The sequence below is a fragment of the Leiobunum rupestre genome, chromosome 1 (genome assembly GCF_980474605.1).
Source record: "Leiobunum rupestre chromosome 1, qqLeiRupe1.1.hap1, whole genome shotgun sequence".
Lineage (NCBI taxonomy): Eukaryota > Metazoa > Arthropoda > Arachnida > Opiliones > Sclerosomatidae > Leiobunum > Leiobunum rupestre.
In genome coordinates this window covers 67,380,781-67,669,138 of record NC_143384.1, presented here as the reverse complement: position 1 = coordinate 67,669,138, position 288,358 = coordinate 67,380,781, and the positions used below count along the sequence as shown (strand labels likewise).

Below are 288,358 nucleotides of genomic sequence, written 5' to 3'. Positions count from 1 at the left end.
ACAGACAGACAGACAGACACGGTGGTTGTATAACCAATCCTTGGGTACAAAGTCCAATCAGAGAGGTAAAAATGAATGTTTGACTATATTTAATCTGAACATTTAGCAATAGGAACAATTCCGACCATGAATTCAACGAGATGGTTGTACGGAGCTTGGATGATTTCAATGTTCGCATTTTCAATTCAACTTTCTTCCTATTTTAAATCGGAATTCAGTTTTACATCTTACGAAAAGATTGATAAAATTGAGGACTTTGAAAACTACCCCGACGTCAAACCGATGGTCTTACAAGACGCTTTGGAAGAGAGGTTTCTCCTCCAAATGGTGAATATATCTATAAATTTAATTTAAACATTAAGGGCATCATTGAAAAGTTTAATTAGAATCGTAAGGCATAACAATCACTGATATTTAAGGATCAAAAGGACTTATTAATTATTGCTTGCCTAAGGTTACCCCCAGCATCCCTTAAATCAACTATCAGCTCTATCATAATAATAATAAAAATAATAATAATAATAATAACAATAATAATAATAATAAACAGCTAGGCTAATACCCAAGGCACCACCTTAGGCCTAAGTCATCAAGCGACTTTTAAAGCCTTTAGTTCAGGTGGCCGGTTACAATGCGTAGGAGGGTGGTCATTCCAGGACAGATTTTCCCACTTGTTCACCAAATTTCTTGAAAACTTGTATTTAAGGTTATTTTGGCCGTAGTTTCAGTTTCGATTTCTACACTAGTATAAGATATGGAAAAAACTTTAATTTCGTCTTTGTTCGAGAAAATCGTTCTTTCAAAAGATCTGATGTCTCTTTGACTTCGCCATCAGTCAAAGAGACATCAGATCTCTTGAAAGAGCAATTTTCTCGAACAAATACAATTAAAGGCACGCAGAGGTATCATAAGTTCATTGCCGTCGACGAAAATACCCTCAAAGTGTCATTTCTGTCTGAAATGGATGAAATTAAAGTTTTTTCCATATCTACTACTAGTGTAGAAATCGAAACTGAAACTTAAAAAGAGACTTTTGTGGAAGGAGAGTTCTTGACTGCGGTTTACGACAAAAGTGCTTTATCGGAACTATTCTATGGAATTTGAAGATGTCCTCATAACGTTTATATATCCTGCTAATACATCAACTAATTTGTATTCGCCCAAAAAAGTGGACCGATGCTGGGTTCCACTTGAAAATGTAATAGGCAAAATACAATGCCCATCGTTAATCGACCAAATCGGTAGTAAATACTGTTTGAAAAAGGAACATAGTTCGAAAATAGAACAAGCTTATTTTATGTCTCAAAATAAAAACATTGCATTACTCTAAAATATATATTTTTTAAATTTCAATATATTTTTAAGAGGGGTATACAAAATAATTTTTTCTCGAAAACAAAAATATTACCCTCGCAGATTTTTGACGGCAACTAAATCACGTATCAGAAAAAAATAAAATTTTGAAAATTAAAAATGAGCTATTTTCAGGTCAAAGGTCAACTATTTAAAATTTTATTTATTGTATTTTCTCTTATATATAGCATGCACTTAAGTAGTTATTTAAATTGCGCTCTTCGATTGCTTTAAAATGAGCCCTCTTTCGAATTTTTCGGCTTAGTAGAAGCTGATATAAAAAATAGTTATTGGTAGGGGTCAAGGTCATTTTCAAAAATTTGACAGCACCGTGTCTCAGCAACCGCTGAACCGCTCTTTTTAAAAATTTCAGAATCGACGTCTACGGCCAAAATTACCCTCTATACAAGTTTTCGCGAATTTTGGCGATGGTCGGGTGAACAAGTGGGAAAATCTGTCCTGGAATGACCCTCATGCCACGCAAGCCAACAGCTCCCTACAATAACTATTACCGTTAACCTCAATAAGTTTTTATTGACGCCTGCATTAAGAAAAGGCCCTTGTTATTATACATGGAAATCGGAAATCTGCCGATATCAGTAGAACTAATATACGCGGGGGTACTTTTATATCCCGCCGTTTGGTTCAAAATGTAGCTTAAGCATCTTGTTTTAATTTCGACGATCGTGACGTTCGTTGTAAAAAGAGCTACTTCACACTTGCTTTAAATATAAAGCAATTGGCCTTCGCAAAAATGCAGATCTCTAATGGTAGAAAAATTACGGCGTGATGCTCAATGGACCGAAGAAATTCTGGAACCATTTTAACCTACCGGACTGACTGTAAAATTTAAATTACATTAGAACAAATGATAAAATACGATAATATGCGTTTGAAAAGGGAAAAGCAAATAGGGTTTGCGCGATATTATGTGAAAAATTCAGCTCCAACTGCACCGTGACGATGTAGCTGCTACGGTCGGACTCCCTTAAAATGTATCTTGTCAAGTTTCCTTATTCCTAAAATCTTATATTTGGTATTCTTTAAACATCATACAAATTGTGGACAATTGCCACGATTTTTTTCTAGTTTTGGGTTCGAATCGTTTGATATATAACTTCTAACAATATATACCGGTTAAGACAGCGCTAGAAAAGGTGTAAGCGACACTAGTAGCAAAGTGTAGGCTTAGCAAGCTTCACTCCTAAACGTTTCACTTAAAGCAAGTGTCGGCTCTAGGGGAAGTAGTTCTTTTTTCAACAGATGTCGCTAGCGTCGAAATCAAAACAAGATGCTGAAGCTACATTTTGACTCAAAAGGCGGGACATAAAAGTATGCTTCGCGTTGATTGGCTCGTTCGTAAATTTGTCAATAACTTCAATTATAGTAATGGTTTACAATATATTTGATATGGGATATATAATTTACGTTAAAGCTCACTAAGCAGAGTAAAAGTGGTCTAAATATAATACTCTATAATGGCTCTCTGACGACGTTATTGTTTCGCTATTTTGAATTTTAGCTTCCGTTCCCATTAATAGATGGCTCCGCGCTCTCCACGAAAGTCATTTTTTTCGAAGATTCGGATAGATTCATGGCCATCCTAATAACAGGGGCCTTTTCATAAAACAGGTGGCAATGATAGAGCCGACAGTTGCTTTAAACGTTTCCAAAGAGTGGCTTAACCAGTCTCGGAGGGCTATTATCTACAATTGCAGATCCTCCATTTATGCACACCAAAGTTACCTACAAGCCAAGATCACAAAAACCTCGTACAATATAGATTTGAAATAACTGTCTCACGCGTAGTAATTAGCATTGACCCACTCTAAAGTTACCATGGTGATATAAGAGGCGTGGTTTTTTTCCCCGAAAAGCAGATTTGGTAAACATCTTTGTAGTTAACGTTAAATCATTCATGGTAGTAGTTTAACTTAACACATAATAATAATAATTGTTATTATTATTAGTATTATTATTATTATTATTATTATAAAAGGCTGAACTAATTTTTCTTTATAAACTAATAAACAATATAATACCCAGTGAAAAGTGTATTTCAAAACTAAATATATCTGTTCCTCAGTACAATACTAGAACTACAAAAATGTTTAAAACTGAAAAGAGTACTCTGAACCCTATTAATAGAATACAAATAACTGCAAACACCCACTCCAATGAAATAGATTTGTATATCTGTAAAATATCTGAAATCAAAGCATTGCAAATGTATGTGAAAATTTCTAAATTTAACAACCAATTGTACCTAACCTAGTTAAATCTTTGGTATTTTATCAGACTCAGGTGTTATTTAAATTCAGGTTATAATATATCTGATTTCACTACTGTGATATTTAAATATGTATATCTAAGTAACACGCTGTGTACCAACTAGTTGACACTGTAAAAAGGGTTGTTTTGGAACACATTAAAATTTCATTTCATTTCATTATTAAATTAAAATTATATCATTTGTTTTAATTTCTATTTAGGTCTTAAGATTATCAGTGTTGTTTTCATTTTAGAGCAAAACCCAAGATCAATACAAAAACGTTCTTCAAAAGATTCATTCAACTAAAGGCTTTCTTACTGCCCTGGACTTAATGGAACCTCAAACGTATTCTGCCTTAAATGAGAACAATACAGCACTGATCATTCAAAAGGATACTCTGATGTTATTTATATACGAGACATTTAATGGTGAGACGACCAATGCGGATAAATTTTATATTGGAGATCCACCTTTCGCTTTTGGAATGATGTTCATGCCAATAAGTCGAATGTTTTACGAAGGACGGAAAGATCTTAATAAATATCAGACTATGTAAGTAATCTGCGATTTTCAGTTGAAATCATAATATTTATTTGTCTAATTAGCTAACAATTCTATGATAAGAACTGAATTCTTATAAATAAATCGGTTTTCTTAGCAACACTTATTTGAGGTTCCAGGCTGTAAAAGCCTGTAAGAGTCCCAAAAAAAACATTGTTTCAAGAACAATATATATATTTTTAAATTTTGATCTGTTGTCAATAGTTTACATTTATTTTAATTCCACGGCTATAACGTAAATAGTTTAGGTAGTTTATTAAACAATTGGAAAAAAGTTAAAACAAATTCTGTTATTGGTTGAATTATTTACCAATTCCTTTAGCAAACGAAATACTGCTTGCTTTGTTGCTCTTTCTACGGGGGTGTATTTAAAGTTTTAGCGAAAAGTAGGATTATTTCAAGTAAAAACCAATTAAGTCGAAACTACAGTGATGTGCGCCAGATTTACAATCGATTAACAGTTACAATATTAGCTATATTAGTCATTGGAACAAATGAAAAATACTGGAATATATTCAAATAGTGGGAAGTAAAGGAATATTGCATGTTTAAAACTAAATTAACTAGTTTAAAACTATTTTTTTTCTCTTACTTTAATAACAATATACTTTAGTTTAAACATTTAACAATAATTTCCGTCGATGGATAATTCACGGTAAAAGTTATTTAAAAAACGTTTAAAAATATATAAAATTCAATTCATACGATTCTAATTTAATTGACTATAATACAACGAAAATAAGTCACAAAAAGGAACAAGTTCCAGGCCCGTACACAGCCGCCAAAACTCGAGGGCGCTCCAATTCTTTTTGGGGGTGCCCACTGCCAATGCCTTGAGTCCTTTTTATCTTCCCCACCTATGAAATTAGTAAATTGGGGATGCTCACGTACTCATTTGGGGGCGCTGGGCATCCCCTGGCACCCCCCATGTACGGGCCTGACAAGTTCTAATGAAATATCTTAAATCTCAAACTATCTCTACGATACATAATATTTAAGAATGTTTTTAATACAAAATACACTGTCCACTATTAGTCAAATTGTTCAGTAAACTCCTTACAATCTTGGTCAGGAAAATGCACTATTTCCACTATTTACCACTTGGAATTTTCCACACTGAACAGCCAGACATATTTATACAGCCAATATATAGGCATTAATATCGGATGATATATCGGCCGATATTAACAATGTTATCTATCATAACAATAGAGTATATGATAAAATCATTGTAAAAGACGGTTCAGTACTGTACACTGTCATACCATTTTATTCTATTTTTTTCCCCATTTTCCTACGATGAGTTAAAAGAGCTTCAAAGTGTGGCCTACTAGCCCCTAGAAGAAGGCTGCAACAAGCGCAAAACCAAGCAGCAGGGAAATGCGAACATTACGGTTTGGGTTCGTGTGATAGGTGAAAAAGGACTTTGTAAACAAATCGAGGTAACCAGCGTAAAAAAGTTAACTTAAACAGTATTTTAAGTCCCTACTTTTAGTTTTGCACTTGTTGCAGCCTACTTCCAGGGGCTAGTAGGCCACATTTTGAAGCTCTTTGGCGGCCTTTTAACTCATCGTAGGAAAATGGGAAAAACAGGCTAACTTCTCAACTCCCCCCTGAAACTCCTTCAAATTTTTTCATAACCTTTTGAAACCCCCTGTATATTGTTGCATCCCTACATATTTGACTGAAAACAGTATTTTTTACAGGCTTGCGATTACATTCGAGACGAAATGCTTAGATTACATTTATTTCCCTCAAGGATATCTTCTGAAACGCAAAACGTGGCAGAAACTAAAGAAAGACCATTCGTCTCTTTCGTTGACCGACCTTTTGGGCGTCTTCATCTTACTCGCTTTACTACAGTCAGTCGCTACATTTGTTTTCATTGCTGAAATAATTTTGTATCTACTATATCGGTTATTCCGTAAAAAAACCCAAAGCAATGGAATTCAATTGGAAGAAGGAAAAAAGGAGGAGTAATTAGCCGACAGGAGCGGAAGCTCTTCCAAAATAGGAAAGAAAATGAGTTTCCGTGGTATGAAGAGTGTAGTATACGCTGGCAGCTAATGAACAGTGTTACCTAATGTGTAAATCTTCTATTTGGTTTGCGAAATATTAACAGGTTTATATTATGTTTTAATTACAGAAAGTTGCCTGTTATTGTAACAGGGGATAGAAATGTATTTTCTCAAGGACAAATCGTAAAATTAACAAGCTTATATCCTGTTTTTGTTTCAGAAAGTTTCCTGTTTTTGTTTCAGAAAGTTTCCGGTTTTTGTAACAGGGGATAGAAATGTATTTTCTCAAGAGCAAATCGAAAAGTAACAAGCGTTTATCCTGTTTTGGTAACAGGAAGTTTCCTGTTTTTGTAACAAGGGGTAGAAATATATTTTCCCAAGGGCCAATCGTAAAAGTAAAAAGCGTATATCCTGTTTGGGTTACAGGAAGTTTCCTGTTTTTGTAACAGGGGGTAGAAATATATTTTCCCAAGGGCAAATCGAAAAAGTAACAAGCGTTTATCCTGTTTTGGTTACAGGAAGTTTCCTGTTTTTGTAACAGGGGGTAGAAATATATTTTCCCAAGGGCCAATCGTAAAAGTAACAAGCTTATATCCTGTTTTGGTTACAGGAAGTTTCCTGTTTTTGTAACAGGGGGTAGAAATATATTTTCAAAAGGGCAAATCGTAAAAGTTACAAGCTTATATCCTGTTTTGGTTACGGGAAAGTTTCCTGTTTTTGTAACAGGGGGTAGAAATATATTTTCCCAAGGGCCAATCGTAAAAGTAACAAGCTTATATCCTGTTTTGGTTACAGGAAGTTTCCTGTTTTTGTAACAGGGGGTAGAAATATATTTTCCCAAGGGCCAATCGTAAAAGTAACAAGCTTATATCCTGTTTTGGTTACAGGAAGTTTCCTGTTTTTGTAACAGGGGGTAGAAATATATTTTCCCAAGGGCCAATCGTAAAAGTAACAAGCTTATATCCTGTTTTGGTTACAGGAAGTTTCTTGTTTTTGTAACAGAGGGTAGAAATATATTTTCCCAAGGGCCAATCGTAAAAGTAACAAGCTTATATCGGGTTTTGGTTACAGGAAATTTCCTGTTTTTGTAACAGGGGGTAGAAATATATTTTCCCAAGGGCCAATCGTAAAAGTAACAAGCTTATATCCTGTTTTGGTTACAGGAAGTTTCCTGTTTTTGTAACAGGGGGTAGAAATATATTTTCAAAAGGGCAAATCGTAAAAGTTACAAGCTTATATCCTGTTTTGGTTACGGGAAAGTTTCCTGTTTTTGTAACAGGGGGTAGAAATATATTTTCCCAAGGGCCAATCGTAAAAGTAACAAGCTTATATCCTGTTTTGGTTACAGGAAGTTTCCTGTTTTTGTAACAGGGGGTAGAAATATATTTTCCCAAGGGCCAATCGTAAAAGTAACAAGCTTATATCCTGTTTTGGTTACAGGAAGTTTCCTGTTTTTGTAACAGGGGGTAGAAATATATTTTCCCAAGGGCCAATCGTAAAAGTAACAAGCTTATATCCTGTTTTGGTTACAGGAAGTTTCTTGTTTTTGTAACAGAGGGTAGAAATATATTTTCCCAAGGGCCAATCGTAAAAGTAACAAGCTTATATCGGGTTTTGGTTACAGGAAATTTCCTGTTTTTGTAACAGGGGGTAGAAATATATTTTCCCAAGGGCAAATCGAAAAAGTAACAAGCGTTTATCCTGTTTTGGTTACAGGAAGTTTCCTGTTTTTGTAACAGGGGGTAGAAATATATTTTCTTAAGGGCCAATCGTAAAAGTAACAAGCTTATATCCTGTTTTGGTTACAGGAAGTTTCCTGTTTTTGTAACAGGGGGTAGAAATATATTTTCCCAAGGGCCAATCGTAAAAGTAAAAAGCGTATATCCTGTTTGGGTTACAGGAAGTTTCCTGTTTTTGTAACAGGGGGTAGAAATATATTTTCCCAAGGGCAAATCGAAAAAGTAACAAGCGTTTATCCTGTTTTGGTTAAAGGAAGTTTCCTGTTTTTGTAACAGAAGGTAGAAATATATTTTCCCAAGGGCCAATCGTAAAAGTAACAAGCTTATATCCTGTTTTGGTTACAGGAAGTTTCCTGTTTTTGTAACAGGGGGTAGAAATATATTTTCCCAAGGGCCAATCGTAAAAGTAACAAGCTTATATCCTGTTTTGGTTACAGGAAGTTTCTTGTTTTTGTAACAGGGGGTAGAAATATATTTTCCCAAGGGCCAATCGTAAAAGTAACAAGCTTATATCGGGTTTTGGTTACTGGAAGTTTCCTGTTTTTGTAACAGGGGGTAGAAATATATTTTCCCAAGGGCAAATCGAAAAAGTAACAAGCTTATATCCTGTTTTGGTTACAGGAAGTTTCCTGTTTTTGTAACAAGGGGTAGAAATATATTTTCCCAAGGGCCAATCGTAAAAGTAACAAGCTTATATCCTGTTTTGGTTACAGGAAGTTTCCTGTTTTTGTAACAGGGGGTAGAAATATATTTTCCCAAGGGCCAATCGTAAAAGTAACAAGCTTATATCCTGTTTTGGTTACAGGAAGTTTCCTGTTTTTGTAACAGGGGGTAGAAATATATTTTCAAAAGGGCAAATCGTAAAAGTTACAAGCTTATATCCTGTTTTGGTTACAGGAAGTTTCCTGTTTTTGTGACAGGGGGTAGAAATATATTTTCCCAAGGGCCAATCGTAAAAGAAACAAGCGTATATCCTGTTTTGGTTACAGGAAGTTTCCTGTTTTTGTAACAGGGGGTAGAAATATATTTTTCCAAGGGCAAATCGTAAAAGTAACAAGCTTATATCCTGCTTTGGTTACAGGAAGTTTCCTGTTTTTGTAACAGGGGGTAGAAATATATTTTCAAAAGGGCAAATCGTAAAAGTATCAAGCTTATATCCTGTTTTGGTTACAGGAAGTTTCCTGTTTTTGTAACCGGGGTTAGAAATATATTTTCCCAAGGGCAAATTGAAAAAGTAACAAGCGTTTATCCTGTTTTGGTTACAGGAAGTTTCCTGTTTTTGTAACAGAAGGTAGAAATATATTTTCCCAAGGGCCAATCGTAAAAGTAACAAGCTTATATCCTGTTTTGGTTACAGGAAGTTTCCTGTTTTTGTAACAGGGGGTAGAAATATATTTTCCCAAGGGCCAATCGTAAAAGTAACAAGCTTATATCCTGTTTTGGTTACAGGAAGTTTCTTGTTTTTGTAACAAAGGGTAGAAATATATTTTCCCAAGGGCCAATCGTAAAAGTAACAAGCTTATATCCGGTTTTGGTTACAGGAAGTTTCCTGTTTTTGTAACAGGGGGTAGAAATATATTTTCCCAAGGGCAAATCGAAACAGTAACAAGCGTTTATCCTGCTTTGGTTACAGGAAGTTTCCTGTTTTTGTAACAGGGGGTATAAATATATTTTCCCAAGGGCCAATCGTAAAAGTAACAAGCTTATATCCTGTTGTGCTTACAGGAAGTTTCCTGTTTTTGTAACAGGGGGTAGAAATATATTTTCCCAAGGGCCAATAATAAAAGTAACAAGCTTTTATCCTGTTTTAGTTACAGGAAGTTTCCTGTTTTTGTAACAGGGGGTAGAAATATATTTTCCCAAGGGAAAATCGTAAAAGTATCAAGCTTATATCCTGTTTTGGTTACAGGAAGTTTCCGGTTTTTGTAACAGGGGGTAGAAATATATTTTCCCAAGGGCCAATCGTAAAAAAAACAAGCTTATATCCTGTTTTGGTTACAGGAAGTTTCCTGTTTTTGTAACAAGGGGTAGAAATATATTTTCCCAAGGGCCAATCGTAAAAGTAACAAGCTTATATCCTGTTTTGGTTACAGGAAGTTTTCTGTTTTTGTAACAGGGGGTAGAAATATATTTTCCCAAGGGCAAATCGAAAAAGGAACAACGGTTTATCCTGTTTTGGTTACAGGAAGTTTCCTGTTTTTGTAACAGGGGGTAGAAATATATTTTTCCAAGGGCAAATCGTAAAAGTAACAAGCTTATATCCTGCTTTGGTTACAGGAAGTTTCCTGTTTTTTTAACAGGGGGTAGAAATATATTTTCAAAAGGGCAAATCGTAAAAGTTACAAGCTTATATCCTGTTTTGGTTACAGGAAGTTTCCTGTTTTTGTAACAGGGGGTAGAAATATATTTTCCCAAGGGCCAATCGTAAAAGTAACAAGCTTATATCCTGTTTTGGTTACAGGAAGTTTCCTGTTTTTGTAACAGGGGGTAGAAATATATTTTCAAAAGGGCAAATCGTAAAAGTTACAAGCTTATATCCTGTTTTGGTTACAGGAAGTTTCCTGTTTTTGTAACAAGGGATAAAAATATATTTTCCCAAGGGCCAATCGTAAAAGTTACAAGCTTATATCCTGTTTTGGTTACAGGGGGTAGTAATATATTTTCCCAAGGGCAAATCGAAAAGTAACAACCGTTTATCCTGTTTCGGTTACAGGAAGTTTCCTGTTTTTGTAACAGGGTGTAGAAATATATTTTCCCAAGGGCAAATCGAAAAAGTAACAAGCGTTTATCCTGTTTTGGTTACAGGAAGTTTCCTGTTTTTTAACAGGGGGTAGAAATATATTTTCCCAAGGGCCAATCGTAAAAGTAACAAGCTTATATCCTGTTTCGGTTACAGGAAGTTTCCTGTTTTTGTAACAGGGGTATAAATATATTTTCCCAAGGGCAAATCGAAAAAGTAACAACCGTTTATCCTGTTTTGGTTACAGGAAGTTTCCTGTTTTTGTAACAGGGGGTAGAAAAATATTTTCCCAAGGGCCAATCGTAAAAGAAACAAGCTTATATCCTGTTTTGGTAACAGGAAGTTTCCTGTTTTTGTAACATGGGGTAGAAATATATTTTCCCAAGGGCCAATCGTAAAAGTAACAAGCTTATATCCTGTTTCGGTTACAGGAAGTTTCCTGTTTTGGTAACAGGGGGTAGAAATATATTTTCAAAAGGGCAAATCGTAAAAGTTACAAGCTTATATCCGGTTTTGGTTACAGGAAGTTTCCTGTTTTTGTAACAGGGGGTAGAAATATATTTTCCCAAGGGCAAATCGAAAAAGTAACAAGCGTTTATCCTGTTTTGGTTACAGGAAGTTTCCTGTTTTTGTAACAGGGGATATAAATATATTTTCCCAAGGGCCAATCGTAAAAGTAACAAGCTTATATCCTTTTGTGCTCACAGGAAGTTTCCTGTTTTTGTAACAGGGGGTAGAAATATATTTTCCCAAGGGCCAATAATAAAAGTAACAAGCTTTTATCCTGTTTTGGTTACAGGAAGTTTCCTGTTTTTGTAACAGGGGGTAGAAATATATTTTCCCAAGGGAAAATCGTAAAAGTAACAAGCTTATATCCTGTTTGGGTTACAGGAAGTTTCCTGTTTTTGTAACAGGGGGTAGAAAAATATTTTCCCAAGGGCCAATCGTAAAAGAAACAAGCTTATATCCTGTTTTGGTTACAGGAAGTTTCCTGTTTTTGTAACAGAAGGTAGAAATATATTTTCCCAAGGGCCAATCGTAAAAGTAACAAGCTTATATCCTGTTTTGGTTACAGGAAGTTTCTTGTTTTTGTAATAAAGGGTAGAAATATATTTTCCCAAGGGCCAATCGTAAAAGTAACAAGCTTATATCCGGTTTTGGTTACAGGAAGTTTCCTGTTTTTGTAACAGGGGGTAGAAATATATTTTCCCAAGGGCAAATCGAAAAAGTAACAAGCTTTTATCCTGTTTTGGTTACAGGAAGTTTCCTGTTTTTGTAACAGGGGGTATAAATATATTTTCCCAAGGGCCAATCGTAAAAGTAACAAGCTTATATCCTTTTGTGCTCAGTGGCGTCGCTAGGGTGTTTTAGGCGGCGCTTGAGCCACCTGTAAAATTTCTGAAGCGCCACCTAAAATTTCTGAAAAGCGCCTCCTAAAATTCAGAATTTTTACAATTTACTTGGCGAAATGTTTCTTCGAACTTAAAAATGGGATGGCCCTGACCAGCGCTTACGGCTTAAGCGCCACCAGTTTGGAAATCCTGGTGACGCCACTGTTTGTGCTTACAGGAAGTTTCCTGTTTTTGTAACAGGGGGTAGAAATATATTTTCCCAAGGGCCAATAATAAAAGTAACAAGCTTTTATCCTGTTTTGGTTACAGGAAGTTTCCTGTTTTTGTAACAGGGGGTAGAAATATATTTTCCCAAGGGAAAATCGTAAAAGTATCAAGCTTATATCCTGTTTTGGTTACAGGAAGTTTCCTGTTTTTGTAACAAGGGGTAGAAATATATTTTCCCAAGGGCCAATCGTAAAAGTAACAAGCTTATATCCTGTTTTGGTTACAGGACGTTTCCTGTTTTTGTAACAGGGGGTAGAAATATATTTTCAAAAGGGCAAATCGTAAAAGTTACAAGCTTATATCCTGTTTTGGTTACAGGAAGTTTCCTGTTTTTGTGACAGGGGGTAGAAATATATTTTCCCAAGGGCCAATCGTAAAAGAATCAAGCGTATATCCTGTTTTGGTTACAGGAAGTTTCCTGTTTTTGTAACAGGGGGTAGAAATATATTTTTCCAAGGGCAAATCGTAAAAGTAACAAGCTTATATCCTGCTTTGGTTACAGGAAGTTTCCTGTTTTTGTAACAGGGGGTAGAAATATATTTTCAAAAGGGCAAATCGTAAAAGTATCAAGCTTATATCCTGTTTTGGTTACAGGAAGTTTCCTGTTTTTGTAACAGGGGGTAGAAATATATTTTCCCAAGGGCAAATTGAAAAAGTAACAAGCGTTTATCCTGTTTTGGTTACAGGAAGTTTCCTGTTTTTGTAACAGAAGGTAGAAATATATTTTCCCAAGGGCCAATCGTAAAAGTAACAAGCTTATATCCTGTTTTGGTTACAGGAAGTTTCCTGTTTTTGTAACAGGGGGTAGAAATATATTTTCCCATGGGCCAATCGTAAAAGTAACAAGCTTATATCCTGTTTTGGTTACAGGAAGTTTCCTGTTTTTGTAACAGTGGGTAGAAATATATTTTCCCAAGGGCCAATCGTAAAAGTAACAAGCTTATATCCTGTTTTGGTTACAGGAAGTTTCTTGTTTTTGTAACAAAAGGGTAGAAATATATTTTCCCAAGGGCCAATCGTAAAAGTAACAAGCTTATATCCGGTTTTGGTTACAGGAAGTTTCCTGTTTTTGTAACAGGGGGTAGAAATATATTTTCCCAAGGGCAAATCGAAACAGTAACAAGCGTTTATCCTGTTTTGGTTACAGGAAGTTTCCTGTTTTTGTAACAGGGGGTATAAATATATTTTCCCAAGGGCCAATCGTAAAAGTAACAAGCTTATATCCTGTTGTGCTTACAGGAAGTTTCCTGTTTTTGTAACAGGGGGTAGAAATATATTTTCCCAAGGGCCAATAATAAAAGTAACAAGCTTTTATCCTGTTTTGGTTACAGGAAGTTTCCTGTTTTTGTAACAGGGGGTAGAAATATATTTTCCCAAGAGAAAATCGTAAAAGTATCAAGCTTATATCCTGTTTTGGTTACAGGAAGTTTCCTGTTTTTGTAACAGGGGGTAGAAATATATTTTCCCAAGGGCCAATCGTAAAAAAAACAAGCTTATATCCTGTTTTGGTTACAGGAAGTTTCCTGTTTTTGTAACAAGGGGTAGAAATATATTTTCCCAAGGGCCAATCGTAAAAGTAACAAGCTTATATCCTGTTTTGGTTACAGGAAGTTTTCTGTTTTTGTTACAGGGGGTAGAAATATATTTTCCCAAGGGCAAATCGAAAAAGGAACAACGGTTTATCCTGTTTTGGTTACAGGAAGTTTCCTGTTTTTGTAACGGGGGTTGAAATATATTTTTCCAAGGGCAAATCGTAAAAGTAACAAGCTTATATCCTGCTTTGGTTACAGGAAGTTTCCTGTTTTTGTAACAGGGGGTAGAAATATATTTTCAAAAGGGCAAATCGTAAAAGTTACAAGCTGATATCCTGTTTTGGTTACAGGAAGTTTCCTGTTTTTGTAACAGGGGGTAGAAATATATTTTCCCAAGGGCCAATCGTAAAAGTAACAAGCTTATATCCTGTTTTGGTTACAGGAAGTTTCCTGTTTTTGTAACAGGGGGTAGAAATATATTTTCAAAAGGGCAAATCGTAAAAGTTACAAGCTTATATCCTGTTTTGGTTACAGGAAGTTTCCTGTTTTTGTAACAAGGGATAGAAATATATTTTCCCAAGGGCCAATCGTAAAAGTTACAAGCTTATATCCTGTTTTGGTTACAGGGGGTAGTAATATATTTTCCCAAGGGCAAATCGAAAAGTAACAACCGTTTATCCTGTTTTGGTTACAGGAAGTTTCCTGTTTTTGTAACAGGGGGTAGAAAAATATTTTCCCAAGGGCCAATCGTAAAAGAAACAAGCTTATATCCTGTTTTGGTAACAGGAAGTTTCCTGTTTTTGTAACAAGGGGTAGAAATATATTTTCCCAAGGGCCAATCGTAAAAGTAACAAGCTTATATCCTGTTTTGGTTACAGGAAGTTTCCTGTTTTTGTAACAGTGGGTAGAAATATATTTTCCCAAGGGCCAATCGTAAAAGTAACAAGCTTATATCCTGTTTTGGTTACAGGAAGTTTCTTGTTTTTGTAACAAAAGGGTAGAAATATATTTTCCCAAGGGCCAATCGTAAAAGTAACAAGCTTATATCCGGTTTTGGTTACAGGAAGTTTCCTGTTTTTGTAACAGGGGGTAGAAATATATTTTCCCAAGGGCAAATCGAAACAGTAACAAGCGTTTATCCTGTTTTGGTTACAGGAAGTTTCCTGTTTTTGTAACAGGGGGTATAAATATATTTTCCCAAGGGCCAATCGTAAAAGTAACAAGCTTATATCCTGTTGTGCTTACAGGAAGTTTCCTGTTTTTGTAACAGGGGGTAGAAATATATTTTCCCAAGGGCCAATAATAAAAGTAACAAGCTTTTATCCTGTTTTGGTTACAGGAAGTTTCCTGTTTTTGTAACAGGGGGTAGAAATATATTTTCCCAAGAGAAAATCGTAAAAGTATCAAGCTTATATCCTGTTTTGGTTACAGGAAGTTTCCTGTTTTTGTAACAGGGGGTAGAAATATATTTTCCCAAGGGCCAATCGTAAAAAAAACAAGCTTATATCCTGTTTTGGTTACAGGAAGTTTCCTGTTTTTGTAACAAGGGGTAGAAATATATTTTCCCAAGGGCCAATCGTAAAAGTAACAAGCTTATATCCTGTTTTGGTTACAGGAAGTTTTCTGTTTTTGTTACAGGGGGTAGAAATATATTTTCCCAAGGGCAAATCGAAAAAGGAACAACGGTTTATCCTGTTTTGGTTACAGGAAGTTTCCTGTTTTTGTAACGGGGGTTGAAATATATTTTTCCAAGGGCAAATCGTAAAAGTAACAAGCTTATATCCTGCTTTGGTTACAGGAAGTTTCCTGTTTTTGTAACAGGGGGTAGAAATATATTTTCAAAAGGGCAAATCGTAAAAGTTACAAGCTGATATCCTGTTTTGGTTACAGGAAGTTTCCTGTTTTTGTAACAGGGGGTAGAAATATATTTTCCCAAGGGCCAATCGTAAAAGTAACAAGCTTATATCCTGTTTTGGTTACAGGAAGTTTCCTGTTTTTGTAACAGGGGGTAGAAATATATTTTCAAAAGGGCAAATCGTAAAAGTTACAAGCTTATATCCTGTTTTGGTTACAGGAAGTTTCCTGTTTTTGTAACAAGGGATAGAAATATATTTTCCCAAGGGCCAATCGTAAAAGTTACAAGCTTATATCCTGTTTTGGTTACAGGGGGTAGTAATATATTTTCCCAAGGGCAAATCGAAAAGTAACAACCGTTTATCCTGTTTTGGTTACAGGAAGTTTCCTGTTTTTGTAACAGGGGGTAGAAAAATATTTTCCCAAGGGCCAATCGTAAAAGAAACAAGCTTATATCCTGTTTTGGTAACAGGAAGTTTCCTGTTTTTGTAACAAGGGGTAGAAATATATTTTCCCAAGGGCCAATCGTAAAAGTAACAAGCTTATATCCTGTTTCGGTTACAGGAAGTTTCCTGTTTTTGTAACAGGGTGTAGAAATATATTTTCCCAAGGGCAAATCGAAAAAGTAACAAGCGTTTATCCTGTTTTGGTTACAGGAAGTTTCCTGTTTTTGTAACAGGGGGTAGAAATATATTTTCCCAAGGGCCAATCGTAAAAGTAACAAGCTTATATCCTGTTTCGGTTACAGGAAGTTTCCTGTTTTTGTAACAGGGGGTATAAATATATTTTCCCAAGGGCAAATCGAAAAAGTAACAACCGTTTATCCTGTTTTGGTTACAGGAAGTTTCCTGTTTTTGTAACAGGGGGTAGAAAAATATTTTCCCAAGGGCCAATCGTAAAAGAAACAAGCTTATATCCTGTTTTGGTAACAGGAAGTTTCCTGTTTTTGTAACATGGGGTAGAAATATATTTTCCCAAGGGCCAATCGTAAAAGTAACAAGCTTATATCCTGTTTCGGTTACAGGAAGTTTCCTGTTTTTGTAACAGGGTGTAGAAATATATTTTCCCAAGGGCAAATCGAAAAAGTAACAAGCGTTTATCCTGTTTTGGTTACAGGAAGTTTCCTGTTTTTGTAACAGGGGGTAGAAATATATTTTCCCAAGGGCCAATCGTAAAAGTAACAAGCTTATATCCTGTTTTGGTTACAGGAAGTTTCCTGTTTTTGTAACAGGGGGTAGAAATATATTTTCAAAAGGGCAAATCGTAAAAGTTACAAGCTTATATCCTGTTTTGGTTACAGGAAGTTTCCTGTTTTTGTAACAGGGGGTAGAAATATATTTTCCCAAGGGCAAATCGAAAAAGTAACAAGCGTTTATCCTGTTTTGGTTACAGTAAGTTTCCTGTTTTTGTAACAGAAGGTAGAAATATATTTTCCCAAGGGCCAATCGTAAAAGTAACAAGCTTATATCCTGTTTTGGTTACAGGAAGTTTCCTGTTTTTGTAACAGGGGGTAGAAATATATTGTCCCAAGGGAAAATCGTAAAAATATCAAGCTTATATCCTGTTTTGGTCACAGGAAGTTTCCTGTTTTTGTAACAGGGGGTAGAAATATATTTTCCCAAGGGCCAATCGTAAAAGTAACAAGCTTATATCCTGTTTTGGTTACAGGAATTTTCCTGTTTTTGTAACAAAGGGTAGAAATATTTTTTCCCAAGGGCCAATCGTAAAAGTAACAAGCTTATATCCGGTTTTGGTTACAGGAAGTTTCCTGTTTTGTAACAGGGGGTAGAAATATATTTTCCCAAGGGCAAATCGAAAAAGTAACAAGCGTTTATCCTGTTTTGGTTACAGGAAGTTTCCTGTTTTTGTAACAGGGGGTATAAATATATTTTCCCAAGGGCCAATCGTAAAAGTAACAAGCTTATATCCTGTTTTGCTTACAGGAAGTTTCCAGTTTTTGTAACAGGGGGTAGAAATATATTTTCCCAAGGGCCAATAATTAAAGTAACAAGCTTTTATCCTGTTTTGGTTACAGGAAGTTTCCTGTTTTTGTAACAGGGGGTAGAAATATATTTTCCCAAGGGCCAATCGTAAAAGTAACAAGCTTATATCCTGTTTTGGTTACAGGAAGTTTCCTGTTTTTGTAACAGGGGGTAGAAATATATTTTCCCAAGGGCCAATAATTAAAGTAACAAGCTTTTATCCTGTTTTGGTTACAGGAAGTTTCCTGTTTTTGTAACAGGGGGTAGAAATATATTTTCCCAAGGGCCAATAAGAAAAGTAACAAGCTTTTATCCTGTTTTGGTTACAGGAAGTTTCCTATTTTTGTAACAGGGGGTAAAAATATATTTTCCCAAGGGAAAATCGTAAAAGTATCAAGCTTATATTCTGTTTTGGTTACAGGAAGTTTCCTGTTTTTGTAACAGGGGGTAGAAATATATTTTCCCAAGGGCCAATCGTAAAATAACAAGCTTATATCCTGTTTTGGTTACAGGAAGTTTTCATGTTTTTGTAACAAGGGGTAGAAATATATTTTCCCAAGGGCCAATCGTAAAAGTAACAAGCTTATATCCTGTTTTGGTTACAGGAAGTTTCCTGTTTTTGTAACAGGGCGTAGAAATATATTTTCCCAAGGGCCAATCGTAAAAGTAACAAGCTAATATCCTGTTTTGGTTACAGGAAGTTTCCTGTTTTTGTAACAGGGGGTAGAAATATATTTTCAAAAGGGCAAATCGTAAAAGTTACAAGCTTATATCCTGTTTTGGTTACAGGAAGTTTCCTGTTTTTGTAACAGGGGGTAGAAATATATTTTCCCAAGTGAAAATCGTAAAAGTATCAAGCTTATATCCTGTTTTGGTTACAGGAAGTTTCCTGTTTTTGTAACAGGGGGTAGAAATATATTTTCCCAAGGGCCAATCGTAAAAGTAACAAGCTTATATCCTGTTTTGGTTACAGGAAGTTTCCTGTTTTTGTAACAAGGGGTAGAAATATATTTTCCCAAGGGCCAATCGTAAAAGTAACAAGCTTATATCCGGTTTTGGTTACAGGAAGTTTCCTGTTTTTGTAACAGGGGGTAGAAATATATTTTCAAAAGGGCAAATCGAAAAAGTAACAAGCGTTTATCCTGTTTTGGTTACAGGAAGTTTCCTGTTTTTGTAACAGGGGGTAGAAATATATTTTCCCACGGGCCAATCGTAAAAGTAACAAGCTTATATCCTGTTTTGGTTACAGGAAGTTTCCTGTTTTTGTAACAGGGGGTATAAATATATTTTCCCAAGGGCCAATCGTAAAAGTAACAAGCTTATATCCTGCTTTGGTTACAGGAAGATTCCTGTTTTTGTAACAGGGGTAAGAAATATATTTTCAAAAGGGCAAATCGTAAAAGTAACAAGCTTATATCCTGTTTTGGTTACAGGAAGTTTCCTGTTTTTGTAACAGGGGGTAGAAATATATTTTCCCAAGGGCAAATCGAAAAAGTAACAAGCGTTTATCTTGTTTTGGTTACAGGAAGTTTCCTGTTTTTGTAACAGGGGGTAGAAATATATTTTCCCAAGGGCCAATCGTAAAAGTAACAAGCTTATTTCCTGTTTTGGTAACAGGAAGTTTCCTGTTTTTGTAACAGGGGGTAGAAATATATTTTCCCAAGGGAAAATCGTAAAAGTATAAAGCTTATATCCTGTTTTGGTCACAGGAAGTTTCCTGTTTTTGTAACAGGGGGTAGAAATATATTTTCCCAAGGGCCAATCGTAAAAGTAACAAGCTTATATCCTGTTTTGGTTACAGGAAGTTTCCTGTTTTTGTAACAGGGGGTAGAAATATATTTTCCCAAGGGAAAATCGTAAAAGTATCAAGCTTATATCCTGTTTTGGTCACAGGAAGTTTCCTGTTTTTGTAACAGGGGGTAGAAATATATTTTCAAAAGGGCAAATCGTAAAAGTAACAAGCTTATATCCTGTTTTGGTTACAGGAAGTTTCCTGTTTTTGTAACAGGGGGTAGAAATATATTTTCCCAAGGGCAAATCGAAAAAGTAACAAGCGTTTATCTTGTTTTGGTTACAGGAAGTTTCCTGTTTTTGTAACAGGGGGTAGAAATATATTTTCCCAAGGGCCAATCGTAAAAGTAACAAGCTTATTTCCTGTTTTGGTTACAGGAAGTTTCCTGTTTTTGTAACAGGGGGTATAAATATATTTTCCCAAGGGCCAATCGTAAAAGTAACAAGCTTATATCCTGTTTTGCTTACAGGAAGTTTCCTGTTTTTGTAACAGGGGGTAGAAATATATTTTCCCAAGGGCCAATAATTAAAGTAACAAGCTTTTATCCTGTTTTGGTTACAGGAAGTTTCCTGTTTTTGTAACAGGGGGTAGAAATATATTTTCCCAAGGGAAAATCGTAAAAGTATCAAGCTTATATCCTGTTTTTGTTACAGGAAGTTTCCTGTTTTTGTAACAGGGGGTAGAAATATATTTTCCAAAGGGCCAATCGTAAAAGTAACAAGCTTATATCCTGTTTTGGTTACAGGAAGTTTCCTGTTTTTGTAACAATGGGTAGAAATATATTTTCCCAAGGGCCAATCGTAAAAGTAACAAGCTTATATCCTGTTTTGGTTACAGGAAGTTTCCTGTTTTTGTAACAGGGGGTAGAAATATATTTTCCCAAGGGCCAATCGTAAAAGTAACAAGCTTATATCCTGTTTTGGTTACAGGAAGTTTCCTGTTTTTGTAACAGGGTGTAGAAATATATTTTCAAAAGGGCAAATCGTAAAAGTTACAAGCTTATATTCTTTTTCGGTTACAGGAAGTTTCCTGTTTTTGTAACAGGGGGTATAAATATATTTTCCCAAGTTCAAATCGAAAAAGTAACAACCGTTTATCCTGTTTTGGTTACAGGAAGTTTCCTGTTTTGGTTACAGGAAGTTTCCTGTTTTGTAACAGGGTGTAGAAATATATTTTCCCAAGGGCAAATTGAAAAAGTAACAAGCGTTTATCCTGTTTTGGTTACAGGAAGTTTCCTGTTTTTGTAACAGGGGGTAGAAATATATTTTCCCAAGGGCCAATCGTTAAAGTAACAAGCTTATATCCTGTTTTGGTTACAGGAAAATTCCTTTTTTCGTAACAGGGGGTAGAAATATATTTTCAAAAGGGCAAATCGTAAAAGTTACAAGCTTATATCCTGTTTTGGTTACAGGAAGTTTCCTGTTTTTGTAACAGGGGGTAGAAATATATTTTCCCAAGGGCAAATCGAAAAAGTAACAAGCGTTTATCCTGTTTTGGTTATAGGAAGTTTCCTGTTTTTGTAACAGAAGGTAGAAATATATTTTCCCAAGGGCCAATCGTAAAAGTAACAAGCTTATATCCTGTTTTGGTTACAAGAAGTTTCCTGTTTTTGTAACAGGGGGTAGAAATATATTATCCCAAGGGAAAATCGTAAAAGTATCAAGCTTATATCCTGTTTTGGTCACAGGAAGTTTCCTGTTTTTGTAACAGGGGGTAGAAATATATTTTCCCAAGAGCCAATCGTAAAAGTAACAAGCTTATATCCTGTTTTGGTTACAGGAAGTTTTCTGTTTTTGTAACAGGGGGTAGAAATATATTTTCCCAAGGGAAAATCGTAAAAGTATCAAGCTTATATCCTGTTTTGGTTACGGGAAGTTTCCTGTTTTTGTAACAGGGGGTAGAAATATATTTTCCCAAGGGCCAATCGTAAAAGTAACAAGCTTATATCCTGTTTTGGTTACAGGAAGTTTCCTGTTTTTGTAACAAGGGGTAGAAATATATTTTCCCAAGGGCCAATCGTAAAAGTAACAAGCTTATATCCTGTTTTGGTTACAGGAAGTTTCCTGTTTTTGTTAAAAGTTGAAGAAATATATTTTCCCAAGGTCCAATCGTAAAAGTAACAAGCTAATATCCTGTTTTGGTTACAGGAAGTTTCCTGTTTTTGTAACAGGGGGTAGAAATATATTTTCAAAAGGGCAAATCGTAAACGTTACAAGCTTATATCCTGTTTTGGTTACAGGAAGTTTCCTGTTTTTGTAACAGGGGGTAGAAATATATTTTCCCAAGGGAAAATCGTAAAAGTATCAAGCATATATCCTGTTTTGGTTACAGGAAGTTTCCTGTTTTTGTAACAGGGGGTAGAAATATATTTTCCCAAGGGCCAATCGTAAAAGTAACAAGCTTATATCCTGTTTTGGTTACAGGAAGTTTCCTGTTTTTGTAACAAGGGGTAGAAATATATTTTCCCAAGGGCCAATCGTAAAAGTAACAAGGTTATATCCTGTTTTGGTTACAGGAAGTTTCCTGTTTTTGTAACAGGGGGTAGAAATATATTTTCAAAAGGGCAAATCGTAAAAGTTACAAGCTTATATCCTGTTTTGGTTACAGGAATTTTCCTGTTTTTGTAACAGGGGGTAGAAATATATTTTCTTAAGGGCAAATCGAAAAGTAACAAGCGTTTATCCTGTTTTGGTAACAGGAAGTTTCCTGTTTTTGTAACAAGGGGTAGAAATATATTTTCCCAAGGGCCAATCGTATAAGTAACAAGCTTTTATCCTGTTTTGGTTACAGGAAGTTTCCTGTTTTTGTAACAGCGGGTAGAAATATATTTTCAAAAGGGCAAATCGTAAAAGTTACAAGCTTATATCCTGTTTTGGTTAGAGGAAGTTTCCTGTTTTTGTAACAGGGGGTAGAAATATATTTTCCCAAGGGAAAATCGTAAAAGTATCAAGCATATATCCTGTTTTGGTTACAGGAAGTTTCCTGTTTTTGTAACAGGGGGTAGAAATATATTTTCCCAAGGGCCAATCGTAAAAGTAACAAGCTTATATCCTGTTTTGGTTACAGGAAGTTTCCTGTTTTTGTAACAAGGGGTAGAAATATATTTTCCCAAGGGCCAATCGTAAAAGTAACAAGCTTATATCCTGTTTTGGTTACAGGAAGTTTCCTGTTTTTGTAACAGGGGGTAGAAATATATTTTCAAAAGGGCAAATCGTAAAAGTTACAAGCTTATATCCTGTTTTGGTTACAGGAATTTTCCTGTTTTTGTAACAGGGGGTAGAAATATATTTTCCCAAGGGCAAATCGAAAAGTAACAAGCGTTTATTCTGTTTTGGTAACAGGAAGTTTCCTGTTTTTGTAACAAGGGGTAGAAATATATTTTCCCAAGGGCCAATCGTAAAAGTAACAAGCTTTTATCCTGTTTTGGTTACAGGAAGTTTCCTGTTTTTGTAACAGGGGTAGAAATATATTTTCAAAAGGGCAAATCGTAAAAGTTACAAGCTTATATCCTGTTTTGGTTACAGGAAGTTTCCTGTTTTTGTAACAGGGGGTAGAAATATATTTTCCCAAGGGAAAATCGTAAAAGTATCAAGCTTATATCCTGTTTTGGTTACAGGAAGTTTCCTGTTTTTGTAACAGGGGGTAGAAATATATTTTCCCAAGGGCCAATCGTAAAAGTAACAAGCTTATATCCTGTTTTGGTTACAGGAAGTTTCCTGTTTTTGTAACAAGGGGTAGAAATATATTTTCCCAAGGGCCAATCGTAAAAGTAACAAGCTTATATCCGGTTTTTGTTACAGGAAGTTTCCTGTTTTTGTAACAGGGGGTAGAAATATATTTTCCCAAGGGCAAATCGAAAAAGCAACAAGCGTTTATCCTGTTTTGGTTACAGGAAGTTTCCTGTTTTGGTAACAGGGGGTAGAAATATATTTTCCCAAGGGCCAATCGTAAAAGTAACAAGCTTATATCCTGTTTTGGTTACAGGAAGTTTCCTGTTTTTGTAACAGGGGGTAGAAATATATTTTCAAAAAGGCAAATCATAAAAGTTACAAACTTATATCCTGTTTTGGTTACAGGAAGTTTCCTGTTTTTGTAACAGGGGGTAGAAATATATTTTCCCAAGGGCAAATCGAAAAGTAACAAGCGTTTATCCTGTTTTGGTAACAGGAAGTTTCCTGTTTTTGTAACAGGGGGTAGAAATATATTTTCCCAAGGGCAAATCGAAAAAGTAACAAGCGTTTATCATGTTTTGGTTACAGGAAGTTTCCTGTTTTTGTAACAGGGGGTAGAAATATATTTTCCCAAGGGCCAATCGTAAAAGTAAAAAGCTTATATCCTGTTTTGGTTACAGGAAGTTTCCTGTTTTTGTATCAGGGGGTAGAAATATATTTTCCCAAGGGCAAATCGTAAAAGTTACAAGCTTATTCCCTTTTTTGGTTACAGGAAGTTTCCTGTTTTTGTAACAGGGGGTAGAAATATATTTTCGAAAGTGCAAATCGTAAAAGTTACAAACTTATATCCTGTTTTGGTTACAGGAAGTTTCCTGTTTTTGTAACAGGGGGTAGAAATATATTTTCCCAAGGGCAAATCGAAACAGTAACAAGCGTTTATCCTGTTTTGGTTACAGGAAGTTTCCTGTTTTGGTAACAGGGGGTAGAAATATATTTTCCCAAGGGCCAATCGTAAAAGTAACAAGCTTATATCCTGTTTTGGTTACAGGAAGTTTCCTGTTTTTGTAACAGGGGGTAGAAATATATTTTCAAAGGGGCAAATCGTAAAAGTTACAAACTTATATCCTGTTTTGGTTACAAGAAGTTTCCTGTTTTTGTAACAGGGGGTAGAAATATATTTTCCCAAGGGCAAATCGAAAAGTAACAAGCGTTTATCCTGTTTTGGTAACAGGAAGTTTCCTGTTTTTGTAACAAGGGGTAGAAATATATTTTCCCAAGGGCCAATCGTAAAAGTAAAGAGCTTATATCCTGTTTTGGTTACAGGAAGTTTCCTGTTTTTGTAACATAGGGTAGAAATATATTTTCCCAAGGGCAAATCGAAAAAGTAACAAGCGTTTATCCTGTTTTGGTTACAGGAATTTTCCTGTTTTTGTAACAGGGGGTAGAAAAATATTTTCCCAAGGGCAAATCGTAAAAGTTACAAGCTTATTCCCTGTTTTAGTTACAGGAAGTTTCCTGTTTTTGTAACAGGGGGTAGAAATATATTTTCCCAAGGGCACATCGTAAAAGTTACAAGCTTATATCCTGTTTTGGTTACAGGAAGTTTCCTGTTTTTGTAACAGGGGGTATAAATATATTTTCCCAAGAGCCAATCGTAAAAGTAACAAGCTTATATCCTGTTTTGCTTACAGGAAGTTTCCTGTTTTTGTAACAGGGGTGAGAAACATATTTTCCCAAGGGCAAATCGTAAAAGTTACAAGCTTATTCCCTGTTTTAGTTACAGGAAGTTTCCTGTTTTTGTAACAGGGGGTAGAAATATATTTTCCCAAGGGCACATCGTAAAAGTTACAAGCTTATATCCTGTTTTGGTTACAGGAAGTTTCCTGTTTTTGTAACAGGGGGTATAAATATATTTTCCCAAGAGCCAATCGTAAAAGTAACAAGCTTATATCCTGTTTTGGTTACAGGAAGTTTCCTGTTTTTGTAACAAGGGGTAGAAATATATTTTCCCAAGGGCCAATCGTAAAAGTAACAAGCTTATATCCGGTTTTTGTTACAGGAAGTTTCCTGTTTTTGTAACAGGGGGTAGAAATATATTTTCCCAAGGGCAAATCGAAAAAGCAACAAGCGTTTATCCTGTTTTGGTTACAGGAAGTTTCCTGTTTTGGTAACAGGGGGTAGAAATATATTTTCCCAAGGGCCAATCGTAAAAGTAACAAGCTTATATCCTGTTTTGGTTACAGGAAGTTTCCTGTTTTTGTAACAGGGGGTAGAAATATATTTTCAAAAAGGCAAATCATAAAAGTTACAAACTTATATCCTGTTTTGGTTACAGGAAGTTTCCTGTTTTTGTAACAGGGGGTAGAAATATATTTTCCCAAGGGCAAATCGAAAAGTAACAAGCGTTTATCCTGTTTTGGTAACAGGAAGTTTCCTGTTTTTGTAACAGGGGGTAGAAATATATTTTCCCAAGGGCAAATCGAAAAAGTAACAAGCGTTTATCATGTTTTGGTTACAGGAAGTTTCCTGTTTTTGTAACAGGGGGTAGAAATATATTTTCCCAAGGGCCAATCGTAAAAGTAAAAAGCTTATATCCTGTTTTGGTTACAGGAAGTTTCCTGTTTTTGTATCAGGGGGTAGAAATATATTTTCCCAAGGGCAAATCGTAAAAGTTACAAGCTTATTCCCTTTTTTGGTTACAGGAAGTTTCCTGTTTTTGTAACAGGGGGTAGAAATATATTTTCGAAAGTGCAAATCGTAAAAGTTACAAACTTATATCCTGTTTTGGTTACAGGAAGTTTCCTGTTTTTGTAACAGGGGGTAGAAATATATTTTCCCAAGGGCAAATCGAAACAGTAACAAGCGTTTATCCTGTTTTGGTTACAGGAAGTTTCCTGTTTTGGTAACAGGGGGTAGAAATATATTTTCCCAAGGGCCAATCGTAAAAGTAACAAGCTTATATCCTGTTTTGGTTACAGGAAGTTTCCTGTTTTTGTAACAGGGGGTAGAAATATATTTTCAAAGGGGCAAATCGTAAAAGTTACAAACTTATATCCTGTTTTGGTTACAAGAAGTTTCCTGTTTTTGTAACAGGGGGTAGAAATATATTTTCCCAAGGGCAAATCGAAAAGTAACAAGCGTTTATCCTGTTTTGGTAACAGGAAGTTTCCTGTTTTTGTAACAAGGGGTAGAAATATATTTTCCCAAGGGCCAATCGTAAAAGTAAAGAGCTTATATCCTGTTTTGGTTACAGGAAGTTTCCTGTTTTTGTAACATAGGGTAGAAATATATTTTCCCAAGGGCAAATCGAAAAAGTAACAAGCGTTTATCCTGTTTTGGTTACAGGAATTTTCCTGTTTTTGTAACAGGGGGTAGAAAAATATTTTCCCAAGGGCAAATCGTAAAAGTTACAAGCTTATTCCCTGTTTTAGTTACAGGAAGTTTCCTGTTTTTGTAACAGGGGGTAGAAATATATTTTCCCAAGGGCACATCGTAAAAGTTACAAGCTTATATCCTGTTTTGGTTACAGGAAGTTTCCTGTTTTTGTAACAGGGGGTATAAATATATTTTCCCAAGAGCCAATCGTAAAAGTAACAAGCTTATATCCTGTTTTGCTTACAGGAAGTTTCCTGTTTTTGTAACAGGGGTGAGAAACATATTTTCCCAAGGGCCAATAATAAAAGTAACAAGCTTTTATCCTGTTTTGGTTACAGGAAGTTTCCTGTTTTTGTAACAGGGGGTAGAAATATATTTTCCCAAGGGAAAATCGTAAAAGTATCAAGCTTATATCCTGTTTTGGTTACAGGAAGTTTCCTGTTTTTGTAACAGGGGGTAGAAATATATTTTCCCAAGGGCCAATCGTAAAAGTAACAAGCTTATATCCTGTTTTGGTTACAGGAAGTTTCCTGTCTTTGTAACAAGGGGTAGAAATATATTTTCCCAAGGGCCAATCGTAAAAGTTACAATCTTATATCCTGTTTTGGTTACAGGAAGTTTCCTGTTTTTGTAACAGGGGGTAGAAATATATTTTCCCAAGGGCAAATCGAAAAAGTAACAAGCGTTTATCCTGTTTTGGTTACAGTAAGTTTCCTGTTTTGGTAACAGGGGGTAGAAATATATTTTCCCAAGGGCCAATCGTAAAAGTAACAAGCTTATATCCTGTTTTGGTTACAGGAAGTTTCCTGTTTTTGTAACAGGGGGTAGAAATATATTTTCAAAAGGGCAAATCGTAAAAGTTACAAGCTTATATCCTGTTTTGGTTACAGGAAGTTTCCTGTTTTTGTAACAGGGGGTAGAAATATATTTTCCCAAGGGCAAATCGAAAAAGTAACAAGCGTTTATCCTGTTTTGGTTACAGGAAGTTTCCTGTTTTTGTAACAGGGGGTAGAAATATATTTTCCCAAGGGCCAATCGTAAAAGTAACAAGCTTATATCCTGTTTTGGTTACAGGAAGTTTCCTGTTTTTGTATCAGGGGGTAGAAATATATTTTCCCAAGGGCAAATCGTAAAAGTTACAAGCTTATACCCTGTTTTGGTTACAGGAAGTTTCCTGTTTTTGTAACAGGGGGTAGAAATATATTTTCCCAAGGGCACATCGTAAAAGTTACAAGCTTATATCCTGTTTTGGTTACAGGAAGTTTCCTGTTTTGGTAACAGGGGGTATAAATATATTTTCCCAAGGGCCAATCGTAAAAGTAACAAGCTTATATCCTGTTTTGGTTACAGGAAGTTTCCTGTTTTTGTAACAAGGGGTAGAAATATATTTTCCCAAGGGCCAATCGTAAAAGTAACAAGCTTATATCCGGTTTTGGTTACAGGAAGTTTCCTGTTTTTGTAACAGGGGGTAGAAATATATTTTCAAAAGGGCCAATCGTAAAAGTTACAAGCTTATATCCTGTTTTGGTTACAGGAAGTTTCCTGTTTTTGTAACAGGGGGTAGAAATATATTTTCCTAAGGGAAAATCGTAAAAGTATCAAGCTTATATCCTGTTTTGGTTACAGGAAGTTTCCTGTTTTGTAACAGGGTGTAGAAATATATTTTCCCAAGGGCAAATCGAAAAAGTAACAACCGTTTATCCTGTTTTGGTTACAGGAAGTTTCCTGTTTTGGTTACAGGAAGTTTCCTGTTTTTGTAACAGGGGGTATAAATATATTTTCCCAAGGGCAAATCGAAAAAGTAACAACCGTTTATCCTGTTTTGGTTACAGGAAGTTTCCTGTTTTGGTTACAGGAAGTTTCCTGTTTTTGTAACAGTGGGTAGAAAAATATTTTCCCAAGGGCCAATCGTAAAAGAAACAAGCTTATATCCTGTTTTGGTAACAGGAAGTTTCCTGTTTTTGTAACATGGGGTAGAAATATATTTTCCCAAGGGCCAATCGTAAAAGTAACAAGCTTATATCCTGTTTTGGTTACAGGAAGTTTCCTGTTTTGTAACAGGGTGTAGAAATATATTTTCCCAAGGGCAAATTGAAAAAGTAACAAGCGTTTATCCTGTTTTGGTTACAGGAAGTTTCCTGTTTTTGTAACAGGGGGTAGAAATATATTTTCCCAAGGGCCAATCGTTAAAGTAACAAGCTTATATCCTGTTTTGGTTACAGGAAAATTCCTGTTTTTGTAACAGGGGGTAGAAATATATTTTCAAAAGGGCAAATCGTAAAAGTTACAAGCTTATATCCTGTTTTGGTTACAGGAAGTTTCCTGTTTTTGTAACAGGGGGTAGAAATATATTTTCCCAAGGGCAAATCGAAAAAGTAACAAGCGTTTATCCTGTTTTGGTTACAGGAAGTTTCCTGTTTTTGTAACAGAAGGTAGAAATATATTTTCCCAAGGGCCAATCGTAAAAGTAACAAGCTTATATCCTGTTTTGGTTACAAGAAGTTTCCTGTTTTTGTAACAGGGGGTAGAAATATATTATCCCAAGGGAAAATCGTAAAAGTATCAAGCTTATATCCTGTTTTGGTCACAGGAAGTTTCCTGTTTTTGTAACAGGGGGTAGAAATATATTTTCCCAAGGGCCAATCGTAAAAGTAACAAGCTTATATCCTGTTTTGGTTACAGGAAGTTTTCTGTTTTTGTAACAGGGGGTAGAAATATATTTTCCCAAGGGAAAATCGTAAAAGTATCAAGCTTATATCCTGTTTTGGTTACGGGAAGTTTCCTGTTTTTGTAACAGGGGGTAGAAATATATTTTCCCAAGGGCCAATCGTAAAAGTAACAAGCTTATATCCTGTTTTGGTTACAGGAAGTTTCCTGTTTTTGTAACAAGGGGTAGAAATATATTTTCCCAAGGGCCAATCGTAAAAGTAACAAGCTTATATCCTGTTTTGGTTACAGGAAGTTTCCTGTTTTTGTAACAGGGGGAAGAAATATATTTTCCCAAGGTCCAATCGTAAAAGTAACAAGCTAATATCCTGTTTTGGTTACAGGAAGTTTCCTGTTTTTGTAACAGGGGGTAGAAATATATTTTCAAAAGGGCAAATCGTAAACGTTACAAGCTTATATCCTGTTTTGGTTACAGGAAGTTTCCTGTTTTTGTAACAGGGGGTAGAAATATATTTTCCCAAGGGAAAATCGTAAAAGTATCAAGCATATATCCTGTTTTGGTTACAGGAAGTTTCCTGTTTTTGTAACAGGGGGTAGAAATATATTTTCCCAAGGGCCAATCGTAAAAGTAACAAGCTTATATCCTGTTTTGGTTACAGGAAGTTTCCTGTTTTAGTAACAAGGGGTAGAAATATATTTTCCCAAGGGCCAATCGTAAAAGTAACAAGGTTATATCCTGTTTTGGTTACAGGAAGTTTCCTGTTTTTGTAACAGGGGGTAGAAATATATTTTCAAAAGGGCAAATCGTAAAAGTTACAAGCTTATATCCTGTTTTGGTTACAGGAATTTTCCTGTTTTTGTAACAGGGGGTAGAAATATATTTTCTTAAGGGCAAATCGAAAAGTAACAAGCGTTTATCCTGTTTTGGTAACAGGAAGTTTCCTGTTTTTGTAACAAGGGGTAGAAATATATTTTCCCAAGGGCCAATCGTAAAAGTAACAAGCTTTTATCCTGTTTTGGTTACAGGAAGTTTCCTGTTTTTGTAACAGCGGGTAGAAATATATTTTCAAAAGGGCAAATCGTAAAAGTTACAAGCTTATATCCTGTTTTGGTTACAGGAAGTTTCCTGTTTTTGTAACAGGGGGTAGAAATATATTTTCCCAAGGGAAAATCGTAAAAGTATCAAGCATATATCCTGTTTTGGTTACAGGAAGTTTCCTGTTTTTGTAACAGGGGGTAGAAATATATTTTCCCAAGGGCCAATCGTAAAAGTAACAAGCTTATATCCTGTTTTGGTTACAGGAAGTTTCCTGTTTTTGTAACAAGGGGTAGAAATATATTTTCCCAAGGGCCAATCGTAAAAGTAACAAGCTTATATCCTGTTTTGGTTACAGGAAGTTTCCTGTTTTTGTAACAGGGGGTAGAAATATATTTTCCCAAGGGAAAATCGTAAAAGTATCAAGCTTATATCCTGTTTTGGTTACAGGAAGTTTCCTGTTTTTGTAACAGGGGGTAGAAATATATTTTCCCAAGGGCCAATCGTAAAAGTAACAAGCTTATATCCTGTTTTGGTTACAGGAAGTTTCCTGTCTTTGTAACAAGGGGTAGAAATATATTTTCCCAAGGGCCAATCGTAAAAGTTACAATCTTATATCCTGTTTTGGTTACAGGAAGTTTCCTGTTTTTGTAACAGGGGGTAGAAATATATTTTCCCAAGGGCAAATCGAAAAAGTAACAAGCGTTTATCCTGTTTTGGTTACAGTAAGTTTCCTGTTTTGGTAACAGGGGGTAGAAATATATTTTCCCAAGGGCCAATCGTAAAAGTAACAAGCTTATATCCTGTTTTGGTTACAGGAAGTTTCCTGTTTTTGTAACAGGGGGTAGAAATATATTTTCAAAAGGGCAAATCGTAAAAGTTACAAGCTTATATCCTGTTTTGGTTACAGGAAGTTTCCTGTTTTTGTAACAGGGGGTAGAAATATATTTTCCCAAGGGCAAATCGAAAAAGTAACAAGCGTTTATCCTGTTTTGGTTACAGGAAGTTTCCTGTTTTTGTAACAGGGGGTAGAAATATATTTTCCCAAGGGCCAATCGTAAAAGTAACAAGCTTATATCCTGTTTTGGTTACAGGAAGTTTCCTGTTTTTGTATCAGGGGGTAGAAATATATTTTCCCAAGGGCAAATCGTAAAAGTTACAAGCTTATACCCTGTTTTGGTTACAGGAAGTTTCCTGTTTTTGTAACAGGGGGTAGAAATATATTTTCCCAAGGGCACATCGTAAAAGTTACAAGCTTATATCCTGTTTTGGTTACAGGAAGTTTCCTGTTTTGGTAACAGGGGGTATAAATATATTTTCCCAAGGGCCAATCGTAAAAGTAACAAGCTTATATCCTGTTTTGGTTACAGGAAGTTTCCTGTTTTTGTAACAAGGGGTAGAAATATATTTTCCCAAGGGCCAATCGTAAAAGTAACAAGCTTATATCCGGTTTTGGTTACAGGAAGTTTCCTGTTTTTGTAACAGGGGGTAGAAATATATTTTCAAAAGGGCCAATCGTAAAAGTTACAAGCTTATATCCTGTTTTGGTTACAGGAAGTTTCCTGTTTTTGTAACAGGGGGTAGAAATATATTTTCCTAAGGGAAAATCGTAAAAGTATCAAGCTTATATCCTGTTTTGGTTACAGGAAGTTTCCTGTTTTGTAACAGGGTGTAGAAATATATTTTCCCAAGGGCAAATCGAAAAAGTAACAACCGTTTATCCTGTTTTGGTTACAGGAAGTTTCCTGTTTTGGTTACAGGAAGTTTCCTGTTTTTGTAACAGGGGGTATAAATATATTTTCCCAAGGGCAAATCGAAAAAGTAACAACCGTTTATCCTGTTTTGGTTACAGGAAGTTTCCTGTTTTGGTTACAGGAAGTTTCCTGTTTTTGTAACAGGGGGTAGAAAAATATTTTCCCAAGGGCCAATCGTAAAAGAAACAAGCTTATATCCTGTTTTGGTAACAGGAAGTTTCCTGTTTTTGTAACATGGGGTAGAAATATATTTTCCCAAGGGCCAATCGTAAAAGTAACAAGCTTATATCCTGTTTTGGTTACAGGAAGTTTCCTGTTTTGTAACAGGGTGTAGAAATATATTTTCCCAAGGGCAAATTGAAAAAGTAACAAGCGTTTATCCTGTTTTGGTTACAGGAAGTTTCCTGTTTTTGTAACAGGGGGTAGAAATATATTTTCCCAAGGGCCAATCGTTAAAGTAACAAGCTTATATCCTGTTTTGGTTACAGGAAAATTCCTGTTTTTGTAACAGGGGGTAGAAATATATTTTCAAAAGGGCAAATCGTAAAAGTTACAAGCTTATATCCTGTTTTGGTTACAGGAAGTTTCCTGTTTTTGTAACAGGGGGTAGAAATATATTTTCCCAAGGGCAAATCGAAAAAGTAACAAGCGTTTATCCTGTTTTGGTTACAGGAAGTTTCCTGTTTTTGTAACAGAAGGTAGAAATATATTTTCCCAAGGGCCAATCGTAAAAGTAACAAGCTTATATCCTGTTTTGGTTACAAGAAGTTTCCTGTTTTTGTAACAGGGGGTAGAAATATATTATCCCAAGGGAAAATCGTAAAAGTATCAAGCTTATATCCTGTTTTGGTCACAGGAAGTTTCCTGTTTTTGTAACAGGGGGTAGAAATATATTTTCCCAAGGGCCAATCGTAAAAGTAACAAGCTTATATCCTGTTTTGGTTACAGGAAGTTTTCTGTTTTTGTAACAGGGGGTAGAAATATATTTTCCCAAGGGAAAATCGTAAAAGTATCAAGCTTATATCCTGTTTTGGTTACGGGAAGTTTCCTGTTTTTGTAACAGGGGGTAGAAATATATTTTCCCAAGGGCCAATCGTAAAAGTAACAAGCTTATATCCTGTTTTGGTTACAGGAAGTTTCCTGTTTTTGTAACAAGGGGTAGAAATATATTTTCCCAAGGGCCAATCGTAAAAGTAACAAGCTTATATCCTGTTTTGGTTACAGGAAGTTTCCTGTTTTTGTAACAGGGGGAAGAAATATATTTTCCCAAGGTCCAATCGTAAAAGTAACAAGCTAATATCCTGTTTTGGTTACAGGAAGTTTCCTGTTTTTGTAACAGGGGGTAGAAATATATTTTCAAAAGGGCAAATCGTAAACGTTACAAGCTTATATCCTGTTTTGGTTACAGGAAGTTTCCTGTTTTTGTAACAGGGGGTAGAAATATATTTTCCCAAGGGAAAATCGTAAAAGTATCAAGCATATATCCTGTTTTGGTTACAGGAAGTTTCCTGTTTTTGTAACAGGGGGTAGAAATATATTTTCCCAAGGGCCAATCGTAAAAGTAACAAGCTTATATCCTGTTTTGGTTACAGGAAGTTTCCTGTTTTAGTAACAAGGGGTAGAAATATATTTTCCCAAGGGCCAATCGTAAAAGTAACAAGGTTATATCCTGTTTTGGTTACAGGAAGTTTCCTGTTTTTGTAACAGGGGGTAGAAATATATTTTCAAAAGGGCAAATCGTAAAAGTTACAAGCTTATATCCTGTTTTGGTTACAGGAATTTTCCTGTTTTTGTAACAGGGGGTAGAAATATATTTTCTTAAGGGCAAATCGAAAAGTAACAAGCGTTTATCCTGTTTTGGTAACAGGAAGTTTCCTGTTTTTGTAACAAGGGGTAGAAATATATTTTCCCAAGGGCCAATCGTAAAAGTAACAAGCTTTTATCCTGTTTTGGTTACAGGAAGTTTCCTGTTTTTGTAACAGCGGGTAGAAATATATTTTCAAAAGGGCAAATCGTAAAAGTTACAAGCTTATATCCTGTTTTGGTTACAGGAAGTTTCCTGTTTTTGTAACAGGGGGTAGAAATATATTTTCCCAAGGGAAAATCGTAAAAGTATCAAGCATATATCCTGTTTTGGTTACAGGAAGTTTCCTGTTTTTGTAACAGGGGGTAGAAATATATTTTCCCAAGGGCCAATCGTAAAAGTAACAAGCTTATATCCTGTTTTGGTTACAGGAAGTTTCCTGTTTTTGTAACAAGGGGTAGAAATATATTTTCCCAAGGGCCAATCGTAAAAGTAACAAGCTTTTATCCTGTTTTGGTTACAGGAAGTTTCCTGTTTTTGTAACAGGGGGTAGAAATATATTTTCAAAAGGGCAAATCGTAAAAGTTACAAGCTTATATCCTGTTTTGGTTACAGGAATTTTCCTGTTTTTGTAACAGGGGGTAGAAATATATTTTCCCAAGGGCAAATGGAAAAGTAACAAGCGTTTATTCTGTTTTGGTAACAGGAAGTTTCCTGTTTTTGTAACAAGGGGTAGAAATATATTTTCCCAAGGGCCAATCGTAAAAGTAACAAGCTTTTATCCTGTTTTGGTTACAGGAAGTTTCCTGTTTTTGTAACAGGGGTAGAAATATATTTTCAAAAGGGCAAATCGTAAAAGTTACAAGCTTATATCCTGTTTTGGTTACAGGAAGTTTCCTGTTTTTGTAACAGGGGGTAGAAATATATTTTCCCAAGGGAAAATCGTAAAAGTATCAAGCTTATATCCTGTTTTGGTTACAGGAAGTTTCCTGTTTTTGTAACAGGGGGTAGAAATATATTTTCCCAAGGGCAAATGGAAAAGTAACAAGCGTTTATTCTGTTTTGGTAACAGGAAGTTTCCTGTTTTTGTAACAAGGGGTAGAAATATATTTTCCCAAGGGCCAATCGTAAAAGTAACAAGCTTTTATCCTGTTTTGGTTACAGGAAGTTTCCTGTTTTTGTAACAGGGGTAGAAATATATTTTCAAAAGGGCAAATCGTAAAAGTTACAAGCTTATATCCTGTTTTGGTTACAGGAAGTTTCCTGTTTTTGTAACAGGGGGTAGAAATATATTTTCCCAAGGGAAAATCGTAAAAGTATCAAGCTTATATCCTGTTTTGGTTACAGGAAGTTTCCTGTTTTTGTAACAGGGGGTAGAAATATATTTTCCCAAGGGCCAATCGTAAAAGTAACAAGCTTATATCCTGTTTTGGTTACAGGAAGTTTCCTGTTTTTGTAACAAGGGGTAGAAATATATTTTCCCAAGGGCCAATCGTAAAAGTAACAAGCTTATATCCGGTTTTTGTTACAGGAAGTTTCCTGTTTTTGTAACAGGGGGTAGAAATATATTTTCCCAAGGGCAAATCGAAAAAGCAACAAGCGTTTATCCTGTTTTGGTTACAGGAAGTTTCCTGTTTTGGTAACAGGGGGTAGAAATATATTTTCCCAAGGGCCAATCGTAAAAGTAACAAGCTTATATCCTGTTTTGGTTACAGGAAGTTTCCTGTTTTTGTAACAGGGGGTAGAAATATATTTTCAAAAAGGCAAATCATAAAAGTTACAAACTTATATCCTGTTTTGGTTACAGGAAGTTTCCTGTTTTTGTAACAGGGGGTAGAAATATATTTTCCCAAGGGCAAATCGAAAAGTAACAAGCGTTTATCCTGTTTTGGTAACAGGAAGTTTCCTGTTTTTGTAACAAGGGGTAGAAATATATTTTCCCAAGGGCCAATCGTAAAAGTAACAAGCTTATATCCTGTTTTGGTTACAGGAAGTTTAATGTTTTTGTAACAGGGGGTAGAAATATATTTTCCCAAGGGCAAATCGAAAAAGTAACAAGCGTTTATCCTGTTTTGGTTACAGGAAGTTTCCTGTTTTTGTAACAGGGGGTAGAAATATATTTTCCCAAGGGCCAATCGTAAAAGTAACAAGCTTATATCCTGTTTTGGTTACAGGAAGTTTCCTGTTTTTGTATCAGGGGGTAGAAATATATTTTCCCAAGGGCAAATCGTAAAAGTTACAAGCTTATTCCCTGTTTTGGTTACAGGAAGTTTCCTGTTTTTGTAACAGGGGGTAGAAATATATTTTCAAAAGGGCAAATCGTAAAAGTTACAAACTTATATCCTGTTTTGGTTACAGGAAGTTTCCTATTTTTGTAACAGGGGGTAGAAATATATTTTCCCAAGGGCAAATCGAAACAGTAACAAGCGTTTATCCTGTTTTGGTTACAGGAAGTTTCCTGTTTTGGTAACAGGGGGTAGAAATATATTTTCCCAAGGGCCAATCGTAAAAGTAACAAGCTTATATCCTGTTTTGGTTACAGGAAGTTTCCTGTTTTTGTAACAGGGGGTAGAAATATATTTTCAAAGGGGCAAATCGTAAAAGTTACAAACTTATATCCTGTTTTGGTTACAAGAAGTTTCCTGTTTTTGTAACAGGGGGTAGAAATATATTTTCCCAAGGGCAAATCGATAAGTATCAAGCTTATATCCTGTTTTGGTTACGGGAAGTTTCCTGTTTTTGTAACAGGGGGTAGAAATATATTTTCCCAAGGGCCAATCGTAAAAGTAACAAGCTTATATCCTGTTTTGGTTACAGGAAGTTTCCTGTTTTTGTAACAAGGGGTAGAAATATATTTTCCCAAGGGCCAATCGTAAAAGTAACAAGCTTATATCCTGTTTTGGTTACAGGAAGTTTCCTGTTTTTGTAACAGGGGGAAGAAATATATTTTCCCAAGGTCCAATCGTAAAAGTAACAAGCTAATATCCTGTTTTGGTTACAGGAAGTTTCCTGTTTTTGTAACAGGGGGTAGAAATATATTTTCAAAAGGGCAAATCGTAAACGTTACAAGCTTATATCCTGTTTTGGTTACAGGAAGTTTCCTGTTTTTGTAACAGGGGGTAGAAATATATTTTCCCAAGGGAAAATCGTAAAAGTATCAAGCATATATCCTGTTTTGGTTACAGGAAGTTTCCTGTTTTTGTAACAGGGGGTAGAAATATATTTTCCCAAGGGCCAATCGTAAAAGTAACAAGCTTATATCCTGTTTTGGTTACAGGAAGTTTCCTGTTTTAGTAACAAGGGGTAGAAATATATTTTCCCAAGGGCCAATCGTAAAAGTAACAAGGTTATATCCTGTTTTGGTTACAGGAAGTTTCCTGTTTTTGTAACAGGGGGTAGAAATATATTTTCAAAAGGGCAAATCGTAAAAGTTACAAGCTTATATCCTGTTTTGGTTACAGGAATTTTCCTGTTTTTGTAACAGGGGGTAGAAATATATTTTCTTAAGGGCAAATCGAAAAGTAACAAGCGTTTATCCTGTTTTGGTAACAGGAAGTTTCCTGTTTTTGTAACAAGGGGTAGAAATATATTTTCCCAAGGGCCAATCGTAAAAGTAACAAGCTTTTATCCTGTTTTGGTTACAGGAAGTTTCCTGTTTTTGTAACAGCGGGTAGAAATATATTTTCAAAAGGGCAAATCGTAAAAGTTACAAGCTTATATCCTGTTTTGGTTACAGGAAGTTTCCTGTTTTTGTAACAGGGGGTAGAAATATATTTTCCCAAGGGAAAATCGTAAAAGTATCAAGCATATATCCTGTTTTGGTTACAGGAAGTTTCCTGTTTTTGTAACAGGGGGTAGAAATATATTTTCCCAAGGGCCAATCGTAAAAGTAACAAGCTTATATCCTGTTTTGGTTACAGGAAGTTTCCTGTTTTTGTAACAAGGGGTAGAAATATATTTTCCCAAGGGCCAATCGTAAAAGTAACAAGCTTATATCCTGTTTTGGTTACAGGAAGTTTCCTGTTTTTGTAACAGGGGGTAGAAATATATTTTCAAAAGGGCAAATCGTAAAAGTTACAAGCTTATATCCTGTTTTGGTTACAGGAATTTTCCTGTTTTTGTAACAGGGGGTAGAAATATATTTTCCCAAGGGCAAATCGAAAAGTAACAAGCGTTTATTCTGTTTTGGTAACAGGAAGTTTCCTGTTTTTGTAACAAGGGGTAGAAATATATTTTCCCAAGGGCCAATCGTAAAAGTAACAAGCTTTTATCCTGTTTTGGTTACAGGAAGTTTCCTGTTTTTGTAACAGGGGTAGAAATATATTTTCAAAAGGGCAAATCGTAAAAGTTACAAGCTTATATCCTGTTTTGGTTACAGGAAGTTTCCTGTTTTTGTAACAGGGGGTAGAAATATATTTTCCCAAGGGAAAATCGTAAAAGTATCAAGCTTATATCCTGTTTTGGTTACAGGAAGTTTCCTGTTTTTGTAACAGGGGGTAGAAATATATTTTCCCAAGGGCCAATCGTAAAAGTAACAAGCTTATATCCTGTTTTGGTTACAGGAAGTTTCCTGTTTTTGTAACAAGGGGTAGAAATATATTTTCCCAAGGGCCAATCGTAAAAGTAACAAGCTTATATCCGGTTTTTGTTACAGGAAGTTTCCTGTTTTTGTAACAGGGGGTAGAAATATATTTTCCCAAGGGCAAATCGAAAAAGCAACAAGCGTTTATCCTGTTTTGGTTACAGGAAGTTTCCTGTTTTGGTAACAGGGGGTAGAAATATATTTTCCCAAGGGCCAATCGTAAAAGTAACAAGCTTATATCCTGTTTTGGTTACAGGAAGTTTCCTGTTTTTGTAACAGGGGGTAGAAATATATTTTCAAAAAGGCAAATCATAAAAGTTACAAACTTATATCCTGTTTTGGTTACAGGAAGTTTCCTGTTTTTGTAACAGGGGGTAGAAATATATTTTCCCAAGGGCAAATCGAAAAGTAACAAGCGTTTATCCTGTTTTGGTAACAGGAAGTTTCCTGTTTTTGTAACAAGGGGTAGAAATATATTTTCCCAAGGGCCAATCGTAAAAGTAACAAGCTTATATCCTGTTTTGGTTACAGGAAGTTTAATGTTTTTGTAACAGGGGGTAGAAATATATTTTCCCAAGGGCAAATCGAAAAAGTAACAAGCGTTTATCCTGTTTTGGTTACAGGAAGTTTCCTGTTTTTGTAACAGGGGGTAGAAATATATTTTCCCAAGGGCCAATCGTAAAAGTAACAAGCTTATATCCTGTTTTGGTTACAGGAAGTTTCCTGTTTTTGTATCAGGGGGTAGAAATATATTTTCCCAAGGGCAAATCGTAAAAGTTACAAGCTTATTCCCTGTTTTGGTTACAGGAAGTTTCCTGTTTTTGTAACAGGGGGTAGAAATATATTTTCAAAAGGGCAAATCGTAAAAGTTACAAACTTATATCCTGTTTTGGTTACAGGAAGTTTCCTATTTTTGTAACAGGGGGTAGAAATATATTTTCCCAAGGGCAAATCGAAACAGTAACAAGCGTTTATCCTGTTTTGGTTACAGGAAGTTTCCTGTTTTGGTAACAGGGGGTAGAAATATATTTTCCCAAGGGCCAATCGTAAAAGTAACAAGCTTATATCCTGTTTTGGTTACAGGAAGTTTCCTGTTTTTGTAACAGGGGGTAGAAATATATTTTCAAAGGGGCAAATCGTAAAAGTTACAAACTTATATCCTGTTTTGGTTACAAGAAGTTTCCTGTTTTTGTAACAGGGGGTAGAAATATATTTTCCCAAGGGCAAATCGATAAGTAACAAGCGTTTATCCTGTTTTGGTAACAGGAAGTTTCCTGTTTTTGTAACAAGGGGTAGAAATATATTTTCCCAAGGGCCAATCGTAAAAGTAAAGAGCTTATATCCTGTTTTGGTTACAGGAAGTTTCCTGTTTTTGTAACATAGGGTAGAAATATATTTTCCCAAGGGCAAATCGAAAAAGTAACAAGCGTTTATCCTGTTTTGGTTACAGGAATTTTCCTGTTTTTGTAACAGGGGGTAGAAAAATATTTTCCCAAGGGCAAATCGTAAAAGTTACAAGCTTATTCCCTGTTTTAGTTACAGGAAGTTTCCTGTTTTTGTAACAGGGGGTAGAAATATATTTTCCCAAGGGCACATCGTAAAAGTTACAAGCTTATATCCTGTTTTGGTTACAGGAAGTTTCCTGTTTTTGTAACAGGGGGTATAAATATATTTTCCCAAGAGCCAATCGTAAAAGTAACAAGCTTATATCCTGTTTTGCTTACAGGAAGTTTCCTGTTTTTGTAACAGGGGTGAGAAACATATTTTCCCAAGGGCCAATAATAAAAGTAACAAGCTTTTATCCTGTTTTGGTTACAGGAAGTTTCCTGTTTTTGTAACAGGGGGTAGAAATATATTTTCCCAAGGGAAAATCGTAAAAGTATCAAGCTTATATCCTGTTTTGGTTACAGGAAGTTTCCTGTTTTTGTAACAGGGGGTAGAAATATATTTTCCCAAGGGCCAATCGTAAAAGTAACAAGCTTATATCCTGTTTTGGTTACAGGAAGTTTCCAGTTTTTGTAACAGGGGGTAGAAATCTATTTTCCCAAGGGCAAATCGAAAAAGTAACAAGCGTTTATCCTGTTTTGGTTACAGTAAGTTTCCTGTTTTGGTAACAGGGGGTAGAAATATATTTTCCGAAGGGCCAATCGTAAAAGTAACAAGCTTATATCCTGTTTTGGTTACAGGAAGTTTCCTGTTTTTGTAACAGGGGGTAGAAATATATTTTCAAAAGGGCAAATCGTAAAAGTTACAAGCTTATATCCTGTTTTGGTTACAGGAAGTTTCCTGTTTTTGTAACAGGGGGTAGAAATATATTTTCCCAAGGGCAAATCGAAAAAGTAACAAGCGTTTATCCTGTTTTGGTTACAGGAAGTTTCCTGTTTTTGTAACATCGGGTAGAAATATATTTTCCCAAGGGCCAATCGTAAAAGTAACAAGCTTATATCCTGTTTTGGTTACAGGAAGTTTCCTGTTTTTGTATCAGGGGGTAGAAATATATTTTCCCAAGGGCAAATCGTAAAAGTTACAAGCTTATTCCCTGTTTTGGTTACAGGAAGTTTCCTGTTTTTGTAACAGGGGGTAGAAATATATTTTCAAAAGGGCAAATCGTAAAAGTTACAAACTTATATCCTGTTTTGGTTACAGGAAGTTTCCTGTTTTTGTAACAGGGGGTAGAAATATATTTTCCCAAGGGCAAATCGAAAAGTAACAAGCGTTTATCATGTTTTGGTAACAGGAAGTTTCCTGTTTTTGTAACAAGGGGTAGAAATATATTTTCCCAAGGGCCAATCGTAAAAGTAACAAGCTTATATCCAGTTTTGGTTACAGGAAGTTTCCTGTTTTTGTAACAGGGGGTAGAAATATATTTTCCCAAGGGCAAATCGAAACAGTAACAAGCGTTTATCCTGTTTTGGTTACAGGAAGTTTCCTGTTTTGGTAACAGGGGGTAGAAATATATTTTCCCAAGGGCCAATCGTAAAAGTAACAAGCTTATATCCTGTTTTGGTTACAGGAAGTTTCCTGTTTTTGTAACAGGGGGTAGAAATATATTTTCAAAAGGGCAAATCGTAAAAGTTACAAACTTATATCCTGTTTTGGTTACAAGAAGTTTCCTGTTTTTGTAACAGGGGGTAGAAATATATTTTCCCAAGGGCAAATCGAAAAGTAACAAGCGTTTATCCTGTTTTGGTAACAGGAAGTTTCCTGTTTTTGTAACAAGGGGTAGAAATATATTTTCCCAAGGGCCAATCGTAAAAGTAAAGAGCTTATATCCTGTTTTGGTTACAGGAAGTTTCCTGTTTTTGTAACATAGGGTAGAAATATATTTTCCCAAGGGCAAATCGAAAAAGTAACAAGCGTTTATCCTGTTTTGGTTACAGGAATTTTCCTGTTTTTGTAACAGGGGGTAGAAAAATATTTTCCCAAGGGCAAATCGTAAAAGTTACAAGCTTATTCCCTGTTTTAGTTACAGGAAGTTTCCTGTTTTTGTAACAGGGGGTAGAAATATATTTTCCCAAGGGCACATCGTAAAAGTTACAAGCTTATATCCTGTTTTGGTTACAGGAAGTTTCCTGTTTTTGTAACAGGGGGTATAAATATATTTTCCCAAGAGCCAATCGTAAAAGTAACAAGCTTATATCCTGTTTTGCTTACAGGAAGTTTCCTGTTTTTGTAACAGGGGTGAGAAACATATTTTCCCAAGGGCCAATAATAAAAGTAACAAGCTTTTATCCTGTTTTGGTTACAGGAAGTTTCCTGTTTTTGTAACAGGGGGTAGAAATATATTTTCCCAAGGGAAAATCGTAAAAGTATCAAGCTTATATCCTGTTTTGGTTACAGGAAGTTTCCTGTTTTTGTAACAGGGGGTAGAAATATATTTTCCCAAGGGCCAATCGTAAAAGTAACAAGCTTATATCCTGTTTTGGTTACAGGAAGTTTCCTGTTTTTGTAACAAGGGGTAGAAATATATTTTCCCAAGGGCCAATCGTAAAAGTTACAAGCTTATATCCTGTTTTGGTTACAGGAAGTTTCCTGTTTTTGTAACAGGGGGTAGAAATATATTTTCCCAAGGGCAAATCGAAAAAGTAACAAGCGTTTATCCTGTTTTGGTTACAGTAAGTTTCCTGTTTTGGTAACAGGGGGTAGAAATATATTTTCCCAAGGGCCAATCGTAAAAGTAACAAGCTTATATCCTGTTTTGGTTACAGGAAGTTTCCTGTTTTTGTAACAGGGGGTAGAAATATATTTTCAAAAGGGCAAATCGTAAAAGTTACAAGCTTATATCCTGTTTTGGTTACAGGAAGTTTCCTGTTTTTGTAACAGGGGGTAGAAATATATTTTCCCAAGGGCAAATCGAAAAAGTAACAAGCGTTTATCCTGTTTTGGTTACAGGAAGTTTCCTTTTTTTGTAACAGGGGGTATAAATATATTTTCCCAAGCGCCAATCGTAAAAGTAACAAGCTTATATCCTGTTTTGGTTACAGGACGTTTCCTGTTTTTGTAACAGGGGGTAGAAATATATTTTCCCAAGGGCTAATCGTAAAAGTTACAAGCTTATACCCTGTTTTGGTTACAGGAAGTTTCCTGTTTTTGTAACAGGGGGTAGAAATATATTTTCCCAAGGGCACATCGTAAAAGTTACAAGCTTATATCCTGTTTTGGTTACAGGAAGTTTCCTGTTTTTGTAACAGGGGGTATAAATATATTTTCCCAAGGGCCAATCGTAAAAGTAACAAGCTTATATCCTGTTTTGGTTACAGGAAGTTTCCTGTTTTTGTAACAAGGGGTAGAAATATATTTTCGCAAGGGCCAATCGTAAAATTAACAAGCTTATATCCGGTTTTGGTTACAGGAAGTTTCCTGTTTTTGTAACAGGGGGTAGAAATATATTTTCAAAAGGGCCAATCGTAAAAGTTACAAGCTTATATCCTGTTTTGGTTACAGGAAGTTTCCTGTTTTTGTAACAGGGGGTAGAAATATATTTTCCTAAGGGAAAATCGTAAAAGTATCAAGCTTATATCCTGTTTTGGTTACAGGAAGTTTCCTGTTTTTGTAACAGGGGGTAGAAATATATTTTCCCAAGGGCCAATCGTAAAAGTAACAAGCTTATATCCTGTTTTGGTTACAGGAAGTTTTCTGTTTTTGTAACAAGGGGTAGAAATATATTTTCCCAAGGGCCAATCGTAAAAGTAACAAGCTTATATCCGGTTTTGGTTACAGGAAGTTTCCTGTTTTTGTAACAGGGGGTAGAAATATATTTTCCCAAGGGCAAATCGAAAAAGTAACAAGCGTTTATCCTGTTTTGGTTACAGGAAGTTTCCTGTTTTTGTAACAGGGGGTAGAAATATATTTTCTCAAGGGCACATCGTAAAAGTTACAAGCTTATATCCTGTTTTGGTTACAGGAAGTTTCCTGTTTTTGTAACAGGGGGTAGAAATATATTTTCAAAAGGGCAAATCGTAAAAGTTACAAACTTATATCCTGTTTTGGATACAAGAAGTTTCCTGTTTTTGTAACAGGGGGTAGAAATATATTTTCCCAAGGGCAAATCGAAAAGTAACAAGCGTTTATCCTGTTTTGGTAACAGGAAGTTTCCTGTTTTTGTAACAAGGGGTAGAAATATATTTTCCCAAGGGCCAATCGTAAAAGTAAAGAGCTTATATCCTGTTTTGGTTACAGGAAGTTTCCTGTTTTTGTAACAGGGGGTAGAAATATATTTTCCCAAGGGCAAATCGAAAAAGTAACAAGCTTATATCCTGTTTTGGTTACAGGAAGTTTCCTGTTTTTGTAACAGGGGGTAGAAATATATTTTCCCAAGGGCTAATCGTAAAAGTTACAAGCTTATACCCTGTTTTGGTTACAGGAAGTTTCCTGTTTTTGTAACAGGGGGTATAAATATATTTTCCCAAGGGTCAATCGTAAAAGTAACAAGCTTATATCCTGTTTTGGTTACAGGAAGTTTCCTGTTTTGGTAACAGGGGGTAGAAATATATTTTCCCAAGGGCCAATCGTAAAAGTAACAAACTTATATCCTGTTTTGGTTACAGGAAGTTTCCTGTTTTTGTAACAGGGGGTAGAAATATATTTTCAAAAGGGCAAATCGTAAAAGTTACAAACTTATATCCTGTTTTGGTTACAAGAAGTTTCCTGTTTTTGTAACAGGGGGTAGAAATATATTTTCCCAAGGGCAAATCGAAAAGTAACAAGCGTTTATCCTGTTTTGGTAACAGGAAGTTTCCTGTTTTTGTAACAAGGGGTAGAAATATATTTTCCCAAGGGCCAATCGTAAAAGTAAAGAGCTTATATCCTGTTTTGGTTACAGGAAGTTTCCTGTTTTTGTAACAGGGGGTAGAAATATATTTTCCCAAGGGCAAATCGAAAAAGTAACAAGCGTTTATCCTGTTTTGGTTACAGGAAGTTTCCTGTTTTTGTAACAGGGGGTAGAAATATATTTTCCCAAGGGCCAATCGTAAAAGTAACAAGCTTATATCCTGTTTTGGTTACAGGAAGTTTCCTGTTTTTGTAACAGGGGGTAGAAATATATTTTCCCAAGGGCAAATCGAAAAAGTAACAAGCGTTTATCCTGTTTTGGTTACAGGAAGTTTCCTGTTTTTGTAACAGGGGGTAGAAATATATTTTCCCAAGGGCCAATCGTAAAAGTAACAAGCTTATATCCTGTTTTGGTTACAGGAAGTTTCCTGTTTTTGTAACATAGGGTAGAAATATATTTTCCCAAGGGCAAATCGTAAAAGTTACAAGCTTATTCCCTGTTTTGGTTACAGGAAGTTTCCTGTTTTTGTAACAGGGGGTAGAAATATATTTTCTCAAGGGCACATCGTAAAAGTTACAAGCTTATATCCTGTTTTGGTTACAGGAAGTTTCCTGTTTTTGTAACAGGGGGTATAAATATATTTTCCCAAGAGCCAATCGTAAAAGTAACAAGCTTATATCCTGTTTTGCTTACAGGAAAATTCCTGTTTTTGTAACAGGGGTGAGAAATATATTTTCCCAAGGGCCAATAATAAAAGTAACAAGCTTTTATCCTGTTTTGGTTACAGGAAGTTTCCTGTTTTTGTAACAGGGGGTAGAAATATATTTTCCCAAGGGAAAATCGTAAAAGTATCAAGCTTATATCCTGTTTTGGTTACAGGAAGTTTCCTGTTTTTGTAACAGGGGGTAGAAATATATTTTCCCAAGGGCAAATCGAAAAAGTAACAAGCGTTTATCCTGTTTTGGTTACAGGAAGTTTCCTGTTTTTGTAACAGGGGGTATAAATATATTTTCCCAAGGGCCAATCGTAAAAGTAACAAGCTTATATCCTGTTTTGGTTACAGGAAGTTTCCTGTTTTTGTAACAGGGGGTAGAAATATATTTTCCCAGGGGCTAATCGTAAAAGTTACAAGCTTATACCCTGTTTTGGTTACAGGAAGTTTCCTGTTTTTGTAACAGGGGGTAGAAATATATTTTCCCAAGGGCACATCGTAAAAGTTACAAGCTTATATCCTGTTTTGGTTACAGGAAGTTTCCTGTTTTTGTAACAGGGGGTATAAATATATTTTCCCAAGGGCCAATCGTAAAAGTAACAAGCTTATATCCTGTTTTGGTTACAGGAAGTTTCCTGTTTTTGTAACAAGGGGTAGAAATATATTTTCCCAAGGGCAAATCGTAAAAGTAACAAGCTTATATCCGGTTTTGGTTACAGGAAGTTTCCTGTTTTTGTAACAGGGGGTAGAAATATATTTTCAAAAGGGCAAATCGTAAAAGTTACAAGCTTATATCCTGTTTTGGTTACAGGAAGTTTCCTGTTTTTGTAACAGGGGGTAGAAATATATTTTCCCAAGGGAAAATCGTAAAAGTATCAAGCTTATATCCTGTTTTGGTTACAGGAAGTTTCCTGTTTTTGTAACAGGGGGTAGAAATATATTTTCCCAAGGGCCAATCGTAAAAGTAACAAGCTTATATCCTGTTTTGGTTACAGGAAGTTTTCTGTTTTTGTAACAAGGGGAAGAAATATATTTTCCCAAGGGCCAATCGTAAAAGTAACAAGCTTATATCCGGTTTTGGTTACAGGAAGTTTCCTGTTTTTGTAACCGGGGGTAGAAATATATTTTCCCAAGGTAAATCGAAAAAGTAACAAGCGTTTATCCTGTTTTGGTTACAGGAAGTTTCCTGTTTTGGTAACAGGGGGTAGAAATATATTTTCCCAAGGGCCAATCGTAAAAGTAACAAACTTATATCCTGTTTTGGTTACAGGAAGTTTCCTGTTTTTGTAACAGGGGGTAGAAATATATTTTCAAAAGGGCAAATCGTAAAAGTTACAAACTTATATCCTGTTTTGGTTACAAGAAGTTTCCTGTTTTTGTAACAGGGGGTAGAAATATATTTTCCCAAGGGCAAATCGAAAAGTAACAAGCGTTTATCCTGTTTTGGTAACAGGAAGTTTCCTGTTTTTGTAACAAGGGGTAGAAATATATTTTCCCAAGGGCCAATCGTAAAAGTAAAGAGCTTATATCCTGTTTTGGTTACAGAAAGTTTCCTGTTTTTGTAACAGGGGGTAGAAATATATTTTCCCAAGGGCAAATCGAAAAAGTAACAAGCGTTTATCCTGTTTTGGTTACAGGAAGTTTCCTGTTTTTGTAACAGGGGGTAGAAATATATTTTCCCAAGGGCCAATCGTAAAAGTAACAAGCTTATATCCTTTTTTGGTTACAGGAAGTTTCCTGTTTTTGTAACAGGGGGTAGAAATATATTTTCCCAAGGGCAAATCGAAAAAGTAACAAGCGTTTATCCTATTTTGGTTACAGGAAGTTTCCTGTTTTTGTAACAGGGGGTAGAAATATATTTTCCCAAGGGCCAATCGTAAAAGTAACAAGCTTATATCCTGTTTTGGTTACAGGAAGTTTCCTGTTTTTGTAACAGGGGGTAGAAATATATTTTCCCAAGGGCAAATCGTAAAAGTTACAAGCTTATTCCCTGTTTTGGTTACAGGAAGTTTCCTGTTTTTGTAACAGGGGGTAGAAATATATTTTCCCAAGGGCACATCGTAAAAGTTACAAGCTTATATCCTGTTTTGGTTACAGGAAGTTTCCTGTTTTTGTAACAGGGGGTATAAATATATTTTCCCAAGAGCCAATCGTAAAAGTAACAAGCTTATATCCTGTTTTGCTTACAGGAAGTTTCCTGTTTTTGTAACAGGGGTGAGAAATATATTTTCCCAAGGGCCAATAATAAAAGTAACAAGCTTTTATCCTGTTTTGGTTACAGGAAGTTTCCTGTTTTTGTAACAGGGGGTAGAAATATATTTTCCCAAGGGAAAATCGTAAAAGTATCAAGCTTATATCCTGTTTTGGTTACTGGAAGTTTCCTGTTTTTGTAACAGGGGGTAGAAATATATTTTCCCAAGGGCCAATCGTAAAAGTAACAAGCTTATATCCTGTTTTGGTTACAGGAAGTTTCCTGTTTTTGTAACAAGGGGTAGAAATATATTTTCCCAAGGGCCAATCGTAAAAGTTACAAGCTTATATCCTGTTTTGGTTACAGGAAGTTTCCTGTTTTTGTAACAGGGGGTAGAAATATATTTTCCCAAGGGCAAATCGAAAAAGTAACAAGCGTTTATCCTGTTTTGGTTACAGTAAGTTTCCTGTTTTGGTAACAGGGGGTAGAAATATATTTTCCCAAGGGCCAATCGTAAAAGTAACAAGCTTATATCCTGTTTTGGTTACAGGAAGTTTCCTGTTTTTGTAACAGGGGGTCGAAATATATTTTCAAAAGGGCAAATCGTAAAAGTTACAAGCTTATATCCTGTTTTGGTTACAGGAAGTTTCCTGTTTTTGTAACAGGGGGTAGAAATATATTTTCAAAAGGGCCAATCGTAAAAGTTACAAGTTTATATCCTGTTTTGGTTACAGGAAGTTTCCTGTTTTTGTAACAGGGGGTAGAAATATATTTTCCCAAGGGAAAATCGTAAAAGTATCAAGCTTATATCCTGTTTTGGTTACAGGAAGTTTCCTGTTTTTGTAACAGGGGGTAGAAATATATTTTCCCAAGGGCCAATCGTAAAAGTAACAAGCTTATATCCTGTTTTGGTTACAGGAAGTTTTCTGTTTTTGTAACAAGGGGTAGAAATATATTTTCCCAAGGGCCAATCGTAAAAGTAACAAGCTTATATCCGGTTTTGGTTACAGGAAGTTTCCTGTTTTTGTAACAGGGGGTAGAAATATATTTTCCCAAGGGCAAATCGAAAAAGTAACAAGCGTTTATCCTGTTTTGGTTACAGGAAGTTTCCTGTTTTGGTAACAGGGGGTAGAAATATATTTTCCCAAGGGCCAATCGTAAAAGTAACAAACTTATATCCTGTTTTGGTTACAGGAAGTTTCCTGTTTTTGTAACAGGGGGTAGAAATATATTTTCAAAAGGGCAAATCGTAAAAGTTACAAACTTATATCCTGTTTTGGTTACAAGAAGTTTCCTGTTTTTGTAACAGGGGGTAGAAATATATTTTCCCAAGGGCAAATCGAAAAGTAACAAGCGTTTATCCTGTTTTGGTAACAGGAAGTTTCCTGTTTTTGTAACAAGGGGTAGAAATATATTTTCCCAAGGGCCAATCGTAAAAGTAAAGAGCTTATATCCTGTTTTGGTTACAGGAAGTTTCCTGTTTTTGTAACAGGGGGTAGAAATATATTTTCCCAAGGGCAAATCGAAAAAGTAACAAGCGTTTATCCTGTTTTGGTTACAGGAAGTTTCCTGTTTTTGTAACAGGGGGTAGAAATATATTTTCCCAAGGGCCAATCGTAAAAGTAACAAGCTTATATCCTGTTTTGGTTACAGGAAGTTTCCTGTTTTTGTAACAGGGGTAGAAATATATTTTCCCAAGGGCAAATCGAAAAAGTAACAAGCGTTTATCCTGTTTTGGTTACAGGAAGTTTCCTGTTTTTGTAACAGGGGGTAGAAATATATTTTCCCAAGGGCCAATCGTAAAAGTAACAAGCTTATATCCTGTTTTGGTTACAGGAAGTTTCCTGTTTTTGTAACAGGGGGTAGAAATATATTTTCCCAAGGGCAAATCGTAAAAGTTACAAGCTTATTCCCTGTTTTGGTTACAGGAAGTTTCCTGTTTTTGTAACAGGGGGTAGAAATATATTTTCTCAAGGGCACATCGTAAAAGTTACAAGCTTATATCCTGTTTTGGTTACAGGAAGTTTCCTGTTTTTGTAACAGGGGGTATAAATATATTTTCCCAAGAGCCAATCGTAAAAGTAACAAGCTTATATCCTGTTTTGCTTACAGGAAAATTCCTGTTTTTGTAACAGGGGTGAGAAATATATTTTCCCAAGGGCCAATAATAAAAGTAACAAGCTTTTATCCTGTTTTGGTTACAGGAAGTTTCCTGTTTTTGTAACAGGGGGTAGAAATATATTTTCCCAAGGGAAAATCGTAAAAGTATCAAGCTTATATCCTGTTTTGGTTACAGGAAGTTTCCTGTTTTTGTAACAGGGGGTAGAAATATATTTTCCCAAGGGCCAATCGTAAAAGTAACAAGCTTATATCCTGTTTTGGTTACAGGAAGTTTCCTGTTTTTGTAACAAGGGGTAGAAATATATTTTCCCAAAGGCCAATCGTAAAAGTTACAAGCTTATATCCTGTTTTGGTTACAGGAAGTTTTCTGTTTTTGTAACAAGGGGTAGAAATATATTTTCCCAAGGGCCAATCGTAAAAGTAACAAGCTTATATCCGGTTTTGGTTACAGGAAGTTTCCTGTTTTTGTAACAGGGGGTAGAAATATATTTTCCCAAGGGCAAATCGAAAAAGTAACAAGCGTTTATCCTGTTTTGGTTACAGGAAGTTTCCTGTTTTGGTAACAGGGGGTAGAAATATATTTTCCCAAGGGCCAATCGTAAAAGTAACAAACTTATATCCTGTTTTGGTTACAGGAAGTTTCCTGTTTTTGTAACAGGGGGTAGAAATATATTTTCAAAAGGGCAAATCGTAAAAGTTACAAACTTATATCCTGTTTTGGTTACAAGAAGTTTCCTGTTTTTGTAACAGGGGGTAGAAATATATTTTCCCAAGGGCAAATCGAAAAGTAACAAGCGTTTATCCGGTTTTGGTAACAGGAAGTTTCCTGTTTTTGTAACAAGGGGTAGAAATATATTTTCCCAAGGGCCAATCGTAAAAGTAAAGAGCTTATATCCTGTTTTGGTTACAGGAAGTTTCCTGTTTTTATAACAGGGGGTAGAAATATATTTTCCCAAGGGCAAATCGAAAAAGTAACAAGCGTTTATCCTGTTTTGGTTACAGGAAGTTTCCTGTTTTTGTAACAGGGGGTAGAAATATATTTTCCCAAGGGCCAATCGTAAAAGTAACAAGCTTATATCCTGTTTTGGTTACAGGAAGTTTCCTGTTTTTGTAACAGGGGTAGAAATATATTTTCCCAAGGGCAAATCGAAAAAGTAACAAGCGTTTATCCTGTTTTGGTTACAGGAAGTTTCCTGTTTTTGTAACAGGGGGTAGAAATATATTTTCCCAAGGGCCAATCGTAAAAGTAACAAGCTTATATCCTTGTTTGGTTACAGGAAGTTTCCTGTTTTTGTAACAGGGGGTAGAAATATATTTTCCCAAGGGCAAATCGTAAAAGTTACAAGCTTATTCCCTGTTTTGGTTACAGGAAGTTTCCTGTTTTTGTAACAGGGGGTAGAAATATATTTTCTCAAGGGCACATCGTAAAAGTTACAAGCTTATATCCTGTTTTGGTTACAGGAAGTTTCCTGTTTTTGTAACAGGGGGTATAAATATATTTTCCCAAGAGCCAATCGTAAAAGTAACAAGCTTATATCCTGTTTTGCTTACAGGAAAATTCCTGTTTTTGTAACAGGGGTGAGAAATATATTTTCCCAAGGGCCAATAATAAAAGTAACAAGCTTTTATCCTGTTTTGGTTACAGGAAGTTTCCTGTTTTTGTAACAGGGGGTAGAAATATATTTTCCCAAGGGAAAATCGTAAAAGTATCAAGCTTATATCCTGTTTTGGTTACAGGAAGTTTCCTGTTTTTGTAACAGGGGGTAGAAATATATTTTCCCAAGGGCCAATCGTAAAAGTAACAAGCTTATATCCTGTTTTGGTTACAGGAAGTTTCCTGATTTTGTAACAAGGGGTAGAAATATATTTTCCCAAAGGCCAATCGTAAAAGTTACAAGCTTATATCCTGTTTTGGTTACAGGAAGTTTCCTGTTTTTGTAACAGGGGGTAGAAATATATTTTCCCAAGGGCAAATCGAAAAAGTAACAAGCGTTTATCCTGTTTTGGTTACAGTAAGTTTTCTGTTTTGGTAACAGGGGGTAGAAATATATTTTCCCAAGGGCCAATCGTAAAAGTAACAAGCTTATATCCTGTTTTGGTTACAGGAAGTTTCCGGTTTTTGTAACAGGGGGTAGAAATATATTTTCAAAAGGGCAAATCGTAAAAGTTACAAGCTTATATCCTGTTTTGGTTACAGGAAGTTTCCTGTTTTTGTAACAGGGGGTAGAAATATATTTTCAAAAGGGCAAATCGTAAAAGTTACAAACTTATATCCTGTTTTGGTTACAAGAAGTTTCCTGTTTTTGTAACAGGGGGTAGAAATATATTTTCCCAAGGGCAAATCGAAAAGTAACAAGCGTTTATCCTGTTTTGGTAACAGGAAGTTTCCTGTTTTTGTAACAAGGGGTAGAAATATATTTTCCCAAGGGCCAATCGTAAAAGTAAAGAGCTTATATCCTGTTTTGGTTACAGGAAGTTTCCTGTTTTTGTAACAGGGGGTAGAAATATATTTTCCCAAGGGCAAATCGAAAAAGTAACAAGCTTATATCCTGTTTTGGTTACAGGAAGTTTCCTGTTTTTGTAACAGGGGGTAGAAATATATTTTCCCAAGGGCTAATCGTAAAAGTTACAAGCTTATACCCTGTTTTGGTTACAGGAAGTTTCCTGTTTTTGTAACAGGGGGTAGAAATATATTTTCCCAAGGGCACATCGTAAAAGTAACAAGCTTATATCCTGTTTTGGTTACAGGAAGTTTCCTGTTTTTGTAACAGGGGGTAGAAATATATTTTCAAAAGGGCAAATCGTAAAAGTTACAAGCTTATATCCTGTTTTGGTTACAGGAAGTTTCCTGTTTTTGTAACAGGGGGTAGAAATATATTTTCAAAAGGGCAAATCGTAAAAGTTACAAACTTATATCCTGTTTTGGTTACAAGAAGTTTCCTGTTTTTGTAACAGGGGGTAGAAATATATTTTCCCAAGGGCAAATCGAAAAGTAACAAGCGTTTATCCTGTTTTGGTAACAGGAAGTTTCCTGTTTTTGTAACAAGGGGTAGAAATATATTTTCCCAAGGGCCAATCGTAAAAGTAAAGAGCTTATATCCTGTTTTGGTTACAGGAAGTTTCCTGTTTTTGTAACAGGGGGTAGAAATATATTTTCCCAAGGGCAAATCGAAAAAGTAACAAGCTTATATCCTGTTTTGGTTACAGGAAGTTTCCTGTTTTTGTAACAGGGGGTAGAAATATATTTTCCCAAGGGCTAATCGTAAAAGTTACAAGCTTATACCCTGTTTTGGTTACAGGAAGTTTCCTGTTTTTGTAACAGGGGGTAGAAATATATTTTCCCAAGGGCACATCGTAAAAGTTACAAGCTTATATCCTGTTTTGGTTACAGGAAGTTTCCTGTTTTTGTAACAGGGGGTATAAATATATTTTCCCAAGGGCCAATCGTAAAAGTAACAAGCTTATATCCTGTTTTGGTTACAGGAAGTTTCCTGTTTTTGTAACAAGGGGTAGAAATATATTTTCCCAAGGGCCAATCGTAAAAGTAACAAGCTTATATCCGGTTTTGGTTACAGGAAGTTTCCTGTTTTTGTAAAAGGGGGTAGAAATATATTTTCAAAAGGGCAAATCGTAAAAGTTACAAGCTTATATCCTGTTTTGGTTACAGGAAGTTTCCTGTTTTTGTAACAGGGGGTAGAAATATATTTTCCCAAGGGAAAATCGTAAAAGTATCAAGCTTATATCCTGTTTTGGTTACAGGAAGTTTCCTGTTTTTGTAACAGGGGGTAGAAATATATTTTCCCAAGGGCCAATCGTAAAAGTAACAAGCTTATATCCTTTTTTGGTTACAGGAAGTTTTCTGTTTTTGTAACAAGGGGTAGAAATATATTTTCCCAAGGGCCAATCGTAAAAGTAACAAGCTTATATCCGGTTTTGGTTACAGGAAGTTTCCTGTTTTTGTAACAGGGGGTAGAAATATATTTTCCCAAGGGCAAATCGAAAAAGTAACAAGCGTTTATCCTGTTTTGGTTACAGGAAGTTTCCTGTTTTGGTAACAGGGGGTAGAAATATATTTTCCCAAGGGCCAATCGTAAAAGTAACAAACTTATATCCTGTTTTGGTTACAGGAAGTTTAGTGTTTTTGTAACAGGGGGTAGAAATATATTTTCAAAAGGGCAAATCGTAAAAGTTACAAACTTATATCCTGTTTTGGTTACAAGAAGTTTCCTGTTTTTGTAACAGGGGGTAGAAATATATTTTCCCAAGGGCAAATCGAAAAGTAACAAGCGTTTATCCTGTTTTGGTAACAGGAAGTTTCCTGTTTTTGTAACAAGGGGTAGAAATATATTTTCCCAAGGGCCAATCGTAAAAGTAAAGAGCTTATATCCTGTTTTGGTTACAGGAAGTTTCCTGTTTTTGTAACAGGGGGTAGAAATATATTTTCCCAAGGGCAAATCGAAAAAGTAATAAGCGTTTATCCTGTTTTGGTTACAGGAAGTTTCCTGTTTTTGTAACAGGGGGTAGAAATATATTTTCCCAAGGGCCAATCGTAAAAGTAACAAGCTTATATCCTGTTTTGGTTACAGGAAGTTTCCTGTTTTTGTAACAGGGGGTAGAAATATATTTTTTCAAGGGCAAATCGAAAAAGTAACAAGCGTTTATCCTGTTTTGGTTACAGGAAGTTTCCTGTTTTTGTAACAGGGGGTAGAAATATATTTTCCCAAGGGCCAATCGTAAAAGTAACAAGCTTATATCCTGTTTTGGTTACAGGAAGTTTCCTGTTTTTGTAACAGGGGGTAGAAATATATTTTCCCAAGGGCAAATCGTAAAAGTTACAAGCTTATTCCCTGTTTTGGTTACAGGAAGTTTCCTGTTTTTGTAACAGGGGGTAGAAATATATTTTCCCAAGGGCAAATCGAAAAAGTAACAAGCGTTTATCCTGTTTTGGTTACAGGAAGTTTCCTGTTTTTGTAACAGGGGGTATAAATATATTTTCCCAAGGGCCAATCGTAAAAGTAACAAGCTTATATCCTGTTTTGGTTACAGGAAGTTTCCTGTTTTTGTAACAGGGGGTAGAAATATATTTTCCCAAGGGAAAATCGTAAAAGTAACAAGCTTATATCCGGTTTTGGTTACAGGAAGTTTCCTGTTTTTGTAACAGGGGGTAGAAATATATTTTCAAAAGGGCAAATCGTAAAAGTTACAAGCTTATATCCTTTTTTGGTTACAGGAAGTTTCCTGTTTTTGTAACAGGGGGTAGAAATATATTTTCCCAAGGGAAAATCGTAAAAGTATCAAGCTTATATCCTGTTTTGGTTACAGGAAGTTTCCTGTTTTTGTAACAGGGGGTAGAAATATATTTTCCCAAGGGCCAATCGTAAAAGTAACAAGCTTATATCCTGTTTTGGTTACAGGAAGTTTTCTGTTTTTGTAACAAGGGGTAGAAATATATTTTCCCAAGGGCCAATCGTAAAAGTAACAAGCTTATATCCGGTTTTGGTTACAGGAAGTTTCCTGTTTTTGTAACAGGGGGTAGAAATATATTTTCCCAAGGGCAAATCGAAAAAGTAACAAGCGTTTATCCTGTTTTGGTTACAGGAAGTTTCCTGTTTTGGTAACAGGGGGTAGAAATATATTTTCCCAAGGGCCAATCGTAAAAGTAACAAACTTATATCCTGTTTTGGTTACAGGAAGTTTCCTGTTTTTGTAACAGGGGGTAGAAATATATTTTCAAAAGGGCAAATCGTAAAAGTTACAAACTTATATCCTGTTTTGGTTACAAGAAGTTTCCTGTTTTTGTAACAGGGGCTATAAATATATTTTCCCAAGAGCCAATCGTAAAAGTAACAAGCTTATATCCTGTTTTGCTTACAGGAAGTTTCCTGTTTTTGTAACAGGGGTGAGAAATATATTTTCCCAAGGGCCAATAATAAAAGTAACAAGCTTTTATCCTGTTTTGGTTACAGGAAGTTTCCTGTTTTTGTAACAGGGGGTAGAAATATATTTTCCCAAGGGAAAATCGTAAAAGTATCAAGCTTATATCCTGTTTTGGTTACAGGAAGTTTCCTGTTTTTGTAACAGGGGGTAGAAATATATTTTCCCAAGGGCCAATCGTAAAAGTAACAAGCTTATATCCTGTTTTGGTTACAGGAAGTTTCCTGTTTTTGTAACAAGGGGTAGAAATATATTTTCCCAAGGGCCAATCGTAAAAGTTACAAGCTTATATCCTGTTTTGGTTACAGGAAGTTTCCTGTTTTTGTAACAGGGGGTAGAAATATATTTTCCCAAGGGCAAATCGAAAAAGTAACAAGCGTTTATCCTGTTTTGGTTACAGTAAGTTTCCTGTTTTGGTAACAGGGGGTAGAAATATATTTTCCCAAGGGCCAATCGTAAAAGTAACAAGCTTATATCCTGTTTTGGTTACAGGAAGTTTCCTGTTTTTGTAACAGGGGGTAGAAATATATTTTCAAAAGGGCAAATCGTAAAAGTTACAAGCTTATATCCTGTTTTGGTTACAGGAAGTTTCCTGTTTTTGTAACAGGGGGTAGAAATATATTTTCCCAAGGGCAAATCGAAAAAGTAACAAGCGTTTATCCTGTTTTGGTTACAGGAAGTTTCCTGTTTTTGTAACAGGGGGTAGAAATATATTTTCCCAAGGGCCAATCGTAAAAGTAACAAGCTTATATCCTGTTTTGGTTACAGGAAGTTTCCTGTTTTTGTAACAGGGGGTAGAAATATATTTTCCCAAGGGCTAATCGTAAAAGTTACAAGCTTATACCCTGTTTTGGTTACAGGAAGTTTCCTGTTTTTGTAACAGGGGGTAGAAATATATTTTCCCAAGGGCACATCGTAAAAGTTACAAGCTTATATCCTGTTTTGGTTACAGGAAGTTTCCTGTTTTTGTAACAGGGGGTATAAATATATTTTCCCAAGGGTCAATCGTAAAAGTAACAAGCTTATATCATGTTTTGCTTACAGGAAGTTTCCTGTTTTTGTAACAGGGGGTAGAAATATATTTTCCCAAGGGCCAATAATAAAAGTAACAAGCTTTTATCCTGTTTTGGTTACAGGAAGTTTCCTGTTTTTTTAATAGGGGGTAGAAATATATTTTCCCAAGGGAAAATCGTTAAAGTATCAAGCTTATATCCTGTTTTGGTTACAGGCAGTTTCCTGTTTTTGTAACAGGGGGTAGAAATATATTTTCCCAAGGGCCAATCGTAAAAGTAACAAGCTTATATCCTGTTTTGGTTACAGGAAGTCTCCTGTTTTTGTAACAAGGGGTAGAAATATATTTTCCCAAGGGCCAATCGTAAAAGTTACAAGCTTATATCCTGTTTTGTTTACAGGAAGTTTCCTGTTTTTGTAACAGGGGGTAGAAATATATTTTCCCAAAGGCCAATCGTAAAAGTAACAAGCTTATATCCTGTTTTGGTTACAGGAAGTTTCCTGTTTTTGTAACAGGGGGTAGAAATATATTTTCTCAAGGGCCAATCGTAAAAGTAACAAGCTTATATCCTGTTTTGGTTACAGGAAGTTTCCTGTTTTTGTAACAGGGGTAGAAATATATTTTCCCAAGGGCCAATCGTAAAAGTAACAAGCTTATATCCTGTTTTGGTTACAGGAAGTTTCCTGTTTTTGTAACAGGGGGTAGAAATATATTTTCCCAAGGGCCAATCGTAAAAGTAACAAGCTTATATCCTGTTTTGGTTACAGGAATTTTTCTGTTTTTGTAACAGGGGGTAGAAATTTATTTTCTTAAGGGCCAATAGTAAAAGTAACAAGCTTATATCCTGTTTTGGTTACAGGAAGTTTCCTGTTTTCGTAACAGCGGGTAGAAATATATTTTCTCAAGGGCCAATCGTAAAAGTAACAAGCTTATATCCTGTTTTGGTTACAGGAAGTTTCCTGTTTTTGTAACAGGGGGTAGAAATATATTTTCTCAAGGGCCAATCGTAAAAGTAACAAGCTTATATCCTGTTTTGGTTACAGGAAGTTTCCTGTTTTTGTAACAGGGGGTAGGAATATATTTTCACAAGGGCCAATCGTAAAAGTAAGAAGCTTATATCCTGTTTTGGTTACAGGCAGTTTCCTGTTTTTGTAACAGGGGGTAGAAATATATTTTCCCAAGGGCCAATCGTAAAAGTAACAAGCTTATATCCTGTTTTGGTTACAGGAAGTTTCCTGTTTTTGTAACAAGGGGTAGAAATATATTTTCCCAAGGGCCAATCGTAAAAGTTACAAGCTTATATCCTGTTTTGGTTACAGGAAGTTTCCTGTTTTTGTAACAGGGGGTAGAAATTTATTTTCCCAAGGGCCAATAGGAAAAGTAACAAGCTTATATCCTGTTTTGGTTACAGGAATATTCCTGTTTTTGTAACAGCGGGTAGAAATATATTTTCCCAAGGGCAAATCGAAAAAGTAACAAGCTTATATCCAGTTTTGGTTACAGGAAGTTTCCTGTTTTTGTAACAGGGGGTAGAAATATATTTTCCCAAAGGCCAATCGTAAAAGTAACAAGCTTATATCCTGTTTTGGTTACAGGAAGTTTCCTGTTTTTGTAACAGGGGGTAGAAATATATTTTCTCAAGGGCCAATCGTAAAAGTAACAAGCTTATATCCTGTTTTGGTTACAGGAAGTTTCCTGTTTTTGTAACAGGGGTAGAAATATATTTTCCCAAGGGCCAATCGTAAAAGTAACAAGCTTATATCCTGTTTTGGTTACAGGAAGTTTCCTGTTTTTGTAACAGGGGGTAGAAATATATTTTCCCAAGGGCCAATCGTAAAAGTAACAAGCTTATATCCTGTTTTGGTTACAGGAATTTTCCTGTTTTTGTAACAGGGGGTAGAAATTTATTTTCCCAAGGGCCAATAGTAAAAGTAACAAGCTTATATCCTGTTTTGGTTACAGGAAGTTTCCTGTTTTCGTAACAGCGGGTAGAAATATATTTTCTCAAGGGCCAATCGTAAAAGTAACAAGCTTATATCCTGTTTTGGTTACAGGAAGTTTCCTGTTTTTGTAACAGGGGGTAGAAATATATTTTCTCAAGGGCCAATCGTAAAAGTAACAACCTTATATCCTGTTTTGGTTACAGGAAGTTTCCTGTTTTTGTAACAGGGGGTAGAAATATATTTTCTCAAGGGCCAATCGTAAAAGTAAGAAGCTTATATCCTGTTTTGGTTACAGGAAGTTTCCTGTTTTTGTAACAGGGGGTAGAAATATATTTTCCCAAGGGCCAATCGTAAAAGTAACAAGCTTATATCCTGTTTTGGTTACAGGAAGTTTCCTGTTTTTGTAACAAGGGGTAGAAATTTATTTTCCCAAGGGCCAATAGTAAAAGTAACAAGCTTATATCCTGTTTTGGTTACAGGAAGTTTACTGTTTTTGTATCAGCGGGTAGAAATATATTTTCCCAAGGGCAAATCGAAAAAGTAACAAGCTTATATCCAGTTTTGGTTACAGGAAGTTTCCTGTTTTTGTAACAGGGGGTAGAAATATATTTTACCAAGGGCAAATCGAAAAGTAACAAGCGTTTATCCTGTTTTGGTTACTGGAAGTTTCCTGTTTTTGTAACAGGGGGTAGAAATATATTTTCAAAAGGGCAAATCGTAAAAGTTACAAGCTTATATCCTGTTTTGGTTACAGGAAGTTTCCTGTTTTTGTAACAGGGGGTAGAAATATATTTTCCCAAGGGAAAATCGTAAAAGTAACAAGCGTTTATCCTGTTTTGGTTACAGGAAGTTTCCTGTTTTTGTAACAGGGGGTAGAAATATATTTTCCCAAGGGCCAATCGTAAAAGTAACAAGCTTATATCCTGTTTTGGTTACAGGAAGTTTCCTGTTTTTGTAACAAGGGGTAGAAATATATTTTCAAAAGGGCAAATCGTAAAAGTAACAAGCTTATATCCGGTTTTGGTTACAGGAAGTTTCCTGTTTTTGTAACAGGGGGTAGAAATATATTTTCCCAAGGGCAAATCGAAAAAGTAACAAGCGTTTATCCTGTTTTGGTTACAGGAAGTTTCCTGTTTTGGTAACAGGGGGTAGAAATATATTTTCCCAAGGGCCAATCGTAAAAGTAACAAGCTTATATCCTGTTTTGGTTACAGGAAGTTTCCTGTTTTTGTAACAGGGGGTAGAAATATATTTTCAAAAGGGCATATCGTAAAAGTTACAAACTTATATCCTGTTTTGGTTACAGGAAGTTTCCTGTTTTTGTAACAGGGGGTAGAAATATATTTTCCCAAGGGCAAATCGTAAAAGTTACAAGCTTATTCCCTGTTTTGGGTTAAGAAAGTTTCCTGTTTTTGTAACAGGGGGTAGAAATATATTTTCCCAAGGGCACAGCGTAAAAGTTACAAGCTTATATCCTGTTTTGGTTACAGGAAGTTTCCTGTTTTTGTAACAGGGGGTATAAATATATTTTCCCAAGGGAAAATCGTAAAAGTATCAAGCTTATATCCTGTTTTGGTTACAGGAAGTTTCCTGTTTTTGTAACAGGGGGTAAAATTATATTTTCCCAAATGCCAATCGTAAAAGTAAAAAGCTTATATCCTGTTTTGCTTACAGGAAGTTTCCTGTTTTTGTAACAGGGGTGAGAAATATATTTTCCCAAGGGCCAATAATAAAAGTAACAAGCTTTTATCCTGTTTTTGTAACAGGGGGTAGAAATATATTTTCCGAAGGGAAAATCGTAAAAGTATCAAGCTTATATCCTGTTTGGGTTACAGGAAGTTTCCTGTTTTTGTAACAGGGGGTAGAAATATATTTTCCCAAGGGCCAATCGTAAAAGTAACAAGCTTATATCCTGTTTTGGTTACAGGAAGTTTCCTGTTTTTGTAACAAGGGGTAGAAATATATTTTCCCAAGGGCCAATCGTAAAAGTTACAAGCTTATATCCTGTTTTGGTTACAGGAAGTTTCCTGTTTTTGTAACAGGTGGTAGAATTATATTTTCCCAAGGGCAAATCGAAAAAGTAACAAGCGTTTATCCTGTTTTGGTTACAGGAAGTTTCCTGTTTTGGTAACAGGGGGTAGAAATATATTTTCCCAAGGGCCAATCCTAAAAGTAACAAGCTTATATCCTGTTTTAGTTACAGGAAGTTTCCTGTTTTTGTAACAGGGGGTAGAAATATATTTTCCCAAGGGCCAATCGTAAAAGTAACAAGCTTATATCCGGTTTTGGTTACAGGAAGTTTCCTGTTTTTGTAACAGGGGGTAGAAATATATTTTCCCAATGGCTAATCGTAAAAGTAACAAGCTTATATCCTGTTTTGCTTACAGGAAGTTTCCTGTTTTTGTAACAGGGGGTAGAAATATATTTTCCCAAGGGCCAATAATAAAAGTAACAAGCTTTTATCCTGTTTTGGTTACAGGAAGTTTCCTGTTTTTGTAACAGGGGGTAGAAATATATTTTCCCAAGGGCAAATCGAAAAAGTAACAAGCGTTTATCCTGTTTTGGTTACAGGAAGTTTCCTGTTTTTGTAACAGGGGGTAGAAATATATTTTCCCAAGGGCCAATCGTAAAAGTAACAAGCTTATATCCTGTTTTGGTTACAGGAAGTTTCCTGTTTTTGTAACAGGGGGTAGAAATATATTTTCCCAAGGGCAAATCGTAAAAGTTACAAGCTTATTCCCTGTTTTGGGTTCAGGAAGTTTCCTGTTTTTGTAACAGGGGGTAGAAATATATTTTCCCAAGGGCACATCGTAAAAGTTACAAGCTTATATCCTGTTTTGGTTACAGGAAGTTTCCTGTTTTTGTAACAGGGGGTATAAATATATTTTCCCAAGGGCCAATCGTAAAAGTAACAAGCTTATATCCTGTTTTGCTTACAGGAAGTTTCCTGTTTTTGTAACAGGGGTGAGAAATATATTTTCCCAAGGGCCAATAATAAAAGTAACAAGCTTTTATCCTGTTTTGGTTACAGGAAGTTTCCTGTTTTTGTAACAGGGGGTAGAAATATATTTTCCGAAGGGAAAATCGTAAAAGTATCAAGCTTATATCCTGTTTTGGTTACAGGAAGTTTCCTGTTTTTGTAACAGGGGGTAGAAATATATTTTCCCAAGGGCCAATCGTAAAAGTAACAAGCTTATATCCTGTTTTGGTTACAGGAAGTTTCCTGTTTTTGTAACAAGGGGTAGAATTATATTTTCCCAAGGGCCAATCGTAAAAGTTACAAGCTTATATCCTGTTTTGGTTACAGGAAGTTTCCTGTTTTTGTAACAGGGGGTAGAAATATATTTTCCCGAGGGCAAATCGAAAAAGTAACAAGCGTTTATCCTGTTTTGGTTACAGGAAGTTTCCTGTTTTGGTAACAGGGGGTAGAAATATATTTTCCCAAGGGCCAATCGTAAAAGTAACAAGCTTATATCCTGTTTTGGTTACAGGAAGTTTCCTGTTTTTGTAACAGGGGGTAGAAATATATTTTCAAAAGGGCAAATCGTAAAAGTTACAAGCTTATATCCTGTTTTGGTTACAGGAAGTTTCCTGTTTTTGTAACAGGGGGTAGAAATATATTTTCCCAAGGGCACATCGTAAAAGTAACAAGCTTATATCATGTTTTGCTTACAGGAAGTTTCCTGTTTTTGTAACAGGGGGTAGAAATATATTTTCCCAAGGGCCAATAATAAATGTAACAAGCTTTTATCCTGTTTTGGTTACAGGAAGTTTCCTGTTTTTGTAACAGGGGGTAGAAATATATTTTCCCAAGGGAAAATCGTTAAAGTATCAAGCTTATATCCTGTTTTGGTTACAGGCAGTTTCCTGTTTTTGTAACAGGGGGTAGAAATATATTTTCCCAAGGGCCAATCGTAAAAGTAACAAGCTTATATCCTGTTTTGGTTACAGGAAGTCTCCTGTTTTTGTAACAAGGGGTAGAAATATATTTTCCCAAGGGCCAATCGTAAAAGTTACAAGCTTATATCCTGTTTTGTTTACAGGAAGTTTCCTGTTTTTGTAACAGGGGGTAGAAATATATTTTCCCAAAGGCCAATCGTAAAAGTAACAAGCTTATATCCTGTTTTGGTTACAGGAAGTTTCCTGTTTTTGTAACAGGGGGTAGAAATATATTTTCTCAAGGGCCAATCGTAAAAGTAACAAGCTTATATCCTGTTTTGGTTACAGGAAGTTTCCTGTTTTTGTAACAGGGGTAGAAATATATTTTCCCAAGGGCCAATCGTAAAAGTAACAAGCTTATATCCTGTTTTGGTTACAGGAAGTTTCCTGTTTTTGTAACAGGGGGTAGAAATATATTTTCCCAAGGGCCAATCGTAAAAGTAACAAGCTTATATCCTGTTTTGGTTACAGGAATTTTTCTGTTTTTGTAACAGGGGGTAGAAATTTATTTTCCCAAGGGCCAATAGTAAAAGTAACAAGCTTATATCCTGTTTTGGTTACAGGAAGTTTCCTGTTTTCGTAACAGCGGGTAGAAATATATTTTCTCAAGGGCCAATCGTAAAAGTAACAAGCTTATATCCTGTTTTGGTTACAGGAAGTTTCCTGTTTTTGTAACAGGGGGTAGAAATATATTTTCTCAAGGGCCAATCGTAAAAGTAACAAGCTTATATCCTGTTTTGGTTACAGGAAGTTTCCTGTTTTTGTAACAGGGGGTAGGAATATATTTTCACAAGGGCCAATCGTAAAAGTAAGAAGCTTATATCCTGTTTTGGTTACAGGCAGTTTCCTGTTTTTGTAACAGGGGGTAGAAATATATTTTCCCAAGGGCCAATCGTAAAAGTAACAAGCTTATATCCTGTTTTGGTTACAGGAAGTTTCCTGTTTTTGTAACAAGGGGTAGAAATATATTTTCCCAAGGGCCAATCGTAAAAGTTACAAGCTTATATCCTGTTTTGGTTACAGGAAGTTTCCATTTTTTGTAACAGGGGGTAGAAATTTATTTTCCCAAGGGCCAATAGGAAAAGTAACAAGCTTATATCCTGTTTTGGTTACAGGAATATTCCTGTTTTTGTAACAGCGGGTAGAAATATATTTTCCCAAGGGCAAATCGAAAAAGTAACAAGCTTATATCCAGTTTTGGTTACAGGAAGTTTCCTGTTTTTGTAACAGGGGGTAGAAATATATTTTCCCAAAGGCCAATCGTAAAAGTAACAAGCTTATATCCTGTTTTGGTTACAGGAAGTTTCCTGTTTTTGTAACAGGGGGTAGAAATATATTTTCTCAAGGGCCAATCGTAAAAGTAACAAGCTTATATCCTGTTTTGGTTACAGGAAGTTTCCTGTTTTTGTAACAGGGGTAGAAATATATTTTCCCAAGGGCCAATCGTAAAAGTAACAAGCTTATATCCTGTTTTGGTTACAGGAAGTTTCCTGTTTTTGTAACAGGGGGTAGAAATATATTTTCCAAGGGCCAATCGTAAAAGTAACAAGCTTATATCCTGTTTTGGTTACAGGAATTTTCCTGTTTTTGTAACAGGGGGTAGAAATTTATTTTCCCAAGGGCCAATAGTAAAAGTAACAAGCTTATATCCTGTTTTGGTTACAGGAAGTTTCCTGTTTTCGTAACAGCGGGTAGAAATATATTTTCTCAAGGGTCAATCGTAAAAGTAACAAGCTTATATCCTGTTTTAGTTACAGGAAGTTTCCTGTTTTTGTAACAGGGGGTAGAAATATATTTTCTCAAGGGCCAATCGTAAAAGTAACAACCTTATATCCTGTTTTGGTTACAGGAAGTTTCCTGTTTTTGTAACAGGGGGTAGAAATATATTTTCTCAAGGGCCAATCGTAAAAGTAAGAAGCTTATATCCTGTTTTGGTTACAGGAAGTTTCCTGTTTTTGTAACAGGGGGTAGAAATATATTTTCCCAAGGGCCAATCGTAAAAGTAACAAGCTTATATCCTGTTTTGGTTACAGGAAGTTTCCTGTTTTTGTAACAGGGGGTAGAAATATATTTTCTCAAGGGCCAATCGTAAAAGTAACAACCTTATATCCTGTTTTGGTTACAGGAAGTTTCCTGTTTTTGTAACAGGGGGTAGAAATATATTTTCCCAAGGGCAAATCGAAAAGTAACAAGCTTATATCCTGTTTTGGTTACAGGAAGTTTCCTGTTTTTGTAACAAGGGGTAGAAATATATTTTCCCAAGGGCCAATCGTAAAAGTAACAAGCTTATATCCTGTTTTGGTTACAGGAAGTTTCCTGTTTTTGTAACAAGGGGTAGAATTATATTTTCCCAAGGGCCAATCGTAAAAGTTACAAGCTTATATCCTGTTTTGGTTACAGGAAGTTTCCTGTTTTTGTAACAGGGGGTAGAAATATATTTTCCCGAGGGCAAATCGAAAAAGTAACAAGCGTTTATCCTGTTTTGGTTACAGGAAGTTTCCTGTTTTGGTAACAGGGGGTAGAAATATATTTTCCCAAGGGCCAATCGTAAAAGTAACAAGCTTATATCCTGTTTTGGTTACAGGAAGTTTCCTGTTTTTGTAACAGGGGGTAGAAATATATTTTCCCAAGGGCAAATCGAAAAAGTAACAAGCGTTTATCCTGTTTTGGTTACAGGAAGTTTCCTGTTTTTGTAACAGGGGGTAGAAATATATTTTCCCAAGGGCCAATCGTAAAAGTAACAAGCTTATATCCTGTTTTGGTTACAGGAAGTTTCCTGTTTTTGTAACAGGGGGTAGAAATATATTTTCCCAAGGGCAAATCGTAAAAGTTACAAGCTTATTCCCTGTTTTGGGTTCAGGAAGTTTCCTGTTTTTGTAACAGGGGGTAGAAATATATTTTCCCAAGGGCACATCGTAAAAGTTACAAGCTTATATCCTGTTTTGGTTACAGGAAGTTTCCTGTTTTTGTAACAGGGGGTAGAAATATATTTTCCCAAGGGCCAATAATAAAAGTAACAAGCTTTTATCCTGTTTTGGTTACAGGAAGTTTCCTGTTTTTGTAACAGGGGGTAGAAATATATTTTCCCAATGGCTAATCGTAAAAGTTACAAGCTTATACCCTGTTTTGGTTACAGGAAGTTTCCTGTTTTTGTAACAGGGGGTAGAAATATATTTTCCCAAGGGCACATCGTAAAAGTTACAAGCTTATATCCTGTTTTGGTTACAGGAAGTTTCCTGTTTTTGTAACAGGGGGTAGAAATATATTTTCCCAAGGGCCAATAATAAAAGTAACAAGCTTTTATCCTGTTTTGGTTACAGGAAGTTTCCTGTTTTTGTAACAGGGGGTAGAAATATATTTTCCCAAGGGAAAATCGTAAAAGTATCAAGCTTATATCCTGTTTTGGTTACAGGCAGTTTCCTGTTTTTGTAACAGGGGGTAGAAATATATTTTCCCAAGGGCCAATCGTAAAAGTAACAAACTAATATCCTGTTTTGGTTACAGGAAGTTTCCTGTTTTTGTAACAAGGGGTAGAAATATATTTTCCCAAGGGCCAATCGTAAAAGTTACAAGCTTATATCCTGTTTTGGTTACAGGAAGTTTCCTGTTTTTGTAACAGGGGGTAGAAATTTATTTTCCCAAGGGCCAATAGGAAAAGTAACAAGCTTATATCCTGTTTTGGTTACAGGAATATTCCTGTTTTTGTAACAGCGGGTAGAAATATATTTTCCCAAGGGCAAATCGAAAAAGTAACAAGCTTATATCCAGTTTTGGTTACAGGAAGTTTCCTGTTTTTGTAACAGGGGGTAGAAATATATTTTCTCAAGGGCCAATCGTAAAAGTAACAAGCTTATATCCTGTTTTGGTTACAGGAAGTTTCCTGTTTTTGTAACAGGGGTAGAAATATATTTTCCCAAGGGCCAATCGTAAAAGTAACAAGCTTATATCCTGTTTTGGTTACAGGAAGTTTCCTGTTTTTGTAACAGGGGGTAGAAATATATTTTCCCAAGGGCCAATCGTAAAAGTAACAAGCTTATATCCAGTTTTGGTTACAAGAATTTTCCTGTTTTTGTAACAGGGGGTAGAAATTTATTTTCCCAAGGGCCAATAGTAAAAGTAACAAGCTTATATCCTGTTTTGGTTACAGGAAGTTTCCTGTTTTCGTAACAGCGGGTAGAAATATATTTTCTCAAGGGCCAATCGTAAAAGTAACAAGCTTATATCCTGTTTTGGTTACAGGAAAGTTCCTGTTTTTGTAACAGGGGGTAGAAATATATTTTCTCAAGGGCCAATCGTAAAAGTAACAAGCTTATATCCTGTTTTGGTTACAGGAAGTTTCCTGTTTTTGTAACAGGGGGTAGAAATATATTTTCTCAAGGGCCAATCGTAAAAGTAAGAAGCTTATATCCTGTTTTGGTTACAGGAAGTTTCCTGTTTTTGTAACAGGGGGTAGAAATATATTTTCTCAAGGGCCAATCGTAAAAGTAACAAGCTTATATCCTGTTTTGGTTACAGGAAGTTTCCTGTTTTTGTAACAGGGGGTAGAAATATATTTTCCCAAGGGCCAATAGTAAAAGTAACAAGCTTATATCCTGTTTTGGTTACAGGAAGTTTCCTGTTTTTATAACAGCGGGTAGAAATATATTTTCCCAAGGGCCAATCGTAAAAGTAACAAGCTTATATCCTGTTTTGGTTACAGGAAGTTTCCTGTTTTGGTTACAGGAAGTTTCCTGTTTTTGTAACAGGGGGTAGAAATATATTTTCCCAAGGGCCAATAGTAAAAGTAACAAGCTTATATCCTGTTTTGGTTACAGGAAGTTTCCTGTTTTTGTAACAGGGGGTAGAAATACATTTTCCCAAAGGAAAACTCGTAAGAGTAACAAGAACTAAAATGTTCAATAAGCGAGCTTATAGCCAGTTTAGTCTACAGGTTTCCTGTTTTTTTACGGGGGATATTGGTTTTTTTTTAATGGGAAAACCAGTTAAACTAACAAGTAGTCATATGTAAAATTAACAAATTTATAACCTGTTTTGAGAACAAGTTGTTTCCTGTTATTGTAAATAACCCAAGATCACGTTTTTACACGAAGTTCATGGAAACACTAGTTGGCATGGACTTTTTATCTTAGTGTATACTACCCTGTCATAGGGTTACAGCAGATGCGCTTCCGACAATCCCGAAAGTTATGCGGGCGTTGGTTTAAAGAATATGATTTATAATTTTTAAAATATTTATTATTGGATATAAATCGTACATAACATTAATGTGAAAAGGTATTTTGTTTGAAATGTCGGGAAACTGAAATTAAGCAGAATTCTTTAGGAAAAAAAGAATAGTTATTTAGAGTTATTTCAGAAGATTTTTCTCCAATATCGTATAATATTTCTACTTTTGATTAATTCAAAATGTACTGATTTAGGTTCAATATATAAAATAAAAATAAAATCATTTTTATTCTGAAGACAACGACTTATTTCAAATCATCAATAGTAGAGTTAATGGTTACGTCGGAATTAACGTCTGATTTATAAAAACTAAATTCAGTCATATTGCAAACGGTATGCCTGTAAAAAATTCTTGGCAAATAAATGATGGAACTATTTCAACCAGTGTTTCATTGTTATAGACAATTATACTATTGGAACATTACATATCAACGCGTTTTATATCCAACTTAGCAGCGTCAACCAGAGATATCATATTAGGCTGGAAAGTAGCCAATTGGGCTTCGTTTTATAAAAATTTATTGGAAATAAAAGTTTTCGCTGTTGGCTGGAAATTGGGGTTTTTACAGTTTTATATTGACGGGTTTCAAATCTTTAAAATTCTGAACTCATAGAACTATAATTTAAAGTTATTTTTACCCTTTGGGGTTATTTTTCGAAAACATTTCGTCTGAGTTATATAAATATAATTCCGAATTGGCTTTTTTCCACGTAATTACCCGCTTTAATATTAAAGCAAGTGTCGGCTATAGGTGAAGTAGTTCTTTTTTCCACAGATGTCGCTAGCGTCGAAATCAAAACAAGATGCTGAAGCTACATTCTGACTCAAAAGGCGGGACATAAAAGAATGCTTCGCGTTGATGGGCTCGTTCGTAAATTTGTCAATAACTTCAATTATAGTAATTTTTTACAATATATTTGATATGGGATATATAATTTACGTTAAAGCTCACTAAGCAGAGTAAAAGTGGTCTAAATATAATACTCTATAATGGCTCTCTGACGACTTTTTGTTTCACTATTTTGAATTTTAGCTTCCGTTCCCATTAATAGATGGCTCCACGCTCTCCACGAATGTCATTTTTTTAAAGATTCGGATAGATTCATGGCCATCTCTAATAACAGGGGCCTTTTCATAATACAGGTGGCAATGATAGAGCCGAAAGTTGCTTTTAAACCACGTAGCGGCTAACACGAGAAGCTTAGCAGAACGTTGACCTCTATATAAACTGAAAAGGTTTCTTTAAGGCAAGTATCGGCGCTACGTGAAGTAGCTCTTTTTTTAAAAATATGTTGCTAGCGTCTAAATCCAAATAAAAAACTTCAACTACATTTTCCTCGCGTTAATTGGCTCGTTTGTAAATTTGACAATAACTTCAATTATAGTAATTTTTAGCCATATATTTCATATGGAATATTTAATTTAGGTTGAAGTTAGAGCTCGGCGTTTGGATAAGAAATAATCACTTTATTTATTTTTATCCACAAACGAAAATTATGCGGGAAAAAACGATTATTTTACATGTTAAATTGCTATATAGCCGTGGATAATATCCATGGATAAACAGTTAACCGTAATTTTTATGGTTAATCAAAACTTTAGCGGTTAATTTATCTGTTTCGCCGAGCTCTAGTTGAAGTCCACTAACATTGTAAGTAAAGTATAATTTGTCTTAATAAAATACTCTACAATAGTTCTTCCTAAGAATCTGGTAATAACAAAGGCCTTTTCATAATGTGGCAATGATAGAGCCGAAAGTTGCTTTAAAATGACAACCTTTAAAGTACGAAATATTGGGTTAAAAAGTACATTTTAAAGCTCAGACAGATACTCGATATTGCGATAGATGTCTTGGCTTTCACCATGATTGTTGGACGTTTCGTCCACCGACCTTGAGACTGCTGTCATAAGAGTCTAAAGTTATCTTTAAAACTTCTATCCAGGGTTTCGCTTAACCTCCTTATTCGCGGTTTAAATCTTTCGGACAAGTGAAGGCGAAGGCGTGGCAAGCTATTTGTCAGAGATTTTACGCTTGTTTCGGCAAACAAATATAAAGCAAGGCCGATTTGGTGTTGGATAGCGCGCTCGTAAACCCGAAACGGTCCTGTGGGCGCAACCTTATATGCGCCATATATATCACACTTAATAAGATAAAGAGCGCGTGTGCCGCTGACGTTAATGGCACTACGCGATAAGCAAAAGCTATTTCGCCCCCCTCTCCGCCCTTGATATTTTTTTCTTGATAATAAGCCTTTTCATTCTCATCCACACGAACATATTTTCGTCGTAAGGATAAAGTTTATTTTCCTAACTGAAAAATATAATAATTATACCTTTAATTTCATAATTAAATTTATTTGTCAAATTAGATTGTTGGCATTTAATTGGTATCTTAAATCATAACCATTATAATTTCTTCGACGATGATCTAAGGTAATAGATTGTTTTCACTTATGGAATGTCCACAATCTCCAACCAGAACAATGACCACGATGACGAAGTTATAAAACCCAATGTTTTGGAAATACCTATTAATCTTATTGATACGGTCGTTACCCAAGTTATTTATAAAGTCCCGTGCAAGGGATGTGTTTTGAATTAATTCATGGCACTTTAGATTGACATTTTGGCCACTGCGATCTAGAGGTCGGGGATGGTTAACTTTTATTCAATAGATAAAGCTCTCAAAGTTATTCGTAAAACGTTTTGATCGAGTAATTTATATTTCTGTATTAGCCGATTAATCTTTTGATAAATTTGTAAAATTAATCGGAAAAACGACGTTTTTTTCGATAAAAAGCTCAAATGTTACGAATAATACATGTTTTTTAATCATTTTCCAAAATATTAACCGGTAAATTTCTTTGTTTACATTTTAAACATGGATAATGATTAACCGTCCCCGACCTCTACTGCGATCTACGTAACAGAAAGGTTTGAACTTTCAAGAGTCAAATCCTAAAGTGAAATATGGCGTTGCAAAGTGCAAACTGTAGCATTGTGACAAATTTGGAATGCATTTTACTTTTCTTAGCTTCAATTAAGAATTCCCAGAATTCAAGAAAAGAAACGTGGGAACTAATTTCCTGAGTTTAAATGGTTTGAATATAAATTGTTGCTATGTTTCATTGGGAAAGGTTAAGCTTCACTGTTTTGAAAACCTAATATTAGCTCCAGATCTGAGAGCTATCTTTCGGGAATCCAAAGCCAAAAAACAACGATCCTTTCGTAGATATAGTTAAGGCGTCGGTTTATGGGTAATTATAAAATTCCACCTTTCATAGTTTGTCGTTGAAACATCGTGAAGATAAACAGTTTGGTTTAACTGATGTGTGTCTTAAGGTGGTATTTACATCCATGGGGCTTAACGTAAATGGATCTTAACCATTATTTTTTTCTAATATATGAGTAAATCCTGATAAATTTGGTATCAATTGTACATATCTCATTGGAGCCCAATTACCATGAAATTATTCTATATATTCCTGCTCATACGGTATTTTGACCATGATAATGACATGTTGTGTTTGTTAGTTAGTTTTAGATAACTGGTTTTTATACAAAATACTTGTTCCAAAAATTGTTATTTTTCGTATGGTATTAGCTCTCCCTTTCTTTACTATAATTTCCTCACAATATCTCACAAACAGGCTAGGTGCTTACTTTTCACTGCCCACAATTTGATGGGCTACTGAATGCGTTTCTATAAGTTAAAGCCATTTAGTTTACTTTGTTCCGAGGTAAGTCCACAATATACACTAAAACATATCCTGGTGTTTAGTCATTGTGTAAATTAATAAGAAAAATAGTAAAGATGATCTGTAAGGCACCAACCACAATTTCAGAAACGGCTTTAAGTAGCCAGGATGGCCGATGCATTATCATTCAAAAGAATTTTCCAAGAGGCAACGTGCAGAAAAGTGTATTTTTATAGCTTTGCACAAGGAATTCATACCTCTACTTGGAATGTTTATCGCGGCAGATATTCGTCTCGAAGTGGCTGACGGTTTATTGACGTCACTATGTTAACTGAACAAACAACAACGTCAGAGGGGAGCGCGCGCAGTGAGGATTTTTCTCTCGTAGGTGGGGCCAAAGCCGTCAGAGTGATCTTACCATACGCGATACGGCAGGATACGCATTCCAAGTAGAGGTTTGCACGTATTATCCGTTTTGCTTGAAATGAATTTATAAATATCTGTTTATGTGAAACTAAGTTTTCCCTGAATGTTTAATATCATTTTCCCCGACCAATTTATATTTTGGCATGAGTACCATTTTAGTTATTGTAAGGGCTGAAAAACCACCAAAATACATAAATAATAAAAATATTAATACCAGCTATTAAAAAAAAAACTAAATAATGCTTACTTTTTCCTGGTTTATAATATTCCCTACCCTTTCCCAGACTTTTAGACCCATTTTCAAATTCCCTAACATTTCCCAGACTTTTAGACCCATTTTAAAATTCCCTTACATTTCCCAGTCTTTTAGACCTATTTCAAATTCCCTAACATTTCCCAGATTTTAGACCCATTTTAAAATTCCCTTACATTTCCCAGTCTTTTAGACCCATTTTCAAATTCCCTTACATTTCCCAGTCTTTTAGACCCATTTTCAAATTCCCTTACATTTCCCAGACTTTTCGACCAATTTTAAAATTCTCTAACATTTAGATTCATTTAACGATTCTCTGACCTTTAGACCCATTTTCAAATTCCCTTACATTTCCCAGACTTATAGCCCCATTTTAAAATCCCTGAGCTAAATGCTAAAGTAACCATTTAATAAATAGTTGTAGATCTAAAACCTCGTAAAATAATTATCATATAGGTCGATGCACGTTTGAAAGGATGAATAACAAACAACACAATAAGAGAAAAAATATTTTCTTTTATAGCACATAACGAAATAAGTAATATCAAGACAATATTTTCTTTTCCTTATATCATATATTACAACTTCAATTTAGGAATCAAATTCGACGGCATTCGACTGATATTTTTCATATACGCCTGTTATACTAAACTTTACAGATTGCACATTAAATGTAGTCGTTACGACAGTCGACAGAATCTGATATGTATCGTTTGAATATTTATATATAATTTTTGGACTAATCCACTTACACGCAATTAAAACTTCGACTTTCAGTGTGTAAAGGAATGTGGGCTGGAAAGGGACTGTTAACTCGATATTCTGGGCAACAAAGTATCTGTTCAATATAATATTACTGATACGGCGTCAAGTTTATCAGTTGGTTTGAGCAAAATCATTAAAACAACAACTACTAAATAAATCAATGACTGCACCATATCGAGTGAAGAGATAGCGCTGTGTTCCAAAAAAACACGACACCCCGGTAATCGTGACTATTGTGATTTTTAATTTCTAAGCTAGTCTTCCTTAGTATTGACTTAGAATTTTTCCTGGAAATATCACAATTTTCTCTATCGAAAACGGAAAATGGAATTCCATTTCGCCATAAAGTTCGACGAACTTGTTACCTTAAACATCCGTTTCTTGACTGGATCGAAGTAGAACTGGCCATAGTTTGTCAAAGAAACGGTTTATCACACAATGCTTTCGCCGTTACTCCTCTCCGCCATCGGTCGGACGCGGACGCTGCCGACCGACGCGTCGCTGCCTCTTCGGTTCAAGTCCAAGAATTTATTATTAAACAAACCGGTGAATATGACTCGTAACGACTTGTTGTTGGCCTTGGGCGAATTAATTTCGTCGCACGAGCGCCACCTTTTGGAATCGAGAGGTAAAAGCGGGGTTTTTAAGTGGTTACCGTTTGAAAAAGCTTTTTCTGGTTTGGGTTGAGAAATGAGAGGTGTCGCCAGGTCGGGTGGAGGTTGAAATTGATTCACGGCCATCATGAATCCGTTCCGACTGCGCCGGTGACCATCGCATCGAAACCGTAAGCCGTTATCTTCGGAATCGTTCACCTCGTTCTCCGAAGAAGGATCCTCCAGGTCATCGAGACCCGCGATTCGGCCATTGGGCGTTTGCACAAGGGGCGGCGATAGGGGTCGTTCTTTAATCTCGTACAGAGCGCGGTTGCCGTGTTCATTTGGATTAGGAATATCGCCGCAACTGGCGCTGTTTTTGTCTTTGAAATCACCGTCCTTTAAATGCTGAACCCGATCGCGGAACGGAACCGGACTGTTCCGGTTGATTTGAGGACTGTCGTGGTGCACTCTGAGGAAGGATGGCGCTCCTTGACCCGCGTTGAGAGTCGAATTACTGTCCTCCATGTGATGAACGTTGCCCAGATCGTGACGAACGGCCATCGATCCCCTCCTGGGGAAATCGCTGATGCTCAATTTAGGGCTCCGCCGCGAACGGCCTTCGCTGTCTTTCAGTGGTTGAAAAAGAGGCTGCGGTTGCACAATGTCTTGTTGGCGCCGTTTCGGCGGCGGACCGGATGTTTTGCCCGTTAACCAATACGTGTTCATTTCACCTTTACCCTAAGGACCAAAGATTTAATTTTGTTAAATAAGATTTAGTGGTGATTTGAGGCTTATTTCCAACCTTTAATTTTATGAGTCCACGATCTTCCAACGCGTAGCCTCCTAACTTTTCCAACAGATCTCTGCATTGTGGACTAATGTGAATTTTCAAAGCTGAAATTTTATAATAAAATTAAGATCAGGATTGTACGGAAACTTAAAATTATAAATTCCATCAGCTTAAATAAAAACCACATAAAATTATTTAAGCCTTCTTTAAAAATAACAAAGTTTGCCAAGATATAAAGGATCTTAAAAGGTTATCTCTTACTTAGAGCAAAGGTAGTTAGGTACCACGGGGAACTTTTCATTATAACATAATTTACACATATATTAAAGGGCATTAAATTAAAGATAGGGTCTACCCAGACCCGGGACCCATACGGCTAAAGGGTCACTGGTTTTACCCTTTTCAAATAGCTATTTTGTAGTATAATAATATACATAACAATAAATCATAATAACGGCTCTCTTTAGGGATCTAAAATGTTGGTTTAACTGGGGCCAGGGCCCGTTTCAACGACGATGCTGAAAGTTGCTAACGGTGGCATTATAAAATACCAAAAGCATCATCGTATAATCGAAAAGTATTTCTGGCTTCCTGTGAGATAATCAAACCTAATGGCCATTTTAATGTAAATAAACCAATAGTTTACCTTCTCCATTTGATTCCATTCGAGACGCCGTGTTGACAGTATCTCCGAACAGACAATATCGAGGCATTGTCAATCCAACGACCCCAGCGACCACCGGACCTACATTTAAAAACAAAAAAAAAACATTATCTCAATAGAAATTTGTGAACAGCGCAAAATAACCGCATATTTACCAGTGTGCATTCCAATTCTGAGCTTGAGAGTTTGATTTGGTTTGTGCCTGATGCGGAATGTTTTGATAGAATCCAGCAATTCTAAAGCCATCGAGGCGATCTCGCTGGCATGCAAGTCGCCGTTTCGTTCCGGAAGCCCGCTGACCACCATGTACGCGTCCCCGATGGTTTCCACTTTGTACACTTGGTAGTTACTTATTATGGCGTCGAAGACGGTGTACAAGTCATTTAGAAACGTTACCACCTAGAAATTCAGAATTTCAAATTAGTCCCATTGATTTCACATTTATAAATATGCCTCTTTCTTTCTCTATTATATGCTTTAAAAAGTTTTTAGAAATTAAGATAAACGTAGAATCTTAGTAATAATTAAAGCAGTCCTTTTATAGTGATAATCTCAAATTCTAATAAAAATTTAAAGCAGTCCTATCAAGGTGTAAATCTTAAAATCGTAATTAAAATTTAAAGCAGTCCTTTCATAATGTAAATCTAAATATCGCAATTAAAATCTAAAGCAGTATTTCATAGTGTAAATCTTAAAATCTTTATTAAAATTTAAAGCAGGGCTTTTATAGTGTGTCTAAAATCTAAATTAAAATTTAAAGCCATCTTTTTATAGTGTAAATCTACAATGTGAATATTTTGAACCATTTACTTTCTGTTGGATTTACAGTCCTATTAAATAAAATATCATTAAGACATACTAAGCATTTAAAATAAAATCTTATTCGTCCGATCTGAAATCCTTTTTGTACGCCCTTACTCTAGCTTAGTTTCAATTTTAGCCACTTAACAATTTGCAATAAAGTTTTTGGTGTTATTTCGAAATATAGTTAAGAGTTTCGATAAACTACGCCCTTCATTTTGTTTTAAATGTAGATATCTTTAAAAAAATAACGAATGGATTGAAATCACGCGGGTGTTAGTCACTCAGCCCATTTCAACAGGTGTTAGCACACTCTTTAAAGCCTAAATTAGGGTATCTTCATATTAAAAAATATATCTCAAACAAGTCTTCTCAAAATATACTGAAGACAGGAAAGAAGTAAAAGAACGTCTTTTATAATAAAAATAGAGTCACGTTCATAAAATGTTATCATTATTAAAAACAATTTTTTTGAAGATAAATTAAATATTAAAAGCAGGCTTCTAAGTTTTCGAAGTTTACTTTTTTGAATTTGATATCAATTGGATTAGAATTTAATATTCATTTTCATTTTTATGGTTTCTCAAACACGTTATACCTCTTTTTCATCTGAAAGGTTTTTAATTATTGACGTGCAATGATAACGTAAACCAAAATTAAATTTATCTAAATTAAATTTAATTAGTATTTGTTATTAAACTGCTTCGAAGTTTCATTAACAACAGTAACTATAACAGATGATATAATCTTTGTATTTAAAACGCGATTTAAATCAGACAATTATTAGTTTATATTAAATAATAAAAATAATAATCAGTTAGGCTAATACCAAGGCACCACCTTAGGCCCAAGTCATCGAGCGACTTATAATACCTTTGAACAGGTGGCCGGGTTACAATGCGTAGGTGGGTGGTGGCAAACCCTTAATGCTCACTATTACCGTTAACCTCTACACGTTTTTATGGGATGAGGAAACTTGCAAACTCAACGCAGAAGGAGTGGTTCCCAGCTTTTACCAGAGCCACATGCTGGGATCGAACCCGTCTCCTCTAGCTACGAGGCGAAATGTAGCTTTTAAGTATTTTTAATGCTATAACGAAATTTGTTAGATCGTGTCAAAAACCTTCCACTGACCTCCATCGGTGTGCTGGTCGCTGACATTTCCGTAAAACCAACAATGTCACTGAAGTAGATGGTGACCGCGTCGAAGCCTTCTGGCTTAACGTATTCCCCTTTCATTAGTTCTTCGGCTACAGATCTAACAAAGGAAAAAACACATCCATTTAGTTGGAAAAAAGTCTATCTTGCCACCTAGGAGCAACAAACACAAGGAGAACGCAGCTAGCCTTTAAACACGCTAACGCAGGATTGTGTACAAATTTCATTGGACGAACCTTTACGCTGAACGTTTTACAGAAAGGGGGAAGACAATTTCCGAATTTCCCCCTTCCGACGGCAGCAAGCGCTAAGGCGTCTAACCAATGAAAAATGTACACAAGAAAATGTACGACTTTTGACGGGTTGCGTTCTCCTTCTAAGGGGTGCTGTGTTTGTTGCTCTTAGTTGCCAGATAAAAATAGTTACTTGGGGAGCATTCGGTGCAGTAATGCCTCCGTTTTCTTTTTCTCTTCTTCGAGTTGCGCTGTTCTGTCTTCGACCAATTCCTCCAAATTGTGAGAATACTTTTCCAGCATAGCTATCATGTTGTCCATGATGTTCGCCTTCCTGTAGAAAGAAAATATGTAATGTTTAGAAGATACGTTATGACGCAAATTGGAAAAGAAGCAACAACGTTTCCAGGTCCCAAAACTGAAATTATAGTATCAAAGCCCAAAAATAATCGAATTATCTAGCAAATTATAGTACACAAGTACGGCCAACTTCCAATACTCGCTATACCATGGTAGCACATGATCATAGTTGGCCGTACTCACATATTTATTGTGTCCCCCCTTCCCAGTTTCACTGTCTATTTCGTTAATAATAATAATTATAATAATAATAACTATCAGCTAGGCTAATACCCAAGGCACCACCTTAGGCCTAAGTCATCAAACGACTTTTGTAGCCATTAATTCAGGTGGCCGTGTTAAAATGCGTAGGAGGGTGGTGGCCAGCCCTTCATGCCACACGAGCCAACAGCTCCCTACACTAACTACAACACGCTTGATAAATCGGCTGTATTTTCCAGTCTAAGAAAGTACAAACCAAACAATCCATGGAGCATAATATTTCCATTCTTAGCCTACTAGGAGTAATATAACAGACTGGAAACTAAGTTCTTTAGTTAACAAAGAGTTACTTTGTAAAATTTCTTTAATTATCGCACAAATATCGGAAATATTGTAAAATTATCGCAAAAAGCGTACTAAATAGTACTCGATTGAAATTATAGTACGGAGTATATCGAAAGGTGATTTTATCGAAATGTACTATAATTATAGTACGGTTGGCAACGCTGCCGGTAAGTGTGTGTGAACTTCCTATGAGTCTTGTCGCTGGTACCCATAAAATTAATATTCATTATAAGTAACATAAGAACAATATTTATAATAATATAAAACTAATATTATTAGTTTAATTTTAAATCTTACATGGCCGCAAAGCGTCTGATTATTTAACCATAGATATGACAGTTCCAAAAATTCAACACGTAACCGATTTTTGGAGTTATGGCAAAATCAAAGTTAAGTTCAGGGCAAAGCTTCCAAAAGTGTCTAAAAATGCCGAATTTAACTACTACCAAAGACGATATTATGCTACTCAGTTTGGTTTAAGTCCATATCAGAGCTGGGTGAGTGTCACTGTCAAAAAAAAAAGGTTCGGTAAGAAAACTAACATTAAAAGAATATGAATTGCCATGCTTATTATTATGTTACTTATGATACAACGAAAATATGTACTGGTCACCTTTCAAGGTACGATTTTTCTTTTGAATTGTTTAACAGAAGCAACTCCATCTAGCGGATTGCAAAAGCATAATTTTGTTTCTCATAACTAATAACGGAAAGAAATGAATTCTTGGAGAATTTAATGGTGCCTTTTTCCCGGTAACCCGCTTCATCGAAACAGAAAGGGTTGATATTTTCTCTTTAGAATTATTAAGGATTCCACAGTTTTCAAAACATCAGACCAATTAAATAACTACGCGAGAGGAGCTAAGATAAAATTACAATTATAACCGATGCCCGTACGTTTTGATCAAATGATTAATCAACATTTCCAAATGTTTTCAGGTATAAATTTGAAGAAATTTTTAATTGGATCGTTCTTGGGCCACAAGTTCTGCGTAACAGATAAATTAACTGTCAAAAATTTATTTGTGGATATTATCCATGGATAAACAACGATGTAACATGCAAAAAATAATTTATATTTTCGGATAATTGTAGGTTATGGATAAAAATAAAATAAGTGGTTAATTTTTATCAAAACGCCGAACTCTAGCCACAAGTCGCAAAAATGACTTCAATTTCTTCGCCAATAAGTTCTAATCGAGCACTGTCGACTTTGACTACTTTGGAAACTTTCTCTAATATGGGAAAAAAACCTTTAATCAAGCATACTAAGCTGCAATAAGTAGATTGAGGAGAAACCGTAATTAAGTTTACTATCGATTTTTCGTATCTTTTCGGATCAGATTTTTCATAACGGCGCTCTATCTCACGTATATTCAGTGCGAAGAGGCGCATGGGAAATTGCGTTAAAACTTCCCGTGCTTTGAAGCGGAATCCCGTCAAATGTAAATTTCTTTGACGGGACTTAAACGGGCCCTATTTGGAAGGTTTTGCCTAAAAATAGCTCTTCCCATTTTGAATTAGATTAAAATCCAGGATTTAAGGATAATCCCAAATATTATGTTATAGTTTCGTCAAATTTAATTAAACGCTTTAAAGTATAAAGGAGCTTTAAATTTAACTTGGAAGTTTTCATTTTGTAAAAGTTAACATCGCGTTCTTAGGATGTTAACTAAGTGTGGCAACTAGGAGCAACAAACACAAGGAGAACGCAGCTAACCTTTAAACACGCAAACACCGTGTTGTGTACAAATTTCATTTGACAAACCTTTACGCTGAACGTTTTATGGGCGGGGGGAAGACAATTTCCGAATTTTTCCCTTCCGACGGCAGCAGGCGCTAAAGCGTCTAACCAATGAAAACTGTACGCGAGAAAATTCACGACTTTTCACGGGTTGCGTTCTCCTTGTGTGGGGATAATTGCAATTCGGCTCGCAAAACAAAGTAGCATAGCTTCTAACCCGACCTCTATAGTATCTAAGTATTCTGTTCAACTTTAAATCTATTGCTTTTTTAAGAGACATTAAGATATTTGATTTATCATTGAAATTATTTATATTCAACACTTCCTGCGACACGTTTAAGACTACCTATGATATATCGCGCCGATTTCATTGCACACACCTCTAAAATCACCTCAACATAAATCAATTCCAGGCTCCACACGGACATGGAAACTCAGAAAATGTCGGGTCATTAAATTGTCTACAGAAAAGTCAAAGAAATATCCAAAAACTTTACGAGGATTTGTTTGCCCTAAGTGGTAAAAATTTTCATTAATACGTTTTTCTTATTAAAGATTTAACTTTTATACTCTTACATAAAATAATATTTAACCAATTAAGATTAAATGTTAATAAATAAATGAGTAAATATTGGTTTAGTTAGCGATGACATGGAGATCTACGCACTTAAGGTAAGTGGTTTGCGACATAATAAAATAAAACCTTAGTTATTATTGAGGTTATCGTGCACATAGAAAAAGGGAAATCGGGTTGTTATAAACTATGAATTCCATATTGGGGTTATTTTAGATTGAATATTTTGTAAGATATTCCAAATTAAAGAAAGTTAGTTTAAGTACAGCCGCGGAAGAAAGTTGTTGAACACTGTTGGTGAATATATTTAAGCTCTTATCGGTGATACACAAAGGTGCGATCCCTCTTTGTAAAGGTCTGTTTACGGTTTATTCTATTCCGGGTCTAAAATAATCGCAGCTTAAAATTAATTAGCAAAACATTTTATGTTCAATAACCCCTCAAAATTGGCACCAAGAAATTGGTAGGAGGGATCTGGTTTTTGACGTCACGACCCCAGTTTAAGAAAACTATTTTGATGTTTTTATTTCAGTTCCAAAAACACCAAAGGCTGTAAAAATAAATATTGCAGAAGTAGACACTGATAAAATGAATTTTCCCCGAGTTCTTTGGTTTCACCTTTCCATAAAAACATGTAGAAGTTAACGGTAATAGTTAGTGTAGGGAGCTGTTGGTTCGCGTGGCATGAAGGGCTTTCCACCAACCTCGTATACAATTTAACCCGAATTAATAGGCAATAAAAGTCGCTAAATTACTTGGACCTAGGGTGGTGCCTTGGGTTTAAGCCTAGCTGATTACTATTTATTTATTTAATTATAAATTTCTGAGATTAATTAAAACGCGTTTTCTATTATTTTCAGAATATCAGTCCATTGGTGATTCTTTTCCATTGAAATAACTACCAACCTTGTTTGCCAAGTTCACTACTACGACATATTTAGGCCAATATTTGAATTATTGAATTTATTGGTTATATCTATTTTTACTCCCCCAAGTTTCAATAACACAGTTAAATAAAATGGGTCAAAGAGTCCCATATATTTCCCGGTTATCTAAATAAGCATCACCAGATAAGCCGTATAACATTTCTTTAGTGCCAACTTAAACCGTAAGTGGAATCTCAAAGTTGCAGAAAAGGTTTTTTAGGACTTAATTTAATTGTGAAGAAATCGAATTCCTTAGTGCCAATTTTAAGGGTTCATTAAAAATGCTTTATTTTCCGGAATAGTTTTAACTGACGACTATTTTCGGTCCGGAATAGAATAAAACGAAACCAGACCTTTACAAATAGGTATTGAACTTTAATGTAGCACCGATAGGAGCTAAAATAATATAAAAAAAAGTAAAATATTCAGCGACGATTTGTAATATCTGCTAATAATTAGAATGTTTTAAAGAAAGCGGTGGCTCGACGTGAAGTAGCTCTTTTTATCAATAGATGTCGCTAGCGTCGAAATAAAAAAATCGGTACTTATAGGTACCCCTCGCGTTCATTGGATCGTTTGTAAATGGGTTAATAACATAAATTACCGCAATTATGAACAAAATTTTTACACGGGATATATAATTTAGGTTAAACTCCACTAAATTGAGCATAGGTTTCTAACTATAATACTAAAATCAGCTAGGCTAATACCCAAGGCACCACCTTAAGCCTAAGTCATCAAGCGACTTTTGAAGCCATTAATTCAGGTGGCCGGGTTACAATGCGTAGGAGGGTGGTGGCAAGCTCTGCATGCCACGAGATCGAGCCAACAGCTCCCTACACTAACTATTACCGTTAACCTTGACAAGTTTTTATGGAAGGGGAAACCGAAGAACTCGAGGGAAAACCCCTTACACCAGTGGGGAGAGAACTCAACGCAGAAGGAGTTGTTCCGAGTTATTACCCAGTGCCACAAGCAGGGATCGAACCCGGCTCCTCTTGCTGCGAGGCGAAAGTGCTAACCACTCCGCCACCCCACTACCTAGGCTCAACAACAACAATGGCTCTCTGACGACATTATCTTTTGGGTATTTTAAATCTTAGCTTCCATTGCCATAAATAGATGGCACCACGCTCTCCAGTAAAGTCGCGTTTTTAGAAGAATCGGAAATATTCATGGCCATCTCTAATAACAGGGGCCTTTTCATAATACAGGTGGCAATGATAGAGCCGACAGTTGCTTTAAAACAAGCGAATCGTGACGTACATTCCGTCTCTCATTTTGTTGAGCCTTTCTCGAATATGTCGGAAATCCGGGCGAGATTCGGGTCTCTCGTGCCAGCAATCCTTCATCGTCTGAAGAAGGAAGTCTTGCCCTTCGAGGCCGAACAGATTCGGACGAAAAGCTTCGTCTCCTTCTTCGCATTTTTTCACTCTATCCACAATCTCTGAAAAACACAAGTGTTGACAAAATGGATTTTAAAAATTATTCCCTTTCTTTCAGAATTTGTTTTAGAACGATTAACGAGATTCTTATCATGGTTGGAAAAATGACCGTTTTTTTAAATAAAAACCAGGTTTTATTGGTTTCAATCAGGTTTTTTTGATATTTTTTCTTTAACAGGGTTGCCACAAAATTTTGAGATTCAAATTCCCTGACTATTCCCTGTTTTCCCTGACCATTTTAAGAGATTTTCCCTGACTTTTTAAGGCCAAATTTTTATTTTATATTTTACTTTTATCAGAAGTTAATAAATTTTAATGAACTTATATTTCAGTAAAAAGGTTATTGCAATGTTGAAAAAATTAGCCAAACTTTCAAGGAAATAAATGATAATCATAGAATTTGTCATAGATCTGGTCTAAAAAATAAAACTTAAAAAAAAGCCAAGATAAAATTGAATTCCCTGACTTTTCCCTGACTTTTTACAAATTCTAAAAATTCCCTGACATTTCCCTGACTTTTTAGGTCCATTCTTAAATTCCCTGACTTTTCCCTGATTTCCCTGTTTTCCCTGACGTGTGGCAACCCTGTTTAATTTACTTTTAATCTATTTTTCGCTTTTGTTTAACCGTGCAAACATATTACCATAAGTCTATAATATTGTAAAATAAGTGTGTCACTTTGGGGAATATTTTACTGAGAGCTAGTAACGGAGTGACGTCATCACAAGAAGAAAATCGCCCCCTAGCGAGGCGTTATCAAAGGCTTCGTGTGACGCGGGAGCAAACGAACGCCAAACGGTGATGAAGCCCGTAATGCAGTCTGTCTTGCGAATAGTTCTCAGTAAATCTTTTGCGTGTGAAGAAAAGGCAGAGTCACACTTATGTCATAATATTATACACTTATGATATTACCAATCAACTAAAAATTGATACGAGTTATAGAAAATATGCCTAAAATAAACCATCTACAATCTCTTTGAACATTTTATAGAAAAAATAGGAAATTTTCAAGCGAATTAAAATAAAATATAGGAAAAATCATAAACGAAAATTTTCCGATTTATTTAAAAAACGTTGGTAAAAAGAATATCATTTTAACTTATTTAATTATGTTTTTACGCAACCACGCATTTATTTGAATAAAAGTGGTATTTATTTCAATAATTGTTTGTTTTATTTAAATAATAGGCTTATTCACAATATTTATTCAACTATTGGTTATTTAAATAAATATTATTTAAACATCGCCGAGCTTATTTTATTCATGGATAAAAATTAGTCGAATGCCGAGCACTAAACAAAAATAAGGATACTTATCGAAAAACAGTAGATAAAATAAAGTTAAACTAGGATGAATAAGGGTAAACGACGACGGAATGTTTTCGGGTTATAAACTACATGAGAAAACATAATTAATTTATAGTGAGGTATTGAAAATAAAGGAAATGTGGTCACCTTGTAAATGTTTTAGAAATGTATATACATTTTGGAATAGTTTTTAGTGAATTAAAAAAACCAAATTATTAAAGAACCATGTTTTTTTGTGTATTCCTCAAATACCGGTGGTAAATTTGAATAATGCAAATAAAACAGTTACCTTTCGCCATGAGATCTGGAGTTCCCCAAGGTCCCAGCCGGGCCATAATTTCGTGTAATATGATGCCAAATGCGTAAACATCCGCTTTTTGCGTTCCGTTCGGATGAGGGCGAGGGTCACGCAGAAGTTCTGGAGATGTCCACAAGCGCGCTGTTAATCAGAAAAAAACACGACAAAAACCAAATAAGATTATTTTAAAATATAATAATAATAATAATAATAATTAAAAACAATTTAAAAGGAGGAAACACAATATTGTCGCCGTTTAAACAAAACCCCGTAACTTGAGATACGTGGTTTTGTAAAAATTGATATATTTAGATTCTACACCCTAATTTACGTATATAACATTAAAAACATTAATAGGTTGCAATTGAATTTCTTTTTTTGAATCGAGAAAACATTTAAACGTATCTTTGATATACACAACTTATTTCACGCAAAAGCGCGTATCGTGCTTATTTACAGCTCCTATTTCACTTCATGACGCGAAACCTCGTATTTCAAAAATTCCCCTTTAGCAAAATATTTTTAAATTAAAATCCGCATAAATTCAATATTGAAACGAAATTATTTGACTATAAAATTAACTCGCGTGTAAAAACCTAACACGTGATTTTACAAGTCCCTGCAAAATTAAAAATCAATTTTTCTCAAAAAGACCACCGAAAAGATACGTGGTTTTGTTTTAACGGCGACGTCATGGATATTTATTTACTAAAGATTTTTAAAAATTTAGTTTTCGACCCGTAGGTCTTTGTAAAACCTTAGTTTGCCAAAGACATACGGGTAGAAATCTCAATTTTTTTAAATCATTAATAAATAAATATCCATGTGTTTCCTCCGTTTAAATTTTTTTAATTATATATTTCCATGGATCAAAATAAAAATTTTAATGTTTATAATAATAATATTAATAATAAACTAAGCTAATAACCAAGGCACCACCTTATGACCAAGTCATCGAGTTACTTTTATTGGCAATGAATCAGGAAGTGGTGAACAGCTCACTACACTTACTATTACCATTAGTCTATAAAATTGTTCCATAAGTTTGTCACTTTGGGGAATATTTGAATAAGATCTAGTAACGAAATAACGTCATCACAAGAATAAAATATCCCCCTATCTAGGCGCTGTCGAAGGCTACGTGTGACGCTTTAGCAAACGGACGCAAAACGGCGACGAAGCCTGTAATGCAGTTTGTCTTGCGAATAGCTCTCAGTAAAATTTTTGCATGTGAAGAATAGGAAGTGTCACACTTATGTAAGAATACTATACACTTATGTTATTACTATTATCTTCCACAAGTTTTTATGAAAAGGGGAAACCCATTTTAACCAGTGACAAGATAACTTGCAAACTTAAAGCGGAAGGAACTATATAGAAAGTAAAATATAATACACGATTATTATAAATAAATATAAATATAATATAAATAAAGTTTGTAAATTATAAACTTAGCTTCGATGTTAAAACCATTCTATTTCTATAAACTTCAATGTTAATTTCAATGATAGAAAATTGTTTGTTATTGATTATAAATAAATTGACCGAATTTATGTTTTACTAAACCAATGTCGTAGATAAAATGGTTGACCGTTACAATCGTCGTTTTTTTTAAAGATGTTAATGTGACACTGAAAACAGGCGAGATTCTTAGAAATTCCCAATGTCAAACAACTTATAATAATCTAAAATATCTTCCTACTAGTATAAACTTTAAAAAAATGTCATCGAAGAATGTGTGTTTGTTTTTTAAATATGGCAGTTCACTTAACTTAACACAATTTTCTACCTTAATGAGCTTCTTTTAATGTTTGGAGACAACAGAACACTAGGCGATTGAATCTGTCTTCGGATTTTATTAATTGCACGCTTGTGTAATTTCAAAAATCCAAGGTCTCCTCTTATCCAGGAGCAACAAACACAACACCCCACACAAGGAGAACGCAACCCATCAAAATCGTGCATTTTATTGTGTACATTTTTCATTGGTTATACGCTTTAGCGCCTGCTGCCGTCAGAAGGAGAAAATTCAGAAATTGTCTTCCCCCTTTCCGTAAAACTTTCAGCGTAAAGGCTCGCTCAATGAAATTTGTACACAACACTGCGTTAGCGTGTTTAATGGCTAGTAGCGTTATCCTTGTGTTTGTTGCTCGTAGCTTTTATTAAGAAAATTATCCAAAGAACCAAATTAATACAAACCACCTATGGACGCGAAAAGGTAGAAAAATCCATAGTAAAAAGGTGCAAAAAAGCTAAGCCCTAACAATATAAAGTAATGATAAAACTTACGAAATACTCTGACCATTAGGTTTTAGAGAATAAAATTAAAACGCGAAACTCGGACCAAACGGATCTTCGAGCCAAAAAACCATTTAAAATTGAATTAAAATAGCCATAATTTCCAGCGGTAGAGTGGTTTCGCCCTATTTGGGGCTCATCATTACCTTTCTAGGAATATGGTTTGCGACTAAACCGAAAAAAGCTAAGCCTAAACATTAAAAATTTCAAAACGCGTTGCTCGGCAACGGAAAGCTAAATATGGCGACTGAAACTGTTTTCTTTTGAATGAAATTAGATTTAGTTGCCAAATGTTGGGTGTTGTCGACCGAACTATAGAAACTTTGTAGAGTTCCGTGATAAGTTAGTTCGTATAATTTTTCTTTCTTTCGCTAAGGGTCTATTTCTCTCATTTGCTCTCAAGGTCTTTGCGTTAATTAGTAAATCCAGGAAGTAGTCTTAAAGAGGAAGAAGCCTTCCATTCGATTTGAATTGTTTTCAAAACAAGCTCGTTGTGTTTCTTCGCGTAGCTGCGAGCACCACGCTTAACTATTGTCTAAGGTTATTCGGAGGTGTGAGCGGCTGGAGGTCTTTGTTTTCAGTCGTTGGCGTCTCGCGCAGAGGGAAGCCGTTCGCGTGTTTCGACAGAATTCTCTTCTGAAGTCACGAAAGATATAACGCCCGCGAAAAGAATTAATATAATAATAAGGTCAAAACAAAACTCCGTAGATTGCCTCGGTACGTTCACACCAATTCGCACGGCTAGTATTGTCAGCTACAGAAAAATAATGCTCAGAAGTGAAACCCATACGTGAAGTAACAAAGACTATGAATTTTGAACAGCAAATAAACTACTTCTAACGATGTACCAGGTGTTTCAAAAGTTATCCAAAAATTTTCAGGAGTTGTAGGGGGTGAGTTCCTACGATGAGTTAAAAGATCGCCAGAGAGCTTCAAAGTGTGGCCTACTAGCCCCTGGAAGTAGGCTGCAACAAGCGCAAAACCAAGCAGCAGAGAAATGCGAACATAAAGGTTTGGGTTCGTGTGATAGGTAAAAAAGGACTTAGTAAACAAATCGAGCTAACCAGCGTTAAAAAGTAAACTTAAAGAGTATTTAAAGTCGTGATGGACCGCGATCGCATCACTTTCAAACTGCAACAATGGAGTTAACTTCGGAAGAACTGGAGGATATTCATTTCGTGTATGGACTAGTGGAGGGCAATGCTTTGGCTTTTTAACGTCTCTAGGAGGAAAGGTACCCGTGCTTGTTCCAGCCTACTTCCAGGGGTTAATAGACCACACTTTGAAGCTGTTTATTCCAAATAGAATATAAAAAATTAAAATAAATGGTTCCAAATAGGTTGACTTACGATCGACCTAATGTTTGGTTTTTTAAATTAATAAAACAAAATAAAGGAAAATTTTAGAAAAAGACAAAAGTTATCCATGAGCGTTAGGCTTAATTATAAATCAATAAGGTTCAATAAGTTTCAGGAAGTCCCGTGGCAAAAACAAAAAACGTTATTTTTTAAATTTGAAATATTTCATTTTTTTTATTTTGATGAACATTTTTCTTATATCCAGGGATGATTAGGCTGGATAAAGTTTTTGCACTAGGCCTACGATTCACATATGCTTTAAACTCACTACTAACTATTGCACTAGGTCTACGATTTCACCTTTAAACAACCGAGCAATTTAAAAACTATCATTTAACTAACAGATCTTGAAAATACTCACCGCGATAATAATATTCTTCTTCCCTGTTTTCTGGTTCGGCATTGGCTCGGATTTCATCCAATCCGAAATCAGCTACTTGCAGAACCCATCGACTTGTTATCAGGCAGTTGGAAGATTTCAAATTTCCGTGAATTTTCAAATCGCTGTCGTGCAGAAATATCATGCCCTGAAAAAATTAAACATTTCGTTTCATTATTTTTAGTGTCTTTTTACAAAGATGACAATGGCGTAGTCCGGATTTTGATTCGAGTGCAGGGGGAGCACAATTGAATAAAAAAACTGTGTAAAAGAAACTACCAAAAAACTGTACAAAAAAACCTGTAAAAAACTGTACAAATAGCTGTAAAACAATTGTACAAAAAAACTGTACAAAAAAACTTAAACACAGCTGTACAGAAAAACTATACAAAAAAGCTGTACAAAAAAAACTACAAAAAAACCCGGATACGTTTCGGAGGAGGCTAGACCACTGAAATTAAGATTTAATTCCCGTAATTTAAAAGGAAAGATAATTTAATCATACTTATCTTTAAGTGCAATGAAACATTTTTGTATTTATGTATTGTTAATTAATTAAGCGAAATTAATATTCTAAAAAAAGGTAGTTTAAGAAAATTCTTAACGTCGCACGCGGGTTTCAACTTAGAAAGGATGACTAAGTTTGGATTTCATTTAATTAAATTTAAGAGGAGGAATTTACTAGCAGAAGGATTAGAAGAAACGCTAAATGTGTTCTGAACATAATAATTATCTTTAGGTATAAAAATACACATTCATCAATTTCCGAGAAAATATTACCAGATCGATACTTGAAAAATATATTTTTTTACCTTGATTAGATCAAAAACAAGCGACGCAATGAACATGTTGTCCAATTTGAAATTATCATTTTCCAAGATGAACTGAAAACCAAAATTTCAATTATTCGCCGGGATACAGTTATTTCGTTACCATTTAAAATAATGAGTTTAAAATAAAGTGGCTGTATACAGAATTACCGCAATATTTTCATATTCAAATAACTGTTTCCCCGTACCATAAAAGATATTTTCCTATCGTTATTAAGGTTGTATACCATTGGACCGAATCCCGTTTGACCAAATCCCATTGAACCGAAAAGTATTTTCGTTTATAGCCCAACATGGCGGGATTCAGTTGAATGGGAAATTTAAATCTGGTTCGTTTTCACTTCGGGTAGGTTAGTTCAGGTTGGGTTAGGTTAGGTTAGGTTGGGTTGGTTCAGGTTAAATTAAATTTAAAACAAAAATATTAAATTCGGCCTAATAGCTTTGTCTGCATTTTAAAATAAATGCGTGGTTTTTTAAATTAAATTTAAAACAAAAATATTAATTTCGGCCTAATAGCTTTGTCTGCATTTAAAAATAAATGCCTGGATTTTAAATTAAATTTAAAACAAAAATATTAAATTCAGCCTTATAGCTTAGTCTGCAGTTTAAAATAAATGCGTGGTTTTTTAAATTAAATTTAAAACAAAAATATCAATTTCGGCCAAATAGCTTTGTCTGCATTTAAAAATAAATGCCTGGTTTTTTAAATTAAATTTAAAACAAAAATATTAAATTCGGCCTAATAGCTTTGTCTGCATTTTAAAATAAATGCGTGGTTTTTTAAATTAAATTTAAAACAAAAATATTAATTTCGGCCTAATAGCTTTGTCTGCATTTAAAAATAAATGCCTGGTTTTTAAATTAAATTTAAAACAAAAATATTAAATTCGGCCTTATAGCTTAGTTTGCATTTTAAAATAAATGCGTGGTTTTTTAAATTAAATTTAAAACAAAAATATTAAATTCAGCCTAATAGCTTTGTCTGCAGTTTAAAATAAATGCGTAGTTTTTTAAATTAAATTTAAAACGAAAATATTAAATTCGGCCTAATAGCTTTGTCTGCATTTTAAAATAAATGCGTGGTTTTTTAAATTAAATTTAAAACAAAATTATTAAATTCGGCCTAATAGCTTTGTCTGCATTTTAAAATAAATGCGTGGTTTTTTAAATTAAATTTAAAACAAAAATATTAAATTCAGCCTGATAGCTTAGACTGCAGTTTAAAATAAATGCGTGGTTTTTTAAATTAAATTTAAAACAAAAATATCAATTTCGGCCAAATAGCTTTGTCTGCATTTAAAAATAAATGCCTGGTTTTTTAAATTAAATTTAAAACAAAATATTAAATTCGGCCTAATAGCTTTGTCTGCATTTTAAAATAAATGCGTGGTTTTTTAAATTAAATTTAAAACAAAAATATTAATTTCGGCCTAATAGCTTTGTCTGCATTTAAAAATAAATGCCTGGATTTTAAATTAAATTTAAAACAAAAATATTAAATTCAGCCTTATAGCTTAGTCTGCAGTTTAAAATAAATGCGTGGTTTTTTAAATTAAATTTAAAACAAAAATATCAATTTCGGCCAAATAGCTTTGTCTGCATTTAAAAATAAATGCCTGGTTTTTTAAATTAAATTTAAAACAAAAATATTAAATTCGGCCTAATAGCTTTGTCTGCATTTTAAAATAAATGCGTGGTTTTTTAAATTAAATTTAAAACAAAAATATTAATTTCGGCCTAATAGCTTTGTCTGCATTTAAAAATAAATGCCTGGTTTTTAAATTAAATTTAAAACAAAAATATTAAATTCGGCCTTATAGCTTAGTTTGCAGTTTAAAATAAATGCGTGGTTTTTAAAATTAAATTTAAAACGAAAATATTAAATTCGGCCTAATAGCTTTGTTTGCATTTTAAAATAAATGCGTGGTTTTTTAAATTAAATTTAAAACAAAAATATTAAATTCAGCCTTATAGCTTAGTCTGCAGTTTAAAATAAATGCGTGGTTTTTTAAATTAAATTTAAAACAAAAATATCAATTTTGCCAAATAGCTTTGTCTGCATTTAAAAATAAATGCCTGGTTTTTTAAATTAAATTTAAAACAAAAATATTAAATTCGGCCTAATAGCTTTGTCTGCATTTTAAAATAAATGCGTGGTTTTTTAAATTAAATTTAAAACAAAAATATTAATTTCGGCCTAATAGCTTTGTCTGCATTTAAAAATAAATGCCTGGTTTTTAAATTAAATTTAAAACAAAAATATTAAATTCGGCCTTATAGCTTAGTTTGCAGTTTAAAATAAATGCGTGGTTTTTTAAATTAAATTTAAAACGAAAATATTAAATTCAGCCTAATAGCTTTGTCTGCATTTTAAAATAAATGCGTGGTTTTTTAAATTAAATTTAAAACAAAAATATTAAATTCGGCCTTATAGCTTAGTTTGCAGTTTAAAATAAATGCGTGGTTTTTTAAATTAAATATAAAACGAAAATATTAAATTCTGCCTAATAGCTTTGTCTGCATTTTAAAATAAATGCGTGGTTTTTTAAATTAAATTTAAAACGAAAATATTAAATTCTGCCTAATAGCTTTGTCTGCATTTTAAAATAAATGCGTGGTTTTTTAAATTAAATTTAAAACAAAAATATTAAACTCGGCCTAATAGCTTTGTCTGCATTTTAAAATAAATGCGTGGTTTCATTTAAATTAAATTTAAAACAAAAATATTAAACTCGGCCTAATAGCTTTGTCTGCATTTTAAAATAAATGCGTGGTTTTTTAAATTAAATTTAAAACGAAAATATCAAATTATGCCTAATAGCTTTATCTGCATTTTAAAATAAATGCGTGGTTTTTTAAATTAAATTTAAAACGAAAATATTAAATACTGCCTTATAACTTTGTCTCAAGTTCACAAGAAATTTGTGGTTATTTGAGAATTGAATAATTGAAAATTACGCAAAGGGAACCCTTACAAAATTTATTCTAACTTTTCATACTAAGTATGAATTTCAATTTTATTCCCATTCGATAAAAAGTATTTGATCTAAACAGAATTGCATTTAAACTAAATGTGTTTTGATTTCGCTTACATCCAAATTTTAACATTTGATAATGCTATTTTCCTAAAGGAAACGGACTAACTTACGTAAAACATAATTAAAAACTAAAACTTTATAAACATAAGTTAGAACTTGTATTTTAAAGGCAACGTCAGATTTATTTAAATGACGAGTTCAAACTAATTTTGTAAAAGCAAAGCTTCATTTAAAAAAAAAATTCTTTGGCCCGGTAATATCTAGTGTTGTAAGTCGGGAAATTTTCCGGAAAATGACCGAGGCCTCTTTTCCGGAATATATTCCGTATTTTTCCGAAAACAATAAAAAAAGTTTTCATTCCATGATTATTGTTTACCAATTTAAATAAAGTGGTATTTTCGCCTAATTTTTTCGAATAATAAAGTAAAACTAAACCTCTAGACTAGTTTAAACTTATTAACAATGTTTACACTATGAAGGTTTTGTAGTATGTTCACTGTTATTAGACATTTTATATCGATAAAAAGTTAAAAACATTAAAAACCCTTAAAAAGTAATTTATGGTTACTTTTTTTTATTTTTCAGATTTGCGAAAAAGTTTCCGCATTTTATTTTTCCGGAAAATTAACAACACTAGTAATATCAAAGGTCAAGTTGTTTATACAGGGTTGCCACAGTTTTTTCACAATCAAATTCCCTGACTTTTCCAGGTTTTCCCTGACTTATTTTGTGCCAAGATTTTGTATATTTTAACCTATATTTTAGTAAAAGTTTCCTATTTGCAACCGAAATTAAATTCCCTGACATTTCCCTGATTTTTAGACTAATTTTTAAAATTCCCTGACATTTCCCTGATTTTTAGACTAATTTTTAAAATTCCCTGACTTTTCCCTGATTTTTATACCCATATTCAAATTCCCTGACTTTTCCAGGAATTCCAGGTTTTCCAGGTACCGTGGCAACCCTGTTATAGTTCCTTAGAAACTTCTAAGCTTTTTGATTACCTGCAGGCATCCTTTTCCGCAATACTCCGTAACTAAGTAAATCCCATTAGGTTCGACGCATGCTCCGATGAAAGGATTAATGTTGTCTTGATGAATTTCTCTCATCTAAAATAAATGGGGAGAACATTTTGCCGTCATCCACTAAAAAGCTTTTATCCGTCCAACGCGGTGTCTACTACGAGACAAGACAAGAAGCGAACGCTCACCAATTTCATTTCCTTCTTGGTTTCTCTGGGAATATCTGCCGTCTTCCGGGTCAACTGCAGGTGCTTCACCGCCACCCACGTGCCTTTGTACATGGCGGTGGTCGCGAACACCGGCTGATTATTCCCTTTCGATTCCAAGGTGCCCCGACTGGCTAAGCTCATCTGGAACAAAAATAATAATAAATGAATTTGCCGATTTGCCGCCGGATGTAGTGTTTAATTAGGCGCAAGAGCTGAATGACATCTCGGGAACCAAATATAACTTGGTCGACGCTTTTTTCTGCCTCCAATTAGTTATCGTTTCCCAGAAAAAGAATTAAGCCATTGAGCTTAAGGCGGAAACGAAGTTTTAATTTACTTCGGAAACTTTTGACAAGCTAATTACTTGGAATGACTTCAAAAGTTAAAAAAAAATCATATTTCTGTAAATTTTAATAAAGGGCCTAATTTCAAATGAGTAATTCCGCTTAACCATAAGGCCATCAGAGAGCCATGATTGAGAATTGTTATTAGACAAATTATACTTTACCTAGTGGACATTAACCTAAATTATATATCCCATATAACATATATTGTTAAAAGTTACTATTATTTAAATTATTGTCAAAATTTCAAACGAGCTAATCAACGCGGGGGGTACTTTTATGTCTCGCCTTTTGGGTCAAAATGTAGCTTCTGGTTTTGATTTCGACGCTAGCGACATCTGTGGAAAAAGAGCTCCTTTACGTCGAGCCGCCACGCCCTTTAAGTGTAGGGAGATTAATATTTATCTGTATATTACATCTACTTCTAGTATTAATACTTCTAAAGTTTTTACAAATACTGCTACTTCTCCAACTATAGTAGAAGTATTAGTAATAGCAGTAGTAATTTAAGTATTAAAAGTAGTATTATTAGTAAGAGTAGTAGCAGTAGTTGCCAAATAAACAGTATTATATAATATTTAATCTATAAAAACGTGAAAAAATACCTTTTGGCGTAAAAATGTACTTCGTGTTTATCTTTTTCTTTTTTCGAACAGTATCGTCCACTCTTAGCGATACTTGTTTTTTTCCAAAAAAAATTGAACGACTCCCTTAGTGTGATTGGTTTACGGGGGCTAAAAATCAGACTTTTTACCGATCCTCTAAAATCTACTATCCATTAGGTATGTTCCCATTTAACCCAATTTTACCTTCTCCCATAAACATGGTGTCCCATTTGTCCCAATTCCATTTCTCCGAACCGGAGTTCATTTAACCCAAAAATATGTATTCCCATTTTTCCCAACGATCAAGTTTCCCAAAAAAATTGATTCCCATTTCTCCCAACGATCTATAGTCCCAAAAATATGTATTCCCCTTTCTCCCAATCATTATTTGGAATCGGTAAACAAAGTAAGTTTACCGTTTTGTGAATATGTGAATTGACTTGGCGTTAGGTTAGGTTAGATTAGGTTAGGATCCAAAACCCCAGAAGAATTCCTCGAAGCGATAAAATGGGGATTCGATGTAAAATGAAATGGGCAAAATTTGATGTACTTGCATATTAAAATAAAACTTAGATTCATGTTTATACCAAGTGTAATTTTGGGACAAATGGGATTTGGGATAACTATTTTGGGACAAATGGGATTTGGGATAACTATTTTGGGACAAAGGGGATTTGGGATAACTATTTTGGGACAAATGAGATTTGGGATATCTATTTTGGGACAAATGGGATTTGGGATATCTATTTTGGGACAAATGGGATTGGGACAAATAGGATTGGGAGAAATGGGATTGGGAGAAATGGGATTGGGAGAAATGGGATTGGGAGAAATTGGAATTGGGAGAACTATTTTGGGCGAAATAGGGGTAAACCATCCATGGTTATAACAAACTGCAAGATCTACGTCACTCGTGAAATTGTTTTCAAACTGGAACTTCACGTCATACGTAGACTACAAAATTTGTTCTAAGGCGTAAAAACATATGGAAATTGACACAGTTTTCAATGCCCCTCTTAACCTGGGTAGACCAGGGAAATGGCTTTTTTTCAAAACGTAGATAATATTTTACGAAACAAATGACCAAGAATTTCCGCGAAAGAGCTAAAAAAAAGTTGGGTCGGTGCTTTAGGACTAACCTTGCTCAAGTAACCCAGGATGCCGTCCGGAATACCACGTTTCAGTTCCCTGATATTGATCTTCCACAATAGACCTGCTATTTCCTGCTCGTATTTCCAGTTCCTGTTGGAGATAGGGCGCGCGTGAGATTAATAAAATCCCCATCGACAAAAATCGTTAAGCTCCAAGGATTAAAGATCAGGGACGGTATAATGGGTTTTTTCCACACAGAAGCAGCTAAGTAGCGACGTAGGTGCGAAAACCTATAGAATACTACTTAAATTATATCAGAAAAAGACGGTAATCTTATTGAATAGATAACGGTACATTCTTGGCATTATAAGGCGAACCAGAAATTGGAAAAATCCAGATATTGAAGGATACAAATTTTAATTATCAAGCTACCATTGATGAAATATACAGGGTGTTTTTTTTTGCTCGAAAAATTTGATTTTTTTCCAAAACTATGTTTTCTAGAAAAATGAAATTTGTACTCTACATTATACGTGCCGGGGACACTTTCTACCAAAATTGCATCTAAAGCGAAAAATATTTTCAGGTTTTTTGAAAATTTAAATTTTAACCGCTAGGTGCTATAAGAAAATTGTCAATGAGAAAATTGTAGAGAGTCACCGAAACAAATTTCTGACTTTCATAAGGTTACACTACTCTCCCAATGGAATTCAAAAAAAGGTATTTTAGCTTGCCCAACTGGTCACTTATTCAAGTCGTATTTTGTCACTGAAAAAGACGTCTATTTTTTCGCGCCAACGCTATTTGTACGTTTTCGGTGACGCTCTACAATTTTCTGATTGTCAATTTTCTTATAGCACCTAGCGGTTAAAATTTAAATTTTCAAAAAACGTGAAAATATTTTTCTATTTAGATGCAATTTTGGTAGAAAGTGTCCCCGGCACGTATAATGTAGAGTACAAATTTCATTTTTCTAGAAAACATAGTTTTTGAAAAAAATAACTTTTTCGAGCAAAAAAAAAAACCCGGTATATAACAACGGATATATATTTTTAGAATGTAGTTATTTTATATAATGGGGAACTACTTGTGATATGCTGTACTAAAAAAACCTAATTGCTCAAATTGAACTACAGGTTTTGAATATTATAGAATTTTTATAATAGGATGATCAAATGCTCAAAATATTTGGGAAATTTTAGCTTCAAACACCCATCGCAGGTGTTTTACTTCTCAGTCGGAAAAGGTTACAAATTTGAACACTGTAGCATTGTTAATAGTGATATCTTACCTATAAGTTATAGCCGCAACCAATGAAATGATTACCAGCAGACTCGCAAGAACACTCGCTGCAATTTCGCGGTTTTTATCTAAAAAGACAAAAAGAAATGTTTAGTAACGCTACCTTGGCACGGCTATCAAAGCATTTTGAAGATTCGTTAAAGCTCTTTTGGGAAATCATTGGATCAATCTCTGTAATATACAAAGCATTTTCAAAGCAACTGTCTTCTCTATCATTGCCACCTGTATTACGATAAGGCCTTTGTTAATCGAGATGGAAACGAATCTATCCGATTCTTCGAAAAAAAGACTTTACAGGAGAGCGTGGTACCATCTATTAATAGCAAAGGAAGCTAAAATTCAAAATAGCGAAACAATAACTTCGTCAGGGAGCCGTTTATAATTAATATAATTGGACCAATTACAGATTACTTAGTGGACTATAATCAAAATTATATATGTCATATAAATTAAATTGTAAAAAATTAATATAATTAAAGTTATTGTCAAATTTACAAACGAGCCAATCAACGCGAGGGATACTTTGTGTCCCGCCTTTTGGGTCTAAATGTAGCTTAAAAATCTTGTTTTAATTGCGACGCTAGCGACATCTGTTGCACGAAGAGCTAGTTTACGTCGAACCGACACTTGTTTTATAGTAAAATATTATATTCACGAAAATAAAATAAATGTGGTTATTTAAATTTCTATTATAGCAAAAATGTATCACGTTCAAAACGTTTTGTATGAAAAATAAACGACTAAATTGGAAATGTAGCTAATAATTTGCTGCTCTTATGGGACAGGAAATAACTTTAAAAGTTTTATCTCGACACGCGCGCTAGAAATTTTAAAAATTCTTCTGGAAATTATTTTTAAATGACGATGACGTATGAGCCCACAGTTGGGTCCGATACGAAGTCCATATAATTATAATTATTCGAAATTAAATTTAACTTGATTTTTACCGTGGCGGAGTAGGGTTTCGATAAAATCCCTGTTAGCATATTCAGTGAATGAATGCGAAATTTTTAAATATAGTTGGAAATGAAATGAGGTTTTACCTGGTGGGGTTCTGCACAGGGCGCCATCGAATCCGCAAGGGGGCTCGTCACAAGGCGGACTTCCACCTTTCCAATCAATTAGTTTCTCCAGATGAAATATCTACAAGAACGTGCGCATTAATTATTAAAGGGGAACGGTCAAGCTTCAACCAATTAGATAGCCATATAGCCCGTTTAAAACTAAAATTTATGGCTCAAACCGCATAAAAATATTAAGTGGTTAATTTTTAATAAAATAAAGAAATTTCGGGAAATTGCAAAGCGCGCGTCCGCCGCGACACCTGGTGAGAAGTCGGGGAGACAGAAAAACAACGTAAAAGCGCGCGCTGCTGAAGACGCGAAAGATTTGTTTTGCACGCGCGGCGCGTTCCAGTTATACGAGACCTAAACCTAAATTGCGCGATTTTAAAAGTTAGGATAATTCACAAATCGCTCACTAAGGTGCTGCTGGCGCTGGCGATACACCTTAAGATGGCGGCGAAAATTCAAACCCAAATGCTTGGCGTTATTTTGCGTTTCAACTTTTTAGGCCAAAATTTATTTTTTCAAGACAAAATAAGGTACGTGCAAGCTAGGAGCAACAAACACAACACCCCACACAAGGAGAACGCAACCCGTCAAAAGTCGTGGATTTTTTTGCGTACGTTTTTCATTGATTAGACGCTTTAGCGCCTGCTGCCGTCGGAAGGGGAAAATTCGGAAATTGTCTTCCCCCCGCCCGTAAAACGTTCAGCGTAAAGGCTCGTGACGCTCGTCCAATGAAATTCGTACACAACCCTTCGTTAGCGTGTTTAAAGGCTAGCTGCGTTCTCCTTGTGTTTGTTGCTCCTAGGTGCAAGCATAACAATAACTCACAGGGATAGTTATCTTATATAGAAATATCATTGCCAGCCCAAAATACGTTTGCTACAAACTCTTCCCCCCTTACAGTCCTAAACTCCCCACTTTCCGCCCGAAAAAACGATTCAAATCCAGAAATAGTAACGCCATATCGTGTCTGAAATCGACACTATGGGTTTTTAATATGGTTTTTAAAAATGGTGATTGTCAATAAATAACTAAAATTGGTCCGCAGATTATTTTATTCGGAATAGGATTTGTCATTGTTTAAGCCGTAATTTTATTTTTTATCGTGCATAGGTAAATAGTAATTAGCTTTACATTAATAAAAATTCAATAGTTATTGTGCTCTATTATTCTTATTATCAAATTCATTAGATTTCGCGGCGCCAAAAATACTGCCCGTCTACTCGCCGAATTGAATAGTTTCCGCTTAGGCCTAGTTCTGATTTCGCTCGCCAGGACCGATGGCGTTTGAATCAAACTTATTTTCGAAGAGACCTATCCCTGTGAGTTATTGTTAATCCATGGCCCAAGTATATTGAACGTCTTGTTGATCTTTTGATATGCAAATAAGGCGATATTTGGAAAAGCTTGCCGCTCCCCTTTAAGATCGTGTACGGGCCAACAACGAATATAAAGCCACCACTAAATCCCCAATTATGACGATTCGAGTTTTTGTAATCCTACACAGAAAGAGATAGTCTAAGGTCGTAACGAAGTTAAAAATTGCGTCCCAGTAAAATATTTCTACCAAAACACGCAATCTAATGCTTAAGTGTACACTTTGACGTACCAAATAAAGCTGCTTCGAGGGAGAATAAAGTAAGTAAGATGGCGAATTGACGGATTTCATATTTTTGCCACTAGGAGTTCTTTTCTGATTAAATCTATTCATAACGCATTTTGCTTAGTGGATTCGAAGGATTTTGCGTTTATTATTTCAGATTTGGTTGATGGTGAAATTTGGATTTGGAAATTAAAATACTACCACATATTTTATTCTTATGAAATTGCACCAACAAAGCTAAGAACTGCTCAGAAATTTCTGAAGGCAGAGGAGTCTGTTCACATTACAAAGAAGGCGTAGAAATAACGAAGAACTGGGAACTAAAGCTTACGTTTTCGCCATAAGTTATAATTTACTCTTACAATTTATTATTATTATTTTAATAATTATAAACTGTTATTATTCAGGCAGCAAATTTAAATTAAAATATTATAATTTTTTAATCATCAATCATAACGGAAAAATATCAACTTTTGCATGGTCTAGATGACGCTATAGAAATATTTTAAGGGCGATTTCTTTCTTAAAAAATACCCACTTCCGGCACGTGACCTCCGAAAAATCTACCTCCATCGGTTGCTGTAGGGCACTATTTATACAGGGTTGCCACAGTTTTTTCACATTCAAATTCCCTGACTTTCCAGGTTTTCCCTGACAATCTCCGAACAATTTCCCTGACTTATTTTGCGCGAATATTTTGAATTTTTTACCCTAAATTTTAGTAAAGGTTTTCTATGCTTTTGTCCCATTGGGTCGATTCTCATTCAACCGAATTCCATTCGACCGCCGGTCCCATTCGACCGACATTTTGTTTGCTCACAAGTGAAAGCATGAAACCTAACCTAACCTAAACTAACCTTACCTATCCTATCCTAACCTAACCTAACCTAAACTAACCTTACCTATCCTATCCTAACCTAACCTAACCTAAACTTTTTCGAATAAATGGGATTCGACGCAATGGTATTGTAAAATTAGAATTCGATCAATTGGGAAAGTATATTTTTTGATTCGATCCATAGGGAATTCGACCCAATGGGATTCTATCCAACGGGAAAATACCTTTTCTATTGGCAACCTACATTAAGTTCCCTGAAATTTCCCTGATTTTTAGACAAAATATAAAAATTCCCAGACTTTTCCCTGATTTCTAGACCCATATTCAGGAATTCCAGTTGCCATGGCAACCCTGTTAAAGTTGGTAAATTTTCGGGTGATTCTGCAGGAAGTGGGTAAACGCTGATGACTACGTCTAAGGTAATATGTCTATATTATCTTTAATTGAGAGAAACACTCAAAATCGTAACAAATTATCCGAAAGTATAAATACCTACATTATTGCTATTATAGCTACGCAAATATATAAGAAAGCGTACCTTTACTTACAGGGTATCGAGAGCCGGCCACTGAGCGGAAACTTCCAACGGGCAGCATGGAATGCGTCAGTGGCACCTTTACGCTCTTGAGCGTGATGTTGGGCGGAAGCGGGGACAGCGCCAACACGGTATAGTTCCCCTCCGCGTCGCCATTCTCGTCAATGTTCATTTCGGCTCCACTGACACCTTGACCAACGAAAGAGTCGAAGATTATTACGATCAGAAATATCAAGAGAAAAGCTTCCCTCGCACTTTACTGCTTATGACATTTACGATAAATATGGGGCTTCACCGGCTCCCGATGGTTTGGTGAAATGCATTATACAGGGTGTTTTAAAAGGTTTATGCAAGAATGTATTTATTTATACTCAGGGAGAATGAATATGTCGAGATTATTTTTAGCGTTTCTCCAATTCCACCCGTTGGAGCCCCCGGTATGCTCCTCCGCTTTAATAAAATCAAATAATACTGCAATCTCATTGGTTCTTAAAAATTACGTTTTTCGACGCGATTAACGCTGCTGCGAGGACGCAAAAAATAAGACCGCCTCCTTTTTTCCTCCCCCCCCTTAGCGTGACGGGGTTAGGGACTCAACGTGTCCGTCGATAGTCTCGACATATTCATTCTCCCTGAGTATAAATAAATACATTCTTGGTTTATGCAAAACTTTTTAAGGAGTTGTAGGGGGTGAGTTGAGAAGTATGCCTGTTTTTTCCCATTTTCCTACGATGAGTTAAAAGAGCGCCAGTGAGCTTCAAAGTGTGGCCTACTAGCCCCTGTAAGTAGGCTCCAACGAGCGCAAAACCAAGCAGCAGGGACTTAAAACACGGTTTAAGTTAACGTTTTTACGCTGGTTAACTCGATTTGTGTAGAAGTCCTTTTTTACCTATCACACGAACCCAAGCAGCAGGGAAATGCGAACATTAAGGTTTGGGTTCGTGTGATAGGTAAAAACGACTTTGTAAACAAATCGAGTTAACCAGCGAAAAAAAAGTAAACTTAAACAGTATTTAAAGTCCTTGTTGCTTGGTTTTGCGCTTGTTGCAGCTTACTTCCAGGAGCTAGTAGGCCACACTTTGAAGCTCTCTGGCACTATTTTAACTCATCGTAGGAAAATGGGAAAAAACAGGCATAGTTATCAACTCACCCAATACAACTCCTTAAATTTTTTCATAACCTTTTAAAACAATCTGTTTAATGATTTTCTAAAACTACAACATCGGGAAAATATTTTTTTATAAACAAGTAAGCATCTCTATTTACCGGTAAAGTACATCATATAGGGATTTTCTAAAACTACAACACCGGGATAATATAATTTATAAATATCCCAACGCAACATTATTTGAAAATTTAAGTTGGTAAAAGGAGTAATAACTGAGTTATTATCTCAAGAACTGGTCTTGCCGGAACATCGCCTTCGAAAGATTTCCAATATTAACCGAAACACGTTTTAAATTAATTTAATTTCCAATATTTGTTTTTAAAATCTGGATTCACATTTCACGCGCATATAATTTTGTGACCTATGTTTTCAAAATAATTGTTTGGCGAGATTGAATAAAAGGGTTAAGATCTTATTTATCATTAAACTTTGTTTCGAACCAAAATGTTAATATATCATGACCGTTTATAAGAAGAAATTGTGAAAACTAATAACTACTCCTTCTACGTTGAATTTACAAGTTCTATGCTCAATGTTTAAAAGGAGTTTTCCCCAAGTTGTTCAGTTATACCTTTTCATAAACACTTGTTGAAGTTAACGGTAGTAGTAGGACTGGTGTAAGCTACGGAGCTGTTGGCTCGCGTGGCATGAAGGGCTTGCCACCACCCTCCTATACGCAGTATAGCCCGGCGAACTGAATTATTTGCATTAAAAGTCGCTAGCTGACTTGGGCCTAAGGTGGTACCTTGGGTATTATCATAGCTGATTATAATAAAAAATAATATTATATTAATTATTATTATTATGGTATTGCAAGAAAAGTACCATTTAATATAATAATTTATAAACATCAGTCAGCTAGAAGTTCGATAATTTTTTATCTAGCTAAGTAAATATAATATTTTCAAAATATATCATATTATCAATGGAATACATTGAAATATCCTTATAAAAAGAACATTACGGTTTGTAATACAAAAGTGAACCGATAAATAAGTAATAATTAAAATTTATAAAAGCTTCGGGTGATTGTCGGATAAGCGACCGTGAAACAGCGTTGCCAGACGTACGATAATTATACTAAATGTCAATAATTTCGACCTAATTTTTAGGGAATATGATAAATTTAATATCGTACGCTATAGAACGGTTTTTTCGATAATTCAGGCTGTGTTACGATAACGTTCGATAATTCAGGCTGTGTTACGATAAAGTTCAATAATTCAGGCTGTGTTACGATAACGTACGATAATTATGAAATTCGGCCAAAACCTGTTAAAGTTGCAACTTTTAAATATTAATTTTATGTTTAGTCAAAAAAATTTCTAAAGGTAATAACTTAATTTAAAAAATGTATTTCTCATAACCATAAAACTTCGACTAAGTAGTCTAAGTTTAGCACCAATATTTCCACATAATTAAAATGTACAAAAAGCTTCAACCGTTCTATAACGGTTTTCTGAAATTGAAAATTTTATATCCATAGAACGATTATTTTGATTTAAGTGGCTGGCAACGCTGGCGTGAAACAAATTCTATAAATCCCAACGATATTGTCTTAAAGCAAGTGTCGGCTCTAGGTGAAGTAGTTCTTTTTTCAACAGATGTCGCTAGCGTCGAAATCACAACAAGATGCTGAAGCTACATTTTGACTCAAAAGACGGGACATAAAAGTATGCTTCGCGTTGATTGGCTCGTTCGTAAATTTGTGAATAACTTCAATTATAGTAATTGTTTACAATATATTTTATATGGGATATATAATTTAGGTTAAAGCTCACTAAGCAGAGTAAAAGTGGTCTGTATATAATACTCTATAATGGCTCTCTGACAACGTTATTGTTTCCCTATTTTGAATTTTAGCTTCCGTTCCCATTAATAGATGGCTCCACGCTCTCCACGAAAGTAATTTTTTTTGAGATTCGGATAGATTCATGGCCATCTCTAATAACAGGGGCCTTTTCATAATACAGGTGGCAATGATAGAGCCGACAGTTGCTTTAACTGAAGACAGAAGTAAATGAACCGAAGTTATCAGATTGCTATACTCCCCATGTTGGAGGCGTTTTCCTTATGAAGTTACATTTTGACCTCGAATTTGAAATTTGGCGCGCTCCTAGGCCGAAAACAATTGTTTTTGTTGTTATGAAACCCTTTTTTATACATAGCAATAGCTACATGTAAATCCACAATTCCCAAGTACAATTTATCACGTCAAAAGACGGGGATGGAAATTAGCTTTTATTTGACTCGATTTTCTCATCATTTTCATAAGGAAAATGCCCTCCGAGTCTGAGCGCTATTTCAATAACTTCGGTTCATTTACTTCTGCTGAAGGTCAATGCGGATAAATAAGACCAAATCCAGAAAGAATAGCAGGAGATACCCACGTAAGAAAAACCAATGTGATCGGCCAAACTAAATTGGCACGGAATCAATATTTATTCGAAATTCAAATCCCAAATACGAGCAGTGGTAGGATTTGCAAGAACAATGCATTTCCCAACATTTGATATATATGGGAATGCACCCTAAGTTAAATATAACCAAAGCTTTTTCATCAATCAAATCGCTACCTGAGCGCAAAATGCAAGTAAATCCGAAAATCTTATAAGATAAAAACTAACGTAAGTAACATAATAACAATAAGTATGCCACTGACTATGGTTTTAAAGAAAGATGTCGGCTCTAGGTGAAGTAGCTTTTTTTAAACAGATGTCACTAAAGTCGCAATAAAAATAAGATAATTGAGCTACATTTGGACCCAAAAGGAGGTATATAAAAGTATGCTTCGCGTTGATTGGCTCGTTTGTAAATTTGACAATAACTTAAATTTTAGTAATTTTTAACAATATAATTTATATGGGATATATATTTTAGGTTAAAGTCCACTAAGTAGAGTATAAATTGCCTAGTTAAAATAATTATAAATGGTTAATTTAAGCTTCCTATTTATTAATAGATTGCACCACGCTCTCCAGTCAAGTAGTTTTTTCGAAGAATCGGATAGATTCATTGCCATCTCTAATAACATGGGCCTTTACTTATCTTAATACTGGCGGTAATGATAGAGCGGAGGGCTAACCACTATCCGTAATAGGTGTACAAGCCCGTAGCTTTGACTGCACTAAAGTGATTACGTAATCGATTACAGATTTAGCACTACCAAAGGCTGTACTCGCCGTAATCGGTGTACAGAATTTGAGGAAGTGGCTAGCCCCTGGTAATAGGGCCAACAGTCGCTTTAAGGCCCATTTTCTGACCGACCCTTTTTTTCGACACTGACACTCTCGCCCTGTTTTAACTTGAACTCGCAACCAAACTGATTAGTCCTTGATAGTAGTGTATTTTCCTTGAATATATCATGGACAAAAGGTGGGATCTGTGACAAGCACTAAACGTAATGAGTTAGCCTTTTGTAGAAAAACACCCAAAGCAGGGCCCCCACTCAAATCTTCAATTTTTTATAGGAAAAATAGGATTATTTTTCTAAAAATATAGGACTTTATAGGACTATTTTAAAAAAATTATAGGATTTTATAGGACTATATATGCTATTTAATTAACTAAATTAATGCATTTTAAAACAAAATCTATATTTAGAGAAATAAGTCTTTGATTTTCGCTTAAAAAATTTAAACTATTTAACTATTTTATCACAAAAATATACTAGTAGCTAACCATGTTAACAATAACAAAAGTATAGACTAGAATGACTTTGTATAGGAATTTATCCTATAGCTAAATCTAGCAATTTAACTGACAAGGAGAGTACCCGAGGTGTTTATTGCCGATTTAGTTCAAAGTCGGCCGTAATGTGGACCTATATGAAATATGAAATTTCCCAAAAGGAGACGTTGCACTACCCATTCGATTTGAAATGGCAACCGAAAATATTTTTGACCACTTACAACCAAAATAATATTTTTCCCTTATTTTACCCAACATTTGTTACAAATTTACCCTAAAAATGTTTCAATTTACCCAAACTTGATGAAATTTACCTAAATGTGGTCCAAATTACACATTTCGTGATTTTCGTGTGAAACCGAGAAAATCCCATGCTTTTTTAAATGGAGATTTTATTGTTGTAAGGATCAAAAACATATTCGGTTGCTAAAGCAAAACGAATGGGTAGTGCAACGTCTCCTTTTGGGAAATTTAATATCTCATATAGTTGTACATTACGCCCGACTTTGAACAAAATCGGCAATAAACACCTCGTTTACTCTCCTTGTGAGTGGCTGGATTTCAAATTGGCAAAATATCAAAATTATAGGATATTATAGGACTTTTGAAGGATTTTGCTAAAAATATAGGATGTTATAGGACAGTTTTGAAAATATAGGATTTTATAGGACAGTTTTGAAAATATAGGATTTTATAGGACAGTTTTGAAAATATAGGATTTTATAGGACAGTTTTGAAAATATAGGATTTTATAGGACAGTTTTGAAAATATAGGATTTTACAGGACAGTTTTGAAAATATATGATTTTATAGGAATTATAGGACCTCTGGGGGGCCCTGGGAATTATAGGACCTCTGGGGGCCCTGCCAAAGATTCATATTCTGAATTTCTTTCCATAGTCACATATTGAGTTTTGCTGAAAGGTAGCGAAATGCGACAGGCATATTTATAAACATGGCAACAAAGCGCTTCTTCGGCGGAGATGAAAAATGTGAATTATCTCACTTCGAAAACGTCGTTGATTGATGATCTCGTGTATGATCGCCGTCCCGTTCCTGGGATCAATACCTCTGGCTAGCGTCGTGTTCAGCGCTTTGGCGTACAGCATGACGGCATCGTACAGGTACGACGCGTAAATGGACACGTGCTGAAAAGATTCAAAGTCAAACCACTGTAGCGGGATTGAAATTTACTAAATAATTGAATAATTGATTTTTTCAGATTCAAATTTCCGCATTTTTTTTTAGATTTTTTTCTGACCATTTCGAAATATTTTCCTTGGACTTTATTCCGCGAAATTTTTTATACTTTGAACGTATAGTTAAGAAACGGTTTTCTTTTTGCAATCGAAACTAAATGCCTGATATTTTTTATCAGATATTTAAACCCTTTTCAAATTCGTTTACTTTTTAGTGGGTTTAAGACCCTTTTTCAAATTCCTTGACTTATTTTGTACCAAAATTTTGATTTTTAAACTTATATTTTAGTTAAGGTTTAAATTCCCTGACATATATTCTGATTTTTAGACCCATTTTCAAATTCCCTGACTACTCTGATTTTTAAACCCATTTTCAAATTCCCTGATTTTTCTCTGATTTTTAATGCCATTTTCAAATTCCCCGACTTTTCTCTGATTTTTAGACCCATTTTAAAATTCTCCGAGTTTCCTCTGATTTTTAAACCCATTTTCAAATTCCCCGAATTTTCTCTGATTTTTAGACCCATTTTCAAATTCCCCGAATTTTCTCTGATTTTTAAACCCATTTTCAAATTCCCCGAATTTTCTCTGATTTTTAGACCCATTTTCAAATTCCCCGAATTTTCTCCGATTTTTAGACCCATTTTCAAATTCCCCGAATTTTCTCTGATTTTTAGACCCATTTTCAAATTCCCCGAATTTTCTCTGATTTTTAAACCCATTTTCAAATTCCCCGAATTTTCTCTGATTTTTAGACCCATTTTCAAATTCCCCGAATTTTCTCTGATTTTTAGACCCATTTTTAAATTCCCCGAATTTTCTCTGATTTTTAGACCCATTTTCAAATTCCCCGAATTTTCTCTGATTTTTAGACCCATTTTCAAATTCCCCGAATTTTCTCTGATTTTTAGACCCATTTTCAAATTCCCCGAATTTTCTCTGATTTTTAGACCCATTTTCAAATTCTCCGACTTATTTTGTACCAAAATATTTATATCACATTTAGTCCGAGAACAGGCGAAAAGAAACCACCAGTTGTAAGTGATTTCTAATCCTAGTCCTTTATGACAGTTACCCAACCTACCGCTGGTTTATTTACTAATACGCATTTACCTTTTTGAACTTATATCGAGAATCGTAAAATGAGAAGGAATCATTGAGGCCGAAATAGTTCTTGTTGTAATAGGCGACTTCGTCAGCGAAGTTGTTGTAGGCTGGCGCCGTCGGTGGACTGGGCACGACGACCAAAAGTGTTTTGGCCATTTCCAAATTGCTCATCATGTCCTCCGGATTGTTGCCGTTCGAGCCCGAGAAACCGGTACGCTCTGCAAAATAAACCACAATTAACGCGTTAGTTAAAAGGATCAAACCCTGAACCTCGTCCTCTAATGGAAACCTTTACGAAAATGATTGATAAAATGTGATTGTTAAGTTATATCGAAAATTGGGCAAATCCTAATTTGATATTTATCGACAATTAGAACCCAAATTGTGTTAAAATTGATTTAATTACAATGCGTAAAAGTCAATTTGATTAATTATTTAAATGAAACCGAATTGGATAATAATTATAATATTTAATTTAACATACACCATTTCAATACATTATTAACTTATTCCATACGCTATTTAAAACACATGAGATAAAGATAACGAGGAAACAAGTAGACTCTGAACAAATATGTTTTACTCTACGGAAAGGATGTTGTAAGATTAAATTCATAATGGTTAATGTGAAGTATTTTTCTACCTTTTTAAATTTAATAGTGTTTCTTTATCTATATATGTGTATCGGAAATGTATATTAACGAATCGAACGTAGCGTAAAGAGTTTTTTTTATTAATATTTTCTGTATATATTTGCGTATCGGAGTTGTGTTATGCCGTATTAAAAGTAGAACAAGGAATTTTTATATTATAATTATACCTATTAACATATCGGAAATTTATTTTATCAAATTTAAAAAGGGATTTTAGTAGTATTTTTCTATCTATATTTTCATATTTGAAATGTATTTTAACGTATTAAAAGCAGAATAAAGATGCATAAGAATTCATCTTTCTGACAAGAGTCTTACCAATCATACATACATCATCTAATCTGGAATTTATGTTTAACAATTGGATGAATTCGTGTTTACAAAAGGTTCTTTTAAACGTAACTTAGTGCATTAATTAAGTATTTTTAAAAATTTGAATATCGGAATTGTATTTTGTTGTAATAAAAGTAGAGTTCAGTCTTAGCTTGTATATGAGTTAGTTTACAATTCCTCGCCGAGGTGAAATATTCCGTCTATAGCCAATTGAAGATAATTTCTGTACAAATTTATAATATTTAATATTTTTCATAATGCACTTCTTCTAGGGCAGCGGTTCCCATTTAATATTGGAATATTTATAGTAATAAAAGTACAATATTTACAAATTTTTATTTTGTTTAACGTCTTTCATTTTTAAAAATGTAATTGCTTGACTTAAATAAAGCGTGAAAATTATTAGTTTCAAAATGATATTTACAAATCTTATCCACACTAATTTTATTTTCATTTTTTTGGTGATTTTATAGTATTTTTCTGACTATATTTGTGTATAAGAATTGTATTTTACCGTATTTTACCGTATTTAAAATATAGGTAAGTGGTTTATATTGTATTTTTATACCTATTTTTACATATTGGAATTGTTACAAAGGTTCTTTTAAACGTAACTTAGTACATAAATTAAATATTTTTAAATATTTGAATATCGGAATTGTATTTTGTTGCATTAAAAGTAGAATTTAGATGTGTTTGTAGTATTTTTCTATGTATTTGAATATCTGAAATATATTATAGTATTTTTCCGACTATATTCGTCTATAAGAATTGTATTTTACCTTATTTAAAATATAGGTAAGTTATTTTTTGCCGTATTTATATACCTATATTTACATATTGGAATTGTTAAAAAAGGTACTTTTAAACGTAACTTAGTACATTAATTAAGTATTTTTAAATATTTGAATATCGGAATTGTATTTTGTTGCATTAAAAGTAGAATTTAGATGTGTTTGTACTATTTTTCTATGTATTTGAATATCTGAAATATATTATAGTATTTTTCCGACTATATTCGTCTATAAGAATTGTATTTTACCGTATTTAAAATATAGGTAAGTTGTTTTTATCGTATTTTTATACCTATATTTACATATTGGATTTGTTAAAAAAGGTACTTTTAAACGTAACTTATTACATTAATTAAGTATTTTTAAATATTTGAATATCGGAATTGTATTTTGTTGCATTAAAAGTAGAATTTAGATGTGTTTGTACTATTTTTCTATGTATTTGAATATCTGAAATCTATTATAGTATTTTTCCGACTATATTCGTCTATAAGAATTGTATTTTACCGTATTTAAAATATAGGTAAGTTGTTTTTATCGTATTTTTATACCTATATTTACATATTGGAATTGTTACAAAAGGTACTTTTAAACGTAACTTAGTACATTCATTAAGTATTTTTAAATATTTGAATATCGGAATTGTATTTTGTTGCATTAAACGTATTGAACGTAGAGTATATACATATATATTTGTACATCGGAATGTTATTTAACGTATTCGTATAGCCATTTGAAATGAGCTAGTCGAGAGCTTTTTTATTTTCATTAACCCCTCACACGTCTTGTAACCAAAAATGGACCAAAACGGACCGAAAGTACCCTAAAAGCGACCAAAGTCACCATTACTGGCCCTATGTACCCTATTTCGGACCATAAGTACCCTAAACTGGACCTATTAGCTTTATTGTAATGTTAAACTTCCATAGAGATTCACCTAAAAGAAAAAAAACTTGCGGTCCAATTTTGGGTACATGAACCACTTACGCGCTAATGATATTAAAATGAAGTTTAAAAATATTTCCATTGTACGTCACTTTAACAACTACTTCGAATATTCCATGACGTCAAAACACTCAAATCCGTGTTTTAAATTCAAATTAACCGCGCCCCTGGAAATCCGCGCCCGCGCGCTCTCTCCCGCCTAGGTTATCAATACAACTTACATAATTTCAACTTATTCCGTACGATAAAACGCGATTGAGATATACGTTTTAAGAAATACTCGTGAGATAGGTTCAAGTGTCAAGCGTACTACAATGAAATTAAAATGAAGTTTAAAAATATTTCCATTCTACGTCACTTTAACAACTACTTCGAATATTCCATGACGTCAAAACACTCCATGTTTCCATTTAAATTAACCGCGCCTCCCGGGTAATCCGCGTACGCGTGCTATCTCATAGGTTATCAATTTTTACATCGTTTCATCTTATTACGTACGATAAAACTTGATAAGATATACGTTCAAGTGTCTTTCGAGATAAGCTGAGATAAATAAACAAGTTGGGCCTGAACACAATATCTTGATATACGGGAAAACAAATCGTCGCGAGAAATACCCTAAATACATTGACTTTTCGACGATTTTACCCCCATTTCACCCCTTAAATCCCGGATCCCAACGATCCCGATCCCGGGACTGACGGGTCGACCTTACTTTCCTTCTACTAATCCATACTTACGCCAAAAGTATTTATACGATTCTGGTGCCGTAAATGTTTCGAGGTCTGCGTAAATGACGACGTACTCCCCCGAACTCAACAGATTTTTCGTTTTCATGTGAACGAGGAACTCGATCAAACTTTGCGTATTTCCAATGAAAACGTATACTATAAAATAAAAAATAAATTATTAGAAAACTCTTATACAGAACTCATTTCTACTCATAAATTTTTAAAGAGGTTCATATTTTTTAACTACACCATTTTTAAGGTAATTTACCTTATAAAACTATGAGCACGGCCACCGAGGGTTGGCCCGGGCCCCGGTAAAATATAAATACCGGGCCCTAAAGAGAGCCATTAGAACTGGAGGTAGCTATACTTTTTCGGATAGAAACATCAGAGAAGTAACACTAATTTTTTTTCAAACCCGAACCCCTAAGCTGCAAGGGCCCCGGTAATTGGTATCGGTTCCACCCTCTATTGTCAGCTCTGACTATTAGTACAGAATGGTTTGGGTCCAATTGCGCAGTTTTCATTTGCGCACTTCTCACCTGCGCAGTTTCTTTTTACGCACTTTTCCACTTAAGCTTTTCCCATTTGCGCAGTTTGTAAATTACGCAAATTACCCTTTGCGCAGTGTTTCCCACCTGCGCCGTTTCTGTTTACGCACTTTTCCATTTGCGCGTTTCCCATTTGCGCGGTTTTTCTCGTTTCCGCGGTTTTCCGGTTAGCACGGATTTCTTATTTTCGCGGTTTTCTGTTTGCGCAGTTTCTCATTTGCGCGGTTTATCATTTGTGCGATTTTCCGTTGGCGCAGGTTTTTATTTGCGCGGATTTCCCATTTGCGAGGATTTTCATGACTTTAATATTCATTACTAAGCCTTTTTTCCTTGACTAAAGGGTTATTTCTGTCAGCTAATTTCTAACATTACCTTGTGTACCATCCAGATGCACTGCTGGTGTATGCTTAATGTCCGGTCACACTGTAAATACTAAAAAATTTTATGTTTTGCTCAGTTGAAACATCATTTGTTGAATTAGTCGCTTGAAAATATATCGCTTTTCAAACAGCGACCCAACCCAACTCAACCCCACATAACCCAAACCAACCCCAACCTAACCAAGCACTTTTACCACTTAAATAACCTTTTTAACCCCAAAGAAACACGCAATGCCATTAAAAGGTGTATTTTTTGTGGCAGCCACTAAATTTAAATAGAAATATTTAGAAAAAAAATGACATTTTTTGTGGCAGTCACTAAATTTAAATAGTAATATTTAGAAAAAAATTACATTTTTTGTGAAGGCACTAAATTTAAATTGCAATATTTTGGAAAAGGTGTATTTTTGTGGCAGCCACTACATTTCAATAGAAATATTTTGAATAAATGACATTTTTGGTGGCAGGCACTAAGAAATATTGTGTGGCAGGCATTCGCTTAGATTGATAAATTTTAAAACGAAAAATTCTTAATAAGCTGAACCTACGCCAAAGTAAGCTAAAACTAGTAAAAAATAGTCTTGCCTACGCCTGTGTTCTTTAACAAACAAAGAAAACGTTTTCATAGCGAGAGCCAAAATAATTCCGTCAGCGTTCCAGATATTACATGTTTATCTTAGCCGAAATTCTGAGAAGCTAGGATTTGCATTTTGACTGAAGATATATTTACAACAGAATAATTCAACAAAGGATATTTCAATTAAGAAAAACTTAAAATTATTTGGTATTTACAGCGCGACCGGTAATTAAAAATACACCAGCAGCGCAGCCAGTTGGATGGTAAAGCTTGGAGGAGAGAAGGGGTTCCTGGAGGGGAAAATATAATACCAAGAGCATAGGCGATAGGTACCCGAGCGCGGGAAGGCAGGGGGCGGTAATTTTTGGTCGGACCTAGGACTTTAGTAGAATCTAGCGGTGGATAAATTTATTAAAAAATTCGAATTAGTCGTCTGCACATTTGGAAGACATTTTTAGATCAAACAAGGCTTAGGAATGCCCAACGGTCTTTTACGCGTTAGTTTAAATATTAATACTTTTACAATTAATTCATTATTATGGGAAAGTACTGTTGTTATATAGATTGTAGAAGTGATTCAAGATTTCACAAGAATATAACTTTTTAGCCAGTACCTAAACGCGGAAAGAGAAATGCTAAGTTAGAACTCACCCAAAAATGGATTTCTAGTATTTACCGAAACTCCATTACTGCATCAACTTAAAAAAAACATCATTATGTTTGCAGTTTGCAATTTGCATAAAAAAATAATAATAATATAGTTCCAAATTCCCCTCAATGGTAGCAGCATCTAACGATAGTCCGACCAAAAAAAAACGTCCCGAGCTATGGTTTTCATATTTTCCCCTCCAGGAACCCCTTCTCTCCTCCAAGGGTAAACAAAGTTATGTTAAAAATAGTCTGCCAGAAAAAAACCTCTTTGAAAGTAAAAAGGCTTAATATAGAATATTTAAAAACCTGCGCAAATGGAAAATATCTGCGCAAGTGGAAAACCGCGCAAATGGAAAATATCAGCGTTAGTGGAAAACTGCGAAATTGCATATGCGCTAATGGTAACTGCGCAAATGGGAACCTAGCAGTTGGCCCATTACCGTACAGAACGTACGCTGAGTGTTTAGGGTTGGTGGTATACGACCCACCAATAGCTTTCAATTGATTTAAATTTTATTTAAATCTAAGAATAGACAAGGGAAAATGAAATTCTATCTGCTAAGAGTTTTATTTAAGATCTATCTGGAAATGTTGGGTATTTTGCTTTCTGGGTCAGTCCTTCAACACTACGGTCTGCAGGTCCTCCTCACCTTTCCACAAAGACACATACATAAACCAATCAATAACAACGATATCCCAACGGGTTCTTCGAAAGGCGACCATGTATAGGAAATATGGAAGGAAGTGCTTGAAATTTTTTCAAGATATCGTTCGGGGTCGCGGAAGCAAATTCATTTCAGGGTTCTTACTATCTCCGCCAAAGGAGCTTGAAAGGAGTTTATCCTCCGCGTGTTGGGCGGGCTCAGTTCAACTTATAGAAAAGTCCTACAGTGGCGCTACGGTCAAAGAATGGATCGCTGTCCTCGGAAAAACCTCTCTTATCGCTAGTTTTTCTTTATTCTGTTCGGTCTTTTCAAATAACACTTTTCCAGACAGTGGTGACAGATCGAGGGAAATTTTCACCCCCAATAATGCAACTGGGAAAATCTATTCGAACTCGAGACGATTTCAAAGCAAAGGTAATTGTTAAAATATCACAAGCCTTGATGAAATTAGACAGATTAAGTCAGCCCTCGAAAACGCGTAAGGGAACTTGAAGGAGTATTTATGATCAATTGAAAACTCTAACAAGGAGAGTACTCGAAGTGTGTATTGCCCATTTTGTTCAAAGTCGGGCGTAATGTAGACCTATACGAGTTATGAAATTTCCGAAAAGGAGACATTGCACTACTCATTCAATTTGCCATGGCAACCGAAAATGTTTTTGACCACTTAAAACAAAAATAAGATTTTTTCGTTATTTTACCCAAAACCTGTGTCAATTTTACCTAAAAAATGTTACAATTTACCCAAACTTGATGAAATTTACGTAAATGTGGTGCAAATTACCAATTTCATGAATAATTTTTTTTTAAATCGCATGCTTTTTTAAATGGAGATTTTTTAATTTAAAGTGATGAAAAACATTTACGGTTGCCATGGCAAATCAAATCGGTAGTGCAACGTCTCCTTTTAGGAAATTTTTATATATCATATATGTCTACGTTACGCCCGACTTTGAACAAAACCGGCAATAAAGACCTCAATTTATGATCAATATTCCAACAAGTACCAGTACTTGGGTCACTTATAGCTTGCAATTGAGAAAAGTAAATAAAATATTTATATCAACCTATCGCAAAGGTTTTCCCGTATAGGAGGTATTCACAAGACGATTAGACAAGATGGCGGCCATGGTTCTACTTTAGGAAGTTAGGGGGAAAGGGGCAAGACACTAGCCTTCCGCGATGCTGATGATGACGTCACGAGAATACCTCCTATTCGATTGAATTTTTTTCCGGTATTTTTAGCCTACATTAAAAACTGAAAAAGGTAATGTATTAGGAGTATATAGTTCAGTAATGGTAATGTAGATGGCGTTGTTTTTCTATACTTAAAGCAAGTGTCGGCTTGACGTGAAGTGGCTCTTTTTTCAATAGATGTCGCTAGCGTATGAGAGCCATATGCAAGTAAATCCGAAAATCTTATAAGATAACTAATTTTTAATTTAATTTCTTGAACACAACTACCGTAAGTAACATAATAACAATAAGTATTCCACTTCCTATGGTTTAAACGCAAGTGTCGGCTAAACATGAAGTAGCTTTTTTTTCAACAGATGTCGTTAGCGTAGCCATCAAAACAAGATGCTTAAGCTACATTTTGAACCTAAAAGGTGGGACATAAAAGTACCCCGCGCTTTGATTGGCTCGTTTGTAAATTTGACAGTAACTTAGATTACAGTAATTTTTTACTATATGGTATATATAATTTAGGTTAAAGTCCATTAAGTAGAGTATAAGTTGTCTAGTTATAATAAATATAAATTGTTCTCGGACGACGTTACTGTTTCGCTCTTTTGAATTTTAGCTTCCTTGGCTATTAATAGATGGCACCACGCTCTCCAGTACAGTCAATTTTTTCAAAGAAATTGATAGATTCATTGCCATCTCTAATGACCAGGACCTTATCATGATACAGGTGGCAATGATAGAGCCGACAGTTGTTTTAAGACATTCAAAAAATAATATTTTTAAAACACGGTATATCACTTGCACCAGGATAGCTAAATTGAATGTCTTATGAAACGTTATTGCTTCTAGGGATTTGGACAATTAAGGGAAATTTTATGGAAATTTTCTCGATTTCGCAACGACGTTTCAAGACCGCCAGGATACAATGGTGAAACATTCTCACGATAAACTAAAATGGCTCTTAATTAATTTTGGAAAATAAAATCTAGAGAAATTCGGGGTGACACTAGAATACAACCTCAAAAAAGGTTTGGAACCACAATAAAAAATTACCTAGAATCTATCACCTTTAAATTTAGCATTAAAATATAAGTTGCGCTGGCCCAATTTACAGTAAATATAATCAACGCTGTCTTTCCCAGAGCTTATTCTTTAATATTAATAATATAACGTAATATAAGGGGGATAAAAGTTCTTCAGTAATTTGATATTTACGAGTAACAACGCCAGGTTCACACTTATCCCTAAAACCGCTTCGTGTTGGTTCGGGAAGCAACTCGTCCAGTCGGTTCGCTTTAAATCGCTTTCAAAACGGCAAGGCGGGGAAGTAAAATTGCTCGGATTTGGAAAAATAATGGGAATACAATTCTAAATAACGTCAAATAATATTACTGTATGTATAGTAAACATTATAAACTAATTGTTTTGGGATATATTTTAGGTTTTTTTTAAAATTCTGGTCATTTCAAACCGATCTAAACTAGGTTTTAAGCTCTCGTATGATCTGGGTCATCAGCGGTGAAAACTGCCATTCAAACCGATCAAAATTGAGTTTTAGGTTCTAGTATGACCATGGTCATTGGTGGTAAAAACTGGCATTCAAACCGATCTAAACTGGGTTTTAAGTTCTAGTGTGACCTGGGTCGTCGGCGGTGAAAACTGCCATTCAAAACGATCAAAATTGAGTTTTAAGTTCTAGTGTGACCTGGGTCGTCGGCGGTGAAAACTGCCATTCAAACAGATCTAAACTGAGTTTTAAGCTCTAGTGCAGTGTGAACGTAGCTTCATTGTGGTCACTTGGAATAATGAAAATCTTCACAACGTTTTTTAGAAACTATTTTGTTTCCATAAAAGTGTTATTCTCAAATAACCGGTGCAAAATTTGAAGGCATTAAAAATAACGCGTATTTCTTTAGAATATATACGGCGCAAATACACAAACATATTAAAGTGTCGGCTCTAGGTGAAGTAGTTCTTTTTTCAACAGATGTCGCTAGCGTCGAAATCACAACAAGATGCTAAAGCTACATTTTGACTCAAAAGGCGGGACATAAAAGTATGCTTCGCGTTGATTGGCTCGTTCGTAAATTTGTCAATAACTTCAATTATAGTAAATGTTTACAACATATTTTATATGGAATATATAATTTAGGTTAAAGCTCACTAAGCAGGGTAAAAGTGGTCTAAATATAATGCTCTATAATGGCTCTCTGACGACGTTATTGTTTCGCTATTTTAAATTTTAGCTTCCGTTCCCATTAATAGATGGCTCCACGCTCTCCACGAAAGTCATTTTTTTTTTAGATTCGGATAGATTCATGGCCATCTATAATAACAGGGGCCTTTTCATAATGCAGGTGGCAATGATAGAGCCGACAGTTGCTTTAAGGATTAATATTAAAAAACCGTTAGAGAAAAAGTGGACCACTAGATCACCTCTGGTGCTTTTGTAGGTCTCGTGGACGATGGAGTACATCCCGAGGCAACAGGGCTTTCTCTCTTCGCAACACACGTAATGCGGCTCGTAGCTGCTGCGGCTGTTGATGGTGAAGGTGTCGTTCTTCTTCAGTTCTTTGATGAGACTCCGAGTGACGGTTTCGAACTGCGGCGTCATCTCCGAGATGATTGAGATTTTATGCCATTGATAGTATTCCAGAAGCGCTATCACTGAACCTACAATCTATTTTACAAATAAAACCGTGAATTATTTTTAAATAAAATTAAAATCGTGAATTATTTTTAAATAAAATTAAAACCGTGAATTATTTTTAAATAAAATTAAAACCGTGAATTATTTTTAAATAAAATTAAAACCGTGAATTAATTTTAAATAAAATTAAAAACGTGAATTAATTTTAAATAAAATTAAAACCGTGAATTAATTTTAAATAAAATTAAAACCGTAAATTAATTTTAAATAAAATTAAAATCATGAATTAATTTTAAATAAAATTAAAACCGTGAATTTTTTTAAATAAAATTAAAACCGTGAATTAATTTTAAATACAAATAAAACGGTGAATTAATTTTAAATACAAATAAAACGGTGAATTAATTTTAATAAAAATTAAAACCGTGAATAAAATTAAAACCGTGAATTATTTTTAAATAAAATTAAAATCGTGAATTAAATTTAAATACAATTGAAACCGTTAATTAATTTTTAATAAAAATAAAACGGTGAATTAATTTTAAATAAAATTAAAACAGTGAATTAATTTTAAATAAAATTAAAACCATGAATTAATTTGCATTAAAATTAAAACCGTGAATTAATTTTAAATAAAATTAAAACCGTGAATTAATTTTAAATAAAATTAAAACCGTGAATTATTTTTAAATAAAATTAAAACCGTGAATTATTTTTAAATAAAATTAAAACCGTGAATTAATTTTAAATAAAAATAAAACGGTGAATTAATTTTAAATAAAATTAAAAACTTGAATTAATTTTTAATAAAAATAAAACCGTGAATTAATTTTAAATAAAATTAAAACCGTGAATTAATTTTAATTAAAATTAAAACCGTGAATTATTTTTAAATCAAATTAAAACCGTGAATTATTTTTAAATCAAATTAAAACCGTGAAATAATTATAAAAATAAAACGGTGAATTAATTTTAATTAAAATTAAAACCGTGAATAAAATTAAAACCGTGAATTATTTTTAAACAAAATTAAAATCGTGAATTAATTTGAAATAAAAATAAAATCGTGAATTAATTTTAAATAAAATTAAAAACGTGAATTATTTTTAATTAAAACCATGAATTAATTTAAAATAAAATTAAAACGGTGAATTAATTTAAAATAAAATTAAAACGGTGAATTAATTTGAAATAAAAATAAAATCGTGAATTAATTTTAAATAAAATTAAAAACGTGAATTATTTTTAATTAAAACCATGAATTAATTTAAAATAAAATTAAAACCGTGATTTATTTTTAAATAAAAATAAAACCGTGAATTATTTTTAATTAAAATTAAAACCATGAATTATTTTTAAATAAAATTAAAACCTTGAATTATTTTCAAATAAAATTAAAACTATGAATCATTTTCAAATAAAATTAAAACTATGAATTATATTCAAATAAAATTAAAATCATGAATTATTTTGAAGAAAATTATAACCGTGAATTATTTTTAATAAAATTAAAAGCGTTAATTATTTAAAAAATAAAACCGTTAATTATTAAAAAAAATAAAACTGCTAATTATTTTTAAATACAATTAAAATTGTAAATTATTTGTAAAGAAAATTAAAACCGTTAATTATTTAAAAAAATTAAAACTATTAATTACTTTTTAAATAAAATTAAAACCTTTAATTACTTTTTAAATAAAATTAAAACTGATATATTTAAAAAAATAAAACCATGAACTATTTTCAAATAAAATAAAAACCGTGAATTATTTTCCAATAAAATTAAAATAATGAATTATTTCCAAGAAAATTCATACCGTGATATATTTTAAAAGAAATTGAAGTATTGTAAAAACTCTCTCGATAGGCTCAGCACATTACTTATGAAAAAACATGTCGACTTAAGAGTATCATCTGCTTATTGAAATAAAATCATTCCAATATGAAGCCAGCCAACATCCAAACAACTATAAAATTCCTTTACCTCTAAGCTATTTTAGTGAGAATTATAACCTTAAATTCGTCTAAAAATTTCTAAACTATCCCAAGTTTTGTCATTAGAAAAAGGTTAACAGAGCTGCTTAAATGCCAAAATAGAATTCATTGAAACCGAAATTGAAGAATCTGTACTTACTCGACCCTCAGTTGGAAACGTTCTCGCAAACGTCGGATATTCTGCTTTATTTGACACTTTGGCATCGGCACATTTCTATTGAAAACAAAAAAAAACGATAACTATTTTAGAGATTTGATTGAGAAAAAGTGTTGACAGATTGGAAAGTAATACAAATGGGTTTCGTTTCGTGTACCAAATAATTACGAATTAACTTGTGACAATTTTTAGACTTCAAATATCATATAAAATTCTTGATCGAGCATGTTTCCAAAACATTGACCACAGATTTGATTAAAACAATGGTTGTATGTTCAATCGCGGTAACATAAAATAAGCATTTAATTCTTATGATTATTTTATGAACATAAGTATTTTAATTATGGTTATACCCCATTTAATCTCTTGGAAATAACGATTTTAAAACATTTCCTGTTTTCTCATTCAAAAGCGACTTTAAAATATGCTATGTCATTTTTAATTTCATTTAATTTTTTCTTCTTCTTTAATAAAATAACGTTTTTTTTGCTATTTGCAATTTAGGAAAAACAAATATTTTAATTTTATAAATATTTACACTAAAACATTTAAATAATGTCAATCTTTTATTTTCCAGAAGTTCATGCAGTTATTCATATTTGACCCCTGCCATTGCACCTAAGTTAGTCAAAGCCAATTAATAACTTGCATTTTAAACGGATTCTTTGTAGGAAAATCAATAGGTTATTTTTAGATAAACGAAATTTATTCAAATCTGTTAAATAGTTCGTTTCCCTTTTGGCAAAAGACTACTAAGCCACCCGCAGAGTTCGTGCATAACGGAAAGGCGTTTTCGGATATACAGGGTGATGCAAACCTTTTAAGGAGTTGTAGGGGGTGAGTTGAGAAGTATGCCTGTTTTTTTTTTCCTATTTTCCTACGAAGAGTTAAAAGGGCGCCAGAGAGCTTCAACCGGGTTGCCACAGATTTTTCACAGTCAAATTCCCTGACTTTTCTAGGTTTTCCCTAACCATCTTCTGAGATTTTCCCTGACTTATTTTGGTGCCAAGATTTTGTATTTTTAATCTGTATTTTATTAAAAGTTTCCTATTTGCACCCGAAGTTAAATTCCCTGACGTTTAGACTAATTTTTAAAGTTCCCTGACTTTTCCCTGATTTTTATACCCATATCCAAATTCCCTGACTTTACCAGGAATTCCAGGTTTTCCAGGTACCGTGGCAACCCTGTTCAAAGTATAGCCTACTAGCCCCTGGAAGTAGGCTGCAACAAGCGCAAAATCAAGCAGCAGGGACTTTAAATACTGTTTAAGTTACCTTTTAACGCTGGTTACCTCGATTTGTTTACAAAGTCCTTTTTTACCTATCACACGAACCCAAACCTTAATGTTCGCATTTCCCTGCTGCTTGGTTTTTCGCTTGTTGCAGCCTACTTCCAGGGGCTAGTAGGCCACACTTTGAAGCTCTTTCAACTTATCATAGGAAAATGGGAAAAAACAGGCATACTTTTCAACTCACCCCCTACAACTCCTTAAAAATTTGCATCAGCTTTTGAAACACCCTGTATAGGCTGTCGACTCAAACATATTGCCTGAGTTTCGGAGTTAGTGTCCCTTGTTATACCTTCTGGGCCAATGTAGGGTTCCGACATCATAAAATTTTCGTTCCAATTAAGAGTCTTTAGCTTAGGGCGGATAAAATACCCCAGTCTCTTTGAAAAAGCGTTTACCGAAATCTTTCCAATCGACTAATGAGGTGGAAATCGTAAACAGAAATGCACCTGGGATAGAGCTAATAAGTTTCCGTTGGAAGCTATCGGGATTTATGACTCTTGATTGGCGCATTTTCTTGGACGCAATCTAAGGAAAGTCAAGTAAAGGCATTGAAGGTGAAAGGAGCGTCAATATTTCTGTCCGAGCGTCTAGGTTCGCGGCCACTTTGTCGCCTTTTTATTTCTCGCCGCTCGAAAGAGAGTAAACATTATTGATCGACGTTCCCCGGAAGATTCCCCTTTAGTTGACTTTCCAATATATTCGAGAGCTGCCCCGCCTCCTTTCAATATGTTTTAAAAGCAATATAAAGTCAACAAATTATCCCTTATATTTCGCGCAAAATCTAGCGTCACCCTTGAAATTTTTTATTAAATAAAAACTTTCCGTGTCAGCGATTTGTCATATTGAAAATTAGGGCTTATGAAAATTATCGATAAGAAATTGAAATTTTGAAAGTAATGTATCTAGCTAACAAGGAGACATCCCGCGGTGTTTCTCCTCGATTGTTTCCAAACTCGGGGGTTAAGTAGACTTGAAAAGTTTGAATGAACATTTATTTTGCCATGGCAACCAAAAATGTTTTTGTTAACTCAAGTTTATACTTTCTCTGCGTAAAATAGCGTGTTAAAATCAAGGCTAGTAAACCCTTACGATTTTACTGAATTTTATCGATTTTACCCTATTTTATCTATTTTATCAATTAAGTGGGGTGGCGGAGTGGTTAGCACTTTCGCAAGAGGAGCCGGGTTCGATCCCAGCTTGTGGCACTGGGTGAAAACTCGGAACAACTCCTTCTGCGTTGAGTTTGCAAGTTCTCTCCCCACTGGTTTAAGGGGTTTTCCCCCGAGTTCTTCGGTTTCCCCTTCCATAAAAACTTGTCGAGGTTAACGGTAATAGTTAGTGTAGGGAGCTGTTGGCTCGATCTCGTGGCATGCAGGGCTTGCCACCACCCTCCTACGCATTGTAACCCGGCCACCTGAATTAATGGCTTCAAAAGTCGCTTGATGACTAAGGCCTAAGGTGGTGCTGATTATTATTATTTTTTATTATTAATTTTACTAGTGTTGTAAGTCGGAAAATTTTCCGGAAAATGACCGAGAACTTTTTTCCGGAACATTTTCCGTATTTTTCCGCAAAAAAAAATAAAAAAAGTTTTCATTCCATGATTAGTCTAATATATTGTTTGCAAATTGAATTAAAGCTGCATTTTCGACTCATTTTTTGAATGTAAAAGTAATACTAAACCGCAATTCGGAAAATTTCCGCATTTTATTTTTCCGAAACATTAACAACACTAAATTTTACCCAATTGATTTGCCAAAATTTTATTATTTTAAAGGCAATCCGTGATTTTGCCATGCTTTTTACGCAGATGAATTTTTAACTTGAGTTGTGAAAATATTTTTGGTTGCCATGGCAAAACTTTTCCCTTTTAGGAGCTTTAAAGCAGTGTTACCTAAATGTCACTTTTTGAGAATAAAGTCCATGTCAGTGGCAAAAAGTGACTAATAATCAGTAAACGCATTAAATTGATGTAAAAAATATCTTTGAGATAATGTTTCAGTTTTTCACAAAAGAACCATTAAAAACACCCTAAAGATATATATATATATAAGACGAATTCAAACTCAGGAGAAATTTGTTGAAAAATAGCCAAAAGAAATAACTAGATTGGGCTATAAATGCGTTTCTAGCCCAAAACCTGGCAACTAATCCAGTATTTTTAAGTTCGACTTACTAAAGCGAGCATAACTTACTAAAAACCATATTTTTAAGTTCGTTTTACTAAAGCGAGCATAACTTACTAAAAACCATAATTTTAAGTTCGTTTTACTAAAGCGAGCAAAGCTTACTAAAAACCATAATTTTAAGTTTGTTTTACTAAAGCGAGCAAAGCTTACTAAAAACCATATTTTTAAGTTCGTTTTACTAAAGCGAGCGCAACTTACTAAAATCAGATTTTAAAATTCGTTTGACCAAAGCGGCAATAATTTACCACAAGCCGTACCATATAGTGGTCTAATACTTATTTATTGGTTTCGTAGATGCGCAGTTAGTCTTTACCCCTTCATTTCCTGCGAGAGTTCTATTTATCGAAGTCGGAACGAAGAAATAACAGAGATCACGCGGCTAATAGAATGAAACCGAGATGATGTCTTGAACGGACATAAACACGTCAGATAAAAGAAGTTAGCGTGGTGACGATTATGGGACTGCCGGTTCTGGCCGAACGCCTGTGACACGGCCGAGCCAGATAAGACGGATGACCAAATGGATTTTCTATTTGGAGTATTTCTGATCGACGGGAATACCCCGAGCTTTGTTCGAAAGGATGACGCAAATTGTGGACGTGCATCCTTTCGAAGAAGCGCGGATAATGCTAATTCGGAAGGGCCGGATCTTCTCCGGGACGATAAAACGCGTTACACCTCCCGAAATATTCGTAATTTAAAATGACAGCTCCGAATTTCGTTTTTGTTGACACGAAGCGCGGAAAGCGAAGAGTGTTTGAGCTTATAAAGGTTCCTAATAGCCTTTTTAGTTGACATAGAGACACGCGGCGTCCAAAGCTTGAAGCTCGTGAACTGATGGAATTTAGTCTGCTTTATGACTTATAATACGAAATAAGTCGCTGCGTGCCTCTATGTCAACTGAACAAGCTAATTGAAAATTTAGATTCACTCGGTTAAAAGGATTTTAAATTATTTTTAAAATACGTACATCACTCCTTTTAATTTAAAATTTTAAAATTATGTTCGATGTTTTTTTTAAGTTTTAAAAAAGACTGCTACCTCATTCCTGTGGAAATTTATGAACAGAAATATAAAAACTGAGTTTAAAAAAACGAAAAACTGTTTCATATATGTAGCATCTATTCTTAAAATTAAAGTTTCAAAAATCAATGTAAATAATAGTAAATAATCGAAAAAAGGAAGTAAATATTATAAAAGTGGTCTTTTAAAATAGAAATAAAATTAAAAATTAAAACACCCAACATCGCAAGGAAGCATATTGAAGCTTAAATTGAGCGATATTTTATTGGTATTTTGGTTTCAAGAAAAATTAAATTCAACATCAGTTTTAAAGACTTAAAAACCAGTTTCACGTAGTGTATTTAATTACCGCATCTAGGTTAGAAATCTATATAAAATGCTTCATATATTTATAACTTGAAATACGTTACTGTATTAACTATATCTGGAATTTTAATTGATTCAAGTTTCTATTACTATCATAAAAATATATGAAATGCATTAAATGATATAGTGATAATATATAATAATATTATGATAATGATAGTACAGTTTGAGTCTATTTGATCGATTCCCAAATGATCGAACGGGTCCCATTTAATCGAATTTCCATTTGATCAAATTTCCATTTGATCGAATGGCATTTGATCGAATGGCATTTGATCGAATGGCATTTGATCGAATGGCATTTGATCGAATGGCATTTGATCGAATGGCATTTGATCGAAAGCTACTGTAGGGTAAAACTACAAGTTTTTGGGAGTAAATCGAAAAGGCAACGATGCATACGCGCCTACGGCGCGCGTACATCAACCTAACCTAACCTAACCTGACCCTATTTATGTATATCAAAAACAAAGGGCCGTTATCGTCGATGTCATAAAAAATTCCATCATATAGTGTATAAAGTAAAAATCTCTTCATCTTTGTGGCTTAATACAGTTAAAGCAAGGAATTATTCCATGATTATTCCTTCTGCACTTCATATTGACATTCGGTAAAATAAAAACATACCAACTGGTACTATAAATACTTTTGAATTCGATCAAATAGTATTCGATCATTTGAAGGTTCAATCTTATGAAACAAATGACAAATGGGATTCGATCAATTGCAACGTATAATGATCGACTGTCGATCACATATTTTTCGATCAAATGGACCAACACCGATAGGACAACCTGTCAGAGATAACTTATCTCGTTATACTTATTTCATTAATATAGCTAAATATTATTCATTCTGACAAAGTAATAATAATAATAACTAGGCCAATGTACAAAAAAATACGTTTTAACATATTTAACACTATATTTATGTTATTGTCGCAAATCTAAACACTTTTTGAAATAAGGTTACTCTGAAAACAATTTTAAATTACGTAAAAGGGATTTCCCCAGAGTTCTTCGGTTTTCCTTACGATAAAAACTTGTAAAGGTTAACGGTAATAGTTAGTGTAGGGGTTGGCTCACGTGGCACGAAAGGCTTGCCACTACCCTCCTACGCATTGTAACCCGGCCACCTGTTTAAAGGCCTTATAAGTCATAAATGACTTGGGCCTAAGGTGGTGCTGATTATTGTTATGATTATTATTATTAAGCTGAAAGCAGAAATGACCATTTTTGGATTTTTTAAACAAAAGTCAAATCAATCGATTTTCATTTATTTAAATCGAAATATTTTATTTAATTTTATTTAATTTCTTCATTTTTATACAATAAATGGCTTTTTCCTGTATAATTAACGGAAATGTTACTTTTATGAGTTAGCTAATCTTGAATTAAATGAAATCTTAATATTTTAGTTTGCTCCGATTTTCAATGTATTTTATTTTTTAATAAACTATTTTAGTAATTTTTAATTCCCACATTAAAATACATTGTATGGCCAATCCTGTCTGAAAGCAATTAATTCTGGAAGTTAGAAATTAAGAAATTTACTTTATCAGAGTTGCGAATTCTTCAAGACAGTGAGTGGTAAACTAATAGCTCTTATCGCTGGTTAAATTATTTTGAAATTTAATCATTTAATTGGCGTCGATGTTGAAAGGATTCACTGTGCACTCTAAATTCTTCTTAACGGAGATTGAAATTTAAGATGGCTGGTAGAATATTCGAAGTGGCACTGAAAACGAAACCTCCAAAAAAGAGAGATGGTTATCCGTTGGAAAAACATGTAAGCACTGAATCTATGTATTCTTGGTATACTATATATATTAGGTATTAAATGAGGCCGAGGAAAACGTCTGTTGAAAAACAGAGCTTAAGAAAAGCTTAACTAGGCTGTTTCTGTAACTAATTGGAAATACTTAAGAACGTGGTGATATTTTTAAATTTAGAGTACAATTAACAAGGTTGCAACAGTGTTTTCAGATTCAAATTCCCAGACTTTTCCAAGTTTTCCCCGACTTATTTTATGACAATATTTGGTATTTTATAACTTAAATTTTAGTAAATGTTTGTAACCGAAATTTAATTGTCGGACATGATGATTTTTAGAATAATTCATAACTTTCGTGACATTTCCCTGGTTTTTAGATTAATTTCTAAAATTCCCTTACTATTCCCTGATTTTTAGTCTAATTTCTTAAATTCCCTGACATTTCCCTGATTTTAAGACTAATTTTAAAATTCCCCGACTTTTCACTAATTTTTAGATTAATTTCTAAAATGCCCTTACTATTCCCTGATTTGTAGTCTAATTTCTTAAATTCCCTGACATTTCCCTGATTTTTAGATCAATTTCTAAAATTCCCTTACTATTCCCTGATTTTAAGACCAATTTCTAAAACTCCCTGACTTTTCCCTGATTTTTAGACTAATTTCTTAAATTCCCTGACATTTCCCTGATTTTTAGACTAATTTCTAAATTTCCTGACTTTTCACTGATTTTTAGATTAATTTCTAAAATTCCCTTACCATTCCCTGATTTTAAGAATAATTTCTAAAATTCCCTGATTTTTCCCTGATTTTTAGACTAATTTTTAAATTCCCTGACTTTGCCCTGATTTTAGACTAATCTCTAAAACTCCCTGACTTTTCGGTGATTTTTAGACTAATTTCTAAAATTCTAAATTACGTTTCCCTGATTTTAGACTAATTTCTAAAATTCTAAATTACGTTTCCCTGATTTTAGACTAATTTCTAAAATTCCCTGATTTTTAGACCATTATTAAAATTTCCCGACTTTTCCAGGATTTACAGGTTTTCCAGGTATTGTGGCAACTCTGATTTACGTTCGTAAAAATTCATAAAAAAATATTTTTTAAAAGGTCAGGAGGATATGGGAATGAGAAGTAAACCTTATATGAAAACGTTTCTGGAAAATATTATTATTTTCGTTCGAGTTTATGGCGTGGAAAATTTTCGGTTATATTTTGGAAAAACGGTGTTTTGATAAAATCCTCACGCAGTACCATGTAAAATGTAACGGTAACAAAGCAAATATAATATTGCACCTGTTACATAGCGGATATTTTCAAGTACAAATATCAAATATTTTTGTAAAAATGTACTTCGAAATAAATTGCTTCACAAATTACGTGAAACGCCAAAAAACAAACACGCCCCTCCCCTTCGTAATAAAGATTTACAATGGGCAAGACATTACATAAATTACGTCACAACAAATTCTAGAGTTGTTAATTTCCGGAAAAATTAAATGCTGAAAAATTTCCGCATCACGTAAAATTAAAAAAATTAACATCAATAACTTTTCAAGGTTTTTTTTCAAGACTAGTCTAGAGGTTTAGTTTTACTTTTGGATTTCACAAAATGAGCCGAAAATGCCGCGAAATTTAAGTTTGTGAACAATATTAGGCCAATATCGGATTAAAAAAACTGCTTTTTTTCTTTTTTTCGGGAAAAATACGGAACATTTTCTAGAAAAAAGCTTTTATCAAATTCGCAACCTCCTCTCAATGATAATTGCAACATAAACCTTAAAAATATTAAATTTCTTCAGGGTTGCCACAAAATTTTCAGATTCAAATTCCCTGACTATTCCCTGTTTTCCCTGACCATTTTAAGAGATTTTCCCTGACTTATTAAGGCCAAAATTTTTTTTTATATTTCACTTTTATCAGAAGTTAATAAATTTAGATGGACTTATATTTCAGTTAAAAGGTTATTGTAATGTTGAAAAAATTAGCCAAACATTCAAGGAAATCATTGATAATCACAGAATTTGTTATAGATCTAGATTTAAATTACCTTCAAAAAGTGCCAAGATCAAATTGAATTCCCTGACTTTTCCCTGAATTTTTACCAATTCTTAAAATTCCCTGACATTTCCCTGACTTTTTAGGCCCATTTTTAAATTCCCTGACTTTTCCCTGATTTCCCTGTTTTCCCTGACGTGTGGCAACCCTGTTTTTACAAAATTAAGCCAATTAATTCAACCTAAAATTGGTCCTATAATGTTGCTAAGATTTAGCCTTATGTTTGAAATAAGCAAAATGGGGATGTTCACAAATTACGCAATGCAAACAAAACGATTTTTTCGACACTACCATCTGCCTAGCAATTGGAAAAACCCGTTCCTTAAATTATGTAAGATTAGCATAGACCTTATTCAAAATTACTAAAATACCTTCAATAAAAAGTTTATTTATTTCGTGTTTTATCTCTGGAAAACTAATCTTTATATTATAACTGAAAAAACAAGTACTGAATTGCTACTGTTTATTTAAATAATTGAAAATTTAGGTTTCAGTATAAAATTATGCTATGCACAACGTTACGTAATCTGTGAACGACCACTATTAAATTTAAAAATATAAATATATATAATGAATACTTAAAGCAAATAAATATAACTAATTGGAATAGTATTTTCCTCAAAGGAACGAATACCACATAAAAATAATGAGCTAATAAAAAAAACAATTATAAATTATATCGGTACTTCCTCATTTTGGTCGTAGATGGCAGCACGTGGACTGATAAAGCATAATCTGCCGGGATATATCTCGCAACAAGCGTTCTCCACTTGAAAAACGAACAACCGATAACTGAATCAACAGAGCCCTACATAAACGGTTTTCCGTGATAACAGAGCTTAGGTCAATACCGGATTACAGATGACGTTTTTAAATAACTCGGTCCGAGCCCATAACGGGTCGATTCATTTGGCATCTCGCGACTTGTTTTCGACACCGCCAAAAGCTGATTCCAGCAGAGCTGCTGATAGCCTCGTACTCGATTAACCATTATCTTTGTTTTTAAATTTGAATATCAGTTGAACTGTTTATAGTATTCCAATATATGAAAGAGATAGGCGCAAAGTATTAGCTTAAAGGAAGTGTGACATTGCATCAGCGTTGTTGATTTTCATTTTTTAAAAACATAACGAAAATATCTATTTATTTGATTTGAAATGAATATTTATTGATTTTAATTGATTTTTGTTTTGAAAATCGAAAAATCTATGCATTAGATTTGAATCAAATTTTATTTGACTTTTGATAATTTTTTTTGAAAATCGATTTAATTGATTTAAATCAAATTTTATATGATTTTTGATTATTTTTTGAAAATCAATTTATTTGATTTAAATTAAATTCTATTTGATTTTTTTGATTAATTTTTTGGCAAATCGATTTATTTGATTTAAATAAAATTTTATTTGATTTTTTAATTATTTTTTAGCAAATCGATTTATTTGATTTAAACCCATTTTTTAATTTAAAGGTTTTTTATTTCATTTCACTGTTTTTTTTTTACGTTTTATGGTTGATTTTCTTGAATTGAGTAAAGCAGGGAGCTCATCGGTAATGTTAACTACACTTTATTGATTAAAAATACCTTCAAATTGGGAAAATTTCCGTTCAGTGCTACGTCAAAAAGCATCACCAAACAAATTGCATGGTAATGACAGACTATCAAAACATTTGAACGGACATGTTTAAATTAACATACTTAGAACGTACTTAAAACAACTCAATTAAAAATTATATTTTTTAAAACCTCTACAAATCACATAGTATTAAAGAAAAGGGTATAATTATCCTGATCTAGTTTTTCTTGATGCAAAAGGTCAAATCAAAAATTCTAACCGGAAGCGTTTATAAAAGACGGCGTCTCTTTAAATTGAAACACGTTTATTCATTCAGGCCTTTCAGGGTCCATTAACGAGTTCGTCACGCAGAGAGAGGGGCTCGACTTGGTTCAAGTTTTACTAAATATCCACGCGGGAGGTTTTCTTCAGTTTTACTAAATATCCACGCGGGAGGTTTTCTTCAGTTTTACTAAATATCCACGAGGGATGTTTTCTTAAGTTTTACTAAATATCCACGCGGGAGGTTTTCGTCAGTTTTACTAATAATTTTCGGGGAAGGAAGTTCTTATACGATTTGCGCAGGACGGAGATTTATAGGTTTTACTAAATATTTAATGATTTGAAAAATTTATAGGTTTTACTAAATATTTACTGATTTGGAAATTTTATTGCTTTTACTTAATATTTATTGATTAGGAAATTTTATAAGTTTTACTAAATATTTACAGAATTGGAAATTTTATTGCTTTTACTTAATATTTATTGATTAGGAAATTTTATAAGTTTTACTAAATATTTACTGATCAGGAATTTTTTTAAGTTTTACTAAATATTTACTGATTACGAAATTTTATAAGTTTTACTAAATATTTACGGGGAGGGTGTTTGTAAGTTTAACTAAATATTAATGGGGATGAGGTTTTTAAGTTTTACTAAATATTTTCTGGGGAAATGAGTTTCATAAGTTTTACTAAATATTTTCTGGGGAAATGAGTTTCATAAGTTTTACTAAAAACATTTATGGGATAGGGAGTTTTATAAGTTTTAATAAATATTTACGGGGATGGGTTTGTAAGTTGTACTAAATATTTTCATGGGAAATGAGTTTCATATGTTTTACTAAAAGTTTACAGGAAAGGGAGTTATATAATTTTTGCTTAATATACAGGGTCTTTTTTTTGCTCGGAAAAGTGTTTTTTTTCAAAAACTATTTATAGTACCGATTTCAAATTTGGAAGGTCAATTCTCTATACCGGGGGACATCAGTTTGAGAAATTTGAGCGTTTTCGGTAATGTTTTTCACCAATTTTGAAAAATTATTTTTCGACCACTAGGTGCGAGATAAAAAATTTCTATTATAAAGTTGTAGGCCGTCATCGAAAACCCTTAAAAATTGTTCACTCGACGAAAAACAATTTATTTATCAGTGAAAATTCGAGCTTGAAAAATTTACAAGTTGGTGAAGCCAAATTACGATTGTTTGAAACGATAATTGAAACCGAATTACCTAATCCAGTTGAAACTTTGGTTAAAAAAACGACCGGATTTAAAAAACACGAGGCTATAGGTCAATCCTAAACATGCATTGGGTATTTAAAGGAAAACTTTGGGAGATTATTATCAGTGTTTGATAATATTTCGAACAATGCCTCGTTATTCAGTAGCTGAGCGTACCGAGATAGTTGCCATTTACTATGGAGAAGCAGCGCAAAACCTTAGAAGAGTGACTGAAATCTTCGCAGAAAGACATCCAAATGGAGCACCATCTGTAAATACAGTAAGACGAGCAATTCACGATTTCAATCAATTTGGTAACTTGCAACCTAGGTTTCGCGGATTGGGTCAACCGGATTTAGACTTCGAGAACAATGTACTCGCGTACTTTGTGGCATATCCTCGTCACAGTTGCGCTAACGCCGCTGCTGATTTGGGTTGTTCTGCAAATCGTGTGTGGAAAATTCTTCGTAAGAATCGCTATCACCCATACAGAGCTACGCTCCACCAAGGACTAATTGACGGAGACCATCAAAGACGTTATGAATTTAGCAACTGGTTACTAAATGCTGTCCAAGAAGATAGACAATTTTTGCGCCATGTTTTGTTCTCAAAACAGCCATCTTTGGTCTGACATCAACCCACATTGGGGTTTTGAATATCATCACTAGGTTCAATTTGAACGGGTCAATGTTTGGGTTGGACTTGTTGGAAACCGTTTGATTGGTCCCTTTTTCCTGCCGACGAACCTCAACGGCCAAAGGTATTTACATTTTCTACAGAACGAACTGAGTGACGCAATCGACGACCTTCCATTGGCTGAAAGACGTCAGTTGTGGTTTCAGCAAGATGGCGCCCCTCCGCATTTTTCCCGGCAAGTAACTGAGCACCTCAACAACGAGTTTCCTGAAAGGTGGATAGGGAGAAATGGTCCAGTGCATTGGCCAGCAAGGTCACCTGACCTAACACCGCTGGATTATTTTCTCTGGGGATTCGTTAAAGCAAAGGTATACGCCACGCCCATTGAAACTAGGGAGGAACTCATTAGACGAATAATCAGTGCTTGCCGAGACGTCACACCAGAAATGGTAGAGAAAGCGTTTGAGAACTTAATTGTCCGCGCACAAACCTGTGTTGCAGCCAATGGTGATATTATTGAAAATGTTTTGTAAAAATTTATGTGAATAAAATATCTGCATTTAAAAACCAAACGTGTACATTTTTTCTAGTGTGAAAACTCTACTACGTTTGTATTAGACTTGTTCCCTTTTCAATTATCGTTTCAAACAATCGTAATTTAGCTTCACCAACTTGTAAATTTTTCAAGCTCGAATTTTCACTGATAAATAAGTTGTTTTTCGTCGAGTGAACAATTTTTAAGGGTTTTCGATGACGGCCTACAACTTTATAATAGAAATTTTTATCTCGCACCTAGTGGTCGAAAAATAATTTTTCAAAATTGGTGAAAAACATTACCGAAAACGCTCAAATTTCTCAAACTGATGTCCCCCGGTATAGAGAATTGACCTTCCAAATTTGAAATCGGTACTATAAATAGTTTTTGAAAAAAAAAACACTTTTCCGAGCAAAAAAAAAGACCCTGTATACGTGGGACGGAGTTTTAATAGTTTTACTATAGATGTTCCGGGATGAATTTTTTTAAGTTTTGCTAAATATGTTCGAGGAACAGGGCATGTATACGTTTAACCATAAGTCTTTCATATTATTCTATAAGTTTGTCACTTTGGGGAATATTTTACTTAGAGCTAGTAACGGAGTGACGGCAGCACAAGGAGAAAATCTCCCCTAGCGAAGCGCTGTCAAAGGCTTCGTGTGACGCGTTAGCCCGTAATTCAGTCTGTCTTGCGAATAGCTCTCAGTAAAACTTTTGCATGTGAAGAATTGGAAGTGTCACACTTATGTTACAATATTAATCACTTATGGTTTAACTTGATGTTTACGGAAAATGGTGTTTGAATATATTTTACTAATTGCTTAAAGACGAGGGGGTTAATTTACGTTTAAGTAAATATTTATGGAAAAAGAGGTTTAATGGTGCAATTTATAGGGAATATAACCCGCAAAGCATTCTTTATGGAAGACCAATTAAATTTTTAAAATTGCCCTGTACAGCGGTGGACAGACATTTCTAAAGCCAAAGGCAAGAGCGGCTAGAGCTTCAAACCTTGGTGTTCCACACCCAATACCTGGGGTTATATTCCCTTTAACTGGTTTATTTTTTTTACAAAGGGGTGAGGTGGAGAAAACGTAGATTTTTGTGCATTTCATTATTTGTGAACAGCCCCAAATATTAATTATTATTATACTCAACAATCGAAAAATATAGGAAAACATTCGAAATACAGGAAATATTATAATAAATTAGCTACTTGCCGCGAGCAATGTTCCAAAGTCAAATTTAATTTGCTCTGGGATCTACTCTGGATAGCCCAATGGGACACTATGGGTGCAGTCAGAGTAGCTCAAAGGAAAACGTTATTAATCAAAGATACAACTGAATATAATTTACATAATGAGAAGAATGCTCGAAATTAATATGATTTTTCATATTAAAATCATGATCAAAGCATTTAAAATTAATTTGTTCTAATTATTTATGTGCTTTATAAATATGTCTTGAATGCATAACTTTTAGCAGGATTAGAGAAATATATTGCGTAGTTATTCAAATTGTAGAAATATCACGTGGCATAAATTTTGAACGCTTTCGTTGTAATTTGCAGACTGAGACTGTTCTCCTAGCTTATTTTTGAGCTAACAGACTAAGACCGTTCTGTACGCTTAAATCAGTACAATAGATTTTTAGATTAAAAATTAGTAAGCTATACAATTTAATACTAGATCGTTTCAAGTGATCTGGCGAAAACAATTTGTTAAGAAATTGATTACTATAAGTATTTATTAAATACTATCACAAAAATAAATTTTCTTTCTTGTTATAAATATATCAGAACCGTAAATGGTTTAATTTGTAGTGTGCAGTGAAGAAAAATACCTTAATTTGCAAATTTTGACTGTGCCAAAAATTAGCAGTTAAGTCTATACAAAGAAACGTCTTACCAAGAACACGTACTATGTGTAGATTTTGTGGCGTTTACACGTCCATAAGTAGGTAACATTCACGTTCTACCTATTATGATTTTCGTATACTCGCTTAGCCTCTCTTAACTGAAACGCCGCATAACGTTCCCGTTTAAAACGGCGAGCGATTAACCCCCCTTTTATTTACTTCCGACATCGTGAGAGGAAAAACACCGGGTTTTTATGGAGAGCTAGTTCGTAACGATGGTTTCCGGGAACACCGCCAATAAAATTCTGGAGCTGATAAAAATAGTGATTTTGAGATCCCGGGTTATCTGTTTTATATTTCCGACCTGGCTCAGTTAAACTATTTCGAGGGATATATATATATATATATATATAGATAATAATAAAAATAATAATAACCAGCTAGGCTAATACCCAAGGCACCACATACATATACAGGGTCTTTTTTTTTGCTCGGAAAAGTGTTTTTTTTCAAAAACTATTTATAGTACCGATTTCAAATTTGGAAGGTCAATTCTCTATACCGAGGGACATCAGTTTGAGAAATTTGAGCGTTTTCGGTAATGTTTTTCACCAATTTTGAAAAATTATTTTTCGACCACTAGGTGCGAGATAAAAAATTTCTATTATAAAGTTGTAGGCCGTCATCGAAAACCCTTAAAAATTGTTCACTCGACGAAAAACAATTTATTTATCAGTGAAAATTCGAGCTTGAAAAATTTACAAGTTGGTGAAGCCAAATTACGATTGTTTGAAACGATAATTGAAACCGAATTACCTAATCCAGTTGAAACTTTGGTTAAAAAAACGACCGGATTTAAAAAACACGAGGCTATAGGTCAATCCTAAACATGCATTGGGTATTTAAAGGAAAACTTTGGGAGATTATTATCAGTGTTTGATAATATTTCGAACAATGCCTCGTTATTCAGTAGCTGAGCGTACCGACATAGTTGCCATTTACTATGGAGAAGCAGCGCAAAACCTTAGAAGAGTGACTGAAATCTTCGCAGAAAGACATCCAAATGGAGCGCCATCTGTAAATACAGTAAGACGAGCAATTCACGATTTCAATCAATTTGGTAACTTGCAACCTAGGTTTCGCGGATTGGGTCAACCGGATTTAGGCTTCGAGAACTATGTACTCGCGTACTTTGTGGCATATCCTCGTCACAGTTGCGCTAACGCCGCTGCTGATTTGGGTTGTTCTGCAAATCGTGTGTGGAAAATTCTTCGTAAGAATCGCTATCACCCATACAGAGCTACGCTCCACCAAGGACTAATTGACGGAGACCATCAAAGACGTTATGAATTTAGCAACTGGTTACTAAATGCTGTCCAAGAAGATAGACAATTTTTGCGCCATGTTTTGTTCTCCGACGAAGCGTCATTTTCTAGAGATGGGCCCTTTAATCATCAAAACCGCCATCTTTGGTCTGACATCAACCCACATTGGGGTTTTGAATATCATCACCAGGTTCAATTTGAACGGGTCAATGTTTGGGTTGGACTTGTTGGAAACCGTTTGATTGGTCCCTTTTTCCTGCCGACGAACCTCAACGGCCAAAGGTATTTACATTTTCTACAGAACGAACTGAGTGACGCAATCGACGACCTTCCATTGGCTGAAAGACGTCAGTTGTGGTTTCAGCAAGATGGCGCCCCTCCGCATTTTTCCCGGCAAGTAACTGAGCACCTCAACAACGAGTTTCCTGAAAGGTGGATAGGGAGAAATGGTCCAGTGCATTGGCCAGCAAGGTCACCTGACCTAACACCGCTGGATTATTTTCTCTGGGGATTCGTTAAAGCAAAGGTATACGCCACGCCCATTGAAACTAGGGAGGAACTCATTAGACGAATAATCAGTGCTTGCCGAGACGTCACACCAGAAATGGTAGAGAAAGCGTTTGAGAACTTAATTGTCCGCGCACAAACCTGTGTTGCAGCCAATGGTGATATTATTGAAAATGTTTTGTAAAAATTTATGTGAATAAAATATCTGCATTTAAAAACCAAACGTGTACATTTTTTCTAGTGTGAAAACTCTACTACGTTTGTATTAGACTTGTTCCCTTTTCAATTATCGTTTCAAACAATCGCAATTTGGCTTCACCAACTTGTAAATTTTTCAAGCTCGAATTTTCACTGATAAATAAGTTGTTTTTCGTCGAGTGAACAATTTTTAAGGGTTTTCGATGACGGCCTACAACTTTATAATAGAAATTTTTTATCTCGCACCTAGTGGTCGAAAAATAATTTTTCAAAATTGGTGAAAAACATTACCGAAAACGCTCAAATTTCTCAAACTGATGTCCCCCGGTATAGAGAATTGACTTTCCAAATTTGAAATCGGTACTATAAATAGTTTTTGAAAAAAAAACACTTTTCCGAGCAAAAAAAAAGACCCTGTATAAGAAATGAAGTTCAACGATATTTCAATAAAATTTAATTTATTTGATTTAACTCCGGATTTCTAAATTAATTTTAGGTTTTTTCCCTTTGAATATTTATTGATAGTCTGCTTGCATGGATAATATAAACCAAAGTGAAAGTAATCTGAATTAAATTTCATAAGTACTGGTAATTATTTTGTTTTGAACTTTTATTGCAAGTTTTGCAACTGTTACTATTTTTATCCATTTTCATAAATGCATATATGTATAATAGGTGTTTTAAATATTATAATTTAAGTAAAAATCGTTTTATGTAAATCGTGATTTGAGGTGAGTTAATGGAAAAAGTTGTCGACTCAAACTCATTTTGTAACCAAGGCCCCACCTTAGCCTAAGTCCTCAATTCAGGTGATAAGTCCTTCCTGCTACGCGAAACAACAGCTCCCTACACTCTCTAGCTGGTCTCTTTCGCTTGTTCCGGGATTTTGGAGTAAGGCTATGACTTCATTTTACTCCGATTCTGTGGTGGCGAATAGCTGATTCGGAGTAAAAAATTATTGCATGTGGCCTTTTTACCGGATAAATTCTGGCTAACAGACAACAAAATCCGATTTACACCTTTAAACCTCCTTTTCAGAAGGAGTAAAAAGAGTAGTCCTAATACTTCGGAACAAGCGAATAGTGTATGTGGCGGAGTTATTCTCATTCCCGGAACAGGCGAATAAAACGTTTTAGGGTAAAAAGAGTACACGCGAACAGGCGAAAAGTAGGGCTGTGCGGGTATTGATACCCGACCCGATACACGGTCGGGTATCGGGTCGGGTATCCGCCCCGATACCCGAAATTTAAATTTTTAAATACCCGAAAGTGATCGGGTATTAAATTTTTTACCGCCAAATATTCGGGTATTCAAATTTTCCCGCCAAATATTCGGGTATTAAAATTTCCCGCCAAATATTCGGGTATTCAAATTTTCCCGCCAAATATTAGTTAACCTTGACCAAACCGTCCAGGACTATTTTAGTATTTTCATATTTTACTCTAGTCTTCCTTAGCTATCTAAATGATCTCAAGTTGAAGTTCATGTATTTTATCATATTTTACAGCTAAAATGTTATATTTCAACATATGTCTCTAATGAAACTGTACTAAAATACTAAAATAAAAGGATTGTTTTTGAATTTTCGATAAATAAAAGTTTAATTATTTAATTCCCTTAAATAATGTAACTACCCGATAATTACCCGTTATTTTTATTATCCGAATAGTTATTTTGCTTAGGCTTAAATACCCGAATACCCGATAAAAATTGGCTACCCGACCCGATACCCGGGTCCTCTTGTTGCGGTGTTAAAATGGTAACCACTCCACCAACCCACAAATTAAAGGTGTTATTGCCCGAGTTCTTAGGTTGCCTCTTTCCTTAAAAACGTGTAGAAGTTAACGGTAATAGTAAGTGTAAGGAGCTGTTGGCTCACGTGGCATGTATGGCTTGCCACCACCCTCCTTTGCATTGTAACCCGGCCACCGGTTTAAAGGCATTAAAAATGGCTAGATGACTTGGGCCTAAGGTGGTGCCTTGGGCATTAGTCTAGCTTAATATTAGGCCTAGTTTAAGGACGTTAAAACCATTTTCAGATGAATTAAATAAAACTAAGCCTAGACCAGGGTTGTTGATTTTTTTAATGTGTTTAAAAAGGGATTAATTTGATTTACATCAGGTTTTTTATGATTTGTTTGATTTTTTTAACGTATTAAGGCACAATATGATTGAAAAATTATTAATTATGTGAGTAAATAATAATAACGTAAAATAATTTTTAAATTAAGTTTACTTATATTTAAATGCTAATTTAAATCTAAATCTAAGTTAGATCGCTCTGAATTGGCATACCTAGAGAGCCTAGTTTTGTGCATTTTAAAAAAACATTGAAGTCTAATAATATCCATTTGATACGACTCAGTTTAGTTACCAAAGTTTTTTTTATAAATTAAATTGTTTAACCCGGTTTTATGTGCCCCATCTGAAAAGGATATTAGCGTTCTTACGGCTAAAGTGTTTTTTTATTCAAATTTGATCAAAATTAACAAACTGAATTGGATTCAATTTCTACATTGAATTGAATGAAATCATTTTCTTATAGGTATTAATTAATCCATTTATAATATGCTTAATAACTCAAAGGGTCCAAACTAATGTGAAGCTATGGATTAGGTGCACTTTACGAGTTGATTCACCTTTCAGAGAAGGGCAATTATCAATGGGAAAGGTTTGGGGATACTCGTTTGGTTTTGTTGAAAATTTCCATTACCTTGCCAATGGATGTCGCGGTACAAATTTACACGATAAAAGAATTTTTACCGATTTCCTGGTGACAGTCGTGTTAGTCCTGACAGCAACCAACAAAAAAAGGACTATTTCTAAGAAAGTGATGTCGAAGTTGTCAAGATGAAATTAGAACGTCAATACCGTTTTGATTGCTTACAAATATTTTACGTATGTATTAAAGTACCAAAAGGAAACTATATAGGTATACACTAGGAATGTCTTAGGAAGATTTTTACGGCCGTGATGAAGCTCGTGAAATGGGCGTGTCCTAAAGCGGGAAAACTCACGTGAAAAACTCTCGCGCCTCGCTACCCTAATTCGACGAAAACTCGCCATTAAGCCTAGTCATGATTATTATATTATTAGCTTACCTGATTATCTCTTTTATAACCGTACAAATACCTGAAATAAGGTATCACTACACTTCTTTCGCGAAAAACGTTATAATTACTTTAAAATATTAATTACTATAACAAATTGAGGTTTTTAAATCCATGGTTTTATAAGCCTTTTTTTGCGCGGGAAGATCGCCTATTTGTTACCATGACGACGCATTCTTTTCGCGTCAAACCTCGAGCCAATGAATTTGAAATGTCGTGTTATGTCTTACACTTGACGTAGTTAAGCCCCGCTTTCGTATCACCGTCCCAATGGAACCTTGGGCATTCCAAGTGTATACCTCTATAGTTTCCTGGTACCAGGTATAACATCAATAAAAATTCTATGAAAAGGCAAAGATATATTAAGTTTTATAAAGAATTTAGTTTGTTTGAATAATTTTTTTGATTAATTTAAGTATACATAATTGCAGTCTAGATTCAGCTTAGAGTATTAATTAAAGCATTGAAGATACAGTTTGGGCCAATCTTATCGATTTTGCACTTTAGAGAATATGTCATTTACTTAATCTGATCTGGTATTATCTGATTTGTATATATGCATTTTTAATCAGAACCGTTTTTTTTGATCTGTCGTTCCACATCTCAATATCTGAAATGTTTTTTTGGTCAGGAATAATTTAACGATTCCATCAAAGTTAATAACATAGGAACCTCGTTGTAACATAACTTTATCCATTCCATGGTACATGTTGTACAAATCTGAAGGATTATCTCAACTAAAGTATATCTTACCGTAAAAAAAAATATTATTTGTGACGAATTGTAGTATTATCTATAGTTTATACAAAAAATTATTTTGTCTCTAAAAACTTAAAAAAAAATATAATTGAATTGAATTATATTGAATCTACATAATAATCTTTCGTCTCCACAGAATAATGTATCGACTCTATAGAAAAATCTTTCGTCTTTACAGAATATTCTTTCGTCTGTACAGAATATTCTTTCGTCTGTACAGAATATTTTTCCTTCTCTACAGAAAAATCCTTCGTCTCTACAGAATAATATTTCGTCTCCACCGAATAAGGTTTCGTCTCCACCGAATAAGGTTTCGTCTCTAAAGAATAATCTTTCGTCTCTATAGAATAATCTTTCGTCTCTAAAAAATAATCTTTCGTCTCTACAGAATAATCTTTCGTCTCTACAGAATAATCTTTCGTCTCTACAGAATAATCTTTCGTCTCTACAGAATAATCTTTCGTCTCTACAGAATAATCTTTCGTCTCTACAGAATAATCTTTCGTCTCTACAGAATAATCTTTCGTCTCTACAGAATAATCTTTCGTCTCTACAGAATAATCTTTCGTCTCTACAGAATAATCTTTCGTCTCTACAGAATAATCTTTCGTCTCTACAGAATAATCTTTCGTCTCTACAGAATAATCTTTCGTCTCTACAGAATAATCTTTCGTCTCTACAGAATAATCTTTCGTCTCTACAGAATAATCTTTCGTCTCTACAGAATAATCTTTCGTCTCTACAGAATAATCTTTCGTCTCTACAGAATAATCTTTCGTCTCTACAGAATAATCTTTCGTCTCTACAGAATAATCTTTCGTCTCTACAGAATAATCTTTCGTCTCTACAGAATAATCTTTCGTCTCTACAGAATAATCTTTCGTCTCTACAGAATAATCTTTCGTCTCTACAGAATAATCTTTCGTCTCTACAGAATAATCTTTCGTCTCTACAGAATAATCTTTCGTCTCTACAGAATAATCTTTCGTCTCTACAGAATAATCTTTCGTCTCTACAGAATAATCTTTCGTCTCTACAGAATAATCTTTCGTCTCTACAGAATAATCTTTCGTCTCTACAGAATAATCTTTCGTCTCTACAGAATAATCTTTCGTCTCTACAGAATAATCTTTCGTCTCTACAGAATAATCTTTCGTCTCTACAGAATAATCTTTCGTCTCTACAGAATAATCTTTCGTCTCTACAGAATAATCTTTCGTCTCTACAGAATAATCTTTCGTCTCTACAGAATAATCTTTCGTCTCTACAGAATAATCTTTCGTCTCTACAGAATAATCTTTCGTCTCTACAGAATAATCTTTCGTCTCTACAGAATAATCTTTCGTCTCTACAGAATAATCTTTCGTCTCTACAGAATAATCTTTCGTCTCTACAGAATAATCTTTCGTCTCTACAGAATAATCTTTCGTCTCTACAGAATAATCTTTCGTCTCTACAGAATAATTTTTCGTCTCTACAGAATAATCTTTCGTCTCTACAGAATAATCTTTCGTCTCTACAGAATAATCTTTCGTCTCTACAGAATAATCTTTCGTCTCTACAGAATAATCTTTCGTCTCTACAGAATAAGCTTTCGTCTCTACAGAATAAGCTTTCGTCTCTACAGAATAATCTTTCGTCTCTACAGAATAATCTTTCGTCTCTACAGAATAAGCTTTCGTCTCTACAGAATAAGCTTTCGTCTCTACAGAATAAGCTTTCGTCTCTACAGAATAATCTTTCGTCTCTACAGAATAATCTTTCGTCTCTACAGAATTATCTTTCGTCTCTACAGAATTATCTTTCGTCTCTACAGAATTATCTTTCGTCTCTACAGAATTATCTTTCGTCTCTACAGAATTATCTTTCGTCTCTACAGAATTATCTTTCGTCTCTACAGAATTATCTTTCGTCTCTACAGAATTATCTTTCGTCTCTACAGAATTATCTTTCGTCTCTACAGAATTATCTTTCGTCTCTACAGAATTATCTTTCGTCTCTACAGAATTATCTTTCGTCTCTACAGAATTATCTTTCGTCTCTACAGAATTATCTTTCGTCTCTACAGAATTATCTTTCGTCTCTACAGAATTATCTTTCGTCTCTACAGAATTATCTTTCGTCTCTACAGAATTATCTTTCGTCTCTACAGAATTATCTTTCGTCTCTACAGAATTATCTTTCGTCTCTACAGAATTATCTTTCGTCTCTACAGAATTATCTTTCGTCTCTACAGAATTATCTTTCGTCTCTACAGAATTATCTTTCGTCTCTACAGAATTATCTTTCGTCTCTACAGAATTATCTTTCGTCTCTACAGAATTATCTTTCGTCTCTACAGAATTATCTTTCGTCTCTACAGAATTATCTTTCGTCTCTACAGAATTATCTTTCGTCTCTACAGAATTATCTTTCGTCTCTACAGAATTATCTTTCGTCTCTACAGAATTATCTTTCGTCTCTACAGAATTATCTTTCGTCTCTACAGAATTATCTTTCGTCTCTACAGAATTATCTTTCGTCTCTACAGAATTATCTTTCGTCTCTACAGAATTATCTTTCGTCTCTACAGAATTATCTTTCGTCTCTACAGAATTATCTTTCGTCTCTACAGAATTATCTTTCGTCTCTACAGAATTATCTTTCGTCTCTACAGAATTATCTTTCGTCTCTACAGAATTATCTTTCGTCTCTACAGAATTATCTTTCGTCTCTACAGAATTATCTTTCGTCTCTACAGAATTATCTTTCGTCTCTACAGAATTATCTTTCGTCTCTACAGAATTATCTTTCGTCTCTACAGAATTATCTTTCGTCTCTACAGAATTATCTTTCGTCTCTACAGAATTATCTTTCGTCTCTACAGAATTATCTTTCGTCTCTACAGAATTATCTTTCGTCTCTACAGAATTATCTTTCGTCTCTACAGAATTATCTTTCGTCTCTACAGAATTATCTTTCGTCTCTACAGAATTATCTTTCGTCTCTACAGAATTATCTTTCGTCTCTACAGAATTATCTTTCGTCTCTACAGAATTATCTTTCGTCTCTACAGAATTATCTTTCGTCTCTACAGAATTATCTTTCGTCTCTACAGAATTATCTTTCGTCTCTACAGAATTATCTTTCGTCTCTACAGAATTATCTTTCGTCTCTACAGAATTATCTTTCGTCTCTACAGAATTATCTTTCGTCTCTACAGAATTATCTTTCGTCTCTACAGAATTATCTTTCGTCTCTACAGAATTATCTTTCGTCTCTACAGAATTATCTTTCGTCTCTACAGAATTATCTTTCGTCTCTACAGAATTATCTTTCGTCTCTACAGAATTATCTTTCGTCTCTACAGAATTATCTTTCGTCTCTACAGAATTATCTTTCGTCTCTACAGAATTATCTTTCGTCTCTACAGAATTATCTTTCGTCTCTACAGAATTATCTTTCGTCTCTACAGAATTATCTTTCGTCTCTACAGAATTATCTTTCGTCTCTACAGAATTATCTTTCGTCTCTACAGAATTATCTTTCGTCTCTACAGAATTATCTTTCGTCTCTACAGAATTATCTTTCGTCTCTACAGAATTATCTTTCGTCTCTACAGAATTATCTTTCGTCTCTACAGAATTATCTTTCGTCTCTACAGAATTATCTTTCGTCTCTACAGAATTATCTTTCGTCTCTACAGAATTATCTTTCGTCTCTACAGAATTATCTTTCGTCTCTACAGAATTATCTTTCGTCTCTACAGAATTATCTTTCGTCTCTACAGAATTATCTTTCGTCTCTACAGAATTATCTTTCGTCTCTACAGAATTATCTTTCGTCTCTACAGAATTATCTTTCGTCTCTACAGAATTATCTTTCGTCTCTACAGAATTATCTTTCGTCTCTACAGAATTATCTTTCGTCTCTACAGAATTATCTTTCGTCTCTACAGAATTATCTTTCGTCTCTACAGAATTATCTTTCGTCTCTACAGAATTATCTTTCGTCTCTACAGAATTATCTTTCGTCTCTACAGAATTATCTTTCGTCTCTACAGAATTATCTTTCGTCTCTACAGAATTATCTTTCGTCTCTACAGAATTATCTTTCGTCTCTACAGAATTATCTTTCGTCTCTACAGAATTATCTTTCGTCTCTACAGAATTATCTTTCGTCTCTACAGAATTATCTTTCGTCTCTACAGAATTATCTTTCGTCTCTACAGAATTATCTTTCGTCTCTACAGAATTATCTTTCGTCTCTACAGAATTATCTTTCGTCTCTACAGAATTATCTTTCGTCTCTACAGAATTATCTTTCGTCTCTACAGAATTATCTTTCGTCTCTACAGAATTATCTTTCGTCTCTACAGAATTATCTTTCGTCTCTACAGAATTATCTTTCGTCTCTACAGAATTATCTTTCGTCTCTACAGAATTATCTTTCGTCTCTACAGAATTATCTTTCGTCTCTACAGAATTATCTTTCGTCTCTACAGAATTATCTTTCGTCTCTACAGAATTATCTTTCGTCTCTACAGAATTATCTTTCGTCTCTACAGAATTATCTTTCGTCTCTACAGAATTATCTTTCGTCTCTACAGAATTATCTTTCGTCTCTACAGAATTATCTTTCGTCTCTACAGAATTATCTTTCGTCTCTACAGAATTATCTTTCGTCTCTACAGAATTATCTTTCGTCTCTACAGAATTATCTTTCGTCTCTACAGAATTATCTTTCGTCTCTACAGAATTATCTTTCGTCTCTACAGAATTATCTTTCGTCTCTACAGAATTATCTTTCGTCTCTACAGAATTATCTTTCGTCTCTACAGAATTATCTTTCGTCTCTACAGAATTATCTTTCGTCTCTACAGAATTATCTTTCGTCTCTACAGAATTATCTTTCCTCTCTACAGAATTATCTTTCGTCTCTACGGAATTATCTTTCGTCTCTACGGATTTATCTTTCGTCTCTACAGAATTATCTTTCCTCTCTACAGAATTATCTTTCGTCTCTACAGAATTATCTTTCGTCTCTACAGATTTATCTTTCGTCTCTACAGAATTATCTTTCCTCTCTACAGAATTATCTTTCGTCTCTACAGAATTATCTTTCGTCTCTACAGAATTATCTTTCGTCTCTACAGAATTATCTTTCGTCTCTACAGAATAATCATTTGCCTCTACAGAATAATCTTTCGTATCTACACTAAATATTTTCATATGTTTATAGGGAATTTAAGTAGTCATAAAATTGTTACATCTAATTCAAGATTGAAAACATAATTAACAAAACTTATAGCAAAAAGAATTATCTTACACTTTTCTCCTACTTTTTAATTTCAATGTCTCCTGGTAAGTGCAATCCTGGTCAGTGGCGTAGACAAGGGGGGTTTCCGGGTCCAGACCCTCCCCTTGGGCCTACCTTTGACTGTACCAAATTCCCACCCCCTTCTCGACCCCCCTCGTAACATTCACACACTTCGACACCCCGCCCCTTTGACGAATTTCTGGCTACGCCACTGATCCTGGTGGTTGGACATTAACCCAGTTTCGCGTAAAAGATTTTGAAAATTCCACGTAAATCCAATGAAAACGAAATATTTAATTGATTGATTTTTTATCCAGTTTGGAAAAATATTTGACCATTAGCGCAGTCATGATTAAAAAAAACCATAAAACAATTGAACCCCTCTAGCTCCATTGGGGCCTAAAATCAAAATACTGAACAAATTTCTAAAACCATAAATAAAGTTAAAAATTACAATAAAAACTTATACCCAATACTAATTAACAAGATTCTTTAATCTTATCCATTAATCGGTCACGCTTTTTACAATTAGCTAAATTAAATTTAAATTGTTAGATAAGGATTCAGATCGTAAGAGAGGATCTACGTACGTAAGATAACGTCTTTCCAAAGCTGCAACTGCATCATTCCAAACGCAGTAGCAACAAGCGAAGCGTCGAACACGAGCCGTTATCTCAGCCATTACCTCTTCGCGTGGTTGCCTTTTATATATCTCGAACGCGATCTGTCGAAGAGACCCCACATAAAACTCTCCCGCTAATCGTGGTCCTGGCGGCTTGATCACTCCGACAATTAGCCCCATTAAATCAACAAACCATTAAGCGGTCGATTACGCTTTATATGGGCGACCTGCCTACGTATTATTTGCGGCTTGTTCCCAGTCTCACGCATCGACGCGTTGACGATTACACTTTCTCGCGAAATTCATGGCCGCCCCCCGTTCAACAGAATAAGCTACGATGCGTCTGGAGATAAAATTAAATAGTACGTAAATAAATTAAGAAATATATATTTTAATTGCAATTTATTTACGGGTGCAATCATGTTAAAATATGTGTTAAAAATTTATATATTTTCAGATTTATTTATACAATTTAATTAAGAGTTATTTGAAAAGACATAATATGTTAACTTAAAAATTATAAATACATATATTATTTTTATTAATTTGTATAATTCTATAAAGGGTTAATTGCTTAAATTAAATATATTAAGTTGAATAATAATAAAATAAATTTTGAAAATAGTATTTATATTTTAAAGATTTTTATATAATTTAATTATGGGTTTATTGCCAAAACGTGATATATTAAGTTAAAAACTACTTTTTTAAAAATATGATAAACATTTTTTATATAAACTAAATAAGGGTTAAAATAATCAGCTAGGCTAATACCCAAGGCACCACCTTAGGCCTAGGTTATAAAGCGACTTTTAAAGCCCTTAATTCAGGTGGCCGGGTTATAATGCGTAGGAGGGTGGTGGCAAGCCCTGCATGCCACGCGATCGAGCCAACAGCTCCCTACACTAACTATTACCGTAAACCTCAACAAGCTTTTATGGAAGGGGAAACCAAAGAACTTCCCCTTTTCCATAAAACGCTCAGCGTTAAGGCTTGTCCAATGAAATTTGTACACAACACTGCGTTAGCGTGTTTAAAGGCTAGCTGCGTTCCTTGTGTTTGTTGCTCATAGATGCCAGTATGCACGATTTCACTAGTTACGGTGCCAGTAGGTCTTTGACACGTGCTCTACCAGGAATCCATACCTCTACTTGGAATGTTTATCCTGCCGTATCACGTATGGTAAGATCACTCTGACGTCTTTGGCCCCGCCTACAAGAGAAAAAAATCTCCTCTGCGCGCGCTCCCCTCTCACGTTGTTGTTTGTTAAGTTAACATAGTGACGTCAAAAAACCGTTAGCCACATCGAGACGAAAATCTGCCGCGATAAGCGCTCCAAGTAGAAGTATGGATTCTTGGCTCTACAAATTACGGCGTTATTAACGAAATTTGCTAGGGTTCAGCGAATAGCACTAGTTTGGGAATTTGTTAAATATATAATGCCAACACTCAAATCAAATTTGAAAATTTGAACCCAATAGAAATTTCTATACAATTATTCTACCAAACGTGTAAAAAAAGCAGAGCACCGATTTGATTTCCAAAAAAAAACGCTCTAGGTGTAAACATCATTAAATACATCAGATAATCGAAACACAAATTTGAACACTTTAGTTCGAATATTAATAAGAGTTATTCATTATCCACTTCTCACGATATATCACAAATTAATTTCTTTACTAACAACTTGTAAGTCAATGACCTATGACTACTTTTTAGATATTTAAAAAACCCACTATGCAAATTATTGCACTAAAGAATTCCAAAACCAGTCATTCCTTATATTTAAAATAAGCTTGTCCTTTGAAGGCTTTGAAACTTCAAAAAATATATACAATGTTTAAATATACGTAATGGGTAATTTAAAAATTTAAATATTTGGTAATGATATATAATTAAAATGGTAATTAAAGAAATATGTATTTTACGCAAGCGTGTTTTCACTGACGTTACTTTTCTTAAAACATTTTGAATTTTGATTACGATATTATCTTTGCAGCATAAGTTTTCGTGTAATTTTGTAACATACCACTTAACTTAACTTTACTTTTCGTTAAAAAACGATAGTTTATATTTATAAAAAAAAACTATTTGTAACTCCAACAATTCTCTCAAATTTCAGGTACCATCTTTAAAAACGAGGCCCAAAATTAAATTTCAAAAAATAACATTTCATCTCGTTTAACGACATTACATATTACCTGTAACGATTTCAGTGATAGAGCCGACAGTTGCTTTAAAACTTTTAGTAATAGATGCTTAAATAAAACCGGTTCAGCGATTTGCCTAGAAGTAGTAATACAGAGAGCGTTTTATTTTAAGGCGCGTGCTGTTAATGTTTCAGTATAGAAAGGCTCGTTCAAATTCGCACGCGCCTCCTGACAGATAAAAATGCGCGCTCTATCAACTTTAGCCTTTCAAATAAAACTAAAATTAACAAGTGACAATTTTATTCAGTGACTCGTGCACATGCGCGCAAGTGGGGAAAGAAAAAGAAAGCCGCATTTATTGAAGAGCTTTTTGAAGTAGAAGCTTTGGCATTCGGCAATTTGATAGTGCATAGGATATTTTTAAACAAGTTCTAATTCTTTTTATAAATAAAACGATATGATGCTCGTTAAAAATAGTCACATAATTTATAATTTTTTTATATTTAAAAAGATAGCTAGTGTAAGGTGTTTTTTCAGTGACAGGGGTTGCGAAACTCCTTTTTATCGGGGCGGGGTCCGTTAACCTTATTGCATATTTTGTTTCTTGGCAAATCGAGAAGACAAGAGATCTTCGGCGTAGAAAGAAACTGCGTTCGATTATTTCTAACTGCAGCGTCAAACTCCACCCTTTCCACTTAACGCAGCCGCGAGGATATCCAAAGAAAATAAATTGAAAGGGCTACTAAAACTTGGCGAATTTATTTCACGCGTTGGCGGGACCGTAACAAATTCCGTTGAATTAAAATTAGAAAAAAAAAATCAATGTGAAATGTTGGTGTTGATTTTTCCCAAGCTAAAGAAATTTTCTACCATTCCTCAAGTTTCCATCATTATTCACCGACTTCAATTCAGGACTGAACCAACTTCAATTCAGGACTGAACCGACTTCAATTCCGGACCGAACCGACTTCAATTCCGAAGCGAACCGACTTCAATTCCGAAGCGAACCGACTTCAATTCCGAAGCGAACCGACTTCAATTCCGAAGCGAACCGACTTCAATTCAGAAGTGAACCGACTTCAATTCAGGACCGAACCGACTTCAATTCCGGACCGAACCGACTTCAATTCCGGACCGAACCGACTTCAATTCCGGACCGAACCAACTTCAATTCCGGACCGAACCAACTTCAATTCCGGACCGAACCAACTTCAATTCCGGACCGAACCGACTTCAATTCCGGACCGAACCGACTTCAATTCTGGACCGAACCGATTTCAATTCCGGACCGAACAAACTTCAATTCCGGACCGAACCGACTTCAATTCCGGACCGAACCGACTTCAATTCCGGACCGAACCGACTTCCCTTCAAAATAATTCTCGAAAATATACTAAAATAAATAAATAATTGCTATAAACACGTTGATATGGACCTTAAAAGTGATGATCAAGACTTGTCAAGACCTTCAAAATTGCGATCTTTTAAATCGGAAATTTAAATATTTGAAAAAAAAAGAGTAATTGAAAAAAAATAGGTAGCAAATATTCAAACTACCACTTATTTGTAATATCACCTTCAAATTATAAATGTATTTTAAAATTTCACATATTCGTGTATTGGTTTACCTCTGGAAAGCTAATCACAAATGACAACAAGATGTCACGGACATTTAAATACAAACAATCCTTTTGATGTATGCATACATTTAAAATATTAAATTTAAGTTCGAAGAAATTTGTAATCATCTTGTACATTAAACTGTTAAAGGACATTCGTGCATAATCAAGAAGGGCGTGGTTTATTTTTTTGGTCTTTTCAAATAGCTATCGTTTATTAACTTCCATAAAAACCAATGGTTATTGATGTATGAAATACCCGCCAGAGTAGTCAACATACCACTTCAGTATTTATTGTGGCGCCTTCTAAGGCAGTTTTTATAAAGCTGAAAATACTGAAGTTTCCTAGAAACGGGTGAATCAGACATTCCATATTAAGCAATTCTCTTTTCTGATACTAGATGGTGCTTCAGTCGTATTACTCCAGTGATGTATATTAACACGCGACCAAACTGAGTCTTTTTCGTCGTTCTATTTCGTAGCGCAACATTATCTCTTGGTTGAAGATTTGCGAAGGCGCTATCTGAAGCTATAGTTTAGGGTTAAAGAAACCGAACTCTTTTGAAAGGAATTAGATTTCAAGGGCCAATTTGTCGTGTCCCAGCTCCCCTCAGTCCGTCGAAGTCTCCGCGCAGTCCATTAGCGAACGATAAAAGGAGGCAAGCGAGGTTAAAACGAAAGAAAACTCCAAGACAAAAAGTACGCGACGAAAGGCGTTGAAGGAAATACGTGGAATTCCAACTAAGAGTTTGACCAAAGTTAATGTACCGCTGAGACCTAGACACCATTTCATTTCTATTAAATAAAATATACCAGTAGAAGATTTCGAGTTAGAAACCAAAAGTGCTTAACTGTGCAATTGTCTGGCTTTGAGTATAGAAAAATAGCCCAATTTCAGAAAATGAAATAAATCTAGGATTAAAAAAATAGCGCCAAATACTTTAAGACCCGTCAACTAAATACGTGAGGACTTTTGGATTTAAATGATTTTAATCTGACACTGTCGGCAGATAAAAAATTATAAATTGAAACTGCCACATATTACATTTTAAACTCGGCCGGTAGTCTACGATACTTTTCCACAAAATATAAACTAAGCAAGAAGGATTGTTAATTTTAAACAAAGTCAAATTAATTTTTTTTAAATAATTAGGATTTTTATTTTGGATTTTATTGATTTTAAACATTATAAGTATTTGAGATTACACAAATTGATTAATAACCTCAGTGCAGTCGTAACGTCAACCATATTTGAAATTAATTTTATTTTAATTTTATTTATAATTAAACACTGAATTTCAGTTAGTTAATTTGCTCTGAATAGAGAGTAGACTTTTGTAAAATACATATAAAAGGGGATTTCAGTCAATGATTTTCGAAAAATTCACTTGATTTTAATCGAGATTTCAAGCAAAAACGAAATGAAAGGCCTGAAACCAGCAATGGACGAATGGTAAGAAAACTAAGATAACATTATTGATAAGACACTACTTTTAAAATAACTCTGTTATCAGTACTTTGTCAAGTGATGCCTGCAGCGTGGTACAAGAACGAGCTGGAAAAATTCAGATGGGAAATATTGGAAAATACAATATTTATGAAAAAAATTGTAAAAATTACATATTAGATTAAATATATTACATTCTTACTTGTACTTTTAACTATTTTTAGTTATTGAAAACTAAGTAATGTTACTACTCTAAAATAAATAATTTGAACTAATTGATAGTTAAGGGGTGTACAACCAAACAATATTTGTAAGCTAATTTGGTACAATATTTATCTATTAATGGAGTAGTTATTAAAATAGTAGCGAAATGGATAATTGCATTAGCAACCCATTTTGTTTTTAAATTATCGATAAAATAATCAGCTAGGCTAATACCCAAGGCACCACCTTAGGCCTAAGTCATCGAGCGACTTTTAATGCCATTAATTTAGGTGGCCGGGTTACAATGCGTAGGAGGGTGGTGGCAAGCCCTGCATGCCACGCCAAGCCAACAGCTCCTCACACTTACTATTACAGGGTTCATACGAAAATTTCTGATCTAAAATCCCTGACTTTTCCAGGTTATCCCTGATCAATGTTTGCCAATATTCCTGAACTTTTTGGTTACATTTTTGGACATTTTATTTATTATTTTAGGTCAAAATTGCTTTGTAAATGTGTGCTTTGTTTGACTAACTAAAATCCCGGACTTATCTCTGACTTTCAACGAAATTATTTGAATCCCTGACTTATCCCTGACAGTTTTACTCTATTTTACAGATCCCTGACTTATCCAGGTTTTCCAGGATATCCAGGTTCCGTACGAAGTCTGTATTAACGTTAACCTCAACAAGGTTTTATAAAGGGGAAACCGAAGAGCTCGGGGGAAACCCCTTAAACGAGTGGGGAGAGAGAGATAACTTGCAATAATACATGTTTAGAATGTATTGAATACACCACTTCGATAATAGGGTTGGCGCCAGCACAGATATTCTGCGTTCAATAACTCTAACGGTCAGCAGTTTTTTACTGAACGAGTTTTTTGACGTCACGGTGCCCGTCCGTTGAACAACGAGGTCATCGGCTGTAAGAGCAGGTTTTGCCGTTGTTCAACGGTCACGTGACGTCGCGGCACGGAGGAAGGCTAGCTGCAGACGCCGCAACAGACGAAAAGCATTCAACAAGATCCTACGTTACGTTAGCAACGGTCTCAACGAAAATAATTTTCAGGTACTTCGTTGAGAGTTACTGACGCGCCACCTACTAACAAAAAGAAAAATCTTTAGCATGCAATTTGCTTGCCTCCTTTTCTATCAGCCTTAAAAAGAAAGTGCAGTCAATAAACCATTGTAGATGGCGCCACCGCTTTTAACGATTTCGCGCTTCGTATTTCACCATTTGAGAGGCTGCTAAATTGAAAGGACCAAAAAAGTTTAAAAGAGCGCATAACATAATACATTAGAAAGCAATAAAAGCTTGTAATATTATCCCGGTTTTAAATAAGAACGAAAGTTTTGAAGAAAAATCAGAGCTTAAAAAAATACAATGATTCCGAATCTTTCACAAATCAAGGCTGATAGAAGAACAACACATAAAAAAAACGACCATACGTTTCGGGGGGGGGGCATGTGCCCCCTGTGCCCCCCCTGGCTACGCCACTGGTTGCCACAGGGGTTTCAGGTGAAAATTCCCTGACCATCTCTGGAGAATTTCCCTGTCTTATTTTGAGCTAAACACTTTGCAGTTTTTAACCTATATTTGGCAACCGAAATTAAATTCCCTGTAACCTGACATTTCCCTGATTTTTAGGACCAATTTTAAAATTTCCTGACTTTCAGACCCATATTCCAATTCCCTGACTTTTACAAGAGTTCCAGGTTTTTCAGGTACTGTCGCAACCTTTTGGAAAAATCAACCGGTTAAATGACCTTCGTTTGGGGTTTTTGCAATTACAACTTGTAAACAGCGTGACCTATTGAAATAGGTCACAAAAATTTAGACAATTTTGATGCTACTTTCAAATGGAAACATTCTATTCGAAAAACAATTTTTAAATGAAACGAGCTGCTGCCGAATTCATAATAAATAAAACAAATATTAACGCTCAAATTGTAGTTGAATTTTTACGTTTCTAACTTTTCAATTTGAGTTAAGTTAGTGGTTTTAAATTTTTCTATAAATATGAAAAATAATGATGCAGTAATAATTACATCTTTTAAGCTTGATTCCATTATCAGAGATTATCCCTGATAAAAATTACTATACTATTTTACTTTTCACTATGTATATTTTTTTTATCGTAAAGCCCAAATAGTTATTTATATTTTAATTAAAAAAATCATAATTGAACTAAAACATTTATTACAAATCTTCATAAAATTTTTACAATAAATTTAAATTCCCAGACTTTTCAGCAATTCTAAAATTCTTGACCTTTTGCCAATTCCCAATACTCCATAACCTTTGCCTGACTTTTCACAAATTCTTAAAATTCCTTAACCTTTGCCTAACTTTTCACAAACTAAACTTTGCCTGACTTTTCACCAATTCTTACAATTTCCTAACCTTTGCCTGCCTTTTCACAAATTCTTAAAATTCCTTAACCTTTGCCTAACTTTTCACAAATTCTTAAAACTACCTAACCTTTGCCCGACTTTTCACCAATTCTTACAATTTCCTAACCTTTGACTGACTTTTCACAAATTCTTAAAATTCCTTAACCTTTGCCTAACTTTTCACAAATTCTTAAAACTACCTAAACTTTGCCGGACTTTTCACCAATTCTTAAAAGTCCCTAACCTTTGCCTGACTTTTCCCTAAAATATTACAATTCTCTAAGCTTGTCCTGACTTTTCACAAATTCATAAAATTCCATAACCTTCCCCCGTCTTTAGGCCAATTCCTAACTTCCCAGGAATCTCCCCGATTTCTTAGTTTCGCTGTCATATTATTAAACTTTAAATTACGAGTAATTCATCAGAAAAACGTTTAAAATAGCAATCTCAGAAATAAACTATTAGTTATCACTCGTTCCTAGTATGAGACGTAAATAGAAAATGGCTAATATGCTAATATTGCTGATTCTGATATAGCGCACAAAGCTAAGATAAATAAGGAGATTCCTGAAATATCTTTCATTTCACAACTGGATTCTTTGAAAAACTAGATAAGCCTTGGATGCCTTGTTGGCTCATGACTAATACACTGAAGCTGACACGGTGAAAAAAAAAATATTTTCGAGGGTGAAACCAGTACAGAAGTCTAGAGAACCATGTTAAGAGTAATATAAAATTCTTTCAGTTTATTGATAAGCTTGACAGTTTGAAAGTTCAAGCTGTTCTTTATCGTTCATATTGGAACAAGTTTAACGAAAACATAAACTCATTCTAGTGTATCATTAACATAATAAAATTTTGGTAATACTAAGAAAACATACTTTTTTCTAGTGCGTGGTGCTAAATAATTCTGAACAACCGCCACTCAAAGCGCATATGAACGCGTTAAACCAGAATCAGAATTGGCTGGTTTCAACTACTCTCGTTTAACCCAAGTCGGGTTTTCGGTTTTTTAATGAAAACCACAGTGATTTTCAAAAACAATTTTTAAACAAATTCTGTCTTAAAAAGAAAAATTAAAATTAATATTTTCAAAATAATAATAGCGTTAATTTTAAATTTTTTGCCCTTTTTTACTCAAATTAAATTTTTGGTGGATGGTGAATATGGTGGTTTTTCCGAAATAGTTATCGTAAATGTTTAACACTAGGAATTGATTGAAACATAGGTATAAATTTATAAAGTCCCGTACCAGAATGATAAATATAAATATTATGCCAAAACTGTTGGGTAAAAAAAATCAGCATTTTCGTATTTCTGATGTTATACATTAAAATATGTTTCTTATGGTAGAACGCTCACCTGTCGTGCAGGAGAGCTTGGGTTCGAATCCCGCCCGATACTAACGCAAATTGAAGAAAAAAAATATACTACACCCAATGACAAAAAGAGAGCTCTTTTGGAAAAAGCTTTTCCCTAATTCCAAGAAACTGCGCACGCAGTGACTACACTTTGCCTCGAAAATGCGTGTGCGTTGGCAGCCCAGACAGACAGACCCACAGACAGACACGGTGATTGTAAAACCCCTCCTAGGGAACATAGTCCCCTCGGAGAGGTAAAAACGTAATTAGCCCCATAAAATCATCCATGTATTTATTTACAAAAAAATTCCCATAACAAAATATCAAGAACCTAAGCACAGTGTCTAAGTTTTATTTCAAGTTTTATCGTTGTAGGTTTCAAACCTCAGATGGGCTTAAGTCGCTCGCCCAGAAGGAAAATTGGCCGAAATACTTTATCCTTTTATTATATAATCACGTGTTTTAAAGTCATTAAGAGCTAATTGTCGTTGCTAATTCTTGCTTTAAACGCTGGAAGGCTATTCAAATTTTTGGAAAAAATTATACGTCAAAATATGTGTCTAAATATTTAACGGATCTAGTCAATGCAAGAATGTATTTATTTAAAATTAACGTGATTTTCCTTATACTCCATAAAGTAAGACCGTTCCACTTAAAAAAACCGAATCAGCCTGGCGTCAAGCAGGTTTATTATTATTATTATTATTATTATTATTTTTTTACTCGGGATCCCACAAAATGATTTCAAAAGGCAATTGAAGTTCAAACTGGTCACGTTTCATTAAAATTCTTGGACAATGCGTATCAATCCTACATAGCTGACTATTTGGCAATACACGGATGGACCGGCAATAGTTAGGCAGACCGGCATAGGAGCCTTACAAAACCATAAACCCCTATCAAAGAACGACCGACTCAAAACCAAATTTCGTCTCGCTCCAATGGGATTTGCCACCTGTCCACTTGACTAGTCCACCTCTGTCTCAATCAATACTTATGACTGATTAAAGCGGTTAAATATAGAACCACGAAACGGTTCAAATATTGCTTGAATATTATATAAACTTAATCGTACACCACTTTCAGTTAAGCTCATAGTAAGAAGGTCGTTATTTAGAGTGGCGTCATTTTTTGAGATAATCAGGATAATTTAGAGCAACGTTAGTGTAGTGAGCTGTTGGCTCGCGTGGCATGAAGGGCTTTCCACCACCCTCCTACGCATTGTAACCCGGCCACCTGTTTAAAGGCATTAACAGTCGTTAGATGACTTGGGCTTAAGGTGGTGCCTTGGGTATTACCCTAGCTGATTATTATTAATATTATAAATAGCCTCATCATAATAATTATCCCAAAGTATAAATACATTATTGGTGTCACATAGGAGCAACAAACACAGCACCCCACACAAGGAGAACGCCGCCCGCCAAAAGTCGTGCATTTTCTTGTGCACATTTTTCATTGGTTAGACGCTTTAGCGCCTGCTGCCGACGGAAGGGGAAATTCGGATATTGTGTTTCTCCTTTCGTAAAAACGATCAGCTTAAACGTTCGTCCAATGGAATTAGTCCACAACACTGCGTTAGCGTGTTTGAAGGCTAGCCGATTTACATACAAACGGCTAAGTATAAAATTTCCTTCCTTCTAGGATTTAAATAAAACAGAAAACTCCAAAATATTAAAGATCTAGTCGAGCCGCCGCAATTGTCGTTTTACAATTTGAATAAAAAAAGCTCCGTTTATATCGTGCGACCTTCAAAAGCAGCGCTATCCGAATTCTCACTTGTGAGAACTATTTTTAGAATGCTCTTATCGAGTTATCGCAAAAATTCAAGGCCTTCAACTTGTGTATATATGAAAAAAATCCGCATTAATAAGTAGTTTTTCCCTTTCATTTTAGGAGGATAATGATGCTAAATACTTTTGTACATTTCTCTTTCAACTAAAATCTACAGCACAAGCGTTGTGCCGTTCCACCTTAGCGTCGACTCACGCTTTGCTGTAGCGATCCCAGCAATTTAACAAACTCACACGCGCACTAAAAACGTAGTAGACGCGATTAAGGTGCGTTTGATAAGCTGAATACCAATTTGATAAAAACGTCTAGCCGATTCCTTTCACGAGTAAAATACGTCGAAGGTATAGAAGTCGTAATAAAAACACTAACTTCAAAAATAAATAAAAGTACGGGTTATAAAAAGCTTTAGATTATATATTTTTCATACTGTTGCTGCTTCACGGTCAGGGTCGTATACCCTTTACCGCAATCTGCACGTACGGTTTTCTATAGTGAAACACCTGATGTGTTAAATTTTACAGAAAGCGTGTCAAAATCTTTTAAACGTTTCATAAGTCAAAGAACTACTAGGATAACCTATCTAAATCATTGATCTAAATCGCCTATTACACTTTCATGTATTTATGAAAATCTACGAACCAGCAATTTCACATCACAGCAAGCTAAATTTTATTTTTATTTAATAATGAAATTTCATAAAAAATAATTTAAACTATAGTTAACCTTAAATTCTTAATCAATATGTCAAGAAAAAGAGACATCTTAATAAAAACCATAAAAGGTTCCTAAGGCATTAGCTAAGTTGATTATAGTTATTATGATTTTTAGTTTTCAAATCGTTTAAATCATATTTGTATAAAATACGAGATCACTGAAACGTTTCATCCCCATAGAAATAAAATTTTACGTGTAGCAGAAATATTTATTTGTCTAGCACCAATATTTATGTGTAGAACAAAAATGTGTACTTGTCGGTAATAATACTTTAAGAACGAAAAATAATGTGTGTAGAAAAATTTACACATGTAGAACAATAAATACGTGTAGAAACAAGAATTATAGGTATAGAGGGTAGAATTACGCGTGTATAAATACTGTAAAATAAATAATTATAGGCGTAGAAAAAATATATATACGCGTAGAACAAATATATTTATACGCGTAGAACACATATATTACTTGTAAGAAACTATAGCCACAATTTTTTTGTACTACGCGTTTACTTTGTTTTTGGGGTCTATAGTTTCTACAAGTATAATAATTTGCGCTATAAGTATACTTTTTTTACATTTACCATTTTTTTGTGCTACACGTTTACTTTATTTTTGGTACTATATATTCTTACAAGTATAATATTTTGTTCTATAAGTATACATTTTTACACTTACCATTTTTTGTACTACGCGTTTACTTTGTAAGTGTACTTATAAAACAAAATATTATACTTGTAAGAAACTATAGACCCAAATATAAAGCAAACGCGTAGTACAAAAATTGTAAACGTATAAAAGTATACTTATAGAACAAAACATAATACTTGTAAGAAACTATAGTCCCAAAATGTATTCGTGCAGAACAAGGAAACTTAAATAATTTAAGTCACGTTGTAAATCTGGCACTAATGACGAGTTTAAGCCGAAATCAGTATTATTTTAACGGGAATTCTGGCAACATCCTTAAATTACCGTGACGAGAGTCGACCAATTCCCGCAAAAGCCTACAACGCTACCCATAACAGCACCGGCTCCAAAACTCTTTAATAAAACACGAATAAAGAGAACATTAAAATTTCCATCAACTGTGTCAATTAATAAGAATAAATTCATTTGTAACCTTCAATAGAATCAAGTTTACTTAATTATACGTAAGGATGATTTTTAACCACCTCATGGTCTGTTAGTACGTCTCTCCCCTTAGCAGTCAATCAAATAGGCTTGGCATCACATTGGTAACCTAAACGTGACGTCTTCCGATGCCCCTGAACACACGCGGGTGAAGTATGTCCTTTCCCCGTCTCGTGACAGGAAGAAAGTAGACCACCGTGTCCAAGGATCAGCTCAACACAACCACTCTCCCTTAAAAATTGTTAGTATAAACAAGAATGTATTTATTTATACTCAGGGAGAATGAATATGGCGAGATTATTTTTAGCGTTTCTCCAATTCCACCCGTTGGGGCCCCCGGTATGCTCCCCCCCCCCCCCCCCTTTAATAAAATCAAATAATACTGGAATCTCATTGGTTCTTAAAAATTACGTTTTTCGACACGATTAACGCTGCTGCGAGGACTCAAAAAATAAGACCGCCTCCTCTTTTCCTCCCCCCCCCCCCTTAGCGTGTCGGGGTTAGGGCCTCTACGTGTCCGTCGATAGTCTCGACATATTCATTCTCCCTGAGTATAAATAAATACATTCTTGGTATAAATAAGTACTTTCTGGGTAGTACTGTAACGGAGGATTCGTGAATAAATTGAAGCCCGCTGAAGAACTGTGTTATGAAATTTTAAGCGTCACAAGAATGCACGCGCTGCTGCTCATGCGACCACTGAAACACTTGCATTATTTATATAACGATTCCATTCGTAAATCCAAATGGGTTGGTCCCTAAAACACATTTTAAAGCAATCATTACTTTTTCTGTGAAAGTGTGCAATTCAAGGGCGCAGTTTTACTTTTTTCTCAAAAAGTAAACTTAATTTAAGATAAGTAAACCTCAGATTCTTTCTCAAAAAATAAACTTAAGTTAACATAAGTAAACTTCAGTTTATTTCTCAAAAAGTAAACTTAAGTTAACATAAGTAAACCTCAGTTTATTTCTCAAAAAGTAAACTTAAGTTAACATAAGTAAACCTCAGTTTATTTCTCAAAAAGTAAACTTAAGTTAACATAAGTAAACCTCAGTTTATTTTTCAAAAAGTAAACTTAAGTTAAAATAAGTAAAACTCAGTTTATTTCTCTAAAAGTAAACTTAAATTTCGATAAATAAACTTTTATATGATAAATAATTGTCCCAATTTTTGTTTCTTAGTTGATTTTTTTTAATATTAATAGTAAAACTGAAACTCGAAGTCAATTGCGTCAAGTACTTTGAAAAGAAAAATTTGTTGAAAATACTTTTGCTGTTGTTAATTTAAGTCATAAGATATGAAAATTTGCATGAATAATGATAGAAAGTAGCTAACATGTATCAAATGTAAGGAATAATTAGAGGTTATTTATAGATGGCATAAAATATTCAAGCTGATCAGAAGGTTCCTCGGGCTGGAAATTTTATCATTTTAAACAGAACTTGGGAAAAGACTTTCACACTACAATTTACATTTAATTAGCCAACAAGATGCAAAAAGAAGCTTAACAAGCAAAAAAAAATTCTTTAACCTTACAAGTCCAAATGAATAAAAAAAAACGCGAAATACACACCCATATTTCCAGAGATAATTAACACTAGCTTCGCAGCCATTTGATATCAAATATCTTGCACGTAATATCAGGTTATTCATCGATATTTGATAAAATTTCTTAGCTGGTCTCCAAAGGAATGCCGCGGCTGGAAAATATTTCATATTTGGTTCGCGTTCTAAAAATAAACTCGCTTCGCATATTAATGACAGGGAAAGAGAGGGATAATGTCGTTTGACGCCCCAAAACCAACTCCCGCAGGCCATCACTTTCGCTTTCGCTTTCGACTCATTGTGAAACTGAGGAACGAAACATTCGATTCCAGGATTTGAAGGCAGTTTTCACTTTCATATCTGTTCAACAAAGGTGCCGATAGGCGCACTCAGCTCAGTTTTAGCGCTTTTGTCGTTTTAAACGATATTCAGAGCGGATTTATAAAAAAAGCGAAACGAAAGAAGCGTTGATTTAGTTTCTCAAAGAGCCAATTGAGAGAATTATTGATTTAGTTCCTCAAAGAGCAAAATGAGAGAAGCGGTTATTTAGTTTCTCAAAGAGCCAATTGAGAGAATTATTGATTTAGTTCCTCAAAGAGCAAAATGAGAGAAGCGGTTATTTAGTTTTTCAGAGAGCGAAGTGAGAGAAGCGTTGATTTAGTTTCTCAAAGAGCGAAATGAGAGAAGCGTTGATTTAGTTTCTCAAAGTACAAAATGAGAGAAGTGTTGATTTAGTTCCTCAAAGAGCAAAATGAGAGAAGCGGTTATTTAGTTTTTCAGAGAGCGAAGTGAGAGAAGCGTTGATTTAGTTTCTCAAAGAGCAAAATGAGAGAAGCGGTTATTTAGTTTCTCAAAGAGCCAATTGAGAGAATTATTGATTTAGTTCCTCAAAGAGCAAAATGAGAGAAGCGGTTATTTAGTTTTTCAGAGAGCGAAGTGAGAGAAGCGTTGATTTAGTTTCTCAAAGAGCAAAATGAGAGAAGCGGTTATTTAGTTTCTCAAAGAGCCAATTGAGAGAATTATTGATTTAGTTCCTCAAAGAGCAAAATGAGAGAAGCGGTTATTTAGTTTCTCAAAGAGCCAATTGAGAGAATTATTGATTTAGTTCCTCAAAGAGCAAAATGAGAGAAGCGGTTATTTAGTTTTTCAGAGAGCGAAGTGAGAGAAGCGTTGATTTAGTTTCTCAAAGAGCGAAATGAGAGAAGCGTTGATTTAGTTTCTCAAAGTACAAAATGAGAGGTGTTGATTTAGTTTTTCAACGAAGAGCGAATGAGAGAAGCGTTGATTTAGTTTCTCAAAGAGCAAAATGAGAGAAGCGGTTATTTAGTTTCTCAAAGAGCCAATTGAGAGAATTATTGATTTAGTTCCTCAAAGAGCAAAATGAGAGAAGCGGTTATTTAGTTTTTCAGAGAGCGAAGTGAGAGAAGCGTTGATTTAGTTTCTCAAAGAGCAAAATGAGAGAAGCGTTGATTTAGTTTCTCAAAGTACAAAATGAGAGAAGTGTTGATTTAGTTTCTCAAAGTACAAAATGAGAGAAGTGTTGATTTAGTTTTTCACCGAAGAGCGAATGAGAGAAGCGTTGATTTAGTTTCTTAAAGCACAAAATGAGAGAAGCGTTGATTTAGTTTATGAAAGCACAAAATGAGAGAAGCGTTGATTTAGTTTCTCAAAGAGCGAAATGAGAGAAGCGGTTATTTAGTTTCTCAAAGAGCCAATTGAGAGAATTTTTGATTTAGTTTCTCAAAGAGCAAAATGAGAGAAGCGGTTATTTAGTTTTTCAGAGAGCGAAGTGAGAGAAGCATTGATTTAGTTTCTCTGAGAGGGAAGTGAGAGAAGCGTTGATTTAGTTTCTCAACGAGCGAAATGAGAGAAGCAGTTTAGTTTCTCAAAGCACAAAATTAGAGAAGCGTTGATTTAGTTTCTCGATTTGGCTTCTCAGAGAAGAGCGAAATAAGAGAAGCGTCGAATTAGTTTCTCAAAGACAGGAGCGCAGACTTTATTTCTCAAATGAGCGCCGAAAGGAGTTAGCAAAGCTAATTGAAAAGTAGGTGAGCTAAGCGGCTACCCAGAGAAAATGCCCATTTCTGTTTTGAAGATTTGAGCCCATCCAGTTGCTCCGCCCTACTTTCATCAAGTGACGATCTGGTATGGCTGTGTTAAGAATCAAACTGTTCCCTCCCCTAAAAGGCGTTCTTTCTTTAATATCACGTAGAAACATTATCAAAGCCATATTTATTTAATGACTTTGAAATATTTATGAATAATTAAGTATATTTCTACTTTGGACAGATATGGGGTGTAAAATCGGCCATTACGAGTTTTTGCAAAAAGAGTCAAAGACCTTCGTCGATTTGGGGGTCGTTCACATTAACGTTGCAACCTCTGCTCGTAACATCTTATCACAATTGGTAAGACCCCAACCCCATATTGTAAGAAAAAAATCAATAACAAAAGAACCGTTTACCTCAAAATTATTTAAATATAAATTAAAATTAGGCTTATTTGTTTTATTTTATATTTGTGTTTAATATTTGACTAATTTTATTTTGTGCTTTTAGTAAATAATCATGCTAAATATAAAAATAATAAAATTAGTTCACGGTTCGTAGAAAATTTCCTGAATTAAATTCTCTTACATTTCCAGGTTTTCCGTGACCAAATTTCCCGAAATTTCCCTGGCCATTTTTGTAGAATAAATGAACGTTTTGAGGTAAAATCTTGAAAAATCTTGATTATGTATTTTTAATACATATTTAAAAAAATTATTTGGCTGATTTTAAAATTCGGTCACTTTTTTGGACCATTTTAAAATTCCCCGACTTTTTTTTGGACCATTTTAAAATTCCCTGACGTTTGTGGACCATTTTAAAATTCCCTGACTATTCCCTGACCATTTGGAATCATTTTAAAATTCCCTGACGTTTTCGACCATTTTAAAATTCCCTGACTATTCCCTGACTATTCCCTGACTATTTGGAATCATTTTAAAATTCCCTGACGTTTTGGACCATTTTAAAATTCCCTTACTATTCCCTGACCATTTGGAATAATTTTAAAATTCCCTGATTTTTTTGGACCATTTTAAAATTCCCTGACTATTCCCTGACCATTAGGAATCATTTTAAAATTCCCTGACTTTTTTGGACCATTTTAAAATTCCCTGACTTTTTTGGACCATTTTAAAATTCACTGACTATTCTCTAACCATTTAAAATCAATTTAAAATTCCCTGACGTTTTGGACCATTTTAAAATTCCCTGACTATTCTATAACCATTTGGAATCATTTTAAAATTAGGTTACTTTTTTGGACCATTTTAAAATTCCCTGACTATTCCCTAACCATTAGGAATTATTTTAAAATTCCCTGACTATTCCCTGACCATTTGGAATCATTTTAAAATTAGGTTTCTTTTTTGGACCATTTTAAAATTCCCTGACTATTCTCTAACCATTTGGAATCATTTTAAAATTAGGTTTCTTTTTTGGATCATTTTAAAATTCCCTGGCTATTCCCCGACCTTTTTGAAACATTTTCAAAATCCCTGACTTTTCCGGGTCGTGTACGAACCCTGTAGTTAATTGCGAATTTCGGTTGCGGTTATGATAATTAAAAATAATGGATTCTTGCTTAATTGAATCAATCGTTATTGCACCAGCTGTGACAGTCAAGAACGCAGTAGAAAATTCCAAATAATCATTCGTTTGCGAATTATACAGTAGTATTGTTTTAGCAGACCACATATGGTACAATGAAAACCGTCTATTCATTTTCACTGACAATAAAGTTTAAATAATAGCGGAAGTTAATATATCTAACAATATTTTCAAATACTAAGTCCTGGTTTTGCTGGCCATTTTTAGAGATTTAACCGATCTTTTTGAGCTCAAAATAAACAAACTTTGACTGTAAAATTATGAATGAGTTTCCTTCTACTTATATTTCAGTATAACGATGACTCTCCAGATGTTTTAAATGCAGAAAGGTGTTGTAACCAGCACGTTGGTCTCTATATATAAACTGAAAAGGTTACTTTAAAGCAAGTGTCGGCTCGACATGAAGTAGCTCTTTTTTCAACAGATGTCGTTAGCGTCGAAATCGAAACAAAAGGTGGGAAATAAAAGTTTCTCTCGCGTTGATTGTCTGGTTTCTAAATTTGATAATAACTTATATTATAGTATTTTTTACCTATTTATTTTATATGGGATATATAATTTAGGTTAAAGTCCACTAAGAAGAGTATAAGTTGTCTAATTTATAATAATTAGGAATGGTTCTCTGAAGACGTTACTGTAAGAATTTTAACTTCCTTTGCCATTAATAGATGGCACCACGCTCTCCAGTAAAGTCGTTTTTTTCAAAGAATCGGATAGATTCGTTGCCATCTCTAATAACATTATACAGGTGGCAATGATTGAGCCGACAGTTACTTTAAGGAATAAATTAATAATAACAGAATATATCATTGAAATAAAGTACATTTAGACTTTTTAAGTCCATTTTCACATTTGTCGTTGACCTGATCTAGTGAAATTTCACTGGTAAGAGTAAATTTTACCAGCAGGCCTGATACTCACGTACACAATAGAATTTAGTGAGTTTAAGGACTAAAATTTTAAAAAAGTTACTAAATAGTCACTGAAAATCTACCAAAAATTGGAAAAATACTGTTTTATTGCGATTTTTGACCAGTTACACAAGCAATATAATAACTATATAACCATAGATCGATTTACAATTTCTAAGGGGCAAAGACGACTTTAAAGGGGTAATATTCATCCGAGGTAACGTGGTGATGGCGTTATTTATTAGTAGATGGCGCTCTGATAGCAGCATGACGTCATAATTTTGATTTTCAACGATTGGTTGAAAGATTTCAGTTTTTAGTGGAGAACGGTTTTGTTGAGATTTAAAATACCAAATTCTGTTCCCTGATTGGATAGTTTAAAATCGAATTATAGTGCCATCTATGGCGGAGAGTGTTAACTGCTGTTATAATTAATTGTAAATTTAAATTACAAAAATTATATACCTTTAATAGGAATTGAAAGTACTATAATTTAGTAATTAATTAATAACTTTTTAAAAAAGTTTATTTTTCATAAACTTTATAGTGTCGCCATCTATCTCAAACATTATTAAATAGGAAGGTACCTCGCGTGGATTTCGCCCCTTTTTGCATATTTCCCTGTAGGCCATATGTGAATGCGTCTATAGAAAGTTCTATAATTTTTTTTTATAGAAAAGACGAAATTAGACTAGATTTTTTTATCTATTGTCTTTTGAATTAACTATTTTTAAACATACATGTTCTTTATTTGACTAGCTATATGCCTTACAAATGTTTATATGGAATACCCGCGAAATCAAATGAGCAGACGTGTTTTTTATTACCACCCCCTCTCCCAGAACTTCTCAAGTACAGCAGCGCCAAAATGAGTAATTGGCGGGCTTTTCAAACATTAAAAACATTATAAGCGAACGGAGTTTGATTTGGTTTATTATTTATAAAAAAGGGTTTGAAAACTGTTTTGTAACGTTAAATGCTAAGGAAATCTAAAAATTCGAAAAAAGTTATAAATAGTAACTAATTTTGGGAAAAGTGACTTTTAGTGACAAATGTTTTAAAAAAGTGATTTTAGGTGAGAAAAGGGACCCTGAATTTCTGCTAAACGACCATAAATTGGCTCGTTTGATATAAAAGAACGGATATTTAACCACATTCCGTTGACATCATTTTAAAAAACGCTATCTCAAAACTGAATTAATTGTAACGTCGATATAGGACATAATAAAATGAATTTTGCTTGTCATTGACTATTAATGATCATTTTTCTCAATAAACCATACATCGGCAATAAGAGTAACATTGTTTCAAAAAGTGATGACGGTAAACAATAGCTCGCGACGTTAGCAAGACCTTAGCGTCATAGCACCAATCGGTGACGTTTTTCAAAAGGGTCATCCCCCCCTCCGCCTCCTGAATGTCAAATTTATAGTTATTTTAGCCAGAAATATCCATTAACTAGAACAAATTCATAAAGTTTTGATGTTCCTTGAGCTAATAGGCCCGGGCCCGTGTATACATTTGAATGGCGAAGTATATATCGTTTGTTCCATATCGGGCCCCCAAGGCTGCAAGGGCCCAGGTAATTTGTACCGGCTCCAACCCCCCCCCCCCCTCTACTCGGGCTTGGATACGCTCTTTATCGTGGTGAGTTGTTTGGCGATCTTTCGCCTGGGCTACCGCCGCCATCTTGGAAAATGGCGTCTCAAATTTATACAAACCGCTACTACGTTTTTCGTATTCAAGATACGAACTCCGGACTTGTTCCATTTGACTTAAATTAATATTTGACATAAAGAAATATTATTTTCTGATGTTTGTGTAAAGAAGTATTTAAATATCAAGGTTCTTAATAATTTACTCTCCAAAGTAGAAGATAGGGCAATATGGATAACCTCTAATACCACCCTCGCATCTGTAAAAGCGGCCGCTTTTTAATAAAAAAACATAAACATAGATGGCAGTAGTCTGTGTGAAACTGTGTCACGAAAACTCGAAATCAGACGAACTTTCGCTACAAAATATTACTATGATGAAAGGGTTCCAAATTTGGACAGTCGTAGGTACCTGAATTAATGTATTAATTAATTAATTTAATATTTTAATTACGAAATTATAAAAATGGTGACAATAATTATAAATAAATCTAAAGGCGGAAGTAAGTAGTTTTGTGTTTCTGGAGAAAAAAGAGATGGCGCTGAAACACGTCTCTTGCTGGTGTTGTCAGATAAATATTTTTATTTCAATTTCACGTGATTTAGTTAAACTCATTGTACTGTTCAAGTTGAGAGCAGCATTTAAAAAATGTACTCGCGCTGACATATTAGCTCGCGGAATTTGAATTTTGCTATTTTTTTAAAAATGTCGCTCACCAAGAACGTAGCGACTTCGCGCGTCATTTAGGCGAACTACTCAAAAATACGGTTTTAATTGAACATAAAATTTGTTCGATCGGCTAGCGGTGCCATTTTCAATCTTAAACTAGATTTTTGTCAAACTTAAGATTTTTTCAAGGCCGCCAGTTTCCAAATACTATAGTTAGTAAAATATTTAAAATTACTTTTTAACAAAATTATGCAAAAAACCGAGTTTTAATAATTTAATTATTGTAGAATATGGACTGACTTCCCCCTTAATTATGGTGATTATAAAATAAAAAATAAGAAATTTTATAAATATTAACTAAAAACAGTCTGTCCCAAGAATACGTTTTTTGATACTTAAGGATAATGACTGTCGAGACCATCAGTGTACATCAGGGGGGACGGAAAAACGGCACAAAAGAGTTCTTCAATCGGGTCGATAGATGTCAGTTTAAGCGAGGGGCAGGTCACTTCCTTGATTAACGACGCACCCCTCAAAAGATTTAATCGTGATTATTTTGATTAAGTTCAATTTAATCACGATTAAGTTGATTAAATCTGATTTAATCATGATTAGAAGGATTAAATCTGATTTAATCATGATTAGAAGGATTAAATCTGATTTAATCATGATTAAATGATTAAATATGATTAAAATGATTAAATATAATTAAAATGATTAAATCTAATTAAAATGATTAAATCTAGTTAAAATGATTAAATCTAATTAAAATGATTAAATCTAATTAAAATGATTAAATATAATTAACATGATTAAATCTAATTAACATGATTAAATCTAATTAAAAAGATTAGATCATGATTAGAATGATTAAATCTCGTTTAAATGATTAAATCCTGATTAAAAAGATTAGATCATGATTAGAATGATTAAATCTCGTTTAAATGATTAAATCCTGATTAAAAAGATTAGATCATGATTAGAATGATTAAATCTCGTTTAAATCGTGATTATTTTTTCTAATCTTGATAAGATTTTTTAATCACGATTACCCTGATTTAATCACTATTACCCTGATTTAATAATTTTACTATGATTAAGACGCACCGAAAATGGAAGTGACCTGCCCCTCGAGTTTAAGGGAACGAATGAATTATCACTCATAAAATAAGCTACCCTTGCTGAACTTGTTTTTAGTTCAGTTCAGATTATGCCAGTTCAGGGTGCCTCGTCGAATTTACTCTTATGGCGTAGTGAAACGTCATCGATACGTCACGCGTGACGCAGAAGCAACATCAAAACAATAAGGCCAATGTTACTTTAAAGAAAGGCCTATGAGGATCAAAGATAAAATTCATCCGAAAATAGCAATTATCACTTAATATAAATAAATATATTGTTCATAAAAACTGCAATATTTAATAAAAATTTAAACCACATTTTGTCTCAAAAGAACAACAATATGTGCAGAAATTCGGGTTTTCTCATTTAGGTGTAATTCGCGGGGCAAACGGAAAATGACACCAATTTCCGTGAATTAATTATTAACACTGTTTGGCATAATTTTAACGATTTTAAATAAATACTCATTAAAATGACCTTTAGAAAGGAAAAAAATAAATTCGTCGAACCGCTAAAACTATCTTTATAATATTTGACGCCGATGTATCCGGGTTAAATAACACGAGTTTCCGACACGGCTTCTGGGCAGGAATATTTGCGTTTGTCGGGGTACGAGCTGTCCCACATACCGACGTCGACAGCGGCAAAGTCGAACGCTGAAAGCAAAAGTGTGATACCGCAGACGCAGTAGGTCATGTAAAGCCACCTTTTTATTTTCAATTACCAGATCGCGTTTTAATTGAAAAAAGAAACGTTAATTATTTCGAGCGCAGGTGGCTATTAAGTTTCACTCGGCCTCCGAAAAATCGCCGCCTTAAATTGCCCGGGTGTTTCCAAATAAGAACAATAATTAGACGTAGCCCAAATACGATCGGATGGAGTCGAATTATGCGAATTCTTCATTCTGCAGTTGTTGAAAGCGACGGGGTTTCGAGAACGAAACTTGGTGGTGAAATTTGTTGATCCACGATAAAAAATTTGAGTTCGAAATACCTTTAATCAAATTATAATGCCCTGCTTTTTAATTACCCATTATGATATGATCTGATGTTTTTAGATTATGAGATAGGTTCAGTGATCTCGCAAATAGTAAATAACATTTGTTACAAAATTGGGCACATTGAAATTGAACTTTAATTGAAAATTACACTCCAAAGTGTGATTGATAGTTAAAATCCCAAGTGTGATTGATAGTTACAATGCAAAGTGTGATTGACAGTTAAAATACAAAGTGTGATTGATTATTAAAATCCAAAGTGTGATTGATTATTAAAATCCAAAGTGTGATTGATATTTAAAATACAAAGTGTGATTGATATTTAAAATACAAAGTGTGATTGATACTTAAAATCCCAAGTGTGATTGATAATTAAAATCCAAAGTGTGATTGAAAATAACACTCCAAAGTGTGAATAAAAATAACACTCCAAAGTGTGATTAAAATGACACTCCAAAGTGTGATTAAAAATTACTTCAAAGTGTGATTTAAAATGACACTTCATAGTGTGATTTAAAATGACACTTCATAGTGTGATTTAAAATGACACTTCATAGTGTGATTTAAAATGACACTTCATAGTGTGATTTAAAATGACACTTCATAGTGTGATTTAAAATGACACTTCATAGTGTGATTGAAAATTACACTTCATAGTGTGATTGAATATTACACTCCAAAGTGTGTTATATTTGATATAACTAAAATGTAGAAAACCCAACTTTGATCAAACAGAATTGGATTCATTTTCATATTCGTTGCAAGTCATTTTGGTAGGGTATATTAAGTGACAAATTAATGGTCACTTCACGTACATATTTACAAATCAAAATACCATAGAAAAAATGTTTTTAAACGACTAATTTTAGAGAAATATTTAATTGGGTCTACTAAGGTTGAGATTTGTTAATTTTCCCAAGCTTAGCACGCTAACGGTATGCTAGATATCTATTGGACTTTTTGATTGATATTGCTTCCTTCAGGGGGGGGGGAGTTGTATTTTCCTAGCCATTGACTTAAAATTTACATCAGGGTTCGTACAAAATTTCCGTTATTAAACTCCTTGACATTTCCTGGTTTTCCCTGACTAAATGGTCAAATATTCCCCGACCAATAAAGCAATGGTTTGAAGTAAAAATGTTTAAAAATATTTTCTTCAAAAATTTTATTTACCTGATTTTTTTGGGGGTCATTTTAAAATTCCTTTACTTTTTGGGACCACTTTCAAATTCCTTGAATTTTCCCTGATCTTTTGGAAACATTTAAAAATTCCCAGACTTTTCCTGGTTTTTATCCTAACCAGCTCGAAATTACCACAGGTAAAATTTTTGGGAATCCAAATTCAGATGGCGATGAATGGAGCATTCAAAATTTTAACTCTAATGGTATCAAACTTAATACACGCCTACAATTGGTACCCATGACTGCCCAAACCGATATTGATACCACAAGGCATTGACACTTTTTTGTATCGATTTGATCTGAGATATTAAATACCTAATTTCAAATTTTTATTAAGGACAACAAATGATGGAGACGGATAAAAACTGCTTTTAGCTTTTCGTTTCGCACGGAATTCGGAAGTTAAAAATAAAATTATTTCGTAAATGTAAATATTCAGAATTTCGGTAGGCCAGTTAATATTTATCAGTAATACTTGTCACGCGCGATTTCGTCAGTTGTCTAGATTTTTCTAGAAAGGCTACGGGATAGAGATTGTACAATCTCCTGTGTCTCTCTCTCTCTCTCCCTCAAGTCGTTGGGTTAGTCGTTGGTATTTAAAAATCAAAATGGATAAGTGTTATTATAGTTATAAGACCTTTAACGTGGTAAAAGTTATTAGACCCAAATAAATAATTATTTAAAATCACAATCTTTTAAAAGCAATATTTCAATGGTCCTTTTTATTAAAGATTTCCGTGAAACGACCAATAATTTTTCATTTAATATACCTCATGAAAATTGCTGGAACGAATGTCCAAATTTGGTCTAGCCGGAATCATGACATTCAAATTTTTTAATTGGATCAAATAGAAAACATTTTGGATTATAATTTTGAATGAAAGTCGAATATGGATCAACCATTTTTGGAATCAAATTTGATCCACTATTTTCTTAAGGGATGCAAAAGCACTGAATCTATCTCATCATTTACAACCATCATAATTCAAATCATTATCGGTAATTAAAAACAGCGCATAAAAAGTTTGTTTAAAAAAAAACAACCCTTTTCAAAATGAAACCTTTCGGCTGGGTCTGCGAACGTTTGTAGGTATGGTAAGCATATTTTTTTGCTTGTGGCATTGTGAGATAATAATGAAGATAATATTTTTAATCATTAAAAAAGTATTATATATACAGGGTCTTTTTTTTGCTCGGAAAAGTGTTTTTTTTTCAAAAACTATTTATAGTACCGATTTCAAATTTGGAAGGTCAATTCTCTATACCGGGGGACATCAGTTTGAGAAATTTGAGCGTTTTCGGTAATGTTTTTCACCAATTTTGAAAAATAATTTTTCGACCACTAGGTGCGAGATAAAAAATTTCTATTATAAAGTTGTAGGCCGTCATCGAAAACCCTTAAAAATTGTTCACTCGACGAAAAACAATTTATTTATCAGTGAAAATTCGAGCTTGAAAAATTTACAAGTTGGTGAAGCCAAATTACGATTGTTTGAAACGATAATTGAAACCGAATTACCTAATCCAGTTGAAACTTTGGTTAAAAAAACGACCGGATTTAAAAAACACGAGGCTATAGGTCAATCCTAAACATGCATTGGGTATTTAAAGGAAAACTTTGGGAGATTATTATCAGTGTTTGGTAATATTTCGAACAATGCCTCGTTATTCAGTAGTTGAGCGTACCGAGATAGTTGTCATTTACTATGGAGAAGCAGCGCAAAACCTTAGAAGAGTGACTGAAATCTTCGCAGAAAGACATCCAAATGGAGCACCATCTGTAAATACAGTAAGACGAGCAATTCACGATTTCAATCAATTTGGTAACTTGCAACCTAGGTTTCGCGGATTGGGTCAACCGGATTTAGACTTCGAGAACAATGTACTCGCGTACTTTGTGGCATATCCTCGTCACAGTTGCGCTAACGCCGCTGCTGATTTGGGTTGTTCTGCAAATCGTGTGTGGAAAATTCTTCGTAAGAATCGCTATCACCCATACAGAGCTACGCTCCACCAAGGACTAATTGACGGAGACCATCAAAGACGTTATGAATTTAGCAACTGGTTACTAAATGCTGTCCAAGAAGATAGACAATTTTTGCGCCATGTTTTGTTCTCCGACGAAGCGTCATTTTCTAGAGATGGGCCCTTTAATCATCAAAACAGCCATCTTTGGTCTGACATCAACCCACATTGGGGTTTTGAATATCATCACCAGGTTCAATTTGAACGGGTCAATGTTTGGGTTGGACTTGTTGGAAACCGTTTGATTGGTCCCTTTTTCCTGCCGACGAACCTCAACGGCCAAAGGTATTTACATTTTCTACAGAACGAACTGAGTGACGCAATCGACGACCTTCCATTGGCTGAAAGACGTCAGTTGTGGTTTCAGCAAGATGGCGCCCCTCCGCATTTTTCCCGGCAAGTAACTGAGCACCTCAACAACGAGTTTCCTGAAAGGTGGATAGGGAGAAATGGTCCAGTGCATTGGCCTGCAAGGTCACCTGACCTAACACCGCTGGATTATTTTCTCTGGGGATTCGTTAAAGCAAAGGTATACGCCACGCCCATTGAAACTAGGGAGGAACTCATTAGACGAATAATCAGTGCTTGCCGAGACGTCACACCAGAAATGGTAGAGAAAGCGTTTGAGAACTTAATTGTCCGCGCACAAACCTGTGTTGCAGCCAATGGTGATATTATTGAAAATGTTTTGTAAAAATTTATGTGAATAAAATATCTGCATTTAAAAACCAAACGTGTAAATTTTTTCAAGTGTGAAAACTCTACTACGTTTGTATTAGACTTGTTCCCTTTTCAATTATCGTTTCAAACAATCGTAATTTGGCTTCACCAACTTGTAAATTTTTCAAGCTCGAATTTTCACTGATAAATAAGTTGTTTTTCGTCGAGTGAACAATTTTTAAGGGTTTTCGATGACGGCCTACAACTTTATAATAGAAATTTTTTATCTCGCACCTAGTGGTCGAAAAATAATTTTTCAAAATTGGTGAAAAACATTACCGAAAACGCTCAAATTTCTCAAACTGATGTCCCCCGGTATAGAGAATTGACCTTCCAAATTTGAAATCGGTACTATAAATAGTTTTTGAAAAAAAAACACTTTTCCGAGCAAAAAAAAAGACCCTGTATATAAAACGACATTTACTTAAGAGTTCATGTAATATTTGAAAATGTTCCAAAACAGGTTCTCTAGCGATTCAAACCCAATTAAATTTAAAGTAGTATTTAAATTGAATAAAAATTTGTGAACATTTTGGTTTTTCAAGTAAAAATAAATAAAATGTTAAAAATCAATAAAATAAAAACAATTCAAATAAATAAAATAAAAACTATTCAAATCAATAAAACGAAAAATTTATTGAACTCAATAAAATTGCGGTTAAAATCAAAAAATAATAAACAAAAAACCATAATATAAAAACCTATTCAAATCTATAAAAATGCGATTAAAATAAAAATAATTAAAATAAACAAAAATCAATACAAATCGAATCAATTAAAATCCGATCTTAATTAAAACTCAATTGAACTTAATAAAATAAAGGTAAATCAAATAAAATCAATTAAATCCATTTAAAATTTATTTTTATTATTATTTATTTTAATTAAAAATCAATTAAAAAAGTAAATAAAAATCAATTAAAATCAACGAAAATACTATATAAAATAAAAATCAATTAAACAAAATCAAATAAATTTAAATCAACGTAAATACTATATAAAATAAAAATCAATTAAACAAAATCAAATAAATTTAAATCAATTAAACAAAATCAAATAAATTTAAATCAATTAAACAAAATCAAATAAATTTAAATCAATGAAAATACTATCTAAATTAAAAATAAATTAATCTAAATTAAATAAATTTAAATAATAAAAATCAATTAAACTAATATAAGTCATGAATCCATTAAAAACATTACACGCATAGAATAACTATTAAAATCATAAAATCTATTAAAATAAAAAGCTATTAAAATCATAAATAGCTAATAAATTAAAAAAGCTATTAAAATCATAAATAGCTAATAAGTCATAAAAAATCAATTAAAATCCTAGAAAATCCATCATTATCTGATCTAAATAAAAATAAATTAAACGAATTAAAATTAATTTAAATAATTGAAATTCAATTGAAATCAATAAATACAAATCCGAATTATATAAATTAAATAAAAAATCCAAAATAAATTAATATCGTCGAAATTCAATTGAAATCAATACAAATCCGAATTAAATAAATTAAATAAAATCAAATTAAAAAAAATTATATTTAAACAAAATAAACTTTTTGACTGAAGAAACCAACAAGCTAGCTCTCACTGCATAAATAGTCTCCATATTCTTTAAAATTAATGTCGTTCAGCGTGTGGGGCCTCATTTGAATGTCTCTCCGTTATGAAACTCGATGACAAAGAAATAGGACACGCATTTCGTAATTACACTTTCAAAGAGCGATTTCTTCTGACTGGAAAGCGAAAGTTCCCCGATCTTTTCAGAAATCGTTTCCACACAACGCCGCATTCATTAAAATGCATTTATTCATTTGCTAATTTAATTACATAAACGCGGTTAACACATTATGTTTTAATTATTACTCCGACTCCCTGCCGAAAAATATCATTCATTTTTCTCGGCAATAGGCCAATCTATAAAGTAACATTGGCCTTATTGTTTAGATGTATAGATGTACGTAGAAGTGACGTTTTGCTATGATAGCCAATTGACGCTAGCATAAAATCTATTTGTGTCTTATTGAACTTGTTAAAAAGTTCCACGCGCGTCTTGATATTTTAGCCTAAACGGGCTCGAGCGATTTCGCGCGTGATCACTGAAATAAAAAAAACGCGCGAGCCTTTTGCGCTGAAATATTAAAGAGCGCGTGGAACATTTTAACAAGTTGAACAAGACAAGAATGAAAATTCAACGAGTCGCCCTTTTTATAAAGATCTATAACCTTCAAAATTGAACTGAACTCCTACGTATCTCGTGACGAAAGCGATACATTAAAAAAAGTTCGGCAAGCGTAATGACTTTATAGAAAGGCTTATTAGATCGTTCCAAGTCAGACCGAGAACCGTTTCAGGATGACCACAGAAAAGCTCAAAAAATAAATAGGAAAAATTGGAAATTTTAAGTGACGATATTTATATCTGTAGCCAAAGAAACCCTGGGTTATTTATTAAAATTTTATTTTAATGTTTTATGACTTTAGATGATTTTTATTTATTTTTTATTTAAATCTTAATTTTGGTAATTTTAATAGATTAATTTGACTAAAATTGGATTTCTAGTGATTTAATTTTAAACATTTTATACTTCTTTTGACAACTTTTATTGGAGATACATTTTTGGAAAGTAAAGGTGAATATAGGATAATTTCTGATGAAATTACACAAAAACATAGTTTTTGATATATAGAAGTGAAGCGTTGCTGCCTACGTTATTTTAAGAAAGGGTTAGCCCAACTGCGTAAAATATTCCATGTATTAAACGTTCTCAAAACAGGACTTGTTATTTTTTTAAATTGAAAAATCAATTTGGTCTATTTGAATCGGAATTTTAAAATTTATTTTAAAAATCAGGCACAGTTGATAATGCTGTATAAATATTTCGTTTCCGTTTCTGACACAACAAATTTATTTTATACCTGGAAGCAATAAAATGTTTAAAAAAAATTCTTTCACTCGCTAGACTATAAAAATTAGGATTCAAATCTGATAGCAATGTAAATTAAGAACTTAAATGCCAATTTATTTAAATATTACTTTATTTGAATTGAATTTTATCTTTTTAGTTCAAGGTCTTACAGCAATAAATAATAATATAATAATTATCAAATCTATTTAATAAACGTTGAGCTCAAAAGAAAAATCGATATATTGGATTTTAATTAGAAAATTTTTATTTTATTATATTAAATCTTATTATTAATTTTTTTTCCATTTATTGATTTAACCATTTGTAACATAATTCGTCATAAGTATGCCAAAAAAGCATTTTCATTAATGAAACCTTGTTCACGGGATATGACGTCATTTACGTCACTTACAACTCCGTGACGAATAACGCGTCATCAGCTGTACCATGTGTAACATAATTACTCATAAGTGTGCCTTAGTTTAACATCTCTGCATGTATTAAAAATTTAAATAAGACCCTGTTTCATAGCCACCAAAGAAAATACGGACTAACGTCGCGTAAAACTGGTTTTAACTTCCTTCCCTCCCCGCCAGAACTAGTTTTGATGACGATATAATCGTTATCGACTGGGAAGTGACGTCAATTACGTCATACTCTTGCAACAAGGTCCCAATTAGGGAAAGGTGTTTCTGGCACACTTATGAGTAGTTATGTTACATATGGCTGTACTGATGGTAGACGGAAGAAAGTGAAGTGGATTTTGAATCCCTCGCGTGTTTCTGGCCTTGACAATCTACAGTGCCACACGATCACATGATTTCGTTACCATGGCAATCTTTTCAATAGCCCAAGGATTATAATAATTTAGCATTTTTGTGTCCGCGTATTGTATGTTCCGTGCGAAACAAGGTCTCATTGAATTGTTTTCTATGGAAATGTTGTATAGAGGCATACTTATGAGTAATTATGTTACATATGATTTAACGCCTAGTTTTTCTTAATTGACATTGATTACTAATTTTCGTGCAGCGTTATTATCTAAAGTTTCAATTAATTATAATTAAGCTTTAAAATAAAATCCACTATTGCACAGTTTGAAATATTTAATTTGCGCGCAAATTAAATATTTTAAACTGTGCAATAGTGGATTTTATTTTAAAACTTAGTTGTATGTACAAAGCTTAGCCAGTTTTCCATAGTTAATTATAATTATTTTAAGTTAGCACTTGTAATTTCGTTGTCTCGGTCTAGATAACTTACGTTCATAAATACAATGAAGTATAGGTAGCTTGCTCGTGGGTGTGTCCTAGTTTCGTTGCCATGGTAACGAGTGAAGGATCCACCATTTCATTTAGACGCTATTCTTGATCACGTGATTTTTGGCCACGTGATCGTCATTGTAGAATTTAATTAAAACGTTTACTTTAACTTACAAGGTACAAGTTCAACGTATTGGCTAAGGCTTAAATTAAAACCCGATGCACCGCTAGAATGTGAATGATCCTGTGACGTATCAAAATAATATGGCGGCCGTTTAAAGGCGGAGCTTAGCTATGACGTATGCCTATGACGCTACGAACAAGCTACCTATTCAGGTCAATTTAAATAAATGACTTTTAATTTTAAAAGAAAGAACTGGATTAAAACAGCGATTTAAATTACTGATTCAAATCAGACAACCCTGGTTGAACTGTTTTTTGGGACATCTTTTTATTCGTTGCAACGCGAGCTAATTCGGAATATTTCGCCTGGTAACAGCGAAAAACCGTATTTGTGTTAAGGACAAAGAAAGGCTTATAACGGTTATCAATAATCTGGTTCTAGATGTGTTTGTGCATTATTTATTCACAGACTGAACAATGAAAACACAAAATTTTCACATTGAAGGCTTGATAAAAATGCACTTTGCGAAAAGCTAAAAACACATCGATATGAGGCGTCGAGGCATCTGAAAATGCATCGATCGAAACCAGACGGTTCTCAGGAAACACGCACTTTGCAGGCCTCAAATATTGTTTAATATATTTTAAAACTACAATAAAATTTTAACAAATTGTATAACGGGATTAAAGGTCCATAAAATCGATGAAAAAATGTGGGTCGAATTTCAGATAGCTCCTCCCTTAGCGTAGCGTGACTTCATACGATTCTGTGGCCCTTTATTAGGCATGCCAAGCGATCCGTTAGCTAAATAATGGTTTAAATTTATTTATTCATTACAATAAACTAGTTCAATGACATAATTTAATTTATTTAATTTAATGTTTTGATCTATTATATTTATTGTTATTTTATTTACTTTTAGTTTCTGTATTATTATTTTATTTATTATAATGTTTTTATTATTTTATTAATTATTATTTTATTTATTATTGTTTTTATTATTTTATTAATTATTATTTTATTTATTATTATTTCATTTAAAATTATTTTATTTTATTTTTTATTTTATTTCTTTTTATTTTATTTTATATATTATTTAATTTCTTTATATTTTATTTTATTTAGTATTTAATTTTTTTATTTATTATTTCCAGTAAATTATGTTATTATAAACCACTATTCTATTCTATTATTTGGTATTTAAAAATAATAAATTAATTTGCCATCAAACGGAAATAGATATTTTCAACAGGGTTGTCTAATTTAAATCAATTTGTTTGTAATTGTGATTTTAATCACGTTATTTGTTTAAATTTTGATTTAAATCGCCTATTATACTTCAATATATTTATGAAAAGATGCAAAAGAATGTTTTCTAGCAAAACCCATTAGTAGACAACTAAATTACAAGAAATATTTAATTATTATTATAATAAATTAAATATTTAGTTTCAGTTTCCGCTGCACGCAAATTTAAAATAAATTTGTCAAGAAAATGTTTAAAAATTAATTAAATGAAAAAATTAATTAAATCAATGAAAAAATTAATTAAATCAATGAAAAAATTAATTAAATCAATGAAAAAATTAATTAAATCAATGAAAAAATTAATTATATCAATGAAAAAATTAATTAAATAAATGAAAAAATTAATTAAATAAATGAAAAAATTAATTAAATCAATGAAAAAATTAATTTAATCAATGAAAATGTTTAAAAATCCGATTTAGAAAATAAATAAAATCAATAAAAATTAAAAAAAAACAATTAAATTCATAAAACCCTCAATTAAAATAAAAAAATTAAATTAAATATATATCGTTACGTCAATAATGCACAAAAGTCTGCAGTTTTCAGAAAATAAAATTGGCAATTAATCGTTTATAAATTACGTAATTTTACCAAAATTAAACCTTTATGAACGGTAGCGAAATATATCGTTGTAATTAACAAAGCCCAAATTCTCTTAATTACGAATTAAATACTCGTGACCCACATTTTCATGGAGTCATTAAAGTTATGATTAAATTAAAATTAATCTTAGCGTATAAGCTTAAAATATACTTTAAATAGTTAATTGTTTTTGAACTGTATAATTAAGAAATAACACTACAATTTTAGAGTAGAAAGCTTTCTACTTTGAGATTTGTTACACCACTCTCGTAAGTTTCAACAACAAATCATTGATTTAAATAGCGGTTTAAATCCAGTTACCTTTTTAAAGAAATCATTGATTTAAATCGCGGTTTAAATCAAGTTACTTTTTTTAAGAAATCATTGATTTAAATCGCGGTTAAAATCAAGTTACTTTTTTAAAGAAATCATTGATTTAAATCGCGGTTTAAATCAAGTTACTTTTTTAAAGAAATCATTGATTTAAATCGCGGTTTAAATCAAGTTACTTTTTTAAAGAAATCATTGATTTAAATCGCGGTTTAAATCAAGTTACTTTTTTAAAGAAATCATTGATTTAAATCGCGGTTTAAATCAAGTTACTTTTTTAAAGAAATCATTGATTTAAATCGCGGTTTAAATCCAGTTACCTTTTTAAAGAAATCATTGATTTAAATCGCGGTTTAAATCAAGTTACTTTTTTAAAGAAATCATTGATTTAAATCGCGGTTTAACTCCAGTTACCTTTTTAAAGAAATCATTGATTTAAATCGCGGTTTAAATCCAGTTACCTTTTTAAAGAAATCATTGATTTAAATCGAGGTTTAAATCCAGTTACCTTTTTAAAGAAATCATTGATTTAAATCGAGGTTTAAATCCAGTTACCTTTTTAAAGAAATCATTGACTTAAATCGCGGTTTAAATCCAGTTACCTTTTTAAAGAAATCATTGATTTAAATCGAGGTTTAAATCCAGTTACCTTTTTAAAGAAATCATTGATTTAAATCGAGGTTTAAATCCAGTTACCTTTTTAAAGAAATCATTGATTTAAATCGCGGTTTAAATCCAGTTACCTTTTTAAAGAAATCATTGATTTAAATCGCGGTTTAAATCCAGTTACCTTTTTAAAGAAATCATTGATTTAAATCGAGGTTTAAATCCAGTTACCTTTTTAAAGAAATCATTGATTTAAATCGAGGTTTAAATCCAGTTACCTTTTTAAAGAAATCATTGATTTAAATCGCGGTTTAAATCCAGTTACCTTTTTAAAGAAATCATTGATTTAAATCGAGGTTTAAATCCAGTTACCTTTTTAAAGAAATCATTGATTTAAATCGAGGTTTAAATCAAGTTACCTTTTTAAGAAAATCATTGATTTAAATCGCGGTTCAAATCAAGTTCCTTTTTTAAAGAAATCATTGATTTAAATCGCGGTTTAAATCAAGTTACTTTTTTAAAGAAATCATTGATTTAAATCGCGGTTTAAATCAAGTTACTTTTTTAAAGAAATCATTGATTTAAATCGCGGTTTAAATCCAGTTACCTTTTTAAAGAAATCATTGATTTAAATCGCGGTTTAAATCCAGTTACCTTTTTAAAGAAATCATTGATTTAAATCGAGGTTTAAATCCAGTTACCTTTTTAAAGAAATCATTGATTTAAATCGCGGTTTAAATCCAGTTACCTTTTTAAAGAAATCATTGATTTAAATCGAGGTTTAAATCCAGTTACCTTTTTAAAGAAATCATTGATTTAAATCGCGGTTTAAATCCAGTTACCTTTTTAAAGAAATCATTGATTTAAATCGAGGTTTAAATCCAGTTACCTTTTTAAAGAAATCATTGATTTAAATCGAGGTTTAAATCCAGTTACCTTTTTAAAGAAATCATTGATTTAAATCGAGGTTTAAATCCAGTTACCTTTTTAAAGAAATCATTGATTTAAATCGCGGTTTAAATCCAGTTACCTTTTTAAAGAAATCATTGATTTAAATCGAGGTTTAAATCAAGTTACCTTTTTAAGAAAATCATTGATTTAAATCGCGGTTTAAATCAAGTTACTTTTTTAAAGAAATCATTGATTTAAATCGAGGTTTAAATCCAGTTACCTTTTTAAAGAAATCATTGATTTAAATCGAGGTTTAAATCCAGTTACCTTTTTAAAGAAATCATTGATTTAAATCGCGGTTTAAATCCAGTTACCTTTTTAAAGAAATCATTGATTTAAATCGAGGTTTAAATCCAGTTACCTTTTTAAAGAAATCATTGATTTAAATCGCGGTTTAAATCCAGTTACCTTTTTAAAGAAATCATTGATTTAAATCGAGGTTTAAATCCAGTTACCTTTTTAAAGAAATCATTGATTTAAATCGCGGTTTAAATCCAGTTACCTTTTTAAAGAAATCATTGATTTAAATCGAGGTTTAAATCCAGTTACCTTTTTAAAGAAATCATTGATTTAAATCGAGGTTTAAATCCAGTTACCTTTTTAAAGAAATCATTGATTTAAATCGAGGTTTAAATCCAGTTACCTTTTTAAAGAAATCATTGATTTAAATCGCGGTTTAAATCCAGTTACCTTTTTAAAGAAATCATTGATTTAAATCGAGGTTTAAATCCAGTTACCTTTTTAAAGAAATCATTGATTTAAATCGAGGTTTAAATCAAGTTACCTTTTTAAGAAAATCATTGATTTAAATCGCGGTTCAAATCAAGTTCCTTTTTTTAAAAAATCAGTGATTAAAATCGCGGTTTAAACAAAGTTACCTTTTCTTAAAAACACATTAATTTAAAACATGTATTATAAGTTCTTCGTGTATTAATGAAAAAGAACAAAATTAAACACTAGCAATTTAAACTCAGAACCAAAAAATTAATTTAATTTCATTTAATAATGATCAATTTTAATTTTAATTTACAATAACGTTTTACTGAAATTAATAAAAAGGGGCACTAACGTTAAAAATCAATCAAATAAAGAAATCAATTAAAATCAATAAAAATTGTTTTTGGCATTTAAAAAAAAAATCAACAGCCTTGAATGCACTTCGTAGATTTAACCATGTCTGAAACATTACAATTATTATCAAAAGGAAAAAGCATGGATGACGTTCTTCGACGTCATAACTAGCCAAGTCGTTATCAAATCGCAATTAAAATTTACACCATTTTCTCCATGCCAAGTAGCATTTAGTAGCACTTACGAGGAGTGTACCCGAGGTGTAAATCACCGATTTTGATGAAACTCGGGGGGTATGTAGACCTTGGGGTAACATGAATTTTTACCAAGGGAAAAGTTACGCTGGGCTTCCGTTTTGCTATGGCAACCGAAAATGTTTTTGACAACTTAAAATGAAAAAATCTACATTTAAAAAAGCATGGGATTTTCTCGGTTTGTGAAAATTTTTGAAAACCCAAAATTAAAATTAAAATTTCAACTAAAATGCTAAATTTTAACAATTTTGGGTGAAATCCATCAAGTAGCCCCCCTGTGAAACCGAGAAAATCCCATGCTTTTTTAAATGTAGATTTTTTCATTTTTGTTGTAAAAAACATTTTCGGTTGCCATAGCAAAACGGAAGCCCAGCGTAACTTTTCCCTCGGTGAAAATTCATGTTATCCCAAGGTCTACATACCCCCCGAGTTTCATCAAAATCGGTGATTTACACCTCGGGTACACTCCTCGTTAGTTCAGCCCAACTCCCCAGTCATGCAACTTTATGGTCCTAAAAATAACGCGACACAGCGGAAACCATTGTTAATATTTTGAAAGATGAAATATTTAACCTGCAGGTGTATTTGCGTATTATAAGTATTAAATTGAAACACTTCAAAAATGACTTAATTACACAATACGAGTTACCAAAATTTACCGCGAAGCCACAAAATAAAAACAATGCTAAGATAATTGTTATTGCACTAAAAAAACACTTGTTGTGGCTGACAGAGCGAACAGCTTTCACGTGTTAAGGAGACAACGCTGTAGTGTCAAAGACGACCTTGGAAGCAATCAACAGTCGCTTTTGGACACGTGACAAAACTATTTTTAGAATCTAATGACAGGTTCCATGAGAGAACACTCTGCTGAATTATTAAACGATTTAAACTGTTTTTTACGTTTAAGTTTTACACGTACTAAAAATATATTCATTTTTTATACATAAACTAAACATTTATTTTATTTCTAAATTTAATATATTATTTTATATTATAATAGCTTTAGGGTGACCAGGAAAAGGGTTGGAAAATGTTATAGGAAAAATAGGAGTTTTATAGGAGAATTATAGGAAAATAAAGTAAACTAAAAAGGCGATTTAAATGAATATATAGGAAACTAAATAGGCGAATTAAATGAAAATATAGGAAACTAAATAGGCGAATTAAATGAAAATATAGGAAACTAAATAGGCGAATTAAATGAAAATATAGGAAACTAAATAGGCGAATTTTAGGATAATATAGGAAAATAAATGGCGAACTGTAGGAAAATATAGGAAACTAAATAGGCGAATTTCAGGAGTAATGGAGAATATAGGAAATTAAATAGGTGAATTATAGGAAAATATAGATAACTAAAATGGCGAATTATAGGAAAATATACGAAACTAAATAGGCGAATTTTTGGAGAATATAGGAAATTAAATAGGTAAATTATAGGAAACTAAATAGGTTAATTATAGGAAAATATACGAAACTAAATAGGCGAATTTTTGGAGAATATAGGAAATTAAATAGGTAAATTATAGGAAACTAAATAGGTTAATTATAGGAAAATATAGATAACTAAAAAGGCGAATTATAGGAAAATATAGCAAACTAAATAGGTGAATTTTAGGAAAATATAGGAAACTAAATAGGTTAATTATAGGAAACTTAAAAGGTTAATTATAGGAAACTTAAAAGGTTAATTATAGGAAACTTAAAAGGTTAATTATAGGAAACTTAAAAGGTTAATTATAGGAAACTAAATAGGTTAATTATAGGAAACTAAATAGGTTAATTATAGGAAACTAAATAGGTTAATTATAGGAAACTAAATAGGTTAATTATAGGAAACTAAATAGGTTAATTATAGGAAACTAAATAGGTTAATTATAGGAAACTAAATAGGTTAATTATAGGAAACTAAATAGGTTAATTATAGGAAAATATAGATAACTAAAAAGGCGAATTATAGGAAAATATAGCAAACTAAATAGGTGAATTTTAGGAAAATAGAGGAAACTAAATTGGTTAATTATAGAAAAATAAATAGGTTAATTATAGGAAAATATAGATAACTAAAAAGGCGAATTATAGGAAAATATAGCAAACTAAATAGGTGAATTTTAGGAAAATATAGGAAACTAAATTGGTTAATTATAGAAAACTAAATAGGCGTTCCTAAATATTATAATTTCAGATTGAATTTTATTTCTTCCTACTCCGAACAATCAAAAAATATTTTAATTTAAATCCCAATTTTAACGATTTAATACAAAAATTTCAAATAAAAATATCTGAAAAAAACTCAAATATGATCTTTCTTTTCATTAAAATTCTACAAAAAATATGTAGAAATTCTTGGATTTTTGACACGGTTTCCGTAATATGATAATTAATGCTAAGAATGCTAATGAATTTCTAAAATTTAACAGCAAACACTCTAGCAAAGAACCGTTTATCAATTTACTAAACTTCATTTAAAATTTTATCAATTACGATTTATGCACATAATGCGACTCGTTATACGAAGAAATATATTTTTTGTATATATTTTAAATAAAATTTTCTTTACGCAAATTATACAACATACGAATTGTAAATTAGAGATTTTAAAATTAAAATTTATTCAATCCAATAACAAAATCATTTTAAATAGAAGATAAGTTAAGAAAGCAACCTACGATATATATCTGAACATATCAATTGAACCAGGATTAAAATTTCAATATTTTTAGACTAGTATACATGAATTATACCTCCAAACAAACGCATAACAGTGGCGGATTAGCCAAAAGTCCGAGTAGATTATAAGCCAAGGGGCCTGGAACTTGCCAGAGAAGCGCCTAATAACGGTTGCGCATTGGGGTCCTTATAACGGTTGCGCATTGGGGTCCTTATAACGGTTGAGTCTAGGGGTACAATAAGGTCGAGTAGAGAGGCCCTAATAAAGGTCGAACATTGGGGCCTTAATGACGGTCGAACCTTGGGGCCCTAATAACGGTCGAACCTTGGGGCCCTAATAACGGTCGAGCCTTGGGGCCCTAATAACGGTCGAGCCTTGGGGCCCTAATAACGGTTGCGCATTGGGGTCCTAATAACGGTTGAGTCTAGGGGTACAATAAAGGTCGAGTAGAGAGGCCCTAATAAAGGTCGAACATTGGGGCCTTAATGACGGTCGAACCTTGGGGCCCTAATAACGGTCGAGCCTTGGGGCCCTAATAACGGTCGAGCCTTGGGGCCCTAATAACGGTCGAGTCTAGGGGCCCTAATAACGGTTGAGTCTAGGGGTACAATATAGGTCGAGTAGAGAGGCCTTAATAACGGTTGAACCTTGGGGCCCTAATAACGGTTGAACCTTGGGGCCCTAATAACGGTTGAACCTTGGGGCCCTAATAACGGTTGAACCTTGGGGCCCTAATAACGGTTGAACCTTGGGGCCCTAATAACGGTTGAACCTTGGGGCCCTAATAACGGTCGAACCTTGGGGCCCTAATAACGGTCGAGCCTTGGGGCCCTAATAACGGTCGAACCTTGGGGCCCTAATAACGGTCGAGCCTTGGGGCCCTAATAACGGTCGAGCCTTGGGGCCCTAATAACGGTCGAGCCTTGGGGCCCTAATAACGGTTGCGCATTGGGGTCCTAATAACGGTTGAGTCTAGGGGTACAATAAAGGTCGAACATTGGGGCCTTAATGACGGTCGAACCTTGGGGCCCTAATAACGGTCGAGCCTTGGGGCCCTAATAACGGTCGAGCCTTGGGGCCCTAATAACGGTTGAGTCTAGGGGCCCTAATAACGGTTGAGTCTAGGGGTACAATATAGGTCGAGTAGAGAGGCCTTAATAACGGTTGAACCTTGGGGCCCTAATAACGGTTGAACCTTGGGGCCCTAATAACGGTTGAACCTTGGGACCCTAATAACGGTTGAACCTTGGGGCCCTGATAACGGTCGAGCCTTGGGGCCCTGATAACGGTCGAGCCTTGGGGCCCTGATAACGGTCGAGCCTTGTTGCCCTGATAACGGTCGAGCCTTGGGGCCCTGATAACGGTCGAGCCTTGGGGCCCTAATAACGGTTGCGCATTGGGGTCTTAATAACGGTTGAGTCTAGGGGTACAATAAAGGTCGAGTAGAGAGGCCCTAATAAAGGTCGAACATTGGGGCCTTAATAACGGTTGAACCTTGGGGCCCTAATAACGGTCGAGCCTTGGGGCCCTAATAACGGTTGCGCATTGGGGTCCTAATAACGGTCGAGCCTTGGGGCCCTAATAACGGTCGAGCCTTGGGGCCCTAATAACGGTTGCGCATTGGGGTCCTAATAACGGTTGAGTCTAGGGGTACAATAAAGGTCGAGTAGAGAGGCCCTAATAAAGGTCGAACATTGGGGCCTTAATAACGGTTGAACCTTGAGGCCCTAATAACGGTCGAGCCTTGGGGCCCTAATAACGGTTGCGCATTGGGGTCCTAATAACGGTTGAGTCTAGGGGTACAATAAAGGTCGAGTAGAGAGGCCCTAATAAAGGTCGAACATTGGGGCCTTAATAACGGTTGAACCTTGGGGCCCTAATAACGGTCAAGTCTAGGAACACTAAAAAAATTCTAGTCTTGGAGCACTAATAAAGGCTAAGCCTGGGACCTGGGTGGTGGTTAATCTACCACTGACACGCACGGTAGTACCAAAAATGCCATTAGCATGTATCTAAATATATAAAATACGTAAAAAGTCCTCAAGGTTCCAAGAGACCGCTGAAATAATAAAGGCTTCTTTTAAGGAAAAATATTAAATTTAATACGCTTCGGTATATCAACGCCTTGAAACAAAGTCGGCAAAGTGCTCCTGCAAAATCATCGATAAATTTATAATGAAAAATTTCGAAGAGTGCAGAAAAAATATCTCGGTCGCTTCGCGATCCTGAAGAGAAAGTGACGGTGACGAAACACGAGGAATTCCAAAATTTTAATTTGCCTTTCCTGGTGCCCAGCTACCGGGCTGCGGCAAGAGTTATTTTCAAAACCGAACGTAATTGTTTCGAGGACTTTTTAATAACAGAAGCGCCGACATTGAAACTGTTTAAGGACTGTTAGGGACAGAATACAAGCTTTGATATTTTTTTTCAAACTTCGTCGAAAGTAGGAATAGAATTCGTTGAGATAATACTCTCTCCTCTTGTCGTCAGGGCTTCTCCGATGCCGCCACACGTACATTGTATTTCCATTACGGTTTCTAAGCGATTAACCTCCAAACACTCTCAGAAATTCTCTGTTCGTTTATAAAAACAAATGTCTTAAGCTTTACCGAGATAAACATCTTTTACGACAATAAATTATAGTGTTGGCTTAGCAACAGTACAGATGAAGATATACTGATCTTCAAAATTTCAACCGAATATCTATTTTAGGTTTGCACCGATATATATCGGCCTATTTTTCGGTTTGAGTCTATTTGATCGATTCCCAAATGATCGAACGGGTCCCATTTGATCGAATTTCCATTTGATCGAATTGCATTTGATCGAATGGCATTTGATCGTATGAAATTTGATCGAAAGCTACTGTAGGGTAAAACTACTAGTTTTTGGGAGTAAATCGAAAAGGCAACGGTGCATACGTGCGTACATCAACCTAACCTAACCTAACCTAACCTAACCTAACCTGACCCTATTTATATATATCAAAAACAACGGGCTGTTATCGTCGATGTCATAAAAAATTCCATCATATAGTGTATAAAGTAAAAATATCTTCACTTTGTGGCTTAATACAGTTAAAGCAATGAATTATTCCATCATTATTCCTTCTGCACTTAAGCAATGAATTATTCCATCATTATTCCTTCTGCACTTAAGCAATGAATTATTCCATCATTATTCCTTCTGCACTTAAGCAATGAATTATTCCATCATTATTCCTTCTGCACTTAAGCAATGAATTATTCCATCATTATTCCTTCTGCACTTCATATTGACATTCGGTAAAATAAAAACATACCAACTGGTACTATAAATACTTTTGAATTCGATCAAATAGTATTCGATCATTTGAAGGTTCGATCTTATGAAACAAATGACATATGGGATTCGATCAAATGCAATTTCGATCAATTGCAACGTATAATGATCGACTGTCGATCACATATTTTTCGATCAAATGGACCAACACCTATTTTTCTAATATCGGTATCGGCCAATACCAGCTTAAACGAAGACGGTATAAGAGAAATATTTTTAGGATAAATTCTCGATTAACTAGCCAATGATAATATTTTATTTGTTTAGCCGCGCCACGTACGTCAGACTTCAGAAGCTAGATCATACCTTTTTTTAGACAGGGGGTTACGAGTCTAATCAAATAAAAAACCACGATATTCAATTTGTGATAGCAAATATGTATCAAGAAAATTTAAAATATACATTTTCGGATATTCTCTTGCAAAATTCTTTAAATATAAAAAATGGAATAAAATGGTATGACAGTGCACTGAACCATTTTTTACAATGATTTTATCATATACACTACTGTTATGATAGATAACTTTGTTAATATCGTCCACGAATAGCCAATATATCGGCTATACCCATATCGGTGCATAACTATTTTTTTTCTTCAAATAAGTAACAAGTAGAGCGTGTGCAATAAGCTCTACTAACTCGGAAACTCACGGTTTTTAAATCCGCTTCTTAGAAATAAAAAAACCTTTGACATGGTTTGATAATCGTACTTTTGAGTAAAATTTTGATTTGAGTCATTTAAATGTATAGTCAGCAGGCCTAAAAGATATGGACTCGTGGGTTCTCATTTATATAAATACGTTCTTTGTTGCATATTTCAGCTAAAATACTTTACGTTCTTTATTTATACGCTTCTGCTTTGATATCTTTCTAAATAAAACGTCTATTATTATTAAAATAGTTTAAACAAAAAAAAATAGTTCAGTTTTCCCCGCCCAAGATTTTTGGGTATTTTTTAAATTTACACGTAGTTCTAAAAATCTATTTCATAATTTCTGAAATTTTTAATACGTTTAAATTTTAAATAGCGAAACCTATAATATATTTACATTTTAAATAACGAAACCTATAATCTATTTACATTTTAAATAACAAAACCTATAATCTATTTACATTTTAAATAACGAAACCTATAATCTATTTACATTTTAAATAACAAAACCTATAATATATTTACATTTTAAATAACGAAACCTATAATATATTTACATTTTAAATAACGAAACCTATAATCTATTTACATTTTAAATAACAAAACCTATAATATATTTACATTTTAAATAACGAAACCTATAATATATTTACATTTTAAATAACGAAACCTATAATCTATTTACATTTTAAATAACAAAACCTATAATATATTTACATTTTAAATAACGAAACCTATAATATATTTACATTTTAAATAACGAAACCTATAATCTATTTACATTTGAAATAACAAAACCTATAATATATTTACATTTTAAATAACGAAACCTATAATATATTTACATTTTAAATAACGAAACCTATAATCTATTTACATTTTAAATAACGAAACCTATAATATATTTACATTTTAAATAACGAAACCTATAATATATTTACATTTTAAATAACGAAACCTATAATATATTTAAATTTTAAACAAAGTAACCTGTAATATATTTAAATTTTAAACAAAGTAACCTGTAATATATTTAAATTTTAAACAACGTAACCTATAATATTTTTAAATTTGAAATAACAAAACCTATAATATATTTAAATTTTAAATAACTAAACCTATAACATATTTAAATTTTAAATAAAGAAACCTATAACATTTTTAAATTTTAAATAAAGAAACCTATAACATTTTTAAATTTTAAATAAAGAAACCTATAACATTTTTCAATTTTAAATAACGAAACCTATAATATATTTAAATCATAATTAACAAAAATTATAATATATTTAAATCATAATTAACAAAAATTATAATATATTTAAATCATAATTAACAAAAATTATAATATATTTAAATCATAATTAACAAAAATTCGAATATATTTAAATCATTATTAACGAAAATGTAAATACTCTAGTTAAATATAAATAAGTGGTAAATTCAAATACTATATTTAATCCTTAATTAATTTAAATTTAAATAAAGTAATTAAATTACAAATAATGGAAATTTAAATAATATTTAAATCCTACTAAATGAAGAGTAAAATAATATATTTAAATCCTACTAAATGAAGAGTAAAATAATATATTTAAATCGTACTAAATGAAGAGTAAAATCATATATTTAAATCCTACTAAATGAAGAGTAAAATCATATATTTAAATCCTAATTAATGTAAATTTAAATAATATATTTAAATCGAAATTAATAAATATTTAAATAATATATTTAAATCCTTGTTAATGAAAATTTAAATAATATATTTAAATCCTTGTTAATGAAAATTTAAATAATATATTAAAATCCTTGATAATGAAAATTTAAATAGTATATTTAAATCCTTGTTAATGAAAATTTAAATAATATATTTAAATCCTACTTTATGAAAATAAAATCATGTATTAGAATCCTAATTAATGTAAATTGAAATAATATATTTTAATCCTAATTAATGTAGATTTAAATAATATATTTAAATTCTAATTAAAGAAAATTTAAATAAAATATTTAAAACCTACAAGCGTTAGAAATTTGAACAATTTTAAAATATCACTTTTGTTTAGTAAAATAAGTTTTAATTAAAATATACGAAATCCGAATGAAAATGTAAATAATTTATTAAAAAACCTAAATAAAGTAATTTTTAAAATATAATGGTTTAATGTTGATAAATAATAATTTATTACAATTTTAACCGTTCATCATTACAATATTTTAGGAAATTTAAACCACACATAAAATGTTTGGGGAAATAGCGTGTAGACGTCGCGTAAGTGCCGCTACTACGCGTGGATGTTAAACGTTTCCCCCACGCGTTCAATCTAACAAGGATATATACATGCACAGGAATACATACCTCTACTTGGAATGCTTATCCTGGCCGTATCGCGTATTACAAGATCACTCTGACGGCTTTGGCCCCGCCTACGAGATAAAAAAATTCCCTCTGCGCGCGCTCCCCTCTCACGTCGTTGTTTGTTAAGTTAACATAGTGACGTCAAAAGAACAGTCAGCCACATCGAGACGTAAATCTGCCGCGATAAACATTCCAAGTAGAAGTATGGATTCCTGATATGCGTAATGAAGGATTACAACTCCACCTGCACCACGCGGGATTCTAGTTTAATTGCGTGGGCACATACTATAATTGATGTACAAGAGCAAAGCGTCATTTAAATTCGCTGTATAACCTCAAAAGCAAGGTTACTCCGTTTTGCATTGCGGCGAAGACAATGAAGACCTGGTAATTCACTTCAATAATGAAGCAAATAATATGGTTTATGCCTATTAGCGCAGTTCCTAAAAGCGCGGTTTCCCAATAGCGCGGTTTCCCGAAAGGTTAGGTTAGGTTAGGTTAGGTTAGGTGCTTTCAACCCAGTTGTTGAGATAGGGTTTACAAAAAATCATATTTGTTTAGAGGTTTTTAGGTTTTTTAACATATTAAATGAGTATAGTATATGCGGGAAACCGCGCTTTCGGGACACTGCGCTAGTGGGAACTGCGCTAGCGGGAACTGTGCAAATGGGAAACCACGTAAATGGGAACTGCTCAAATGGGAACTGCTCAAATGGGAACTGCTCAAATGGGAACTGCGAAAATGGGCATAAACCAATAATATGCCCTACTTGACGCTATCTAATTTATACTAGTTTATTTATGTTAGTTAAAATTTAATTCCGTAACTGAAGTCTTTTCAAAAATTTCCAATGACCAGGAAGGATTTTAAGTAATCAAAAATGCTAGACCAGTCCTAAAACACTAGTACACTCCAGAGAAAAATGATTTTAGAAATCTGGAAACCAAGTTGCAAAATAATTAATGCCCAAAATAAACTTAATTTTTTTTTACCTTAAGGTCAAATAAACGGAAATTGAAATTGATATCCCTGGGATATTAAAGAGACTTCCCCATTTTTAGACATAAGCAGTCTCCGAAATTCGGACGTCCCAGGGATATGCATTAGATTTTGCAACTTGGATGTATGAACTGTAAGATATTTGGATCAAACATCGATATCCATACAATATCAACTTTTGGGATGACCTACCAGGGAGATTCGGATCATTTATGGATATCCCCGGGACTTTTGTGTTTGCTGGGTTATAACTTCTAAAGTTTAACCAGCACAGAAGTATACAAAGACAATGTATACAATCTTTTCTCCAGATTTCATGAAATCAGAGTTATTACAAATTTCTATTTAAGAGTGCTTTAGGGAATTGGAACCGAAATAGGTACTTTTAGGTAGTTCATTGATTTTGAACCGAAATAGGGACTTTTATAAGATTTAAGGATTTTGAACCGAAATAGCGATTTTATGTAGATTAAGGATTTTGAACTGAAATAGGGACTTTTAGGTAGTTTAGGGATTTTGAACCGAATAGGGTCTTTTATGTAGTTTAAGGATTTTGAACTGAAATAGGGACTTTTAGGTAGTTCAGGGATTCGGAACCGAAATAGGGACTTTTAGGTAGTTCAGGGATTCTGAACCGAAATAGGGACGTTAAGTACTCCAGGACACTCGTCCGAGACCTGTTATAAGCCTAGTTAATGGTACATGTAAAGGTTACCATAACGTATCTACGATAATGGTGAAACTCAGGAGAGGACCATGTTTAGACAATCCGCTGGCATTACCATAAAACTTCCCCCAGGAACGTTTAAAATCGTCTCATCGTAGTAATTTTACATTAGTAGAAATAAATACAATCGTGATATGCTCTAGTCCACTAGTTTATAATGAGAAAAAGTTTCAAACTGACTTCAATCAAATATTTATGAAGTTGATCAGCATATATAGCTTACAGGTATTATAAAAATTAAATAGCAAAATTGGAAAACGTTTTCCTCAATTATTTTGGTTTTTGCATGGCCAAATCCAGAACTATAATTAAATTTAAGTGGTTTTCCACAAACTCAAACGGTTAATCAAAGGCAAGCCAAGAACGGAGGAGTTCGTAAATCGTAGAAATCATTAGCTGCAATTATTTTCAATTTATATTACTGTAATCATGGGCGAACTACAGTAGTTCGTTCCCGCTGCAATGGTTATTGGCGGAAATAGTTGAGAACGAGTAATAGCATACATGTAATCAGGAAACTATATAGGTAATACACTTGAAATGTCTAAGGAAGATTTTAACGTTCGTGATGAAGCTCGTGAAATGGGCGTGTCTTAAAGCGGGGAAACTCACGAGAAAACTCTCGCGCCTCGCTACCATCATTCGACGAAAACTCGTCATTAAGCCTAGTCATGGTTATTACATTATTAGCTTACCTGATTATCTCTTATATAACCATACAAATACCTGAAATTAGGTATCACTACACTTCTTTCGCGAATAACATTATAATTACTTTAAAATAATAAGTACGATAACAAATTGAAGTTTTTAAATCCATTGTTTTATAAGCCTATTTTGCGCGGGAAGATCGCCTATTTGTTACCATGACGGCGCATTCTTTTCGCGTCAAACCTCGAGCCAATGAATTTGAAATGTCGTGTTACGTCTTACACTTGACGTAGTTAAGCCCCGCCTTTTTCTCGACGCGCCTTCGTATCACCATCTCAATGGAACCTTAGACATTCCAAGTGTATACCTCTATAGTTTCCTGATATAATATATCGCTAACGAGGCAAATTTCCATCTAAGCTATAAAAATGTACAATCGTATGCTCGAAGAAGATTCTGATGTGCTTGATTCTCCTGCCAATGCTCCGGAAGCATACAACTTATCAACGCTTAACATTTATCACTATATGACCTACATAAATAGGTATTTTAGAAAATCAGCGGCAGCCTGCGAAAAAAACATGTTTCGAGCCAATAACAGCGTAGGAAGTTAAACACTACTTCCGTAAGAGATATATTTTGTACTTCTGGTAGGATAAATCATTTTAAACAGGAAAGAAACTTTCTAAGAAAAATATACTTCAAAGCGACAATGAATCATAACTTGCTGAGGTTAACGGTAATAGTAAGTGTAGGGAGCTGACCGTTGGCTCGCGTGGCATGAAGGACTTGCCACCACCCTCCTACGCTTTGTAACCCGGCCGCCTGTTACTTGATCACGCACAAGCAACATTGCTTATGAGGTCGAAGGTGGTGCCTTGGCTATTAGCATTATTTTTTTAAAAATGAATCATATGAAAAGTTCAACCATAACTTCTGCTAGCTCCTCCCATCGCAACTCTTTGTATACTAAGGATGTCGGTGGACATGGTTTACACAAAATGGCGGCGTGTACAGTATTGAGAAAACCTATGGCCTAACTAAATACGGATTCAGACTTTGGTTATGCTAAATCGGTTATCAATTGTGCAATAACTTCAGTACAATCAAAGCTAGTGGCTTGTACATCGATTTTGATAAGTCTTAAACATACAGATAATTATCTACTTAGGTAAGTTTACTTCTGTTGAAAGATACACAATAAAGTATCAAACCAGTAAATATAAATATCAAATATGCTTTATTTGTGGAAGTTCCTTTTGTATACGTGATACATATAGTTTGAGTACCGCAAATGTTTTCGGGGTCTTAAGTTGGAAAAATAATCAATTTTTCGGAACACAGTGACGTTGAGCTTAGTTTCGTGCCAAAATAAAAACATGTAATCCAGGGTGGTTCTCTCTCTCTTCAACATGTTGTCAGAATTTGTATACCGGTGCTCCAAGCGAATCAAAAAGCCTACTACACTGGTGGTCTCATCAGAATACCCTACGCCCGCGTCCACAAGCCCGGACAGGTGACAAATCCAGCATGGGTAGTAGAACCCTACTACTAATAGTCTCACCCTCGACGCCAGCCACTCAACTCGACAAAAGGCGCAGCAATGGGGTGACCAGTTAACACTTCGCGCACAGCTGTGGGATAGAGAGTGGATGTTATAGCAACTCCCGCCGACACCCTACCTACGTAGGTAAAGAGTCATACCCTTTGGAGAAAGCTGCTAAAGGGGAACGACGGGCTTACAGCGGTACACGTAACCCGGCACAGCTGCCACCGGAGATCCCGGTGAGCTCCAATAAACCAGGGAAAAGGACTACTGCGCCTCATACGGAGACCCACCGTCCCACAGCACGCTACCCAATCCAGTTTTACCGGACCCTCTCCGTTAACCTGAGCCGAAAGCCAGTTTCCAGCCCATAACTGACCAAAGTCGGAGGTGGAGATTGATTTGATCAGAGCTAACATCTCCCAGTGAGCCACCACCCTTATCGGTTACAAGAGCCGGCGCCCGACTCCCCGGTAAAGCCACAAGCTACTGCACACTCAGACCCATTCTCTCTTCAACAGGTGGAAATGCTAATGTAGAATAATTAAAAAGCAATAACACATGTTACCATTTTACCAACCTGGAAAATTCGACAGTTAATTTAGGTCCTAGAATGTAAATGTAAATATAGCACAGATGATTGCCGGTCCAGTAAATGTTTCCCCTACAATAAATTTCATTGACGCCAACAGTTGTTTAAGTCCGATATTCATGTTTATTAACCAAAAAAACGGAAGTGTATACAAAGTGTTCGTCAGAAGCTAAATAAGGTCCACACGCGTGTACTGACGTTTTGACAAGTAGTTGTGTTTTGTTTATGTTCTCTACCATTTTTGTTTTATCAAAAATTAATTTTGGTATTTCTACAGTGACAATGTTGATACGATTTTTAGCGTTGAGTGGTGAAAAATCTTAACATCGTTGTTAGAAATCCAAGAAGTTGAATATGGTAAAACGGTGACATAGACGAGAAAACGTAATCGTTGGTATCCTTGAAAACCGTGTCATATTCTAATTTTCACACTACAACATTTGGTCAAAATGACGGATAGTTTAATTGACCTTTGTACAATCTGAATTGTCCTTAAATACTATAAAATTGGAGAACGTTTCCGTAAAACTGATAGTGAAACCTCTACTGTTAGAATTTGTGGGTCAATTTCTTGATTATGGTAACCTGTCCCAAATCTGTTTGTTAACCTGCATTACGAACTGAAAAAATTATGTAATTTACGAAAGGTTCTATATCGTAATAAAACGAAATTTCAATATCAAATGCATCAAATTGCAATAAATAGTGCGACAACTTAATCTCAATTAGAATGTTATTACGGTTGTTTTCATAAATTACCGATTCCAATCCAATGTATGTGTTGCATTTACGTCAATATTTTATGGAAATTATCTTAGCCTTTACTTGGTTTTACCGATGATACACGCGAGTTGTGTGCGTATCATTTGTTATCAAAACGTAAATAGGTCTTCAAACCGGGTGACGCTAAGCCAACTACTCATCCCATTTGTTGGCTCGCGTGGCATGAAGGGCTTTCCACCACCCTCCTACGCATTGTAACCCGGCCACCTGTTTAACGGCATTATAAGTCAGGAGATGACTTGGCCTGATATTGAGGACTGAAATTCGGAAACATCAGTGTATTTAGGCTATACTTCAGTGGATTTCTTACATATGTACCAAAACTTAATTTAATATACTTATTTGTGGTGTTGTCTCCATATTAATTTATGGATTTGTATAGGCCTTGTTTCAAATAAATTTTTTTGACTGCTTGTACTATAATGGTACAAGGGTGTATGCAAGTTTGTTAGAGTTAAGACTATGCTACTAACTTACAGCATGAATGTAGATATTAAGTACGACATACCAACTAGTAATATTGACCTTATGAAAATAAACAAGCTTAAGCCCACCTTAAGCTGATGTAAACTAACCTAGTAAAACACATTCAAACTAAATCTAATCTGGAGAGAAAAAGCCTAAGTACGAAGAACTACCATCACAGTGTACGCGTTAGCACAGTCCAGTCAAGAAATTGTCACCGTGTAACTTTCTTTACCAAACCTTTTAACCCCCAATGACATCTCTTCCGGTAAGACACATTTCGGTATCACGTACCAACTGCGACCTTCAAAGATAAAGTCAGTACTTACGTAGGAAATCATGGGTAAGTTGAGTGAAGCTGCGACGGTGGCTTCGACGTCACACGAGTCTTCGGGGCCGATAAACACGATCGCGCCTTTACCATACTGCTCGATAATCGCTTTCGTCCCCAAGAGACGGTCTCCATCGGTGTTGTTGTGTATCAAATGAAGGGTATGATTGGCCAACAAATCATCGTCTTTATTGATTTCGTCCAACGCGTATTTAACGGCGCCAGAGATTTTGATTCCTTGGCGCAAGATGTTAGTTCTGCCGAAGAAATTAGCTAAATATCCCACGGTGAAATTATCGCAGTCGATTGGACGCGTTTGGGACAACACCAACAACACTAACAATACTTTCGCGCAACCGTAAGTCCTGGCTTGCTTCGATAAAATTAACGCGCGTTTGACGTCACCCATAACAGTGATTCTCCAATGAGTACTGGCGTCTCGAAAGTTGTGATCGCGAACACTCGGTAACAAACGACAAAGGCTTCGAGAAAAAATCTCCGTCGAAGTTTAGACAAGGGCTCGAAGGAACCTTTTCGGCCGATTTATCCGGGACAGCCAGTAGATGCGGTTTCCAAAAAGATAGACAAAGAGTCTAAAGGCCATTCGAGAAGATATGACCGATTTGCGTTACCATCGTATCAGCCGCGCGGAGTTTCGGCTAAAAACAACCGTATCAATCTAGCAGCTTCGAGTTGACACACGCTCCGCGCAACATGTTCGAAATTTGGAAATATTTTCGAATCGGTAGTGGCGAACAACAACAATGTAGAATCATCGCCAACCGCGACAAAATTGATTTAAATCTCTGGTGTTAGCGTCTTTCCACAAGCAGAATTTATATCTAAATTGAGATAACAAATTTCAGTCGTGGGAAGTTTATATTACAGGCAGAAGAATGATAGGCTTATTTTTTAAAAAGATAGAACAGCTACTCGTGTGTGTGTGTGTGCCACTAAGGCGATGACTGAAAAAAAAATTGCGAAAAAGCCGAATATCGACTTCTGACCTATTTACAAAAAAATTGACTGTTTTTGGGGATTTACGGGAAGCTACTGTTTGCCGTGTAGTCGGGGCTAAAATCGAGGCTGAAATTATAAATCACGACGGTACGTTACACGTGAAATATGTGAAATCGTAAGTTGTCACCCGCTGCGAACGACGGACCGAAGAAAAATAACCCAGCAGCGGGGAAACCAAAACTATCAACCTTATTTATTTTCGTTCTATTATATTTACATTTCTTTCAAAGAACGCTTCCAATTGACTTTAATATTTCGAAGGTTCGTCGCGTTATGCGGCAATCAATTGGCTTACGAAACGCCTCTAACGAAAAACGAAAAACGAATCATTTACTGGAGCGCGCCGCCACGTGACGAACACGACGTAAGCTAACCACGTGAAAATGTGGCGCAGATATCGGAAGCAGGCGGCACTCTTACGCACGATAGTGCGAATATTTTTCTTAGTGCTCAGACGTTTTAATAATATCATAAAAAAATACGCAACCCAGAAATTTACATTCGTCCGTGAGTGTAATAAATAAGGTATAAGCAAATTCTTTTCAGCACGTTATATAAAGGTAACATATTTTATCCGCAGTACTGCCAGTAACCTCGTCCGTGGCTCGTTTTTGCGTACAGCTGCATTTATAAACGCTTTCTAAATTCGTACGTTACAGCCGAACGCGCGCGAACGTACATTTGTATTTTCCCGACCAGAAATTATACGCGCCTAAAAGGCAGTTGGAACTTTTATTTCGCGCTCTTAACAAAAAAGTTCGCGTAATTCGTTAACTTTCCCCAAAACGACGCTTAAGCCTCATTCTAGGAAATCAATTACGGAAGGTTTTGGTTGGGTTTTTTTTATTCGAAACTAAGTATAAGTACTTACTGGAATGGACGTCCTGTACTTGTATATTTTAACACCCTGTTAGAAAACTCTTGAACTATAAATAAATAGACGAACGAGGGTAGCGGGGGAATCGGTCGTTATTTTGATTGCCTCCGCGTGTGACGGAATCCTAGAGATACTTTTGTGGCGCGAGGGGGAACATGTAGCCGCGTTCTACCCGGGCCTGCTTTTCAGCCGATTGACGATGACACGGTTACTATCAGCGCGGTCGCCGAACGGAGCAAAGCTGCGGGGAAAGCTGTGGGAAAACGGAAAGAGCGCAGGAACCTGTTACTCTTTCTCTCTCTCTCTCTATTTCAAAAGTTAACGTTTGATTCTAACGCTAGTAGCGACATCTCTCTTATGAAGTTGAAGTTACTTGTTTGTAATTTTAATAAACAATTAAAAAGAAAGGGTTGCCTTTATGAAATTTATTTTAGGACGTTGGTGTTTGTTTTCAATTGAAGTATAATTTTCAGTGAAACATCCAAATAGTTTAATTTAATTTTGGCCAATAGATGTCAGTAGGCTGTTGTATGAAGCAAATCTTTTAAATAAATGGCAACGACTTTGTGTGATTCAATTATTTGATGGCGTTTGAAATAATTTTTGTATGGCGTCCGTTTTTCAGTGGTTGTTCAAATTATAATAAGAATTATAATACTAATAATAAGTAATCTTAATGACCCGAGTTACATTTGAATGATCTTGTAAGCGTCATACTAACATTTCAAGTTTGTTATGGTGTTTGCATTTTTTAGTACTTGTTAATATAGTGCTTTTCGTTGGTTGTTAATATAATGTATAATATTAGCTAGTATATGTTACTATATAGTAAACATGTATTTTTGATATTAATGACAAAGAGATTCTGATATGAATTAATTTCATCGTGTTTGTAATCATTTTTATCCTTGTAACCGTGTTTATTTTTCAGTAGTTCGTTAACCTTCAATATATTATTAGTGTAAACCAGCAGACGTCGCTAAATTATTTTATAAAACGTTTTTAAAACACACAAAGCACATATTTGAAATTAATGCGTAGGTTATATAAATAAGCTTATAATTTTATTATTTTCATTTTATTAATTAATTCTACACAAGATCCGTATTTAAATGGTTTCTTAAGTATCTATAAATTATTATTCTCCACCAACAGATGTCAATAAACTATTCTACAAGGCGCATTTTTTAAAATCAATATGAACCATATCTTGATAGATATAATACGATTAATAATGGAATGGTTTTAGCCGTTTTATCACGAAATACATAATTTTTAATGAATATTGTTCGGTATTTTTCTTGAATATAAATGTCTAATTTTAATTGTTATAGTTTTTATTTAAGAAATTATCAACACAACATTTTCCATACAATGTTTTGGCAAGATAAAATATTATTTAACTGTTTTCAACTTTGATTATCTTTTGTAATAATTATATAAATTTAATTGTGCTATCTTTTGGCAATTTAAAATATATAAAAGGTTTCTACTTAGATAAGTTTTAGTCTAAAATCTATCAAGAAAAGCTACAGGATTTTAAAGCAACTGTCGGCTCTATCATTGCCACCTGTATTATGAAAAGGCCCCTGTTATTAGAGATGGCCATGAATCTATCCGAATCTCCAAAAAAAAATGACTTTCGTGGAGAGCGTGGAGCCATCTATTAATGGGAACGGAAGCTAAAATTCAAAATAGCGAAACAATAACGTTGTCAGAGAGCCATTATAGAGTATTATATACAGACCACTTTTACTCTGCTTAGTGAGCTTTAACCTAAATTATATATCCCATATAAAATATATTGTAAACAATTACTATAATTGAAGTTATTGACAAATTTACGAACGAGCCAATCAACGCGAAGCATACTTTTATGTCCCGCCTTTTGAGTCAAAATGTAGCTTCAGCATCTTGTTGTGATTTCGACGCTAGCGACATCTGTTAAAAAAAGAACTACTTCACCTAGAGCCGACACTTGCTTTAAATGTTTTAGTGTAAATATTTACAAAATTAAAATAATTGTTTTTCCTAAATTGCAAATAGCAAAAAAAACATTTTTTTAATAAAGAAGAAGAAAAAATTAAATTAAATGAAAATTGACATAGCATATTTTATAGTCGCTTTTGAAAGAACTACTTCACCTAGAGCCGACACTTGCTTTAAATGTTTTAGTGTAAATATTTACAAAATTAAAATAATTGTTTTTCCTAAATTGCAAATAGCAAAAAAAAACATTTTTTTAATAAAGAAGAAGAAAAAATTAAATTAAATGAAAATTGACATAGCATATTTTATAGTCGCTTTTGAAAGAACTACTTCACCTAGAGCCGACACTTGCTTTAAATGTTTTAGTGTAAATATTTACAAAATTAAAATAATTGTTTTTCCTAAATTGCAAATAGCAAAAAAAAACATTTTTTTAATAAAGAAGAAGAAAAAATTAAATTAAATGAAAATTGACATAGCATATTTTATAGTCGCTTTTGAAAGAACTACTTCACCTAGAGCCGACACTTGCTTTAAAGAACTTTTAAAAAAATTACTTTTTTTATGAAATTAGATTGGAAAATGGTTTTTGGCCAAATCAACCTAATTGAATTTCAGTTAATTTAACCTCTTTAAAATTATGAAGTTATTTTTCGTAAAGCACCAAGAAATAATCGAAATTTTTCGTAACAACAGACAAGAATGCAAATAATAACGCAAAAAGTGTAGATTTTCATAAGCAATTCCAGTCCTTTATAGTCAATCTTTATTTGCACTTCTTCGCTGAGAACTTCAGCTAAAATGCATCCATTAAACAGTTTCCAAAAGGCTCGATCGATGTCTGTGTTGGCGATTGTCATATCTGCCAATAAGCGAAGTCTGCATATTTAATATAATTAACATTAAAAGAATTTCAATTCAAAAGTAATCTGAGCTTAAAATCAAATTATTTTGCCAAACCCGATCTCATTCATGGAAATTTATGATAATAATTTATGTTATGATAATTAGAAGCAATAATAACCCAAGTGCATTCTAGTTAAAAGTAATTTTGGCGGAAAATCAAATTATTTTGCCATTTGACCGATCTCATTCATGGGCATTTATGATAATAATTTATGTTATGATAATTTGAAGCAATAATAACCCAAGCGCATTCTAGTTAAAAGTAATTTTGGCGGAAAATCAAATTATTTTGCCATTTGACCGATCTCATTCATGACAATTTATGATAATAATTTATGTTATGATAATTTAAGGCAATAATAACCCAAGTGCAATCTAGTTAAAAGTAATTTTGGCTGAAAATCAAATTATTTTGCCAAACCGATCTTATGCATGGCAATTTATGATAATAATTTATGTTATGATTATTAGAAGCAATAATATCCAAACTACATTATATTTAAGCCTAACATTCCAGTTAAAAGTACATAACTTTGGTTTAGCTTTTCCAATAAGTTGTTGCTCAATGAGTGATTAGTTCCAAGTTTAAAAGCAACTGCTTCCGTTGTAATGACAGATGATCCTCTGTAAAACAAGGTTTCTTCATTTCGGTCGTAATTATTCGTGCAAAAGTCACGCAACTCCATCAACTGCTCGTGCCAGTCAACGTAAGTAACTTTTCGCTCCAGAGCGTAGTTGATACAAGAGTTTACACTGGGAAGTTCTTTGCCTCTTTCATAGTACACTCGGTTCGAAAGAGCTTTTCCTTTGGCCCCCTGCAAAGACTTTAATATAAAAACTTCACTTTTAAAATATTGTTTATTTCACGCTTTACCAGTGCAGGATTTGTCAGTGCTAAGTGTACCGTTGCCTAGCTCCTCCTTGGTTTCAAAACACACCGTGTTTCCGCCTCTTAAAGTTTTCTAAACTGTTTTCATATTTTTCAATGACTGTTACTTTGAAGTGCAATTATTTCTAACTAAATGTTTCCTTCCAATTTCTGAAATCATCATTCAGGTATTTTCTAGCCAAGGTTCTTTATTTATGCATATACACATATTTGTGAAGTCTTTCGGCCTTACAGTTGCAGAGAAAATTTTACTAAAATCTAGTAGAGCTGTGCAAGTACCATTTTTTGAGGATCGAATCGATAATCAAATATTTGTTTTCTGGCCACGTTAAAAAACAAATAGGATATTTAAAACGTCGAATATTTGGTTATACATAATAATTTTTCGAATATCTAATAATTTTACGTATTTTTTTTTTAGTTTGATGAGTTTTTGAAAATTTATATAAAAACAAAATAAAAGCTTAACGAAACACCTAACAGTTGAGTCTCCAATCGATACGGAGCCATGCCATGCGTCACTAAAGCAAAGTAGTTTTTTAAGACAAAATTTTGTTTGATGACTTTAAAACTGAACAATCAAGAAACACCTAGCTATTATTCGATCAGTTTTGAAAACTATTTGAACTGTGAAATATCTTCCACTGCCCTTTACAAAAATTTGATCTGGGAAAGCTAATATTCGCGGAGATTTTCCAAATTTATTCGATACGACGAATCGAATATTCGCGAAGATTTTCCAAATTTATTCGATACGACGAATCAAATATTCGCGAAGATTTTCCAAATTTATTCGATACGACGAATCGAATATTCGCGAAGATTTTCCAAATTTATTCGATACGACGAATCGAATATTCGCGAAGATTTTACAAATTTATTCGATACGACGAATCGAATATTCGCGAAGATTTTCCAAATTTATTCGATACGACGAATCGAATATTCGCGAAGATTTTCCAAATTTATTCGATACGACGAATCGAATATTCGCGAAGATTTTCAAAATTTATTCGATACGACGAATCGAATATTCGCGAAGATTTTCCAAATTTATTCGATATTACGAATCGAATATTCGCGAAGATTTTCCAAATTTATTCGATACGACGAATCGAATATTCGCGAAGATTTTCCAAATTTATTCGATACGACGAATCGAATATTCGCGAAGATTTTCCAAATTTATTCGATACGACGAATCGAATATTCGCGAAGATTTTCCAAATTTATTCGATACGACGAATCGAATATTCGCAAAGATTTTCCAAATTTATTCGATACGACGAATCGAATATTCGCGAAGATTTTCCAAATTTATTCGATACGACGAGTCGAATATTCGCGAAGAATTTTCAAAATATATTCGATACGACAAAGCGAATCTTCGCGAAGATTTTCAAAATATATTCGATACGACAAAGCGAATATTCGCGAAGATTCTCCAATTATATTCGATACGACAAAGCGAATATTCACGAAGATTCTCCAAATATTTTCGATACGACAAAGCGAATATTCGCGAAGATTCTCCAAATATATTCGATACGACAAAGCGAATATTCGCGAAGATTCTCCAAATATATTCGATACGACAAAGCGAATATTCGCGAAGATTTTCCGAATATATTCGATACGACAAAGCGAATATTCGCTAAGATTTTCCAAATAAATTCGATACGACGAATCGAATATTCGATTAGGAATTCGATCGAATTATTTGGTATAAAGAAATATTTCGTTGACGCTTATGTTCAATATAAATTACTTTTAGGTAGTCTCTTAGTGCGCTTGTATCTCGAAAGCAAAATTTGAGTCCGTCAACGTGAAGAATGTCTTCCAAGCGATTAAGAATCGTGGCCCCTTTTGAAATGGAATACGCTGTTATCGCCGTGAGCACGAAGCTATTGAGCACAATCAAAGATAGAGTCCAGTTGTTCAAAAGGACGGTGGAAAATGAATGTTGCAATTTTGCAAGTTGAGCTGCAATTAATACAAATACCATAAAACTACCAATAAAATTTAAATATCTTAGTGTTGTAAGTCGGAAAATTTCCCGCTCTAAAAAATGATCGAGGCCTTTTTTCCGGAAAATTTTCCGTATTTTTCCGAAAAAATTAAAAAAAAAAGTTTTCGTTTCATGATTAGTCTAATATATTGTTTGCAAATTTAAATAAAGCGGAATTTTCGCTTAATTTTTTGAATCTGAAAGTAAAATTAAACCTCTAGACTTGTTTAAACTGATTAACAATGTAACACTATTAATGTTTTGTAGTATGTTTACTGATATTAGACATTTTATATCGATAAAAAATCAAAAACTTTAAAAACCCTTAAAAAGTAATTTATGTTTCAATTTTTTATTTTTCCGATTTGCGGAAAATTTTCCGCAATTCAGAACATTTCCGCATTTTATTTTTCCGGAAAATTAACAACACTGAAATATCTCATATGCATAAGATCTTAAGATTCAATCTTACATTTTTGGAAAATAGGTGCGATATACATCCATAAATAAGAAGTTCTATTTTGACATTGTAGAACTGAATTTTCTAAGCAGCAAGTTATTGCTGTACAAACTAATATACAGGCTACGAGCAATAAGAAAAACTGAAAAACAGATATTGATAATATATGAAACCAAAAGTATATAATAAATTTCTTACACGATAAGTATCCCAATAGGTCAAAACACGTGTGTGTACGCAGCTACATGGCTCAAATTTCCCTATTCATATATTACACACTTACGAATACTGACTTTTGATAATCAAACGAACAACATAAGCCATATTGGGATATTAATACTTTTCTCGTATGAATGTATTTCCGATAAAACCTATTGTAGAGGTCTAGTTCTTTGCTTTGTATCCGAACTAAGTTTATAACTATTGTGTAAATTAAAGCAACTGTCGGCTCTATCATTGCCACCTGTATTATGATAAGGCCCTTGTTATTAATCTATCCGATTCTTCGAAAAAACACCTATACTGGAAAGCTTGGTGTCATCTATTAATGACAAAGGAATCTAAAATCAAAATAGTGGAACAATAACATAGTCAGAGTACCAATTTAGAGTATTATAATGAGACAACTTATACTCTAGTTAGTGGACTTTAACCTAAATAATATATGCCATATAAAAATATGGTTAAGAAGTGTACTATAATTTAAGTTATTACCAAATTTACAACCGAGCCAATCGACGCGAGGGATATTTATATGTCACGCCTTTGGGGTCAAAATGTAGCTGAAGTGTTTTGTTTTAATTTCGACGTTAGCGACATCTGTTGAAAAAGGAACTACTACACGTCGAGCCGACAGTTGCTTCAATTATCCATTGAAAATGTCGGGCCAAATTTCTCTGCTACCTGCTTCTGTTCGGTCACGTGGCTTGTACAAGAGTTATAATTTCTCAAACCCAGTAATACTTTAGCCCCACCTTGCAAATTTTAACGATTCTGGGCTCTTTAATTTGAATTGGTTTTTCGATAATTTCAACTCACCAATGGCTTAAATTTTACAAGATTGACAAGAAAACTTGGGGACTGAATTTCTGGATATTTTGAGTACATGTAGACTTTGGAATAAAAATACTCTGCGGTAAAAGGGTTCCTTTGGAAACGGCTGTACGTTATTACTTTCGAGTACATTTCAATGTCGAAATTAGTACTGTCTGGAAAAGAGTACTGCAAAAATATCAAAATTTAAAACAACTTGAAGACTGTCTAAAATAAAATCAAAATAGCGTTTAAACTTACGTTTTTTATTCTGTAGGACAAACTGAAAATTTAAATAAATCGAAAAACTTAAATGTTTTAATATACGTATATCGACATAACAAAAATTGTAACTTACTTGTAAGTTTTACCGAAATTATAAAATACTTCGGTAAAGAGACCAGAATAATTTTCCAGAAAAATACTTTCCGTGGAATTTTTAGAAATAAGTGGAATAACCTTTGAAATGGAAAATTATTTGAAGTCGAAAGGTTCAAAATAATTAATTCACTTACCTCCTCTTTAAAAAGTAATATCAGCTGAGCAGATTCCATTCTCACCTGCGTTGGTTTAGATTTAAATAATAAAAGATATATCTAAAAATAAATACAATGAGTTTACAATTAAGCAAATATGGTTAAAAAAACCACCGTAAGACTAAACTGCATGACGTCTCACCAATATATCAATTATATTATTCTGTTTAGATTTTCATTAGGTTTAAATGTGAATTTTTTCAAAGTAGATGTTAATTGTAAATGTAAATATTTTGAATCAATAACGCACATAAACTTATATCAAACAGTTTAGAAAAATAATAATAATAATCATAATCAGCTAGGCTAATAGCCAATGTACCACCTAGCGACTTTTATGGCCTTTTAATTCAGGTGGCCGGTTTACAATGCGTAGGATGGTGGTGGCAAGCCCTGCAAGCCATGTGAGCCAACAGCTCGCTACACTAACTATTACCGTTAACCTCAACAAGTTTTTATGGAAGGGGAAACCGAACCACCCCTGTAATCCCAGGCCTTCGGGAGGCAGAGTTTGTGGCTGGCCGTGTGAGGACGACCACCAATCCCCCAACGGGTGGTCGGAATACTTCCGCCACGGGTGTCCCCACCCCTGTCCCCACTTAGCCCCCCGTTGGCGTGGCCGTTACACATATCTTGCCCTGATTAATCAGATGGTGTCTTCGCCGGGCTCGCGGTCTTCTCAAACTCAATTCAGCCCTTTCTTCTTTGAATAAAAAAAGGGGGGAAACCGAAGATCTCGGGGGAAAACCACTTAAACCAGTGGGGAGAGAACTTGCAAACTCAACGCGGAAGGAGTTGTTCCGAGTTTTCACCCAGTGCCACAAGCTGGGATCAAACCCGGCTCCTCTTCCTGCTACATGTATAATTAAATTTAATGTAACATTGTAGACTTGTGCAATTAGGCTTCTCCCAACTAAAGCCTTTGTGATCAGAGTACCAAATTTAGAGAAAATCGAAGCAAATAATTATCGTGACCGACTTTGACAACAGAAAAAAATAATGTTCGCGTGATTACGGTGAGTTATTAAATAATATATAACTAGTGCACGATTTAGATAAAACTATTAATAATTATAATTCGCTAAGCTAATACCCAAGGAGTTACACAGGCCTAAGTCAACTAGTGACTTGTGAAGCCAGTTACCGGTGGGCGGGTTTAATTGCGTTGGAGGGTGGTGGCAAGCCCTTCATGCCTCGAGAGCCAACAGCTCCTTACACTAACTATGACCGTTAACCTCAGCCAGTTTTTATGAAAAAGGAAAACCAAAGAGCTCTGGAGTAAGCCCTTCTTAGCAGGGCCGCCTTATCCATAAGGCAGACTAGGCAAAGTGCCTAGGGCGTACGAAAATTTTAGGAGACATAAGGGCCTAAGATTCCATATAATAGGGCCTACGAATGTCCGAAAAGTCGGTAATTGAGAGATTTTAGCCCACGGAAATGTTAAAATGGCCCTGGGCCCCAGGTAAGCGTTCTCAGGCCCCAGCCCACCCCCCAATTTTTGGTTTTTTGGAAATAGTCAGAAAATTTTAGTTAAGCACGCTCAGAAGCACGGGCCCAGGGTACCTTTGCCCCCCCCCCCCACGCCGGCCCTACTTCTAACCCACAGAGAGATGTCTTACAAAGTCTATGCAGCAGGAGTGGGTCCGAGGTTTCGAAATATAAATTAAATATAATCGAACGCAAGGAACTACTTTATAAGAATAATAAAAATATTGTACAAACAATTTTTTTACCTCAGCTGATCTTTCGCCGCATGAGACAAATTTCTGCAAAATGTGACTGTTATTAAACTAGCGCACTGATCATTCTTCATAAATAAGGACGACAAATTGTTCATAAAGCACTTTTGAAACAAATTGTTCCCTGCGTACATTTTTGGAAAAAAGACTTAAACAAATGTACGTTAATATTTAAAATAAATACCTATGAAAAATTATTTGTTTTACTTGAAATATTATACGACCAACTCCTTGAAAAACGAAGACGTGACTGATGATCTCACAATCAATATCATACCGCCACCAATTTCACGTGTATTCAAATAACGATGAAAGAAGAAAAATGTGAAACAGACGCTTTGGGAAACATTTCCCGCATTAATAATTGAAGAAATAATGTACAGCTGGTGAGAAGAATAGCGTGTTACATCGAAAGATACACGGAGGAACTGACGCATTTTATATGAGCGAGATATGTAAATGCTGGAGTCTTGAACGAGCTCATTGCTTTCGTGAAAGCTTTTTCTAAGAACACGTAAAGAAAAACAACAATTTTTTCTTACATTAACTTAGATTATAATTAAAATTATATAAATTAAAATTTTCTTATTGACCAGATTATTATAATTTCTATTTTCAAAAGCTACACAATCCACGACACCAAGAATTCATTTATTTCTACTTAAAACAACGGTCGTCTCTATCATTACCACCTGTACAATGATAAGGTTTTTGGTAACTAGCGATGGCAATGAATCTAACTCATTCTTGGGGAAAAGACTTTACTGGAGAGGGTGATGCCATCTATTCATGGCAGGAATTCATAGCTCTACTTGGAATGCTTATCCTGCCGTATCGCGTATGGTCAGAACACTCTGACGGCTTTGACCCCGCCTACGATAAAAAAACGCCTCTGCGCGCGCTCCCCTCTAGCGTTGTTGTTTGTTAAGATAACATTGTGACGTCAAAACACCGTCAGACGAAAATCTGCCGCGATAAGCATTCCAAGTAGAGGTATGGATTCCTGTTCATGGCAAAAGAAGCTAACATTCAAAATAGCGAAATAATAACGTCGCCAGAGAATCATTTATAATTATTTTAACTAGACAACTTACACTTTACTGGGCTGATTTCAGTTTTTAGGGGTTAGCCGTACTCTTAGAGCATGAAGGGGACTGGGAACCAGTGGCGTAACGACAACTTTTGGGGCCCCCCGCAGGATATCAAAAGGGCCCTTTATAAAAAAACTTTTTTGTCTGTTATCAAGCATTAGTACAATTATCTTAGCAAAAAATTAATTCTTAAGAGTTAAGACGAAAAGGTCACCTATTTTGTGAAAATTTCATGCCCCCCCCCCGCAGTCGCGGGCTCTGCGGGACCCTAGTTACGCCACTGTTGGGAACAATGCTAAAAATCGGTTTCTTCCCTAAGTATAAATAACGCTTTTAAGTATCCTTGATTGACATTAAATTGCCAAGATTTTTTGTGAACTTTAAATTAAAATTAACTAATTAACTAACTACTTAATTAACTCATTACGTGAACCACAACGTTACCGTCGATTTCTTAAATAAATTTTCACCATGATTGCTCAAATCAAGCAAAGACTCCAAGGGTTCTGTTTTGATCCGTTTATCCGATTCTTGAACCGAATTTCACCAATGACAATGAAGGTTGCTTATGCAGGTGATTGGTAAAACCCTTTGTTTGATTAATCCAAGATTATTCAAACAATTTTTCGCAAACCTATTTCTCTAATTTCCCACATATTTTTTAAGATTTTTCCAAAATTATCGTTCTACGAAAAGATAAGCCCAATAGTTAGGTTTTTTAAACTTTGCTCACTGGAGCAATGATTTCAACTCTGACAAATTGTCCTTATATATATTGTTTGTAGTTTCCCTGATATTACCCTGACTTAATGTGCTAAGAATCTAACTTTAATTTGTATTTATCATGTTTGCATGAACGGTGAGCTAATATTGATAGCTGTTCATCCTTAGTAACAAAGGAGGTTATTACTTTACGAATAGAATGAATAGATTTCAGTTTAAAACATCTCACACCATGAAGTTCAAAGATACAAATTTGAAACAGGAAATACATCAATTTACATATTATCAGTGAAAACAAATTCCAATTTTCTAGCCTAGTCATAAAAGGATAATGCAACGCCCATATTCTTTAAGTTCCTTGTTACACTTGAAATAAATGTTACCGAAATATTAATAGTGGTATCAATTAATCATAAATTAATATTCGCAGTTTTATTAAATGTTTAGTAGATGAAGTTAGTATTTGGCAACATTTTTAATAAGAGCAGCCACACAATGCAGTTACAACCATAGCTATACACTCAATTGGGTTCAGGCTCATTTCATACTTTTATATAAAAATCATTTGCGTTTTACTGGGTCTTACTTTCACAAAGAATATTTTGGAGATTTGTATCGGTCTCAAATAAACAGAAAAATTTCTGTACATTTCTAAGAGGCTTGTATTTCAGACTGTAATATTTTTTGCATTTTCAGTGTGCCTCCTAAATAATAAACAAAGGTATCCGCAGAGATTTAAGAAAAGGTTAAACGATGTATAGTTAATCAATTTCCACAAAAGGACTGAGCTTAGGCTCAGACTCGTCTCAGCCACCAAAATATCTAACTTGACTCTCACAAGGCTTAAATAATCTTTCTATTCAACCTCGTCTCTAGAAAAGTTAGGGTTTCAGCTAAGCTTTTATATTAAAACACTAATTGTTGGGGTTCAATAATATTATTAAAAGCATTTGTTTGCATAACATTGCGAATATAAATACTATCAATTTGAAATTCTTGGCAAATTAAAAATTATTTTAAATTAGTAATTCAAATTGAACGTCAAATCTGGATATTGTTTTACTGTAAAGTTCAGGACTGTCATCATAAAATCCAATAAATGTATCATGACAAAAATTATTTGGCATATCAGGTACGTGTTTCGATGGAAAATGCATCACACTAAACCTCAAAAAGGTTATAAGAAACACACACTGAAAAATATAAAATATTACCTGATCATTTATTGCCCTTGACGTTGATAAAAATAATTTGAATTATTTTTCAAGTGGATATGACCTTTCTCTGCTGGGTTATCATTTTGTTTCTTAAAGTATTAGGGCAGTTTAGCTCGATAACCATAAGCCCACAACTAAATCCTTAACCTCCATATATCTGTTAATCGCTAAATGTCTTTGTACTTCTGTCAATGCAATGTTGGGTTTGAATAATATTTCACTGGACTTACTATGCACTGAATTAACTTTTCAATATCCCTTTTTGCTATTATTTGGCATACCTATCCCAACCATGATGCCGTAAGTCACAGTGTTTGCTCTTCTACCCATGTCGATGATGCAGCTTGGTGTCTTGTGTCTATTTAAATATTATCAATAATTTTCTTGTCAATTTGGCTTATGTTCAATCTCTCTATAATAATATCTGAGTGTTTTTTTAGATAATCATAATTGTTTTGATATATTATCTGGAAAGATAATTTGAAGTAATAGAAATTTCTTTTCATTATATGAAAAATTTCAAACGAGATTCCGAACATAGTAATTTATAAATTATTCTTTTCGTGGATCATAATTTAATTTTTTTGAATTTCTAAGTTTTCATTTTCATCATAACGTTAAAAGGGGTTAATTAGCAGCTTCTTTTTTTTCTATATCAAATCTGTGCAAAGTTTGGCTGCCCTAATTTTTCCTCGGTTTAGTTTTATTGAATTAATTGACTGCTATCAAAGTGCTTACTTTAATTTGTGTTTGCAACTAGCCCTAGAACCCTTTCCACTTTGAAGTTGATACCTTTCAACGAGCTCTTTATTTCGTTCTGATACCTTCGCTAATTTATTTCTCTATTTACAAATTCTGATATTCATTTTACCATTATCTATTTTCCCTTATTATTTCCCTATATTATTTAAAATTGGTTTGCCTCACTCTTTATTAGTAAAAGCGGTTGCTAAGTATAAATGACGATAGTATCCAAAGCTACGCCTAAATTTTGAATATTCAATTAAAGAATTTGAGTTTTGTAGTTCTTGTTTAATATCATTGCTAGGCAATATTTTTAATCTTACTTAAAAGTAATCGCGTTATTTACAGTCTTTATTCCCCATGGAAGTCGAAATATACCGAGAGACTAACTACTTCCTTAAATTATCTATAAAGATTTCAGCGATTACAGTCTTTCGTAGATCCAAGTCTGTTATTGATTAGGTAATCACTTTAGTACAGTCAAAGTTACCGATTTCGGATAGTGATCATCCCCTCTAAAAATATTTGCCTATAGAAGTAGTCACAATTAACCCTGATTTTGAGTATTAGTTAATTATACTATTTCTAACGATATGTTTAAATTTTTTTCCTTGATGAAAACCAGTTTAAAATTTAGTTAATCACCAATCTTTCATTTGCACCATCCCCCAGCGATCCTATACCGAACGAAATGGAAGCCTTTCCAAATAAAAGCAAAGCACTTGTACAAAAACGAGCTGAAGATATTAGATCTAAAGCTGTTCGTTTATATTGCACACGCATTTAATATTTTGGGCATTTAATATTTGAGTGAAAAAAGTTTATTTATACGACCCAGGGGTAAAACTTCAGCGACGTGTGCTTCTATCGCTTAGCAAAATGTTCATTTTATCGAATGAATGCTCTACATTGTTGATTAGATTTTTTGTTAGGAGCATGAAAAGGATTTGAAACAAAGCTAGAAATCGCCTGAAAAAAGTCATTATTCCTAAATACAGGGTGTTTCAAATGGTTATGCAAAAATTTCAGGAGTTGTAGGAGTGAGTTTAGAAGTATGCCTGGTTTTCCCCCATCTTCCTACATTGAGTTAAAAGAACGCCGGAGAGCTTCAAAGGGTGGCCTACTCGCCCCTGGAGCTAGACTGCAACAAGCAGCAGAGAAATGCGATTTCAGGGGCACAATGAATTTGCGAATGCGTGGGAATTGAGATAAATAACAAAAAACAAATGAGTAAATATGAAATGTGCAATGATTTTAATTAAACACAGATGAACAAAGTAGGGAAATGTGTATTTTGTACAAGTTACAATATATGTCGAAATTTCTGCTTTCTACTCTTACACAAAAACGACTTTGTATGAGGGAATCGCGTACATATTGAAATACTCCCGGTGTGTTCCAAATCTGGTCGGCAGCGGCTTGGATACTTGCGACCAAATTAATGTCAGAATCTGTGGCGTGGCGTTTAATTTAATTAAATGTTTTCGGAGTTCCGGTCTATATAATTTTCAGATGGAAAGGGCTTACTCTTCGAGCATGAGCGGGATTAAAAGCCACGATAAAAATAGTCTCAACACAGTAATTATCCCGACGTAGAAATAAATTCATTTTTTTGGAAAAACTAACATTTTAAATAGCATTTTAAGAACTCCGGAGTCGAACCCCTATTCTGTTTAAATTTAATTTCATTTAATTAATTTTCAGTGTTTAAATATTTTTAATATTTGTTATTTGGATTTTTTAATATTATATTTCTTTCAGTCTATAATTTCTTTGTAATAAATGTTTCACAATCTAGTGTTTTGTCAGTTTAATTGAATTTTATATTTATTATTTATTTGATTAAACATTTATTATCGTATGTATTGAAACATTTTTAAATAAATTAGTTAAATTTCTTTGTGCTATATTTCTTACTGTCTATATTTTTGTCTGTTTAATTGTTTGGTATATCTATTTTTGTATGATTTATACATTTCTTATTTGTAATGTTTAATTTATTTGTACTTAATTTATATAGTCTATAGTTTTGTTTGATTATTGAAATGTAGATTATCTTGTTTTCGCAATTTTGCATTATCACTATTATTTGTATTTGAGGCTAGTAATTTTTTTTAAATTACAAAGGTGCCTTGAGTATGCCTTTAAATAAATGTATTTTGATTAATTATTATTCAAATATCTCTATATGTAACCAGATAATTTTTATCGATTTTTGAAAGGCATATTGTCAGATTGAAAATAATTTTAAAGAAAAAATATGGTCTTTCCAAGAAAATGTAGTTGCTAATCTAGTTTCATGGCCGTTTTTAAGAGCCGACAAAATTGAAGAATGTGGCGAAACGAGTAGGAACCCTTTCAGTTGTAAGGAAGGAAATTGTTACCCCAAAACTTTCAAAAAAGACAAGAAAAAAAAACCAACACCCTTCGAAAATGAAGAATCAATTGTTTTTACTTCAAGAACGGCCAAAACGAAAGTTTTGTTAGCGCAAAGTACACATTGTGCCAACAATTATGAAAATTGTTTGCTCTGGAATAAAATTCCACACGCCTTGCAAACGGCGTTCTGAGAATTACATTTCCTATGCTTATCTAAATTTTTTACCGGCATCATCTTTAACTATTACTGCTGCTTGGTTTTGCGCTTGTTGCAGCCTACTTGTAGGGCTAGTAGGCCACACTTTGAAGCTCTCTGGCTCGCTTTTTACTCATCGTAGGAAAAAGGAAAAAAACATGCTTACTTCTCAACTCACCCCCTACAACTCCTTAAATGTTTTGCATAACCTTTTGCAACACCCTGTATAAGAGAAGTTATTAACGCCCATCTTTAAAAAGAAAACTTTTTAAAGTAAATTTGTACTCTTTCTGAACCCTCATTAACTTCCCTGATAACCCAGATTATTACTAAATATAAGGAATTTTTCTAACTTTTATATTTTCTGATTTTCCAGGTTTGTATGAACCCTGTGAATTAAGCCGGGGCTACTATAAACAACATTTAAAATGACCATTTCGCAGGGCCGGATTTAAAGGTGTGGAGGCCCTGGGGCAACATAGGAGTGGAGGCACCCTAATTATCTTTCAACCAAGTTAAAAAAATTAAGTGTTTAAATAATTTATTGCAGAACCAATCAAATTATAATTTTAACAAATTACAAATGGAACCTTGCGAACTTTTTTCGACGAAAAATCATTGATGATTTCGGTGAAATCCAGCTCTCGGAGTAAATCACTCTCAATGCTAAGTAGAGATAACTTTGATAAGCGGTTTTGTTTCGTCGTAGTTCGTAGCCTATTTTTAATAAGTTTCATTTTGGAAAATGAACGCTCTCCAGTGCAATTCGACACCATTAAAACCAAGTACATTCTCAATGTTATTTCAATGTTTGGGAATGTAGCTCTGAAATTTTGATTTTCAAGAATTTGATAGTAGAACAACTCCCTAGATTCAGTTGGGTTATGCGTAAACCCATCTCTCCCAATGTTGGGTGCATCACCAGACAGACTTATTTTGGACGAAACCACCGGTGAGTATAGTTTACTTGAAATAAAAACTTTATCTAAGTGTATGCTCAATAATATTTCTATCAATGATGCTATAGAATCTAAAGAACCAACCATGTCATTTCCTAAGAAAAATGAAAATGGTGAAATTAGTCTCGATAGGAAACATAACTATTTTTACCAGATTCAAGGCCAATTAGGAATTATGGGGCTTGAATGGTGTGATCTGATTTTAGATTGTGGCTGATATTAAAACGTGATAGTTAATGTTTACAAGTTTTTTACATTTAAAAGCTGTGATATTTATACGAAACCCTGTGCCAAAGATTTTTTAAACATGTGCTTAATGGTTTTAAATAAAAAAATCGTTTAATTTGGATTACTTATGGTTTTATCTAGTAGTGGAATATTGGTTTCATTTGTAATCTGATTTTCTAGGTCTTCTTTTCTTACGTCCAACAATGGTTCATTGCAAAAGTTTGTTAAATATGCACAAATTCTCCATACCTTTTGCAGTTGAGCATTCATGCTGTTAGGAAAAACCATATTCAAAAGGTGATATTTCTTAACACTTCGTATCACCCTTTCTACATGAACCCGGCCACCTGAATTAAGGGCTTCAAAAGTCGCATGATGACTTAGGCCTAAGGTGGTGCCTTGGGTATTAGCCTAGCCTAGCCTAGCTGAATGCGAACACTAGCGATATCTCTTGTTCGGTTTTCTTCCTGCAAAGATAGATGATTTTTGTCACCCAAAAAAGTGGGAATATTTAATCCCACGTTTTTTTCTTTCAATAAATTTTCTATCGTGAAGCCTCTATCTGCCATAATGCTGTCACCCGGTTCTAATAAATCTACAATTTTACAATGATCAGTGATTTCTAAGTCAGACATTCTACCCGGAACCAGCTTCGAGACGAAACTCACAAATCCATTCGGGGTTATCCCGATAAGGCCTTTGCTGTATTGTGATGTTTATATGAGGACCAGGTATCGCCATGAGTCGTGTAATCATGTGGCGTTTGAATGAATAGTTCCGAACAATCGATAATAACTCTGGGGGTAGGGTATAATTTTTTACATTCTTGCGGCATACATTCATCGACAAGTTTTCTTGATGGCCAAATTTTTAGTTCTGATAATCTCTTATCTAACAGGTCAAACCAGGTTATACAAATCTTTGAAACGGTTGAGATGGATATGTCGAATCTGTATGCCAAATCTTCTTCTAATAGCCCAATCAAGGGACATTGGTCTTCCTGCACTTGGCAAACTATTTCGTTCCGTTTTTCTTTCATAACCGGAGCTGGTATAATAAACTAATCTAGATAAATCCGGTTCAACAAACTCAAAGATATCATTAAAATCTTCCATAGTGTTAAAACCTTTGTAGAAATTCAGCATTGACGAGTTTGAAACGGATTTCAAAGAGAATGATTTAATGGAACTCATACGTTCCATTAAATTCTGGTTTAGGTATTCAAGTTTAACTATATTTTCCTTCAGAGTTGATATTTCAGATTCCTTTTGAGTGAGCCGCTTGTCCCTTTCTTTCATTTCTACTTCTACTTTACATTTGTCTTTCTTCAAGTTTATGTTTTCATTTTGTACTCGTCCTAAGCCGTCTAACATTGATACAAGCATTTCAATGGTTTTCTGTTGCGTAGAAATAGTTCTTGAAAGGGTCTCTAGGTTTTCTTCCAAGCTGTTGTTGTGGTCTACTAATTTAATAGGGAAAATTTCAGTAACTAGCGTATAGAGTTTAAAGGGAGTATAACCTTCATCGCAATTTACGGAGAAAAGTCTCCTCAAGTGGTTTTTTTTAGAAAGCTTAGTACACCCTACTGAACTAGAAAGGTCATACTCTCTTTAAGAAAAGCTTTACCTTTGGAATTACCATTTAAATTTTCAAGTGTAGCTTGGTAGGTTTCAGTCATTTCTGGCTTATGCACTTCTTTAGGAATCACAGCGTAGCTTGCTACTTCGCAGAATGTTTCATCTAGCAGAGTCGAGTCTGGTTGGCTTTTGTTATAAAAATAACGGGGGACACTCGTTCGGTTTGTCCTTTTTCCATCTAACTCAAAATGATACCCACAAACTGACTGGTGCTGCGTACCAAGGGTAATTTTTCTGGTTGGTGTATGCCATGGCATTTTCTTCGTTTCAATTTGTAGGCATGTATCTTTTGTACATTTTGTTATAGTATTAATCCATAACTGCCGGAGGCTTTTATCTCGAGGAAAAGGACTAAATGATATATTAGGGTTTCGATACGAATACTAGGTGCACCCTGGTACACAACATTTTCGACCATAGCGATTGTTCGACATTTCATGTAACTTTATCTAAATAACACAATTAGGAATATAAATGAAATGTTTGGTTATGACCTTTTAAAATGAAAAGTTTGCATATGGTGCATACCTTTAGATAAACAACAAAGGCAATTTATCTTATCCTGAAACTTTCAAAATAAGTTTCATATGTTTAACTATTAATTTACTAGTTTAAATAACAATTTAACCTAAAAAGATGGTGAAACGATCGAAATGGCACGGTTTATAGAAGCTACACAGGTTGGAGCTCCCTGTACCTTCGTACATGCTAGCGATTAGGTCCCCTTATTTTCTACTGCCTGCCAAACCTGTTCCAGATTTAGCTATCTACGCGCCACCTGTATGTTACAAAGAGTACTAATGTACTTTATATACAATTTGTTAAAAATCAATATGAAATATAAATACCACAAAAGCTTCACCTGTTTTTTATTTAATTTATATATTTTAAAATTTTAATTTAAAACCAAGATTATAGAGAAAAAAATCAACGTGTCTATCTACGCTAAGGCCTAATAATAATATAATATTTTTAAACAGGAAGCTTAAAACACATTCCATAATACAATTTCGAAAATTATAAGGTGTTTTAGGATTAAATAATATGAAAAATAAAGAATTCTTATAAACATTATATTTACCTTAATTAAATATGAAATTCAGAACACTTTTCATCTAAGGTTGGAGTCCCGAAGCATTCAGTAAAATTAAATCAGTTTTCGCCAGATGACGCTTTCGGCGCCTTAGCCCGATTTCAAATTTCTAAACGCAGGAGTAGAGAGTAAGTGGACCATCCCATATCCCAAGCGCCCCAACCTGTGTAGATTCTATAAACCATGGAAATGGTCCGAGGGGTCCGACACTCTTTCAAATTTCGTATACGCCAGTGATTTAAAAATTTCCAAATTTCAAATTTCTGAATAAATTTTAGAAAATCTTTTAAAATTTCTCAAATGTTTCGGCAAATTTTCAAATTTTTATCGATTCCGACAAATTTCTCAAATTTAATAAATCTTATGAAATTTGATGGTTTTCCGAAAATTTTTATGTAATCTTGCAAAAATTTGTAAATTTGAATTGAAATTTTAGCAAATCTTGAGAAAATTCATAAATTTCTACGGGAAATTTGAGAAATCTTCAAAATTACAAATTTACAAAAATCGCAGCGAAATTTTCTTCGCCCTCGCTAAGGTATCCGAGGCAATATCCGAGCTCGATGAGGTCGGCCCTCGGATCTACCATAGGGTTTGCCGAGTGTTCGTTCACATACTATATACAGGGTGTCCACTAAAAAACGATCCAGGGCGAATATCTCAGAAACCGTTTTCTCTAGGAATTTGAAATTTGTATGTTACGTAGCACGTACAGGGGGCCAAAGAAGAATGATAACCTCGATGACCTTGAACCATGTCTTCAAGGTCATCCAAAAACTATCGCGAGAACCGTAAGTGCTAGAAAGTTGGTTCCAATTAGAAAAGTGTTCCCCGTCACGTTTTATGCCTACTTAGCGTGCACATGATCGGATTCGACCAATAGTAAGTCGATAAAATTGTATATTTGGAAAATTGTACGACCTTGAACCATGTCTTCAAGGTCATACACTAAAATAACTCGAGAACCATTAGGTTTAGATCAAAAATTCGAATTAGAAATTATAATTTAAAGTTATTAATACATAAAATGTGACGAAGAACAACTTTCTAATTGGAATTTTTGCTCTAAACGTAATGGTACTCGAGATAATTTTAGTATGACCTTGAAGACAACGGTTCAAGGTCATACAATTTTCCAAATATTAAAATATCCTACCATGATGCGATTGTCTAGCAAATTTCGATAACGTAGCACGACTTGTTTTGGAGTTATTAGCGCTGTCTTGCAATTTTCCTTTTGACGAAATTTGTAATTTTGGTAAAATTTTTCTCGACTTACTATTGGTCGAATCCGATCATGTTCACGCTATGTAGGCATAAGACGTGACGGGGAACACTTTTCTAATTGAAACCAACTTTCTAACACTTACGGTTCTCGAGATAGTTTTTGGATGACCTTGAAGACATGGTTCAAGGTCATCGAGGTTATCATTCTTCTTTGCCCCCTGCACGTGCTACGTAACATAAAAAAAAATTCCTTGAGAAAACGGTTTCTGAGATATTGGCCCTGGATCGTTTTTTAGTACCATCAACTTCGAGCGCTCAACTTAGTCTAACATTGTTTTTGTATAAATCGTAGTTCTACTTCACCCACCTATACATCGACCTTGAATTTTGCCCCGTTTTGGTTTTTGTCTCAGTTGTTCGCTCGTTTTTACCCACAATCCTAAGGATTTGTGTGTATTAGTCTCACGTACAGTGTAGCCGATGCCGATGCCGCCGTGTCGCGCATATATCTCTTCAACGGTTAGGGCTAGAAGAGTCAATGATATATCGTTTGAATGTACATAAGTCGCCATTGATAGCCTTTCATAAGGTTGTCGTATAACCAGAAGAAATAACTGTGACACTCAACGGTTGACTGGTAGTAACAAATAAGTGTGATCAGAAGTAAAAAATAAGAGTGACACTGATCGAAGAAATCTTCGATGTTTTCAAACTATGACTAGAAGTAACAAATAGGTGTAAATACAATTATGTGTGAACGTGTATATATATTGGTTGTAATACCGGCGCACAGTGTTTTGAAAGCGACTTTTTGGGGACAAAATTAAATATTGACATTATTAAATAAAAATTTATATATTCTTACTCGACTTTTTATGCAGAATCCGAATATATGTAATATATTTCTATAACTGACACCAGGGGGCCAATCGTCCCCTTTACGGAATTTCACGGGATTTCTTGCGCCAATGTTTTTGTAAGGTTGTTATAGACGTAATATTAAAATTCGGTAAACCTGGAACAAGTGGAACTAAGGTAGAAACGCACCTAAAGGTAAAATTTTGCCTAAAATATGAATTTTTTAAATGTTGTTTTTGCGAAATGGTGCAAGTGGTTGCAGATTATTATACCTTTATTTCGTAGAGAAAATTTCGGAGAATAACGAGAAAAATATTCCAAAACTAACCGACTTTGACTTTTCAAGATGCATGCGTTTTTATCACTCTCAGAAAAATGTCCTTCGTTTTGTATTTTCATGATGCCGTTGGCCATCTTGTTTATTTCTCCACTACTACAAAACCTACCATTCCAGAGAACCTCCTAATTTGTTGTTTAATTAACTAATTTTTGTTGTACCGGCAGCATATATATATTCCGAAGCATTTCGAGATCAGATTAAAGAGGTAAGTTTCCAACTTGCTACGAATTTGGTAGATTTTTCGTTCATATATTTCATGCAAATATTTATAATCTACCTGGAGTAAATGTTTGAAATAAAATTATTTTCGGGTCCTTAATATATATCTTTTAATTTCTTTTATTTACACTTATTTAAAGATTTGAAAACTAAAAGTTTCTTAGATGTTGGAAACATTTATTTTATGAGGTGGACTGGTGACAGGGGCGTAGGAACCGGGAGGGGCAGGGGGGGGGGAAATGCCTCTCCCTAGAATTATGTTGGGAGGGGGAACTAATGTTATTGCCCCCTCCAACATTTTGGTCAGTTGAAATTTTCAAAAGGCTCAAATTATTATTGTAAAAGCATATACAGTTTATAGAACTTCAACTGTTTTTGAATCTCAGTCTTTTCCCGCCAATTTACATAGTAGTAAACAGTACACATGCATTCGGAGAAGCTACACCCCATTAAAAATTCAAAACCATTCTCCAGACCACTTTTCGTTTCTCTTTGCCCCCTCCAACTTCTAGAAAGTACCTACGCCCTGACTGGTGAGGATGAATTATATTTATAACAAGGTATAATATAATGATACCAATTAAAACAAGACTATATTATATGTTTCAAATAAAATATTAATATTATCTAAAATCTGTTCAGAGTAAATTGTTTATTAACTTTTTCTTTAATTTTAATGAATGTTCAACGTTATTTTATTATTTTACGCCGTTTTTATTAAAGTGGCGCAAGATAAATTTATTGTATGTTTTTATTTTAATGAAAAGGTACAGACTTAAAATTTGTACAGATCTCATTTTTAATTTAGGGCTTAGAATTATTCTCTAGCAGATTACTATTTTTGATGAATTTACTTTGAGCCATCATTTTTCAGATCTCTATCTCAAAATAATTTGTATTTCTATGATTTATTTCACTTTCAACACTTATCTCTTAAGTTCTTTATTTAGAAGATTTTTGAACACAATATTTTACGATTAAACAACAGCCGAAGGAAGATGTTGGTTCCTATTTTGTTTTTTTTTACTTAGAGAATAATCGGAAATAATCGGATCTGAAGAATCTAAAGACCGATTAAAGATGTCTCGAAGGTTGTCTTTTCGTGTATTTTTCCGCGCACGAAACTCTCTATAATGGCGATAAAGCTTGTTTCTTGATTCGGAAGCCTATTCACTCAACATTCCTAATGGTAGAGTAGCGGTCTTAACTAGATCTTTTCCGTGTACCAGAAGCTTATGAACACTAACCGGCATATAGTACCAGTCGTATGTATCAATATATTTGTGAAGTAAATTATTGCAGAAATCCCCAAATTTATCTTCGTCTATTGGCAAACCGCACGAGATTGCAACTAGAATTACGTGAAGTTGTTCCACTAGCCAGAGTTCTAAACCTAAAATATTTGCAAGAACTTCTCGATTACTATCGTGAAAAGCTCTTCGTGCTGTATTTCCATCATTAGAAGAGCCGCAACCACCTGGTTTTGGAAAATCAAATCTCAGTGCTAATTCGGATTTCATTTTACCTTGAATTTCTTTTTTACGCTGTTCAAATATTTTCTTTTTATTGACCCCGTCTACCCGCCAACATCTTAAGCCGTTACAATTTCTGTATCCAAGGTGAAGGCAAAACTCAAGGCAACGTATCCACGCGTGAAAAGGACTAATTCCGTACTTTAAATTTTCAGTCTTTGGAACGAAATTGTTGGTTTTAATCTTATTGAATAGCGAAGGTGTGGCTCCACAAATCGGACAAGATTGTTGAGACTTAGTATCTGTTATAATACTCAATACCTTACCATCAATGAGCGTAAAAGAAAGGTCATATTTGACTGAAATCTTATTGGTTCCGACGAAAATATCAACTACTAATAGAGCCTTTATTCCTTCGTCTACTTTGTTTTTTCTTCTTTAATTAAATTGGCGGTCTCCTTACGGAAGATAAGTCTCAATGGTCGACAGTATCTTACAGATTGGTGGGTTTGATTATTCCATAGAACATGGCCAGTTTCAGACCTTAACTGGAGTGGTATAACTGTTGTGGCAAATAAACTGCTGTCATCTTCATTCGATATTTCGTTTCTTGAAAATATCTGTTTATATTGCGATTGCCCGGAACTACCATCAAATCCCCAAGACAAAAAGAGAGTAACTCGATGTTCATCGACATTAAGTACTTTAAAATACTGTTCCAGAACTTCAGATTGTAGGTCTACTATGCGTGACGTTGTATGGCTTAGAAGGCTTTGTAACGCAATAACTGCTGATGTGTCGGAAATAAGTACTGGATCCGTCGGTCTAGACTTTGATTTAATTTTGAGAACCTCATAATACGGTGGGTATAAATCAACACCATGATTTTTCGCTCCTTGTCGTAATCGATTATAGGTTTTCACACTTAGTTGTTCATCTATAATTAGTGCAAAAGCCTCTTCCGCCGTATACCTAATAACATTACTATCTTTAAATTTTTCAAGTATTTTTTCTGGCCTTGTAGGACTTCTAAGCGCCTCTTTTAACAAATTTGACAAGTCACTATGTCCTTCACGTTTCGCTAAGAACTGGACAGCCTTAAAAACCTTCAGAAGAGGTTCCTTGGACAAGCTATTCTTTAAAACTGAAACTTGTCTCTTTCGTGATTTAAGAGAAATCAGTGGCCAATCCTTAGTTGGTCTCCCAACGTTACTTGTACTAGGCGTGAGATTAAGGTCTTCGCTAACGGACGTGGTTTCACTTCTAAAGTAGGTAAAAGGTTTATTTAACCAATCTACATTCTTGTCCAGATATCGAGCTTTCACCCCCGAGCAACTTGCGTATTTTTTTCGAAACACTTTTTTCATGTTCTTTATTCTTCAACTAAAGACTTTTCTTCAATGTCATTCAGTTCATTAAAACTTTGAGATTTATAATTTCTAAACACAGGCTTAGTTCCTTCTCAGGCTCATGTTTCTTCATAAAAATCTCTATCACATCTCTATTTCTAACAATTTGTGAATCGCGCATAGCGTGTAAAGAATAATTAGTTAATACCACAACTGTTCTCCAGTACACAATTTACGTTTATTGAACTGCTCTCCGATAAACGATTGTCGTTTATTGAACGTAAGGCCATTTAATCCACGACTGAGAATGAACTTTTAATAATTTAACGACGCACGTGTGTATAGCTAATTGGAAAAGAAGTACAAATTATTAATATTATGGATACATTTTATATTAAAAAGTTTCCATTATCAAAATCGAAAACACGGGTTCCAATTAAACCATAACCATAACATGTTACAAAATGGAGCAATGAAAAAATAAATAAATAAATATATATATATATATATATATATATATATATATTATTTTTACCAGAGTGTTTAAGAAAAAATATTACACCTTGGGATGAAATTGAACCTTTCGGTATCTATGTATTCATAAATATAATTCATCCTCACCAGTTCACCTACACCTCATTAAATAAATGTTTCCATCATCTAAGAAACTTTTAGTTTTCAAATCTTTAAATAAGTTTAATTAAAAGTAATTAAAAGATATATATTGAGGACCCGAAAATAATTTTATTTCAAACATTTACTCCAGGTAGATTATAAATATTTGCAGGAAATATATGAACGAAATATCTACCAAATTCGTAGCAAGTTGGAAACTCACCTCTTTAATCTGATCTCGAAATGCTTCGGAATATATATATGCTGCCGGTACAACAAAAATTAGTTAATTAAACAACAAATTAGGAGGTTATCTGGAATGGTAGGTTTTGTAGTAGTGGAGAAATAAACAAGATGGCCAACGGTATCATGAAAATACAAAACGAAGGACATTTTTCTGAGAGTGATAAAAACGCATGCATCTTGAAAAGTCAAAGTCGGTTAGTTTTGGAATATTTTTCTCGTTATTCTCCGAAATTGTCTCTACGAGATAAAGGTATAATAATCTGCAACCACTTGCACCATTTCGCAAAAACAACATTTAAAAAAGTCATATTTTGGGCAAAATTTGACCTTTAGGTGCGTTTCCACCTTAGTTCCACTTGTTCCAGGTTTACCGAATTTTAATATTACGTCTATAACAACCTTACAAAAACATTCGCGCAAGAAATCCCGTGAAATTCCGTAAAGGGGACGATTGACCCCCTGGTGTCAGTTATAGAAATATATTACATATATTCGGATTCTGCATAAAAAGTCGAGTAAGAATATATAAATTTTTATTTAATAATGTTAATATTTAATTTTGTCCCCAAAAAGTCGATTTCAAAACACTGTGCGGCGTTGCAGGTTGCTTTGAATAGCTCAAACAAACTTAACACATTAGAAGGATTGTGTGTATTCTGACCGTGTTACGTCTTGTTGTTTCTCGCTCGGTCCAGAATTAAAAATATTTCGTCGAATTTACAAATTTAAAAGTACTGTTACACTCTTGTCCATCGAAAAAATACTACCTGAAAATTACGGTAAAATCCGAGCGATAAAATACCGGACATGTTGGTAATATCGAAATGTTGATGTACTGCCCTTTAGTCATAAAATAATAAACCGAGTAATACACACTTTTAGATTGATTAGTTAAGTAAATTCAATAAAATTGGCGCCTTCACATTAAAACGCAATTATTAACACACCCTTGGAAATTCAAAAGCTTAGATATCCCTTTAAGAAATACTCTGGCTTCGTTTCTTTAAAATTATATACATTTCAAATTTAAATATCTAACTGCAGTAAGTTTCCTAATTACAATCAAAATTTGCGTTTCTCATAAGCTTTGTTGACACGTTGGAATCGATTTCGAAACGGTTTCGGAACACTTTGGAAGGACGGTGTTACGTCACGAAAACAATTTCGAAGCCCTTTGAAACGGTTTGAAGATAATTAACGCGGTTCACACTAGCCTTTGAGAACCGTTTTCGACCGTTTTGGAATGGTCAACTTGATTTTTTGATCGTTGAAAAATTAAATTATACTTTTCAAAAATAATTTTGATTTCTTAAAATGATCGAAAACGGTTCTCAAAGTCTCTAGTGTGAACACGACTTGAGTCGCGTTCACACTAGAGACTTTCACGAAAACGATTTGAAGCCCCTTGAATCAATATGAGATAATGAGAGAAATGTCAACCGAGCTCGAAAGAGCTACAGATTTTCGAAAAACAGTAAAATTAATGAAATATTAAAATGACGATCACGATCAAATCTCATGAAAATTTCCAAATCCCTATCAAATCTCATTGAAATTTGCAAATCACATATAAAATTTGGAAATTCTGCAAATTTTGTATATTTATGAAATTTGGGTCCAATCTTCAAATCTGGACGAAAAGATTTGAAGATTTTCAAATTTCGTACGCATTTTAGACGAGTGTCAGACCCTTCGAAATGGTCTAAGTAAAAAAACACTAACTTTAACAGGCGACACTTCAGACAAAACCGAAAAAAAAAGGCTATTACGGCCAACTAAAAAATGCCTCGGTTGGCTGTACTACCAACAGTAAAAAGTAAACCGACGGATTTACGAAAACACCTATTTAACAGGTGTGGAAAAATCTTCTTTTACGGTACTTTTCAAATGTATCTAATTATCACCACAAATTTAAAACCAATTATGGCATAGCCATTAACAAAATCAGTGTTGTTTAAAGTTTACTTTTGGAGGACTATCTGATTGTGATTGACTATTTACATAAGTTTCGAGTTTTACAAATAGTCCAGTCTTTGTGATCTGATTAATTTAGTATTGCTAACCAGTTTGTAACTAAGAAGATATATCATACTATTAGTTTATTAATAACATATTTAATTAATTTATTTCCTTAACTACTCAGATTTAAAAACTTAAAATTAAAAATCAACAACTATAACGGTAGAACGTTCTTAAATATAAAAATTAAATTAATGGTTTTCAAGTGCATTTCACGATTGAAGTTTTCAGAGGCATCTGTTTAAAATGTATCCCAACATTTCCAAACATTGAAAAAATAATTAAAATTATGGTCAGATTGTGATTAAGCTTCACGTTTAGAAACTTTACGATATGCTTGTGCCAGTTATACTTGAGGTACATTAAATATTTAAAAGTGAAAAAACTATACTTAAATTATAAACATACTATTTCTGTTATCTGATATTAAGAGACGATGTTAATAGTTTTACTTATTTAGGAAGAAAACCTTCAATTTTTGGGGGTATTGGGATTCGTAGTCCTACGGAGTTAAATTTGATAAATGCAATACATTTTCTAAGTTATATAAAGGATAACGTTACTAAGCGGAGCAAAAGTTTCGTGGTAATTGACTCCTTGTCTTTAATCATAGCCCTCGGCTACGATTCTTGCTTTATGATTGAAAATTGTGACATCTTCATTCTTGTTAACGTGAAAGACCCATCTGTTTCCAATGATTTTGCGCCGTTTAGGAGGTTTGACCAGTTCATAGACGCCGTGCTCGTTCATGGACGATAACTCATCGTTCATCGCCTTCTGCCACTTGACGGCGTCGATACTCGTACGAGGTTCTTCTGCTGTTCGTAGTAAAGCGACACAGACCAAGAAAGCTTTGTTCTCAGTAGGACAAACGGTGAATGGAAGAGTTTTCTTTAACTTTGAACGATCTCTCAAAACTGTACCGGCAGCAGATTCTTCAGTGGGTAAAAAGACTGGTCTGGGTTTCAAGTCTTTTATGGAATTGATGGGTCTGGGTTCCAAGTTGGGATCTTCAGCGTCGGATGACTGCTCGCCCTGGCTGGACTCAAAAAAATATCCATCGATGAATTCAAATAAACGCTTACCCTGATTCGATATATCGTCTGACGTTGAAGGATACGTTTCTATGCTGCAACGCAGGACATCATTGAATTCCGGAACGTAGATTATAAAACCATTGGCTTTTGTATCCAACGAGAAATCCCTTGTAAGCTTTCTATTTCAGCTTTCTACTTTCCTCTTTCGGAATATGCACGAAGCATTCTGTTCCAAAAACGCGGTGATGCTTCATTGACTCCATGGTTTGTCTTTCCGGACCACAGCTCGTATGTCATTTTCCCAGGAATTCGTGTTGGCTATCAAAATGTAGGTCGTTATGTTTACGGTTGCAGCCCAGAGCTTCGGTGGTAGGCCAGGCTTAGAATGTAACATGGCTTTGACGATTACCGTGATGGTTCGATTCTCTCTCTAGACTCTAAGCGACTTCATTCTGCTCGGGCGTGTAAGGAATTGACTTGCGATGCTATTCGATGGAACTCTTTGTTCTCTGTGCCATTATCAGTAACGAGTTCTCGAACGAGTGCTCGTGGTTTCTGCACATTGCCAAGAAATCTTTAAATTGTTCAACGACTTCTGATATCTTCGTCAGGTAATATGCGACCCATATGACGGAAAATTAGCCCTTAAAGAAAAGGTAGTAGCACTTGCCCTTCATAGATGGCGTCGTTGATGGTCCTCAAATGTTGGAAAGTCCCAAAGCCGTGTCTCGTCATCTAAACGTAGATACAGTCTTCACATAGTTGGTCGGTCTTCCGCGCAACGACTTCATTTCCTACTCTTTTCCGCGTAGCTGCTACATGACGTTTATGTTGGTGCCCCAGTCTTTCATGCCAAGTCTGAAGATCTGCTTTTCGAACGTTTCTTGCACCACGACCAGATGAGCAGAATGTAACGGCTGATCTACCTTGATGTCCAGTCCATGCAGACTTTCAACCTTTCCAGGCAGACGGATAACTTTCTTGCCCTTGATATTCTCATAGAGACCGCACGATCTTGCCGTGGCTTTGAACTCAAAATTGGAGTTTTGCTTCAAGACACTCTTTAGAGCGAAAACATTACATGCTTGCTGTGCCCATTACCTGTTGAAGTTTACAACATAGCAAATGATCCAGCTAAGTTCATAAGAAACAAAACTGGTTTAATTTATGTATAGTAATTAGCAAGAGGTAATATAAGTTACATTAAAATACCGAGAGTTAAAATCATAATGAGGATATTTTATAAGTTGCTAAGTAAATTTAATTAGTTACTCTCCAGAATGCTTTAGTCGAGATAATAGAATATTGTTATAAACAATATTTAACATTTAAGATAAGGAGTGTTCTGAACTCGCGATTGTACTAAAACTTTTTGTCTTGGGACAAATCTAACAGTTATGTCATCCAAGGCAGCTTCAGTTTCTTGCTCTCACAATTTGTCAGTGCGGCATATCTATTAAAAGTATCAACGGCCATAACGATCGTCCTCGACTTCTGTGAAGACTTCGGTTTGGTCTCAGAACCATTCAACTTCCTCGTCTTATATCGCTGACGGGTTTTGCGAATTCATCAGTTTACTATTTTATTTGAAAGGCACAATTCGTGGCACGAAACATGGCCGGATGGACTTTGTGGAGTGTTGTAAATAGCGTCGTTTGTGAAAGCTAATTGGTGCTTTTCCTCTGCGTGCTTTCAAGTCCTCTTTGTGTCGGAGGCAAAACTGGTCTCTTTGTTCACTTGGGTTATAAACAACGTGCAGCCTTTTCAGTAACGTTTGGCCATCCTTTCACGATTGTAATCGTCAAAAACCTCTTGAATTATATATGTTCATGAAGCAATACTCATCTGATAAACGGGGAATCTCTCATTTCTTCAGCAATGTGATCCCTTAGGCCTCGGGCACTTCCATCTTCAGGTGTATGGAGTCAGAGCCTATTATATAGCATCTCGACGAATTGTCTTTGGCCGACGTTCTTTCTTCACTAAAACTAGTTTATAATGAAAATTTTAATTACTTAGAACTAGTAGTTTTCAATTTATTAGCCCTTTACCACCCTCTTGTGTTTGGTATATGACGGCGAACACTTTTCTAATTGGAACCAAGTTTATATCTTTAATGGATCATGAGGTACATTTTGAAGACATGGTTCCAGGTCATTGGAATTTTTATTTATGAAAATTATACGCTTTATACGCTTTTAAAATTTCAAATTAGAACCTAACACACATTTTGAGATATTAACCGCGTTCACACCTACTCTCTAAACGAGGCGAGCGCTCCCGCAACGTTTGGATGCCGTCGTGTGAGCAGTGGCCGTCGTGTGAGCAGTGGCCGTCGTGTGAGCAGTGGCCGTCGTGTGAGCAGTGGCCGTTGCGCGTCCCAGCGTTTCAGATTGCTTCGGCTGAACCGCTTTGTCGAACAGTTTGGCAGCGATTCGTGACGTCATCGAGTCGGTTTTTTTGTGAGCCATGTTATTTATTAATAAAATGTTTACGTATATTTTACAAGAAAATATTCTTTCAGCTTTTGGTTTATTTCAATACAATCTTCTGCGTGCATTCGTTTTTAATAAGATGGTTATAAAACGTGAAACAACTGCGTGAGCAGACGAACTCCTAATTGCGTGGCTATTCGATCCCAGCTTGTGGCACTGGGTGGAAACTCGGAACAACTCCTTCTGCGTTGAGTTTGCAAGTTATCTCCCTACTGGTTTAAGGGGTTTCCCACGAGCTCTTCGGTTTCCCCTTCCATAAAGGTTGATGGGGTTAACGGTAATAGTTAGTGTAGGGAGCTGTTGGCTCGATCGCGTGGCATACAGGACATGCCACCACCCTCCTACGCATTGTAACCCGGCCACCAGAATTAATGGCTTCAAAGGTCGCTTGATGACTTAGGCCTAAGGTGGTGCCTTGGGTATTAGCCTAGCTGATTATTATTATTATTAATTGCAGCACACTAAACCTCGATAAGAAAATCATAACCGAGGTAAACAAATAATAGTAAATAATGTTTTTAATTACCCAATGTTTTACCATTTATATTAAACAATATGAACTTTATGTAAGAACCTAGAAAGTGTATAATTCTTAATAATAAGGAACACTTGACATTCAAATTATAATTTTTTACTCACTTGATTAAAATTTTAAAAAAAGTCAGTCAATTCCTAATTTCTAATTACGTGAAATTGGCCCGGACTAAATTTATAGCTGCAGTTATCCCATTAAAAAAAAGCCGACCAAATGCCCTTGAAGCAGTTAGAATAGGTCGAGGGGCTACTCACTAACGATGTAAGTAAAAATTGGTACACCTGATTTATGATTAGTAAATATTTCCATTATTTCTACTGATTATAATATGATTACTGTGATTACCTTATTTCTATTTAGAAATTCCGTTGAATACCGCTGACTATCTTTGATTTATCTTGAATACCGTTGAATACCACCGATTTCATTTGAATACCGTTGAATACCGCTGATTACATTTGAATACCGTTGAATACCGCTGATTACATTTGAATACCGTTGAATACCGCTGATTACATTTGAATACCGTTGAATACCACCGATTACCATTGATTCCTTCATTGCCCTTGAATGCAGGTAATTACCGTTGAATGTAGGTGATTACCGTCGAGTGCAGGTGATTACCGTCGAGTGCAGGTGATTACCGTTGAATGCAGGTGAATACCTTTGATTACAGGTGAATACCTTTGATTACAGGTGAATACCGTTGAATAAACGTGAGTAGAGGAGTTAATTGAACCTTTGATTCCTTGTTTACAAGGCGTTGCACTGGGGAAAAGGCCCTCTGAAATTACTTGGAATTGGTGCTTTTATTATCTGTTCAGTCAGTGTTCAAAACACAAAAATTAACCAGATCAGTGCTAGAGACTATACACAGAAAAAAGGTGTTTAGTGACTAAACACTTTCTTATACACCAAAATGCAACAGAATATTTATCATGTTTAAAAATGATCATGTTTAGGCGATAGTGGTGTTCAGCTTTGCAACATCATGCGTTTAGAAATTAAACGTGTTATTGCCTTCATATTTACCGTTAAAACATGTCTAGATAGAATATGTTTAGAGATCAAACATATTAAATGATTTTGGCGCTTACAATAGAAACATTTTAAGATTAGTTTCTTAACGTGTTCAAAGGTTCGGGTGTTGTGGTTTTAAACATGTGTTAATTTGCCGTATACGCCACTCTTTGAGTAGCCGTATATTTGAGTTGTTTAATTACGATCTAAAATAACAATTATAATTATTGGCTACGAATTAATGAAACCTACTGCCTATACTGTCGATTTCATTTCTTTAACTGCCTGATTATATTTTAGCGATAATAATTTAAATTATATTTGTGTTTATACGACCTTAAATCACATCAAAAGTAGTGTTATTTTATTAATTTTTAGTAGTTCATGTTCAATTATTGATTTATATACATTAGTGTTATTTAATAAGTCTTAATTACCAATAACTTAAAATTATGAGATGATATAAGAACCCGGTCCATATTGTAGTTAACACTATTAATGTAACAGTGATTAACGAATATAATTTTTTTAGAAAAATAGAAAACGAAATTAAACGAAATATATAGACAACACGAAATATAGATTAAACTAGTAACGAAATATACACTTATTAAACATCAGTGTTTAGCATTATGTTAAAAAACCACCAAGTTCAATTTCTAAACATGACCTTTAACCAGCTGTTCCGGTTTGGAACACTACCGGTAAGATCTTGGAAGATTGTTTGAGAAACTCCTTTTATTTAAGTGGGAAGTCTGAGGTAAGTTAAGAAAAACATGATTTTTTCTTGAACTAGTTACAGACCAATTAAAACTGATAAAAATAAACGGTTTGCGGAGTTTTGAAGTAAAAGGTTTGAAGTATTTCAGGAATCAATTTCATAAAGCTAATACTAAAAATGAATTAATTACAAATGACAAAACGTAACTTTCGTTTTGTCACAATAACTCTAATACTGCTGGTCGGATTACTATGGTTGAACCTTCGAAAAGAAGAGAAACCAACAGGGTATTTACTGAATCTTTATCAAAGTTGAGATATAAATTTTACTATTAAAAAGTAATGTTTGTCCGTAACCCCACCGCTTTTTCGTGGTTTATATCGAAAGATCAAAGATGTCGCTACCGTTAAATATTCCGAAAATATAGGTCTTTCGAAGACTTCGAAGTTCATGTCGTCAATCACCTTGGTGACAAAGGAAAGTACGATTTACCCGAAATCTGAAAATTGGAGGGGGTACGCGCTAATTTTCGGTATTCGCAGCAGGGAGTCCCGCGGGCCATCAAACCAGCCTCTGGTAGAAAAATACCCGTGGGCTAAGTAAGGAATTCTTTATTATAACAAAAGAAAAGCACAGCAGAAGTAACTAGGCGCCAAGTATACTAAACAAGGGAGGGATATAGCTAAACAAATTGAAACGAGATATTTTGGCGCGGGAATGGGATATCACACCAAAACTTATTCTGTAGAGAAAAGTCGATTTTTTGTCATTCTTGATCCGTTATTGTTTAAAAAAAATTGAGGTAGAATATTTTGTTTTTGAACTAAATTATAGCTATTGGTATCAATGGACTAGGTTTGTTTTCATTATATTTATATTTCTGGTTTACTTGCTATATATCGTGGTCACCTTTGTGTATTTCAAACAATATTGGAAAAAATATGTGGATTTAAAATTTAAACGATTTCAGTAAAATATGAAGCAACCGTTTTTAATATACCTTTTTGTTAAAATATATTTATACCCTAATTCGGGTGTAAAATGAACCATAATTTAAAACCTGATCTAATATTTAAATTAAGATAAAGCTTACAAATTATTCGGTCAAGTTTAATTTTTAAACAATTAGCTTGGAATTGTGTTTTTTTTTAGAAATAGTGATAGAAAGTTGTTTATTTAATCTGCATTAATTTTATTAAAACTTTATTTATATGGTTTCAATAGCATTAACAGCCCCTTAAGACGTGGAATAAAATCATAATCTTAAATATTTTGAATATTTTAGTTATTTTATTAATTTCAGTTTTATTTAAAATGTCATTTTTTTAAAACTTGACCCGTGTCGAGAATAAACACTGAGGGCCCGTGTAGAAACGGCTTATACATGAAAGTTCCTCGAGCAGTATCTTTTGTCTACTTACAATCCCCAAACTCCACATGCGGTCGTTTTCCCGCCTCTCCGTCTCACAAGGAGACTACCCGAGGTGGTTATCACCGATTTTGTTGAAACTCGGGGGTTAGGTAGACCTTATGGTAGTATGAAAATTGCCAAAGGGAAAAGTTGCAATGGGCTTTAGTTTTCCTATGGCAACCGAAAATGTTCTTGACCGCTCCATTTAAAAAAGCATGGGATTTTCTCGGTTACCCAAATTGTGATAAAATTTAACCAAAATTGAGTAATTTAGCTAAAAGATTAGCTTAGTGTTTTATCTTGAATCTTTTAGCGTTTTCCACTGAGCTGCTCGGAGATCGCCCCGAAATCGCTTTTTGCGTCACTGCTCTGGATGAGATTTCCACTGAGCTGCTCGGAGATCGCCCCGAAATCGCTTTTTGCGTCACTGCTCTGGATGAGATTTCCACTGAGCTGCTCGGAGATCGCCCCGAAATCGCTTTTTGCGTCACTGCTCTGGATGAGATTTCCATTGAGCTGCTCGGAGATCGCCCCGAAAACGCTTTTTGCGTCACTGCTCTGGATGAGATTTCCACGGAGCGCTGCCGAGCAGATTTCCCAGTGAAACACGTTTTCGCCCCCTGGTTTTTGGCGCGATATATGAAGACGCGTTTTTCAGGTAAAATGGCGAGCAATGTCATTTTTGATAAACTTTTTGTTAATGAAGACGGTTCATTTATTCGAAATAATGGGATGATTCTCGCTCACGTTGTAGTTGATGGTAAGTATATAACACAACACATCGGCTGCCCCATGGCAAAACCTTCTAACCAACAAATTTTGGAAAAATTAGATTTTTATGCATCAGTATTACTAAGGCATGTACAAAAGTACGGTAAAAGTTTCAGGTAAAAGTCATAAATATTTAACTATTTATGACTTAAAAAATAGTTTTGGATTTTATAATTTTCGCATTAAAAACCACGTTAAAATCTTTTAACTTAGGTTTTGAAAAAGTCAAATATCTCAAAATTATGATCGTGTTGGTTAAAAGGTTTTGACATGGAACAGCCGACATGCCTAGGCTGAACTCTTCCTTCCTCAATTGAATCATGGACTAATGATTGAATTCACATTGCAACTTGGCAAATTGAAATAATCGATATATCATTATTATAAAGGAAACATATGTATTTCTTATCAATATTTTTTATAGGAGAGAAATCCTTGTTAGAAGTTGATGAAAAACTCCTAATTGAAAGCGGCCTCATTTCAGACGGTTCAAATATGTCAACTGAAAATGTCATTGATTTAAATGATGAAGAATCTGCAAACAAAAGTATTGAATTAACCCAATATTTTTTCATTTAAATCTTTTTTGTTGATTTTCTATTTTCCAAAACAGCTGAGTGGGGTACAGGAGAAACAAAACTATTACTAGATAAGTATGCCGAGTATTTACTTAAAATGGGACCAATGAAGATGTTCAAAAATAAGAAAGTCATGTGGTTTCAAATTTCTAAGGACATAAAAGATGTTTTGTCATTAAACCGCAGTTCTTCATAATGTGAAACGCGATATAAAACCGTTATGAAAAGAAAAGAAATATGGTGGAAAATAATCGTAAATCAGGTTCAACTCGTAAAGATGTTGAGTTTGCAGACGAAGTAGCGAAGATTGCAGCAAATGACGATAGTGTCGTACCTGAAGTCATGAGAGGTGTGGGAAAAGTTTCAATTGCACCTAAACGTCCTATCGCCTCTCCGCAGAAACCAAAAAAGAAAGTTGAAAATAAAGCTAACACAATTGCGGAGACTATATTAAAAGTTCATGAATTGAAAGAAGCTGCGAGAGAAAGGCGCCACCAAGAAAAAATTGATCTATTGAAACAGTTATAAGTAAAATTTCAAATATTAAAAAGAAGTTTCTTTACAGTATTAAATTTTGTGATAAAAATAAATGTTTAATATGCTTTTAAATTTTGACAAATGGTATTTTTTAATTATCCTCGTAAATTCTGGCAGATGGTAATCCGTTTAATTTCTCCCAATCTTTTTAACGCAGCTTCTCTTGCCCCAGCTTCGTTATTAACTTCTATTGCACCTTCTTCCTCTGGAGTATAATCCCACTCATCACCGTTATCTATGCATAAATTATGCAAAACACAGCATGCAAAAATAAACCTGGTTGTTTTGTCTACAGTATGAAAGTATGTTCTAGTTAACTGTCTAAATCTTTGTTTCAGAATCCCGAAAGTATTTTCAATCAATACACGTGTTCCGCAAAATTTTAAGTTAATGCTATTTGGGCATTAGTCATATTGCCATAATCTCTGTACGGTGTTATAAGCCATTCACGAATGGGATAAGCAGCATCTCCCAATAAATGATATTCATTTCCACATATTCCTGAAATTTCTTGGCTTATAAACGATAGTCTCCAAATCCTGGCATCATGTATTTTGCTCGGTGTACCAGTGAAAACATCCACAAACCTTCGTCTTGCATCACAAATGCCTTGCAGTGTAATGGATGTACCATCATGCCTATTGACATACGTAGATTTAATTTTGTGCGCAGGTGTACGAATGGGTATATAGCACCCGTCTACGCAACCCAAAACACCTGGGAATACATTTATCTGTATAAAATTAGTAGAAACATTTTTTTAATTGATATCAAAATGCAAATTCTATAATTAACAATTTTGTCACAAAAAGCATTTATCCACTTCTGAAAAAATCAATCAAATCTTCTGTGTTAAAGGCAGTAGTATAAAAACCATAGAGGTAACTTTGTCAGTTCAAGCATGAAATGGCTAAACCCTCGAGTGACTAATTAATTTTACAAGTTCATTTTACATCTTGAAACGCTCTTGCAGCTTCCTCTTTTTCTTCTGGACTTCTAGGAAACTTGATTATTTCTGGAGCTACAGACAGAAAGTAATCCATGACCCGGTCGATTAATCGGAGCAGTGTTGTTTCTGCTATTCCGAACCTGCTCGAAACATCCCGTAAACAGCTCTTATTTCCGGCAAACCTAATGAACAAATTTTGTAAATAGTTCATCCCCATTTTTACAGTAGAAGACATACCAAAGAAATGAAATAATATGTTTTTCCAAAGAAATCACTGCACTACCACCATGTGAGGTATTGTTTGGGAAATATGGTGAGCTTTCAAACTCTTGAATGAGAGCATAGCAGGTGGATTTTCTTAAACGAAAATTCTTGCTAAACTAGAAAGCAATAACAATTATATTATAAAGAGGCAGCAAGTAAATATCTACTCTACTAGCTTAGGCCCAAAAATCACTTACTTCTTTTTCCGAGTATAAATGGACAACGTCCTCAATATAATTCTGAATTTTTGGTCTCACTACTCTTTCCGGATTTAGTTTTAAAGTAATTTCTTCAATTTCTTCGTCGGAAGTATCCGAAGATGATTCAAGAAATAAAAAAGCATCTCGAATATCTCGTGCCCTATTCCGTTCCGCCATTTTTAAAAACAAAAAAAAGCCGCTCGAGACCTGTTGATCTGTCGAAATTTCCGGATCAACTTCGAGCTGCTCGGAGTTCGATCACGTCGTCAGTGGAGTACGCAAATCTCGTCAAGAGCAGATCTCAGATTGCCAGTGGAACACGAAATATTATCACGAGCGCTCGCCGAGCGCCCGAGATCACCCAGTGGAAAACTCTATTTATAATTAGAGGGTTTAATAAGAAGTGTGAGAAGTATAGTCTAGCCGCTAGCTATGGCCCCGCCCTAATTTCGATGTCCCCTCAGTTTCTCTTTTGGGATGTTAAAAGGACCATTAGTGGATAAAAAAAAGCTGGTGCACATGACCCAAATCGGGTCTGATTTTCCGCCATCTTGGAAAATGGCCGCCATTTTTAAATAATTATTATCTCGAAATCTAATTGACCGATTTGAACAATCAGCACCTCATTTTATATGTAACGCTCGTATCTAACTAACAAAACCTTAGGTTTAGATAAGTCTTAACGGGTCAAAGGTTAAAGGTCAAAAACCTCCAGCCCACGACCAAAAAATACAGTTTTTTCAAATTATACCACTTATTTTCTATAAATTATTTTTTTGTTAAAAACTAGAAATAAAGGAGTACTTGTAAGAAACGACATGCAATTTGAATCATATAAATCAATTAATAAATAGAGAAGTTATGACACTTTTAGTTTGGCCCCGCGCGTTTTACAGAAAAACCCGAGCGCTGGCGGCCCAGACACCAGTCTGATGATCGCTACGCACGTCTATTTACGGAACAGAAAGAGTTAACGGTATTTTTTTGTACATCACGCCATTTCTTTAGCCAATAATATTTTGATTCGTGGACGCGTTACACGTGATATATAAGTGGGCATCAGTTTTGCGCGCATTCAACGACCAGGCAGCGTATCGGTTTTAGCAGTCTTTAGTTAATTTAAAATGGATGGGGCTGTTCGTCTTGTTTGTTCGCCAGCAAAACAAAATAAAGTACGGGTAATATGCTTAATTTGCAAGCATTTAAAAAAAGCGAGAAATTATGCTGTAGTAATTCTGGCATTGAGAAGGTTTTAAGCGGTTCACGTGTCTTGAAAGACAAAGTAAATGCAGAAATAGAGAATTCTGAAACGGGTACCGTTAAATATCACATGTCATGCTACAGAAGGTATATTCTAAAGGCCAAGAGAGCTGCTGAAACTTCATCTCTAGATATTGCAAGTGCATTCGAGCCAAGTGAAGAACCAAGTACGACCTTGCAGCCTGTCTCAACTAGACGTAAAATCATCAAGAAAAGTTCGCTATGCTTAATTTGTTCTAAGCAATACGCAAAAAAGGACCTTGCATTATATAGAATATCTGAAAAACCACGAGCGAAATCTCTATTGAAAGCTGCAAGGTTCTTCAAAGATCACGTCTATGACGAAATTAGTGTTTTAGAAGATGCGTCTAACGTGTTTGCAGCGGACTTAATGTGTCACAAAATGTGTATTAACAGTTACATAAAGAAATACAAGAGGGAAATATCGAAGGTAGCCTCGGATGAAACAATGGAACTGGATGATTCAATGAAAGATAAGTTAAAAAAATTCATCGATACAATAAACTTAAATTCCACTGGTTACGCGCTCTCTGACTTAAGAACATCTTTTAACAACGACTACCTTCCAAATAGCGAAATTTCCAACCACCATATGAAATATATGCTAATTCAACATTTCGGAGAAAGTATTTCATTCGCGTACACCCAAGGCAAAAACCAGTCACAGATACTGTACTCGTCTAACATTCCTTTAGGATCGGCAGTTAGTAAGATCGCGTCAATTCAAAAAACTGAGGTAGAATGTGCAAAAATATTGAAGAAGGAATGTGAAGAGTACAATTTTAAGTTAGACGGGAAATTTTGGGATAAAGCTGATCTTTTAGAAGCAACTGACGAATATGTTCGAAACCGTCCGAAGAAATGGTTATCTTTCTTTCGAACGTTATTTCCATCGTATGACCGATCTGAACCGATTAGGAGAAAATGTGATATGATTTTTCAGAGCTTCTACAATCTAGTCCATAATGGTCAGAAAAAGACACCGTTGCACGTCAGTAACGTGTAGATCTAAATAATTAATACTTTCTTTTAATCGTCTCGGACTTTGCACCAGCTACGACGACGTCCTTAGACAAGATCAAGCTTTGGCAAATAGATCCATTCTAAAAGCGGAAGGTCATCGAATTCCAATATCACGTGCTATTGTTCCTGGATATTTTATTCGGGGTGCAATGGATAATTTTGATCACGAAGAAGCGACACTCTCGGGACTTGGTGGTTCTCACGATACTGTTTTAGTTATTTTTCAAGACAGGGTTCAGGGTCCACAGAACGCGCCTCAAAATTCGGAGCCACCAAATATAAACAGTTACGAAATTGACCCCAAACGAAGATCGATTTCGGTTTCTATTCCCGGTCAAGATATCGTTCCGTATTTTAAGTCAACTAAAAGGGGGAAATTTCCCGACGACATAATAGGCGTTTTGGATCAGAGGCCAAAGTTCGAAAATAATGATGATTTCACTTGGTTTCTTTGCCGTTACCAATCTCGTAAAGATGAAAACAATTATATGCCTTCTTGGAGCAGCTTTAACAGTTTAATAGTTGAACATAGTAATTGCAAGACCATTTCTGGTTTCACGCCGATTATACCGCATCCAGCCACAGAATTCGATACGATAAACACTGTGATGTTAAATTTTCAAGATGCGATGTCTCAAGTGGGACAAACTCAGGGTTCTTTATGGAGTGACGAAGGAGTTTATCGAATCGCTAAAGAGCTTCAACTTTTATTTCCAGAGCGATTTTCTAATATATTTCTCGGCCTGGGAGGTTTTCATATGGAAAAAGTTGTAATTGCCTGCATTGGTTCCTATTTAAAAGGTAGTGGCGTAGAAGAAGTTTTTGTTGAAACTGAAACGATGGGGCCAAGAGTTATAGAAAGCGCTCTATCTGGAAACCATTACTCTAGAGGAATTAGAGCTTTGTCTATGTTTCACGAAGTGATCAACTCACTACTATGGGACGAGTTTATTACCGAAGTCGATGATGTAATGATAGAAATACTTTCATCGACCGCTAACCAAATTAATCAATTGTCCTCGGAAGCAAACGCGGAACGTGTAAAAGACCTTTGTGAACAAATGGAAAAACTAATATCGAGTTTGAATACGGATTTCAAAATATTTGTGGAAAAGGGGGAGAACTGCAGTCAAGAGTTCAAATACTGGAGCAAATTTCTATTCAATATTTTCCCCGTGCTTCGAAATTTATCGCGAGCTGACCGAGAGAGCAAATGGAACTTACACGTAGCAGGAGTGCGAGCTGCTTTGCCTCTATTCTTCGCTTTCGATCGTGTTAACTATTCTCGTTGGGGCTCAGTATATTACCAGGATTGCTTAAGACTTCCTAAGGACTTCCCGGAAATATAAGAAGAGTTTTCAAATGGTTTTTTTACAGTCCGTCATACAAATCGAATCTTCAGTGCCGTTGCTATCGACCAAGCTCTTGAGCAACATTACAATAAACCGGCCAAAAGCGCAGGGGGAATTATAGGTATAACTAGGAGAAAGGAAGCCGTTGCAAAGCACGACCTCATAAAGCACGAGAAGTTTGACATAGCTCAATTTCACCGAGATTTTTGCGGTCTAAATTTCGAAGACAGCTACTAATTACACCATGAATATTCGACCACTCTTACCGATCAAGACCACGCCAGTGTACAGAAAATGTACGATTTCATAAAAGAACACCGCAACCCCTTTCTTCTTCACGCTGAAAAACACGAGCACATCGACAATTTAATAACTGGTAAACAAATGAATGAAAAAGAAGTATCTTTGAAATGAAGCTGTTTGGACCTCGGAGAAGAAACGTTTTCCGATTTTGCGCGAGAAAGATTCGTAGAGAAAAAGCCCCTCTTCGATCCGATAAAGAAAATACACCAAAAAGCGAAAAGTGCGCCCGTTCAGCTAGTCAGTGTTGAGAAGGAAACGAATTACGCGCTTAGGTACATTGACGTAGCACGAACGCGTGGCTACTCTATTAAGAAATTGTTTTCATTCGAGCTTACTTCGACCTCGTTGTATTTAACCAAAGATGGAACACTTCGTAAACCAGATAAATCGCAGTTAGTACGCGATCTCGAAACTACCTTTCTAACAAATACTGTTGTAAAACTACCACCGTCTTTTTCCGTACAGCTGTTATAATAGACTTTATGTCCCAGGCTAGAAAGGAAATTCCGAAAAACGGAAATCTTAAAACGTTCGGTAATCTCGCTCAGTTTCTTTGGGAAAAATTTCAGACCATATCACCTGGCTGTCAGAGAATAGATATCGTTTTTGTTGTCTATCAAGATAGCAGCATTAAACAGTTAGAACGACTCAGGCGAGTTAAAGCGGAACCAATTAAAATTAATATTCATAGCGCGGAAACTCGTCTTCCAGTAAATATGGATTCTTTCTGGGCTTCTACGGAAAACAAAAGGGAACTGCAAAGATTTTTCCTTAAGTACATATTACAAATCGATGTAAAAGATACTACTGTGTACTTTAGTGGATATGCTCCGGATGACGAAAATAAGTGCACTGTAAAGTTCGATTCTAATACTCGAGAAGAAGAGGAGCTCTACAGCATCCAAGAAGAAGCGGACGAAAGACTAATGTTGCACGTGTATCATTCCGTCACTAAAAACAACTACGAAAGAATTGTTATAGTTTCGTCCGATACCGATGTTTATATGAATGCGCTGTATCTAGAGTTCTTAAATTACAGTAATTTAGGAAATCAGTAAATTACGCGGTAATTTACACCGTAATTTACCGTGTTGCGGTAAATTACCGTAATTTTTTTAAAGGTTTTTTTTACAATTAAAACAAGGAATAAAAAGAAGAAACCGTTTGTTGCCCCAAAATATTTCTGAATAACTAGGTTTACTTTTTTTTTACCCATTTTTACCAAATAAAACTTTATTTACTTATATAAATGATATGAAATTATAGAAATAATACTATATAGTATATTCTTTCGCTAGACTACTTCGAAGTAACGCTAAACCAACGCAGATGTGCGGAATAACCAAGTGAAAATAAAACTAACATTTTAGCAGACGACAGATGAATCTTTAATGTGATTTTTCTTAAACAGGGCTAGACATAAGTATTCTTCCTATTAAACGTTTCAAACTATTCTAACACGGCCTTCGACTCTTTTTAAATTCGCAACCAAAATGAATCTAGGTGGCGCAGCGGTGCCGATATCTTCGAGTTAGTGCGTTACGCCTATGACCTAGTGTTTGCTGTAGTTAAATTACATAATTAAACGATGCAAAAATACACTAAAACGCGATTAACGTTACGTTTTTCGTTTTGTAATCTTGTGCGACGTATTTTAGGTACATTTTAGCCAGAAAGATCAAAGATAATTGAGAAAGTGAAACACGAGTTCGATGGTAAATTACTATGGTAATTTACCACGGTAAATTACCCTGGTAATTACCCGGGTAATTACCATTTTCGTAATTTACCTGAGAAAATTGTAAATTACTGTTACCAGGGTTTTGTGTGGCCTAAAAAGCACAACTCGCGCGATTCCGCTACACGAATATCTTACGTATATAGATAGAAATGTGATAGCAATATTGCCTGCAGTACACGCGCTTACTGGTTGCGACACAACTAGCAAAGTTGGGACAAAAGCTGCGGCACTAAAATTTGCCTTGACTATTGAACCAGAGTTTTTACTAGATTTTGGAAAATCTCCGATAACACAAGCCCTTATAAAAAAGGCCTAATTGTTTTTATTACAAGTATTAAAGTCAAACGACGCCACTTTTGACCTCTACCGTAATCAACAGTACCATCGAATGCGGTCAAAAGTTGATTTCGAGAAAATAGTTCCAACCTCGTCCAGCATTGAACTCCATATTAAACGGGCCTTCTTGCAATGCTACAAATGGGTTAACCTGTTGAAAAACGTCCCAGCACTAGATCCCCTTCAATTTGGCTATAAAAATTCACAGGAAGGAATCGAACCCATTATAACGTATGAAGTTAGACCGAACGATCTAGTCTTGCCATGCACATGTGTGAAATGTGCGAGAGACACCGTTTGCAAATGTAGAAAAGCGTCTCTGCCGTGTTGCACATTTTGTAAATGTAATGTAAATTAATGTTGCCAAAACCCTGCAACTCTAAGTAATACCACTATATAACGATACATGTATGTTCTAGTCGTTTTTAGAAAATTAAAAGAGATTTTAATTTAAACCTTTGCCTTATTGCCAATTTCACTCAATTGGTCAGGTGCACATAAAACTTAATTTTTTATTTAGTTTTATTGGGTAAAACAAATAAATGGTTTGATTATAGTCAAATATTTCCATTTGAAATTTAACGTTTATATTAAATTGAAACAAGTACCAAAATTAAAAACGACCTTGGATTATTTTTTGAACTAGGGGTCAAACTAAACGTGTTATAACTTCTTTATTTATTAATTGATTTATATGATTCAAATTGCATGTCGTTTCTTACAAGTACTACTTTATTTCTATTATTTAACAAAAAAATAATTTATAGAAAATAAGTGGTATAATTTGAAAAAACTGTATTTTTTGGTCGTGGGCCGGAGGTTTTTGACCTTTAACCTTTGACCCGTTAAGACTAATATAAACCTAAGGTTTTTGTTAGTTAGATACGAGCGTTATATATAAAGTGAGGTGCTGATTGTTGAAATCGGTCAGTTAGGTTTAGAGATAATAATTATTTAAAAATGGCGGCCATTTTCCAAGATGGCGGAAAATCGGACCCGATTTGGGTCATGTGCACCAGCTTTTTTTTATCCACTAATGGTCCTTTTAACATCCCAAAAGAGAAACTGAGGGGACATCAAAATTTGGGCGGGGCTATAGCTAGCGGCTAGACTAGTATGAAATCGTGAAAATTTCTCCTAAATTGAGATAAGGTTCCTCAATTGGAGAGCCCCAATTCATGTTAAGAGAATAACTAAGGTCAAATAACTTCAAAATAAAATTTGGTTTAAAGGATATAGAATTGGAGGCCTGGAAATTTTCTTTTGCTTAGGGGGAGTGTAAATAAAATTAAGATTGAAGAGATATAAGTTAGCACCCCTCCCAATTTCTTTTTGATTGAGCGTGGAATAGCATATGCAAATAAAACATATCATTATGGTTGGATATGGGAGGTGTAACTAAAAGATTTGCTTGATTAACGATTTCTGGATCGTTAAAGAAATTAGGATTGTTAAGAATAATAAGAATAAAAATTGAGAGTGTAACTATATATCCTAAAATATCCTTAATTGAAAAGTAAGGGTGGAAAGGGATTTTGTCTAAATTTCTATTTAACCCTAGCTAGGGGGTTATTGGAGCATTTTTGATGTAAGAATACAATGTGAATAAAAATTAAAGCGATCAAAATGAAAGGAAGAAGAAAATGTAAGGTGAAGAATCGTGTTAGGGTGGCATTATCAATTAAGAATCCTCCCCAAATCCAAATTACTAGATTTGGAACAATATAAGGGATGGCTGAGAATAAGTTAGTAATTACTGTTGCCCCTCAAAAGAATATTTGTCTTCATGGTAGAACATATCCCAAAAAGGCTGTGGCTATTAATAGAAGTAGAATTATAACACCTGTTATCCAAGTAGTAATGTTTTTGTAAGAAGCATAGTAGATGCCTCGAGAGATATGTATATAAATACAGTGTGTCAGAATTTATAGCCCGGTGTACCTGGTAAGATTAAAACCACACCACCAGATGGTCTATCATCAAAGTGCTCTATGCCAGCGTCCACAAGCCCGGACAGGTGACAAATCCAGCATTGGTAGTAGCACCCTATACTACTGGTGGTTGCACCTTTGACGCAAGCCACTCAACCCAGCAGAAGGAGCAACAATGGGTCGACCAATCCCCACTTCGCACACAGCAGTGGGATTAAGAGTGGATACTGTAGCAACTCCAGCCGACACCCTACCTACGTAGGTAAAGAGTCATTCCCATCAGAAAGAGCTTCTAAAAGGGAACAACGGGCACACAGCGGTCCACATAACCCGGCACAGCTGGCACCGGAGATCCCGGTGGGCTCCAAAAGACCGGGCAACAGGACCACTACGCCTCATATGTAGACTCGCGGCCAAACAGCAGGCTACCCAATCCTCCGAGGTGGCCAGTTTGCACGGACCATCTCCGTTAGCCTGAGCCGAGACTCAGTTTCCAACCCAAACCTGACCGAAGTCGGAGGTGGAGATAGGACCATTTGATCAGAGCTAACATCTCCCAGTGCGCCACCGCCCTTATGGGTTACAAGAGCCGGACCCCAACTCCGCGGTAAAGCCACCAGTTATTTCATACTCTAACCCATTTCGGGCCTGTATATAAATTCAAATGAAAAAATAGTCTAGCACCATTAGCATGAGAAAAACGGAAAAGTCAACCATAGTTGACATCTCGTATAATGTGGGAGGTAGAGGCGAAGGCTGAATTAGTATCTGGAGTATAATGTTTTGCTAGAAAAATATCTGTGGTTACTTGTATGATTAAACAAAGGATAAGAAGGGACCCAAAATTTCATTAATAAGAAATATTTGAAGGAGCTGGTAAATCAACTAATGCATAATTTAAATTTCTTAAGATGGGATGTGTGTTTCGGATAGGTGTAATGTTTAGGATTAGTGAAGAATCTAAGATTATGTTTGCCTTCCCTCGGAAACCCTTTAAATTTTAAGGTACTTCTCTAGTTAAATCATTTTGTTTTTAGTTAGTGCGAATCTATATTATAAGGAGCGCTTGTACGTTCGAGTTTTCAATAATGTTTGCTTAGTCTGTCGTGAAGCCAAAGGCGGGGCGGCGAAGAGAAAGGCAGCGCGGAATGGATAGAGAAGCTGCTGCCTTTCGTTTTGTTAGTGGCTAAACTATAGCCTTTTTGTGTTTTTGCTTAGTCAGTAAGGGTACTAAAGGCGGGGCGGCGAACCGGGCGAAGGCACAGGCGGCACGGCGCAGAGAAAACCGGTACTGCCTTTCGCTTTGTTACTGGTGGTGGTTCGACTAGCCCTTGTGATTGTTCCGTAATTTTTACAATTTTAACAAGAGTAATAAGAAGATCAGTTATAATTATTTCTATTCATGCAGTTAATTTTAATAATTGTGACTGTGTTTAAGGCGAGAGGTTTGTAAAAAGGTTTATAATACGGGTAAGAATAAGTGTTATTAAGACAAGGAATTTATTTTGGGTTGTCGAGAATGGTTCTTTTGGGGCGAGAGAAGGTTTATACACATATAAAATAATTATCCCGGCCAGTAAAACTAGAATGATTATTAGTCTTATTTTAGTTAAAAAATGCTTTGATTTTGAGACTAACTGTTATTAAAATTAATGCAAAAATTAGTGTAATAGGGTGGTGTGAGAATGTTATTATTAGTAAGGTAAAGGTGATAAGAAGGGCCATTTAAAGCAGAAATAGTTAATTTATAATATCAATTTTGGGGATTGAAGTCATGCCCAAATTTTTTTGAGTTTCAGCTAAAGTGCCAAATACCAATTTTGGTTTACAACACCAATGTTTTAATAAACTACTGATAAATATATTTCGCATCTAGAAGTATGCTATCGTAACGATTTAAAATAATGGCAATTGATTTCAATTACCAAGAGACACAGTAAGAAAATCATTTATTTGTTTTATGGTTTCTCAGAGTTTACATGTACTGTTGTAACGTTAAAAGGAACCACATTTCGTATATACTATTCTCCACCACTCTCCCCCTATTCAGCTTTCCGTTGCTACGCAACTCGGTCAATTCGTTTTGAAATTTTTAATGTTTAGGCTTAGTTTCTCTTTTCGGTCGCAAGCCAGCCTTCCCGCACGGTACAGACGAGTCCCAAATAGGACGAAACCGGTCTACCGTTTGAAATTCTGGCTTTTTTTATTTCAATTAATTTTTCACTCGAAGATCTTTTTACATGTACTGTTACCTAACAACTTTACATTGATTATTGTATTAACAAACGTTGTTTGAAATTGCCCCCATTGGCGTGTACGGCAGCTTGGACGCGTCTTCGGAAACATTATCGAACACGACGATAGATTTCTGGCGTCTTTCTGAATGTGTCACAGACGCCAATTATGCGTTGATGTACGTCTTCAACGTCTTGAACTTAAGTCTTGTATACCAAGTCCTTGATATGGCCCCAAAGATAGATATCACGCGGGATCAAATTAGGAGATCTGGCTAGCCACGCAACAGTTCCGCCTCAACCTATCCACCCCTGAGAAAACTCATCTTCAAGATGAACTCTAACCCTAGGGCTAAATGAGTGGGTGCTACGTCGTGCATAAACCACATTCATTGCCTTACTGCTAGCGGTACGTCAGCAAGTAGTTCTGGTAAAGTATATTGAAGAAAGGTCCAATACGACTCACCAGTAAGTCTAGTTGGTAGAAAATAAGGACCAATTAAATGGTCACCAACAATTCCGCACCAAACGTTGAGACGAAACTGCACTTGATATGACCTAACGGTAGTCACGTGCGGATTTTCTTGCTGCCACTCACGACAATTACGTAAATTGAAGATCCCGTAAGGGGAATAATTAGTCTCGTCAGAAACTAGGAGCGTATTAACCCACTGACGTCGTTAGTCTGCTCCTAAAACCTCTGACAAAATTCGACTTGTCTTGGATAATCGGCCTCATTTAAAGATTGACGGCCTGATGCAGAGACGTTATACGATTCCTGTTAATTTTAACAGGATCGCAATTAAGCGATTCAGATTTACCGAGCTGTTTATTTTGCGATCATCGCAATCGAAATCGCGGTGCAGAGACGTTTTAGCGATTCCTGTTAATCGGCGACGCTGTTATTTTTAGGAATTTTTATACCCAAGTCACGGATCAATAGGAGAGCTCGATTTTTGACGCAAAAAGCTATCACGTGGTTATGGTTGGCTTGCATTTTGACGATGAAAGGATGGCTCTTCCAATTAATAATTTTCTTACTCTAATTATATTATTAGGTTTTATAATTTTTATAGTTAAATCCGTTATTTTAATAAAATATATTTATATAATATAGCCACGAAGGGAAACCAAATCAGTTTCTGAAGAATGAGAGGTTATCCAAAATTTTTTTAAAGCTATAAAATAGTGCATGAAAATGGTTCCTTCTGATTATATAATTTTCTTACTCTTATTATTTATTAGATTGGTTGCATTCAAGGTTCTTAAAAATGCATTTACTACACAGTTTAATGGTTTTGTCATTTTAAAACTATATTTTTATAATGTGGTTGGTACACCAATAAAATAACGAATGAAAATAAGATTCATTACTATTATAAGCCAACATTTTCCGAAAATGATTCCCTGTTAGAAAATGAGCCGTATCATTTGGTTTTTAGGAAAATATTTATTTCAAAACTTAGCTGATAGCAATTTAAATAAATCTAGTTACACCATACATCAATAAATAAAAAACAGCAATTTCACGAGTGTACAAAAATTGGTAATTGAGGCTCTTTCCATGAGCGCACCCAGAGCGACCTTTCGGTGTCGACGCATTTGAACGGTCATGGAAACGGGTTAGTGCGATAAAAGTGGTCGACCTTCTTGGCATGACAAAAGAGGTGTTCCGGGCAGAAAATATCGCTCCTTTTTGTTTCTTGGAAACGGTCATCGCATCGTTCTCACTACATTTTGGGTGTTTCTCTCCTTATTCCTTCTATACTCGGTGTGCCTCTTAGCCAATTTCCGAATTGAAAAACAACTGGTAAATCTAGTGCTTCTAATTTCTATCGGAACATATCAATCCGTTATCTTTTTCTCACATGATCAGGTACAATCTGAATTATATATCCAAACTGCTTCACTAATTTCACCGTCAAATTTACATTTATATGAACGTATAAATTTGTGGCGTAAGCGTAAGTCAAATTAGTTTGGGTGAAAGTCGAGTTTGACTTAATCCACCGCATTGGGCTAGAAAGAAGATATTAGGATAAATGCTTCAAAGTGCCAGTTAGTAGCACTACAAATGGAGCGATCTACTCATCAGTGGGGGTTCGATTCGACAATGGAAACAGGCGGCGATATCGCGTCGCGTAATTTTCATGACCGTTCAGATGCGTCGACACCGAAAGGTCGCTCTGGGTGCGCTCATGGAAAGAGCCTCATTGTCTAAAGCAATTTCTAGCGAAATATCCTATATTGATCACACCTAAAACAATTGTCCTGCTTTTTGATATAAGTTGTTTTTAATCATCTGGCATTTACATAGCCTAGTCCAGGTATAAATTGTAACAAATGAGAAGCGTGTAGAATTAACTGACAAACACTTTTAAGGTAATACCGAGGGGTCGGACATTTACCAAAATTCCGTACTTTGTCTTAAATCACAAAATCTTTTAACTCTCTATGGTAAATTAACATTGAAATCCCAAGTCGCTTCAAAATTTAATGATAAATCGCTAAAATCTCTACAAAATTATTGTACAAAATAATCGCAAGTGTCCGACCCCTCGGGTAATACATCAAATTGGCTCGGTACGCTTTTGATGCATGCCCAATAAGCTTGAATATTCCAATATATCTTTTATCGAAACTCCCTAGTCTACCTGAGGAAAGGTTTCTTCTCGGTAGATGAATTGTTATAAACGCTGGTTGTTAGCTAAAGATCTTTGATACACTGAACAAATTCACCATGTCATTACTGACTCATTAGTTAAAACCCACTGCATACACTACCAGAAAATAAGGATCTATAAATAAACCAAGGCTTAGGATACACCCAAAGTAGTAATGTATAAAATTCCCTATTATAATTTATTCTTACCTGTAAATTTGATAAGAGTGGCTGGCTTATTTTTGTTTCGTAAATCATGATTGTGGTTAGGCCTTGGGTCTGACAATAATTTGACAAAAACATTTTTCGGAAAGCGATAATGAGCTAGAAACTCAAATTTTAATAATTTAAAAGATTCTGACCTACCGTGTTGTATTATTTATCTTATTAAAGTAGGTAAAAAGCGTTTTCTTCTCAATTTATTTCCCGAGCTCTTTGCGTACCACAATCCGCCATTGTTTTAGCGAGCTTTGGGGCGGCTAGCGATTGCCGTAGATCACTCGCAAAATCGTATTCCTGTTTATTTTGCGATCGCGATGTCTCTGCACACCGATTTGGCGCGAAGCTCGCGATTTTCCGAAACCACGCCCCCTTTCTGTTAATTTGGCGATGAATCGCAATTTGGCGATTCTTAAAAACGTCTCTGCACCAGGCCCTGAACCTTTTTAAAATGGAATTGGTGGTTCTGGTGTACTCGAGGGATACGCCAGACAATTACATGGTCGACTGGCAATTGACGTCAAATTTGCCTCGTATACTTGTCGTAGGATCATCCTCGAATATAGTAAGTACTTGTTCCTCCATGTCTTCTGGAACTTCTCCTTCTGCAGAATCAGGTCCCGTGGGTTGTATTTTTCCAAATTCTCTAAAGCGTCTGTCAACCGTCAAGAAAATTTGTCAAATTGGAAGCGGTCTTTGAGGAAAGTGCTCTTGAAACAAGTTCCGCTCTTCCACCGCCTTTCACTGAGCGAGTCCATACCTCAGATGCATATCGGCATATTCTGTATAGAGGTCGGTAACGGTTAAACATTATCCATGATTAAATTGATTTTTTGGGAAAAAAATGTAAACAAAGAAATTTACCGGTTAATATTTTCGAAAATGATTAAAAAACATGCATTATTCGTAAATTTTGAGCTTTTTATCGAAAAAAACGTCGTTTTTCCGATTAATTTTACCAATTTATCGAAAAAATTAATCGGATAATACAGAAATATAAATTACTTGATCAAAACATTTTACGAATAATTTTGAGAGCTTTATCTATTGAATAAAAGTTAACCATCCCCGACCTCTAATTCTGTATTCGTGACGTACGCTATAGCATAGGAGATTAATTACACAAGCTAACTACATTTAATGTACTAGCATTCAGAAACGAAGTCGGTCAAGACCGTAATATTACCTCTCCTCGGAGTGGATTTATTCGGCTTACAACACTATAACTACGCTTAATCAAAACTGTTACAACGGCGATAAATTTGTTTTAAGTAAAGAAAAATAAGAAAGCGGGCCGTAAATTTAAAAATTGAACCTATTATATAACGACCGTTCGTCTTTAGGTAAAGTTTAAGACTAAATCGTGCCGAATTTGGAAGAAATTCAAATTTACCAACCCCGCGCGATAAATTGACGAGACCTTCAGCTCGTCGCCGTTATATCGAAATTTATTTGATTCGGGATTGCCCAACTGCTAGGTTGTGAGAGTGAGTTGAAAAAAGGAGCGTAGAACAATTGCAATTGTAATTTACATTTTATTTATCCCAAAGTTCATTTAGTTAATTTGGACAGTGTTGGAAATGAGAGAAGGTAAACTCACCGTCAGCGTGACGGTACTTCACTTACTTAGTACTAAATTATGTAACGATTAGGTAATATATTGGTTCAATTTCTATTAAATTCTTAACAAAATTCGTTAAACACAAAAAAGTAGTTCATTGTTAACTTTTAATAACGCTTAGAAAAAGATAATTATTTAAAACTCCCGCGGAAACTATACCAAAGTAATAATATAGCGCTACCACGTGGAGAACTATAAATCAAACCGGGTAAAAAACAATATAATCTTATTAAATTTTCGAACTTTGGTCAAACCTCGACGGGGCAACAAACGAACACAAAATAAAAGTATATAAAGCCGTTGCCGTCAAATAATTATATAGTCTTTTCTTAGTTCTCGGGTGAGACGAACTACTGCAGGACGGGGTCCTGGTCCCGGCCAAAAGTTATGCGGTAAAGCTTTGCGGGTTTTAATTAGTATGTTTGGTCTTCGTCCGAGAAACGAGTTAAATTGTGTTCGGTTTGGATCGGGTGTGAATGGACGTAATTATATGAACAGTGTGTGTTTTGGACTGAAAGTGTAAAGTAATTGTGATATCACTCAAGTCAGCCTGCCAAAGGAACTGTAAGAAAAAATTGACTTTTGTTATTTTTTTTTAATTGGATTAACCTAAATTACACCCTTGAGATTACCATCTCAACCTGTGAGGCTAGTTAAGTATATTGAAAGTAACTAGTAGCGCACAGCTCTCAGTTGTTAATCAAGACAGCATTCATATTTGGGTAGATTACAATTAGTTGAGTATAATTTATGATACATTTAATCAAGTGTAAATGTGTGTGGTTTTTTTTGTCGAAAGTTAAATCTCAACGTTTGAATAAAAATAAACTTTTATAATTTTGAATAATTCTGGTTACCATTTTCTAATCACTAGCCCACGACATTGCAGTTCTGGCAATCCCGAATCAAATAAATTTTCGATATAACGGCGACGGGAATTGGTTCTCGTAAATTTATCGCGCGACCATAGGGAATATTTTTAACAAAATTAGATAAACTATCATTTCATTTGAATCGGCCCGATTCCGTTAAAAATATAAACCAAAACGTGAACGGTCGTTATAATTACCATAAATTTATATTGGACCATCCAACGTAAATAATAAAAATAATTTTCAGTCTTAGTTTTTTTTGATGTTTTCAGCTCTAAAAGACTTACACTCACAATAGTTTTTCAAAAAGGTCACACAATCAATCTTACACACATTCAATAAGTTCAAACAATGTTCAAACACTCGCGCTTCCATGTACATACATTCGAAGCAATCGCACAAAATTGAACTTTTTTAACTTTTGTCCGACCTAAGACTGAATTTAACCGGAAACTTAAAATAACACCGAAACGAAGTTATCCCATAACTTCTACGACACCAGGACCCCAAAGACTATATATACGCTTCGCTTACTAGACAGGCGTGTTCTATTTCTCATCTTGCATACCGATTGTGGCTCCATCTCGACGCTGGTCAAAATTTTACCCTAGCTTGAGCTGTGTTACTAGTGGCGCCTCTAGCCGCGGGTCCAAATATTAACCCAGCTTTTACAGTGCTACAGAGGTGTTAACAGGTTTTTACTAGGAATACGCCTGTCTAGTAAGCGAAGCGTATATATAGTCTTTGCCAGGACCCCGTCCTGCAGAGATTCGTGTCACACACCGAGACTCGTAAAATTGATGCTCTCCCCAAAGATGTTCTAGCTTTTTATAGCAAAATAACTTGTTTTTTAACCATAATCTGACTAACGAAAAAATAGTAAAAAATAAAACTTGGCACGACAGGGATTGAACTTTATCCCGCCGCGGTTAACATATGCAGTTTTTTGATACTAGCGGGCGACACTGTTCCGTCTCTTAATAATTTTCGCGGCAATTTGAATTGGTAAACTCATCGTCGAAAGAAAAAGGTTCACAATTTTGAGAAAAATACAAGAATTTTATGAAATTATTTTCCAAAACTGGTATAATCGTTATAATTATTGTTACCCATAAACAGATATACATGTATAATAATAACTCAATCGATCAGCCATCAAAGCAAAAATAACCCATAGAAAATATTTAATAATAACCCAATCTATCAGGTTTCAGAGCAAAAATAACGAATAAAAAAATATAAACTAACTCAATCTATCAGGCTTCAAATAAAAAATAACCGAAAAAAATATAACGCAATCAAGCCACAAATTACTTCAAATATTTTAAAAACTAAGCAATAGAAAATGTATTTATAGCAAAAAGTACAACAAATTACCATTCACAAATTCAAATTTTCGAAGTTACTGTAATGCAAGCGGATAAATTTTAGAACACGATGCATAGCATACACTTTAAAACCTCCTCTAAAACTGGACGTGTTCGCGGGGAAAACAAAACGTTAAAAAACAAAGAAAAATATAAATCAGGAACAAACCAACGATACGGAAAAATAGACAAAAAAAAACAACGTTATCCCTTCCTTTGTCTGAAACACAAATTCCTATTATATTACAAAAAAAGCGTATCCAGAAAAAAATAAACCTACTGACAACAAATAACGAGTGAAGAAAATTACATTGATAACATCAAAAGTAACATAAGACCCAAAAGTGTGTCAGAATTGTATAGTAATTAGTGAGAATTTGTCTTAAAGTAAAAAAGGGAAACGAAGAGGGAGTCGGAAAATACGTCATAAAAATTGAGATACTCGAGCGCTACCGTGTGAGGCGGCTAAGAACTAAGAGTGATATTCCTACGCGAGTAACGCGAGCTGTGCGCTAGTAAAATGGTGCCAATTCTCTGTGCATCTAAAATGTATCAGGTTGCGGCTTAAAGAGTTTCAAGCTAATGGCCAAGTTATAAAACAATGTGATGCTAAATACATTGAAACATTTTATTTATAACAAAGCTTTAACAAAGTTAGCCTTGTCTCAGCGTCACACACATTCAAAATACGCAGAAGTAACTTTATACTACACCCAATGCAATATCAAACATTAAAGTAACAGTAACAAAAATAAAATAATCATCTACGTAAGGTGTTTATAATCTTCCCACCCCAACAAATATTACATTTATTTTTATCCCGGTTTTACTGGTATTTAATTTTAAGAGATATAGACGTCAATGGCTCATCGGTAAAACGTCCGCTTCATAAGAATGTGCCCCGGGATCGATTCCTGACGACGAGCGTATTTAACAACAAATTGATCAATTTCCACATTTGACAATTTTATACATATAAAAAAAATGGTACAGGAAAAATTGACGTTAATAACTTTAAAACTTCTCAACAAGCGTCGGTGGCTCAGTGGTTAGAGTAAATCTCTTGCACGCAGCAGACCTGGGTTCGATTCCCGGCCGGTGCCAATAAATCTCAAATAGACACTAAGACGAATACCGTGAACAATTGGTGGAAACCCTGCCATTGGAAGTTGAGAAGTTGCAATAACCCTCAGCACTCGGTCCGTCCCGAAAGTCAATAAGAAGAAGATGATGAGAAAACGCCCGTACACACACCAACACCACAAACCCAAACAGAACACACCCAACACCCACAACCGTCATAACACAAACTCAACAATCACACACAATAACGAAATATCGTTGTTGCATAAAAAACAGGCCCAGTTAATTTGTGCCAGATTTCTGTGATAGCAGTCCCTTCTCCACAAAGACATTTTCAATTTTGTCGGATCGAAATTTTTTTGTCATTTTTGATTTGTACAGAAAGCTCTCCTGGTCTTAAAAGAGAGTGAACAACGTTTTCGAAATCATTTATTCACAACTAAATATAATTCAAAGAACGGCCCAAACTGAAAAAAGATATTGCCCTTTTATATTATTTTTAAACGAAAAAATAGCTGGATGAAAGTAATTAAAATACTTGTATGAATGAACGTTGAATTATAGCTTTTGAAAGTAGGGTGTTTTCATTTCGAAGAGCAATCCAAATGGAGTTTGATTTGCCAACGAAACATTCCACTCACCTTGAAAGAAAACCTAGTCTCCATTCTCTCCAGAAATGTTGAAGGGGCTTTTGTCATAGCTGCGAGTTAGATAGACGGTGACCTTTTCCGTTGTAAGATAGTGTCCGGAATGGCGGTGAGTGTTCCCCCAATTAGAAAGTGTCCAGGAGCCAGGGCAGAGTGGTCATTAGGATGGGAAGAGAGTGACGTCAGTGGTTTTAAGTTTAAGAACTCATCCACCTCGCAAAGCAACGTTTCAAACTCTTGAAAATAAACCTTGATATAAACTTTTTACGTTTGTACTATGCTGGCTAAGTGGGAGAAGAAACACGTCCTTCTCTTATTTTGGTTTTAACATTTGTATAAACAGATTCGCACGAACATAGTTAAATCAGATTTTACAGAACGTTCGGTGTTGCTGTTTTTAACACTTGTAACCAATTTTAATGCTATTTAATAAATAATAAAAGTTTTATTTTCAGTTACTGACTTGGGTCACCTTTTCGTGCTTGCCCTCTTCCGCTGGTTGCAGGTTGTAACAATTTTAAACAGAAACTCTTCGTAGGTTACCATTGTGGCTCCTATAACCAGCTTTAGATCGGATTTGAAGAACTCGACTCTATCTTCCTAAAGACCCCCAAATTAAAGCGCCGCAGGCAGATTGAACGGCCAGTTTAAACCTTATTCGCATAAGCCTTGACCGTAATTTGACCACAGCCCTTATGAATTCGTAGCGTGAAGGGACCAGCGTAATCAACTCTACATTTCACGAAGTCTTTCTCAGGATTCACCCTTGAGGCTAGCAAGAATCCCATCAGCTACCTGGTCACTTTGGACTGTTGATGAACGCAACGATCACAAAGTCTTACACGGAACAGCATCTCTCACTCCTTTGATCCAGAATCGCCTTTGGAGGACTGTTACTAAAAGCTGCGGCCAGCCAAGGTAGTGCTTTAAATGCTCGTGGTTGATGATCATGTCTGTTAGTTTATTTCTTCTAGGGATCAGCACCGGATCGGTTCGATCCTTAGACAAGCTAGATTATAAAAAAGACTGGTTTGGATTAAAAAAAGTATTTCATGGAGGCTTAGGTAAAAAAGATGCTTGAATCGATCAAATAAGTCGAATACATTTATTTTAGCTTTTGTAAATATACAACAGTTTTGCAGAGTTTCGCAAAACTCGGAGTGAAATTGTGCGAGTAGTTTTCCCCCCACACTTTTCTTACTCGACTCCCTAAGAAAAACCGGCACTCTTATGAGCTCGCTCGCGGGAAAAAAGACCGGGGGGCTTTTATATAAGCAGTTGTTGAACGGCATTCACTGCTTTTCGAAATATTCTGTTTATAATGAATTGGTCGAATAACCTTCTCGATTTTCGACTAACTTGTCATAGTTAATTTCAGCAGGGTCTTGGCTGGCGAGTTCTCTTTTGAAGGAATTCTCCACCAATCATTTAGCACCAATCTTTGCGCTCGTGACTCATGTATATTCTGCAAACAATGGCGTTGCATCTCGCTCGACTTGAGCTATTAAATTAAGCTAATGAAATTGACGAAAGGTGAAATATTTGGAGATAACGTGTTTAACGAAATATATCCAAAGCTATAATTCAATTATTAGCTATGAGCGAGCCCATTTTCAAATTCCTCACCATTTACACCTAAAAGCCTTTCTCCTGAAGGCCAAAGAGTCTCTGATGGTCTTTCTCCAGCACCAGTTCCTTTAGCTTTTTTTTATGCGGGCTGCCTTATTTTCGGTGATTGATTTCCAATCAGCAAGAACCTTTAGATATGAAATGAAACGAAATATTTATTAACGTAATAATCGGCTCAAAAAGTCTCATCGGCTTCTGTTTTCCTCATCGATACCTTGCTTACCAATGTAGTATCATTTATATTTATTAAATTTAAAAAGGTAGTAACTAACCTTTTTCCACTTGTCCACAGATTTTTTGGGCACAGTTCCATCACTGTGAACTCTCTTGAAAACCTTTTGGTCCTAAATTTTTCATTTTTAAAAAGATATTCTACTAAAGTTTCTTGTTGCGTTTAAGAAACCCGACATTGCCTTTTATTATCCGTCATTTTAAATTTATCTAAACGAGGGACAATTAATCGTTAATATAATTAAGTTGGGGCATCCAAAATGTTCAATATTAATAATGTGTTTCCCGAGTTATTTTCGAGTCCTTTAGAGGAAAACGTTAACAATTTTTCACCGTTGCGGAAAATTATTTCTCGTACAGCTCCGAGTTCGAAATCTCCATTTCAGCATAATCCGCAATTACTATGTGCAATCCAAGAGCAAAGCCTTTTGACCTTAACGCTTAGCTCGTTATATTCACCTGTTTCCATAAAGAGAAGCGCCAGTTCTTTAACAACGTGGACGTTATTTGCTCGTAGAAAATTAACTTCGATGATACACGACCTATTTAAATTAACTTGTTTCCATATATTCGAATAAAGTTTTCAACCTACATTTAAAGAGTATTTTTCAACTCGGCGGGCTGTAAAGATGAAATAACTACTTTGATACGGCAACTTTTATGCTGTTTAATTTTTAATAATTGACACTTTTTCCGTGCGATCATTTTATTTTACATGTGATGTAAGCCTTTTCACATAGGAAGCCGCGAAACCCTGTTTTCTTAAAGTATTAATGGTGTATTTATATCTGCTATTCGTTAAAAACGATACCTTGTTGTGTTTTTTTAAAAGGGTAGCGATACCCCTTTCTTTCTTTTTTCTCATAGGGCATCTATACCCCATTCTAGCTGAAATGAAGTTAAAGGAAACAAAGCTTAGTCTGGACAACATAAAAGATAGTGATAATAATATTTTATTTCAAACGGGTTTGCTTACATACAATAATCTCATGGCGCTATAACAACTGCTTAATTCAGGGCCAAATGGTGAAACAGTTATTCTTTGGAAGAGTGGAAAAGAGAAACAGGGCATTACCAATAACTTATCTCCTACCGGATGTCCCAGAAAGTTAAATGTAAATGAATTTTGGTTTGTTCCAGATTTAGCTCAGACGTTCGGGTGTCATCGAGCACTATGTAATGCATGGATATGTTTTAAAATAGATGTATTTTATACACGGTCAAATAAATATATGGCCTATCCACCACGCACGTTTTGATTGACGCTATCGAGATTAAGTGCGAGACTTTATCATCATTAGTGTTGCAAACTATAAATCGTGTAATACATTAAAAGTCTTCTTGGTGTTAGCCCAAATGGTTACGTAAACTTTGTCTCACATTTATTCACTGACTAAATTTCAGATCAATAAATAATTAGAAGAAGTGGGTTTTAACCTTAGACTTCTCCAAAAATGAGTCGGTGATGGCTGAAAAAGGCTTTATTATTGCAAACTACTCCATAAAATTAATTTTCATTTAAACATACCTCCTATTTTGGGTGAGAGGGACCAGTTCACCAAAGCCGAGCTTAAAGAAACCCAAGAAATTGCAGCATTAAGAATTCATGTTGAACGAAGAATAGCCAGAATTAGGGGATTCCATATTTTCGACCACCCAATCCCACTTACCCTCATTCCAGTAGTTAACCAACTGTGGACCGTTGTAGCAACTAGGAGCAACAAACACAGCACCCTACACAAGGAGAACGCAACCCGTCGGAAGGGGAAAATTCGGAAATTGTCTTCCCCCCGCCCGTAAAACGTTCAGCTAAAAGTTCATCCCATGAAATTTGTACACAACACTGCGATCTCCTGGTGTTTGTTGCTCCTAGGTAGCAGTAATATCTAACTTCCAAACACCAATCATTCGGAAAAGTGAAAGTCCAGACAACAGATTGACGGATGAAAAACTCGATGACACTCTTAACCGATATGAGACACTGATGATAATGAAAACTTCTGAGATGACTTTGAAGAGCTAATTGGCGAACCAGAACATTTATCAGATGAATTTAAAGAGCTAATTAGAGAACCAGAAAATTATTCATTAGACACAAGTTTTACTGATTTGAATATTCATTTTGAAGAACCACCAATGATTGATTTGACGAGTGATAAAATTAATAATCTTAAATAAAATATAAAAATAATGTTTTTGTTATTATTCATTTTAAATCAGCTACATGGCTAGGAGCTGTTGAAATAGGAACATAAATTTTCTTCAGTTAATATTTCTGTAATTATTTAGGAATACGTTGGGTTATATTAAAATGTTTACTAAATAAAATTATCTTTCAGCATCACAAAAAATCACAATGTACTTCCGTAAAATTTAAAACACAGATATTACCTTACGACCACGGGGATTATCTTTTACTTTATATCAGAGGTCCTCAGCTAGTTTTAGTAACAAATGGCTGAAATAAAAGTATCTCATAATTTTGGAAACCCCCATCCACCCAATTTCCAGCAGCTAGGAACGTAACATAATCACACCAACTTAACCCAGAGATTCCTTTATGACTCATTATGTGAAAGTAGTGATTGTGACTTTAGATAACTTATCTCTACTATACGAATGTGATCTTATATGAGTGACAGATAAGACTAGTACGTGTTTAGAGATGACCTGGAAGTTAAAACATTGATCTACGAAACAGAAATAATGGACTATTATCCAATCCTGTCTAAAAACATTTTCTGCATATTGGTAGCTCTCAACCATACATTTTGATTCAATGAGGCTCTTTCCATGCGCGCACCCAGAGCGACCTTTCGGTGTCGACGCATCTGAACGGTCATGAAAATTACGCGACGCGATATCGCCGCCTGTTTCCATTGTCGAATCGAACCCCCACTGATGAGTAGATCGCTCCATTTGTAGTGCTACTAACTGGCACTTTGAAGCATTTATCCTAATATCTTCTTTCTAGCTCAATGCGGTGGATTAAGTCAAACTCGACTTTCACCCAAACTAATTTTACTTACGCTTACGCCACAAATTTATACGTTCATATAAATGTAAATTTGACGGTGAAATTAGTGAAGCAGTTTGGATATATAATTCAGATTGTACCTGATCATGTGAGAAAAAGATAACGGATTGATATGTTCAGATAGAAATTAGAAGCACTAGATTTACCAGTTGTTTTTCAATTCGGAAATTGGCTAAGAGGCACACCGAGTATAGAAGGAATAAGGAGAGAAACACCCAAAATGTAGTGAGAACGATGCGATGACCGTTTCCAAGAAACAAAAAGGAGCGATATTTTCTGCCCGGAACACCTCTTTTGTCGTGCCAAGAAGGTCGACCACTTTTATCGCACTAACCCGTTTCCATGACCGTTCAGATGCGTCGACACCGAAAGGTCGCTCTGGGTGCGCTCATGGAAAGAGCCTCTATATCTATATTTATTAAAAATGAAACTTGGACTTCAGTGACAAATGAAATAGATACTAATAAAGCGGTTGATCTTTATTGATAATTTTTTAAAATTACACGGAGCCGGCGACAAAAAAATTAAATTTAAAACTTGCTATAAACAAATTTTAACCTCGAATTACGTTTGGTCAAATATCATCAAAAGAAAAAAGAGATAATCTGGCGAAAAAATTAAAATATGAATCGTTTAATTCAGAATTAGGTGATCAATAGCGTACTTACAGAAACCAAATAAATTTTCTAATAAAAACATTAAAACACAACTACTTCAATAATTTTTACCTCTCCGAGGTAAAAGATGTACTTTAACTACTGACCCACCGACGCGACGATTGTTAAGCTACGGTGTTTTTCGAAAACCGCTTTGGCAAATGTCCTTTACGAAGTTATAACATTAGGTGCTATAATTTATTCTACAAAGTCCCCTAGGAGGGGTTATACAATCACCGTGTCTGTCTGTCTGTGTGTCTGTCCTGCGAACGCGTTCGCATTTCCCGTGCAAAGGTTAATCATTGCGTACGCAGTTTTTCTAAATCTCTGAGTTCGCAGTTGCTAGGACTGTCGAAGGGTTGGCAAAACCACCGTGCGACGGTGAGCGTTAACGGATTAATTTACGGTTGGGTTAGGTTAAGATGGTGTTTTTCGTTAACGCTCACCGTCGCGACAGCTTTAATTCAGTTTGATTGGATATTTCGTTATTGTAATGTTTACGTGTAGGGTGTGAATGTTGAGTTCGTTGTATTTGTGTTATGACGGTTGTGGGTGATGAGTCTGTTGTGTTTTGTGTTTGTACTTGTTGAGTCTGTTGTGTTTGTGATTGTTGGGTTTGTACATTTTCTCTTTAACTTCTTCTTATTGACTTTTGGGACGGACCGAGTGCTGACTGTTATGCAACCTTTCAACGTCCAATGGCAGGGTTTCCACCAATTGTTCACGGTATTCGTCTTAGCATCAATTTGCGGTTTATTGGCGCCAGCCGAGAATCGAACCCGGGTCTGCTCGGTGCAAGAGATGTACTCTAACCACTGACCCACCGACGCGACGCTTGTTAAGCTACGGTGTTTTTCGAAAACCGCTTTGGCAAATGTCCTTTACGAAGTTATAACATTAGGTGCTATAATTTATTCTACATCATTTTAAATATTTATAAATTATATTAATCTTATATTTAAATAAATATTTATAAATTATATTAATTTTATATTTAATTAAATATTTATAAATTATATTAATCCTATATTTAATTATATATTTATAAATTATATTAATCCTTTATTTAATTAGGTATTTATAAATTATATTAATCTTATATTTAATTAAATTTTTATAAATTATATCAATCTTATATTTAATTACATATTTATAAATTATATTGATGTTTTATTTAATTAAATATTTATTAATTATATTAATCTTATATTTAATTAAATATTTATAAATAATATTTATCTTATATTTAATTAAATAGTTATAAATTATATAAATCTTATATTTAATTAAATATTTATAAATTATATTAATCTTATATTTAATTAAATATTTATAAATTATATTAATCCTCTAGATTTCCCTTAATTTCTTCATCAAACGTATTGCGAAAATAATCTTTTTATGATAGCCATTTTCAATGGTTTAAGTACAGAAAATATAAGAGAAGAATAGCAATTCTTCATTATCTAGGTAAACAGGGCCGGATTGACACTATTGGGGGCCCTGTGCAAAGTAAAATTTGGGGCCCTTAAAAATTCATACCTGACTTTTTGACTTAAAAAAATATTGAAATAATAGCAAATAAATATTTCGAAGACGGGCCCCCCAAACCTCGGGGACCCCTGTGCTTTGACAGGTAACCTTTTGCTTTCGTTTCTTTATTTATAATGATTTCAGCGTTTCCTGTTACGTTTTTAACTTTTGCCAAAGCATTTATTTAATGTATTCGAAAACTGTATCAGGGTAGGTTGGTAAAAAGATTTGAAATACGAAAGTCGTTGTCAAAGTTGAACCGCAAAATGTTTTAAGCTCCATTTCGATTACTTTTAGCTACTAACGTAATGTTTTATTTTGAACATAAATAAGTTCAAGCTAAAAGTGTTTTTTTACATAAGGAATAAAATAATGCATTTATTAAAGTCATCGTAAATACAATCGTAAAAAAATATGGTCTCTAGAGGCAATAGAGATATTTCGCGAGCGAGCAAACGCGTGGGAAAGTGTTTAGACCCGATGCTGCGTTCCCCCGTTGTACAGCAATCGCGATGCGTTGAGTTAAATATGTTGTGAAACGCGGCCCACCGGGAGCTTCTCGAATCCTACGACCAATGGAATGCACCAGAGCCATGTTATCGCGCCCAAAAGATCCCAGTGAATCCACCGCCACGGATTTAAACAAATATCAATTTTCAAGCCCTGAATATTAGACTTTCTGACTCAGCCTGGTTAGCCGCCCAGAGAGGGACTAAAGAGGAATATACAACAACAACAGCAATCAGCTACGCTAATACCCCAGGTACCACCCCAGGCCTAAGTTATCAGGCGACTTTTAAAGCCAATAATTCAGGTGGCCGGGTTACGATGCGTAGGAGGAAGATGGCAAGCCCATACACGACGGAGCCAGAGGATCAGTGCAGGTAAAGTCCCACAACGAAGATTTTCCCCTGGTCCACGGGACAAGAGACATGCCATCAGGTCGCTTGCCGTTGTCTTAATCAGGATAGACCTGCCTGGAGGCTAAAAGTAAAGCCTTTGCAATAACTACACTGTTGACAGAAAATGTGAAAACCTTGAATATACCAAGCGTATCAAATAGTTTTGTATATTTGTTACTTAAGCCGTTCACTTTCAGTAAAAAGTTACGTGAGTACTGAGACGCTTAACTCTTCATAATACCTAATGGTTCGATGTCCATTTTCTGAAAACAGAATAAAACCTTTTACCTAGAGCCACTGTGCTTTGGAATTGTAAGGCGTATTTCGAAATAGCAACGAAAATTCACGATTTACTTAAAGCACAGACCACTTACCCCAAGAAGGACTCGCATCAACCTCGAAATAAGGTATCTCAAAAGTGACGCCACTTTTTTTACAGTAAACATGGAATAGCACGTGAAAATACTTAATTTAAAGAAGTAAAAATAAAGTCGTGAGTGCTCGTCAAAACTGCCTCTACTTTCCGCGAGATGGCGCACTCTTTGGTTCTACCCCATACTCCCGTGGAATACGCACACTGATAGCATAGCGAAAAACTTTTCTCCAATATATACCTAATGAATCGTAACCGAGCTATTTTGACAAAGAAATATTTATTACAATTGTACTACCATCATCTTTATTTTTGCTTTTTTATTTGGGGAAACATTTCAGATATGAATCGAATTCGTTTATTTAAGCCTCAAAAGCGCAGCAAAGAATATAAAGCCCCAGGAATGGAAGGTGTAGCTCCGTCTAGTGGAACTTTTGAGCCTCTCGTTTTTAAAGAGAGACCGGGTTGCGTTAACCGTTTCCGATTACTCTGATTTGATTTGCCGGAAGTTTCTAGCTCGGCCAAAACACGCGGCCAATAATATCAATCCTTCCATTCCTGGGGCTTTATATTCTTTGACCGGAGAATCCGAATTATCGAAAATAAAAGTAGCCGCGATCATACTTCTCCACTATTTAAATCATTAAACCTACTCACAGTATACCAAATTTTTAATTACTGTTGTTTAATTTTTATTTATAAATCACTAGTAATAAACATGTATAACCCTTTTAAATTCAGTGCTCTATCGAAATATTTTACGCGAAATAATTACATCTTAGAAGTTCCCTTTGCCAATAACGAATTAAAACGAAACTCAATTTTCTGTCTTATTGAACACTCCTAATTTACCCACATCACAAGGTTAACCATTCTTCGAAAACATGTCCGATCTTTTTTGTCTAGTTCGTAGTTTTTGGTACTCTAGTTCTAAATAAAAATAGTTATTTTGTGTGTGTTATTATTTTTGTTTTTCCTGACTTTTCTCTTTTTTTTGAAAACCATGTATTAAATCTGTAACTTTGTTTAAAAACGCCTCGGTGCGTCCTAAAAGTTGTTTCGCAACTTGGCCATATCACAATGTAGTCGCCACTCATTGCCAATAAACCAATTAATGATTATTATTATTATTATTATTATAATTAAAGCAGCATCACATTCGAGAAAAAAAAATTAAATTACTACCAGTGATACGTGTCCCTCTTGGGGTAAGTGGTCTGTGCTTAAAGTAAAATTATTATTTTTTAAATAAAGCAAACATCCATGTGTTTTCCCATAAAACATAAAAATCTGAGTAAAATAAAAAGTATGTTTGTCAGAGTATTGGCTTGGTTTTGAATTTCAATCTGAAAGAAACATAATATTTCACTTTGGATCGTTATGTTTCTATTGAGAGAATACAAGCATGTGCAAACATAAGTTTGAGATTATACGCGTTTTCACCTAAAGATCGTGGATATATTCCTTAAGTGCTTTAAACATTTTGACCCAAGCAATGATCGATCCATTGTTTCTTCGCTCTTAGGGTGGAAAGCCTCTTTCTGATTAACTTTTTGATTTCTCAGCATTTTAGCAAACAAATACCATTATCGACAACTCGCTTAACAATTTAAATTGAAATCATTGTTAATTCAAGAACACTTCAGACTTGTTAGTTGTTTCATTTGTTTTCATAAAGATTTAAATAAATAACGACTAAGTGCCACTTTTTCTCGTAGCATAATGGAGAGTACAAGCGTAATAAGATATTCTGCCACCGATGTACGTACCAAAAGCTGATTTATTTTATTATTATCATAATTACGTTATTGTTTTATTAATTTTAAAATTTAATTAATAGATACCGTTAATGGGACTCTATATGGAAACTGACCCTGTTGAAATCGACGGTCACATGGACATAGTTGTTGCCACCATTTTGGAATATATGAATACATCGTAAGTTAATTATCAGATAAGTTATCAAGGCCCCTCCTTAGAATTTTGCTGGGAGGGGCAAGTAATGTTATTGTCCCTTCCAACTTACTTTTTGGTCAGTTGCAATCTTCAAAAGGCTCAAATTCTCATTTTAAAAGCATATACAGCTTATAGAACCTCAACTGTGTTTAATCTCAGTCTTTTCCCGCCCATTTACATTGTCGTAAAAAGTTCACATGCATTCGGAGGATAAGCTACACTCCATTAAAAATTCAAAAGCATTCTCCAGACCACTTTTCGTTTCTCTTTGCCCCCCTAACTTCTAAAACGTTCCTACACCCCTGTTCCGAAGCCAAAACTTAGTTGTGTTATAAGTGAGCTATCCATTGCAAGCTATAGCAAAATTCATGCCCGTTATTGCATGGCTCTTCGATAATCATTAAACAACATTTATGCTCGGATGTTCGTTGAATTCCAACTTACGGATAACATACCACTGTGAGTGTTGTGTATAATAAAACACAATATCCATGTAGTTAATCATAGTGTGTATAGGTGGCGCTAAATACGGTGTCGGAGAAAGAGAAAATACGCGCACACCAGGGCAGGCAGTCGTTTAGTAACCATGGTGTAAAAAACACGTGTCGGTAATTATGTATTATAAATCTAGATGTTGTATTAGTTATTATAACCATTAAACGTTGTTATATTAAAGTAAACTAGTCAATAATATTATAAATAAACAAAAGCGAGAAAAACCAGAAATTCTACTGTTGGATTTTCTGGCTAAAATATCGTCAGATGATATATCTACGAGAATGTATACCACAACTAAATATACCTTCCAAAATAGGTACGAGATACAACTGGATGGACTAATAAACTATGGAGAAATATTTGGACCTAACAATGGATCTGGAATGGTAGGATACCTGTTAAGAGGGGTAGGTATATACAGTATGGAATAGATCCAACGGAGTCCGCCCGCAATGCCATGAGTTGCATCTATGATTCAATTCTGAATTTGATTGGCCCTGATCTTAGGGTAAGTGCAGGCTCATGGTGCTACTTCGCCCTGATATTAGGCTGAGAGCAGGTTAAAGGTGCTACTTCGAGTACCGGAATTCGTAACTCTATTAAGAAAAATGCAATATTAGTCGATTACCGAGGATCGAAAATAAACATACTATGGTATTCCAATACTTGAATAAGCCGCCTTGCTGAATGTGTCGAGTTATTATTTTCCCATCATGTTTACCCCCCCCCCCTCCATCACCTTGAGAAGTGCAGGTGACATTCGACAATCGTTCCATAGTGCGGCTGAGCGATTTCGAAATTCCTACATGGACTAGTGTTAAGTTTTAGTTTTGGTTTTGAGCGTCACTTTCTTACTTGGACTTATCTTCTCCTTGAGTTTGGGTGGTGGTTTGGCGGTTTCGGCGTCGTTAGGCTTAGGATACTTAGGCATCAATTTGGAAGTAAAATTTTTATTGCATTTAATCCACCAACTTATCTATGAATTATTAAGTTTTAAATCGTAATTTTTTAATATTTTTACTGATATTTGATAATAGAACGCATATTTCTTAATTAAGTACCCGAAAAAACTCAAAAGTTTTTTAACTACTCGACTACTCGTATAAGGAAATTGTTAGGGATAAATCGAGTACTCGATTACCCGACTTGTCAAAAGTACTACCGGACTCGATACTCGACGAAAAAAAATTTAGATACTCGGTACCCGACTCGATTGCCTTAATCAACTATTCGCACAGCTCTAGAACGTAAGAATTTTGGGTTAAAACGTAATAATCATTTTAATTTTAGGAAGCAGACTTTGGGTTGAATTTCCTGGAGCCCACAGCCGAGAGTTTCAAATATTTGGACTTTTCAACGCTAGTGATGGAGGACAATTGGATCATTTTGAGCTCATGGCGAAGTTTGAATACCCGTTCTTCCCTTTTTGCCCCTTTGCACATCTTTAAATATGAGGTATGAAACCAGTTCACAAACAAAGCGAGAACTTTACTTTGTTGCTAAAATCTTAACTTTTTCCTGAACGTCCAATTACAAAGCTTTTCCACATATCAAACCCACAAAATGTAAAGTGGTATTTTCAATTTTAAGTTAGAAAAAGGATTTTGTATTTTACATTTTGAGTTACCTAAATTACTTATATTTTTTTACTAAATTACTTATAATTTCTTACTAAATTACTTATAATTTATTACTAAATTACCAGAAATACATGAACCGAAATTATCAGCGAGCATATTTTTGTCGAACGGCAATTTCTCCGTGCGAAAGGGGAGGGTTAACAAGCGAGGCCTTGTTAATTTTCCGCCTCAGGGAAAATTTCGAATGCACCACGGGTAACTAGACCGCCATCTAGTGAGGCTAAGATAAATTATTTCATCGACGAAGATCGTGAAAACGTGGTCTGTAAACCTAGGCTTAGCCGTGTTTAGTTTTTGATAGAGGTCAGTGGAAAGCGGTAGCTGCAGCAGCTGTTCAATATGGAAAAAGTAGATGAATTAAAAACCTTTTCAACTAATCTTACCAGACCATTTATGTATGTAAGAACAGAGAAATACTTAGTCTTATTAGAATCAGAAAATATACCAATTACTTAATGGAGCTACTTAAGATATATGAAACCCAGATAAAAATATTTAGGCCTGCAGTAGCAAAGAATATGGGAAGACTAGTGTTGTTAATTTTCCGGAAAAATAAAATGCGGAAAATTTTCCGCAAATCGGAAAAATAAATATTTGAAACATAAATTACCTTTTAAGGGTTTTTAATGTTTTTAACTTTTTATCGATATAAAATGTCTAATATCAGTAAACATACTACAAAACATTAATAGCGTTACATTGTTAATCAGTTTAAACTAGTCTAGAGGTTTAGTTTTACTTTCAGATTCGAAAAAATGAGGCGAAAATACCGCTTTATTTCATTTTGCAAACAATATATTAGACTAATCATGGAATGAAAACTTTTTTTTATTTTTTTCGGAAAAATACGGAAAATATTCCGGAAAAAAGGCCTCGGTCATTTTCCGGAAAATTTTCCGAGCGGGAAATTTTCCGACTTACAACACTAGGGAAGACCAAAGAAACAGAAAGCTACGGAAGAAGAAGAAACTGAAATAAAACCACAAGAAAAGAACTAGTAGAAATAAGCAATAGAAATGATGATTTCGTTTACGAGTAAGGCTACCTTTACGTTGCTATTCAGATTTATATTTCAAATAAAACAAGTACAATTATTTTAACAAAATAATACAAATATATATTCTTTATAATTCTTAACGTAGTCAAGTTAGACTAGTTTTTATTAGTCGTTAACTGAGCTTTATTAATTAATAACAATTATCTGATTACGATGATATTTTTATGAGCTATTCTTTCCTTGGACGTTTCTTCTTATAGTGACAGCCTTTCTTCCACAGACACATGATGCACTTGTAATTTTTCCACAGCAACATATTTTATTTATTTGTTTTTCGAGAAAGTTTCGTTCGGCCGTCGCCACGTAGCGTATTCAAACCTTCGCCGCGGAGATGGGGAAGTTCTCTTTTCGAGGAGGGGAAGATGACACGTGGCCACTAAGGTGGGGGAAAACGGGGAACTTGCCTCCCGTGTTAGAGGAATAGGACGCTGATAATTTCGGTTCATGTTTTTCTAAAATTACTTATAATTTATTACTAAATTACTTATAATTTATCACTAAATTACTTATAATTTATCACTAAATTACTTATAATTGATTACTAAATTACTTATAATTTATTAGTAAATTACAAAATATGAAAAAACATATTCAAAATGCATTTTGAATTTTTATTTTGAGCTGCAAAATCTATTTTACATTTGGCATTTAGAAAAACCAATTTTCAAAATCTAATTTTTTTGCACTTTGAGTTTTAGAGAAAGTATTTTGCATTTAACATTTAGCATTTTGAATAATGGAGTATGTATCAGCATTTTTTCATTTTGAACCAAAATTATAGGCCTCTAATCTAAATGCACCACAACGCCTATAATGTGTTTCAAATTTTGGTGCTTATGTTTAAACTAAAAATACGTTTAAAAGTTGAACGACGTTTTTTCTGTGTACGTTTGATTTTAATGAGTTAAAATTGTTAAATCATTGTTTTGGTATATGACTTAAGAAGGCTCAAGTTAAGAGAATTGCTGTCGCCATAGAAATAAACAAGCAAATTTTTCGTTTAATACGTGAAAAATGTTTAGTATCTATAATATAAGATATATTTTTCCGCGAAGTACCTTCGATTCATTAATAGAGGTTAACAAACACTCTTAAAAACGAAATTATAGGAGATAAGATTGTATTTAATAAAGCTACTTCTACACTCCTAAACGTTTTCCCTACAAGTTTTTTGGGGTGTCACTTAACCTTTCTAATCACGACGATCTTCCCACCATTCCAAAAAGTATCTTTCACATATTTGGAAAAATTATTTTAGGGACGGTTTCATAATTTATCTTTCCATAATATCCGACTGGATTATACACTTCAAATCAAGGCATTTGTTCGATACCTCCTGTTCGAAAATTGCTTTACTCATTTGTATTTAACCTTTAAGCTAGTGCTCTAAATATTAATTATACCTGATATAAGAGTAACTAAAAGGCAAATTACATTTTCCAAGTAACTCTTGTGAAATGTTAAATATCCAAACCCAAAGTGAAATCTGACGAACAAGCTAAATGTTTAAATATCGTCTTCACTACGTCGAGTTGCCTTGGTGCACGAATTGTAAAATGTGGAGGCTTAAGCTAATAGTTATATAAGGGAAATGATGACTCGCGTGGCAAGAAAGGATATCTACCAATATTTTACACATTGTAGCTTTGCAAGCATTCAAAGTCGCTATCTGACTTGAGCCGTGGGTGATGATGATTTTTTTAAATTTGTTTATTGATCTTCGACCTCAAATATTTCGAATTAAAATCTCGGACTTGTTCAACTTTTTTCAAGATTTAGCACTGTTAAAATTCGAAAATTGAATTCTTCTCCGTAGGTTTGGATTGGAATATTTTGCATGATGCTCACTTGCCTCCTCGTAGACGACCTCTTTGTTAAGTTTCGGAGAAACAATGTGCGCAATTTTGATGTGATCTCCACACTGGGTTCGATTCTGAAACAAAGTAAAGTGTTTCATTATTTTATTCCAAAAACGGGGATTGCAAAGAAACTTTACTTAAGCTCCAAAACAAGTCTTCTTAAAGCACGGTTACCACACAATCCCTAGGGATTTGTTATCTACATAATACGCAATTAATTTGTTTTTTTTTAAATATCATAACTAGGAAAAGTTGCAGTTCTAGCTATATTTATCTGAGACATAATTTGAAAACTACTTCTTTCCAGTTTCCAACTGTTCAAGTTTTTGATAAAGTACTCATAAGAAACATAACAAACTTCAGTGTAGTAAATGCTTAATAATCCTTACATCACAATCACGTGTAAAATTTCGAAAAAGCCGCACCTTATAACCATCAGGCAATGTATTCGCCTCAACAACCTTGTTTATGTTTAAATGCCAAGGCTTAATGAATTTGAAGCTGAAAACTAGCTAGATTGTTGAAACCAATATACACACTGGGAAATAAGAAATATGGGAAATACGCACAAATTCAGTGAATGTATTGTGAACTTCTGATTGGGTATTTTTCCTTTAAATAGGTGTTACCATTGAGTCATCCATGCTCGCCGACAGAATTTGGATTTCCGTTTTCTTGTTTGGTGGCTTTTTAATGTCTGCGTCGTTCACTGGGGTGCTTTTGTCTAAACTGACTCTGCCAGACCCAGAGCAAAATATCAACACCCTGGAGGAGTTACTTGAAAGTAATGCACAGAAAATTTTGGTACCTGCTAGCAGCTCTCCAGCCAAGAAATTTGAGGTAAAAGTCTTAAATATTTTAATGGAATTTGTAGACAAAAAGCTCAAATATTTATATCAAGTATTTAATTGATTATTATATTTATTTTCAAATAATTTAATTATAAATTCCCTTTAATGTTATATAAAAAATGTCAAATAATTTAATCATTAATCTATTTGATATTTTTAGGTAATTTTGGTAAGGTTTTTCTCTAATATGTATGTGATTTGTAAACCTAGTTTGACATAAATTAACATCTTACTGAATCTGAATCCGGGGCTCAATATTTTCTTTCAAAATACAAAACTAAATAGTTGAGTATTTAAGGGTCACAAAAGGTTCCAATTTCGAATCGCAACCCTTCTTAAGAAATCCAGAAAACAATATATCTGATATATTAGGAAAAAAATAATTAGAAATTCATCTATCTGAAAACATTTTAAGAAAAAAATATTTATTAATTTTATTTTTTTACAGTTTAAAATTGTCAAACTAATATATTAGGCCTCATGAATTTTATTATTTAAAATTTTAGTACAAAGATATGAATTTGTAAGAAATAGAAAAATCCTGCTTCCCCATAATATCATATTTTTTCGTTTGTGAAATAGAAACGTTTCTAATTCAGCATCACTGAAAAGCGAGCTTTACGTTTACCAAACTTCCTATGACGCAACTTCACTGGAATTATTTTCTACAATTAATACTAACATATTTTAAAGTGTAATTTCTCGCTAAATTATTACATTAATAAGATTGATTTCCTTAAACTAATTTATAAATACAACCATCTCGCACGATAATGTTTAAAGCCGTACAACGATTCTTAGAGAATAGAATTGAGTTTTCAATGCAGGAAAGCGTGGAGAAACGTTAAGTAATTGTTTAACAAATTCAAGGAGATAAAGTTACGCCAGATTGAGACTGGGGTTTGCTAAAAATGGCGCATGAAATAACGTGATGATGTCACAGCTACAATTTTTCCTGCCTCCGCTCACTCTTTAACGCTTACCCCCTTTTTGTCAGCCCCCATGTGACGCGTTTCAATAGTTTTACAACATAACATCGTACTTTTAAGCCACCTAGGAGCAACAAATACAAAGAGAACGCAGTTAGCCGTTAAACCCGCTAAAGCAGTGTTGTGTACAAATTTCATTGGACGAACATTTACGCTGAACGGGCGGGGGGGGGGGGGAGACAATTTACGAATTATCCCCTAACCAATGAAAACTGTACACAAAAAAAATTCACGACTTTTAACGGGTTGCGTTCTCCTTGTGTGGGGTGCTGTGTTTGTTGCTCCTAGATTCCATAATGCAAGGGACGGAAACTGATAAATCTGTAGAAACATATTCATTTTGAGAGACAATTCTTAACTTTTAAAAGGAATCTCGGGACCCTGTTGAACAAGCAGTCTGGAAGAGAGTGAAGGAGAGTAAGGGAGATTTCGATCTTGAACACAATTTTGATATTATGGAGACGTTTAACGGCGTTCAAAGTGGATTGTATGTCATAATTCTTCCCGAGACATTTCTCATGGAAGGGATGATCCTTTTCTTTGGCTGCAGAATTCCCAAGATATATATATCCAAATATAAGGTGGTATCATCATTTGAAAATTTTCCAATCAGCAGGAAATTTCAGGATAAACAGAAAATTGCCATATTTAAAAAAACGTAAGTAAACTACCGCATTTGCCTCAATATTAATGAAATTAGGCTTTTATTAAGGGACCTGTGCAGATAGGTTTTTCAGAATCTCAAAATAGCGATTCCTCGCTAAATGAACAGTAAAGGGGCGTGGTTTCGGAAAATCATTCGATCGGGAAAGTAACAGGAAAGCGTTCTGTTTATTTTGTGAGTGGCTTAGGGAAATGAAGATAGAAAATATGTAGAGGACCAATGAAATCTGAAAGATTGTTCCTCGATGCTATCCCCTATGTGCCACAAACGGTCATCTAAGAAACTAAAATCCCTTTATGGCAACCAGCTAAGCTCTACGACGTCATTGCAGAATATCTTTGACGGTAGAGTTGTCAGTCTTCCTTGGGTTAGGAAGTGCCCTGGGGTTAAAGATTTTCAGCGCAACGGAACGGGTCTCCAGCTCCAGGGAAGAACTGATCCAAAAATATAGACACCAGCAGACTTTGCTGGATCGGTTTTGGAATCGTTGGCACAAAGATTACCTTCTAGAGCTACGGTCAGCTCACGAGCGAAAACCAGTGGAGAGCGGTACGCGTTTCAAAGTCGGGGATATCGCTTTAATTGCAGACAACGTTCCACGGTTGTTGTGGAAAACTGGAATAATTGTCGAGTTGTTTAAAGGACGTAGCGACGGAATTGTGCGTTCGTGTAACTTGAGATTGCCAAATCGGAATGTTATAAAACGGCCGATACAATTGGTCTACCCATTAGAAGTTGATAATAATGAAGATTAATAATGAACTATCAAGTTCATTCCGGGGGAGGGTGTTGAAAAATTAACTGGGGAACACAAAAACTAAACCTTTCCGAAACAATATTTATGTAAGACTAACGACAAAATAGATTTGAAAAATATAATAAAAAGCGTGTCGCGAGACATCAAATCACGGTATTTCGAACGAGACAAAAAAAATGCGAGTTCCGCGTGAAGTTTGAAAAGTAGAGCCAAAACAGTTAATTTTTCAACAAAGAACGTCGTTATTTTGAGATAAACAAGATGGGCTAGCCCTAAGTATACGGCCCACGAGGGGTCGGAGTCTGCAATAACTGGTGGCTTTACCGGGGAGTCGGGGTCCGGCTCTTGTAACCCAGCACGGGCGGTGGCGCACTGGGAGATGGTAGCTCCGTCCAAATGGTCCTATCTAAACCTCCGACTTCGGTCCGGTGTGGGCTGGTAACTGGGCTTCGGCCCTGGCTAACGGAGAGGGGCCGGGCACACTGGCCGTCTCGGCGGATTGGGTTGCCTGCTGTGGGGCGGCGAGCCTCCATATGCGGGCACGGCGGTCCTGTTTCCCGGCCTTTTGGGGTCCACCGGGATCTCCGGTGCCAGCTGTGCCGGGTTATGCGGGCTGCCGTGTGCCCGCCGTTCCCCTTTAGGCGCTCCTTTCAAAGGGCTTGGCTCTCTACCTTTCTACCTTGCCAGAGCATCCGCTCTTATTCCCACTGCTGTGTGCGAAGTGGGGATTGGTCCACCCATTGCTGCACCTTCTGCTGGGTTGAGTGGCTGGCATCGAAGGTGTGACCATCAGGGGTACTGCTACCCATGCTGGATTTGTCACCCGTCCGGGCTTGTGGACGCCAGCGTAGGGCATAATGATGACAGACCTCCGGTGGTGTGGTTTCAATCTTACCGGTACACCGGGCTATAAATCTGATGCATGTCCAGCCAACTTATTGTACATCGTTTACCTTTAAAATCATGTTAAAATAGGAATTAGAATTAATTAGGGTCTAACTCCAACTAATTATTACGATTAGATATATGGCTTATTAAAAAACTAATTAAAACTACAGGTTTATATACGAAATGAGAACATTGAATAAGACACTAAAAATGGTAATTATATGATTAAACACTAAAATACACTAAATACTAATAATATATAAAATCTACGCTCTGGCTCTCAAGAGATTAAGTGGAAACAAAGCGAATATTACTAGGTAGTCACACGCACGCTCTAATGGCACTTACAAGGAGACTACCCGAGGTGTTACACATTGATTTTGTTCAAACTCGGCGGATTGGTAGACCTTCATGTACTTGAATGGTCAACGGTTTTGCCATTGCAACGAAAAATGTTTTGGACAACTTAATATAGAAATTTTCCCATTGAAAATAGCATAGGATTTTGACCGATTCCAAGGGTCCCCCTCTCCCCCTGTGAAAATTTTTATAAAATTGAATGTCCAGCCCTAAGTATACATTCACCTCCGCTGAAACGTATCAAATTAATCGAAACTTTTAGAACATTAACTCATACCCATTATGTAATAGTTGAAAGATATTAAAATGGTGTAGCAAAGGGATATTAAAATAAACAAATTTCCAATACTTTGTTTGTCTGGCCGGAAATTAAGAAATTCTTAATCGACACTACAGCTGAACGTACTCGGGCTAACCACTTTTAATATTATGTACACCGATTAGGTAATCAGTAATTATATAAAGCATCATAGTGATAACGATAATTACGAGAGTGATTATGGCAATTGGGTCGACTTCGGTGATTACAGCGAGTACAATCGAATACAGAGCGATTACAGCGAGTACAAGCGAATAACAATAATAATATTTTTTTTGCAAATCAACTTTGCTGGCAACCACTGAGGCAAACCCTATATGTGGTGGTTACCAAGACAAAACAAACATATAAAAGTACAATTATGATTAGAAAACGCTACAAAAGATTATCAAGAAAAAATACATAACAAATTAAGAATTTTGAGAGAGCCAAAAGCCGAGAAGAAATTCTAATACTAAATTGCGAAATTTGAGGAATAGAAACGAGTTCCAGGTCCGAAAGGAAAAGGAGTTATCCAAAGCCAAGCCTCTGGCAAACTTTAGTACGTCGGGCAAGACTGCCGAGTACTTAAGGGGGAAGACTAAGGTGGTCATTGTCTACTTTCGCGCTATTTCAAGCTTAACTGTTTTAATTTTGTATTTTAACTTATAAAATTAATATTTAATTGTAGAACAGCCTCTTGTTTAGTGACTAAATTAATTTTGAAAAATTTAAATTTAAAAGTAATTAAGTTATTACGTTTTAATTCGGACCCCCGGAGCTAAACAAGTTGGGCAAGCGCCCAAACTACCCTTTAGTTAGGACCTTATATCACGTTGACTATTAATATTAGAATTATCAAAATTATTTTCAGCACTAGAGGAAGGTTCAGCCTAATAAGAAAAATATAATTCAATGATGTAATTGTTAAAACAGAAACGTTCAGCTTGAACGAAAAAGAGGCTTTTACTGTATTCTTCCCCCTTAAGATCATAATGTCGCTGAGATTGAATGTCGCTGAGATTGAATGTCGCTGAGATTGAATGTCGCTGAGATTGAATGTCGCTGACCTGGTAATTTTCAGCAGCGTAACCCAGTCGCAAACGTCCCTACGAACGGAAAGCGGTAAAAGACGAAGCTTGGCTAGTCGTTGATCGTACGAGACATGGCCGGGCGAGTTAGCACCAGGAGACTTCAGGTTTATATCTGGTGAAACCCCGCTGAACACGTTCCAAAGTAGCAATGCCCTTTTTGAGATAAGGATTCCAAACCGGAGAGGCGTAGTCTAGTACTGGCAGTCACATCGAACGAAAGAGCGTCACGGACGCGCGGGTAAAACCCGTGGTACGACGATTAAGACCACTCAAACGACGGGCATGATTACAAGCGAGGTTGACGTGAGACGCCCATTTAAGGTCCCTAGACACGAAAACCCCGAGGATCTTCATGGTATATACAGGACTAATAGGTAGGTCATTTATCTCGTAGGAGACGTCCACGTGAGAATGTCTTCTGGTAATTACCATGAAGTTACATTTCTTGATGTTAAGGGAAATGTCGTTGGCCACCCCCCATTGAAAGACATAAGAGGCAATATCTTGCCAGGACAAACGGTCAGCTGCAGAACGAATCGCGAAGGAAATGTATAGATGTCATCAGCGTATTGATAAAGTAAAAAGTTACGAGTAAGAACTGATGGTAGATCGAAGACCATTTGTAAACAGGAACAACGTTAGCCAGTTTCCAGGCCAAAGGGAGAGACGACGTCGCGAGTGACAAATTAAACAATTTGACCAGCGGGTCAATTATAGCTGGAGACATTACTGAAGAAGCCTGGGTGTAATACCGTCGGGCCCGCAGGCGGATACAGTCTTTAAACGTTTAAACGCAGAGGCCACATCTATAGAGGCAAGAGTTAAAATACTTACACTCGGCTCAAGACCAGGTAGTGTCAAATCAGGATCCGGTTTGGTAAAGCTTCGATGGAAGAAATCACAAAAGACCGTCGCGATGGCTAGAGGGCACGTACATGTAGCTGTCTTACCTGTACTTTAAAAGACGACGGAGGTGGAAGCTGGGACTTCAAGCGAACAAAACCCCAAAACCGTTTCGGATAAGCAACGTTAGTGTCGTGTAAATGTGACACAAACTGGTCATAAGCTTCTCTAGTATTTCTACGTAGGACGTTGTTAAAGTCTTTATATCTTTTCAAATCAGAATCTTTTCGGGATTTCTTGGCTTTCGTAAACAGAGCGTTTACAGCAAAAACAATCGAAAACAGAGCGATTACAACGAGTAAAAGTGAATACAGAGCGATTACATCGAGTACCATCGAATACAGAGTGATTACAGCGAGTACCATCGAATACAGAGCGATTACAGCGAGTACAAGCTAATACAGGGCGATTACAGAGAATACAATCGAATACAGATTGATTACAGAGAGTACAAGCTAATACAGAGCGATAACAGCGAGTACAAGCTAATACAGAGCGATTACAGTGAGTACAAGCGAATACAGACCGATTACAGCGAGTACAAGCGAATACTGAGCGATTACAGCGAGTACAAGCGAATACAGAGCGATTACAGCGAGTACAAGCGAATACAGAGCGATTACAGCGAGTACAAGCGAATACTGAGCGATTACAGCGAGTACAAGTGAATACAGAGCGATTACAGCGAGTACAAGCGAATACAGAGCGATTACAGCGAGTACAAGCTAATACAGAGCGATTACAGCGAGAATCATCGAATACAGAGCGATTACAGCGAGTACAAGCTAATACAGAGCGATTACAGCGAGTACAATCGAATACAGAGCGATTACAGCGAGTACAAGCTAATACAGGGCGATTACAGCGAATACAATCGAATACAGTTTGATTACAGAGAGTACAAGCTAATACAGAGCGATAACAGCGAGTACAAGCTAATACAGAGCGATTACAGCGAGTACAATCGAATACAGAGCGATTACAGTGAGTACAAGCGAATACAGACCGATTACAGCGAATACAAGCGAATACTGAGCGATTACAGCGAGTACAAGCGAATACAGAGCGATTACAGCGAGTACAAGCGAATACAGAGCGATTACAGCGAGTACAAGCGAATACTGAGCGATTACAGCGAGTACAAGCGAATACAGAGCGATTACAGCGAGTACAAGCGAATACAGAGCGATTACAGCGAATACAATCGAATACAGATTGATTACAGAGAGTACAAGCTAATACAGAGCGATTACAGCGAGTACAAGCTAATACAGAGCGATTACAGCGAGTACAATCGAATACAGAGCGATTACAGCGAGTACAAGCGAATACAGACCGATTACAGCGAGTACAAGCGAATACTGAGCGATTACAGCGAGTACAAGCGAATACAGAGCGATTACAGCGAGTACAAGCGAATACAGAGCGATTACAGCGAGTACAAGCGAATACAGAGCGATTACAGCGAGTACAAGCGAATACTGAGCGATTACAGCGAGTACAAGCGAATACAGAGCGATTACAGCGAGTACAAGCTAATACAGAGCGATTACAGCGAGTACAAGCTAATACAGAGCGATTACAGCGAGTACAATCGAATACAGAGCGATTACAGTGAGTACAAGCGAATACAGACCGATTACAGCGAGTACAAGCGAATACTGAGCGATTACAGCGAGTACAAGCGAATACAGAGCGATTACAGCGAGTACCATCGAATACAGAGCGATTACAGCGAGTACAAGCTAATACAGAGCGATTACAGCGAGTACAATCGAATACAGAGCTATTACAGCGAGTACAATCGAATAAAGATCGATTACAGCGAGTACAATCGAATAAAGATCGATTACAGCGAGTACAATCGAATACAGAGCGATAACAGTGAATACAAGCTAAAACGAGCGATCCCCTATGCGTTATCGGGAAGAAAATACGTGGCGCCACAAACGGTAATCTAAGAAACTAAAATCCCTTTATGGCAACCAGCTGGGCTCTACAACGTCATTGCAGAATATATACTAAGGAAGAAAAAAACGTCGTTATTTCGAGATAAACAAGATGGGCTAGCCCTAAGTATACTTTCGGCCCCGCTGAAACGTATCAAACTTAATCGAAACTTTTAGAACATTAACTCATACCCATTATGTAATAGTTGAAAGATATACAAATGGTGTAGCAAAGGGATATTAAAATAAACACACGAAACGCCGATTGCGTTCCAAATTTCCAACACTTAGTTTGTCGGGCCGGCTCGATTCCCTACGTGAGAAGTTATTCTTAATCGACACTACAGCTGAACGTACTCGGCTGTGTTCCTCGTCTCACATCAGTGTTTACATAAAGCATTAAAGTGATAACGATAATTACGAGAGTGATTACGGCAAATTTGGTCGATTTCGGTGATTACAGCGAGTACAATCAAATACAGAGCGATTACAGAGAGAAGAAGCTAATACAGAGCGATTACAGCGAGTACAATCGAATACAGAGCGATTACAGTGAGTACAAGCGAATACAGACCGATTACAGCGAATACAAGCGAATACTGAGCGATTACAGCGAGTACAAGCGAATACAGAGCGATTACAGCGAGTACAAGCGAATACAGAGCGATTACAGCGAGTACAAGCGAATACTGAGCGATTACAGCGAGTACAAGCGAATACAGAGCGATTACAGCGAGTACAAGCGAATACAGAGCGATTACAGCGAATACAATCGAATACAGATTGATTACAGAGAGTACAAGCTAATACAGAGCGATTACAGCGAGTACAAGCTAATACAGAGCGATTACAGCGAGTACAATCGAATACAGAGCGATTACAGCGAGTACAAGCGAATACAGACCGATTACAGCGAGTACAAGCGAATACTGAGCGATTACAGCGAGTACAAGCGAATACAGACCGATTACAGCGAGTACAAGCGAATACTGAGCGATTACAGCGAGTACAAGCGAATACAGAGCGATTACAGCGAGTACAAGCGAATACAGAGCGATTACAGCGAGTACAAGCGAATACAGAGCGATTACAGCGAGTACAAGCGAATACTGAGCGATTACAGCGAGTACAAGCGAATACAGAGCGATTACAGCGAGTACAAGCTAATACAGAGCGATTACAGCGAGTACCATCGAATACAGAGCGATTACAGCGAGTACAAGCTAATACAGAGCGATTACAGCGAGTACAATCGAATACAGAGCGATTACAGCGAGTACAAGCTAATACAGGGCGATTACAGCGAATACAATCGAATACAGATTGATTACAGAGAGTACAAGCTAATACAGAGGGATAACAGCGAGTACAAGCTAATACAGAGCGATTACAGCGAGTACAATCGAATACAGAGCGATTACAGTGAGTACAAGCGAATACAGACCGATTACAGCGAGTACAAGCGAATACTGAGCGATTACAGCGAGTACAAGCGAATACAGAGCGATTACAGCGAGTACCATCGAATACAGAGCGATTACAGCGAGTACAAGCTAATACAGAGCGATTACAGCGAGTACAATCGAATACAGAGCTATTACAGCGAGTACAATCGAATAAAGATCGATTACAGCGAGTACAATCGAATAAAGATCGATTACAGCGAGTACAATCGAATACAGAGCGATAACAGTGAATACAAGCTAAAACGAGCGATCCCCTATGCGTTATCGGGAAGAAAATACGTGGCGCCACAAACGGTAATCTAAGAAACTAAAATCCCTTTATGGCAACCAGCTGGGCTCTACAACGTCATTGCAGAATATATACTAAGGAAGAAAAAAACGTCGTTATTTCGAGATAAACAAGATGGGCTAGCCCTAAGTATACTTTCGGCCCCGCTGAAACGTATCAAACTTAATCGAAACTTTTAGAACATTAACTCATACCCATTATGTAATAGTTGAAAGATATACAAATGGTGTAGCAAAGGGATATTAAAATAAACACACGAAACGCCGATTGCGTTCCAAATTTCCAACACTTAGTTTGTCGGGCCGGCTCGATTCCCTACGTGAGAAGTTATTCTTAATCGACACTACAGCTGAACGTACTCGGCTGTGTTCCTCGTCTCACATCAGTGTTTACATAAAGCATTAAAGTGATAACGATAATTACGAGAGTGATTACGGCAAATTTGGTCGATTTCGGTGATTACAGCGAGTACAATCAAATACAGAGCGATTACAGAGAGAAGAAGCTAATACAGAGCGATTACAGCGAGTACAATCGAATACAGAGCGATTACAGTGAGTACAAGCGAATACAGACCGATTACAGCGAATACAAGCGAATACTGAGCGATTACAGCGAGTACAAGCGAATACAGAGCGATTACAGCGAGTACAAGCGAATACAGAGCGATTACAGCGAGTACAAGCGAATACTGAGCGATTACAGCGAGTACAAGCGAATACAGAGCGATTACAGCGAGTACAAGCGAATACAGAGCGATTACAGCGAGTACAAGCGAATACAGAGCGATTACAGCGAATACAATCGAATACAGATTGATTACAGAGAGTACAAGCTAATACAGAGCGATTACAGCGAGTACAAGCTAATACAGAGCGATTACAGCGAGTACAATCGAATACAGAGCGATTACAGCGAGTACAAGCGAATACAGACCGATTACAGCGAGTACAAGCGAATACTGAGCGATTACAGCGAGTACAAGCGAATACAGACCGATTACAGCGAGTACAAGCGAATACTGAGCGATTACAGCGAGTACAAGCGAATACAGAGCGATTACAGCGAGTACAAGCGAATACAGAGCGATTACAGCGAGTACAAGCGAATACAGAGCGATTACAGCGAGTACAAGCGAATACTGAGCGATTACAGCGAGTACAAGCGAATACAGAGCGATTACAGCGAGTACAAGCTAATACAGAGCGATTACAGCGAGTACCATCGAATACAGAGCGATTACAGCGAGTACAAGCTAATACAGAGCGATTACAGCGAGTACAATCGAATACAGAGCGATTACAGCGAGTACAAGCTAATACAGGGCGATTACAGCGAATACAATCGAATACAGATTGATTACAGAGAGTACAAGCTAATACAGAGGGATAACAGCGAGTACAAGCTAATACAGAGCGATTACAGCGAGTACAATCGAATACAGAGCGATTACAGTGAGTACAAGCGAATACAGACCGATTACAGCGAGTACAAGCGAATACTGAGCGATTACAGCGAGTACAAGCGAATACAGAGCGATTACAGCGAGTACCATCGAATACAGAGCGATTACAGCGAGTACAAGCTAATACAGAGCGATTACAGCGAGTACAATCTAATACAGAGCTATTACAGCGAGTACAATCGAATAAAGATCGATTACAGCGAGTACAATCGAATAAAGATCGATTACAGCGAGTACAATCGAATACAGAGCGATAACAGTGAATACAAGCTAAAACGAGCGATCCCCTATGCGTTATCGGGAAGAAAATACGTGGCGCCACAAACGGTAATCTAAGAAACTAAAATCCCTTTATGGCAACCAGCTGGGCTCTACAACGTCATTGCAGAATATATACTAAGGAAGAAAAAAACGTCGTTATTTCGAGATAAACAAGATGGGCTAGCCCTAAGTATACTTTCGGCCCCGCTGAAACGTATCAAACTTAATCGAAACTTTTAGAACATTAACTCATACCCATTATGTAATAGTTGAAAGATATACAAATGGTGTAGCAAAGGGATATTAAAATAAACACACGAAACGCCGATTGCGTTCCAAATTTCCAACACTTAGTTTGTCGGGCCGGCTCGATTCCCTACGTGAGAAGTTATTCTTAATCGACACTACAGCTGAACGTACTCGGCTGTGTTCCTCGTCTCACATCAGTGATTACATAAAGCATTAAAGTGATAACGATAATTACGAGAGTGATTACGGCAAATTTGGTCGATTTCGGTGATTACAGCGAGTACAATCAAATACAGAGCGATTACAGAGAGAAGAAGCGAATACAGAGCGAGTACAGCAAGTACAATGAAATACAGAGCGATTACAGCGAGTACAAGCTAAAACACAGCGATTACAGCGAGTACAAGCGAATACAGAGCGATTGCAGCGAGTACAAGCGAATACAGAGCGATTGCAGCGAGTACAAGCGAATACAGAGCGATTACAGCGAGTACAATCGAATACAGAACGATTTCAGCGAGTACAAGTGAATACAGAGCGATTAAAGCGAGTACAAGCGAATACAGCATGATTACAGCGAATGCAAGCGAATACAGAGCGAGCACAACAGTTTTAGATAGATAACAGTGAATACAGTGATTACAACGTTTAGGTTACATTTAAAGCGATTGCGAATAGATTGAGCTAACTTGAATTTAAAATAAATAGGATTTATAGTGATTAAAGGGGCGTGTTATTTACGTTATTACAGTGAGTACAGATCTATTACACTGAATTACATTGCGATTACATGGCGATTACACCGATTTATGTGCTGTTAATGTTTGCCGTGGGTTTTGAAAAATGACATGATTAATTGGTTCAGGGTATGAAACATCATAAGCTATCAACCAGCGTTTATACCGATTCAACCAATTTCAATCTACCCAGAAGAAACTATTCCTCGGGTAGAATAGGAGTGGCGATGAAAGATGTATTGGAATATTCGAGTCTATTTCGCATGCACCGAGGTAATTTGATGTATTACTCTAAAAGTGTTTGTCAATAAATGGTACACGCTTATATCAATTTAAACCTTGTCTATACTGGGTAAATGGCAGAAAACTAGGTAAAAGAACAACTAATATCAAATACAGGACCATTGTTTTATGTGTGCTCAATATTTAGCCAGAAATTACTTTAGACAATTACCAATTTTTGTACACTTGTGAAATTGCTGTTTTCTTTATAAATAGCTCACTAAATCTGAATCGCTAAATTACGATCCGGTTAAAATTAACAAGGATCGCTAAAACGTCTCTCCACCGCGATTGCGATTGCGAGGATCGCAAAATAGACAGCTTGCTAAATCTGAATCGCTAAATTGCGATCCGGTTAAAATTAACAAGGATCGCTAAAACGTCTCTCCACCGCGATTGCGATTGCGAGGATCGCAAAATAGACAGCTTGCTCAATCTGAATCGCTAAATTGTGATCCGGTTAAAATTAACAGGGATCGCTAAAACGTCTCTCCACCGCGATTGCGATTGCGAGGATCGCAAAATAGACAGCTTGCTCAATCTGAATCGCTAAATTGTGATCCGGTTAAAATTAACAAGGATCGCTAAAACGTCTCTCCACCGCGATTGCGATTGCGAGGATCGCAAAATAGACAGCTTGCTAAATCTGAATCGCTAAATTGTGATCCGGTTAAAATTAACTGGGATCGCTAAAACGTCTCTCCACCGCGATTGCGATTGCGAGGATCGCAAAATAGACAGCTTGCTAAATCTGAATCGCTAAATTGTGATCCGGTTAAAATTAACAGGGATCGCTAAAACGTCTCTCCACCGCGATTGCGATTGCGAGGATCGCAAAATAGACAGCTCGCTAAATCTGAATCGCTAAATTGTGATCCGGTTAAAATTAACAAGGATCGCTAAAACGTCTCTCCACCGCGATTGCGATTGCGAGGATCGCAAAATAGACAGCTCGCTAAATCTGAATCGCTAAATTGCGATCCGGTTAAAATTAACAAGGATCGCTAAAACGTCTCTCCACCGCGATTGCGATTGCGAGGATCGCAAAATAGACAGCTCGCTAAATCTGAATCGCTAAATTGCGATCCGGTTAAAATTAACAAGGATCGCTAAAACGTCTCTCCACCGCGATTGCGATTGCGAGGATCGCAAAATAGACAGCTTGCTAAATCTGAATAACTAAATTGTGATCCGGTTAAAATTAACAGGGATCGCTAAAACGTCTCTCCACCGCGATTGCGATTGCGAGGATCGCAAAATAGACAGCTTGCTAAATCTGAATCACTAAATTGTGATCCGGTTAAAATTAACAAGGATCGCTAAAACGTCTCTCCACCGCGATTGCGATTGCGAGGATCGCAAAATAGACAGCTCGCTAAATCTGAATCGCTAAATTGCGATCCGGTTAAAATTAACAAGGATCGCTAAAACGTCTCTCCACCGCGATTGCGATTGCGAGGATCGCAAAATAGACAGCTTGCTAAATCTGAATCGCTAAATTGTGATCCGGTTAAAATTAACAGGGATCGCTAAAACGTCTCTCCACCGCGATTGCGATTGCAAGGAT

The 288,358-nt window shown here is 34.7% G+C and overlaps 2 protein-coding genes across 2 annotated transcripts; both read right to left on the bottom strand.

The window, feature by feature from the left end:
* Positions 1-72,574: 72,574 nt before the first annotated feature.
* LOC149966195 (receptor-type guanylate cyclase Gyc76C-like) lies at positions 72,575-200,810 on the bottom strand. The gene is made up of 23 exons (XM_090181020.1): positions 200,552-200,810; positions 198,659-199,502; positions 120,226-120,300; positions 117,878-118,121; positions 111,439-111,585; positions 107,980-108,191; positions 106,674-106,815; positions 100,823-100,998; positions 97,807-97,906; positions 96,753-96,831; positions 95,509-95,611; positions 93,400-93,561; positions 93,194-93,298; positions 89,134-89,205; positions 88,304-88,469; positions 84,278-84,427; positions 82,502-82,682; positions 77,279-77,419; positions 76,829-76,952; positions 75,049-75,292; positions 74,876-74,974; positions 74,242-74,333; positions 72,575-74,177 (listed from the first exon to the last, which is right to left on the bottom strand). Exons 2-23 carry the CDS (start codon positions 199,067-199,069, stop codon positions 73,275-73,277), a joined length of 4,128 nt encoding a protein of 1,375 aa, XP_090037146.1. The 5' UTR covers positions 199,070-199,502; positions 200,552-200,810; the 3' UTR covers positions 72,575-73,274.
* A 3,130-nt stretch (positions 200,811-203,940) lies between these two features.
* LOC149966194 (uncharacterized) lies at positions 203,941-218,394 on the bottom strand. Its single transcript, XM_090167483.1, has 6 exons — positions 218,322-218,394; positions 218,175-218,248; positions 208,357-208,437; positions 206,822-206,951; positions 206,110-206,324; positions 203,941-204,276 (listed from the first exon to the last, which is right to left on the bottom strand). The coding sequence occupies exons 1-6, from the start codon at positions 218,392-218,394 to the stop codon at positions 203,941-203,943; spliced, it is 909 nt and encodes a 302-aa protein (XP_090023609.1).
* Positions 218,395-288,358: the final 69,964 nt, after the last annotated feature.

What these genes read in the sequence shown, in the direction of transcription:
- LOC149966194 (XM_090167483.1), bottom strand. Translation starts at nt 218,394, where the DNA reads ATGGCGATACCTGGTCCTCATATAAACATCACAATACAGCAAAGGCCT. An exon ending in TATTACTTTTTAAAGAGGAG is followed by an intron (nt 206,952 to 208,356) that starts GTAAGTGAATTA and finishes TCTGTTTTTCAG; the next exon opens with TTTTTCTTATTGCTCGTAGC. An exon ending in CACTAAGAGACTACCTAAAA is followed by an intron (nt 204,277 to 206,109) that starts GTAATTTATATT and finishes TTTATATTAAAG; the next exon opens with TCTTTGCAGGGGGCCAAAGG.
- LOC149966195 (XM_090181020.1), bottom strand. Translation starts at nt 199,069, where the DNA reads ATGGGTGACGTCAAACGCGCGTTAATTTTATCGAAGCAAGCCAGGACT. An exon ending in ACTTACCCATGATTTCCTAC is followed by an intron (nt 120,301 to 198,658) that starts GTAAGTACTGAC and finishes TGTTTTCAATAG; the next exon opens with AAATGTGCCGATGCCAAAGT. An exon ending in TTGTTTTTGATCTAATCAAG is followed by an intron (nt 88,470 to 89,133) that starts GTAAAAAAATAT and finishes TAATTTTTTCAG; the next exon opens with GGCATGATATTTCTGCACGA.